Source organism: Hordeum vulgare, chromosome 2H (genome assembly GCF_904849725.1).
Source record: "Hordeum vulgare subsp. vulgare chromosome 2H, MorexV3_pseudomolecules_assembly, whole genome shotgun sequence".
Lineage (NCBI taxonomy): Eukaryota > Viridiplantae > Streptophyta > Magnoliopsida > Poales > Poaceae > Hordeum > Hordeum vulgare.
Window position 1 is genome coordinate 644604220 of NC_058519.1, and position 288358 is coordinate 644892577.

Below are 288358 nucleotides of genomic sequence, written 5' to 3' on the forward strand. Positions count from 1 at the left end.
CCCAACGCCAAGCCGCCCCGAGCGCGGCCGCGCTAGTGGCCGCCCTGCGTGCCCTGTATCCGTGGCGCCCGTGGCCGCCCGTCCGCACGTGCCGCCGGATCCCTCGCACACCGGCTCCGTCTATGCCAACAGCGCCAGCCCCATCTCCACAGGCCACGACCGCTCATAGCGCAGCGGCTCGACACTCCCGTCAGCGGAGGCGACTCCCAGAGCGGAGCATGGTTGAGGCACAACCATGGCCTCCAACGCGAGGCGTCGTGAAGTGGCTTCGATTCTTCGGACGCCAAGACGCATGCGTGAAGGCGTGGCTCTCGCGTGCGAGCCCCTTATGTGCGTTGGATACGCTGGCGGCCGCTTCTGTGGACCTCAGCGCTCAACGATGCGGCAGCCGGCTCGCCGAGCGACAGCGCTCTCCGGCGCGGCCATCACATAGCGCAGCGGCCGCGTCCGGAGACCTGCGGGTCAAGGCATCGCGTGCGTGAGCCAAATCAATCTCTCGATTGGTAATCACACTAGGCATTTGGATAAGAAACCTTATCCCTTCTCTTGTTTTGCAATATGATACTTGTATTTTCAGGAATTAGCAAAGCAATCTGATTTAGTGGTCCAGGCCAATATTTGCACGTCATCCTTCAATTTGGGGGATTTCGTAATTTGGTCATCTTAACGGTGCTATTTACTAGCATGAATCTGTTTTAGACCTATTAAATTCAGTACATCAGTATTGTTCTGTTGAGTACCGAGTTGTATTTCAGATCTTAAGTTGATGTAATATATTTCCACGTTTATCATGTGTTGAGATTAATTACATCCATTTGCAATAGAGATTTTAAATCTCTTGCAAAGATAAATTCAGTACATGTGCAGTACTATTTCTGAGTTGAGTACGAGGTATTTCGGAATGTATGTATCTTCATGTTCGTTACATGTCGAGATTAATACATTTATTTGCAATTGAGATTTTAAATTTCTTGCAAATGGAATCAATTCACCTTAGTTGAGCCTTTGGCTTGATACAAGCAAGAATTGATATGCAAAATTCCAAGTGTTGTTTTTCAAATTGATGGTTGGGATCACAAGGTAGTCATTTGGATCTACTGTCTATGCAGATTATCAATGACTACTGATAAAGCCTACATTTTGTCGTTTCGACATTACGGTTGCTTTACAAAGTGCTCTTCCACACATTTTTCTAAGTCATGACATCAGGCACTACGAGAGAGTATCTACTGATTTCATCAGATTAACTCCATAGTGCTGCGAGATCTACTCCATTTTGGAGATTATCTTCAAGGTGTCATATTTAGCAATTTGAGATTCACATTAATGGTTTCAAGATAACTTCTTGAAATACCCATTAATTTTACTAAATTTATTACAACATCAACCATGATGGTCTTAAATTTACTGTAGGTAAATTAATTATCTCTGGTTTACCCAAAGAGGTAACATATGACTATATGGCATCACCCGTACTAAAATTTACTCCTTTGAAGCAATTGTTGTTGTTCACTAAAATGATTTACTATCATAGTAAATTCATGCATGATTGTTATATGTTGAATGGTACTATCTACCAATATCAATTATTCAAGCCTCATTTTGTTTGAATACGTCATAGAGAATTATGCAAATATTTGGATACTCCAATGATTACATTTTATTACATTGATAAAATACATGACAATGGAGCCTACGTCACCATTTCTAATTATAGTGTCGTCCATCATCAAGATGGATCCCATAATTTATGGCAATGATTGAGTGTCTCAACACTTATGCAAGGTCCACATCACATCGTGGTTATACTTTCATAGTGACTAACCAATGTTGAACACGCAAAATCTATACGTTTTGGCAATGACTCTAAAGTCACACACTTCCTCAAGAATGAAGTCCAAAACATTAGCAATAATTTCATCACATGTGTTGTATTGAAGGATACACCCAGGTTCACCAAGGATCACCTTGGCCATGATTGTTCCCAAACAAATCATTTATTCATTGATGTCACTTACTCCTAGTAGTAAATTAAATAAATGCATTAGCATTTTCAAGTAACACATGGCTGACATTTCCAAATACACCAAATGCATGATTTGGTGGGAGTATTTATTTTAAGATGATTCATGACATCAGTCATTATATCCACATGTGGCATCGTTGCCACTATAACTCCACCTTGGGAAAATGTGACATGGCTATTATCTTAATAGCTAATATGTGCATATGCATTTTATAAATCACCAACTTCACTTAGTTGTCAAACTAAGTACATAATGGATGAATATTTATTCACCTTGAATATTTCCCTTAAGAGAAACATGCTGCCCCGAGCACATTTGGAATGATCACCCAATAATTTTTCAAGACTTCAAGTCTATCGCAACTTACAATTTTGGTAATTACAAAATCAACTTGAAGTTGAGATCTCATGATCTGACATTTTCATATGCAGATCAGGTTGAAAATCCCTTGATACACTTTACATCTCCTTATGATGGTATTACCATTTTCATGGTAAAGAAACATGTTTTTTCTTAAACTCATCATATTCACCCAACGGGTGCTTCAAATATTTGCTAGCATTGAGAATACTATGCATGTCACTGGTCACAAAATAGAACAACGAGGCATTCAAAGTAAAGTGGAGGATAAAGACAACCAATGACATAATTACCTTTTAATTAGTAATTGATCATTTTAAAAAGATTACAAAGACAACTCTCAAGTTTGTCAAATGTGTGGTTACATGAATATCATACCTATGATTACCAAACCCTCAAACATATGGTCAAACCACACCATGAGTTTATTAAAAGGCAAATAAGTTCATTGTGGTATTTGAAAATTTGCAAACATACGACCAGAAACTATTCTGGTAAATGATGTTCTCGAATCTTCATCAGAAGGAGAACCAAAAATATAGTGCAATAAAAGAATGATCAATTCGTTTGTGCCTATGATATGTTTGCATAACTCATTTTTCCATAATATGGGAGACCTCATGTAATATCCCGATCACTCCCAAAATATTGTTTGCCTATAGTCGTACTACTACATGTAGTATAAATGTCCAATATCCTATTTCTTGGACATTATATTTGATAATTTTTGCATGTATGAATCAATTCATACTCAGTTTTGTTGCGTACACAATAATTTTCTAAATCTTACAAAATATTTGATTTTCAGCCTTACAATCCTGGTTTGGGGTTGATTAGAAAATTATGGACAATTCTATTGGTCATAACTTAACAAGTTGCAAAATTTCCCAAATCATCAGATTTTATGTGCATCACATGCGTGATAGGGAAAAATTAATTTAAGGCACTCTCACCTTACAATTCTAAATGAGCCACTCGTTCTTCCTTGAACACATTCAGAAGATATGTGGATTACTCAACCATTATGTGGTATTATACAAATACTTCATGGTACTCATGGAAACATTTATAAAATGATTTCTAGTGTGTCTCTTGTCACACAAACCATGAATGATATAACTAAACTAATTGCTCAAATTCTCAAAGTAAGAGCAAGTTATCCTAAACAAGGGATAAATCCATTCGAATGGACAACTTCGTTGAACTCATTTCACAAGCAATGTCTGATTATACATAATACTTTATCTACATACACATAATGGTTTAGTTCAATATCTTATCAAATATAATGAAATTAATAATATGACCAAACTTATAGAATCGTAATTTACTAGCCTCATGCTAGACAAATACGGCATTACACACCGTAAGTATGATATAAATCATACCAACTGCATAGCATACTACTTTCTCCTTGTAGTAATTACGTGGTAATCAACGAAGTATTTCCTATCTGCGATAATTCGGTTATATACCAATATCACCACTTCAGAATACATCAATGGGCTCTCACAAAAAAAATAGGGATCTATGTGAGGAATAAAAATTTATCCGTCAATCAAAATTATTCATAGCCCGTATGTTGATTGCATCAGCAATAAGGACATTTCTGGCATTAGGGGGAGATTAGTACCACAAAGAATGCCAAGAAATAAATTAGAAATGTTATTAACATTCAATCCTTATATCCACGTACTCAAAGAATCTGAACAAGAAGTTTAGAATCACATATTTGCAACACATTGCAAATCTGCCACATACATTTACTGATGACAAAGGTGTTACTCAATTATATTCCTGCAGTAAAGTGTCAGAAAGAGTGGAGGTACCTAATAAACCACTCTTCTCCCCAAATGAGAGCAATAGGGGGAGAAATCTGACCACACGAGATATAATCTTGCATATACTTCCGCGGAATAGAGGAAATCAAATCCTCAACCAGTAAATGTAATTCAACATCAAGTTGAAAGACACATCACTGGATGCTCATCATCCAAAGCCCGACATAAATGTGCACAAATGTTTTGGTGTCGGGACATCGAAACACCTTGACTCCATTGTTGTAGGAAATCACAAGGAGTTAAAAGGAAAAAAATACATTTTCACAAAATTCATCGATTCCACTAGAATCATATAAAATAAAGACTACATTTGTCGACATATATTTCTTCTAAAAATTGCTAAACCTTTTGGGCCCTGAACCAAAATCCATGGTAGAGTGCCTCTTGTACTCATATTGGTTCACATAAAAGGAAGCAAGTAATGAAGAATAGCACTCGCTCATCAAAGAGTGGTATTTACCACAGTAATACCTACTCCTCATAAGTATCTTCCATACGGAATACTAAAAACTTCTTATTCATAGACAAAGTCAATGAGGTTGTGATAAAGCGAGGCTTGTAGCAAAAGGGTTCACGCAGAGCCCCTACATCGATTACGATGTAACATACCTTCTTGGTATGAGTGGAATTATGTTTCGATAATAAATACCATTGGCAGTACAAATAATATTATCCATGTAGTTAATGGATGAAGTGACTACATACTCATATGGGTTACTCATTTCGTAAATTTATAACAAAGTACCTCAAGGGCTTACAATTCCGAATCCAAAATAAATCGCAACATATATGTGTAAAATTTCAGAAGTCACTCTATGGCTTGAAATAGTCGGAAATCATATGGTACTACCGACTAAATGAGTTCCTTTTTCAAAGGATTACTCAAAGGATGATAAACTGTTTATGTGTTAATAAAGGTATCCCAAATTTGAATTCCTTATATCACCTCAGTGTATATCGATGATTTCATCATCAATGTCTCTACAAGACCTAAACATACACAAAATCATCTCAAGACGGAAAATTTGGATTTAACCAAATTTAGTTTAAGTTTACAACTTGAGCATTCTATCAAGAATTAGTATCAGTCTACATATATCCAAAACATATACGAGAAGTTCAATTTGGATATATCATATCAACAAAAGACATGTATGGTCATACTACCTTTGATAAGGTACAAACCATTCATACCTAGGGGAGATAATGAAGTGATACTAGGACCTGAAGTTCTATATCTCACTAATGCCAAAGCACTCATATACTTGCAAACTACGTCAGGCCTGACACTATATTTGCTATCTTTATTCAGAGTGCAAACCCCAACAAAAGGTATATGGTTGATATAAGTAATATCATCTTATATCTGAAGATTACAGTAAATCTTGGATATTTCCATCAGGAAATAGAAGATATGACCATGATATGATGTAATGATATTGGCTCTTTATTTGATCCCAACAACGCCATATCAATGACTGAATTTGCTGGAATAGCCTTCACATGGAAGTCATATAAATGGATTTTAATGGTTATTTCCAGTTATCATTCTGACATGGTTGCTTTATCCTAAAGCATTGCAAAAATATGTATGGCTTGGCAGAATGATTAACCACACTCAAAATCATGTGGTCGAGATTCAACAGAATCACATAACTTGATTTATCAAGATACTTTCACTTGTGTTACTCAATACCTACAGGTTATATGAAGAGCAATATCATAAATCACATTGCTAGAAATTACTTATCCTCATGGATTATAGAAAATTGAGGAAATAATTTGCAAACAAAATATTGTGATAATCCAACAGATTATACACAATCTCATGTTCATGTCAATGGTAATGGTATGAGACATCCTCCATATTTGCAAAGTTCAGGGGGAGTAATCTCCAGACTATAACCTATTAACAATCATCGGATTGCATATATTGTACTCTTTTTCCCTTGATGAGTTTTTCCATAATGGTTTATCATAAAAGGTTTTTAACGAGATAATATAAACACAAGTGTCTTTATATGCCATATCATTTTCTCCTTGTATTTTTCCCACTGGGTTTTAAAGGAGTTTTCAATGGCATGTAAGATTGCACTCTTTTCCCTTATGAGTTTTCTCTCAAGTTTCTCATAATGGTTTTTAATGAGGCAATATCTTCTCAAAGATCATATGTCATACTTTCTATTTTCCCTATCGAGGTTTTTAAAGGAAGTACTCAAGACATATCAATTGTTTTCTAAACTTATCAATGAGTTTTCTCCTTCTTCAAAGGTTTTCTCATATGAGTTATCAAGAGACAATGATCATCATATGTTGCATCATTTTCTCCTTATTTTTCCCAAAGGGTTTGAAGGAGTTTTAGCAACATATCTACTCTATTCTCCTCATATTTTTCCCACAGGGTTTTTGGGGGAGACTCTCAAGATTATCTGGAAGATTTCTCAAGATGAAAGATCTATATGCAAGAAGCTTTCAATGATGAAACATTCAAGGAGCGGTGTTGTACAAGGGGGGGTGTTAGAAATTAATTAGTAGATTAATCCAAGGGATGTGTCCAACCCGAACAGTCGTGTCTCCTCTCTCTCTCTCTCTCTATTGCCAACAGGCACCTGTTCTGAAGGGATGCCTCCGAACAGGCACCTTTTCTTCGCACCTCTTCCAGATGTATATATACTTGAGAATCAATAGAAATCAGGACCAATCGTCCATTACTTTCATTCAATCTCGTTTTACTCTAACAGTTGTGTTGTAAAGGGTGTTAGTTTTCCTTGCTTTGGTGGCAGAACACATCGGTGTGCGTCGTCGGTGTCGTTGACTGTGCACTATAAATGTTTGGAAGCCAGCGTGGTGGCTCCGAAAACTGCCTTCACACCATAGGGTGTGCCACTTAAGTGTGAGAGTCAGCAGCTAGACCAGTGAGCAACCCAGCCGGGTCTATTCCCTTTGAGCTTGATGAAAAGGTAGAGCTCTGGTAGATTGCTCGCTTTAAAAAAATAACTAATAACAATGTTTAGATATCAGTGGATGTTAAAGTTTCATATGGAAGATGTTCAACATATACCAGTCAGATATACTAGTTTAGATATACTAGGAGCACCGCAACATAGATAAAGAAAACTATAGGTCGCAACTACACCAGCAAGGTATAATAATCATCAGATATGAAGTTGAGTAGGGGATATAATTTTACACGTAAAAAAGTCCAACCACATTCAAGATCCATCAGTCCTCGAGCACCGGATGAACTCCTGGTTTCATGAAAATACCCAACGCACCACGCTCATCGTCGACGTGCCTTCGGATCCTCCCAAAACCTCCCTCGCCCCAGCCTGGTCCCCACGAGTTCTTGAAGCGCCAATACTTGAGGCCGGCTGAATCAGTGCCGTAACCAACAATCAGGACGGCATGCCTCCACCCGGTCCCGCCTTCGACAGCTTTGTAATCCATTATGCCTCCTGTATAGTTTTCAAGTTCATCCGAGCCTTGCAAAGACACAACTACGGGCTGCTTTGCCACAGCCTTCTCTAGGGCGTCCTCCGTTGGGTCGACAAATCGAAACCCTGATATCCTTGCTGCCGCTTCTTCCGTTTCGTACCGCTTGCAACCCGATTTACTCCTGCGAGCCATGTATGGGTAGGAGGATTCGCTCAAGAGCCCATTGTCTTGTATATGCCCGAAGGCGTTCTCTTTGAAGCCGCGTTCGCAACCACCGCTCTCCGTGTCACAGTCGATGAGTTCTTGAACCGACAATGAGATCAACTGCGAGGTGTTTTGATAGTGCGCGGCTTCGACTGAGGCTACAATAGCCATGGCCCAACAACATTCTGCAACATCCGCACGATCGATCGGGTTAAGGTGGTTATGAATTGCACGCACGCTACTTCCAAAAAAAAAAAATAGTCCAGCAGTGGAGATTAATAAATAATTAAGGTCAAGGACACTCACGACAGTTGTTTTGTCTCCTCACAAGTGGAGAAACAACACCGGTTTTGACCCAGTAAACCTCGGACGGGCGTAGGTTATTGCCCATATACCAAAGTCCAACGCTAAGAATAGACGACAATCCAGCTAATGCCATGGCCATGGCCTGCGGGTTGAGGCAGCTATGGAAAAAGCCAGCACTTCCCGGCTGAGACTGCAATTTTTTATCACCAGAAAATATTCAGTTTCATCATCAGCAAACACACGGCGGAAGAAAAGGGAGTACGTAGGTACGTGTAGGTGTTGCCGCTTATTATTGCTAGCTCCGTCCGGCCTCGACGGCGACCCAGACGCCGCGGCGTGACTGCAGAACCGCCGCAGTTGTGCAGTGCCGGCGGGCATCTGCGCCCACTTAGCGAACTGGGGCACCATGGAGGTCGTCCTGAACTGGCCGCACTTCACCGGCGGGGACGCGAGGCTGGCGATGGCAGTCATCGACCCGCCGGTGCACGAGAAGCGGGCCGTTCTCGTTCGTAACCCGTCGATGGAACCAAGTCGCCAGCCTCCAATTCTTTCGTTTGTCTATAGTCTATGCCCCACCGATTTCTTTCACAAAAAGTACGTCGCCTGTTCGACGTTTCCGGTTTTTGTGGTACTAGCAGATTTTTTCTTTCCAAACTGGCTGTACATACCTAGAAAAGAACTGATAAAAACTATCTCTAATCACGTGCGTACGTACGTGCAGGTGTCTCGGCCTGCTAGCTCCCCTAGTCTGTCCTCGCCGCGACTCCCAACGCCGGAAGAAAAGGCAAAATTGTCAAATTTGACCGTTGACGAAAGTATTTCATAAACTGAACCGTGTTAAATAAAAAATTATTCAGCTAACACTTTTGTGTAACATTTGCCGGTCAGACGTCATACTGCATTGTGCGACATCTTTGTTTTAGGCGTCATACAATGCAGCATGCACTGTGTGGCACCTATGGCTTAGGCGTCATACAGTATAGTATGACGCCTAAGCCAAAGACGTCACAAAAAAATCAAACGGATGAAATTTTTTAAAACATGATTCAGTTTATGAAATACTTTAGTTCTTTGATTGAATTTTTCCATTTTGCCGGAAGAAACATGCCACATCTGCATGTCTGCACCCCGCTCGACAATATACTAGCATATCTCGAGCCGGGCCTAAACACCCCGTGGTACAAAACCCAGGCCCGAGCCTGAGCCCGGCCTGACCCGATCGTCGGGCCTAATTTTTGGGCCCAGGTCCGGCCCAACGTAGGCGTAAAATCAGGTTCCCACGCGCCCGGGCAAGGCCCGGGCCCGACCTGTGGGCAAGGCCAGGCCGGGTCAGGCTTTTTCGGGCCGGGTTGGGCCGGGCCGATCGGGCCGGACTGCCCATGGCTAGATATACTCGACCGCGACCTGGTCTTGAGCAAACAAATCGCCCTGCGTCCACGTCGTCGTCCCCCTATCTTATCTAAATTATTAATTGCTCCCTGAAACGCTCTGTTCTACAGCGTGATAAGCAAGCCCACAAACGAGAGTACATGCTCCATGTCATGTGCGTCGCCCAATCCACATCACTCGTCTCCTTCCTCTCATCTCAATCAATTCATCGCGCCCACGCCGGGCACTCCCAAACGAGAGTACATGCTGCATGTCATGCCCTATGTCAGATCCGGCAAGAGCATCCCTCCCCCCCTTCCTTCAATTCTTCTTCTTCTTCTTCCTCTTCCTCTGATGCGTGAGTGCGTGCGTGCGATGTGCAAGCAGCTTCTTCCCATACCCTCTCATCTCATGTGCTTGTGTAAGGAAGGAAGGAAGCAAACTAAGGGTGTAGGTGGTAAGCCACCATCTCCACTCCTCTCATATCCCCTCTTCTCTCCCTCTCCCTCTCTGACCCATGTTTCTTCCTCTTCTTTGTAGATGGAGGAGCACCTCTTAATATCAACGTACATCAGCAAGAGAAGTCTAGGCACATCAACATGGTGAGCTTCCAATCTGGATTTTTGAATAAAAGGGGTTCCCCCTGCTCCATTTTTATTGAATGAAGCAACGAAGTCATGAATTTTTACATCCATAGCAAAACCCCATCATAGCGACATCAACTCCGATGAAACATTCAAGAGCTAGCGAAAAAGTTCAAAAGCAGGAACAAAGTGGACATATTACAGACGAGGCTATTAAGTTTTGCTCTCAGTTTGGTGACCATGCGATGCGCAGCAGCTCTCCCCTGAACTTGTCCAGCTTAGCGATGAACTCTTTAGGTAGGGAATCCCCATACCCCCAAAGGACTTCTTCCTGGTAATCAACCCCCAGTTGGCCAAATGATACTTATGTTGGTCTCCCATATTCCCCCAGAAAAAATGGGCCATCTGCGAATTAATAGCATCTATTGCCCATTTGAGGAATTTAATAACCGCCATAAGATAAGTAGGGATACTAACTATGCAAGCACATAGCAGAATTAGCTTACCTCTATAAGTAAGATGTTTACCCAACCATCCAGAAATGCAACTAATAATCCTATCAATGATTGGTTGAAGGTCCTCTCTACGCAATTTGTCAAAATGCAGTGGCACACCTAAATATTTGATGGGAAAGGAACCAATCTTGCAACTAAAGATCTGGGCAAACAATTTAGTCATCTCTTCTTCAATATTAATTGTGAGAAGATCACTCTTATGAAAATTGATTTTTATCCCAGAAAGGTTTTCGAAGCAAGATAAGATCCATTTAAAGTTTCTAGCTTTGTCAGAGTAATTTGCTAAGAAAAGCAAAGTATCATAAGCATACTGTAAACTAGTAAACCCTCCATTAATGACATGAGGCAGAAGCCCCGAAATTAAGTTTTGTTGAGAAGCTTTAATCAGCATTTTAGAAAACACATCGGCAACCTGATTAAAAAGAAGGGGAGAGATTGGGTCCCCTTGCTTGAGGGCTTTACCACCCAAAAAATAGGGTCTAGTCGCATCATTAATGCGGACACTAAAGGTACTTCTAAGAATCACACTTTTGATTCACGATATCCACCTGGATCCAAAACCCCTAGATCTCAGCATTTCAAATTGAAATTCCCAGCTCACTCTATCATATGCTTTTTCATAGTCTAGCTTGAGCACAAGCTCTTGAGTTTTGGACCGCTTAATTTCATGAATTACCTCGGGTGCTAACATCACACTCTCAAGAATAAATCTCCCTTTAATAATAGCAGTTTGATTTGAGGAGATCAATCTATCCCCAATAGGAGATAACCTGGTAGTCATGGCTTTAGTTAGAATCTTACGTGCGCAGTTCCCCAGACTAATAGGTCTAAATTTCTTCATATCCTTGGTATCTACTTCTTTAGGAATTAACACAATTATGGCATAGTTAAACTTATAGATATCAAGTTTACCCTCTTCAAAATCTCTTACCATGGCCATGAAGTCGTTTTTAATCAGTTCCCGGAAAACCTGGTAGAATCAAAATGAGAGACCATCTGGGCCTGGTGCACCATGTGCATAAGAACTAAAGATGGAATTTTTTTAATTTCCTCCTCAGAAAAAAAAATCTGTAATGATTCATTTTCCTCCGAAGTCACCAGTTCATCTTCCTTCCAAAAGGAAGGGCCCAGACTTATATTATGTTTCTGTTCATATCCAAAAAGATTTTTATAGAATGATGTGGCAACCTCCAACATCTCTTTGGTAGAATGAACAGGGCCATCATCACCATTCAATTCAAACAAGTGGTTCTTCCTATGACGATGGTTATCTAAGGCATTTAAGTACTTATTGTTCTTGTCACCAGCTTTGATCCTCCTATCTCTGGAACGTTGTCACAAAGCAGTTTCTTCTTTTTTCCAGATATCATCAAATTCTTTCTTAATCTCCTCCATTCGGGTCATATCAGTGTATCTAACCGATTAGACTCTGAGAAGACATCAAGGATATCAAATTCTTGGAGAAGATCTTTTTTCTTTCTCTTCAAAGCAGCTTCTAAATTTATACTCCAACCCTTAATCTTTTTTCGTAAAATTCTAGTATTATTCAACCAGTTATCAACAGCCACATCTCGGCAAGGGGTGTTTTTCCAAGTTATGTGAACTAGGTCTTTGAAGTCAGGTTGGTCCAACCACCATTTTTCAAATCGAAATGGTTTAGGGGAGGTAACCCTCCTAGCTTTAGTATTTAAAAGAAAAGGGGTGTGGTCACTCCATACACGTGGGAGAGCAGAAAGGACAGATAGGGGGAAATGAGCATCCCAAGATGTGGACACAAAAACACGGTCAAACATCGCAAAATAAGGATCATCTTGGTTGTTACTCCAAGTATAACTCCTATTGGCGATTTTAATTTCCATGAGGCCCCATATCTTGATCCAATCATTGAAGAAATAAGAAAACTGGTTATTAATCAGCCCCTTATTCTTGTCAGAAACAGACCTAACTAGGTTAAAATCTCCACCAAGGAGTACGGGATAGGACACCTGATGCATGACATCATGCAACTCAACAATAAATTCAATTTTGTGCTCATTGTAGGTAGTACCGTAAATTGCAATAAAATGCCATAAGAAACCATCATCTTTATTCTTAAGAGTAACTATCATGCAGAATTTTTTATTAATGACACTAATGATCTCAAAGACATCATTTCCAAGGCCCACAAGGATGCCACCAGCAGTATTAGATGCAGGGAGAATATGCCAGCAAAAATCACTCCCACTAGCAATGGTTTTCAAAATGTTGTTATCAATATTCTCTCTTTTGGTTTCAAAGAAACCCACAAAGTCAATTATGTGTCTACTAATAAAGTCTCCTAGGCACTGTAGTTTTCCATGTTGTCCTAACCCCCTAATATTCCAAAAAGCTCCTATCATGGGATTTTGAAAGGATGAGATAAGACACAAGGCTTACTTTTTGTAAGAAGGGTTGGACTATCCAACACTAAAACAGCAGTTCCCCCTGTTTTAGAGTTTGGAATAGTCTCACCAGGTGAGCTTTGGTTCTGAGGATTCACATCTAGATTGTCAGGGAGAACAATCTCCGGGTTAAGGTCAGCAAATTGAAGGCATCTTAATTTCTCATCATCAATCATATCATCAATGATAGCATCTTGTTCAGTTTCATTATTACCAATGCAGATATCTATTTTCCTAGCTTGGTCCGCAAGAATATGATTATCAAGAAAGGAAAAAGAGTTACCTTTGAAGGATTTGGGAATCTCCAGGTTCTTCTTCTTCTGATATTCCTTGGCTTTATCCATTGTCGGGGGGATAACCCCGGGGTAGGCCCATCAAGCATGTTCCTTCATTTCCGGCCCAATGGACATGAAGGCGCCGAGGTTCTCAAGGCCCAAGTCTTCTGACCGGCTAGGCATCACCTGCCGGCTGGAAGACGAGGCGGCCACCTTTTTGGCCGGCCAGGCAACCCCTGCCGGCTAGAATCCAGGCGGCCTCCCATTCAGACCCGGCCTGGTCCCGCCAGCCGGACTAAGGAGGAGGCTGCCACCCTCAAGCCGGCTGACCAAGCAGGCTAGCCGGCCGAGGATCACCAGTCACATCAGATCGTAGGTCAGGAAAGGACCTCACGATTAAAGGTAGCTACGCGTCAGCAAAGGTACTGGATCAGGGTGCCCGGCAGGTACGAGCATCGGCGGCCACGCCGCTGACCTACCCAGGCTCTGATCCATCACCTAGCATGATGTCGGACCATCACACTCCCACTCCATTACTGCACCCGGCGTGGGCAACAGTGGAGGCGGTCGTACTACCTGCCCATGAAGAATCTCGTGGGGCGACGCTCGATGTACAACACGTGCTTAGCGTCAACCTTACGCGGGAGCCCCATTGGCCAGCCGGTGGGTCCCACCAGCAATCGAGACCATGCAGTCGGCGGGCCCCTCATCGACAAGACAAGACCCTTGTGGGCCCCTGGCCAGCCGGCGAAGCAGCCAGCCGGGTCCCACGCATGTATCCTTTATCCATATTGTAGGCCGGCGGGTTCGTCTATAAAACCCCCCGGCCGCCCCCGATGCAAGGGGGGCGATCACTTGCCAGTCATTCAACACTACACACTCACCAACCAACAGAGAGCGAGGTAGAGACGGGCCGGCTGCTCCCCTCTTCCTCCTCCCAACACAGCTCCAGGAGCAACATTGTACTTTGTTCCCATACATCAAACACACCAGCAGGATTAGGGGTATTATCTCTACGGAGAGCCCTGAACCTGGGTACATCGTGCGTCCCATGCGTGTGCCAACCTCGTTCCCAGCGCCCACCTTTGTCCCTTCGGTTCTCACCGACTTTAGCCTACCTATGGCATATGTTGTGAGTATTCACCAACATTTGGCGCCCACCGTGGGTGTCGTGGTTTTGTCACGGCAGATGTCCTCGTGAAAGGACTTAGTACTGGAGCCATCGCACCTTGGTGGCGACTCAAAGGGGTTAAGCGGGAGAGACACGGCGATTTACCCAGGTTCGGCCCCTCGAGAAGAGGTAATAGCCTACGTCCTGCTTTGTGTGTATTGATGTGGATTCGATTACAAGGAAGGCGTAACTCGCCCTAACCTAGCACTCGATGATTTCTAACCTGTCTCTCCCCCTCCAGACTCGCCTTTATATATAGGTCGAAGCCTTAGGGTTTACAAGAGTCCCTTCCTTTTTACAAATCGTGACCACCACGGTCTCTAAGTCGCCGTCTTGTCGAACCCAAAGTCCTTCCATAAATCATAACCATCCTGCGACTTCGAACCGCCCGGGCAGAGGCCCAACTAGCCTTAAAGGATGAATCGCCTTAACAGTAACCCGGCCCATATTTGGCGGGTCACAACTGCAGGTAATATCCCCAACATTAGGCCCCAAATTGACTTGAATCTTCATGCCAATGCCTCCATTTTAGTCGAAGGCGATTCACTCTTCTGTGTTCCTCCTTGCACCAGAAATCTTAACTCGCCAATTGGTGCCGGAAAAAGTCTCTGAGCCGCCAACGCATTTCCCATCAGTACCCGCCTTAGCCCTCGATTTTCGGGAACCCCAACACAATCTCAACGGATCCTTTGGGCGCATCATTATCCCAAAATTTTCGGATGTCATCATGGCGAATCTTTTCCTTCTCAACGGTTCCCGCTCACGGCGCCTCGATCCCCGTGCCCATCCTGATAAATAGGCGGAGGGGACAGGGCTGACACCGTCCACCTACCAGTCCCGTCGATTTCTCCACCATCATCACAGCGAGAAAAGACGCTCTGCATCCTGAAGGCTCCGCCGCCGGCCGCAATCTCTGCCTCCATTCGAAGAACTCCGGTGCTGTTTGCGAACAGTCGTCGCCCGAGGAACTCCGACGCCGCTCGCAAACCGTCACCGCCCGAAGAGCTCCGGTGCCGCCCGCAAACCGTCGCCGCTTCGAGGAGCTCTGACGCCGCCTGCAAGCCGTCGCCGCCGAGGGTCCCTGCAACTCTCCTACAGCCTCGGCCATCGCCGGCCTTCCCCGACCAGGATCTTCAGGTTAGGCCACCATTTCCCCTCCTTTTAAGGGTAGATTTATCCCCTGTTCTTGCTTCCGCCATTGCCATGCTCCCGAAAACCTTTGCTCGCAACAAATTATCACCTCCGAACTGATTAGTCCGAACGCCATTAGGGCACCCAGCGCTTTGAACAGCTTTATCCATCTGCGCCCTTGCGGATTTTCTAAATGTACTAGCTTCTTTAAGCACGAGGCACCACCCTGATAATACATCGCTCATGTTTGAGCCATACCAGCGAGCCCTTATAACTGTCCAACAGATCCATTCCTCATTTATTGTTTGTAAAAAGCTATTTTGGAAATCTCGTCCTTCCCTTAGTGTTTCGGAAAGAATAAACTTTACCACTCAACGTAGCGTCGCTTCCGAGAATAGCCCTGCTCCGATAGGTCGCCAAATCAACTCAACCCGGCCTCCCAGACTGGCGGGTTAAGCAGGAACTAGTCCCGACTCACATAGTAAATGTTCGAGACATGTAACACTAGTTTCTTGCCTATTTGTAGCATGGGTGTCGTTTTCAAGAGCGATTGGCTTCCTACCAAAGTCGATGATGCTATCTTGGCGAATTACGTGAAAGCGGGCTGCTTGGATCCTCAAGACGTCATTGGATGGCGCTCCGGGTTAGGAGAAGACCTCCCCAACCCCAAGGAAGGGGAGATAGTAGTTTTTGTGGAACACTTAGAACGGGGTTTTAAGCCGCCCGGATCTAAATTCCTTAGGGACGCTCTGCACTTCATGAATGTCCGACTCCAAGATTTGGGACCCAATTCCATAAGCAACCTAAGTCAATTCCAAGTCCTTTGCGAAGCTTATTTGCGGATCGAGCCTTCCGTCCCTCTGTTTTGGTACTTTTTCCACTTGAATCGCCAGACGGAATTCCATAATGGCCCCAGTTTGGAACTCGGCGGGGTCAACGTTCAGCGTCGCAGGGACAGTCCGTTTCCTTCGCTCACTATGCCTAGCCACCCCAAAGGCTGGGGTGAGTCTTGGTTTTACTGCAAAGAGACATCCCCTGCCGGCGAGAACAAACTTCTGGGCTACAGGCCAACCCGCCTTCCGATCAACTTTAAGCTCCCTGACAAGCTCACAGAGGAAGATGAGTCGGACTTCATCCCAATTCTGTCCGAGCTCATATCCTTGACGAACAACGGTCTCACCAGGGTTGACTTGATCCGCTGCTGGGTCGAATGGCGGATCCTTCCTCTGAGCCGCCGAGACGGCCTGATGTGCGAATTCGACGGTACTCTGGACCACCCCCAATGCTACTTCCACACAGCATTAACGGAAAAAGACATCGTCGCCATCATTAGGAAGCTAACCGGTGAACCTGCAGCAAAATGCGGCCAAATCGGCCTTAAGCCCTTCTGCAAGATTAACCCGGCACCCAAGGTAACCAAAGCTAACTCGCCCTCAACTTTTATTTCATCTGCTTTACTTCCGTCATGACTTCATGCCTCATCCCTTTCCAGAAAGGCGACAAGTTCTGGTCTAGGAGACCTAAGAAACAAGCCATGAAGAGCGCTAAGCCGCCTTCCAAGAAAAACAAAGGCAAAGGTAAATCGGCTGCGGCCGAGCCATCGGAAGTCGACGAATCTCAAGCTGGCGATGCACTCTCAGAGGTACCAATGCGTCCTCATTTTCACCCGCCGCTTATCACCTTTTAACTTTTATTTATCTCTCGCTCTTCCTATAATAGAATGAAGATAACGAAAGCCATGAAGACTCTGTCGAGGTAATTTCCGTCTCCTCCGATTCATCTCCTTCTCCACCTAAGCCGGCCCGACGAGTATGTGGGAAAGTACCTCTCTCACATCCAAATGCCCATTTGGACCCAAATTTCTTACTGAAGAAAACGCAGCACGCCTCGAGACGAAAAACGCGAAGTCATTCTGGCGACCTAACACCTCGCTTGCCAACAACGAACAAAAGGAAACCAAGCGAGGTACCTCCTTTTTCTTTATTTGAGCAACCATTGTTCGTGTTGTTTTGGATCACAGTCATAACCCGCCTGTATTATCGATGTACAAATTCTGCAGGATTCTCCCCCTACTTCTGGCGACTCAGTGATGTCGACCCTTCCACCAATGATCCGCGTCCCAGGGTAAGTGTCTTGCCCTGATCCTTGAGAATAGCGCTTTTTTCAATGTTTTAACACACCTATCTCTCCCATTAGGGCGCAAGCCAAAAAGAGGAAGACCAGTGGATCAATCCCTGACGCCACTTCTGAGCTTCCAAGGAAAGCTACCCCGACTCAAGAAGAGCCGAGTCAAAACGAACCGACAGTTCAAGCAAACCTTCCTGAGTCGCCCAAAGGATCAACTGATGTCCCTAGATCACCGGTCGTAATGGCGACAGCTGATGACCCAGATGCTGTAGTCATTACCGGTTTTGGTTTCTCCAAGCCGGCAGAGACAATCCTCTCCAAGCATACAGCATCCCCTTCTCCATCATTTCCCGAGTCTGGGCCTTCCAAGGCGAAACTTTCTGACTATGCAGGTCTGGAGTTTAAAGAACTCTGTTCTGGCTTCGCAAGTCGCTTGGAAGCGAGTTACGAGATGGAAAAGAATCTGCTGAAGATGTTAAATAACAAGCATGAGGTAAACTTTATATTCTATTATTATTCCCAGTAACCCCCAAGGGCCGGGTCATCAATAAAATGATGAGCCGGGTCTTTTAATAACTTCGCGACCAGTAACCCCCAAGGGCCGGGTCATCAGCAAAATGATGAGCCGGGTCTTTTAAAAGCTTCGCGACCAGTAACCCCCAAGGGCCGGGTCATCAGTAAAATGATGAGCCGGGTCTTGATTTCTGTATAATTTCCCTTGAGAAATTATACATTAGCCCCCAAGTGTCAGGGGTATTGCCTTGCAATAATTCTGAGACTTGTCTTTGGTTCAAATTTCGAACAGGAAAGCCTTGCCCAGACCGAACTAGCCCTGGGCGACTTAAGGAAAAACCTGGTTGTCCAACAAGATGCCCGAACTCAGTCAGAAGACAAATATAAGCTGACTCTGGTTGAACTGGAAAAGCTCAAAGTTGAGTTAGAAAGAACTCAGGCTGACCACAGCGCGGTTTTGACGAGAGCCGAAAAAGCAGAAGCAAAGCTGGCAACTGTGCAGCAGGAGTTATCCGGCTTAAAGCGCCATATTTCCAACATGACACAAGCCATCTTTGGTAAGCCTTACCTAACTCGTCAATCTTATCCTCTTCCTTGGGCGAATCCCTTAATGTTTAACTTACCGGTTTATTTAATCACAGGCTCGAGAGTCGCCAATCTGCAAGACGACAGCGTGTTGATGCTGAAGGCGATCTATACACTGACGGAACAACTGTACACAGGCAGTGTGCTGACCGTCAAAGCTGTGATCGGTGCAAAGGAGCCCATAACTTCTATCAAGAAGGTGCTTGGATATCTATCCACACTGCCTCCCCAGATCGGCGAGTTAACCCGATCAGCCGCCCGGAAGGGTGTCCTGACGGTTCTGAGTCGCTGCCTGGCGTATGCTCCAGAAATTAATTTGGAAGAAGTAGCTGCCGGCTTCCCTCAGCTTAAAGATGACGGCTCGGAATTCGTGGAAGAAGACTACCAGAAGGTTGTCAAGGATTCTCGACTGGCCGCGACTCAACTCGCCGCCAGCCCTGACTTGACAAAATATCAGGCGGCTTACGATGACAAGAATAAGAAGATCAGCCCGCCAACCTTCGTGGTGACCAACCTTATCCCTCGGCGACCCAAGAATCCCTTTGACTGGGAAATAGACCTGGCATCAATCTTGACCGATGAAGACGATTTTGCCTCTTTATCCAGATGCAATTGGGTCTTGGGCGATTTACAAATCGAAGCTGGTCAGAGCTCACGCCAGAACTTAGCGGAATAGGTTTTCCTTGAATTTGGCCCAAGAGCCATGTAACAGTCAGTACTATCTTTTGATGACATCTTCTGCAAAAAAATCCTTATACCGTTTTTGAGGCGGTTTGTTAAAATATTTTGTTAACCCGCCAAGGATGAAAACCTTGAGCACATTATCTGTGAAAATAAAAGAAACACAAACAGTTTCAACGAGTAAGCAGTGAGGATAAAAATTTCCAAAGTCAAATCATAACACGAGCAATTTTGTCGCGACAGGGGGGGCGCGAGTCAGAAAGCTCGTGCACCCACCCTTAATGCAGGTTTCGTCGGCTCATACGGTCGCGACAGGGGGGGCGAGTCAGAAAGCTCGTGCACCCACCCTTAATGCAGGTTTCGTCGGCTCATAAGGTCGCGACAGGGGGAGGCGAGTCAGAAAGCTCGTGCACCCACCCTTAATGCAGGTTTCGTCGGCTCATACGGTCGCGACAGGGGGAGGCGAGTCAGAAAGCTCGTGCACCCACCCTTAATGCAGGTTTCGTCGGCTCATACGGTCGCGACAGGGGGAGGCGAGTCAGAAAGCTCGTGCACCCACCCTTAATGCAGGTTTCGTCGGCTCATAAGGTCGCGACAGGGGGAGGCGAGTCAGAAAGCTCGTGCACCCACCCTTAATGTAGGTTTCGTCGGCTCATACGGTCACGACAGGGGGAGGCGAGTCAGAAAGCTCGTGCACCCACCCTTAATGCAGGTTTCGTCGGCTCATAAGGTCGCGACAGGGGGAGGCGAGTCAGAAAGCTCGTGCACCCACCCTTAATGCAGGTTTCGTCGGCTCATACGATCGCGACAGGGGGAGGCGAGTCAGAAAGCTCGTGCACCCACCCTTAATGCATGTTCTGTCGGCTCATAAGGTCGCAACAGGATGCCATGAAATTGCTCTTTCTTTTTCTTAAAGAAGAAGCCCCCCGAGTCAGGGAAACATTATATTATTTCATAATGAAAAATTGAAAAACTTACAAAGCATGGAGTTTTAAGAACTCAAGTGTAATAAGGCCGCAAATGGGCAATATTCCAAGGGCGAGTTGACTCAGCCCCCCTAGTCGGTCGATCAGACCGAAGATCCATCAAGTAGTAAGAACCATTGCGGAGGTTCTTGCTGACAACGAAAGGTCCCTCCCAAGGGGGCGAAAGCTTGTGCATGCCTGCCCTATCTTGTATCAGTCGAAGCACCAAATCGCCTTCCTGGAAGGTCCGACTCTTCACCCGGCGACTATGATAACGCCGCAGATCTTGCTGATAGATCGCCGAACGAGACGCTGCTAAGTCACGTGCTTCTTCCAAGGCGTCCAAAGAGTCCTGACGCGCCAGCTCGTTGTCCTGCTCCACATATGCGGCGACTCTAAGAGAATCATGCCTTATGTCAGTAGGGAGGACGGCCTCTGCACCATAGACCAAGAAGAAAGGGGTGAACCCCGTGGAGCGATTCGGGGTGGTTCGGATGCTCCATAATACCGAAGGTAACTCCTCCACCCAACATCCTGGAGTTCTTTCGAGGGGAATTATGAGCCGAGGTTTGATCCCTCGCAAAATTTCCTGATTCGCCCGCTCGGCCTGTCCGTTTGACTGCGGGTGAGCAACCGCAGAGATATCGAGCCGAATATGTTCACGGCGACTGAAATCCAGCATCGCTCCTTGGGATAAGTTAGTACCATTGTCTGTGATGATACTGTGCGGATATCCAAAACGGAAAATCAGCTTCTTCAGAAATTTTACCGCAGTCTCCGCGTCGCAAGCCCCAACTGGCTCCGCCTCAATCCACTTAGTGAATTTATCAACCGCCACCAACAAGTGAGTTTTCTTGTTGGAGGACATCTTAAAGGGACCGACCATGTCCAGCCCCCAGACCGCGAAAGGCCAAGTAATGGGGATCATCCTCAATTCTTGAGCCGGCACATGGGCCTGTCTCCCGTATCGTTGGCACCCCTCACACCGCCGTACTATATCTTTTGCATCTGTGTGAGCCGTCAACCAGAAGAAACCGTGTCGAAAGGCTTTTGATACCAAAGAACGTGACCCGGCGTGATGTCCGCAGTCTCCAGAATGGATGTCATTAAGGATCGTGCATCCTTCCTCGGAGGAGACGCACCGCTGAAAGACCCCTGAAGCACTTCGTTTATATAGCTCGCCATTAATGATGACCATGGACTTGCTACGCCGAACAATCTGGCGAGCCAAAACTTCGTCAGTGGGTAACTCGCCACGGGTAAGATAAGCTAGATAAGGAAGAGCCCAATCCGGAGCGATATGGAGAGCCGCCACAAGCCGAGACTCGGGATCTGGTATCGCCAATTCCTCCTCCATGGGTACAGTCACGGACGGTTTATGCAAGATATCCAAGAAGACATTAGGGGGGACCGGTTTTCTCTGTGAGCCGAGTCCCGAGAGGGCATCAGCTGCTTCGTTGAGTCGCCGATCAACATGATCAACCTGGTATCCATGAAAATAGCCCGCCACGTCAGATACGGCTCGCCTATAAGCCGCCATCATAGGGTCTCGAGAGTCCCAGGTGCCCGAAACCTGTTGCGCCACCAGATCTGAGTCCCCAAAACATCTGACTCGGGTTAGGTTCATCTCTTTTGCTAGTCGCAAACCGTGGAGCAGAGCTTCATACTCTGCCGCATTATTTGTACAAGGGAACATGAGCCGGAGGACGTAGCAGAACTTATCTCCTTGAGGGGATATCAACACCACACCAGCCCCCGAGCCCTCCAACTGCCTGGATCCATCAAAATAAATAGTCCAATAGGTAAGGTCAGGGCGATCTTCCGGAGCCTGAAGCTCCGTCCAATCGTTGACGAAATCAACTAGTGCCTGGGACTTGATGGCCGTGCGGGGGGTATACTGGATGTGATGTGACCCAAGTTCTATCGCCCATTTGGCGATTCGCCCTGTTGCCTCGCGGTTTTGGATGACGTCGCCGAGGGGCGCGGAACTGACCACGGTGATTGGGTGTTCTTGGAAATAATGTTTAAGTTTCCGACTCGCCATGAACACCCCATAGACCAGTTTTTGCCAATGGGGGTATCGTTGTTTGGAGAGAGTTAACACCTCACTGATAAAGTACACCGGGCGTTGTACCGGGTATTCCTTTCCTTCCTCCTTTCTTTCGACGACCACAGCCACGCTGACCGCTTTGGAGTTCGCGGCGATATACAGGAGCATAGGCTCCTTTTCAGCCGGGGCCGCCAGGACCGGCGGGTTAACCAGTTGATGTTTCAAGGCCTGAAGTGCCTCGTCGGCTTCCTCTATCCACACGAATCGGTCAGAATTCCTCAACAATTGATAGAGCGGAATCGCCTTTTCTCCGAGGCGGCTTACAAAACGACTGAGAGCCACGATACGACCCGCCAATCGCTGAACTTGGTTAACATTCGTCGGCTTGCCGAGGGAGGCAACCGCTTCAATTTTGTCCGGGTTAGCCTCAATGCCGCGCTCCGATACCAAGAAACCCAGTAGTTTTCCCGCAGGTACACCGAAAACGCACTTGGTAGGATTCAGCTTCATCTGATATACCCGTAAATTATCAAAGGTTTCCTTAAGGTCTTCCAGAAGTGTCTCCTCCCGGCGGGTCTTGATCACAATGTCGTCAACATAAGCATGGACGTTGCGGCCAATTTGGCTATGAAGACAATTCTGGATGCAACGTTGGTAAGTCGCCCCTGCGCTCTTGAGCCCGAACGGCATGGACACATAGCAAAAGGCCCCGAAGGGGGTTATGAAAGCAGTCTTTTCTTGATCTTCCACAGCCATTTTGATCTGATGATAACCTGAGTAAGCGTCCAAAAAGCACAATCGTTCGCATCCCGCCACCGAGTCAATGATTTGGTCGATGCGGGGAAGAGCGAAAGGATCCTTGGGGCAAACTCTGTTGAGGTCCGTCTAGTCAATACACATACGGAAAGTGCCATTCTTCTTGAGTACTAACACCGGGTTAGCTAGCCATTTGGGGTTAAAGACTTCCACGATGAACCCGGCGGCTAAAAGACGGGCGACTTCCTCTCCAATCGCCTTCCGTCGCTCCTCGTTAAACCTGCGGAGGTATTGTTGGACAGGTTTGCATTTTGGGTCAATATTAAGATGGTGCTCAGCGAATTCTCTCGGTACACCCGGCATGTCGGAGGGTTTCCATGCGAAGATGTCCCGATTCTCACGGATGAATTCGATGAGCGCGCTTTCCTATTTGGGGTCCAGACCCGTCCCAATGGTAAACTGCTTGGATGAATCGACAGGGACGAAGTCGACTGTCTTCGTGTCATCCGTTGGTTTGAACTTGAGGGGTGACTCGGAATCTGTAGTCGGTTTCTTGAGTGGTGTCATGTCCGCCGGGTCAACATTGGCCCGGTGGTTTTTGAGCTCTTCCGCCGCGCAGGCGACTTCCGCGTAGGCCGCGTCTCCTTCCTCACACTCCTTTGCAATCCTTCTATCTCCGTCGACCGTGATGGGCCCTTTAGGACCAGGCATTTTGAGCTTGAGGTAGACGTAGCACGGGCGGGCCATGAAGCGAGCGTAGGCCGGTCGTCCGAACAGCGCATGGTACGGGCTTTTTAATTTGACCACCTCGAAGACCAGAGACTCTGACCTGTAGTTTTGTGCAGTTCCAAACGCTACTGAGAGCCTGACCCGGCCAATCGGATAAGCGGATTTGCCCGGGACGATGCCGTGGAAAACTGTGGTTGAAGGCATCAAGTCTTTCTCTAATAGATTCATCCTCCAGAAGGTGTCGAAGTATAGGATATTAATGCTGCTGCCGCCATCCATCAGTACTTTCGATAGAGTGTAGCCCGCCACTTGGGGAGCCACGACCAAGGCCAGGTCGCCCGGGTTATCTATTCTCGGCGGGTGATCCTCTCTGCTCCATGTTATGGTCTGTTCGGACTAGTGGAGATATCTGGGAACTGCCGACTCAACTACGATGTACGCCCGGTGATTTACCTTTTTATCGCGTCTGCAAGCATTAGTGGTGAAAACATGGTATTGCCCATTACTTATCTGTTTAGGATTGTTGCGGAAGCCCCCATGGTCATCCTGGTCCTGCGGAGCCCCCTGTGGGGGGCGGCTGCTGGAAGACTCCTGGCAGGTTGTACCGCCGGTGGTGGTGCACCGGGTATTGGCCGCCGCCTGGCTGAGGCCCCCCCTGAGCCTCTTGTTCGGGAAAACCGCCGAAGGGGTTGTGCCTTTGGTTGGGCGTGGCGAGTTGGTCTTGGCGACGGTTCGGGTCTTCACTCTGGCTCTTCTTAATCGCCTCGGCCCGAAATTCCCGCATCACGAAGCAGTTCTCCCAGGAGTGGCCGGCCGGGCCGACGGCCGTGGCGTGGTGCGGGCAAGGGCCTTTGAGCAGCTCTTCGTAGTTACGCGGTCTTTTTCCGCTGAAGCCTCGATTCTTCTTTTTGCCGTCATTGGCGTTGGTGTTGGCAACCAGATCCGAGGGCTCCTCATGCGGCCTACGCTTGCCGTTGGTCCCCTGGTTATGACGGTTGCGGCCTTGGAGGCGGGTATGCTTATTCGTTGAATCGCCCTTCTTGGGCAAGTTACCCTTACCATCCTCGCCGGGGTCCTTGGTATCATCGGCTTCGGCATACCTAGTGAGGGTATCCATCAGCTCGCCCATATCCTGAACTTTCCGTTTGAGTCGCCCCAGCTTCTGGACCAGCGGTTCGTAGTGGCAGTTGTGCTCGAGGATAAGCACAGCTTGCGCTGCCGTGATGCCATCCGATGAATGGATAATTTCTGTGACTCGCCGCGACCAATGGTGCGCCGACTCATCCGGGCGTTGCACGCAGTGTTGTAAGTCGACGATTGTCATCGGTCGTTTGCAGGTTCCCCGGAAGTTTTTGATGAAACGTTCCTTTAACTCGGCCCAGGACTGGATAGAATTGGGGGGGAGATTCTTCAACCAAGTGCGTGCCGATCCCTCGAGCATCATGGTGAAATATCTGGCGCAAACCGCCTCGTTTACGTCGAGCATGTCCATGGCGATCTCATAGCCCTCGATCCAAGATGTTGGTTCGAGGTCTGGTGTGTAATTAGGCACCTTTCTTGGTCCTTTGAAGTCCTTGGGCATTCTTTCGTTTCGAAGGGCCAAGGACAAGAAGGGCACCCCAACTCACCCTCCGGTCCCTGCGGGAGGAGTCTGAGCCTCTTGAGTGTTGGGTGGACCTCCGCCCGGCGGGTCCCGCTCGGGCGGGTTGTCCTGCGGGAGGTGTCGCGGGGCGCTGTTTACGGCTGGCTGATCCTCCGGCCAACCCCTGGTATAGCTCGCCTGGGGGGTGGAGTGTAGCCGTTCGGGGCTGTGTGAGAACTGCGCGTTTTGGACCACCGCCGTTTTCAACATCTCAATGACGTTCCTTGCTTCGATCTCAGCTGGGGTGTTGCCGTGGATCGGGAGGGACTCCAGATGGCGAGTTGCGGCAAGCACGTTGTCCACCGGGTTAGAGAAGTGGCCTCGGGGGGTACGGAAACGAGGGATTTGACCCTCAGTCGGCTGAATCGGCGGGTTAGGAGGGCGGCCCATCCCTCCTGCCGGAGCGGCTCCCATCCCGGGCATTTGGGGAGTGTCGAACAGGCGAGTCGGATTGAGATCATGGGGCAGGCGTCCCTGGTGCCTCCGCTGATGGACGGTGTCGGATGCGCGCTGCTGTCTTTCGAGCCGCCAATTGTCGGTGTTCAACCGCATCCTTTCGGCCGTAATCTGGGCCTGTCGAGTTTCCATCCTGGCGGACTCCGTCTCAGCATCCTGATGGGCCTTTGCCACCGCCTCCCTCAGTTTTGCTATCTCCGTATTTATCTCTCCTTGGTTCTCTGGCGTGAGGGGAGTTGACATTAGTCTTGTGATTTCCGCCGCTAAATCCACCAGGACTGCTGACGCACTTCTGGACGTCCCGCCGGTTCCATCGCCCCCGGCGGGGTTCGGTGCGGGTTGAGTCGCCCCAGCCATGTAGATGGCGATCTGGCGGCGGGTTCGATCGAGGATTTCCGGATCCATGGCCAATGACAGGCCCCCAAGACCGTCTCCGTGGAGGGACTGGATGGAATCGAAATCGCCCATGGATGACTCGTCGTCAGAGTTGACGGGGGTGACCTCCTGAGCCGCCGCGCGCTCTGGCTCCTCCGACCCCTGTGTGAAACCCACAAAGACCGGGCGGGTCAGATTCCGGGCTATGACTGGATGAACGTACCTGGCCGGCTCGACGATGTCGAAGGAGGTGTCCGGCTCAGGAACGGATGACCCGATCATGCCGATGAAGACGTTGATCTTGCCGAAGGGGACCCTGTAGCCTGATTCGAGAGAATTTGCTTCAGGTCCCCATCGCCGGTTGTCGATGTAGCCTATGCCGCGTCGGCTCCAAGTCATGAGCGCCGCCGCATAACTCCCAGACCCTGGTAGGGCTCCCTTTGAGAACTCAACTCCACCGTGCGCAGGCCCCACGGTGGGCGCCAACTGTCGTGGTTTTGTCACGGCAGATGTCCTCGTGAAAGGACTTAGTACTGGAGCCATCGCACCTTGGTGGCGACTCAAAGGGGTTAAGCGGGAGAGACACGGCGATTTACCCAGGTTCGGCCCCTCGAGAAGAGGTAATAGCCTACGTCCTGCTTTGTGTGTATTGATGTGGATTCGATTACAAGGAAGGCGTAACTCACCCTAACCTAGCACTCGATGATTTCTAACCTGTCTCTCCCCCTCCAGACTCGCCTTTATATATAGGTCGAAGCCTTAGGGTTTACAAGAGTCCCTTCCTTTTTACAAATCGTGACCACCGCGGTCTCTAAGTCGCCGTCTTGTCGAACCCAAAGTCCTTCCATAAATCATAACCATCCTGCGACTTCGAACCGCCCGGGCAGAGGCCCAACTAGCCTTAAAGGATGAATCGCCTTAACAGTAACCCGGCCCATATTTGGCGGGTCACAACTGCAGGTAATATCCCCAACAGTGGGGCCGATCGCGGCATCGGCTGGCTTCACGCGCTGGGCGGGGCCCCGCACCTACACCACCGGATGCATCGCGTCCGGATCAGTTTGCATGCCTGTGGAGCTCGCTTTCGATGAGGCGACGCCCATGATGATCGACGTCCCCGTCCGCCATGCGGATTCGGACGAAGATTCTGATGACGAGGCGCTCCCTAGCGTCATCATCGCTGCTATGGAGAACCTCAGCGTTCTCTTCAGCGACCTTCGCCTCAACGACGGCCCATGCTACTTCGGTGAGGACTACGACGTTGAGGCGCTCTGCGCCAGCTGCAACAGGCTCTCTATCGCTGAGATGCCTGCCCACGACGTTTACCCCAGTAACGTCCTCATCTTCGATGGCCCTCCGCCGTCGGTGGGGTTCTTCACCCCATACCACGTTGCTGCCATCTCCAACACCATGGAGGTGATGGTTATCGGCGCTGGCACCAGCACGGCTCCCGGCAAGGCCTCCGCAGGCGCCGGCGAGCCCGCTGCGGCCGCTGCTGATACTCTTCGGGACGCCATCGTCGTCCTGAAGACACCGGTCACCGCTTCCGCCGATCCTGCAGACGCTCGGGCCTCACTGGAGGAGGCTCGCAAGCGTATCTTGGAGGAGGGCATCGTCGTGGCCTCGGCGGAACGTCGGTTGGAGGCTACACACCGTGAGTATAACTCCGCATACGGCCTTACTCCGACTTCCGAGGCCCCCAGCCGGCTTGGATCGGTCCGCAGCCGTGGACGGTTCGTCGCCAAGGTTCTAGGCGGGGACCTGCCCACCTACGAGACTCCTGCGGCCAACATGCGGGCAGCATAGGCGACCATGGAGGAGATGGCAAGCCTGGAAGGCGAGGAGCGCGCCTTCTAGGAGAAGCGTGCCAAGGATCTCCTTGACGCTGCTAACCAGCAGCACGCTCGGTTCGACCCCGGCCAGTCTCATTCAGAGTCCCCGGGGCCGAACTCGGAGGCTCGCCGCAACCCTAGCGGCCAGCACCACGCCCAAGGATCTTCCTCGCATCGCCCTTCCGGCTGGAGGGGCGAGGGAAGCAAGGCCGGCGCTCGCAGCACCAGAGCGAGCACACTTCGGGCTTACGTCGCGGAGGCGATGAGGGCGACTCAGAGTACGGGGATCTTCCCCCGCGAAGAACTCATGCCTCCGGCTCCCGAGACGCCTCCCCTCTCGCCACCGGGGCTGGCGCCCCGCCTCACAGGACGAGCGGGACGACCGCCGGCGTATCATCGCCCTGGCCCATTCGGCCCTCCTAGATGAAGATGGACCCGTCGATCCGGCTTGCTTCGGCCCCCAGATCTGAGGGGAGCCGTTCCCCCGAGGTTTCACCCTGCCTCGGGATACGTCGAAATACAATGGCACGGCCAAGCCAGAAGACTGGCTGATCGACTACACCACGGCCGTAGGCATCGCCAGGGGCAACAAGCGCGTAGCAGTTCGCTACGTGCCACTCATGCTGGCCAGCTCGGCCCGGACCTGGCTTAACAGCCTCCCGGCCGGCAGCGTGAACTCCTGGGTGGACTTTGAGGAGGCGTTCGTCCGCAACTTCACTGGCACATACAAGCGCCCTGGCCGGCCCCGCGAGCTGGCCATGTGCACCCAGAAGGCCGATGAACCCGTCTGCGACTACGTCACCTGGTGGACTGAGCTCCGCAACTCCTGTGAGGGGGTGCATGAGGTACAAGCCATCCAGTACTTCATCGACGGATGCTGAGACGGCACCCTCCTCAAGCACAAGCTCATGTGTGCCAAGCCCAGCTCTTTGGCGGTGCTCATGGCCAAGGCGGACAAGTACGCCACGGCCGACTCCGCGATGCGCATCAAGGTGACCGCCTTGGACAAGGTTGTGCCTACGCCGGCTACTCCCAAGCCGGCTGGGGACAACCGAGGCGGCCAGAACAACTACAAGCGCAAGGCGGATCAGATGGATCCCCGCTCCAACAACAAGCTAGTGGCCAATGTGGAGGGCGAGGCGTCGGCTTCTCAAGCCGGCCCTCCACGAAAGCGCCGCAATCAGGGCAACCCCAACTGGCTGCCCAGGCAGACTCTCGAGCAGATGCTCTACGCCCCCTGCAAGATACATTCTGGGGCGGCGCCGTCTACCCACACCCTTCGACAGTGCAGCGTCGCACGCCGACTGTCACAAGGGGAGGGCATGCCGGCTCCTCAGGGTGCGCAGGCGGCGCCCCGTGCACCGGCTCCCAATCACGCTCCGCCTCCACTGTTCCCCACGCCTCGCGATGACGGTCCTCACCCTGACGACTACCGTCACCAAGATGGAGCGTTCGTCGTCTTCACCACCGAAGGCGGCGACAAACACAGCCTGCGCCAAAGACGGCGCGAGGTGAACGCCACTGTCTCCCCGGTTCCCCAGTACATGCATTGGTCTGACAAACCAATCACATGGAGACGGGTGGACCATCCTGCGGTGATGCCCAACCCGGGGTCATACGCACTCGTCCTCGACCCCACCTTCGCCTCCAAGAGGTTCACCTGCCAATTCTCCCAGGTGCTGGTCGATGGCGGCAGCAGCATCAACATTCTCTACCTCGACACTCTCCGCAAGCTCGGGCTCAAAGAGACGGACGTCCTGCCAACCAACACTGTCTTCCATGGCATCGTGCCTGGGCAGTCATGCTCGCCCATCGGCAAGATCCAGCTGGACGTCCTCTTCGGCGACAAGGCCCACTTCCGCCGAGAGTCCATATGGTTTGAGGTAGTGGACCTCAGTAGCCCGTATCACGCGCTGCTGGGAAGACCGCCTCTGGTCAAGTTCATGGCTATTCCGCACTACGCCTACCTGAAGATGAAGATGCCGGGTCCCAAGGGCATCATCACTATTATTGGCGACTACAAGAAGTTTCTCGAGTGCGCCCTAGATAGCAGCCGCCTCGCCGACGCCTTGGTGATTGCCAAGGAGAAGCGACAGATCGACCGGCTCGTGGCCCAGGCAACCGAGCAGCCGGCGATTCCTTCTCCTCCGTCCCAATCGGCCGGTGAGGGCTCTTTCAAGCTGGCTAAAGAGATCAAGCAGGTCCCACTCGACCCTGCCAACCCGAAGCAGTGCATCACCGTCGGGGTTGGCCTCAGCCCCAAATAGGAAGGCGAGCTCGTCGACTTCCTCCGTGAGAATCGGGACATCTTTGCATGGTCCCCCAAGGACATGCCGGGTGTTCTGAGGAAGTACGCCAAGCACAAACTTCACGTGCGACTGGATGCAAAGCCGGTGAAACAACCTTTGCGCCGCTTCGCCGAGGGGAAGCGGCGCACAATCGAAGAAGAGATCACCCGGCTCCTTGCAGCCGGCTTCATCATGGAGGTTTTCCACCCGGACTGGCTGGCGAACCCAGTCTTGGTGCTGAAGAAGAACAACACATGGCGAATGTGCATCAACTACACTAGCCTGAATAAGGCCTGTCCGAAAGACCCTTTTGCATTGCCTAGGATAGATCAAGTGCGGCTCCACTTCAGGCTGTGAACTGCTGTCATTTCTGGATGCTTATTCAAGTTACCATCAAATCAAGTTGGATCGAGCTGATCGCCTCAAGACCTCCTTCATCACGCCCTTCGGGGCCTACTACTACACCACCATGACGTTCGATCTGAAGAACGCAGGTGCGACGTTCCAACGCTGCATGCAGCAGTGCCTACTGCCACAGATTGGCAGAAACATCCACGTCTATGTGGATGACATCATCGTCAAGACGAAGCAGCACTTCAGCCTCCTCGACGACCTGCGGGAGACATTCGCCAACCTGCGCGAATACAAGATCCGGCTCAACCCTGAGAAGTGCGTCTTCGGAGTCCCAGGTGGCAAACTCTTGGGGTTCTTCGTATCCGCCCCCGGCATCGAAGCGAACCCTGAGAAGATCAGCACCATCGAGCGGATGGTGCGGCCGGCTTGGATCCTCGACGTCCAGAAGTTCGCCGGCTGCTTGGCATCCCTCAGCCGGTTCGTCAGCCGGCTTGGCGAGAAGGCCCTTCCACTCTACTAGCTCATGAAGAAGACGACGAAGTTCGAGTGGAACGACCAGGCGAACGAAGCCTTCCGCGACCTCAAGCGGGTAATCTCGAGCCTGCCAATCTTGGCAGCCCCATCTGAAAGGGAACCCATACTCATATATATCGCGGCGACCACTCGCATGGTCAGCCTAGTGTTGGTAGTTTAGTGCAAAGAGGAAGGCAAGGCCTTGCCAGTACAGCACCCTGTCTACTACCTTAGCGAGGTCTTGTCCGCCTCTAAGCAGAACTACCCTCATTATCAGAAAATGTGTTATGGTGTTTACCTTGCCGCAAAGAAATTAAAACAATACTTCCAAGAGCATGCCATCACTGTGGTGAGCACTGCTCCGCTCTCAGAGATCATGGGCAACCGTGACACCACGGGCAGAATTGCCAAATGGTCCATCGCCATGGCAGACCATGATATTCGGTACGAGCCTCGCACCGCCATCAAATTGCAGGTGGTGGCTGACTTCTTAGTCGACTGGGCCGAGACCCAGTTCGAGCCACCGCCTCTAGACTCCACGCATTGGCGGATGCACTTCGACGACTCGAAGATGCTGACAGGACTGGGAGCCGGCATCATCTTGACGTCTCCGAAAGGGGACCAGCTCAAGTACGCTCTCCAGATCCATTTCGCCGCCTCCAACAACGTCACCGAGTACGAAGCACTGGCTCACGGCCTCCGGCTTGCCAAGGAGATTGGCATCCGGCGGCTCATATGCTTCGGCGATTCGGACTTGGTGGTGCAGCAGGTCTCTGGCGAATGGGACACCAGGGACGCCAACATGGCAAGCTACCGCTTCCTCATCCAGCAACTCAGCGGCCCCTTCGAGGGTTGTGAGTTCCACCATGTTCCCAGGGCAGAAAATGAGGCGGCAGATACGCTGGAAAATATCGGCTCCACGAGGCAGGCCATCCCAGCTGGCGTCTCCCTCGAGCAACTCCACAAGCCGTCTATCAAGCCGTCTCCTGAGTCGGCATCAATCTTCGTACTGGCCGACTCTACAATACAAGCGTTGTCGGCTCCGCCAGTTATGACGGCTGTGGACCCCACGCCGGCTGCACTAACGGCACCGGCTCCAAATGCAGCACCGACTGAGTCTACGGTGCAAGCGTCGTCGGCTCCACCAACTACGCCGGCTTGGGATCCTAATCCGGCCCCATTGGTCCCACCGACTCCAATAGCGGCACCAGCTACAACAACAACCCCGGCTCTGTTCGGTCTCGAATCCTCCCAGTGGGTGGACGTCATGGAGATAGACGGTGAGCCGGCTGCAGCAATAGCACCGGAGACGCCATCAAGCTCGGGGGCTGCAGAAGCCCCCAACAGTCAAGATCATGGGCTCAAGCCATTCTGGCCTTCCTTCTTCGCGGCGAACTTCCTCAGAACGAGGCGGAGGCGAGACAGACCCAGCGCAGGTCCGCCGCCTACGCCATCATCAATCGCGAGCTGGTGCGACGCAGCACGACCGGCGTGTTCCAACGCTGCGTCGAATCAAAAAAAGGGCAGGAGATCCTGAGAGACATCCACCAGGGGGAGTGTGGGCATCATGCCGCCTCCAGAACCCTGGTGGCCAAAGCATTCCACCATGGATTCTACTGGCCCACGGCCCTCGAGGAGGCTGTGGATCTGGTGGACAAATGTGAAGGCTGCCAACGCTTCAGTGCACAAAGCCATATGCCGCCCTCAGCACTGAAAACCATTCCCTTATCATGGTCATTCGCTGTCTGGGGACTGGACATGGTTGGGCCCTTCAAGACAGCTCGCGGAGGGATGACACATCTTTTGGTAGCCGTCGACAAGTTCACCAAGTGGATCGAAGCCAGGCCTATCAAGAAGCTTGACGGCCCCACTGCTGTCAGGTTCATCACACACATCTCTGTTCGATATGGCGTTCCCCACAGCATCATCACTGACAACGGCACCAACTTTGCCAAAGGCACCCTGGCGCTCTACTGTTCCAAGGTAGGCATCCGGCTCGACCTGGCCTCAGTGGCACACCCTCAGTCAAACGACCAAGCGGAGAGGGCCAACGGCCTGATCCTAGACGGTATCAAGCCAAGACTGGTGGCACCACTGGTCAGGTTAGCCGGCTGCAGATTGAAGAACTGCCGGTTGTACTATGGAGCCTCCGCACCACGCCCAACCAGTCGACCGGCTTCACTCCATTCTTACTGGTATATGGGTCTGAGGCCATTATCCCCACGGATGTCGAGTTTGACTCGCCTCGGGTCACCCTATACACAGAAACTGAGGCGAAGGAGGACAGAGAAGATGGTGTGGATCTCCTCGAAGAAGCAAGGGACTTGGCTTTGAGCCAGACGGCCATCTACCAACAGAAGCTGAGATACTACCACAGCAAAAGGATCAGGCCTCTCTCTTTCAGAGAGGGAGACTTGGTCCTCAGAAGAATCCAGCGCACTGCCGGCCAGCACAAGCTCTCACCCCCCTGGGAGGGACCCTTCATCATCAGTAGGGCGCTGCACAACAACGCTTACTACTTGATTGACGCCCAGAAGCCAAGGAAGTGCAAGAGGGATGACTCCGACAAGGAAATAGAGCGCCCATGGAACGCGGCGTTGCTTCGCCCGTTCTATTCCTAAAAGGCGGAAGACAAGCAAAGGAAAGAGCATGCACATGTATCTTCCTCCCTCTTCAGGGAACAATGAAGGCAATAAAAAGAACATGCTCCATGTTTCTTTTTGTTGCGAGTATTCACTCAGTGTACGGGCTACACAGCGGACCACCTCTTGCCGGCTTAATCAAGCTCGGAGGCTACGCAGCGCGGCCCCTTGCTATCTTAAACAAGCTCGGGGGATCGCCAGCCGCCTGAACGGACCACCCTTATAATGGACACATAGTGTACCGGCTGACTCCTGGTCCGTCGCTCGAGCCTGTGGGCTGGCTCCGGCCGCTCGGTTCGCGATATGACGTCGGGTCAGGTCGAATACATGCAAAGTCCGGCTATACTTGGGACGACCGGCTCGGGTCGGCTCGATCGTATATACGATCTCATTCAAGACTCAAGACGGCCTCTGATTGCCGAGACTCAAGACGGCCTCTGACTGCCGGGAACAACAAACATGATGAAAAAAGCAGGCTCCATGCTTCCTCTTGCTAAAAGAGTTTTCACTCAGTGTACGGGCTACACCGCATACCACCTCTTGCTGGCTTAATCAAGCTCGGAGGCTACGCAGCACGGCCCCTTGCTAGCTTTAAACAAGCTCGGGGGCTCGCCAGCCGCTCGGAAGGTCAATCCTTGTAGTCGGGGACATAGTGTACCGGCTGACTCCCGGTCCTTCGCTCAAACCTGCGGGCTAGCTCCGGTCGCTCGGTTCGCGATATGACGCCGGGTCAGGTCGAATACATGCACAGTCCGGTTATACTAGCGACGACCGGCTCGAGTTGGCTCATTCAAGTCGGCCTCTGATTGGCTTATGTCTTGTTCTTTATGTCTTGATGGCTTCGGATAAGAGAAGTCAAACAGGAATCAAAAGACGGGATCATAAGACAACACGCTTGGTGACGAATATAATGCTGAATATATACATTCATAAAAAGCATTGGCCCACGGCCCACGTTCGTTACATCCCTCCGGGGGTAGAACCAAAAACACAAAAGGACACTAGTTACGGGACAGCGGCCTCAGTGGTCGTCTCGGCTGCTGCTCCTGATGTGGTAGCATCGCCGCCTCCGGCTCCTCTCGAGGTGGTTGCGCCGTCTCCCCTGTTGCGGCCCCCGGCTCCGCTGATCCCGGAGTCGGCATACGTCCCACCGCTGGAGGCGGCTGCAGATTCCGCGGCCCGAACCGCCTGGTCCGAGCTGTCGTCGGCGTCATAGGGCTGAAGGCCGTGCAGATCTTCAGCGATCACGCTGCCGTCTTCACCCCGCTCCAAGACGAAGTCATCCCAGGCTGCGTACTCGGCGACGGCGCTGGCTCTCACCCGAAGCTCCTCCTCCATGCCTTGCAGCTCCGCCTCTGAGCCGTCGCGCTGGGCAGCCAGCTTGCCCAAGTTCAGGTTACGATACCAGGACTTGGCCAAGCGCAGGGCCATATAAGCGCCAGACCGCATTGCGGAGGCTCGCCAGGCGTCCAGGCGCTCTCCACCCGCTGTGAGCCAGCGGGTGAGCCGGCTCATGGTCGTCGGCTCCACGCCCTCCGGCCACAGGGCCGTCACCATCGACGAACCTGCAACCTCGAGCTGAGTCACAGACTCGCCCAGGGGGTGCAGGCGGGCCCGAAGGCCCACTCTGATATCCTCTACGCTCCAGCCGGAGGTAGTATCTACCTCCTGCCCGGTCGCGCGACGCTCCTCACGGCACACCTCAACGGCGGTGTCGGCTGCAACCTGGGTCTCGGGGAAGAAATCTGGGGAAAAGGCAACCAGGACGTAAGAACACAGCAAGAGGAGGAGACGGCAAAAACACCAAACCCAAAACAAGAAAGAAAGACCCACGCTCGAAGGCGCCGTCGGTCTCATGAGAGACCTCGAGGACCTCGCGCTCCCGCACCTCACTCGCATGAGTGAGGCGGGCGATTTCCTCCTGGAGGGTCGCGGCGGACTCCAGCGCCTTGGCCAGCTGCGCTCGCTTCTAGGTAAGGGCTTCGTCTTTCGCCCTCAAGGCGGCGACCTTGAGGTTCACCTCCTCAAGGTGAAGCGACGCGAGGCTGTCCACGTCGGCAGAGTAGGAGGCCTCCTTCTCCTGCAGCGTGGCCCGCAGCCGCTCCAACTCGACCCGGTCGACCGCCTCGAGCTCCTTCTTCTCCGCTTGAAGAAGGTCCAGCTGCCCTTGGAGCCGGCCGCCGGCGTCACGCAGGGCATCATGCTCCACGGCAACCTCGCCCAGCCGGGCTTCAAGCTCGGCGATCCGGCTATCAGCCCCCAGGTGCTGGTCCCGAAGCTCGTTGTACGCCTGTACCTGAGCATCGTAAAGCGCCTGCCAAGGGGGAGAGAAAGGGAACAAGATTAAAATTCGACCTGGTTAAAAGCCTAACCAGCCCGATTCTCGGGGGCTACACCCAGTGGGTGCGCTTGCGCGCCCCCACTGAAGAAAACTGTGCAGGGAAAAAGGACACCAAGAGATTCGGACCGGTTGGCAATCAACCCGCCCGATTCTTGGGGGCTACACCCAGTGGGTGCGCTGTCGCGCCCCCACTAACGTCAAGAGGAAAAAGCGCAAAGAAAAACCAAAAAAGCAAGGCCTACCTGGGTGCGTGCTTCCAGGTGCTCCATGTCGCCGCATACCACGCGGGCCGCCTGCTCCACCTTCGACCGGCCGCTGGTAAACAGCGTCACCAGCTCCGGCATGCCGGAAAGAACGGTGCCGGTGGGCATTCGCAGGCGGGCCAAGTTCGCCGCCCGCCATGACTTCATGGGTCGGCTCCCAGCCGGCCCCCTGCCCTTGGCGCAACATGGCCCTGCTGGGGGACGACGATGGCGCCGGCTCGACGGCCGGCTTGGGCGCCGTCCCAGCCGGCGCTGCCTCCTCCACAGGTGGTGGATGAGCCGCGTCCGGCGCATCCATGGTCGCCCCTGGGGCATCAGGGGCCGCGTCCGGTGCGGTCAGATCCAGCACCGGCGCGTCAGGGATGCTTCGGCCCGAGGAGAAACCGGGATCGTCTCCACGTCCACCTGCTCCGGGGCTGTCGGCTCAGGCGGCTGGGCCCCTTCGGTCCTCGGGGCCGGCCTGGAGGCGGCCTCGCTAGCTGGCTCCTCCATACGGGCATGTGCGGAGGGATCCTGTCTAGCCTTCGCACGCTTCTCCGCCGGCCTCTCGACCCGGCTGGGGCGAGGCTGACCCACGACGGTCTTCCCCGCAGCCGTGTCCCACCGGTGCTGGGATTCTATCTCGAGCTCCCTCTCGGCAGCATCAGCTACTGCCCAGCTGGCCCGCTCCGCTGCGGAGGCGGTGTCTTCATCCGCATCCTCCGCCTCCCTGTCAAGCCAAGCTTCTCAGGAACAAAGCTCATCTCAAGATATGGAAGGGAGAAGAGGAGGAAAACATACCCTGCAGCCACCGGGACCTGCCTCCGGCCACCACCACGGCGCCTCTTGGCACCGTCTGCTCGCTGCCCGGCTAGGGGATCCGGCGCTGGTCGCTTAGAGGCCGGCTGGGAAGCTATGGCACCCTTGCCCTTCTTCCCGGCTGCCTCGACAGCAGCGGTCGCTCCGCCACCTTGACGTCGGCCGCGCGTCAGTAGTGGGCTGGAGACCTCCTCCACCTCGTCGGAGCTTTCCTCGAGGGCTGCATCAGAACAGAATGAGGCTTCCTCATCGTTGTCCGTCCAGTCTGCTATGGCGTGTCGCAGGTACTCACCGGACGGCTCGGTCCCTTCCGACTCCACGGGATCTTCCGAGCCGGCGGAGGAGTCTGAGCGGGGCTCCATCGCATCCTCGTCCTCCATCTCGGAGGCGTCGGACACCTCCACGTCAGGAGCAGGCTGACGGAGGGACCCCTGCAGGGTCTTGAACATCTACAAGAAAGGAATTCAACCAGGCTCAGCAAACGCCACCGGCTTCAAGACAAAACGACAGAAAAGAAGGGAGTAAGGCTACCATCGGAGGCGGATGAGCCCGGTTGAACGGGGACATCCCCCATGTCCATTCCCCGCCCTCATCCATGCGGGCGGTGGAGATCAGGTTCAACCTTCGCGCTACAGCACCCGGGGTGAACCTCTTGGTGGACAGCCGGCATGGATCAAGTCGGCCACTCATCTCACAGACCAGATGCGGCCGCCTCTGCAGAGGCAGAATCCGGCGGACCACCATGGTGGCGAGAAGGTCGTGACCGAGGAGGCCGCTCTTCCCCAAGATATCGAGGTGGGCGCGAATAAGCGCCACCTCAGGATGCGGCTTGGGAGTCTTCGCGTCCCAGTTCTGCCGCGTCGGAGGAGCGATGGCGAACGGGGGCATGTTGAGGGCGTCCTGGGCCAGGTTGGTGCTCCTCATGTAGAAGAACCCCTTGTGCCAAAGCTTGATGGAGTCTTGCAAAGGCATCTGGGGGAAGCCGGACTTCGGGCGGTGATGCACCAACGCGGCCCCGCACGGCGTCATGGGGCGCGGCCCCGTGAGCTTCTCCACCTCGGATTTCTCCATGGCGATGGATTGCTGCTTAAAGAAGAACAGGCTGCACCACAGATCGATGCGAGGCTCGATCCCCACGAAGCCCTCGCACAGGACCACGAAGGCGGCCAGCTCCAGTATGGCGTTCGACGCTAGATGATGCGGCTGCAGGCCGAAGAACTGGAGCCACTCGGCGAAAAAGGAGCTAGCCGGGAGCCCGAAACCCCGGTAGAAGTGCTCGACGAAGACCACAACCTCTCCCACGACAGGTGCGGGAGAGGTCTCGGAGCTAGGAAGGCGCACCGACACTTGGGATGCCGGGGGCAGCAGTCGATGATGATGGAGCGCATCGATGAGCTCCTCGTCAACGTCGCTGCCCAGCCAGGCCCCTGCAAGGACGCCTGCTGCACCGACGACTTCTTCGAAGAAGATCCACCAGCCATGGTTGCGGGTGGCGAGAGCTCGAAGCGGTCGGCGGAGGTCTCGGCGGCGAAGAAGAAGCAGACGAAGGGCGCAAGATCTTCTTCTCAGGACGCAAGGAGGAAGAAAGCACTGAGCAGGGCGAGAAGAGGGGGCGAATGGCCTCCTCGAAACCATCGCGTCCCATTTAAACCCCCACGAAGCATCGTGGGGAGGGGATCCAGTGCGCGCCGGGCCCCATTAACGGGCGGTAACGCCCCCCTAAGCCCAACCATCGCGGAGTAAATCCACAGAGGATCTCCCGCGCGGAGGCCGAGGGGGCGTCGTGGCAGGACCTAGGGCCCAGGCCCGGTCCCGTCAGCAGTAATCGCCATCATTACGCCAGGCGGGGCCTGGCACGTGGCGTTCTCCGGGCCAGTTACGACTGGACCGAGGCATCGCTTCGAAGCTACCCGGCTCCGAAGCCGACGTCCTTCGCCGCAAGCAACAACCAAAATATAAAGACAAATCAACAAGCCGGTGAGGCTGCCCGCCAGCAGGCGGCAGACCTCGCCAGCTTCGGGGACTACTGTCGGGCGGATAACCCCGGGGTAGGCCCATCAAGCATGTTCCTTCATTTCCTGCCCAATGGACATGAAGGCGCGGAGATTCTCAAGGCCCAAGTCTTCTGACCGGCTAGGCATCACCTGCCGGCTGGAAGACGAGGCGGCCACCTTTCTGGCCGGCCAAGCAACCCCTGCTGGCTAGAATCCAAGCGGCCTCCCATTCAGACCCGGCCTGGTCCAGCCAGCCGGACTAAGGAAGAGGCGGCCACCCTCAAGCCGGCTGACCAAGCAGGCTAGCCGGCCGAGGATCACCAGTCACATCAGATCGTAGGTCAGGAAAGGACCTCACGATTAAAGGTAGCTACGCATCAGCAAAGGTACTCGATCAGGGCGCCCGGCAGGTACGACCGTCGGCGGCCACGCTGCTGACCTACCCCGGCTCTGATCCATCACCTAGCATGATGTCGGACCGTCACACTCCCACTCCATTACTGCACTCGACGTGGGGAACAGTGGAGGCGGTCATACTACCTGCCCATGAAGAATCTCGCGGGGCGACGCTCGACGTACGGCGCGTGCTCAGCGTCAACCTTACGCAGGAGCCCCATTGGCCAGCCGACGGGTCCCACCAGCAATCGAGACCATGTAGTCGGTGGGCCCCTCATCGACAAGACAAGACCCTTGTGGGCCCCTGGCCAGCTGGCGAAGCAGCCAGCCGGGTCCCACGCATGTACCCTTTATCCATATTGTAGGCCGGTGGGTTCGTCTATAAAACCCCCCGGCCGCCCCCCATGCAAGGGGGCCGATCACTTGCGAGTCATTCAACACTATACACTCACCAACCAACAGAGAGCGAGGTAGAGACGAGTCGGCTGCTCCCCTCTTCCTCCTCCCAACACAGCTCCAGGAGCAACATTGTATTCTGTTCCCATACATCAAACACACCAGCAGGATTAGGGGTATTATCTCTACGGAGAGCCGTGAACCTGGGTACATCGTGCGTCCCATGCGTGTACCAACCTCGTTCCCAGCGCCCACCTTTGTCCCTTCGGTTCTCACCGACTTTAACCTACCTATGGCATATGTTGTGAGTATTCACCGACATCCATAATGTTGACATCCTCATGACCTCTTGTGTTCGGCCTGATGGACAGGACCGGACCCCATTTGATAGATCCCTCCTAAAACTTTCCTTTCTTTTCTGATTCATCTTTCTCCGAGGTAACAAGTAAGGATCTCTTAGTGGAGCCAAATACCTTCACTATCTCATCAGGCAGGCATTGCATCTCTGGTAAATTGTCCACAATCTCTTCATCAGATTCAGCCATGTCAAAGTTTCTGAGTTGTTCAGAGCAATAGTCCATATGGGCAGACAGGGGATCCCCATCAAGTGGGGGAGAGGGAAGTATCCTCATAGGAGAGTTCAACTCTTCGTCATTTTTATCACAAGTGGTACTCACAATAAGACCATAGGATTTGATCTCCTCAACAAAAGCATCATGATCAACGCCTGACATAAACTATGGGTGGAATTCAGCTGCAGAAACAGCTCCTTTTTGCTTGTTGCTAGAAGCGGAGGTAGAAACATTGCTCTTGGAGAAATTGGCCTTGTCCAGTTCATCTATTGGATTAGCATCATCTTCCAAACTGTCGTTATCAGTCAAGTCCAGATTCCCTTCAAAGTCTTCCTCCTCATTTTTTTGTTTGTCCAAATCATCCTCATCAGGGTCATCCCCATCATCTCCTTGATCCCCAATCTGATCAAAGCCCTCAACAGTGAAGAAGAATAGATATAGTTTCTTCTTCATTTCCACTGATCTCTCAAAGGGGATCTTAGCGGGGTCTCTGCATGCCACTTTCACACGGATATTCTCATAAAATCTCTTAAAAATCCCATTCCAATCCACATCCATAAGGATACCAAAACAGGAAGTAATATGGGCAAAGACTTTCCATGCACACCACTTTGGGGGTATTCCTTCAATCTGAACCCATGCCTCAACTAACTCCTCATAAGGGCTTAACATTCCTTTCCATTTAACCACTTTCACTAAAACACCATCAATGGGTAGATCAAAAGGAGGGAACTCAATTAAATCATCCACATTTTTCCAAGGGGGAAACCTCAGCATAATTTCTTATCCTCTAACTCCCTGATCTGCCATGGCAATTCCTTGTTTTTACAGAAAATACCATTCAGCTGCATCAACATTTCTGAGGTAGATACCTCACCTCTCACAACATGAAGCAGAGCACAGTTTTTGTAATTCATCCAGCTAGACTCTGTAGCTATGATACGTCTCCAACGTATCTATAATTTTTTATGGTTTCATGCTATTATCTTGTCAAACTTTGGATGTTTTGCATGCCTTTTATATATTTTTTGGGACTAACTTGTTAACTCAGTGTCAAGTGCCAGTTCCTGTTTTTTCCATGTTTTTGACCCCTTTCAGAGGAGATTTTGAAACGGAGTCCAAATGGAAGAAAATCCCCGAAAAGATTTTTTCTGGAACGGAAGAAGATCGGGGAGCTTGGGAGCCAAGGCAGGGGAGCCCGAGGGGCCCCACAAGCCCCCACCCCGCGGCCAGGGGGAGGTCGCGCCATCCAGGCTTGTGGGCCCCCTGAGCGTCCTCTGACCTAGGGGTTGCGCCTATATATTCCCTAAAAATCCCAAAAAAATCAGGAGATCGTCGAAAGTACTTTTCCGCCGCCGCAAGCTTCTGCCTCCGCAAGATCCCATCTGGGGCACGTTCTGGTGCCCTGCCGAAGGGGGGATTCGGGCACGGAGGGCTTCTTCATCAACACCATGACCTCTCCGATGATGCGTGAGTAGTTCACCATAGACCTACGGGTCCATAGCTAGTAACTAGATGGCTTCTTCTCTCTCTTGGATCTTCAATACAAAGTTCTCCGTGATCTTCATGGAGATCTATCCGATGTAATCTTCTTTTGCGGTGTGTTTGTCGAGATCCGATGAATTGTGGATTTATGATCAGATTATCTATGAATCTTATTTGAGTTTCTTCTGATCTCTCTTGTGCATGATTTCATATCCTTGTAATTCTCTTCGAGTTTTGGGTTTTGTCTGGCCAACTAGATCTATGATTCTTGCAATGGGAGAAATGATTGGTTTTGGGTTCATACCATGCGGTGACCTCACCCAGTGACAGAAGGGGTAGCGAGGCACGCATCGTGTTGTTGCCATCAAGGGTAAAAAGATGCGGTTTTCATCATTGTTTTGAGATTATCCCTCTACATCATGTTATCTTGCTTAAAGCGTTACTCTGTTCGTCATGAACTCAATACACTAGATGCATGCTGGATAGCGGTCGATGTGTGGAGTAATAGTAATAGATGCAGAAAGTATCGGTCTACTTGTCTCGGACGTGATGCTTGTATGTATGATCATTGCCTTAGATATCGTCATGACTTTGCGCGGTTCTTTCAATTGTTCGACAGTAATTTGTTCACCCACCGTAATACTTGCTATTTTGAGAGAAGACTCTAGTGAACACTATGGCCCTCAGGGTCTACTCCATACCATATTTTCAGCCTTACACTTTTTACTTCGTTGCACTTTTCGCCTTCAGATCTCACTTTGCAAACAATCTTGAAGGGATTGACAACCCCTTCGAAGCGTTGGGTGCAAGATTGTTTGTGTTTGCGCAGGTACTTTGGACTTGACGAGACCCTCCTTCTGGATCGATACCTTTGTTCTCAAACTGAGGGAAATACTTTCTACTCCTGTGCTGCATCACCCTTTCCTCTTCAAGGGAAAAACCGACGCAAACCAGAGAAGTAACAAGAAGAATTCCTAAGCGCCAGGGAAGGACTTTTGTTGCCGTAGCAAGCTACAGGGACATCAATATGATAAAAACCTAACCCTGCAGCTGCACTTCCAAAATAGGTAGCTGTGGGGTATTGTCGAGCCCAAGCAGCACAGTTGTTAACATTGTACCCTCCCGCACAGATGAAACATTTTTTGGGTTCAACACAATTGCAATTGTAATGCCCAGGCCAGCTACAATTGAAACATGTCATTTCTTTGGACTTTGGGTCCAAAGCATGGACAACACGGGGCTTGGGATCACAAGGACCATAGGGGCCGGCTAGGCAAGATTGCTTCCACCAGCCTGGTTCTTCCTAGCCACCCCACCTCCCCCTTTGTTTGAGATTTGTTTCGCAAGTGTCGTGGGAGGGGGTTGGGGGTTGGGCTTGATCCCTTGGGGAAGGCATCGCCTTCTTGTTGGCTTGGCGACGAGGGGGGCGTGGCTGTTGCTGACGTCCAGGATCCATGACCCCCTTGGTAACCTCTTCGAAGGAGAGAGATCCAGGGCCAATCCCCTCCATAGAGATCTTGAAGGAGGTCGGGGTAGGGTCAAATCGACCGATTTTGTTCACAGGGAAGCAGTCATCACGCGAGAAAGCTCTGGATCTGAAGAGATCCTTCCTGATCTAGAAGGTTTTTCGGAAGGAAAGGCTAGGATTCGGTGGAGAGGTGAGAGGGGACAGATGAGGGCGACGGTATGTGGTAGAGGGAATGACCCACAGTTGCCAAAAAAACTCCTCCACTGTCTCCTCGGGTCTATTTCCCACACGGGAAGACGGTTTTCGAAAAGGTGCTTTCCTCTCGACCACACATCCACGAATGAGAGGTGAGGGAACCGGTTGGGGCCCACCAACAGAACTTTCTGGATTGAAACGGGATGGTGTTGGCCTGGGCTCACCGTCAGCCTGAATTGTCGTCGGCGTCCCCACCCTCACCGGAGTAGAAACTCCAAAACTTGTTTTATGAGGCAAACTATCAGAATCCAACACAATATGATTAGGTGTTGGTCCCCGGCCAAGGTTAATTGGAATGAGATGAGGTGGTTTTGAAAACATAGGGTCATCTTCAATCAGGGACTTCATCGCCGGCAGCAACTTCATCGGAGTAGAAACTCCGGACCTATCCCTAGCAATCTCATGTTCTGAATTCTCAGCAAAACGAATGGAATGATTCACCAGAAGGTCAGAACCCCTTCCCCCAGGTCGAATCTGAAACCTAGCGGAAGTAAATCGAGGCAGACGTACCTGATTCCAGCGAGGAAGGACCTCACCGTGCCCCCCGGCCACAGTGGAGGTTCCAAGCTGCGTGGCAGCTCACCCTCCACCGGACGCCCCCGCAGCGAGAGAGCTAGCCACAAGGCACGCCCGTCGGGCTCCTGGGAAGTCAGGGGACGCGGGGCGGGTTGACCCTCGGAGGAAGCGCCTCGGGAGGAAGTTGGGACAACTCCAGCACCAACGGTGGCCGGATGTTGAGCCGAGATGGGCTCTATGCCTTTTAACTGCGCCACTTTGTCGCCTGAGCCGGATCCGTCGCCTCCGCCTCCTGAATCGCCCAGAAGATGAGCTCGTAGTCCATCCCCCCGTCGTGTCCGCAGAATCGGGTGCGCTCCTCAAAGTTTGCCCTGCAGATGATGTCCACCATGACCTCCGGCCACATGGATCGATCGGGGAAACGCCCCCTGACCACCCGAATCATCTCCATCCGCACCTCCGGGGAGTGCAGCTCCACGAACGGTAGCTGCACCACCAGAGTTGGTATGGTGGGGGCCCTCGGCCCGCCACCATCCTCGTGCGTGCGGCTCGCTCTGCTCCTCCGTCGCTCCCCTACCATCAGGTGCGGTCGGTGGGTGTGGGAGGAGATCTTGCACGGTGGAAGGAGGAGGATGGTGGATGGAATCGGCATGGATAAGGGTAGGTGGGTGGGGAGGGCCATTAATAGCGGTGGTTGGGGGAGGCGAGTCGCCCTGCGGGTTGGTCATTGCTACTGCAACAAAAGACCTTCCAACGGCGCGAGAAACACATGCTAACGGGAGACTATTCTTGTATTGATACTCCTCAGCAACGTCACGAGGAATCCTTCTGCTACGGCTACGCCTTTAGGGACTTCCTAGGCAAATATGCAAAGAATTCCCCCGTGGCCTTGGAGCCTTGCGTTGGTGTTCCCTCGAAGCAGAAAGGGTGATGTAGCACAGCGGTGGTAAGTATTTCCCTCAGTTTTGAGAACCAAGGTATCGATCCAGTGAAGGAATATCACAAGTACCTGCACAAACACAAATATCTTGCTCCCAACGCTATGAAGGGGTTGTCAATCCCTTATAGATTGTTTGCCAAGTGAGAACTGAAAGCAACAAAGTAACAAAGCAAAGTAAAAGCGAAAGTGGAAACGATAGGTGTGAATAGACCCAGGGGTCGTGGTGTTTACTAGTGGTTTCTCTCATGAAAGCAAGTAGACGGTGGGTGAACAAATTACTGTCGAGCAATTGGTAGAACCGCACAAAGTCGTGACGTTATCTATGGCAATGATTATATCTATAGGCATCACGTCCAAAACAAGTAGACCATACTTTCTGCATCTACTACTATTACTCCACACGTCGACCGCTATCCAGCATGCATCTAGTGTATTAAGTCCAAAAGAAAAGAGTAACGCCTTAAGCAAGATGACATGATGTAGATGGACAATCTCATATCTACGATAAAAGCCCATCTTGTTACCCTTGATGGCAACAACACAATGCGTGCCTTGCTGCCCCTTCTGTCACTGGGAAAGGTCACCACACAGTATGAACCCAAAACCAAGCACTTCTCCCATTGCAAGAATCATAGATCTAGTTGGCCAAACAAAACCCAAGACTCGGAGAGACTTACAAGGATATCAAATCATGCATATAAGAAATCAACAAAGACTTAAATATATATCATAGATAATCTGATCACAAATCCACAATTCGTCGGATCTCGACAAACACACCGCCAAAGAGGTTTAAATCGGATAGATCTCCATGAAGATCATGGAGAACTTGGTATTGAAGATCCAAGAGAGAGAAGGAGTCATCTAGCTACTAACTACGGACCCGTAGGTCTAAAGTGAACTACTCACGAGTCACTGGAGGGGCGATGATGTTGATGTAGAAGCCCTCCAACTCCAAAGTCCCCCCCCCCCCGGCAGGGCACCGGGAGGGGTCTCGAGATGAGATCTCGCGGAAACGGAAGCTTGCGGCGGCGGAAAAGTGTTTTCGTGGATTCCCCTATTTTTCTGTATTTTAGGGAATATATAAGCGAAGGAGCTAGGTCAGGGGGGCACCACGGAGGCCACAAGCCTGGTAGCCGCCCCCTGGTGGCGGCTACAGGGCTTGTGGGCCCCCTGTAGCTCTCCTGCCTTGGCCCTCAAGCCCCCTGATCTTCTTCCGTTTGGGGAAATTTTATTTCGGGATTTTATTCCGTTTGGACTCCGTACAAAATCAGATCTGAAAAGAGCCAAAAACACAAAAAAACAGGAACTGGCACTTGGCACTGAATTAATAAGTTAGTCCCAAAAAAGATATAAAAGGTACATAAAACATCCAAAGATGACAAGATAACAGCATGAAACCATCAAAAATTATAGATACGTTTGAGACGTATCAAGCATCCCCAAGCTTAACTCTTGCTCGTCCTCGAGTAGGGAAGTGATAAAGAATGAATTTTTGATGCCTTCATGCTACCTAGCATAGATGTCCTTTCTAACTCCTCTTATGTGACGTGAATGTTCAGATCCATTAGATTCAAAACAATAGTTTGCTATTGACGTGGAAATAATAATACTTCAAGCAAACTAGCAAGGTAATCATGAACTTTCAAAATAACAAGGCCAAAAGAAAGTTATCCCTACAAAAGCATATAGCTTGGCTATGCTCTATCATCATTGCACAACGAATTTAAATCATGCACAACCCCGGTATTGGCCAAGTAATTGTTTTCACACCTTTACTTTCTCAAATCTTTTCAACTCTCACGCAATACAAACAAGGAGAAGATGATCACATTAACTAGGCATATCAATGAGCTATGGAGATGCTCATCAATAGATATCAATGTGAATGAGTAGGGATTGCCATACAAATGATGCACTAGAGCTAAGAGTATGTGAAAGCTCTTAAATAAAACTAGTGGGTGTGCATCCAACTTGCTTGCTCACGAAGACCTAAGGCAAATTTGAGGAAGCCTATCATTGGAATATACAAGCCAAGTTATGTAATGAAAATTTCCCACTAGCTATATGGTGGTGACAAAACGGGAGACTCTCAATCATGAAGATCATGGTGCTTAATAAGCACAAGTGTGGAAGGATAGTAGCATTGTCCCTTCTCTCTTTTTCTATCATCATTTTTTTTGGTGGGCTCTTTGGCTTCTTTTTTTTTGGTGGGCATCTTTGGCCTCTTTTATTTCCTCACATGGGACAATGCTCCATCAATGATGATCATCACACTTTCAACTCAAAACTTAGAGCAACGATAACTCTATATGGAATGCCTTCGGTAGTGTACCGTGACAATGATCTAGCATGGCATAGACATTAATGGAAACATCATGCTAGCTATCTTACGATCATGCAATGGCAATGTAGAAGTGGTGGCACATGTCATGGTGGTAGTTGCATGGCAATATATCTTGGAATGACTTTGAAAAGGCCATAGTAGGTAGGTATGGTGGCTGTTTTGAGGGAGGCTAATGGTGAGTTTTGTGCACCGGCGAAAGTTGCACGGCACTAAGAAGATAGTGATGGTGGAAGGTGAAACTGCATCTAAACCATGGACTCAACATTAGTCATGAAGAACTCATATACTTGTTGCAAAAGTTTTAGTAGTAATCGAAACAAAGCATTCAACGCATACTCCTAGGGGAAGGGTTGGTAGGTATAAACCATCGCGCGATCCCGACCGCCACACAAAGGATGCAAATCAATAGACTAATCATGCTCAGATTTCACCACATAGCGGTTCACCATACGTGCATGCTACGGGAATCACTAACTTCAACACAAGTATTTCTAGATCCACAACACCTTACTAGCATAACTTCAATATTACCACAACCACAACTCAAAACTAATTGAGATGAATCAAACTTATCTAACTATTCAATGCACATGAAGGTGGAAGATTTCATATCCCTTTGGATAACTGCCCCTTTTGAGACTACTTTCAAAGCATAGATCAACTACCAAGCCATGCACCACTGTGCTCTAAAAGATATTGTTAGAGCATATATCTCCATATGTGGTTTTGGTAATTGATGACAATTCCTATGGACTAATGGTTGCCTTAAGTTATATTTATAGGATTTGTCCATAGGCACTTCTTGAAGTCCATCTGTTGGGTTCAATGAGTTTATATGATGACCAAGATGTTATTCAAGGTATTATCCAAAGAATGGTCATAGAAACACTAGGTTGATCAAGATCTCAGACAAAGAGTAAATCAAGATGATCAACACACAAAGCGTATAAGATGTACCGAGAGGGATCAAGTGATCCCATGGTATGGTAAGCATTGTCCATTACGTGTTTTTGTACTAACCCATGGTCTTTGTGAGACTCCTATGTGGGGGTTAGGTGTGCTTCCATTGGGCTTGCGTCAAAAGGAAGATCTCATACAACCCATGAAGGATGACGTCAAGTGGTGATCGTCATCAAGATTGTGGTGTGCAAGTTCAAGTGGATCAGCACAAATATATCATTGAAACTATTGTCAATGATCATGTGTTGATAAGGACAACCTCATGTGCTAACAAGGACAAGATCAAGATAAGCATTCCTGAGCACTACATGCTTGATTCTTGTGGATGTTCACATGGTGGACAAATGAAGATGAATACATAAGCTAGGCTTTCCGCATTGTGTATGGGAGAGCTACTTGAAGACTTCATCATGTCTTGCTTTCAACTTGAGCCAAGAAGGAACAACAACATCAAGCTCAAGTGAAAGGGCTAACTCAAAGGTATCAGTTCCTTTGACGTTAGTTGTGCGGAGTGATGATGAGCGAATAAAAGTATACACTCAAGTATGGATCATTAGTACCCTTTTATGATTCTTGAGTACTTAGGGATCCCGCATTATTAAGAGGGGATCACAGGTTTTGCGATGAACTTGCTCAAACTACATCTCCACGGTTCTGCTCAGACCACATCTCCACTACTCTGTTGTTATCTGAAAACAGAACCAGTACCTCGGACATCCGGCTTCCTCCGGACGTCCGAGGACCGGACGACTGACTAGTTCGGAAATTCGGAATCCTATACCAGAGAAATCAGAGCCATATAACTCGGACTTCTGGCTCCCTCCGGACGTCCGAGGCCCGGATATCCGACCAGCTTCGGAATTCCGAAACTATGCACCACAGAAACTTCAGCCATATAACTCGGACTTCCGGCTCCCTCCGGACGTCCGAGGGCCGGTCAAGTGTCGGACGACCGACAGGTTTCAGAAATCCGGAGCCCTGCACCAGAAGAACGTGAGCTCTATAACTCGGATTTCCGACTCCCTCCGGACGTCCGAGGGCCGGACGTCCGACCCCTTCAGAAATCCGGAACCTTGCACCAGAAGAAGTTGAGTCGAATAACTCGGATTTCCGGCCTTCTCCGGACGTCCGGTGCCTGTTCAACTCACAGTGTTTCCAGACATATCTACAGGCCTCGGACGACTGACCCCTGTCGGACGTCCGACCCCTCGCGGACGCCCGGTCTTCCGGAAACTATCGGACATCCGGACCCTGTGTGACTTAAAGTGTCCCCAACGGTTGTTTTTCTCTCCCCACTATAAATACCCCCTCCCACTTCGTGAGAGGGTTGCCCAACACAGCCTTATCCTCCTAAGAACACACTTCTACCTCACACACATTTTCTCACACCAAATCTTAGATCCCAAGAGCATTTGTGAGCCCCTTTGAGAGTTGTTCCAATCAAAAGATAGATCGTCTCCCTCTCCTCCTCTCAACCCAAGCTATTTGAGATTTGAGCAAGTTTTGAGCATTCCCCGTGATCTTGTTACTCTTGGAGGTTGGAGACTCCTAGGCGGTAGGAGTTCTTCGGAGAGGAATCAATCCGTGTGATTACCCCCCGGAAAAGTTTGTGAGGGTTTGGAAGCCACCTCAAAGACTTACCACTAGTGGTTGAGAAACGCCTTCGTGGTGTTATCTCAAAGGGAGAATAGGTTGAGCCTTCGTGGCGTTGGTGTGCCTTCGTGGTAACATCCACCTCTCTAACGGTGACTAGCTTCCCTCCAAGGAAGTAAACATCGGGATACATCTTCCTCTCAGTGACCTTGGTTATCCTTAACCCTAACTCCTTACTTGTGGTTTACTTGTGTTACTTGAGCATACATACATTGCATATTGTTTGTGCTCATTATATTGTGTTGGCTATTCCTTGTACAAGATTAATCATTCAAGCATACCCTCTATATCCACACGTTCACACTTGCAGCTTTTGATATATCGTGTGTTATAGTGTGATCTAGTATCTTGTGTCGTTCACCTACTTGTCGTGTGATATAGCTCAAGTAAGTTTGTGTAACTTACTTGTGCTTATTAGTAACTGTATTGTGTCCATCTTGGTAGATCGTGTTGTTGATACACGTTGCAGTGCCTAGTGCATTCAGGATTTGTGCTTGACAAGTACCCTCTTAGTTTATTTCCGCATTAGGTTCAAGCCAAATCTGAAGAAGTTTCTAAATAGCCTATTCATCCTCCCTCTAGGCGTCATCGAGGTCTTTTCAATTGGTATCAGAGTTAGGTCTCTCTTTAATTAGGTTTCACGACCTAGAGAGTATCGATGTCGACTATTGGATTAGTGCACAATGGCATCTTTGACTTTGATGGCACAAATTATACCCTATGGAGAATTCGTATGCTTCATCACTTTCGAGCCATGGGCCCAAATACTTTACGAATTGTTCTTGTAGGGATTGCCGACAAAAAGGATGATGCATCTTCATCTACTAATGAGATGTATCTTGATTGTGAGGCTTTTCTTGCCATTCATCGAACCATAAGTCCTGAAGTGTTTAAGTCTATCTCGGCTTGCAAGTCAGCTCATGAAGTTTGGACTAAACTTGAAGATATATATGGTGGGTCCAATCTTGATGAAGACGGTATTATGATGAAGGAGTTGGTGCATGAGCTCTTCACTCTTTTCGATCTTAAGGAGTCCACCACTACTTCCATATCCGATTTCTTGCACACCTCAGCATCTTCAATCTCACAAGGTAATGACATGGTGAGTGAAGAAATATATGTTGATGAAAATGGCATAGCCTCTATGGACACGAGCATATCTAGCACCACACATAGTGTAAATTATTGTGCTAATAGGTCATGCATTTCACCTAAAGATCCCTCGACAAATGTCTGTGGTGATATGCCTGCTTCCTCGTGTCCTCTTGATCAAAATATCTTGTTTCTCCCTAGTTGCTCTATGACTAATCATTTAAGGGAAATCAAGAAATATGAAGTACCTTTGACTAATGAAGAATCTGATTCACCAAAAGAATCATCATCAAGTCCTCCAGTTCACATGTGCCTCATGGCAAGAGGTAATAATGAGGTATCATCTTCCTTGTGCAATAACGATGATATTTGCGATGAGGATGATGATGATGATTTGACCGAAAATATCTATGTGATCAGTAAAATTCTTCATAAAGCTAAAAATAACGCTCTTCAAAGATTCCAAGATGTTCTTGCTTACTTTGAAAATTGTAATGATTCACTTAATCATGAACAAGCTAAAAGTGAACAACTTGAACATGAACTTGAGAAGAGTCATCAAGCATGTAGAGACTTAAGATCTTCAAAAGGAGAGATTGAAGTTGCTCATGATAAACTTAAAAAGGATTTTGAGGCCCTTCTCCTTGAATGCAAGAATGTCAAGGGAGAGCTCGTCAAAACCTCTAAGATCTATGAGGAGCTTCAATCTACTCATGAGAAGTCTCTAATCGCTACTTACTCCTCTCATATTGTTGATGATACTTGTACATCTAACCCTATCTCTTTTGAAGTATCAACATTGAAGGAGAATGTTGAGCTACGTGCTCAACTTGATTTACTAACTAGCAATTATGGGAAGTTGGAAGAAAACCATGTAATGCTCACAAGCTCTCATGCCGATCTTCTAACATCCCATAATGTGCAAAAGTTAGCTCATGAGGCTATCATCACCAAGGTAACATCAAGTGAGCCTCATGTGGACAACGGCACTACTTCTAGTCAAAGTACTATATTTCCATGTGCTAGTCCTCGTAATTCATCTACTCATAATGTTGCTACCACGTGTGATGAATTACTTTCCTTGCCTTGTTGCTCTAACATTGAAGCTTACACTTCCTCTAGTACTTGCATTGATACTAACCGTGCAGAGGAAATCGAAGAGCTCAGGGCCCAAGTCACTTCTTTGAAGAAAGACTTGGAACAGTGTCATGAAGGGATGTCCACACTCAACAACGTCCTGTGTGAGCAAACATCTTCGAATGACAAAAATGATGTTGGAGTAAACTCAAACAAGAACAAGAGGGGCCTAGAACAAGTCAAGAATTTGTCCAAAATCATTTGCTTCAAGTGCAAAGTTAAAGGGCGCCATGTTAGATCTTGCCCTCTCAAGACGAAGTCTCAAAGTCACAAGCAACAAGGGAAGCGGCCACAAACTCAATCACATATTCAGCTACAAGTTGAAGGAAGGCCTCTTCCCAATAAGACCCAAGCCAACACTCCCCGAGCTGAGAAATCAACTGGGAAGAAAGCAAAGGGTAGATGTTGCTACTTATGTCGTGAGAAGGGTCACGTCGCTTCGTCTTGCACAAGAGGTAACTTATCCAACCCAATCACTATTGATGATATCTATTCCCTTGGGAAGGATAAGGTTGGCAATGTGTTTGACAAGTTTGTTGGTACTCAAAATGGTGTCAAGAAAAGAACCATTTGGGTTGCCAAGCCTATTGTGATTAACGTCTTAGGACCCAACGTAGTTGGGGACCAACAAGCTCAAACTTGATCAATAGGTGAATATGGAGGACATTAGGGACTTGGATACATAATGAAGAATTAAGGGGTCTTCATCATTCATATTATCTCAAGCCAAGTCATTTGGATTATCAAGTTTCTATCTTATATCCAATGTGCCTCCTTACGGTAACTTATACTTAAACTGTTTACATTGTTAGGTGTTTGCCCCTTTGCATGTTGTGGTTTTGTACCTTGCATGCGTTTGTATATGTTGTGCTTCCAACTTGCTTATCTTGAGTAATCGAGTATGTGTATGTTGGTTTGCACATCATGTACAGGTGAGTCTTGTATTGAGCCTATTTGCATCTTGTCTGTATTTTTGTTGGCTCTTGTGAGAGATTAATGGATTATCCCATTGTGGGGGAGTGATGTGCTTTGCACACCTCACAATCCTATAAATGTGTATACATGGGGAATACCACTTAGTTTTGATGCTTCAAGATTATCTAGTTTCTATGTGGCATGTCTTACTCATGAGAAATTCAAATTCTATATGGTCCATTAAGTATCTCTTGTTGGTTTTAATTTGCCACTTGTTAATGTTGTTGGTTTATCACATTATGGGGGAGTAATATGCTATGTGCATATTACAAACCTAGGAAATGTGTACATTTGACGTGTTGTCACTTAGTGTTGATATTGTAAATTATCTTGTTCCTAGGTGGCATGTTAGCTCTACAAGTGTCATTTGCTTGCGTTTTATGGGTAAAGATGATCTTGGATATATTTGTGATCTACCAATGAGTATCACTTCGAAAATACTTCTTGTCCTTGACAATTGGTATTCCCATCATGTGATAGGAATTGCTAATCATCTTTACATTGGATTTTGTGTTCCGTTTGTCTTCCTTGCCTCTTATGAATCTATTTTAACATGTCTAGTGTTTTTATAGATATAGAGAAAGTGATGATCCCATCGTGTGCGTTTTGTATTTAAATGCAAATTCTATATAATGCACGTCCCTTGGGGGAGCTATCCTATTTTCTTTAGAACACTCTCTTTATTCACCCATCATAAAATCTTTTGATCCCCATCAAGTGTGTGTTGATGGGAGGCAAGTCTTGCTCTTTATGATGCTTTGTGCCATCATGAAAATTTGTCGAGGGCTTGGTTTGTTGGAACCTAGCTCTCTTTTGGAAACTAGATACCTCGTGATTGTTTTCCTTCAATTGGTTTCTTGTTGCCTTCTATTTGGCATGTGTCAATGGATATCTCATTCCTTGAGGTATCTTTTAATTGATATCCTTCAAGTGATAGTTCTTTTGTTTTAGGATCTTATTATCACTTGATACCTTGTCTTTTGGTGACTTATCAACTTTGTGTTGAGTTGGTTCTTGAGAGTCTTGAGCATGCGTATCTAGCTACTATATACAACTTCTTTTGCTTGCTTTCCTTCTTTGACCCAATATATAGGGGAAACTCCACCCTGTCATAAATTGGCTAAAGTGTGCATGAAGTTCAAATTCATATCTATATGCACATATGTATGTGGAGTTTGTCCTATGTATTGCTGGTTTTCTAACTCTTTGGTCCCAATGAGTTTGGGCACCATTTTGTTTGTTTTGTTGTTCCAGGAACAACTGGAGATGCATTGGATGCTCGGCTCACCTATAAGGAAGATGTTGAGACCATGTGATTACTGGAGCCAAGTTAGGATGATCAAAGTGTTGGAAATATGCCCTAGAGGCAATAATAAATTAGTTATTATTATATTTCTTAGTTCATGATAATCGTTTATTATCCATGCTATAATTGTATGGATTGGAAACACAATACTTGTATGGATACATAGACAAAACACTGTCCCTAGTAAGCCTCTAGTTGACTAGCTCGTTGATCAAAGATGGTCAAGGTTTCCTGTCCATAGGCAAGTGTTGTCACTTGATAACGGGATCACATCATTAGGAGAATCATGTGATGGACTAGACCCAAACTAATAGATGTAGCATGTTGATCGTGTCATTTTGTTGCTACTGTTTTCTGCGTGTCAAGTATTTGTTCCTATGACCATGAGATCATATAACTCACGGACACCGGAGGAATGCTTTGTGTGTATCAAACATCGCAACATAACTGGGTGACTATAAAGATGCTCTACAGGTATCTCCGAAGGTGTTCGTTGAGTTAGTATGGATCGAGACTGGGATTTGTCACTCCGTGTGACGGAGAGGTATCTCGGGGCCCACTCGGTAATACAACATCACACACAAGCCTTGCAAGCAATGTGACTTAGTGTAAGTTGCGGGATCTTGTATTACGGAACGAGTAAAGAGACTTGCCGGTAAATGAGATTGAAATAGGTATACGGATACTGACGATCGAATCTCGGGCAAGTAACATACCGAAGGACAAACGGAATGACATACGGGATTATATGAATCCTTGGCACTAAGGTTCAAACGATAAGATCTTCGTAGAATATGTAGGATCCAATATGGGCATCCAAGTCCCGCTATTGGATATTGACCGAGGAGTCTCTCGGGTCATGTCTACATAGTTCTCTCACCCGTAGGGTCTGCACACTTAAGGTTCAACATTGTTTTATGCGTATTTGAGTTATATGGTTGGTTACCGAATGTTGTTCGGAGTCCCGGATGAGATCACGGACGTCACGAGGGTTTCCGGAATGGTCCGGAAACGAAGATTGATATATAGGATGACCTCATTTGATTACCGGAAGGTTTTCGGAGTTACCGGGAATGTACCGGGAATGACGAATGGGTTCCGGGAGTTCACCAGGGGGGGGGGGCAACCCACCCTGGGGAAGCCCATAGGCCTTGAGGGTGGCACACCAGCCCTTAGTGGGCTGGTGGGACAGCCCAAGAGGGCCCTATGCGCCTATAGAAGAAAATCAAGGAGAAAGGAAAAAAAAGAGGAGGTGGGAAGGAAAGGAAGGACTCCCTCCCACCAAACCAAGTCCAACTCGGTTTGGGGGGGGGAACCTTCCCCCCTTGGCTCGGCCGACCCCCTTGGGGCTCCTTGAGCCCCAAGGCAAGGCCCCCCCCTCTCCCACCTATATATACGGAGGTTTTAGGGCTGATTTGAGACGACTTTTCCACGGCAGCCCGACCACATACCTCCACGGTTTTTCCTCTAGATCGCGTTTCTACGGAGCTCGGGCGGAGCCCTGCTGAGACAAGGTCATCACCAACCTCCGGAGCGTCATCACGCTGCCGGAGAACTCTTCTACCTCTCCGTCTCCCTTGCTGGATCAAGAAGGCCGAGATCATCGTCGAGCTGTACGTGTGCTGAACGCGGAGGTGCCGTCTGTTCGGTACTAGATCGTGGGACTGATCGCGGGATTGTTCGCGGGGCGGATCGAGGGACGTGAGGACGTTCCACTACATCAACCGCATTCACTAACGCTTCTGTTGTACGATCTACAAGGGTACGTAGATCACTCATCCCCTCTCGTAGATGGACATCACCATGATAGGTCTTCGTGCGCGTAGGAAAATTTTTGTTTCCCATGCGACGTTCACCAACAGTGGCATCATGAGCTAGGTTCATGCGTAGATGTCTTCTCGAGTAGAACACAAAAGTTTTTGTGGGCGGTGATGTGCGTTTTGCTGCCCTCCTTAGTCTTTTCTTGATTCCGCGGTATTGTTGGATCGAAGCGGCTCGGACCGACATTACTCGTACGCTTACGAGAGACTGGTTTCATCGCTACGAGTAACTCCGTTGCTCAAAGATGACTGGCGGGTGTCAGTTTCTCCAACTTTAGTTGAATCGGAATTGACCGAGGAGGTCCTTGGATGAGGTTAAATAGCAATTCATATATCTCCGTTGTGGTGTTTGCGTAAGTAAGATGCGATCCTACTAGATACCCATGGTCACCACGTAAAACATGCAAACAACAAAATTATAGGACGTCTAACTTGTTTTTGCAGGGTATGCTTGTGATGTGATATGGCCAACGATGTGATGTGATATATTGGATGTATGAGATGATCATGTTGTAATAGTTAATATCGACTTGCACGTCGATGGTACGGCAACCGGCAGGAGCCATAGGGTTGTATTTATAACTAACGTTTGTGCTTGCAGATGCGTTTACTATTTTGCTAGGACGTAGCTTTAGTAGTAATATCATGAGTAGCACGACAACCCCGATGGCGACACGTTGATGGAGATCATGGTGTGACGCCGGTGACAAGAAGATCGTGCCGGTGCTTTGGTGATGGAGATCAAGAAGCACGTGATGATGGCCATATCATGTCACTTATGAATTGCATGTGATGTTAATCCTTTTATGCACCTTATTTTGCTTAGAACGACGGTAGCATTATGAGGTGATCTCTCACTAAAATTTCAAGAAGAAATTGTGTTCTCCCCGACTGTGCACCGTTGCTACAGTTCGTCGTTTCGAGACACCACGTGATGATCGGGTGTGATAGACTCAACGTTCACATACAACGGGTGCAAAACAGTTGCGCACGCGGAACACTCGGGTTAAGCTTGACGAGCCTAGCATGTGCAGACATGGCCTCGGAACACATGAGACCGAAAGTTCGAGCATGAATCGTATAGTTGATATGATTAGCATAGAGATGCTTACCACTGAAACTATTCTCGACTCACGTGATGATCGGACTTGAGATAGTGGATTTGGATCATGTACCACTCAAATGACTAGAGAGATGTACTTTTTGAGTGGGAGTCCTAAAGTAATATGATTAATTGAACTAATTTTCATGAACATAGTCTAATGATCTTTGCGAATTACGATGTAGCTTGCGCTATAGCTCTACTGTTTTTATATGTTCCTAGAGAAAATTTAGTTGAAAATTGATAGTAGCAAAACTTTGCAGACTGAGTCTGTAAAACCGAGGATTGTCCTCGTTGCTGCGCAGAAGGCTTATGTCCTTAATGCACCACTCGGTGTGCTGCACCTCGAGCGTAGTCTGTGGATGCTATGAACATCCGACATACAAGTTTCTGATGACTACACGATAGTTTAGTGCAAAAAACTTAATGGCTTAGAAGCAAGGCGCCGAAAACGTTGTAAAACGTCACGGAACATAAGTGATGTTCTAAAGAGATGAAATTGTGATTTCATGCTTGTGCCCTTGTTAAGAGGTACGAGACCTCCGACAAGATTCTTTGTCCACAAAGTAAAGGAGAAAGGCTCAATCGTTGAGCGTGTGCTCAGATTGTCTGAGTACGACAATCGCTTGAATCAAGTGGGAGTTAATCTTCCAGATGAGATAGTGATAGTTCTCCAAAGTCACTGCCACCAAGCTGTGAGAGCTTCATGATGAACTATAACATGTCAAGGATACATACAATGATCCTTGAGCGATTCGCGATGTTTGACACTACAAAAGTAGAAATCAAGAAGGAGCATCAATAGTTGATGGTTTGTAAAACCACTAAGTTTCAAGAAAGGCAAGGGCTAGAAGGGACACTTCGTGAAACGGCAAAACAGTTGCTGCACTAATGAAGAGACCCAAGATTAAACCCAAACCCGAGGCTAAGTGCTTCTGTAATGAGGGGAACAGTCACTGAGGCGGAGCAACTCTAGATACTTGGTAGATAAGAAGGCTGGCAAAAGTCGAAAGAAGTGTATTTGATAAACATGATGTTGATGTGTACTTTACTAGTACTCCTAGTAGCATGAGGGTATTGGATACCGGTTCGGTTGCTAAGTTATTAGTAACATGAAATGTAAGCTACGACATAAACGGAGACTAGCTAAAGGCGAGGTGACGATACGTGTTGGAAGTGTTTCCAAGGTTGACATGATCAAACGTCGCACGCTCCCTCTACCATCAGGATTGGTGTTAAACCTAAATAATTGTTAGTTGGTGCTTGCGTTAAGCATGAACATGATTGGATCGTGTTTATTGCAATACGATTATTCATTTAAAGAGAATAATGGTTACTCTGTTTTCTTGAATAATCACCTTCAATGGTTTATTGAATCTCGATCGTAGTGTTACACATGTTCATGATATTGGTGCCAAAAGATACGAGTTGATAATGATAGTACCACTTACTTGTGGCATTGCCGCTTGAGTCATGTTAGTATAAATTGCATGAAGAGGCTCCATGCTGATGGATCTTTGTACTCACCTGATTTCGAATCACTAATGACATGCAAACCATACCACATGAGTAAGGCCTTGTTTTCATTGAGATGAAATAAGATAGTAACTTGTTGGAAGTGATACATTTTGATGTATGCAGTCCAGTGGGTACTGAGGCACGTAGTGGATATCATTATGTTCTTACTTCACTGACGATTTGAGTAGATACAGGAGTATTTACTTAATGAATCACAAGTCTGAAATGTTGAAAAGTTCAAATCCGTTTCAGAGTGAAGTTCGTCGTAACAAGAGGATAAACTGTCTACGATATGATCATAGAAATGAATATCTGAGTTACGAGTTTTGGTACGCAGTTAAGACAATGTGGAAATTGTTTCGCAGTTCATGCCACCTGGAACATCATAGTGTGATGATGTGTCTGAACGTCATAGCCACGCACTATTTGGTATGGTGCATACTATGATGTCTCTTATCGAATTACCACTATCGTTTATGGGTTATGCATTAGAGACAACTGCACTCACTTTAAATAGGGCACCGCGTATTTCCGTTGAGATGACACAGTATAGACTGAGGTTTAGAGAAATCTAAACTGTCGTTTCTTGAAAGTTTGGGGTTTCGACACTTATGTGAAAAGGTTTCAGTCTGATAAAGCTCGAACCCAAAGCGGATAAATGCTTCTTCATAGGGTATCCAAAACAGTTGGGTACATCTCCTATCTCAGATCCGAAAGCAAAGTGTTTGTTTCTAGAAACGGATCCTTTCTCGAGGAAAGGTTTCTCTCAAAAGAATTGAGTGGGAGGGTAGTAGAACTTGATGAGGTTATTGAACCATCACTTCAACCAGTGTGTAGCAGGGCGCAGGAAGTTGTTCCTGTGGCGCCTACACCAATTGAAGTGGAAGCTGATGATGGTGATCATTGACCTTCGAATCAAGTTACTACAAACCTCGTAGGTCGACAAGGTCGCGTACTGCTGCAGAGTAGTACGGTAACCCTGTCTTGGAGGTCATGTTGTTGAGCAACAGTGAACCTACGAGTTATGGAGAAAGCGATGGTGGGCCCAGATTCCGACAAATGGCTGGAAGCCATGAAATCCGAGAGAGGATCCATGCATGAAAACAAAATGTAGACTTTGGAAGAATTACTTGATGGTCATAGGACTATTGAGTAAAGATGGATCTTTAAAGGAAAACAGACGATGATGGTGATAAGTCACTATTAAGAAAAGCTCGACCTGTCGCAAAGATGTTTTCGACAAGTTCAAACAGTTGACTATGATGAGACTTTCTCACTCGTAGCGATGCTAAAGGTCTGTTGGAATTATGTTAGTAGTTGCTGCATTATTTATGAAATATTGCACGTAGGATGTCAAAACATTGTTTCCTCGACGGTTTCCTTGAGTAAACATTGTATGAGATACAACCATGAGGTTTTGTCGATCCTAAGGATACTAACAAGTATGCAAACTCCAGCGATCCTTCAATGGATTGGTGCAAGCATCTCGGAGTTGGAATAAGCACTTTGATGAGATGATCAAAGATTTTGGGTGTGTACAAGGTTTATGAGAAACTTGTATTTTCAAAGAAGTGAGTGGGAGCACTATAGAATTTCTGATAAGTATATGTGGTTGACATATTTTGGATCAGAAGTAATGTAGAATTTCTGTAAAGCATACAAGGTTGTTTGAAAGGAGTTTTCAAAGGAATATCTGGATTGCGCTACTTGAACGTTGAGCATCAAAGATCTATGGAGATGGATCAAAAGCGCTTAATGAAAGTTTCAATAAGATGCATGCCTTGACAAGTTTTTGAATGAGTTCAAAATAGATCAGCAAAGAAGGAGTTCTTGGTTGCGTTATAAGGTGTGAATTTGAGTAAGACTCAAAACCCGACCACGGCAGAATAAAGAGAATAGACGAAGGCCGTCTTCTATGCCTTAGCCGTAGAATCTAAAGTATGCCATGCTGTGTACCGCACCTGATGTGTGCCTTGACTCAAAATCTGTTGAGAGGTACAGAGAGTGATCCATGATTGAATCACTAGCAGTGGTCAAAATTTATCCTTAGTAACTAATGGACTAAGGAATTTTTCTCGATTATGGAGGTGGTTAAAGAGTTCGTCGTAAAGGGTTACGTTGATGCAAGCTTTGACACTAATCCGAATAACTTTGAGTAGTGAAACGGATTCGTATAGTATAGTAGATATTTGGAGCATTTCCGAATAGCACGTAGTAGCAGCATCTATAAGATGACATAAAGATTTGTAAAGAACACACGGATCTGAAAGTTTCAGAACCGTTGACTGAAACCTCTCTCACGAGCAAGACATGATCAGACCCCAGAACTATATGGGTGTTGGATTCGTTGGAATCACATGGTGATGTGAACTAGATTATTGACTCTAGTGCAAGTGGGAGACTGTTGGAAATATGCCCTAGAGTCCATAATAAATTAGTTATTATTATATTTCTTAGTTCATGATAATCGTTTATTATCCATGCTATAATTGTATGGATTAGAAACACAATACTTGTGTGGATACATAGACAAAACACTGTCCCTAGTAAGCCTCTAGTAGACTAGCTCGTTGATCAAAGATGGTCAAGGTTTCCTGGCCATAGGCAAGTGTTGTCACTTGATAACGGGATCACATCATTAGGAGAATCATGTGATGGACTAGACCCAAACTAATAGACGTAGCATGTTGATCGTGTCATTTTGTTGCTACTGTTTTCTGCGTGTCAAGTATTTGTTCCTATGACCATGAGATCATATAACTCACGGACACCGGAGGAATGCTTTGTGTGTATCAAACGTCGCAACGTAACTGGGTGACTATAAAGATGCTCTACAGGTATCTCCGAAGGTGTTCGTTGAGTTAGTATGGATCGAGACTGGGATTTGTCACTCCGTGTGACGGAGAGGTATCTCGGGGCCCACTCGGTAATACAACATCACACACAAGCCTTGCAAGCAATGTGACTTAGTGTAAGTTGCGGGATCTTGTATTACGGAACGAGTAAAGAGACTTGCCGGTAAATGAGATTGAAATAGGTATACGGATACTGACGATCGAATCTCGGGCAAGTAACATACCGAAGGACAAACGGAATGACATACGGGATTATATGAATCCTTGGCACTAAGGTTCAAACGATAAGATCTTCGTAGAATATGTAGGATCCAATATGGGCATCCAAGTCCCGCTATTGGATATTGACCGAGGAGTCTCTCGGGTCATGTCTACATAGTTCTCGAACCCGCAGGGTCTGCACACTTAAGGTTCGACGTTGTTTTATGCGTATTTGAGTTATATGGTTGGTTACCGAATGTTGTTCGGAGTCCCGGATGAGATCACGGACGTCACGAGGGTTTCCGGAATGGTCCGGAAACGAAGATTGATATATAGGATGACCTCATTTGATTACCGGAAGGTTTTCGGAGTTACCGGGAATGTACCGGGAATGACGAATGGGTTCTGGGAGTTCAGCAGGGGGGGCAACCCACCCTGGGGAAGCCCATAGGCCTTGAGGGTGGCACACCAGCCCTTAGTGGGCTGGTGGGACAGCCCAAGAGGGCCCTATGCGCCTAGAGAAGAAAATCAAGGAGAAAGGAAAAAAAAGAGGAGGTGGGAAGGAAAGGAAGGACTCCCTCCCACCAAACCAAGTCCAACTCGGTTTGGGGGGGGGACCTTCCCCCCTTGGCTCGGCCGACCCCCTTGGGGCTCCTTGAGCCCCAAGGCAAGGCCCCCCCTCTCCCACCTATATATACGGAGGTTTTAGGGCTGATTTGAGACGACTTTTCCACGGCAGCCCGACCACATACCTCCACGGTTTTTCCTCTAGATCGCGTTTTTGCGGAGCTCGGGCGAAGCCCTGCTGAGACAAGGTCATCACCAACCTCCGGAGCGCCGTCACGCTGCCGGAGAACTCTTCTACCTCTCCATCTCTCTTGCTGGATCAAGAAGGCCGAGATCATCGTCGAGCTGTACGTGTGCTGAACGCGGAGGTGCCGTCTGTTCAGTACTAGATTGTGGGACTGATCGCGGGATTGTTCGCGGGGCGGATCGAGGGACGTGAGGACGTTCCACTACATCAACCGCGTTCACTAACGCTTCTGTTGTACGATCTACAAGGGTACGTAGATCACTCATCCCCTCTCGTAGATGGACATCACCATGATAGGTCTTCGTGCGCGTAGGAAAATTTTTGTTTCCCATGCGACGTTCACCAACACAAAGAACAACTATCTACTACATCAATCCAATGTTGTCTCGGTAACAAGTATCCACTTCATGCATTCTTTTCTTGCAAAGGACCTAACCTGTCTTTTCTTTTCCAGGTTGCATCATGGCATGAATCTCTTGATTTGTTCTCGTAGTACTTGTTTGCTTTCTCAAAGCATCCGAACGATGATGTCTTACTACTAGTTGGGATGTCTTTGATGTTCGTATGTTGGAAGTTCATATTGTACAATAAGGGAATATTAGGCCATGTGTTATGCTTCCAAGCAAAAGATCTCATTGATATACATATGACTTTCTTTTGGATATCTAGTTTGTTCCTTCTTGTAACCATTTCGTGTGTACATCCTTCTTTGTGGATATATATCATCATGATTGTCTTCTACTTAGAATCTTTTACACATGAGAGAATTTACATCTCTAATTAATATCCTCTTTTCTTTCACGATCATCATTGCATTTCCTTTTTCAGCTTTTGGTGGCTTCGTGAAAAGTTTTATTTTGAGTGTGTATCTTATTTTCCTACATCTTGATGCACTCTTTGGCCGTGAAGATTATTTTTCCTCATGCTTGTCTTGATGAGGGTTTTGCCATTTTCAATTAGTATCCCTCCTCTTGGCAAGGTTCTTACTTCCTATCTCCACGATGGGTTGTCACAAGCGTTGGTTCTTATTTTGTTTATTAGTAAGCTTGTGAACCCATTTTCTAGTATGTGTGTGTGGGAATGATATGTCTTGCACTTTGTATCTCATTTCATCAAGACTATGTTGATGAGTAATGCTCATCCTTATCTTAGTCTTCTCAAGTGCTTTGCCATGACTCACACACATTACTTTGTTTGAGCCTATTCTTAAGTTGCTTCTATTACATGTTGCTCAACCATTTGTTTTGTGCAACTGATATGCTCATTGTCTCATCTATCTTCTTGCACTAGTTGTGTGTTTTATAAATTCTGGGGAGCAACGATCCTATTTTGTGCACCAGTGTCAAATACAAAAATCTCATATTTGTGCACAAATCATGGGGAGCTCTCTAGTTTTTGATAAAGCACTATGTTGCCTTTATCATAATATCTTTTATTCATGTGGTTCGAAGGACCATATGATTGTTTGTTCCATCTGGAATCTTTTGATTGCTTGCCTCTATCTTTGTATGTCTTTGTGGCATACGATCCTTTTATTTGCAATCTTTGGGTCCTCAATATAGTTTGTTTTCCTCCAACTACTTATCATTGTATTTGTGTATTTTTCTGCACTCATTTGTTGAGAAGTGCACACTTTTTGGAGGACCACCTACTATATTGGCTTTCTAAACTTTTCGTCCATTTTGGTAATCGATGCCAATGGGGGAGAAGTTTAGAGAGTTTACTTTGAATATGCTTAGAGGGTTTTGCTTTTATTGCATAAGCATTTACATCTTGCACACATGCATTATTACCTTGTATGTGTGCGCTTGGTTATGCTTATTTCCTTATATAAACTCTCTTGAAGTGGCTGTCTTCAATCACCAAAATGGGGGAGATTGTTAGAGCATATATCTCCATATTTGGTTTTGGTAATTGATGACAATTCCTATGGACTAGTGGTTGCCTTAAATTATATTTATAGGATTTGTCCATAGGCACTTCTTGAAGTCCATCTGTTGGGTTCAAGGAGTTTATATGATGACCAAGATGTTATTCAAGGTATTATCCAAAGAATGGTCATAGAAACACTAGGTTGATCAAGATCTCAGACAAAGAGTAAATCAAGATGATCAACACACAAAGCGTATAAGATGTACCGAGAGGGATCAAGTGCTCCCATGGTATGGTAAGCATTGTCCATTACGTGTTTGTGTACTAACCCATGGTCTTTGTGAGACTCCTATGTGGGGGTTAGGTGTGCTTCCATTGGGCTTGCGTCAAAAGGAAGATCTCATACAACCCATGAAGGATGACGTCAAGTGGTGATCGTCATCAAGATTGTGGTGTGCAAGTTCAAGTGGATCAGCACAAATATATCATTGAAACTATTGTCAATGATCATGTGTTGATAAGGACAACCTCATGTGCTAACAAGGACAAGATCAAGATAAGCATTCCTGAGCACTACATGCTTGATTCTTGTGGATGTTCACATGGTGGACAAATGAAGATGAATACATAAGCTAGGCTTTCTGCATTGTGTATGGGAGAGCGACTTGAAGACTTCATCATGTCTTGCTTTCAACTTGAGCCAAGAAGGAACAACAACATCAAGCTCAAGTGAAAGGGCTAACTCAAAGGTATCAGTTCCTTTGACATTAGTGGTGTGGAGTGATGATCAACGAATAAAACTATACACTCAAGTATGGATCATCAGTACCCTTTTATGATTCTTGAGTCCTTAGGGATCCCGCACTATTAAGAGGGGATCAGAGGTTTTGTGATGAACTTGCTCAAACTACATCTCCACTGTTCTGCTCAGACCACATCTCCACTGCTCTGCTGTTATCTGAAAACAGAACCAGTGCCTCGGACATCTGGCTTCCTCCGGACGTCCGAGGACCAGACGACCAACTAGTTCGGAAAAACGGAATCCTATACCAGAGAAATCAGAGCCATATAACTCGGACTTCCGGCTCCCTCCGGACGTCCGAGGCCCGGATATCCGACCAGCTTCGGAATTCCGGAACTATGCACCAGAGAAACTTGAGCCATATAACTCGGACTTCCGGCTCCCTCCGAACGTCCGAGGGACAGTCAAGTGTCGGACGACCGACAGGCTTCGGAAATCCGGAGCCCTGCACCAGAAGAACGTGAGCTCTATAACTCGGATTTCCGGCTCCCTCCGGACGTCCGAGGGTCGGACGTCCGACCCCTTCGGAAATCCGGAACCTTGCACCAGAAGAAGTTGAGTCGAATAACTTGGATTTCCGGCCTTCTCCGAACGTCCGGTGCCTGTTCAACTCACAGTGTTTCCAGACATATCTACAGGCCTCGGACGACCGACCCCTGTCGGACGTCCGACCCCTCGTGGACGCCCGGACTTCCGGAAATTGTCGGATATCCGGACCCTGTGTGACTTAAAGTGTCCCCAACGGTTGTTTTTCTCTCCCCACTATAAATACCCCCTCCCACTTCGTGAGAGGGTTGCCCAACACAGCCTTATCCTCATAAGAACACACTTCTACCTCACACACATTTGCTCACACCGAATCTTAGATCCCAAGAGCATTTGTGAGCCCCTTTGAGAGTTGTTCCAATCAAAAGATAGATTGTCTCCCTCTCCTCCTCTCAACCCAAGCTATTTGAGATTTGAGCAAGTTTTGAGCATTCCCCGTGATCTTGTTACTCTTGGAGGTTGGAGACTCCTAGGCGGTAGGAGTTCTTCGGAGAGGAATCAATCCGTGTGATTACCCCCCAGAAAAGTTTGTGAGGGTTTGGAAGCCACCTCAAAGGCTTACCACTAGTGGTTGAGAAACGCCTTCGTGGTGTTATCTCAAAGGGAGAATAGGGTGAGCCTTCGTGGCGTTGGTGTGCCTTCGTGGTAACATCCACCTCTCTAACGGTGACTAGCTTCCCTCCAAGGAAGTGAACATCGGGATACATCTTCGTCTTAGTGACCTTGGTTATCCTTAACCCTAACTCCTTACCTGTGGTTTACTTGTGTTACTTGAGCATACATACATTGCATATTGTTTGTGCTCATTATATTGTGTTGGCTATTCCTTGTACAAGATTAATCATTCAAGCATACCCTCTATATCCACACATTCACACTTGCAGCTTTTGATATATCGTGTGCTATAGTGTGATCTAGTATCTTGTGTCGTTCACCTACTTGTCGTGTGATATAGCTCAAGTAAGTTTGTGTAACTTACTTGTGCTTATTAGTAACTGTATTGTGTCCATCTTGGTAGATCGTGTTGTTGATACACGTTGCAGTGCCTAGTGCATTCAGGATTTGTGCTTGACAAGTACCCTCTTAGTTTATTTCCGCATTAGGTGCAAGCCAAATCTAAAGAAGTTTTAAATAGCCTATTCACCCCCCCTAGGCGTCATCGAGGTCTTTTCAGATATAAGTGAAGCACATAGAGAAAAATCAACTAGCTCAAAAGATATAAGTGAAGCACATGTGAGCTGAATTGTCTACCAAAGGATATAAGTGAAGCTCGACAAAATCACGGTGAGTGCATGTCTCTCTCCCTAGGTGTGCAGCAAGGATGATTGTGACACAACAAAAATAAAAGACTCCTACGATACAAGACGCTCCAAGCACACATAACATGTGGTGAATAAAAATATAGCCCCAAGTAACGTTACCGATGGATTGAAGACAAAAGAGGGGATGCCTTCCCGGGGCATCCCCAAGCTTAGGCTTTTACGGCATCCTTGAATCATCTTGGGGTGCCTTGGGCATCCCCAAGCTTGAGCTCTTGCCACTCTTTATCTTTTCATCCATAAGAACTTCACCCAAAACTTGAAAACTTCACAACACGAAACTTAAAACAGAAACTCATGATAGCATTAGTATAAGAAAGCAAACCACTACTTCCTTAGGTACTGTAGCAAACTTAAATTCTACTTATGTTGATGTTGGGTTACTGTATTTTCAATCTTCCATGGCTAATACCCCCCGATACTATCCATAGTTTCATCAAAATAAGCAACCAACTCAACAAAAACAGAATATGTTAACACCAGACCAGTCTGTAGCAATCTGTATACTTCATATACTTCTGGTACTTCAAAAATTCTGAAAAATTACGACAGTCTGAAGAATTTGCGTAGCAATCAGAATCAAAAAGAATCAACTCAATATCTCTTACATAAAAAAATGAAAATTCTTTTTACGAGCAGAAAGTTTCTGTCTTTTCCAGCATGACCAAACGATCATCCCCAAGACTAATCATAATGGTTTTGCTTGGCACAAACGCAAAAAAAACACAAAAACACAATCATAACAGAATTATAAAAGTGTGGAAAACACAAAACAGAAAGAAAAAGATAGATTCGTTGGGTTGCCTCCCAACAAGCGCTTTTGTTTAACGCCCTTAGCTAGGCAAAAGGTGAAGGAATCACGTATAGTCATCTTTGGTGCTCAAACCATAAGTAGTGTGATCATTTATCATCTTAAGATCTTCATCTTTATTGGATGACTCACAACTAGCTTTAGGAACAAAAACAGACTTGACGGTGTTTTTGGGAGTGAGATTTGGAGAATTTTGCACAGCGGCAAAAGCGGAACCCAAGTTGGTTATGACATCTTCTAGTTTGCCAATTCTAGAAGAATCATTAACTATAAGTTCCTTCTCCCTTAATTTTTTCAAAACATTTCCCACTTTGGATCCGTACTGAGTAATTTGATTGTGGATCTTTCTATCCAAACCCTCAATAAGTTCAACTGTGGCAATTTTTGTTTTCAATAGCATCAAGCCTTTGCATCACGTGTTCCAAGGTTAAGGTAGTTCCATTAACCATGAGCGGGGATGAGCCTACCAAATTCATGATAGCTCCATAGGAGTCAACAGTATGGCTCCCCAAAAAATTCCCGCCTACAATGGTATCAAGGATATACCTATTCCAAGGAGAAATTCCAACATAAAAAGTGCGAAGAAGAACGGTAGTGGATTGCTTACGAGTAGATCTACTTTGAGCATTGCAAATCCTGTACCAAGCGTCCTTTAAATTTTCTTCCTCATTCTGCCTAAAATTGAGAACTTCATTCTCAGGGGTATTGTTTTGAGTGGTGGGTCTAGCCATTGATGGACTATCTCACACACAAACAAGCAGGAAGAGAGAGTGAAACGGGAAAAAGAAAACGGCAAAGGAGAAAGGCAAATGAAAACGACAAATGTGAAGTGGGGGAGAGGAAAACGAGAGGCAACTGGCAAAAAAAGTAAATGCAAGAGATGAGTTTGTGAGACCTATTTGGATAGATCTCTCCTTTCCCGGCAACGACGCCAGAAATACTTTTGCTACTGCAACAAAAGACCTTCCAACGGCGCCAAAAACACGTGCTGACGGGAGACTATTCTTGTCTTGATACTCCTCAGCAACGGCACCAGGAATCCTTCTGCTACGGCTACGCCTTTAGGGACTTCCTAGGAAAATATGCAAAGGATTTCCCCCGTGGCCTTGGAGCCTTGTGTTGGTGTTCCCTCGAAGCGGAAAGGGTGATGTAGCACAGCGGCGGTAAGTATTTCCCTCAGTTTTGAGAACCAAGGTATCGATCCAGTGAAGGAATATCACAAGTACCTGCACAAACACAAAGATCTTGCTCCCAACGCTATGAAGGGGTTGTCAATCCCTTATAGATTGTTTGCCAAGTGAGAACTGAAAGCAACAAAGTAACAAAGCAAAGTAAAAGCGAAAGTGGAAATGATAAGTGTGAATAGACCCGGGGGCCGTAGTGTTTACTAGTGGCTTCTCTCATGAAAGCAAGTAGACGGTGGGTGAACGAATTACTGTCGAGCAATTGATAGAACCGCGCAAAGTTGTGATGTTATCTATGGCAATGATTATATCTATAGGCATCACGTCCAAAACAAGTAGACCATACTTTCTGCATCTACTACTATTACTCCACACGTCGACCGCTATCCAGCATGCATCTAGTGTATTAAGTCCAAAAGAACAGAGTAATGCCTTAAGCAAGATGGCATGATGTAGATGGACAATCTCATATCTACGATAAAAGCCCATCTTGTTACCCTTGATGGAAACAACACGATGCGTGCCTTGCTGCCCCTTCTGTCACTGGGAAAGGTCACCACACGGTATGAACCCAAAACCAAGCACTTCTCCCATTGCAAGAATCATAGATCTAGTTGGCCAAACAAAACCCAAGACTCGGAGAGACTTACAAGGATATCAAATCATGCATATAAGAAATCAGCAAAGACTCAAATATATATCATCACCGGAAATATTTTGGGTATTACGGCAGTGTACCGGGAGTGACGAATGGTTCCGGGTTTTCACCGGGAGGGGCCCACCCACCCGGGAGTGAGTCCAATAGTCCTAGGGTGGTGCACCAGCCCTTAGTGGGCTGGTGAGGCCAGCCCAAGTGGGCTATGGCGCTAGAAGAGAAAACCAAAAGAAAAGAAAAAAAAAGAGGGAGGTGGGAAGGGAGAGGAGGACTCCTCCTTCCCCAAACCGAATTGGAGTTAGAGTCCTCCTCTCTACTTCGGCCCCTCCTCCTATATATACTAGAGGTTTTAAGGTTTTTGGGAGACAAATTTGCCACGTGCAACTCAAATCTATACCTCGTAGTTCTACCTCTAGATCGGATTTCTGTGGAGCTCGGGCGGAGCCCTGCAGGAATAGATCTTCACCATCACCGGCGCGTCGTCAAGCTGCCGGAGAACTCATCTACTTCCCCGTCTCTCTTACTGGATCAAGAAGGCGGAGATCGTCATCGAGCTGTACGTGTGCTGAACGCGGAGGTGTCGTCCGTTCGGTGCTAGATCGGGACGGATCGTGGGACGAAGGTGATTTGAATCATGAAGCTGTACCACTACATCAACTGCGTTTCTTAATGCTTCCCGCTTAGCGATCTACAAGGGTATGTGGATCCGATCTCCCTCTCGTAGATGAACATCACCATGATAGGTCTTCGTGTGCGTAGGAAAATTTTTGTTTTCCATGCAACGTTCCCCAACATTTTCCGCTTCCATATCCGCCTCTCCATTGTCGTTGTCACTAACATCATCATTCTCGCCATGTCCATTGCGTATAACCTTCAATGAAACCACGACAAAGCAAATACGCGAGGACACTACCATTGAATGGGTTAAGGAAAATTCCATTTTTGCAACCCTTGCATGAACATAATATCTGGGTTTCACACTTTTATATCATATTCATCACCGCGAAATTGAGGAAGGCCTTCACACTTCGATCCATATTGAATGTTTTGATATATCAAATTAGCCTATAAAGAAGAATACAAAATGAATTACATATACATTAACAAAGGGCATACAAAATTTCGGCATGACCTTTGGTAAAAAAAATGGTACATATTGAGTACCGGAAATTTGACGAAACGGAAACATTGGCAACTCTCTGTACAAATTTTCCATCCATGCATGTTTCTCCATATAGCAATCACACACGTACGTAACATGCATAATTAAATGGCAAGGAAATGTTTTGTATTAATTACCTCAAGCAGAAGAGACACAAGTCGAGCTAGCTAGTCCTCTTAATCGATCGCACAAGAAGCCGATGGACTGTAGGTAGGTTGAAGGGCGCCATTAATGGAGGGTGAAGGAAAATTTAGTGCAAGTGGGTGGAGGAGAGAGCTAGCTAGCAAGCTTAGTTAGAGAGTGGGTGTGTGGAGGCTAGCAAACTTAAATAATGCATCACCTAGCTAGATCTAACTACCTAATTAAAAATCATGATAAATTAATTGGGTTTCTCAAGGAGAGGAGGGAAGAGAGAGGAGGAAAAGGAAGAGAAAGAGGAAGGAAACATACTAGGTGTATACACAAGGGTTCACTACTAGGGCAAAGCTTATAGGTAGATGCTTACTAGTAGCACGGGTTTATACCCCTCGCTAGTGCTACTTACTAGTAGCACGAATTTACACCCCTCGCTACTACTAAGTTGATAGTAGTAGCACGGGTTTATACCCCTCGCTACTATTAAGTGGTCTCCACCATACCCCCCTAGAACATGTCATGGTAGTAACAAGGGGTATAAACCCGCGCTATTATAAAGTTGATAGTAGTAGCGCGGGTTTATACTCCTCGCTACTACTGAGTACAAGGTAGGTGAAGTACCCATATCATCGGCCGAATCCCTCACACTCCCCTCTCTCCATAGGCTCTCCCATGGTGCTCCTGCCCAAGCACACTTCCTTCTCCATGGAGCCCAACGAGGCCGCCTCCTCGCGTCCCTCGCGTCCACGGGCTCGCCCGTCTTCCCCCTCGCCTCACGACAGAGCCACCACGATGGAGCACCTCCCCACCAGCAACCAACCCCAACGCGCCCTTCATCTCCTTCTTCTTTCCCTTGTTGTCTTTTTCCCTCTCCCTCCCCCTCCAGTTTTACTCACCTCCCATGCCTATGCCTGTGCAGGTCGTCGACATGGCTATCCAGGAGCTCTCTGCCTTGGCCGCGAAGACGATCCTCACACCGTCGTCTTGCTCTACCCTCGATCCGATCCCTCTCCAACACCCGTTGTATTGTCTAGCTAGACTTTATTACTGGCATACCTACACAATACAACGCCGGCACTAATATGTATACTCTTGATGTTTCATTGTACGTTACGCCAGTGTTATATGGGCCCAAAAATTAACTAAAAAATGGACCCATAAAGTATATTGTTGCGTCCAGACGAAGCCTACACCATAGATATAATAAATATTGTCGGCGTAGCATCAACCTAGTACATCAACAGTAAATTACACCTGCACACGACATTGAAGTTTACATACAACTGGTGTTCCACGTACGTCCAACGTCAGCACTAAGTAACTAGCTATGTCGTACTAAAATGGCCGACGCCAGTGTTTACGTTGGTGGCTAACCATTTCTCTACTGGTGACTATGTTTGTCATGAATATTTTGATTGACCAATGACCATTACACATGCATGTGCTTATGTTTATGTGACATCGCTACTTTGAGAGATGCTACTAGTTTACCTAAAAACCTTGTCCAATTTCCCAATTTCCTCCGTGAGAAACTCTAAGGTGTTGCTTGACTAAAGGCTAAGAGCATCACTAGTAGTACCCTTAAACCCTCAAACCAGTTTTAAGGATTGAGAATTTACATTTTTTAACATTTTTAAGGATTGAAAAACGGGGTCAAATACTAGAACCCTCAAACCCAACCTTTATAACAAAAACAGGGGCAAAAACAGAAAAGCTCGGGGCGGCGCGGCTGGCTCTGGCGCGGCGGTGAGGAGAGCTCGAGGAGGCCTGGGGCCGGCCTGCCTCTGGGTGCGGGAGGCGGCGGTCGGCCTGGTGCGGGAGACGGGGCGCGGCCTGGTGCGGGAGGCGGGGCGCGGCCGGGGGAAAGTCACTCCCGCGCGATGATGGAACGGTTTGAGGGTTGGGGTAGTTTTCGCTCCCCAACCCTCACTTCTACAGGTTGGTAGGGAGTTTGAGGGTTGGATTCTTAAATTTTTTTGAGGGTTTGAGGGTTAAGGGGTTCTAGTCTACGCGTATTTTTGCTCGCAAACTGTAAAAAAAACAGTTATTTTTTAAGGATTTGAGGGTACTACTACTAGTGATGCTCTAAGAGCATCTCTAGTAGAACCCTCAAACCCTTAAATCTAAAACCAGTTTTAAGGGTTGAGAATTGGCAATTTTTGACATTTTTAAGGGTTAAAAAACAGGGGCAAAGACTAAAACCCTCAAACCCAACCCTTATAACGGAATATCCGTTATAAAGGTTGGGTTTGAGGGTTCTAGTCTTTGCCTCAACCCCAACCTTTAAAACGTCATTTCATATATCACACATTTCATCATATGACATATCACAAATTCAATCACATTTGACATAAAACAATGATCATTCTAGTTATTATTACACCACCGAATAAAACCAAAATCATTCAAATTATTGCAACAATGTTTGAGCAAATTACAATAATTGTTCGAATCAAATAGGACATAGAAAAGTAAAACAAAGATACATCATGGGCCAATGCGCCGCCCATCCAACTGCCAGTGGTGCTCTACTAGATCATCCCGGAGCCAATTCGTGGTTATCACAACAATCCTGACATCTCTGTCTCAGCCATACCAACAATCAAGCAATCCATACATCTTTGTCTCAGGTATGTCTAGGAACAAGAAATTGCAATACTTCCAATTCGTGGTTATGACAGACATACAACAATCAGACAAGGCATACACCAATAAAACAACTACCAAACTACCAACGAGAAAATTACCAGCATAGGAGACGCACCGCAGGGGAAGCAAGCCAAGGCGGTCAGCTGAGGCGGAAACACGGAGGCCCCGGGATGGATGGATCCGCGGCAGCAGAAGCACGGGGCCGGGGCGCAGCGGAGGAGGCCCTTGTAGGCTGCTCTACTCGTCGCCGCCGCGGGGGGGAGACCGGGGCCAGCTGGAGCGGGCGGACGGACCCACGACGCACCGCAGTAGCCAGCAGCACGGGGCACGGCGGCCAGGAATTTGGGAAGGGGGGCAGCGCTGGCGGACGCAGCAGGCAGCGGTGGACTGGCGGCGGGGCGGCGGCCGGGGCGCGAAGGGGCGGCGGCGACGACAGAATCGGGGGAAGAGACGAGCGCGGGGAAGCAACTTCCTCCCGTGCGAAGGTGGAAATGGAGTGCGGGTTGGGGGGAGTTTTTCCTCCCAACCCTCACTTCTACAGGCTGGGAAGGCGTTTGAGGGTTGGACATCTAAATTTTTTTTCGGGTTTAAGGGTTCTAGTATACGCCGTTTTTTCGACGAAAACTGTAAAAAAACGGTTATTTTTAAGGGTTTGAGGGCTCTACTAAACTTGCTCTAAGGGTGTTGGCTCTACAAATTGATATGTTTGTCTCTCAACAGATAAAAGCCATGTCTAAGTAACATCAGCACAGGTGAACAAACTGCAGCAACCAGTCCCTGGTTCACTACTCCTGCAAGCTGCTCTTGATTTGCAGACATCCAAAGAAAAGCAAGAGAAAAATGGCATATGCCCTGACCACGGAGAAACATCTGGCACAATCAATGGGACTTCAGGATGAACAATCCGTGTGAAATCCAGAGATGCTCGACATATAACGAACTCATGAGATGAACAACATGTGAAAAGACCAAATCAAAATGAAGCTACCAAAGCTTATCTTGAAAACAATTCTTCGTCCTCAGATAAAAGCCTACAAGCATCTACATATATACTGTAAATGACAGTCAACAGAGCTTACGTTCCCCATCTCAACAATCCAAAAATCCACAACAGACAATGCATTCACCAATATGAAATTCAGATTACCTCAACATTCAGCAATGAACTGGAATCTACTACTAGCAGTAATCCTATAAAATTTAGCGAGCATCGCCATCAACCAAGGTCGCCTAACCTATACAGAGTCAGAATTGTGGCCAAGCTTACGGATGCACACCTCCACACTGCCATCCTCGATGCCCGGCAGGTCCTTCGGGACCAGCAGGAAGACCTTCTCCTTCTCTCCCAGCCCGTGACGCAGCGATGTGTTCCGTGCCGTCGACTGCATCTGCACCCAGGGCCGTCTGCCACTGTTTCCTGCCGGCGTCTTCAGCTCATACACGAACTCCTGCTCCCGAGCGTTCTCAGGGCGGATGCAGATCATGGACAGAGCAATGCCACGGCCCTCGCTGAAGCTGTCGAGGAAGAACAGCTCACCATCATCCCGGCTCTGGAAGATGGTCGACGCGAGGGCAGAGGCCCGGAAGTTCTCGTCATAGTGAAACCTGATTGTGTCCCAGTGGTGGCGGAGAGTGAGGTGGGTCGTGAGTGCGACAGCCCGGCTGGCGAAGCCACATTGGGAGACAGGGCAGAAGATAGGCTCGTGGCGGCAGGTCTGCTCATGCTCGCGCATCTCATGGTGCGGAAGGTAGGCCTCACAGTCGTGCACTTTGTTGCGGCAGGAGAAGCGGATGCGGCCTAGGAACTCCTCGACGACGCGGTTGCGCCCATAACCATTGCCGCTGCCGCAGCAACTGCACCGGTTGTCCCCGACTTCTTCGTGGCACCTCGAGCAAGTGACGTGGGCGAAGGGGCACTGCAAGCATACCATATATCAAGAACACATCAAGAACACAGCTGGGTTGATTATAACCTAATAAAAATAGAAATGTGATACAACTGCAATCGGAAGTTACCTGGTAGACCGGCGGCGAGAGCATGCGGCGGCAGGCCTTGCAGGTGAAGAGGCGGTCGTAGTCGTCGATCCGGACGCTGTACTCGCCGGTGCGCCCATGCTCGCCCAGCTCCTTGTGGGCGTGTGGCCTCCAGGCAGGCCTCCGCCCGTGCCGGTCGAGGTCGTCCGACCCGCGGCTGCGGCTCAGATCGTCGGCGTCGTCGTCGCTGGGCGGCCTGTGCGACCACGAGCGGCAGGGCGACGGCGAGTGCGAGAGCGACCTGTAGGTCGACGGCGACGGCAGCGGCGAGGGTGACCGGTAGGGCGACGGCGACGGAGAGTAGACCGACGGCGACCCACGACGGCGCCTGGGGCTACCCTCCGCCTCGCTCGGCGACGTGCGAAGGCGCTTCCCCCCGCCGCTCCCACTGTAGCTCATCTCCGGCGTCCCCGCGGGTTGCGCGCCGGAGCACGTCGCTGCAGATCGATACGGCGCCGGAGGACGACGGTAAGGAAAGCGATCAACACTCTACAAATCCCACTACCGAATTGCGGCGGAGTATTCGAGGGCCGGAGAATGGGCGGGGCCTTACCTGAGCTCGAAGACGGCGGATCTGGCGGCGGCAGGGGGCTCGGCACTCGCGCGCCCGTCGCCGAGGGTAAGCGCTGCTTGGGGAGAGGAGGAGCGGCGGCGGCCGTGGGGGTGGCCGGGCGCGAGCCAAACCCTCGCCGGCGGCGCGGAGTCGGGGGACGAGAGGAGAGGGGATCGGAACGGCCAAGCAATGGGGTTTCTACCCTGCTTTTTATTTTTCTCTTGCCTGGTCGGTGCCGGAGGCGGCCCAGTCCAACTACAACTCTTCACGCGTGGCCCGTTTAGCCCAGACTAGTTCGAACAATAATACTATACCTTTTCTTTTTGCCGAAATCACTAACCACCAGAACTCTTTGCAACGGTCACTTTTGGGAGTTCCCGCAAAAAATAAAAATAAAAAGGTAACTTTTGGGAGTTTTTTTTCTAGATCATTTAAAATGGTTTATCTTTTAAACCATGTGTTCAAATCTCGAACCGTATTTATCGTCAGATTCCTCACGTTCAAATTTTCAAAATTAGATACCAAGTTGATAGGTTTTGAAAAACTTCTCTTTCCACGAAAAAAACCAAACAGAGAACATGTTTTATTCCCGTTTTTGAGAGACATGCCATGCCTCTCGTGGAAACAAATCTCTGTCTCTAACGAAAGAAACACCGTGCTTTAAAGGAAGGAAAATTAAAAAGAAGACACATGATTTCTTATTCCCGAGAGGCACAAGGAAAGAAAATATGTGTCTTTCGCAAAAACAAAACCATGCCTTTTGCGAAAGATAAAAACATAATTTTCTTTGTTTCAGAGAGGCATGGAGGCCGTGCCTCTCGTGACAGGAAAAAAATGTTTCAGAAAGCTCACGCGAAGCAGATTTGTGCCTCTCGTAAAACCTCAACTACGACCCTCGAGAAAGAATAAAAAAGTTTTTTCACACAAAATATGAATATTATTTTAACCCAAAGGCTAAGAAACACACAAAAACCAAAACGGCCAAAAAACAAAAAAATCCTAAAAAGACGAAAATGTGTCTAAAAATTAAAATTAAAATTCGAAACGAACATCCAAAACGCAACACGTGGCGGCTGCTGACAACGCACCAAATGACGTGTTCTCAGCCCACCCCAAGTGAACCTTGGGGAGGCTTGTGAAGTAGCGATCCTTCATTAGTTGCTCCCCTTTTCTCCGGAAAGCTCCTCCCATCGCATTACAGACTAGGAAGAGTAATCGCGAGGACTTAGAGGTTTTTTGGGTTCACAGGTAGTAGTTGATCCTTGGTTGTTGACTTTCCAAGAAGAGTCATTTTTCACAGAAAATAAAACCCAAAACATTAGCAATAAAAAGTGCACTGAATTCTATGAAAGTCCATGATTTAAAAAAAGATGCATTCCAAAGAAAAAATGCCAATTTGAAAAAACTTCATCACTTTTTTAAAAGAAAATGTTTCAAAAAAAATCATCAAATTTTAGAAAAAATCAAAAATTAAGAAAAAAGGGTTTCAAAAAAGCTCGCGATTTTGTAAAAAAATACTTATTTTAATAATTGTTTCGAATATTTCATGTATTTTGAAAAAGGAAAAAACGAAAAAACAGACAAGAAAATAAAAGTAAAAAAGAAACGAAAAAATCTTCCAGAAAAACTATCAAGACCTTCACAAAATCGACTAGTCGCTTGCAAAAAAACGGAACTCGCCTTTTTCTTTTGACAAACAAATCTGAATAGGACATCCTACCTGCCGCTCCATGCGGCAGGAAAGAGCTGCAACGCACAGGGCTCGCCCCACCTGGCCCGGCCCAGCTTGTTATTTATTCATAAAATTGTAATAATTTTTGTATGTTTCCTTTTCCTTTTCGGCATATTTTCCTTTCTTCTTTTCTCTTTTTCGTTTTTTTTAGTTTTTTACTTTATTGTCGCATTTTAAGCAAAACATTTTTTGAATTTGAAAAACCATTTTTTTGAATTTACGAAAAAGAGGAAATGGACAGAAAGGAAAATGTTTCCTTTTTTCTGTCACTTTTTTCCGTTTCTGTATATTTCCTTTCTTATCGTTCTTTTTTCTTTTTCTTTTTTCATTTTTTTGTGTATATGAAGGACAAACACTTTTCGAATTTGAGGAACAAATTTGAAAGTGCTAACAAATTTTTCAAGCACAAGCATTTTTCGAATATTGAGAACAAATTTTGAAACTGGAAACAATTTTGAGAAATCTTGAACAGATTTGGAAGTGCGAACAATTTTTTAAAGCCAGAACATTTGTTGAATATTGAGAACAAAATTTTGTAAAAGAGATGAACTGTGAAAAAACCCGAACAAATTTAAAAGCGCAAATAAATCTTTAAAGCTCTAATATTTTTGAATTTTGAGAACAGATATCGAAACCGAGAATAATTTTGAAAAATCCTGAAGAAATTTGGAAGCGCAAAAAAAATTAAAGCATGAACATTTTTTGAATCTTGCGAACAAAATTTTGAAAAAAGAGAACAATTTTTAAAACCCTTGAACATATTTGAAAGGACGAACAAATTTTTAACGCAGTAACATTCTTTGGATTTTGAGAACAAATTTCAAAATCAAGAATAATTTTGAAAAATCCTGAACAAATTTGGAAGCACTAACAATTTTGTAAAGCCAGGACATTTTTTGAATCTTGAGAACAAATTTTTAAAACAGAGAATAATTTTGGAAAAAGTCAAAAAAATTGGAAGCATGAACGATTTTAAACATTTTTAAAAACGGAGAACAAATTTGAAAGCGTCAACAAACTTTTAAGGAATGAACATTTTTTTAATCTTGAAAACAAATTCGAAAAACGAGAACAATTTTGAAAAATGGGAAACAAATTTGAAAATCCGAACAATTTTTTAAACATGTTTAAATCAAGAACAAATTTCAAACATTTTTCGAATTTAGAAAAAAAATCACAACATTTTCTGAAAACTTAAAACTTTCTTGAATATATAGAATATTTTTTGAAAAATCCAGATCATGCTTTAGAAAAGCAGAAACATTTTTTCAATTTGAATAACAGCTTTTGAAAATCTGAAGCATTTTCAGAATTTATGAATGAAATTTGAAAAACAAGAAAATTATGAAATTTGATACATTTTTTAAAGCAAGAACATTTTTTAAAAATCCAAAACATTTTTTGAAACAGAAAAAAAAAGCAAAAAAAGAAATAGAAAAGAAAAAGAAAAAAGACATTAAAAAACAGTTCAGGAACCTTGTAGATGATTCCCAAAACCGAAACAAGCCGACTCCCAAAACCGGGATCACTGAAGCGTAAATCCCGACTGACGTGAGCGGCCCAAGTGGAGGAGGTGGTGTCATTCCCTATAAACCTCAAGACATTGGCTTTTATCCAACTGTTATGAGTGAAAAGCAATTGTTGTTTCTCAGTTATTAATAAATACTTAGATAAATTGTTATTTTTTGTTAATTCGATGAAATAAAAAAGTTATATAAGATCACTAAGAACATCTCTAACCTATCCCTTGCAAGTAGTAGCAAATGACCGAGTATCCTTTAGAAAATAATATTTATTGTTAAAAAAGCGTGTTTTTTAATCGGTTTCTTCAACTTAAGCGCTAAAAATTAAACACAAATGCAGTTATTTTTGGGTTGTTTGGTCTAATTTCACTAGTCGGTTTTTCTTAAATGACATCTTTGTCACATAATTCACTATTCCTTCCTTAAGACAACCGATCCGAAGAAAAGTACAAAGAATATTAAACATTTCAATAGGAACATCACTTTGTTAACCGCTCCTAGTAATGTGCTCAATGCTTTTGTATCTCTTCATTAACTACACTGTTTCTTTTCTCTATTGGCATATTAAAACACGAAAATTCTAAACATACGAAGTTATACGGAGGGTTTACGGACTCCTTAGACAACTAATTTCTACCGCCCCATGATTCTCAGGGGTATGGGCCCCTCGCCCTTATTTCTTCCAATCATCTTAGCCCACCTAATCATTTCCGTAAATTTCCGTAAATATTATCCGTACGTGTAGGGTCGCTCATTAAAATACATTGTTTCTTTTCTCGTGATGGTTTCTTTCTTTTCTAACAACTGGTGCATCAACATCTAGCAGATGTACACCATGGATGGGCGGTAGTTTAGAACATGTTTTTACACAGAAACTACCATTTAGAACTTTAGTGCAAAATGTTCTTGCTCTATGGTAAAAATATGTCGTCTACCGCTTTGTCATAATCCCATTGTGTTTTTGTGTAGTTTTTACCATTCATTTGTGCGATGGGAAACAATGATCAATCATGTGTCATAAGCTACAAACCATCACCATTTCTACTGTAATCCAGTTGACATTTCCTTTTTCATTATACTTAAAGCATCTACATCCGGACCCTTCATATGTCTACGGACGCATCCTGTTAGTGATCAGACAGGAAAAACAAGAAAAAAAGTGATCCAATCGAACCCTTCATACCATCCCTAAATGTACAGTTGTCTGCAACCCTCGTATCCATCTTAAATATGGGGAGGATATAAGGGTTCGCTGACGCGTCCGGTCGGTCCGCCACATAGGACGCAATCCCATCCTAGATCACTTTTTTCTTTATTTATTCTTTTCTTTCACTCTCTTTCTCTCATCAATCACGTGCAAATGATTTGACATATGAGAAAGGAAATGAAGAGAGTGGATGCACGGACGAATAAATAGGGGACACGCTCGGTCATTGACCGGACGCATCCGTCGGCATTAGAGCAACTCCAATGAGGCGATCCACTTCGTCCGCCGCCGTTCGTTTGGGTCGCCGCGAACAAAAATGATGGCCCAACGCACCGACCCAAACGGACACGCGTCCGGTTTTCGTCCGCGGACGACCCATTCCCGACCCATTTTTGAGCCGGATTTGCGTCGGCGCGGACACGCGACGGGCGCGCGCATGCTCGCCTTCTCTTCCGCCGGGCCCGCTGGTCGGAGGCATATGGCCTCCCCACAACCAATCCTCGCCCGCCTCCTTTGTCGTCGATGTCGCCGCCTATTTTTCCGGCGACTCTGCCAGCTGTCGGCGCCTCCACATCCGCCCAGCAACGCCGCCCACTCCCACGTCGCCCGCCGCCGCCATCGTCTTGCCGTCGGGGAACCAACTGCTTCCCACTCCCCCCCCCCCACACACACACACCCCCACCCCCACCACAGAGCCCCGCCGGGGAGCCGCCTCGCCGCCCGGTCAGATCCTCACTGCCATGCTCGTCGGACACCGACAGGGAAGCTAGCTGGTCTGTGCGCGACTCCCTTCGCCAGCCGTCTTCTTCGTCGACGCCCGCAAGTTGTTCGACGGTTTGCCAAGGTACAAAATGGACTCCGCCGACGAGTTCTTTTTTCACAATTTCCTTTGCGACTCTGACGATTCGTCGTCTGATGACGAGGAGGAGGTATTGGCTGCCGTGTTGGTCCATCACCAGCTCAATAGCCAACATCCGTTGTTCCGTGGCTCCATTCCGGGCCACCTTCCGGCGTTGAATCGCAACCGAGAGAGCGGGCATTTCCTTCTTTGAAAGGACTACTTTGATACAACAAACCCGTTGTTCAAGCATCAAAAAATCTGCCGTCGTTTCCATATGAGTAGGCATCTTTTCAACCGTATTAGAGAGGGGGTGGTCGGCTATGATAACTATTTCGAGTGCAAAGAGGATGTCGTTGGCAAGATAGGTTTTTCCTCTTATCAGAAATGCATTGTCGCCATCCGAATGCTTGCATACGGAGTGCCTGGTGATCTTAGTGACGAGTACGTCTGTATGAGCGAGTCTACTTGCCTAGAGTCCCTGTATAAGTTCTGCAAGGCTGCTATTGTTGTATTTGGCCCTGAGTACTTGAGAGAGCCGACTGTTGAAGATACAGCCTGTTTGTTGGTGATAAATGTCAGTAGGGGCTTCCCAGGGATGCTTGGTAGCATAGACTGCATGCACTGGGAGTGGAAGAACTGACCTTTTGCTTGGCAAAGGCAATATAAGGGTCATGTCAAGGCTTGCACTGTCATACTAGAGGCCGTTGCGTCTGAAGATCTCCGGATCTGGCACTCTTTCTTTGGCATGGACGGATCACACAATGGTATCAACGTGCTTCAGCGTTCGCCGGTGTTAGCTAGGCTTGCCGAAGGCAACAGCCTACCGGTGAAATTTAATGTCAACGGCCACAACTACGACAAAGGATACTACCTGGATGACGGTATCTATCCTCATGTTGGGGAATGTCGCATGGGAAACAAAAATTTTCCTACGCGCACGAAGACCTATCATGGTGATGTCCATCTACGAGAGGGGATGAGTGATCTACGTACCCTTGTAGATCGTACAGCAGAAGCGTTAGTGAACGCGGTTGATGTAGTGGAACGTCCTCACGTCCCTCGATCCGCCCCGCGAACAATCCCGCGATCAGTCCCACGATCTAGTACCAAACGGACGGCACCTCTGCGTTCAGCACACGTACAGCTCGACGATGATCTCGGCCTTCTTGATCCAGCAAGAGAGACGGAGAGGTAGAAGAGTTCTCCGGCAACGTGACGGCGCTCCGGAGGTTGGTGATGACCTTGTCTCAGCAGGGCTCCGCCCGAGCTCCGCAGAAACGCGATCTAGAGGAAAAACCGTGGAGGTATGTGGTCGGGCTGCCGTGGGAAAGTCGTCTCAAATCAGCCCTAAAACCTCCGTATATATAGGTGGGAGGGAGGGGACCTTGCCTTGGGGCTCAAGGAGCCCCAAGGGGGTCGGCCGAGTCCAAGGGGGGAGGACTCCCCCCCCCCAAACCGAGTTGGACTTGGTTTGGTGGGAGGGAGTCCCCCTTCCTTCCCACCTCCTCCTTTTTTTTCTTTTCTCTTGATTTTTTCTTCTTGGCGCATAGAGCCCTTTTGGGCTGTCCCACCAGCCCACTAAGGGCTGGTGTGCCACCCTCAAGGCCTATGGGCTTCCCTGGAGTGGGTTGCCCCCCCCCCCCCCGGTGAACTCCCGGAACCCATTCGTCATTCCCGGTACATTCCCGGTAACTCCGAAAACCTTCCGGTAATCAAATGAGGTCATCCTATATATCGATCTTCGTTTTCGGACTATTCCGGAAACCCTCGTGACGTCTGTGATCTCATCCGGGACTCTGAACAACATTTGGTAACCAACCATATAACTCAAATACGCATAAAACAACGTCGAACCTTAAGTGTGCAGACCCTGCGGGTTCGAGAACTATGTAGACATGACCCGAGAGACTCCTCGGTCAATATCCAATAGCGGGACCTGGATGCCCATATTGGATCATACATATTCTACGAAGATCTTATCGTTTGAACCTCAGTGCCAAGGATTCATATAATCCCGTATGTCATTCCCTTTGTCCTTCGGTGTGTTACTTGCCCGAGATTCGATCATCAGTATCCGTATACCTATTTCAATCTCGTTTACCGGCAAGTCTCTTTACTCGTTCCGTAATACAAGATCCCGCAACTTACACTAAGTTACATTGCTTGCAAGGCTTGTGTGTGATGTTGTATTACCGAGTGGGCCCCGAGATACCTCTCCGTTCACACGGAGTGACAAATCCCAGTCTTGATCCATACTAACTCAACTAACACCTTCGGAGATACCTGTAGAGCATCTTTATAGTCACCCAGTTACGTTGCGACGTTTGATACACACAAAGCATTCCTCCGGTGTCAGTGAGTTATATGATCTCATGGTCATAGGAATAAATACTTGACACGCAGAAAACAGTAGCAACAAAATGACACGATCAACATGCTACGTCTATTAGTTTGGGTCTAGTCCATCACGTGATTCTCCTAATGACGTGATCCAGTTATCAAGCAACAACACCTTGTTCATAATCAGAAGACACTGACTATCTTTGATCAACTGGCTAGCCAACTAGAGGCTTGCTAGGGACGGTGTTTTGTCTATGTATCCACACATGTAAATGAGTCTTCATTCAATACAATTATAGCATGGATAATAAACGATTATCTTGATACAGGAATTATAATAATAACTATATTTATTATTGCCTGTAGGGCATAATTCCAACACCTCAGTCAACCACTATTGTCAAGACAATACCCAGCCCTGTCGGAGAGAAGAGGAAAAGATTTGCCCAAGAGCAAGAGGGTGCTAGGAAGGATGTCGAGCGTGCCTTTGGTGTTTTGCAATCTCGATGGAGCATCGTTCGGTATCCTACTAATATGTGGAGCACGCAGAAACTATCGGAGGTGCTGACTGCTTGTGTGATCATGCATAATATGATCGTAGAAGACGAGCGTTCAGAAAGTCTGTACGATCAAGGGTTTCAGTTTCAGGGTGAGAATGTTGTGTTTGAGCATGGAGGAGCGGCAATGTTTGAACAGTTTACCCAATTTTATCAAGACATGCGTGATTGTGAAACTTACGTGCAACTGCAAAATGATTTGATTGAGCATATGTGGGCTCATGTTGGCAACCAATAAATTTATCTTCTTTTATTCGTTTGCAAAACTATGAGAGAACTATGTGAGACATTTTTATTTTTAATCGACTTGTAATAATTATGCTATTTTATTCGGTCAAATTACGTTATTTGATTCAAACTATGCAAATTTATGTAAAATATGGTGGTCAGCCGGCCACGCCGGCACATATGGATCGACGCGTTGGACGCGCTGCCGATCCATACCTAAAATAAGACGGACACCGGGTGGATGGCCGACCCAAGCACACAAAAAGTGGATTAAATCGATGTCCGTTTAGGTCAGTCCGTTGGAGTTGCTCTTAAAAATCATATTTGCAATGTGTAGATGTACATGCTTTTAGACAGCTGCATGTATACGCCAATTTCATGTTTTGGCTATGGAATAGATTAAAAAGTTATTAGAAACGTTTTTGTCGAGTGGTTGAAATGATGGTATATGTTGTACTTTGCAAGACGACATCGAAACATTAGAAATTAATTGATTTCTTGGCATTTGTAGTAAAATCACTTTGCACAGGCCGGGGCCTTAATCTCATTTTCCAAAAAAAAGTAAAATAATTTTGTATCCTGCCTCAGCTCAAGCATCTACACCCGGATCTCTCAAATAATCCTTTATATGACCGCGAACGCGTCTGGCGAGTGACCGACACGAGAGGGAAGAAAAAAAGTCACACAACCGGACCCCTCATATCATTTCTATATGTTCGCAAACCCTTATATCCATCTAAAATATGAGGAGGACATAAGGGTTCGCGGACGCGTCCGGACGCGCCCGGTCAGTCCGCAACATAGGACACGATCCCACTCCGGGCCATATTTTTCTTTCTTTATTCATTTTTTTCTTTCTCTCTCTTCCTCTCCATCAATCACATGCAAGCACCACACATATGAGAAATAAAATAAGGAGTATGACTGCGTGGATGGACAAATAGGTGACACGTCGGGACATTAATCTGACGTATTCGCGCGCGTTTGAGGGCCCGAATTTGCAAGTCGTGATTGTAGATGCTCTTATTGGACAAAATGGTCCATGAGAGCAACTCCAACCACGCGACCCAAATTGACGTGCGCTTTGTTCGTATTTTGTCCGTTTGAATCGGCCTAGCGGACATCAATGTTCGCTTTTGTAACTAGGTTGGCGCTTGCCAACCCGGCCATGTTCCACTTTGAGGCCATGTAAAAAAACATAATCTACATTTTAAAAATATAATGCCAACCTGAAAGGTCGGCGATAGTCTCACGAGTCCACATTACATTAAATAGAAATTTTAATAAGCTAAAAATGAGGAGGCGTGTCGCCCTAGGTGTCCTCCTCCTCGTCGGCGTCGGACCAACCGAAAGGAAGACCGTCTCCCAGGCGGCGGCAACGTCGTTCGCCGGTTGCTGCACCAACGCTAGTTGGGCAGGACGTCGCTCTTCCTCATCAGCTTCGGTCTCGTGCTCCATCTGCTCGATCCGCTAGGCTTGTGCGCGCTCCTTCGCCAGACATCGATGTCGCCAGTGCTCCAGGGCGCCTCCTGCTCCGGCGTCGCACCCAACCAAACGGGTGGCACGCAGACCCACTCGCGCACTACCCCGCCCCAGGAGTACTACTCGGGCCTGGGGACCAGCGGCATTGGCTCGACCTTTGCAGGGGACGGTGGGGCCAGTGGCGGCACGACTGCGTCGCCAGCAGCGGAGAGTGCCATGGCCTCCACCATATGTGCCTGGTAAGCCGCCTCCTCCTCCACCTCCTTGAGGCGCGCTTTCTCCTTGCATGCACGCAGGACGGACGCCAACGCGTTCTGGTACGCGGCCTCTGCCTCCTATTCTTCTTCGCACACGACGAGGGACGGCGGTGGTCCAGCAACCACGTCGCGGACGCCACGCCGACATTGCTCTTCGTGCTCCCATGTAAACCAGGCATCCCATTCGGGATTGTCTGCAGCGTACACGGGGTTGTGTCGCTGCTCTGGCGTCAGCTGCTGTCATCGGCGCCTCACCTCCTCCGCATGCGCCTGTGTGGACCGCGACACCACTAGCACTGGGATACTCACCGTATCCAAATGTCAGCCGTGCGACGACATGGCGTTAGGGTAGGGGGAGGAGACGCGGTGCTTCCAGTACCACCTCGCTTGGTGCACTGGTACGATGACCCGCTGTTGAGGCGGAAGGGGAGACGCTGGCGACAGGAGCGCACGAACATGGAAGGCGGGGGACTTGCCCCTTGTCTTTGCGAGAGGATGAGCCGGAGAAGAAACCCATGGTGGTGGTTAGGATTTATCGCCGGCGGGGAAGCAGCGGGTGACTAGATGGGGATAGAGACGACTTTTGAAAGATGATGGGGTCACCCCCTGCACGCTCAGATTAAAAAAGGACATGTGGGATCGCTGACGCGTGGACCCATGGTTGGTGTTAATAAAAACAACATTGATTTTAACCGGGCGCCACGTGTGGACAGCGGACAAGAGAAGGTGCGCGCTGACGCATTATTGTCTTAAATTTGGGTCTAAAGTGAGTCGACGCGGACAAAGAGCATACGCGTTTTAGAAATGGCTCGACGCATTGAGCCTTCACTTTTATCCCTATCAATTCATACGGAATTTAATACTAGGTAAAATGGATCATCCGGGTGAAGTTGCTATAAGTAGGAGTGCTTCAAAATTCTATTGGGAGTGGATGAATCATGAATGCATCCTCCTGAGTTTCCTGAGTTGTGTGCTCAATTATGTCACCCAACTTTTTCTATACAAAAAATAAAGTAACCGCGCTTCTTAGTCTCTACAATTTCAGAAGCAGAGTGCTTAGTTTAGCGCCCCTGTTTCCACCAATCCTGCCCATAGTTAACTGCGAGGATCTAGGTCGCGTGTGGCTGATGAGAGCGTGCGAGTATTAAGGATGATCGTGGTAGCATGTGTTTAGATGCTCAAAGATGCATGGTTTCTCAAAACATTAGTTTGATATACCCTTTTGTTTGTGAATGTAAGATAAGACGTTTTGGCAGTTTCGTTTTACAGGATCTCCAAGCTGTTCGACAGAAGCAAGTTGAAGCGAGAACAAGCCGCGAGCAGCACTCTTGGACTGGAAGCAAAGTCGTCTTATTCCTCCCATCGTACTTACTACTACAAGCAAACAACCGTATGTGTCAGCGCGCCCACACACACACGCGCACGGCTCAGATCAGATCAGGATGTACATACGTTGCCAAGAGAAAGGGAAAAAAGCAAGTAAAATGCAGCAAGCCCAGGTTCGTCATTCAGAAGTCCGACGAGCAATCTAGGCGGGCGTCGCCGGCGCCGGGTGGATGAGATCAGATGGCGGCGTCGTCCCAGGTGGCGGCCCAGTTGGTGGCGCTGCCGACGCGGGGCATGGAGTTGATCTTGGTGAAGGCGTCGACCTTGAAGTTGGCGCCGCACATGACGCCCTCGCTGTCCACCCGCGGGAACGCCTTGAGCCGGTTCATGGGGTGCTCGAAGCTCTTGAGCCCGCCCTCGCTGTGGAACATGCACCCCGGCGGGAACGGCGCGTACGACCGCCCGCACCCGGCCTTGGCCACGCCGCGGTCGTCGCAGATCACCACCGACCCGTCCGCCGCCACGCCCCAGTGCAGCGGCACCCCGCCGTCCGTGCTCTGCGCCGCGAACACCGCCGCCCCGGACCCGGACCGGCCGCGGTTGTCGAAGACGACGAAGGCGAAGGAGCCCGAGAGGTCCTTCACCACCTGGTCCGCCGGGTAGGGCCCCCGGTCGCGCAGGGTGCGGTACGCCTCGATGACCAGCAGCGCCTCGTTGGTGGAGCGGCCGGTGAGGCCGTACTGCCGCATCAGGCTGCTCAGGTTGTCCAGCGTCCCCATGAACACGCAGTAGATGTCGTCCAGCCCGCAGAACATCCTGCAGACCAAATAAACTTAGTCACAGTCCGTCCGGAGAGCGCGGAGCAGATGGATGGATGGATGTTTCCTTGTGGTTCTCGTTGTTGGTATACATACCTCTGGTATCCGCCGGCGGCGAGGTTGCGTGGCTGCGCGGCGACGCAGGCGAGGGCGGCGCCGCCGCCGAAGGAGGTGGAGAAGGCGTCGGAGGGGTGGGCGGCGTGGAAGTCGCGGAGGATCTCGTCGGGGTTCTTGGGCTTGGCGGTGCTCCCGCGCGGGCTGTTGAGCTCCTGCGGCGCGTGCGCCACCTGCTTCTGGAAGATGGCCAACATTTTCACGAATCAAATCTTAATCACTCCTTCTTTCTTGCTCGAGCTGGAGAGCTGCTGCTGCTATGGAGAGGAGAGGAGAGGAGATGGAGCTTGTGGGAACGGGAATGGCGAATGGAATGGAGGTTGAGGATGGAGATGGGCGCGTGTTTTATAGGGCCGGGGAGCTGGGTGGTTTAGGATGGCACGAGCCGGAAATATCGGGTCGATCGGGAGTCAGTGCTGGTGATGATGAGTTGATGACGACGATGATGTGAAGGACGGAATGGGTTGGATTGGGATAAAGATGGCTCAGCTGGGTAAGGTAACGGGGATAAGATCATCACGTACAGTACTGGTTTAGTTTAGCTTAACCGGCAGCTAACCGTGACGTGACAGCAGTAGCAAGGAGTACTACTTCCCCGGTTCCCCAAGACCCAGGAGGCCAAGGCTCAATCCGGTGGGTGGGTGCGCTTGCAACTTGCATCGTTCACGGTTTTATTAAAAGCAAGTATAATAAGATATAGTCAATAGGCTTTAAAAATTAAAATATTATATTTTTACTAAGTTGGATGAGAGAGAAGATAAAAGAGAAGAAAACGAGTTTTTGTGAAGAGCTAGCTCTAGCACGTGTTCCTTGTGCTTTGTGAGAAATGAAAGATGAAACATATATAATAAAGGTAATACTCTTTTACAGCTAATTATTGTACAAGTTAGATATAAGATGAACTATAAGATAACTTATAGTCAACAGTTGGATATATTATTAACCATGCTCTAAACATAACAACTCATGGAGTAAATCAAGGTTTTGAAATTTGGACCAACTTTATATAAATAGTACTGTAGTACCATATATTAAATCAACCTGGTATACTATCCAAGTACATTTCAAAACGGTTCTGATGGTGCTGATTTAGTATCATAAATGCTCTTATTGTTTCCTATAAGTAGAAAGTTGGACTTTGACTTAAAACAAAACCTAGATGCACGTTTATTCACAGACAGGGGAGTACTCCACTACCGAGTACTATTTATCTTTATTTGTGAAAAATAAACTGATTTTTTTTAAATCACTATGAGTACAAAAGCAAGGTCTGTGAAAACAATCACTACTGTCGAGGACGAGTTGCCAATGCGGAATAATTTCCTGACCACAATCGGAAATTCTTCGTGCACGTGTCTTTAAGGACCATCGTCCTAGAGTCGTAGTCGTTGCGGTTGAACTTTTTGAATTTATCTGAAGTGTCGGACACCTAATCTCAGTATCATGCATGCACGGTGAGAAATCCTAACATCGTCGCTCAAAGAGGATGGCATGAATCAACGTCAAAGCCCGTCAACTTTGCCCTGGTGGAAGGATCGAAGTCACGGACAGAGATGGCATGTAACCATTGGGGTCAATTGAAATAACTAAATCCGTCATTAACTTAATACTAATCACTATTGGTTTATAAAAGATGACCTCATTGCCATGGATATGACTCCATTAAGCTTTTTATATATCTTCGTCCCTGATCGAAGTCCGAAAGACCAGCTCAAAGATGAAGCTCTTTGAGGACTAAAGATCCTAACCTAAACTACTAGCTAGGGCCGAGCCAACGAACTTTCCCCTCCACCATGGTTTGTCGAAGCGACATACAGAAAGGAGGTGAATCCATGGTCTCAAAGTTGGAGGAAACGAGTCCCTTATCCTAGTCGCCGCTATGATGAAAGGTTGTTGGATCAGGTGGCGGCGACGCTTGAACGTCGTTCTTGTTCTAAAGACATTGATGTTAACAAAACATTGTGGTTCGTGTTGTTTTATGGCATAGTTCATGCGAATGTGGACATTGTTATAGTTTTTCGATTGCGGACCTAATCACTTTGGTTTTTATTTTTCAATTTTCCTTGTCCTATGCATATCTTTAGTCTTATATGGCATTGATTTTTTTTCATGGTTATGTGCTTCCTAAGACCTTTTTAATTATGGATGCTTAAATAAGGTGCTAAGTGCATCAAAAGTCTTATCAACAAATGTCCTTAATGCATGGATGCTTAACTTTTGTAACTAAGCTTGCTTTATACTCCCTCCGTTCCTTTTTACTCCGCGTATTAGGTTTGTGTCAAGTCAAACTTTACAAAGTTTGACCAAATATATATTGAAAAATATCAACATCTACCATACCAAATATACATATCATAAAACTACCTTTCGTAATGAACCTAACAATATTAATTTGGCATTGCGAATGTTAATACAATTTTCTATAAATTTGATCAAAGTAGAGATACTTTGACTTCACACAAAGCTAATATGCAGACTAAAAAGGACCGGAGGAAGTATAATGAGAAATGTTTGCATCTGGCCGAACCCTTACGCCTCACACATGCGATGCATTGGATCAAACGTGACTCAGTAGCCCAGTGTGCTCCCCTCGCCTTATCCACATTGATCCCCTCCTTTCTCCTATGCACCGCGCATCTCCGAACCGCTTGTCCCTGCACCATCGGCGGCAACGCCGCGCCCCTCTCCAACCGATTCCAAGTAGGGGGTCCATGGCATGCGAGCTCTCGAAACGAGTAACTCCTCTCACGTGCTACGTGCTACAACCGATGTGGGCATGTGTTGCGACCTTTACAACCGCGTACTAGGTGACGTCGTTGGTGACCACAACGACCGAGCATGCGTACCCACAATCCCAAACAAGGATGATGGAACTAGTTGTGTGAAATGCTACTACCGATGGAGTGAGATGCCGGAACGACCGACGACGCGATGCTGGTATCACCGCATACAACGTTGCAAGCATTGATAAAAAAGTTCAAGCCTATATCCAAAAATATTCAACCGTCAACAGGGGAGGCTTCAACTAACACTTTTAAGTTACAACTCTTACGGAAATAGCTCCAACCTAGATGAAAAAATCTTCAGCCGAAAGATGTACAAAGTTTTAACCGGTCACTGCTCGACGACTAGTGCGATGGCTTCACGGCAGAGCTGCAACGGTGACGAACTCCAGGGACCGGCTTAGCATCGCTTCCTCGTGGGTTTCCATAATGGCATCATTCCTCTTTAATTGTTTTACCACATTATTTTTTCTTATGTCGCATCCTTAGCATATGTACACGGTGAAGTACTAAGAAACGCCTAACTATGCATAGGCTTTATTATGTACTTAGGCCTCTCCGAATGCTCCATCTTGCAAAGGTGTTAAAGAATGATATATAAACCGAAAATTTGATGTGACAAAATAATTAAGGTAAGAGGTGAGTGTGATAATCTCAGAAAAAAACAATGTCAAGCGCATGAATCTAGGTAAAATACTTAAATGAAAAAAAAATCCATCAATGCATGAAGAACTTTAGTTGCTAATCATTAAATAGAAGATGCTTAACAATAACAAGTTAAGCACATATGCATCAGGGGCTTTAGTTGCTAAGTTTTTTTAATGTGCTTAGCACCTCATCTTAACATCAACACATTTGAAAATGACCTTATTGTGTTATATGAATTATTTACCAATAAAATCTCAAGCAAAATTACAATAAGATTAGTGATGCACATCACCTAGTTTTCACGGCTTCCACGTGATGGAAACGGAGGAGGCGCGGTAGGGCCAACACCACCGCCCGACCCCATCTTGTCCGCGTGCGTCCGTTTGGGGTAGAAAGGACTAATATCGTGGCCCAACGCGCGGACTCAAACAGACAAATGTCCGGATTTCATCCGTTTTCGATCCATTCCCGGCCCAAACTTATGCCCAGTTTGAGGGAAACGGACATCGCGCGGACGCGCTCGCCGCACGCCCTTGTTCGCCCGTGGCCCGCGTGTCGGGGACACAAGTACTCCCAGAAATTCCAACGCCTCCACCCCCTCTCCCGCCCCGCCCTGTCGACGGTGCCGTCGCTATTCTCCGGCCACCTCATCCCCCGGTCGTCCATAGCAAACCCCGTCTCGCCATGGCCGCCACCATGGCCGCCACCATGCCCGCGCTTTCGCCGTAGTTTGGGAGTCGATCGGAGGAGGTTTGGACGTCGCCGTCGTAGCCGGCGGCAGAGTGGATACGGCCGCAGGCGACGTACCACGACGGCCACGACAGCTTCCGACAAGTACTCCAAAGCAGCCAGTAGCCGGCCACCAACGACCCCTGCATCGAGGTGACCGTCGCGGCCTCTTTGCCACCATGAGCGCAAGGTGTTCGACACTTTGCCCGCAAAGGTATGGACAGTGGTGATGAGTTTTTCTTCCACCACTTTATTTATTCATCGGACGTTTCGTCGTCCGATGATGAAGATATTGCGGTGGCTGCAGTGATGGTTCACGACCACATTCAACGACAACTTCCTCGGTACAGGGGGTCACTCCTTGGCCGTGCTCCGAACCTAAACCGCAACAGGGAGAGAGGCCAGGCCCTGCTCTATGTCGATTACTTTGCGAACACATCGCTCTTCAAGCCGGATAAATTCCGTCGCCGTTTTCGTATGGCAAGGCATGTGTTCAATCGTATCCGAGAGGGAGTGGTTGCTCATGACCCATACTTTCAATGGAAGACGGATGCCCTTGACAAGCTAGGATTCTCCTCTTACCAAAAATGCACCGCGGCCATCCGCATGATTGCATATGGAATTCCAGGCGATCTGGTGGATGAGTATGTGTGTATGAGCGAGACAACATGTGTGATGTCAATGTACAAGTTCTGCTAGGCTGTGATCGAGGTGTTTGGCCCTGGGTACTTGAGGCAGCCAACTGCCGCTCATACAGAGAGATTGTTGGCGACCAACGCAGCTAGAGGCTTTCCACGCATGCTTGGCAGCATAGATTGTATGCACTGGGAGTGGAAGAACTGTCCATTTGCTTAGCACGACCAGTACATGGGGCATGTCAAAGCGTGCACTGTCATATTAGAAGCGATGGCTTTGCAGGATCTTTGGATATGACATTCTTTCTTCGGCATGGCAGGTTCTCACAATGATATCAACGTGCTGCAGCGTTCTCGAGTCTTCGCAAGGCTTGCAGAAGGCCACTCCCCCCTGTCAACTTTGAGATCAACGCCCACCAATACAACAATGGATACTATCTAGTTAATGATATATATCCTCGGTGGTCAACTTTTGTGAAGACAATCTCGGACCCCCAAGATGAGAAGAGAAAGAAATTTGCCCAAATGCAAGAGAGTGCTAGAAAGGATGTGGAACGTGCTTTTGGTGTGCTTCAATCCCGATGGGGTATCGTTCGAAACCCTGCACTGTCATGGGATGAAAGGAAGCTTTGGGATGTGATGACTGCTTGTGTGATCATGCATAACATGATCGTCGAGGACGAGCGTGATGACAATATCTTCGACCAAGGATTTGATTATCAAGGTGAAAATGTTGAACCCGTGCATCAAGAACCGGCCACGTTTCAACAATTTATCCAGTTTCATCGTGAGATGCAAGATTGGCACACTCATTTGAATCTTCAAAATGACTTGGTTGAGCACATGGGGAACATATTGACAACAATAGATGTATTGATCAACTTTATGTTCATTCAAGACAATTTCGATTTGATTGTAAAATTATTTTATTTAAAGACAATTTTGATTGGATTGATGTACAAACTTGTTTTGATATGAAAATATAAGCATTTTAGACCACGACGGACAGGATGGTGCAAAAGGATACGGTCGCGCGCTGGATGCACGGCCACCACATCCCAGAACAGACTCGGACACGATCTCATTACCCTACTCAAACGGACAGAACCGAACAAAACGTACGTTTGTTTAGGATTGGAGTTGGCCTAATTACCGCCCGCGTCACGGAGGAAATGCCAAATGGAGCCCGGCTCCTCCTGTCCGTGGGCAGGCTGCCGCCGTTAGTTTCGTCTGGCGCCAACGGTTTATCAAGCGAAACAAACTGCCAGTGTCATTGACACGGCACCGGCTGCGTCTTCCTCGGCACGTCGCCGTCTTGCGGCGTGTCACCGAACCGCGGGCTCCGGCGGTTGGGCTGCGTCTCTCGTGCGCCCGGCGTGCCACGTACCGCTAGCGTGCACGGTCCCGCACGTCGTCCCTACCGGGGCCACCGCTGGTGGAGAAAAGCGCCGGTGGGCCTGGATGGTGGGCGCCGCTGACATCGGTGGCCCACCGTCTGGTGCGCGCTTGTGGGCCTGAAAGCGCGTGATCCTTCCAAAGGTTGGGTGGGGCGGGGTGGGGTGGGGGTGGATAAGGCCGGCACGGCGGCATGGTCGCTGGGGACACGTCACCGGCGCGTCGGACCTGCCACGGATAAGGTGGTGGACGCACGCACGCACGTACCAGCCGTGCCCGGTCGCGGCGTCGTTGTTGCGGTCACGTGTCCGGCGCGACAACGAGTCAGCCTTTTGGTTTTACTTTACTATTCGTTTCCTGTGAATTTGTTTGCTCGACTGGCTGGAGTGGACAACGTGCACGGGTAAACAGTGAGGAGTAAAAGTATTGCAGGCTAGGGTGCGCTGCCGGGGTGCTATTGGATGGACACGAGTGACTCGGCCTGTCGGTGGCTCGAATCTTGGCAGACAAATGCAGGGTACGTACGTACGTTCCACGTTATTGTTTGTACGGTGTGCAATGGGACTCACTCACTATCTGGGTCACCGGCCCCGCCAACAGGTGACTCGCCTCCTCGGTGCTCGAATCAGTAGTACTCCCTTCCTTTCTAAATATTAGTTTTTTTAGTTCATTATTAGAGTACATGCGGATGTATATAGACATACTTTAGAACATTTATTCAATCATTTTGTTTCGTATATAGACTTTTAGTGAAATTGCTTAAAATACTTATATTTAAAAGCGGAGAAGTAATTATTTGGACATGTACAATGGCTGACAAGATAATTTTATTTTAAAATCTTGCATTTAATTTCGAGATGATAAAAAAAAGAGTCTATAATGGGTCATTTCTTAGCCTTATTTTCTATAATTAGTTATCCTAAAAACATGATGAGACACATTGTGTTAAGAGATCACCTCTTGTCTTATCTTAAAAAAAAAGAAGGCAAAGCCTTTTTTCGAGTTCTCCCTCCTTCACCTCATCATTTATCATATGTGACATCCCAAAAATAACACCATTGTACATGCCCTTAGACCATCCTGCAAATCCGGCTCCGCAAAAATGTCTCACCAATCGTGCCTTAAATAATGAATTTTACACGTGGATATTTCAAATTAGAAACATTAAATTCATATTAGACTACTCACAATGAAGAGTAACATAGAGTAGTAACATACATATGTTACTAGTCGAAGTTATTACCTCGACAGTGGATAGTAACATAAGGATATTAACACTGAGTCTTTCATTTATTAGCTTATAGACTCATCTTGCCTTGGTATCCGCTATATTACTCCTTGTATGAATAACATGCTAAGTTACTCAATTTCTCTCTCTTCTTATTAATTAGTTGTCACATCATATTTCTTGCTTAGATGACATCTATGTTACTACCTATGTTACTCCCATTGTGGATAGTCTTAGGGCAACTCCAACGGGCCGACTCAAACGGACGACAATTTTGTTCGCTTTTCCTCCGTTTGGGTCGGCCAGGCGGACACGAACGTCCGCTTCGACGTTTGGGTCGGCGCATGCGTCCAACGCTGGCTCGATCCATTTTTGCTGGCGTGCCACGAAGGCCGACGAGAATCCACGCGTTACATTATTAATGAATAAAGAAAAAAACCTAGACGTCCTCGGCAAAGACGGTGAGGTCGGGTTGTGCCGGAGCAGGGGCGGGCTATGCCGGCGCGGGTAGTGCTGGTGTCGACGGTGGCGCAGCACGGGCGCGCTCGTTCGCCAGGCACAACGCCATCTTAGCATGAAGGTAGGCGGCCTTCTCTGGAAGAAGCGCGTGGGGATGGACAATGAGGGTGTTTTGGAAGAAGCCAGGCGTAGCACGGGCGTGCTTGTGCGCCTCGTGCATCGTCCTCTTAGCCTGGAGGTAGGCGACCTCCTCTGAAAGCATCGCGCTGGCATAGACGACGAGGTTGTCGCCGTTGTCCATGGCTGCTGGGTCGTCGACGAGGAAACAGAGGGGTGGCGAGATGGGGACAGGGAGGGTTCTGGAAGTAGATGGCCGAACCCCACCCCACGCTTGCATTAAAAAAGGTAGATCACAGTCGCTGACGCGTGGGCCCGAGGATGACGGTCGTCGTAAATTATGTTGACCGCGGTGGTTGGGGGCAGACACCAAGGGGGAACGCGCGCGTCCGCTTCGCGTCCGTGCCGATGCATTTCAGTCCCAAATTTGGGCCGGAAATGGGTCGACGCGGATGCGTTTTGGCAATGGGTCAGCGCGTTGGGCCATCATTTTTGTCCGCGTCGACCCAAACGGATGGCGGCGGACGAAATAGGTCGCCCCATTGGAGTTGCTCTTATTACATACAACGTAAATCTAATACTAAACGGTGCTCGTCCTGCTCTGTTGTGTCCCTGTATGACGGCCGTCTACGCCCCTCGTAGTGTCGATCCGGTCGCCGGTGGGGTAGAGTAGGACATAGGAATCCAACCGACTCATGGGAGTCGACCTCCCACCGTCTCCCATGTCTTACTATTCCTCTTCGGAGCCCATAACCCGAATGGTGCCGGTGGACGTGAGGTCGATGACAGATCCTTCACAGGAGGAACGAACGTCCATCATGACGCGGTTGAGGCGTCCTCACTTGTGCACCCTACGAGGCGCTAGAGAACGTGACTCCGCCTCTCCAACGTCCACCGTCGTGAGGGCCTCATCCGCCTCCCGCTCCCGCTGCCTGGCCCGGCGGGCACGTCGTGCCGTGGCATCGTCCAAGGACGGACATGCTTCGTGTTCGGCGCGCCAACGGAAGGGTTGTGCTTCCGCCACGACGTTCAGACACTAGACGGACCGCGCCGCCTCCGGTGAGGCAGTGACGTTGGACCCAAGCACAGGCTGTACCGACGCAATGGATTACCGGCGTTGCGAGTCCGAGCGCTGTCGTCGGACGACTGCCTCCAGGGAGCGGCAAAGCGCAAGCCGAACGGCCATCTCCTCCTCGAGGCCGCGTGGAACGAGCTCGTGGTCGATGGATCTCGAGATGAAGGACTCGGATCCGCTGCCCGCCATGGTGGAGAAAGTCAAAAATCGTTGGGGGCGAGCTAGGGTGAAGGATGGGAGTGGAAGAATGTGGAGTGAGGTGGCTGGAGTTTGTCCCGTGAGCGGATAGGGACGAATATATGTGGGATTTGTGGGACAAAAGTGCGGTCGGTGGCGGGCCGTACCTGTCACGCGAGCGTGTGCGGGCGCTCCCGGGCTCCCCCATATCCGCCCCATATTTGGGTTGGATATGAGTGGTGCGGTTCAGCCCGGGTGTTTGAGGGGGTCGACTCGGTCGAATTTTTCTGATCGGTCACTTATCGGGCTGCGTGTCCGGACGTTTGAAGGGGTATGAAGGGTCAGTACATAGATGCTCTTAGAGCATCTATAACCGGGCCTTGCAAATTCGGCCCCTCAAACACTCGCACACGCGCCCAGCCGCATCCGCGGACACTGACCGATCACACCTCAAATTTCCCTCTCCATATCCACTTATCTCATATTCCATCCCCTACTTCCATACACAAGCATGCAAAACGAAACGCCTACGTAGTACTATACTACTCATCGTCGTCGCCAGAGATGTCCTCAACCGCCTGTGCCGCCTGTGTCGCCTCCATTTACTGCTGATGATGCCGTCTAGCTTGTGCAGCTGCCTCCGAGCGGATAGAGTTCAGGATGGCCAACTGCTCGAGCAACAAATCCACGACCGCACGCACCTCCTCCTTCCCCACATCCAGCGACGACGTCTCCTTCGTCGACTCCTTCTCCTCCTCCCCCTACAGCTAGTGGTGGCGCCTCCTCCGTCGGCTCCTACTCCTACTCCTCCTCCTCTTCCACCCCCAACTCCTCCTCCTCTTCGTCCTCCACCTCCTGGAAATCCTCCTCCGGATCCAGATTTAGCCCTGCCTCCCTACGGACCCGGACCTGCTCAAGGAGTCAGAGATGGTGCTGGTTTGTGTAGTGTCGGCGGCGTGGGGGCATGGCTGACGGGCTCGGGTGTCCCGGTGGAAGGGATGAGGTGGATGTGTTAGGGCTGGGGGACGTCGGACGGCTTAAATAGCCAACTACGGATTAGGGCGGGTGAAAGGACGTGGATGTCGCCTAGAGGGGGTGAATATGCGCTTTAAAATAATTACGATTTAGGCTTGAACAAATGCGGAATAAAACTAACGTTTAATTAGTCAAGCACAAAACCTAAAACAGCTAGACTCACCTATGTGCACCAACAACTTATGCTAAGGAATATAAACAAGTAAGTGATAGCAAGATATATAACAAGACACGATATGGCTATCACAAAGTAAAGTGTATAAGTAAAGGGCTCAGGTAAGAGATAATCGAGGCACTTGAAGACGACGATGTATCCCCAAATTCACACTCTTGTGGATGCTAATCTCTGTTTAGAGCGGTGTGGAAGCATAATGCTCCCCAAGAAGCCACTAAGGCCACCATAATCTCCTCACGCCCTCGCATAATGCAAGATGTCGTGATTCCACTAAGGGACCCTTGAGGGTGGTCACCGAACCCTTATAAACAAGGTTGGGGCAATCTCCAAAACTTAATTGGAGGCCCGCAACAACACCACGAAGCATCACCATAATGGATTGTGGCTCCAAGATGACCTCAAATGCTTGGAGCCATCTCCACAACCTAATTGGAGACCCTTACGCTTGCCCGGAGCTTTACACCACAATGATTGAGCTCTAAGGCACCACCAAGCTTCTAGAATGCCAAAGCACCCAAGAAGAACAATCTCTAGGGTACCGAGCACCCAAGAGTAATAAGCTTCTCAAACTTCACTTCCACGTATCACCATGGAGAACACAAAACTATGCAGCAAATACAACGACAAGGGCACACGAAGTGCCCAAGTCATTCTCTCCCAAATCCCTCCACAACAACTAGTGTTATGGAAGAAAATGGGAGGAAGAACGAAGAAGAACACGAAGAACTCCAAGATCTAGATCAAAGGGGTTCCCCTCACATAGAGGAGAAAGTGATTGGTGGAAATGTGGATCTAGCTAGATCTCCTCTCTCTTTTCCCTCAAGAACTAGCAAGGATCATTGTAGGGATTGATAGTTAGCAAGCTCGAAGAAGGTCAACAATGGGGGGCAAATGTGAGCTCAACGGATAGGGACCATTGGGGAAGAAGGCACCCTTAAATAGGCTCCCCCAAATCCAACCGTTATGCCCACAAGTCGTGCTCAAGCGGTACTATCGCTCGGGGGGGGGGGGGGGTACTACCGCTTAGCACGGTCAAAACAGCCCAATGAGACACAAAAACACGAGTGTAGGTCTGCCAGAGAGGTAGTACCGCTCGGGTGAGAGGTAGTACCACTCGGGGAGAGGTAGTACCGCTCGGGAGAGAGGTAGTAGTACCGCTCGCGGGAGAGGTAGTACCGCTTGAGAGGTACTACCGCTCGAGAAACCGCTCGGTCCAACATGAAAAGCGTCGAGACCCTTAGGCAGCGGCACTGGTGAGGGTACTACCGCCCAGTGACGGTGGTACTACTGCTTGGACCTTTTCAAGATGAGAAGCATGAATATCACAATGACCATAGCTTTCACATAAGAGCTCCGAATTGAGCAAACTCAAGCTTGTTGGATTCAGGACGACAAGAGCTGTCAGTTAGTGATAGAAGTTATCTTAAGAAGATGCAGTATAAAAATGCCAATGATATAGATATGATAAACCTCTATGAGAGAAGAACCGACAAAAACTCCAACATCGAAAACATCATAGAAGATGCATATCAGCATATGGACTCCATTTTCGATGAACTCAAGCTTGTCATGAAGATGACCATAAGCCCAAGAACCCACATAGAGAAAAGCCAACCAAGAACCAAGAAAGATGATGATGCCAATAATGTAATGGTTTGAGCTCTCAACGAACTATACGATCAAGCTACTCACTTGAGAGCCCCCCTTGATAGTACGACGATCTATCCTATAACCCAGTCTCCCAACTACCACCGTGAGACCGGTAAAATAGAAAACCTATCAAGGGCAGACCTATACCTTTCACATAGCCCACCTGAGCTAAAAGATGCCGGTATGGACTTCCTCAATATGGACCGCCTTTCTTGATTGCGTTGGCTCGATGAAGACCAGTTGATTACTCCCCCATACCCATCATGGTTGAGCCACTCTTCAACACATCTTCACAAATCCATTGTCACCACAATGGGCGGCAAACTTCAAGCATGATATCTTCGCGATGCTCCACTTGAACTTGCACACGACAATCTTCATGACGATCACCGCTTGATGTCATCCTACATGGGTTATATGAGATATTACTCTTGACACAGGCCCATGGAAACACACCTAACCCCACATAGAACTCTCACGAAGACCATGGGTTAGTACACAAAGCGTAATGAACAATGCTTACCATAACATGGGATCACTTGATCCCTTTCTGTACATCTTGCATGCTTTGTGTGTTGATCAACTTGATTCACTATTTGACTTAGTCTTGATCAACCTTGTGTCTTTATGATCAATCTTTGGATAAAACCTTGAATACCACCTTGGTCATTATATGAACTCCTTGAAACCAACATATGGACTTCAAGAAGTACCTATGAACAAATCCTTCGAATATAATTCAAGGCAAACATTAGTCCATAGGGATTGTTATCAATTACCAAAACCACGTATGGAGAAATATGCTCTAACACCGGGGAGCCGGAGCGGCGCCACGCGATGTTCACACCACGTTGATGGTCGAGGCGCCCGTCGGACCGTAGGATTTCCTGATGAGTCCGTGTGGGGCCAAATCGTCAGGCCGACGTGGCGGGTGTGCCCGGGCTCCCCCTATCCACCCCATATTTGGGTTAGAAATGGGGATGCCGGTTAGTCCGGACGTCCGAGGTAGGTTTGAGAGGTTCGTCTCGGTCGCATTTTCGTGACCGGGCAGTGACCAACCGACCTGCATAGACGTTTGAGAAGGGTTTCAAAGGTCCGGTTGTAAATGCTCTAACACATCTATTCTTCGATCAACCACCTCTTAAATCATGAGAAACCACATCTGTCCACGCACGAGAGATCAAAGTCGTTGTCACATATACTCCCTTTTTATGTAAAAGTGCTCTTCTAGCCTTGAACTCGGATTTCATGCTAAAATTGTGCATGTATTGCAAGTTTTTGGCAATGTTTGTCAGTAAAAGAATTCAGAAAATTTGAATTATTGTTCATTATTTTTACTCGTCAACCAAGCTCATAGCTAAGAAACTCCATGTCCCTTTGTATACTATTTTAGTGGTCTAAAGTGACCTATATTATTTTAGTGTTATAAAAGATTTTGTGTTTCTTTATAAAGAGGGTACAATTCAAATCGAAATTTAACAAACGAGACAAATTTTAGCAAAACACGACCGATTTCATTCATGGGGAGGCAGGTCGTCTCTCCACGCGTATTGGCTGTGCGACGACGATGACGCCAGCTCCTCCTTCACACTACATCGACTCCTCCTTCGCGTGACGTCTAATTTGGACGACACGGTTGCTTGCGAGGACGCCGACTCCTCCTTGACATGGCGTTCGATGTAGACGTCGTCGCAGTTGCATCCCAGGACACCAGCTCCTCTTTGACATGGCGTCCTAGCTGGACGTCGTCGCTGTTGCGTGGGTGGGTGGGGGGAATCCTCCTTCACACGCTGGAGAGGTGACTCGAGCTCCTCCTGCACGCGATAGCGTGATAGGGATGGCGACCCCTCCTTGATGGGACGCAGTAGCAAGGGTGACATCGGGCCACGCTCTCGGAGTGATCACTTAGTCATCAGCTCCATCTGATGGGTGAATTCCTCGCCCGTCACAGGGATCTTCGCGGCGAGATGCGGCTATCGCTACGATGTACCTGGTCTTCCTCGTTCTTGGAGAAGATAACAATCTTCTTCTTGCTGGAGGAGCCGTCCGTCGTGGAGGCCGAGGGCCCCAGAGAGTGAGGGGCGGCAACACCATGAGCCTGGACATGATTTTGTCATTGTCGGACGAGGAGAAGCTTGGACAGGAAGAGGGGCTCAGAGAGGAGGAGGTTCAGATGTGCATCGCCAGAGCACGACTTATATAGCCAAGGCTAGGCTATGTGAAATGATGGGGTTATAGTCCTAGGGTAGGGTCATAGGCCTGCCCTATAGGTCCTACCCAAGGACTACCCTTCATAAGGGACATGGCCCTTAGTCAGTTCCGACTGAATTAAGGACTTCCCATCATCCAGTCGGTGAAGATTCCTCCATTGTCCAGTCGGAGATGAGCATTCGGAGCGTATCAAACTTACCGACTGGATTCCAGTCTGTACATCGTAACCCCCCTGGAGGGCAACGGTCATACGTTTTCATGTACCTTTATTAGCATTTAAGGCATACGTTACCTGTAACGTAGACATTTAATCGCCACTACTCCATCCCTGTGCACTGAACCGTTGTGAAGGGCAGCACACTCTATATAAGTCGCCCTTCCCCACTGGTGCGGGGGTTAGCAATTCACTGTAATTCATATTCCACTCGACATCAAGCTCCCAAGAGCACTGAGATGTAGGGGTTTTACCTCCACCGTAGAGGGGCCTGAACTCATACAACCTCGCCGTAGCTAAGGCTCTGCCCATTCTTTTGTACCCTACACATCTACTGTCAGACTTATACCCACGACAGTTGGCGCCCACCGTGGGGCAGGCGTCTAATCGACTTCTGGTGAGTTTGCGACTACATCTTCTCATCATGTCATCTGGTGGAGATTTGTGCATGGGTCATGAGATCCTCTTCGGCGCTCTCTCCTTCATCGTCGACGATTCGGCATGGCTTCGGGATGCACCTCTCGACGTCGAGGCGCTCCCCAGTCGTGGGGCTACGCACTTTCGTGCCGGCGCCGCGGCATCCTTCTTCTCCAGCAGTCGGCTCCGGTGTCGATCTACGCCCCCATCGCGCGCCGCAACAAGCGGTCCCGCTGTCCGTGGCTCCAGCGTTGGGTGCAACATGCCCAGGCGCGCCAGAACGCGTCTTCACAAGTGGCGGTCCTCGAGTCGGTTGTAGTTGCGCCGCCGTCCCAGCGCTCGGACTCAGTTCCGACTGAGTTTCCTTCCGAGTACTTGGGTCACGGGCCTGCAGCCGAAGTGCACATGGCCAACTCCCATGAAAGCCCCCGCCAAACCGGCCGGAACGAGCACGAGGTCGGCGAAACATCCGGCGCTCGCCGTCAGCCCCGCCGTTCTGCCAGTTGGCGCACTCGTCAGAGCAACGTGGAGGTGTTACGCACACCCGTCCTCAACCTGGCTACCGCCGCCAAGATAGCCGATTCCCTCCAGCCGACTGATTCAGAGGCTGGCAGAGGGATCGAGCAGATCCGTGCCCTGCTGCACACGGCGTAGCAGCAAAATTCGGCGGTCTCCCAATCGCACAACAGGATCCACAATAGTTCTGTTCACGCGAACACGCATCGGTCAGTTCACAACCCCGGTTCTCATCAGCGACACAGGGGAGGCAGCCGTTCCATGAATCCCGAAGATCGTCGCCGTTCACGCACCCCTCCGCGGGGTAGGCCCTACGGGCCCCGACATCATGATGATCGGCGTTCGGTCGGTGACACTTATGATCCAAGGCCCGACGCAAGAGGATATATCGCCCAGAGGAGGGTCGACAGGGGCCGGGCCCACCGCGATGGTCACGATATAGACCGTCCGAGTGGAAGCAGGACCATCGTCTCTGGCCCTGAGTGTTTCAGTCGAGCCATCCGTTCGGCTGACATCCCTCCCAACTTCCGATTGGCGACGGGGATCAGCAAGTTTATAGGAGAATCCAAGCCAGAAACGTGGCTGGACGACTACCGAGTGGCAGTCCAGATCGGCGGTGGAGACGACCAGGTTGCCATGAAACATCTCCCGCTGACATGCCAGGTGTACCCAGGGAGTTGGCTGAGCACCGACTGCATGTGGATCCTGCTGCTCGGCCTGTCCGAGAATGCATGCGTCGGTCCGTCGCGCACAAGAGGAAAGCAATCGGAGAAGAGGTGGCTAAGCTTTTGGCAGCCAACTTCATTCGCGAGGTACACCACTCCGAGTGGCTCGCCAATGTTGTCATGGTGCCCAAGAAGGACAAGTCTCTCTGAATGTGCATCGACTTCAAGCATCTCAATAAGGTCTGTCCGAAAGACCATTTCCCGCTCCCCCGCATCGATCAAATTGTTGATTCGACTGCGGGTTGCGAGCGTTTGTCATTCCTTGATGCCTAATCGGGCTATCATCAGATCTGTCTGTATGGCCCCAATGAATTAAAAACAGCCTTCATCACCCCATTCGGGTGTTTCTGCTACATCACTATGCCATTTGGTTTGAAGAATGCAGGAGCAACCTTTATGCGCATGATCCAAAAATGCCTCCTTGACCAGATCGGTCGAAATGTGGAGGCGTATATGGATGATATCGTAGTCAAGTCACGCAAAGGTTCCGACCTGCTGACTGACTTGGCAGAAACATTCGCCAACCTTCGTAGGTACGATATCAAGCTCAACCCAGCCAAGTGTTCATTTGGTGTTCCCAGCGGAAAGTTACTCGGTTTCTTCGTTTCCGAACAAGGATCGATGTCAACTCCGAAAAGATCGGGACCATCGTCCGAAACGAGCGTCCGGTCAGAATACACGATGTTCAAAGGCTCACAGGTTGCCTAGCGGCTTTGAGAAGGTTTATCAGTCGACTCGGCGAGAAGGCACTTCCTTTGTACCGACTCATGAAAAAATCAGACACTTTCAAGTGGACAGACGAAGCCCAAATCGCATTCGACGACCTCAAAGCCCTACTTTCCACCCAGCTAGTTCTTACTGCCCCGCTCAGTAAAGAACCCCTTCTTCTGTACATCGCGGCTACAAATCAAGTCGTCAGCACTGTTCTCACAGTCTAACGGGAAGAAGAAGGCAAAGCATACAAGGTTCAGCGGCCAGTGTATTATGTCTCCGAAGTCCTGACTCCTTCCAAGCACAGGTATCCCCACCATCAAAAATTTATCTACGGGATTTACATGACTGCGAAGAAGGTGGCTCGTTATTTCCAAGACCACTCGGTGTCTGTCGTTTCTGATGCTCCGTTGTCGGAAATCCTCCACAATCGGGACGCATCGGGCCGAGTGGCGAAGTGGGCAATGGAGATGTTATACTGCGACATCAAGTTCGAGGCCAAGAAAGCTATAAAGTCTCAAGCTCTGGCTGACTTCATAGCAGAATGGGTAGAACAACAGCAACCGACCCACATCTACTCGGCTCATTGGACAATGTTCTTCGATGGGTCCAAGATGTTGAATGGCTCCGGCGCTGGCGTTGTGATCATATCGCCAAAGGGTGACAAACTCAAGTACGTGTTGCAGATACACTTTGATTCCTCCAACAACGAGGCAGAGTATGAAGCTCTCCTTTATGGACTGCGCATGGCCATCACACTTGGCGTCCATCGCCTGATGGTCTATGGCGATTCGGATTTGGTGGTTAATCAAGTGATGAAGGAGTGGGACGTCAGGAACCCCACCATGACCACATACTGCAATGCAGTGAGGAAGCTCGAGAAAAAGTTTGAAGGTCTCGAACTCCACCATGTTCCGCGACTGAAAAACCAAGCAGCTGATGAATTGGCAAAACTTTGATCTACTCGGAGACCAGTCCCGAGTGACGTCTGCCTCGAGCACCTTCACCTTCCCTCAGTTAAAGAAGATCCTTTCACAGAGGAACCAGTACAACCAAAGAGCTCGACAGATCCGACTGAAGTCGAAGTCCCTGCTGTGGTTTATTTGATCATGGAGATTCTTGCTATCATCCCCGATTGGACTGTGCCGTTCATTGCATACATCCTGAGGCAAGAATTACCAGAGGACGAAGTCCAAGCGAGGCAGATCGTCCGCAGGTCAAAGTCGTTCACTGTCATTGATGGCCAGTTGTACAAGGAAAGCGTTTCAGGCGTCCTTCAACGATGCATCTCCCCTGAGGAGGGACAATTAATCCTGGAAGAAATTCACTCGGGAACCTGCGGTCATCACGCCTCCTCAAGGGCAATCGTCGTCAAAGCATTCAGAGCTGGCTTCTTCTGGTTGCAGGCGAATGAAATGGCGAAGGATATGGTCGACCGATGAGAAGGCTGTCAGTTCTACTCGAACAAGTCCCACAAGCCAACATCTGCGTTGAAGACAATCCCTCTTATCTGGCCGTTTGCGGTGTGGGGATTAGATACATTCGGTCCATTCAGGACAGGCCAAGGGGGATTCACACAATTGTTGGTGGCAGTCGACAAGTTCACAAAGTGGATTGAAGCCAAGCCCATCAAGAAGCTCGACGCCCTTACTGTTGGGGAACGTCGCATGGGAAACAAAAATTTTCCTACGCACACGAAGACCTATCATGGTGATGTTCATCTACGAGAGGGGATTTCCGATCTACGTACCCTTGTAGATCGCACAGCAGAAGCGTTAGTGAACGCGGTTGATGTAGTGGAACGTCCTCACGTGCATTGATCCGCCCCGCGAACCGTCCCACTAACCGTCCCGCGATCCGTCCCACGATCTAGTGCCGAACGGACGGCACCTCCGCATTCAGCACACGTACAACTCGACGATGATCTCGGCCTTCTTGATCCAGCAAGAGATACGGAGAGGTAGATGAGTTCTTCGGCAGCGTGACGGCGCTCCGGAGGTTGGTGATGATCTTATCTCGGCAGGGCTCCGCCCGAGCTCCGCAGAAATGCGATCTAGAGGTAAAACTGTGGAGGTATGTGGTCGGGCTGCCTTGAAAAAGTTGTCTCAAATCAGCCCTAATTGCTCCATATATATAGGAGGAGGGAGGGGAGGCTCGCCTTGAGGCTCAAGGAGCCCCAAGGGCTGCGCCACCAAGGGAGGAGGAGTCCTCCTCCAATCCTAGTCCAACTAGGATTGGAAAGTGGAGTCCTTCTCTCCTTTCCCACCTCCTTTTTTTTCTTTCTCTTTGATTTTCTATCCTTGACGCATAGGGCCCTCTTGGGCTGTCCCACCAGCCCACCAAGGGCTGGTGCGCCACCCCCAAGGCCTATGGGCTTCCCCGGGGTGGGTTGCCCCCCCCCCCCGGTGAACACCCGGAACCCATTCGTCATTCCCGGTACATTTCCGGTAACTCTGAAAACCTTCCGGTAATCAAATGAGGTCATCCTATATATCAATCTTCGTTTCTGTACCATTCCGGAAACCCTCGTGACGTCCGTGATCTCATCCGGGACTCCGAACAACATTCGGTAACCAACCATATAACTCAAATACGCATAAAACAACGTCGAACCTTAAGTGTGCACACCCTGCGGGTTCGAGAACTATGTAGACATGACCCGAGTGACTCCTCGGTCAATATCCAATAGCGGGACCTGGATGCCCATATTGGATCCTACATATTCTACGAAGATCTTATCGTTTGAACCTCGGTGCCAAGGATTCATATAATCCCGTATGTCATTCCCTTTGTCCTTCCGTATGTTACTTGCCCGAGATTCGATCGTCAGTATCCGCATACCTATTTCAATCTCGTTCACCGGTAAGTCTCTTTGCTCGTTCCGTAATACAAGATCCCGCAACTTACACTAAGTCACATTGCTTGCAAGGCTTGTGTGTGATGTTGTATTACCGAGTGGGCCCCGAGATACCTCTCCGTCACACGGAGTGACAAATCCCAGTCTCGATCCATACTAACTCAACGAACACCTTCGGAGATACCTGTAGAGCATCTTTATAATCACCCAGTTACGTTGCGACGTTTGATACACACAAAGCATTCCTCCGGTGTTAGTGAGTTATATGATCTCATGGTCATAGGAACAAATACTTGACACGCAGAAAACAGTAGCAACAAAATGACACGATCAACATGCTACGTCTATTAGTTTGGGTCTAGTCCATCACATGATTCTCCTAATGATGTGATCCCGTTATCAAGTGACAACACTTGCCTATGGTCAGGAAACCTTGACCATCTTTGATCAACGAGCTAGTCAACTAGAGGCTTACTAGGGACAGTGTTTTGTCTATGTATCCACACATGTACTGTGTTTCCAATCAATACAATTATAGCATGGATAATAAACGATTATCATGAACAAAGAAATATAATAATAACTAATTTACTATTGCCTCTAGGGCATATTTCCAACACTTACGGCCATCAAGTTTGTCAGGGATATCATCTCCAGATTCGGGGTACCGCACAGCATAATCACTGACAATGGCACAAACTTTGACTCGGACAGATTCAAAGGTTTTTGTACAGGCCAAGGTATCCGAGTGGATTTTGCGTCTGTGGCGCATCCCCAAACAAACGGGCAAGCAGAGCGAGCGAATGGACTTATTCTTCAAGGGTTGAAGCCTCGACTCCTGCGAGAAGTGGGACATGCTGCCGGCGCATGGGTCACCGAGCTGCCTTCGGTGCTGTGGGGTCTTCGCACAACCCCAAATAGATCTACAGGGCGATCCCCGTTCTTCCTCGTTTACGGAGCAGAGGTAGTCCTTCCGAGTGACTTGCTTCACAATGCTCCACGAGTCGAACTCTTCTCCGAAGCCGAAGCAGAGCAAGCCAGGCAAGACGGAGTGGATCTTCTAGAAGAGGAGCACGAGATGACACTGACTCGCTCAACCATTTATCAACAAGATCTGTGGCGTTTTCACGCGCGACACGTCAGGAGTCGTACATTCCAAGCAGGCGACCTGGTGCTCCGAGTGGATCAGCAGAGACCTCACAAGCTGGCTCCCGCGTGGGAAGGACCCTTCATCATCTCCAAGGTGCTGAACAACGGTGCATATCGACTCTACAACCTCGACAGGGAAACGGACGAGCCACGAGCATGGAACGGAGATCTCCTGAAGCGCTTCTACACGTGACCGTCGACTGAAGCAATGTAAAGAACAAGTATCGCTGAAGTAATACAAAGAAGATTGATTTTTTGCAGATTCAAAATTCTTCCGCATTCGCAGACTCCGGTCTCAAAAAAAAACTTAGCTGCGATCCAGAATCGCCTAAGTACTAACTTTCTCCGAGTGTGCACTAAACGTCGCATTCGGCGACTTAGCTGCGATCCAGAATCGCCTAAGCAACAACTTTCTCCGAGCGTGCACTAAACGTCGCACTCGGGGACTTAGCTGCGATCCAGAATCGCCTAAGTACAAACTTTCTCCGAGTGTGCACTAAACGTCGCACTCGGGGACTTAGCTGTGATCCAGAATCGCCTAAGTACAAACTTTCTCCGAGTGTGCACTAAACGTCGCACTCGGCGACTTAGCTGCGATCCAGAATCGCCTAAGCAACAACTTTCTCCGAGCATGCACTAAACGTCGCACTCGGGGACTTAGCTGCGATCCAACATCGCCTAAGTACTAACTTTCTCCGAGTGTGCACTAAACGTCGCACTCGGGGACTTAGCTGCGATCAAGAATCGCCTAAGTAATAATTTTCTCCGAGTGTGCACTAAACGTCGCACTCGGGGACTTAGCTGCGATCAAGAATCGCCTAAGTACTAATTTTCTCCGAGTGTGCACTAAACGTCGCACTCGGGGACTTAGCTGCAATCAAGAATCGCCTAAGTACAAACTTTTTTCGAGTGTGCACTAAAACGTCACACTCGGCGACTTAGCTGTGATCCAGAATCGCCTAAGCAACAACTTTCTCCGAGCGTGCTCTAAACGTCGCACTCGGAGACTTGTCTGCGATCAAGAATCGCCTAAGTAAAAAGCTTCCTTCGAGTGTATCTTAGAGATCCACTCGGAGGCTTAGCAGACCCTCATTGAGGCTCATGTAGATGTCAAGACAACTGACAATTACATGAGTAGCAGACCCTCACTGAGGCTCATGTAGATGTCAAGACAACTGACAATTACATGAGTAGCAACTCGCTCCGAGTGCGACCTTACAGTCGCGCTTTAAGACTTAGCTGCGACAACGAATCGCCTAAGTAAAGAACTCCCTTCGAGTGTATCCTACAGATCCACTCGGAGGCTTAGCAGACCCTCATTGAGGCTCATGCAGGTGTCAAGACAACTGACAATTACATGCTCCGCATGTTTGCCACTGGCTTCACCAAGAAACGCCAAACACAAACCACGAGCCAAAATCGTGTCAAGAATTCTTTGGCAAAGGAAGAGCAAAATATTCGATTCAAATTCAAAGTTGGTTTAAAGATACTCGGTTCGGTGTAGATCAAGCTTATCCACAGCGAACCACGAATGTGACGGCCAACAGCAGTGGCCAAAGTTTGATACAAGTACCACTCGGCATACCGAGGTAAAGTTTTTTAAGCATCGTCAGGACTAGCACTAGGACTGGCAGGCTCCACGAAAGTGTCGAGGTCGATCCCGTCTGCGATGCGAGTGGCGCTCTCAAGGAAGGTCTCCATGAAATCTTCGAATCGAAGCTTCTTGGTGTTGGCGACCTGTAGCGCCTTCAGCTTCTCTTCGCGAGCTTCCTTGCAGTGCACTCGGACCAGCGACAGCGCCATGTCCGCACCACAGCGAGCAGCAGACTTCTTCCACGCCTGCACTCGGTTCGGGACGCCCTACGGCCGAGTCATCAACCCTTCCATCTCCCGCCGGGACTCGTCTTCGGGCCACATTTCCTTGTCGATTCAGCCGACGACCTCTCTCAGGCGACCGATGAAATACAAAAAGTCAGCTGCTTCAGCCTCAGCGTCCATACAAAAATCTGCGAAGACAAGACGAGCAGAAAATAAGCGCAGAACGAAATACAAAGTCAAGAAGCACTCGGAAAAACAAAACTTACCACCGAGAAGCGCAATCATCTTCCTCGCCCAGTCACTGACGTACTTCTCATGTGATATGCACCGACTGTTCATCACCTTCATCTGCCCCATCAGCTCAGTTCTTTGTTTGCCCATTCTCTCAATTTCGGCCACCAATGCCTTGTTTGCCTCACGGGACTCCTCCAAGGACTTCTCTTGTGCAGCAAGAACACCCTTCACGCTAGCTAAGTCATGCACAGCTGCCTCCAGTTCTGCAGCAAGCTGGATCTTTTCAACCTTCAGAGCGTTGTACGCTGATCCCATTTCGCAAGTCTTCTGCAAATCAGCGCGAAGAGAAGATCACACAAATTCAACAAGGAAAACAATAAAACCTCAAAGTTCTTCAGACCACTGCCGACGCAAGCAGTCGACAGCAGTCTCGGGGACTACACCCAGTGGGTTCACTAAGAGTGACCCCACTGGTATGAAGCTCAAACGGGTCCGCCCTATTGAGCTACATAACAAAAAACAAGCCTATGAGGCTGCTACTACCCGACCTGAGTAAAATTACTCTCGGAGACTACTTCTAGTAGGTGCACTCGGAGTGCCCCCACTGGCAACATTCGGACAGATTAATTTTCACCAGATCAAGTCAAAGACAATGTATATAAAGACAACTGCAGGTGCAAGCACTCGACAGAAGTCTCGGGGACTACACCCACTCGGTTCACTCAGAGTGAACCCACTGCAAAATAATCCTACTGTATCCGAGTGTATCGCTTAAACCCCCAGTGGGTTACAAGAGAAAAGCAAATACTTACTAGCGCACTTACTCAGATATCTTCCCGGAGCTCCAAGCTTCTCTTGTACAAAGATGCGATGGAGTCGTACGCCCCCTTCGCATCACCCGCCATCAACTCCACCTGCACCATAGCCTCCTTGGCGGCTCCCACTTGATCTTCTGGGAGGTGTCGGGCGTCGTACTCGACAGTCGACGGGCCCGGCACCACGGGAGACTCCTTGGGCATCCCTGTTGGAAATATGCCCTAGAGGCAATAATAAATTAGTTATTATTATATTTCTTTGTTCATGATAATCGTTTATTATCCATGCTATAATTGTATTGATTGGAAACACAATACTTGTGTGGATACATAGACAAAACACTGTCCCTAGTAAGCCTCTAGTTGACTAGCTCGTTGATCAAAGATGGCCAAGGTTTCCTGGCCATAGGCAAGTGTTGTTACTTGATAACTGGATCACATCATTAGGAGAATCATGTGATGGACTAGACCCAAACTAATAGACGTAGCATGTTGATCGTGTCATTTTGTTGCTACTGTTTTCTGCGTGTCAAGTATTTGTTCCTATGACCATGAGATCATACAACTCACTGCCACCGGAGGAATGCTTTGTGTGTATCAAACATCGCAACGTAACTGGGTGACTATAAAGATGCTCTACAGGTATCTACGAAGGTGTTAGTTGAGTTAGTATGTATCGAGACTGGGATTTGTCACTCCGTGTGACGGAGAGGTATCTCGGGGCCCACTCGGTAATACAACATCAGACACAAGCCTTGCAAGCAATGTGACTTAGTGTAAGTTGCGGGATCTTGTATTACGGAACGAGTAAAGAGACTTGCCGGTAAACGAGATTGAAATAGGTATGCGGATACTGACGATCGAATCTCGGGCAAGTAGCATACGGAAGGACAAAGGGAATGACATACGGGATTATATGAATCCTTGGCACCGAGGTTCAAACGATAAGATCTTCGTAGAATATGTAGGATCCAATATGGGCATCTAGGTCCCGCTATTGGATATTGACCGAGGAGTCTCTCGGGTCATGTCTACATAGTTCTCGAGCCCGCAGGGTCTGCACACTTAAGGTTCGACGTTGTTTTATGCGTATTTGAGTTATATGGTTGGTTACCGAATGTTGTTCGGAGTCCCGGATGAGATCACGGACGTCACGAGGGTTTCCGGAATGGTCCGGAAACGAAGATTGATATATAGGATGACCTCATTTGATTACCGGAAGGTTTTCGGAGTTACCGAGAATGTACCGGGAATGACGAATGGGTTCCGGGAGTTCACCGGGGGGGGGGGGGGGGGCAACCCACCCCGGGGAAGCCCATAGGCCTTGGGGATGGCACACCAGCCCTTAGTGGGCTGGTGGGACAGCCCAAGAAGGCCCTATGCGCCATAGGAAGAAAATCAAAGAGAAAAAAAAGGGAGGAGGTGGAAAAGGGAAGAAGGACTCCACCCACCAAACCAAGTTGGACTCGGTTTGGGGGGGGGAGACCTTCCCCCCTTGGCTCGGCCGACTCCCTTGGGGCTCCTTGAGCCCCAAGGCAAGGCTCCCCCTCTTCCCCCTATATATACAGAGGTTTTAGGGCTGATTTGAGACGACTTTTTCCACGGCAGCCCGACCACATACCTCCATGGTTTTTCCTCTAGATCGCGTTTCTGCGGAGCTCGGGCGGAGCCCTGCTGAGACAAGATCATCACCAACCTCCGGAGCGCCGTCACGCTGCCGGAGAACTCTTCTACCTCTCCGTCTCTCTTGCTGGATCAAGAAGGCCGAGATCATCGTCGAGTTGTACGTGTGCTGAACGCAGAGGTGCCGTCCGTTCGGCACTAGATCGTGGGACTGATCGCGGGACGGTTCGCGGGGCGGATCGAGGGACGTGAGGACGTTCAACTACATCAACCGCGTTCACTAACGCTTCTGCTGTACGGTCTACAAGGGTACGTAGATCACACATCCCCTCTCGTAGATGGACATCGTCATGATAGGTCTTCATGCGCGTAGGAAATTTTTTGTTTCCCATGCGACGTTCCCCAATAATCCCAAGTCCTGCTCCAGTCGGTTCAGCCGCGATGAGCGCCGTTTCAGTCGACGACATCGTCTCGGTTGGCGGCGCATCCATGGCGGGAGCGGTAGCAGATGGAGCAACTTCAAGGACAGGCACCGAAGCTTGCTCGGACCTCTTCTGGTCGTCCTCCTCCAGATGAATCACCTCTGAAGGAAGCCCGACTGAATGACGCGAGACCACAGAAAAAAGGGCAAGATCAAAGACTGAATTCGCGAAACAATAACGTAAGCTCTCGGAGTCGTCGCGACGTACCTTGCTGGGATGTGGCAACGTTGTCCGTATCCATGGGATCGTCTTCCTGGCGTGGCGGAGAAGAGCGGGATAACTACTTTTGGTTTTATTCTGGAAGCCTAAGCCTCCGCAGAGCTGGAGGATATGAGTTTTGTCGTCCGACTGGCTAAGTCTTTTGATGGTTTGGGATCTAGCAGAGAAGATGTACTTAAAAGAGCCCCCAGTGGGGAGGACAACCGATAAAGCACTCGCAAAGCACGACAAAGGCAGAAAGATGAGCTATTGCGTTGGGAGGAAAGTGGTGGAGCTGCGCCCCGAAGTGGTTCATGATACCTCTGAAGAAGGGATGAGGAGGCAGAGAGAAGCCTCGGTACACGTGACTGAGCAGCAAGACACGCTCATCCTCCCGAGGCGCCGGCTCCGTCTCGCCCTCCGCCGGCAGCCTCCACGACTTGTTCTCGATCATACCTTGCTCCACCAGCTCCATCATGTCGCTCTTTGTCACCGTGGAGGGGAGAAAATCCCCTTGGATCCAACCCGCCGGCAGTGCCCGCTGTCGCCGCTGAGCAGGAGCCGCTGTCTTCTTCTTCTTCCGTGCCTCGAGCTTGCTCGTCTGCCCCTTCGTCATGGTGGAGGCTGCAGATCCACGGAGGAGGAGAAGAAGGAAGGAGCTTGGGGTGCACAGGAAGCCACGGGAGAAGCGGGGCGAGTGCGAGTTATCAGGCGAGTGCAACGAGAAACCCTCCCTAGAGAGGTTTAAATAAGGTTTCGACTGGGTCACTAGCAGGTGGCCCCGAAATCTTATCCCTCGACCGGTTGCTGCGATATTAGTGGAGGAGATGAAGGCGCGGAAATCGAGGCGGCAGATACTACTCGATGACGATGTCGTCATCCCCGCTGAGCGCGCGACAACCGAAATTTGAGGATCCCAAAAATTCCGCCGCTGTCAGTTGACCGGTCACGTCAAAAGATTCCACGGAGGCACTCGGTCTCTGACGGTTCATTTCACAGATATATCCACTCGGATCACTAGTCAAGAGGATAAAATGGATCGAGGCAAACAACGCCAAAGTCGCATCCATACCAGTCGGATCCGTACTCCAAGCATCGCTTCGTCGTTCCAACCCCGATCCATTCGGGGACTAATAATGGGGTTATAGTCCTAGGGTAGGGTCATAGGCCTGCCCTATAGGTCCTACCCAAGGACTACCCTTCATAAGGGACAGGGCCCTTAGTGAGTTCCGACTGAATTAAGGACTTCCCATCATCCAGTCGGTGATGATTCCTCCATCGTCCAGTCGGAGATGAGCATTATCCCGGCAACAGGCCTACTCATGCATGTGGCCAAGTACTCGACCAATCCTCGGAGCGAAGGGATGAACGAATTCTCGAGGTCTGGTTCATTGAGGTCAGCGTCTAATAATAAAGGCATTGGGATGAAGCGGTAAGTGGCACACATGACCTACCATCCGCGGGAATCTACTAACCACAAGGGCGTTAAGAGAACTCTTACTGGACTGGAAAGGGCTAGTGGGAGCGTATCAAATTTACCGACTGGATTCCAGTCTGTACATCGTAACCCCCGTGGAGGGCAACGGTCATACGTTTTCATGTACCTTTGTTAGCATTTAAGGCATACGTTACCTGTAACGTAGACATTTAATCGCCACTACTCCATCCCTGTGCACCGAACTGTTGTGAAGGGCAGCGCACTCTATATAAGTCGCCCTTCCCCACTGGTGCGGGGGTTAGCAATTCACTGTAATCCATATTCCACTCGACATCAAGCTCCCAAGAGCACTGAGACGTAGGGCTTTTACCTCCACCGTAGAGGGGCCTGAACTCATACAACCTCGCCGTAGCTAAGGCTCTGCCCATTCTTTCGTACCCTACACATCTACTGTCAGACTTATACCCACGAAATGAACTGACGGTCAGGACGCCCTTGCGTTGACATTGGTTTCACGGGACGCGGTGTGTGCACTGAAGCGGCGATGCCCTCGTGTCCGGTCACGTCGCGGGGCTTCAATGTCGAGGGATCACCTCTACTCACCCTAATGATTTGCATGTTTCTCAAGTATTGCTATTTTTTTTGAAGTTTTTTAATGATTAAACCGTTGCTTTGTTTGAGGTTTCTTCTCTTACATATCCTTTAATGTGGCATCATATTTTTGAAATAGCTACTCACATGAAAGCATGCAAAGTGATTTGGTGTGTTTGTGTTGTTCTTGTTGCCATCAAAAGAAAAAAAGAAAAAAATCAAAAAAATGCCAATATGTGCATTTATTTTGAATCCTAGGGCTAAACTTGCAGGGTTTGGTAATGTTCTCTTACTCTTAAGTGACATCGTAAATGTGGACTATTCTACTTATTTCACTAGTGTTAGTGATAAGCTTTCTGAAATTTATGGTAAGTAGGATGAAAGTTATGCCAAAGTTCATGTGCAACGCTCCCCATCACCATCCGCGGGAAAGAATAAATGAACGCGAGGAAAGATGTTTGGTGGCTCCTTCTCTTTCTCGAGTTCTTCGACACCAACAAGAACACACATATGACTGGTCGAGGGAAGTTGCGACGTACCTCAACAACGACAAAATTAGATATCAGGAACAGGATGATAAAACTTCAACATGTTGGAGTGGTGGCATGACCACAACTTTAGATATCCGGTCCTTTAGAATTTAACACGAGATGTGTTAACAGTATCCCTTTCAATAGTATCATCTAAGTCCGTTTTTAGTGTAGCTGAAAGAATACTTGACTAGATAAGAACTAGTCTCACAAGTGACATGATGATGACACTAATGACCATGAAAGACGGATACTAGCCAAACAGGGAGCCCAACACACTACCGACAACACACATATGCCATCCACATTCGGAAATCTTTATCTAGATGATGAACAACCAGAAGAATAGTTGTAATATTTGTGATTTTCTTTTCCTTTTGAGCTTTTAGTTTCCTTTTGTACTTTTATTTTTTGAGCAAGTAGATTTACTCTTTTTCCTTACCGGGGTTTATCTCCAAGGGAAGTTTATACGGAACGATAAAGCTAAATATTTATTGATATGACCCGTTGCCTCTTTTACATTTTTGTATTTGTTTCTTAGTATTTTTTTAGATATGTCTATTTTTCTTTAGTATTTGTCTGAATATTTAAAACGCAGAAGGCCCGGAATACGGCCCAGAAGGCCGAAACTGAACGAAGGCCAGCCCACAGGCGTGCTGGGCTTTTTAGGTCGCGTTCCAGGCCGTGCCCATATGGCCAGGCCTGCTGCGTTCTTTCTAAAAGAAAAAAAGAAAAGTGGCGGGGCGGCCTGCTGGCTTTCGGTGGAGCGGAGAGCGAGCCTCCACCTGCGGCGGCGCTGTCGCCGTCGCGGTCGAGGGTTTGCGCGCGCGCGCGCGCGCGCGGTGGGGTTCTAATTTGGCCCTGCTCGGCTCTGGCGGCGGTGTTTTGTTCGGCGGCGGCGGCCTCTGGTGACGGAGCAGGAGTGGGGAGATGGCGGCGGTGTTTTGTTCGGCGGCGGCGGCCTCTGGTGACGGAGCAGGAGTGGGGAGATGGCGGCGGCCGCGCCGTGCGCCTCGCGGAGGTCGTTCAGGGACTCGCTGAAGGTGCTCGAGTCCGACATCCAGCACGCCAACACCCTGTGAGTATCCTCCCTCACCCGAAGGAATCCCCTGCCTCGATTTCTCCAGTCTAGGGTGTGCCGTTTTCGACTGAATCCGTCTGTCTCCGGTGCTCTGCTGCCGCAGGGCGTCGGAGTGCTCGAGGGACTACGACGGGGCGAGCCCGCAGATGCGCATGTCCTACAGCCCCGCCGCGCACATCTTCCTCTTCTTCCTTCTCCTGCAGCCTCGCCGGCGCGCTCCGCCTCCTCAGGATCCCCATCTACTGTACAAGGTACTACTACTTCTCTTCTGCTTCAGTGCCTGTGGTTTCGTTCCAGAATTCGTGGTTGACACTGCTCGTTGCCTCTGCTTCCATTGTCTCTGCAGGTTTATGTGGACGGCACCACACCACAACCATGTCCACCCCACCAAAGGAAAGCCGGCCAGCATCAAGGAATTCTACGGTACCTAAACAAACGTCCTCCAGAAACTTGAAAAATAAATAAAGCCTTTGCGGTTTGGGCCTGTGAACTGAAAATTTCCCAATGTCTGTCTACCACAGCTGTGATGTTGCCCTCACCCCCTCCCTCATGCAACTGGAACACGGGGTCAGCGGCACCGACGACCGGAGGCAGAGGGCGGTGTGCTCGCAGAGGTACATGAGGAGAGATGGCTAGGGGGCGGGGAGCAAGAGGCCGGTCTCCGAGATCGATGCCGGGGTAGAAGAGGAGTGTGGGGTCTGCATGGAGTTAAACAGCAGGGCTGTGCTGCCCAACTGCATCCACGATATGTGCATCAAGTGCTCCCGTCAATGGTGAGTGAGAACAAGAACCTGACCCCTCTCGTATTTTTTTTTGTTTCTCTGTCATGTTTGTTCAGTACTTCAGTTCAACTTCAACCCGAGCAAACATGTTTGTTCTTCAGAAGTAGCTTAGCCAATACTTCATTCTGGTGTTATTAAGTGCGTCGGCAGTGGCCACCAGAGCCTCTTTATTCAGATGGCAATGGACCATGAGTAATTAAGCTGGCGTGGCCATAATCTATGGAAAATATGCAGCAACCTCTGCATATGCTTACCAGCTTTGTCCTTGGTTCTTACAAGGCCTGACCTTCTTACAAGTTACTAGGTTCTAAGCAGCCTGTGCCCGGCCCCGTAGTGCTGGAGCATGTGCCGCCCGCCCCCATCACCCTGGAGCCTGCACTGCCCGCCGCACAAGACTCAAAAGGATGCAATGTATTAGCTAGGTTCGAATTGATTGATGTGTAGTTTTGCTTTTGAAATTTCTGATGTTAATCATTGAACACTAAAAAATCAAATCTAATAAAAACATCGTGAGAAATACTAAAGATTGTTTAAAAACCGAATTTAGCATTTAATGCATGTACCCCGCAAATGCACTGATGACCTTGGTAGTTTCCCCATTCTCGACCAATGAAACAGAATATGTGAGAGGACGTAGGTCTAGAGGCAATGCAGGAGAGTTGGAGTGAAATGTGGTGTATCAGCTCAGCTGTAAACAGGTGCTGCAAAGCTAGCTTCACGAGCACGTTCAGATGACCTGGTGCACAATATAGTACTCCCTCCGTCCCAAAATTCTTGTCTTAGATTTGTTTAGATATGAATGTATCTAGTCAAGTTTTAGTATTTAGATACATCCATTTCTAAACAAAGTTAAGACAAGAATTTTGGGACGGAGGGAGTATGTAACATGGCAGCACAGAATAACAAAATATACATGGGAGCGAGGTCATTATATACCATGCCTACTATGCCATATATTCTTTAAAGGCCGACCACATCGCTGAGAAACTAGCTAGGGAGGGAAATTAAAGATGAACTGGTCATTCATTCGAACTCCCCAAAGTCCTTCTGGCCGGCAAGGATCCTTGAGATCTGGAGGCCCCGGCTGAAGGCTTGGTTGAAGAGCAACCGTGTCTGGAACTCTGAGACAAAGGGAAACCACGACAAGAAGCCGATGGGAAGGAAGAGGACGAGACCCATGATGTTGTCGTATGCCCTCCCTAGCTCCATGATGGAGTCCCATAGTGTAGTCTTCTCAATCAATGGAGCACATGCTTGTCCAATCTGCGAAGAAGGAATGAAGGCTCTCACAACGTCAAACATAAGTATGCATGCATGCTACTAGAGTTTTGCTTCTGATCAATAATAAGTTTTTTAGTCCATTAACTAGTAGAGAATTAATTAATTAATTAACAGGCCGGCTCAGTGTTTCCTGGTTCCGTGCTTGTTCGCTTGCTCATGAGAAGGTAGACCTTTTTGTTGCATATATACATACAAATTAAAGCTCAAAATTAATAAGTAGATAAATAGAGGGTTTTACTCACCAGAAGAATACACCAACCAGTTGGTAGGAACCCGAGAAGACAAGCCAAGACATCCGTAATTGTGAGGCCACCTATAACAAATAGGACTGCCATCACAGAGACAAAGCCAAGAAAGAGAAGGCCCTTGAGGATGCGGAACATAAGCTGAAGGTCTGTCCCAAATTTCTGCCGTCCTATTGAAACCATCTGAAGATAATCGAGGTACAACATCCAGATCCAGATATTAAGCATCCATCGGAGGCAGGTAACTGGTCAAAATTAAACGAAATGCCAAAGCCTTACCTTCAATACTACTAGAACCGTCAGCATAACCAGCCATGACAACCCATACACCTAGAGGTGGATTGACAGGAAACGTAAAGTACATTCGTTAGGATACACTGCAACCAGGCTGTATGAACTAGTACAAATTAATTGAAGCACATCTTAATTATGTAGAGAAAGTACCAGAATGCTTGTGCTGTGGCGTGCAATTTTGAGATGATACACAATACCATACTGGTAGATCAAGAAACGAAGGGACATGAGGATTTCCAAGATGAGAGCACGAACGCTGGTTTTCCTGAGGTGCGCCTGCTCACCTCTCCACCAAGCCTCCCAGCTTTGATCCCCAGACATACCGATACCCCCGCGGTTACCCATCCACTTCCTCCAATCTGTCCAGTCATCAACTGTCTTCTGCCACTCAAAGCATGACGGATTGAAGATAAATGGTGCAAACAGCCAAGATGCCACCATGAACCATATGGAGAAGGTGACAAAGAGGTACAAGCTCGAGCTGGTGCGGTACGACTTTCCATAGGCTAGATATACAACCAGAAGTATTAACAGCTCAAGTCCTTTAACAAAGTGGCTTCGGGAGTACATGCGATAATTTTCAGCAAACTTTGCGTGGTACACAACAAACCCACGTCCTGTAGGTATGTATTTGGCGCCACCATGGAGAATTGTCCGCCCGTAGTAGTGTGTTTTGGTGCCAAGCTGGAATGTGAAGAACACAGAGGCCAACTGAAGCTGCATGATGATGAACTCTCCTAATGCTGTGCGAAATCCCTTCTCTAAGCCCACTTCCATGACCATTGGGAGGACAAGCAGCAAACCAAGCTGGAAAACTGACTGTGAAGCGAGTACATTTTGAAGAGGCTCGATATTGTCCTGAATACGTGGATCCAGCAAAATAGACTTTTCCAGACCACTCAAGACGAGATATAACCTCCCATACAAAAATACATAGACTGTAAGTACCGTAACCTGAAAGGAGGAACTATGGTGTCAGTATCCCAAAATACATATATGCAGAATGAACACATAATACGTGTTGTCCTGTTGAGACCATGGCTATATTATAAGTTAAGTTCATGGATAATAACTGAAATCCTGAGAGCGACCATTTTAAGGAAATCGTATTAATGATGCCAAACATTGTTGTTTTTCATTTAAATGATGATATTGCTGATTAACTATTTTAACATACTGGTGCATGATGATATAAATGTCTTGAACTTCGATCATCTCCACCTAATTCTCCCATTTTGTTTCATGGGATTTTTTAATCTATAAACAACTCTCATAATTTGGATTTTAAATAAATATCCACCACGGTTCTCTCCTAGATACCTATGGTCCAATCATAAAGGCATCAGAAAGGAGATAGTGTAGGCATTATTTAGAGAAACTGATCCTCCTTGATATCTCAAGTTAATGTATTCTTACCATGCTACTGAAATAAAAGCCAACTGTAGTGAAGTAGAAAGATAGCATTCGATAGAAGTCAAATCTGCGTCCAAGACGATAGATGTCACGACTCAATGTTTGTTCACCATTGCCATTAGCAACCTTAGCTTCAAAGCTTGAAATTTGGTTCATTCCCACATCACGTCCTTTACCAACTTGCATGTACTCGTGATGTGTGATATTTCCTCCTCTCATTGTTGAATTAAAACCTAAGAAACATCAAATTCAGTAAATGCATTTTCAGTCAGGGATAACTGTAAAATGTTTGTAAGAGATGTAGACTTACCTGAAAATATATCTTCGCTTAAGTTTATAGTCTTGGAAGCTTTACTTATGCCACCCCTTGTAATATGGAAGAGTCTATCAAAAATGTCAGGATGGCCGTAATGGAATCGAACTCTGCAGTGGTACAATTAGTTAGAGGGACACAAAGCCTCATAATAAACGTACAAACATGAGGAAGGATTGAACAAAACTATTTAACAATGTGACAAAAAAAAGTGATCCTTGCTTTCATCTTGTAATACTGTTAGTTACCTTGAATTGCTTTCTTTTACCACCCACTGAATTGATAATAGTCTAGTTGATATAAGTAGATGAGATCTACTGATTTACTATTTGGTTACCAGGCTTCCCAGGAAATTGTCAAGACTGGGTGGACCATCTTAGCAACTACAAGTAAATCAAGATTCTAGAGTATCTCTGGCGACATACAAGTGTCACTTTATGAAAACATGGTTTTATTATAAATTTCAGCAAAGTTGCAATTCTTGGTTAGAGCAAAAGTACATATTAGCTACAAAGTGCCTGGAACTTGAATTATACTATTCTTACTAGACTACAACTATATTTGACAGATTAGAAATGTAATGTAGAGCATGTACATAATTTATTATACTTTATAAATGTTTAAGACTTCAAGTATCTAAAGGAAGTTTTTTGTTTGGCACGAATTCCTCGCAAGATAAATCTGACATGAACTACAAATACTCCCATTGTCATGGACACATGGGTTGACCAAAACGACAGTGGAACTGACAGCCAACTCGAAAAAAACTATTAAAAAGCTTGGATTAATAGTTTTATACGAAAATGAAAACAATGTTACATACTTGAGAGGATTTGCTAGAACTCGCTGTCCAATTGTAACAAAGCTGGTCTCTTGATTTGACATAAACCAAGCAAGTGATGAAACACTAGATAGAAAAAGAAAAGGTTACTTACAGAAAAATATATCATAAATGGGATGAACAAGATAATATTGGATAGAACTTTTGATAGATGGATATACCTTCCAGTAAAAATATGCTCCCGGAGACCTAATACAGTGGGTTTGCTCTTTCCATATTTGTCACTCTCGAACTCCTCCAGCACATTCCTCATTTTAAATGCCTCTTCGAGGTAATTATCCTACAAGTAAAGAGGCAATAGTTACCAGTAATTTATTACCATTGTCCTGTTAGTTTAAATATCTAGGAATAGTTTAGGACCTTTAGGTTAGTTCTAACTGACTCCACATGGTTTCCCTATGACTCCTACATGCATATATTGACCATCTGGGCCACAATTCAGGTTATTGTTGTTTCTCTCTGCAACTAGCATGGTTTGGTATTGTAACCAGCATTGGGCTGACTTAGATGTCACAGTTTAAGAGAATGCTCTGTATAGTTGCATGTGAACATGCTTTTAGTGTTTTTGGGCAGAGAAGAGTGTGCAGCAGCAAATGAACACGATCCAGTAGTACAATTGGATAGTGAGACTGTTTTGAGGTGTGTTTTGAGAATGTTGACCTAGTGTCGTTGGCTGTACCCAGTTTTTGCTCCAAAATTCACAAATGGCTGATGGATCCGAGTGAACATGCCAAGGACTCATAGGAGTGAACCAAGTCACAGCTGCATACATAAGCCTACATTGTTGGCCTGGTTGGGCCTTCTTTGACAAACAAAGCTGATAAACTGGTTGACACATGGAATTGAACACACACAATGTGAAAATGGAAACTGTACCTGATTCATATCAATGACCTGGAGTGCTTCTCCCCTGGTGAATATTATGGCATGATTTTGATTTTCAGGTTTTCCCTCTCCAATACTTGTGGGTTTGCCAGGAAGCTTGATGCGGTAAATTTCCTAAATCAAGTTTAGCATAAAATATAAAAACGTCACTGAACTAAAGATGCATATGCAACAGATGGTGAGTTGCTGCTTTACATGAGTTTCTGACTGTATACAACAATCGGTGAGTAAAATATGATGAGAAACTACTACCCACATACAAGTGTAATTTTTGTTTAAACATATTATCTAGAAAAGGAACATAAAAATGAAGTATTGCCTTTAATTAGAAAAGGCGGTAAAGATTTTGTGCAAATGATGTTAAGTGAAAATATTTATCTTTATATTCAGTAAGTACCTCATCATACTTGTCGCCCACTCCTTTGACAAGAACAGAATAATAAGTCTTCTCTGTCATTCCATCTCTATTCGGAGCTTCTACCTCATCAATATAAGCAATCCGCAATGATGGGTACCTGTGCATTTTAAATATCAGATGGATTGTAGTAACCTTAACATTTAAGAGAAATGAAGGCTTAGATTTTGTACATCATCATGAGTTTAAGGATGTTCAGATAGCGAGCTTTCTCTTTGGCATCCTTGGATACTTTTTGCATGCCATAGACTTGACAAGAGACAACATAGGTGAATTTGATATCAGCAATGGCCAGGTCCATATCTGTAATGGACTCACCCTCTTGATACGATGAATTTGTTCTCTGGCGATCCAATTTAGCTGCAACATACCAATGGACTCAAAAACTTATGCAGATTTGCAAAGAATGGAACGAAAATCATGGGCATATTTGGGAGAAATGAAAAATAAATCATGGAGAAAAAAGTTGATCTAACCAATACCATTTTTATCTTGCCTACATTGAAGCTCAAGCGCCCTCCTGTAGTACATCATTCCTCTCACTAGCACAATAAAACAGAGAGTTAGATAACAAGATAGATGTTCATTCAACACAAGAGAGTTAGTGACTTCACCAGTTCTGGTGAGTGTTTGTCCCCTATAAGATGCCCAGAATGAGATCTGATCCATCATTTCTGTAAGGAACTCGTCCTTTGGTTCTAGTTTTGCACGCTCAAGAGAGTTAGTGACTCTGCCAGTTTTGCTGAGTGTTTGTCCCCTATAAGATGCCCAGTGTGAGATCTCATCCATCATTGATTTAAGGGACTCCTCATCCTTAGGTTTTATCCGCTCAAGAAAATTCTTCCATTCATCTGTTAGCATGCAATAGTTCATTGTGAACATTTACTGACAGCAGAAGATAATCAGCATACACAACTGTGAGATAAATGACCTGGATATATTTTCTGTAAATAGAAAAGGATTGATATCCCATCCTCATTTTTTTTGTGAAGAACTTCTGTCGAAAAGAGCACCTCCTCTTTGAAGTACGGAGTTAGAACACTGATGTGAAAACAGAAATGCTGTTAATTGGATATTCTCCAGCAAAAAATAATTGTAGAGCAATATGATCAAAGCGTCAGAAGAAACAAAACTAACAGAGAAATCTATAGGTGAGTTCAACTAACAGTTCAAAGGGGAATTAACTACGTGCCAAGAAACAAAAAAGGATCGGTGAAAGAATAAGGTGGAGGATTAGCAAGTTGGGTCTCTTACCTGAAGGACATCATGCTGCGGACCTGTGGAGCCCTTGGCATCTTCATAAATAGTGAGTTTGCAAAGAATGTCATCCTGCGCCGAGCTTCCAAGTTTATTGGTACATAAATTGCAGATTCTTTTGTTGTCAATAACAATCGAAGCCTAACACACTGTAAACACAGAATTCCAATAGATAATGAGCACACTACTATTTGTAAACTTATAGAAATTACTGCTATTGAAATAAGTTGCTAAAAGATAAATGACCTTTTCCCTCCAATCTTGATCCTTTATTGAGTCCAGATTTATATTTGCAAACAGTTGACTCTCTCTGTTTTCATCCTTCAAAATACTGGGATTTGCAAGAAAGTTGGTTATCAAAACTTATTCCTGAAGGTGCACATTTCGGCAATCAGCATAGATCTTACCCTTGTCCGTTCGTCATGATATCTTGTGTGATGATTTCCATTGTATCTTGTAATAGATTGGCAATCTGTGTCATTATTGCTGTGTCATGCCCCTCTTGCTCAATTGCCTGTAAATCGATTGAACAGTTTTTGGAGTGTTGAAATGGAGATATTTTATGAAAAATATATCTTGCTAAGAAATCAAAAGGACGTTACTTATCAGTACCAATAGTAGAGTTAGCAGCTTATTGAATTTTTCACTTAGCAGATGAAGTTCATTCAATCGGAAATCTCTCACAAGTGACCGGTTACGTATGCTCTCTTCAAGACTCTCACGTATTCGATCAACAATTCTGTATCCATGAAACAATGGAATAGTAAATCAATTAGTTAGCGACATAAGCACATACTCCCTCCGTTCTTAAATATAAGTCTTTTTAGGGATTCCACTAAAAGATTACATACGGAGCAAAATGAGTGAATCTATATTCTGAAGTGTGTCTATATACATCCGTATGTAGTCTTATAATGGAACCTCTAAAAAGACTTATATTTAGGAACGGAGGAAGTACTAAATTAGTTTTTTTAGAAGGAACACGTTATGCCTTACTTCATATCATCACTTCTTTCTGCTATAAGGCTGTACAGAATATCTAACAATGTCTCATAACACTCTATTACGGCATCATAGGTGTATGGATCCTGTTTTATCCTCTTTAGTAGTTCTTCATCCCTTTTCTTGACACTCCTTGCGATATCAAGTGCCATTGGAATCTAAGACATCATAGTCATGAGCATTAAAGTATTACCTCAGAGAAAATCGAGTGGTAAACAAGTGGATGATTAAATAAGCGTACCTTGCTAGCGAGAAGGAAAGGAGGCCACTGAGTAACGCTAGTGTCACACACAGATGATGGAACAACCAATAAATCTCTCTCGCTTAGAAGCAAACGCAAAACAATTTTAGAAGCATGTTAACAAAAAGAAAAGAAAGACCAACATCAACAACAAAAGCATGTTAACAAAAAGAAAACACTAACAGCAACAACAAACCTATTGCTTATTAAGTCTTCCTCTCGCAAAGAGAAGATGAATGCATTCCATATTTCAGAGAACTTCTTTTCCATATGCGAAGTCCGGTCATCCTAGTGAATAGATTTTACACAAATATTAGACGAGACAATTAATCAGCTACTGTGTCAGCCAAAAAGAGTGTCGGAGAAACGTTTTGTGACAAAGTTCAGAAAAATTGGACCTGCTCATGTCTCTTTGGTTCACTACCATGTGGAGGCACAAGATGTTTACCAAAAGCTTTTGGGATTGCCTCGAATCTTGATCTTAACATCCCAAGGGTTCGGATCTGCAGGAAGGTGAATATTCTGCAAGCTTTACTAGCAGTAGGTAAAACAGTAACACTCCCAAGGGTAAAAATAGACATGGTACGAACCTCTCCCAACCGGCTGAAGGCACCGTTTACTCCGCCACATACTGTAGAAAAAATAGCATACCATATTTGTGTATCCATGAAGTATACCTATAGGAAAAGTTAAAATTATCAGCCTGGTATTTACCCCCCCCCCCCCCCTCCCACACACACAAGTGAATTGATACATACCATGACAACTGGTGCCCAAATAGTAAAAACAACACCTAAATTATGCTGCACTGTGAAAAAGTAGCATCCTATCAGTGTTTGAAACCTTATGTAATGAATTACATTTGGTACTGCACTACTACAACATAATCTTACAGTATGGAAAGAATTCGTGCCAGATGTATCTCCCCCGTCCCAAAAACATAATTGTCTTGGTAGGTCCAACTAGAGGAGAAATCTGCCAACAGTGATTACAACACAAAAAAATGTCAGTACACTTTCAATATTTGAAGCTGCTAATTAAGAGGGAAAAGAATCAAGGTCACTGCAGGACAAGAAAGAAAGAAGCAACTGAAGGCGTTTAGGATTTGCACTTTGATACGGCCCAACATGGGTATATATAGAACACGGAGGAGGGCAACATATGCCAAAAGCCAAAGATTACAATACATATGAATCATGATACATCCATCAAGTTGGTTAGCATCCTTGTTACCGACTGTAGGAGATGGACGTGCATGTCCCATGCACTATGACGTCTAAGACCCCGCCACCTCACCCCAGTCGGAGCGGGAGTAGCATGGGAAATGATTTTTAATTGAATATCCAATGGACCAATTTCTATCTAACCAATCTGAGTTTTTTAATTAGTTAGTGTTCAAAGATAAAAAGGGTTGACTGCTGACTTTCTATAAGAGGACATCTATTTTGGAACGGATGGAACACAAATTTGAGTAAAGTGCAAAACAAACTAAAAACTGCTGGATTAGTTTGAGCAAATACTAGCCATTACATCATAAATTTGCTTAGCAAACAATCATAAATCCAGTGTGATACTTGAACTAGTAAAATATTATTATAGTGCCTAGATTATACCAACCTCAACATAATAACTGAAGGCGAGCTTGCATATAAGCAATAGAATCCAGAATGTTGTGTACCTATGAAGAAAAGTGTTTAGTTTTAGGCAAAGGTGGTAATAACTGAAGGCGAGCTTGCAGAGAGAGAGAGAGAGAGAGACAGACAGACAGAGACAGAGAAAGACAGAGACAGAGACAGAGAGAGACTTACTTAAGAAGTGAACATGTGTCCTCATACATGCCTCGAGCAACATATAATTTTGGCTGATTAGTAAAAAACATGTGAGAACCGAGCAATACAATCAATTCGACTAAGAAACCAAGTAGATAGATCTAATCAAATATACCTGCGTCCACCACAAAAGAAATCTCACAATGTGAGCATTTGAACGCTCCAGTTTCCTCCGAATTGGTAGAAATATGAAAAACAAGGCACTGAAAATGTTCGGCAACATGTAAAGAGCAACTGCAACATTATAAATTGATTGACTCTGGAAATTGCCGATCCAGTTGCTGAAGAACTTGATAAGGCCTGTGGGATTTTGAATGGAACTTGTGTACGTCACTGGAAGAATTATCAACCAGCCAATCGCTACAGCAAATTTTAGAACATGCCGTATCATCTGCGAGCAAACTAGGCTCCTCCAAGCCTTCCAGTTAAGAACTAGCTCAAGTGTGGCTGAAAAAGTTCAAGAGATCAGTTTATAAACTATGCAGCACCTGAATCAAAAATAAAAGCCAGAGTAGTTTCGAATTCTATCAGAAGCCAAAAGGAAATTAAGCAGGGACTGCTTGAAATTGAAATAAAACGACCACGCAAGGTTCTGAGATTCATGAAGTTCCTGAGACTAAAATTGCATCTGTACCTTGAAGGAAGTTTAGAAATGCAGCTGTTATGAATATTGTCATAACATCTCTGAAAACAGTTGGTTCAAATATAGCAGAAAGTGATCCAGAAGGGCTCCATGCAATAATTACCATGGCCTAAAAGGAAGAAGAAAACATGATATGGCAAATAAATAAACATGATATGTTTTAATTCAATGATGAAGCCCATACCTGGAAAGCTAATATGAAAAAAGCCCACATCCGATCAAAACTTCTGAAGAGATGCAAAAATGTACGAACTTCAACAAAATTTGTTTTGGACATCCTCCTCCTGCTGATCGAATGACCACGTTGCTTCATATTGCATGCATATAAAGTTAGTTCTATGCTATCAAATGTACTAAACTTGTTCAAATTTCTTTCAGAAAAACACACATGAACCATCGAATGCAAATGCATACATGTCCCATCGGAAATCAAGATTACATGTTGAATGCATCTGCATACATGTCCCACTGGAAATCTAGATTTCATGTATATTTGTTGAAAAAAGGGATATATGTCATGTCGGGCCAGCATTACTGTCAGCACCTTAGGCCCAAGAGGATGCAGTTGCAGCATCTCAAACCCAGAAGGGTGCAGGTGAGCACAAGGCTTACCGTCGTAGAAATTTATCCCAAGTTGGCAATTGCTTTCCTCCCACAGCAAGTAAGTTGTTTAGATTGATTCGCTTAGACTGAGTTCCTTGGATCAATTTAATAAGGGTTGGCTCCTATGCAAAGGATGAGGTGATTGAAAAATGCAAGGTTCACCCTTTTTGGTTCTTCAAGAAATAAACAGAAACCGGGATTAGTCTGATCATCTCCACAAACCCTATTTCTACCTCTGTCACCATTAGGGCACTGCCCAAACCCCAAGGGTGTGCAGCTACATGCCTACATATCCTCTCTCCCACTACTAACTTATCCAATCTACATCATGTGATGATTTAGAACATGCTTATCCTTTTGTTCATTTTCTTTGGACAACTCTCAGTTCTTTCCTACCATTTTACTAAATTCCCACATCCTCAGTAGGTATATTGCATGTTACATTTGTTTTACATCACCCCAATGAGTTGAAATATGATATAAAAATAGAGTACAATCATTTTTCAAAATCGTCAGAATCTTATATAATCAACTGCATTACCCGCCCAAAAAGGCGTGATAGCTCCCGGGTGCCCCTACACCCTCTATGAACATTAAATTCAAAAAGCAATATTCAAAAAAATCTGAAACCTTGCAACATCAAATATGGTCAAACTCTGTAGGTTCTTGCAAGTTTTCGTAAAAAAATATCATGTAGAGAAAGGTGTACACACGAGTTTCAGATTTCAGTGCTAAAAGTGCTCAAAACTTCAAGAACTGAAATCTTTTTCTTGTGTAGAACTTCTTGAATGTTTTTTGGCATAAAAACTTGCAAGCACCTACAAAGTTTGATCATATTTGATGTTGCAAAGTTTCAGAATATTTTTTTTCTATGTTTTTTGAATTCACTGTTCATAGAGGGTGTAGGGGCACCTGGAAGCTGAAAAAACACTCTCCTGCCTGCCCTCTTCCTCACTATGCACGGCGAGTTTATGTCTACAATTAACAATTTCACTTGCTTGTATTCATTTTGTTGCTAATACTTTGGAACAATGTTTTTTTTGTGTGTTTCCTTATATTCCATTTTTCGCTAATGTTTTTGTACATATCATCCTTTCATGTTCACTTTTGTTTGCCCTTGGAGCAGTTTGATGCTTTGAGGAGCCACAACTACTCGGTTCCCAGGCGTATCACAAATCTAAGACCAAAATGAAGTGTTTCTTCATTATAAACGATACAATTCAACAGAAGTTTTTACCCAAATATTTCAATATCTTATTTCCACTTGGAACTAGTATTTTTATGGATATTAACATCCTAATTAAAACCATATAAGTAGAGAATTTTTCACATTTCTAGGAAATTAAAAAATAAGTTTATCATGAATTCGTTAAACCCCTAATAATTTATCACAAATCCTAAGAAATTCAAAGAATTGAGTATGATAATAAATAGTATATGTTGCACAAAAAATATGCAAAGGATTAGTCAATACACAATACCTTGTTATTATTATTAGTTTTCGTAGGACTCATGAAAAAGTCAGAGGCTTGATTCATTGGCCACCCAAGCTGTTTGAAGCATTTCTTTGACCTGAATGTGTGGAGGAAACAATGGCTAGTAAGAAGTGATCTCTTAGATCCTACTGATAGGGATAGCACAATGATGAATTATCAAGAGTAACTTACCAAAAATATTCATTCAGGTCATCATAGTTTCTCCACTTTGAGTGGCTGACAGTACCATGCTTACCCATTACAGATTCCTTTCACACCAAATGAACATTAAACGAGTAAGCATAACAAACAACATTTAGCAAGGAACATTACACAAGACACCTGAGTACATACATTGTAAATAACATTGTAGATGGGTAGGATAACCAGCTGTAGAAATGCATCATCACTCCCCTCTCGTTGGAAGGGTGGGTCAAAAAATCCTTCTCTTCTATCAGATATTATGTCATATAAATCCCTTGCCATCTAAATCATGAATATAGGGTGAAAAAGATTGGTCAAGAAATCAGTGTATGTTTAGGAAATGCCCAGGACATTAGCCTCGGGATCTGTTTGTGAGAAAATTTTGAAGCTCTAACGTAAGTGTTGCATAAAGCTTCATCTTCTAAAGTATATCTGAAAAGTGTCATTCACAAAATAATAATACATATGTTGTAAAAACATCGACAAACAAAAAAAGACATACATATTGTTTGTCAAGCCATCTATTATTTTGGGTGTTTCATTGTTACGTAGTTCTCTTGGAGTCTATGCTCATCCGTTGCCTGAAATAACTAGCCCATGACAAGCATCTTCCTCACAAAACCTCATCATGTTCATTTCCCGGTACTCATGTTAATCTCTCTTTTTCATGGTAGTGATAGCCGACCGAAATCCATTTGCATACCTCAGAAGTCAGAAGTTAATTTGTTGTTCTCAGGATTCTACAGTATCATGAAACCGTTGACCCTTGGAATTCTATCAGAAGACACTTCTTCTTTCACATGATTATATAATCACTGCTACATGAATGGGTTTGTGAAGTTCACCCATACTTGCTCAAAAGCTGAAATAGTTCTATAACAAAAATATTTGGCATTTACTGCCTTCTTAGCATTAAGGTCATTATGCATGTTTAAAAAGAAATTGAACATACTAGATTTTCAATAAAGCTGCAACAAAGTACGATAAAAAAGTTCCCATGTGAGGAGTATGCATCAAAAGAAGATATGTTAGATGCAAGAATAAAATTACCACTTACATGGTGGAAGATATAACAAAGGCATTCAGGCATAAAGCGAACATTAGAAGCTTCACCCCAAATCAGCAAATACAACCCTATGTAAAGAAGTTCTGGTTGTTGTGTGGACTCATCACGTGGAATTCTGCATGAAAATTATTCGCAGTTAGCGAGGGTAATTTTGAGCATCATGTGTGCAGCAAAATGTTATATTATTTACTTGATGTTTGACTCCAAATGCAGATATCGGCACCACGAAATGTAATTTTGAAAAACTTTCTTCATCAAGTGATCAATTGTATGGCGTTCTATCTGCAAGGCATATTAGAAGGTCATGAATCAATTTAATATGGACACTAATAGGAGCAGAAAACCAGTTGCAAAAGGGATTCACCAAAATGAGTTGATCCAGCATAAGTGACAGAAAGAGGTTCACAGAAAGACTTACCATGTGAATTTGTCCTTCATCCTGGCGGACACTACCATTTCCTCTCATATCCACGTTAGCAAGCAGCAAAATCAAATGTTCCTTTTGATTCTCCACGTTACCTTTCTACAACATTAAAGCAGAACATAGTATGAAAATCTGAAACAAATAACAGAACACCTTGGTGCCTAACCACCCAGCACAAAGTCTAGAATATAAATCCAAGTATTAGTTAATTTCCACCTGAAATCCAAATGTTTGCCAGAGCCAATCAAGCAAGTCATTAACAACAGGTCCTTCTATCTCTTCAGGCACACTAGTCGGATCTGGCCTTGGCATTGGAAGATTCCGTGTCCAGCGAAGAAGCTCCACTGCTGCTTTTATCTGCAGTTTTCACACACAAGATAATCATTCAGGCTACATGTGGTACAAAAAGAAGTCAATGCAAATGATATTTATACTACATAACCTGACCTCAGGTATTTCCATTACAGGTTGTCTGGGACCGGAAGTGATATTAAGGGGTAATATGTTGTAATGTGAAAAGGAAGCTTTCTTCTTTTCAACCCCTTCCGCATACTGATCAAACTGCAAAACACACACATATATATATATATTCCAGGTTGTAACAACGTTTCATGACGTGCAAGAAAGCCATGAAGTTGAAATAATAATATGTTCCCTATTATTTGCAGTCGTTGAATGTCGAACCTTGGTGTCAGGTGACACAGTTTTTAGCACGTCGTATAGGACAGACGCAGTCTGATAGTATTGACCCATCTCGTCCCTACGTGTCATACATACAGAAAAGGTGAACATAGCTTAAGGATGACTTTATCTAATTATTTTTACAAATAATTCGTTAATGCATTGCAATGCTCAGGCTTACGGCTTTCTGTCTTGGAAGCCCTCCAGATATTTTTTACAATACTGCTCATAGAACCTCTGAATCTCTCTTGCGTCAGTCGACGCAAGAGTGCGGTGTGTCTCCTTTTCATCCTGTGAAATAACAAGCAACAAACATGTTTCATGACGAGTTGCAAATGATCCACAGTGGCTATATTAAGATTTATATTATCGTTTGTATTATGATTGTTTATACATCAAAGCACTTTGTTACAGCTTAATTGTTTTCAAAAATAGAAATCGGACGACTCCTCACTCAACAAAATTTCGCGCGAACTAACATAGTCTAATGGTTTCAGCATGCTATTCCAAGCTGGTGGAGGCATCATCTGACCGAGTGCGAAGACAAGTTACCAGCAACAAATGCATAGAAGAAGAACGCACCAGCCGGTACCTGGTTTGCTACCAATTTTGGAAGCAACTAATCCTGAGTCATCTGTGATATAACCATGACCGACGTCGGTGGTGTTGTTGCTGTTGTTGTTCAGACATTGTGACACGTTTATTTAGGTGCCAAAAAAGTACTACTTCATATTGGTATACTCCTATATAACAAGAAGGTCGAGGGTTTTGTTGCGATGCAGCTACAGGACCTTTATGTGCATATCAAGATAGGCACATATCAGATCCTTTATGTGCACGTGATTGCTTTGGTAGTCACGTGATGCACAAGGAGAAGACGGGTCCGAATCTTAAATTCCATGCAAGGAGAAGAATCCCAACGTGTGAAATGAAAGATTAAGCTACTACGTGCCTTTGCCTTAGGGTCATTATCTTGAGCAGAGGAATAATAATTTATTTTATTTTATTTTTGAAAAAGGAGGGAACACCCGAGAGGAATAAATTCAATAGCATAACAAGAAACCATTTGTTTATAAATAAGAAATGCGTGAACAAAACTACTTGTGCGGATAAATTTATCATGACACCAAAAGATAATTAATCCTCTGCTTTTGCAGCAAAGTAATTTGCATCCAGCTCCAGGTCCAGCTCCATCAAGATGCAGATGCATACCTTTTCCAGCCTGTGCAAGAGATAGGTTTTGAACTGGCGAACTCCACGCCCGCTCGAGTTGGGATCCATCTTGTGCACCTTCTCGAATGCGGTAAACCGGCCTTGTAAATAACTCAATATATGTCAGTCAGGTTTGAAAACGAAACAGATACATGCAGAGCTACATGAACATTGAACAAAAAAATACAGTAGTTGCGTGAAAGTGAGGCAACCACACGCCAAACTAAACCGAGTTTTTCGTAAGACCGGTCGGCAAAAATCATCTGAACCCTTATTATAGTTCATCTCATTTTTGGGATTTTCCTATAGTTTTTTTTTAAGGGTAATTTTCCTATAGTTGATGTTATAACCTGTATAGTTGGCATGATAAATAATTATCTGAATGAACACCATCTTATTCTTATACCAAAAAAAAAAACCAGAAACAAAAACAACATGTATGGTGGCCAGAAAACTGATGACGAAAGGATCATGTTGGTTTGTTTGGAGCACTGGTTGGACGCATGCATGCAGCACTCGTGTAGCCAGATGAGAGCGGAGATAGACGGACAGGGGCATGAATCGATCGATGAGTAGCTAGGAAGCAGAGTATATGCAAGTAGTGCAGAGCAATGGATGGTGGTGGACTGACAGAGGTACGCGACGCGCGGGTTCTCCTCCTCGATGGCGTTGGCGGCGCGGAGGATGGGGACGATGGGCGCCAGGGAGGACGGCACCAGCTCGCTCTCCTCGTCCTCGCCGGAGAAGCCCTCCGTCCGCATGGTGATCGCCCGCGAAAGGTTCCGCGCCCCCATCGACAGCTGCCGCTGCGGCCTCGACGGCCCTCCGCCGCCGCTCGACGCCATGGACATGCCCTGACGGCGCTGTGGCTGCGATGGCGATCACTACTCTCTACTGGTCGAGCAGAGAGAACACTGAGCACTGAACAGGGTGGTCAGGTGGTGGTGGTGAAGGTGAAGGTGGTGGTGGTGAAGAAGAAGGGGAGGGACGTGTGCGGAGAGAGGCAAGGCATCGTCCTTTTTCCCTCCTTCTCGAGGGAGAGGGAGCCGAGAGTGTGTGTGTGTGTATGAGTGAGTGTGGAGCTCGCTTTTCCGCTTTGGCTTTGGGGCTTTTTCCTTGGGGCGGGAATGGGATGGCCGCCCAGGGAAGCAAGGAATTGAACTCCAACTGACGGGCGGGATCTGATCCCGACTTTTCCGTCCCCTGCCCTCCCTTTATATCTATACCTATCTATATTTATACCTACCTAATAATGATTAGGTTATTACTTTTGTCGGAAAACCCATCGCGACATTTTTATAAAAACCCCTTGTAATTTTTGTTATTCAACCCGCGCTCCATCATTTATCTGCAACGCAAAAGGAAAAACGATTCGCTGCAAAAATTATACCCGTACGCATCGCCTCCTCCCGTCGACCCTGGGCCACCCTGGACTGTGCCCAGGCCGCCGCCACACCACTCGCCGCCGCGGCCGACCTCAACTGCCACCGCTGCCGATCTCAACCCACCCGCCTCCGCGGCCGTACCTCTCCCCGCTCACTGCCCCCGTTGCGGCGCTCGAGCGCATCGCGTCGACCCTGGTCCACCCTGACGTGTGCCCAGGCCGCTGCCACACCACTCGCCGCCGCGGCCGACCTCAACCACCACTGTTGTCGATCTCAACCCACCCGCCTCCAAGGCCGTACCTCTGCCCGCTTGCTGTCCCCGTTTCGACGCTCGAGCACAGCTTCTGGATCAAATCAACGCGACATCTACAGTGACTGGGGATGATGCGTCTGTTCGATGCAGAACGACGGAGCGAAGTACTTGCAGGTGGAGGCGGGCCTCCATGGCTCACACGGGGAACTTCGAGGTTATGGCGCGGCAACGGCGACTCCTTATGGCCAGATAGAGGCGCCTAACCCTTGCTCCCCTCATCGTATCCCCTCCTCCGGCAGGAACTCATCATCTGGTGAGATCCCCTCCTCATGCCTCCAACAGTGTGCCAAGCACCGACAAGAAATTTTATTTTGTGGGGATTTGTTTGCTGATGAATGAATGTATTGAATGTAAGATTGTATTGTTGTACGGACAGAGAATGGAACACCACCTTCAGTTTGTCATCTGATCCCACATTCTCTACCCCATGAGTGAAATAAGATAGCAATCCATTGATCAATTCACATAGCCTCTTTGTTTTGCTTTGCTTGTCCCGCTCAATTTCTCATCATGGTGGAATTAACAATGGATGGGTTGATTTCTCAACAAAATAGGATATGACTGACTACATTAGTTAGTTAGCTTATTATTTTAATAAATCAAATTGATTATAAAAAGATTAAAAGTGTGTGGTATTTTTTCTCCCGTTGCAACGCACGGGCCCTTTTGCTAGTACCTATACCTATAATAATAAAGCGGCTATTGCTTCCGTCGGAAAACCCACCGCGGCATTTTTATAAAAAATCCCCTGTAATTTTTGTTATTCAAACCCGCGCTCCATCATTTATCTGCAACACAAAAGAAAAAAATGATTCGCTGCAAAAATTATACCCGTACGCATCGCCTCCTCCCGTCGATCCTGGGCCACCCTGGCATGTGCCCAGGCCGCCGAGGCCGACCTCAACCGCCACCGCTGCCGATCTCAACCCACCCGCCTCCGCGGTCGTACCTCTCCCCGCTCACTGCCCCGTTGCGGCGCTCGAGCGCATCGCGTCAACCCTGGTCCATCCTGGCCTGTGCCCAGGCCGCTGCCACACCACTCGCCGCCGCGGCCGACCTCAACCACCACTGCTGTCGGTCTCAACCCACCGCCTCCGCGGCCGTACCTCTGCCCGCTTGCTGCCCCCGTTTCGGCGCTCGAGCACAACTTCTGGATCAAATCAACGCGACAGCTACAGTGACTGCGGATGATCCTGTTGGAAATATGCCCTAGAGGCAATAATAAATTAGTTATTATTATATTTCTTAGTTCATGATAATCGTTTATTATCCATGCTATAATTGTATTGATTGGAAACACAATACTTGTGTGGATACATAGACAAAACACTGTCCCTAGTAAGCCTCTAGTTGACTAGCTCGTTGATCAAAGATGGTCAAGGTTTCCTGGCCATAGGCAAGTGTTGTCACTTGATAACGGGATCACATCATTAGGAGAATCATGTGATGGACTAGACCCAAACTAATAGACGTAGCATGTTGATCGTGTCATTTTGTTGCTACTGTTTTCTGCGTGTCAAGTATTTATTCCTATGACCATGAGATCATATAACTCACTGACACCGGAGGAATGCTTTGTGTGTATCAAACGTCGCAACGTAACTGGGTGACTATAAAGATGCTCTACAGGTATCTCCGAAGGTGTTAGTTGAGTTAGTATGGATCAAGACTGGGATTTGTCACTCCGTGTGAACGGAGAGGTATCTCGGGGCCCACTCGGTAATACAACATCACACACAAGCCTTGCAAGCAATGTAACTTAGTGTAAGTTGCGGGATCTTGTATTACGGAACGAGTAAAGAGACTTGCCAGTAAACGAGATTGAAATAGGTATACGGATACTGACGATCGAATCTCGGGCAAGTAACATACCGAAGGACAAAGGGAATGACATACGGGATTATATGAATCCTTGGCACTGAGGTTCAAACGATAAGATCTTCGTAGAATATGTAGGATCCAATATGGGCATCCAGGTCCCGCTATTGGATATTGACCGAGGAGTCTCTCGGGTCATGTCTACATAGTTCTCGAACCCGCAGGGTCTGCACACTTAAGGTTCGACGTTGTTTTATGCGTATTTGAGTTATATGGTTGGTTACCGAATGTTGTTCGGAGTCCCGGATGAGATCACGGACGTCACGAGGGTTTTCGGAATGGTCCGGAAACGAAGATTGATATATAGGATGACCTCATTTGGTTACCGGAAGGTTTTCGTGCATTACCGGAAAAGTTTCGGGCTCATCGGTAGTGTACCGGGAGTGCCGGGAGGGGTGCCGGGGACCATCGGGAGGGGTGTCACGCCCCAAGGGGTCTCATGGGCTATGGGAAGAGATAAACCAGCCCCTAGTGGGCTGGAATAAGTTCCCACTAAGGCCCATAAGGTTTGAGAAGGAAAAAACACAAGGTGGAAAGAGTTTCCAAGTGGGAAGGTGGAATCCTACTCCAAGTAGGATTGGAGTAGGACTCCTCCACCTCCAATTTCGGCCAAACCTTTAGGTTTTGAGGCTGCCTCCTCCCCTCCCTCCCACCTATATATACGGAGGTTTTAGGGCTGATTTGAGACGACTTTCTCACGGCTGCCCGACCACATACCTCCATAGTTTTTCCTCTAGATCGCGTTTCTGCGGAGCTCGGGCGGAGCCCTGCTGAGACAAGATCATCACCAACCTCCGGAGCGCCGTCACGCTGCCGGAGAACTCTTCTACCTCTCCGTCTCTCTTGCTGGATCAAGAAGGCCGAGATCATCGTCGAGTTGTACGTGTGCTGAACGCGGAGGTGCCATCCGTTCGGTACTAGATCGTGGGACTGATCGCGGGATTGTTCGCGGGGCGGATCGAGGGACGTGAGGACGTTCCACTACATCAACCGCGTTCACTAACGCTTCTGCTGTATGATCTACAAGGGTACGTAGATCACTCATCCCCTCTCGTAGATGGACATCACCATGATAGGTCTTCGTGCGCGTAGGAAAATTTTTGTTTCCCTTGCGACGTTCCCCAACAGATCCGTCTGCTCGATGCAGAACGGCGGCGGCGCGCGGATAAGGCGCGGCGGAGCGAAGTACTTGCAGGTGGAGGCGGGCCTCCATGGCTCACACGGGGAACTCCGAGGTTATAGCGCGGCAACGGCGACTCCTTATGGCCAGATAAAGGCGCCTAACCCTTGCTCCCCTCATCCTATCCGGCAGGACTCATCATCTGGTGAGATCCACTCCCCATGCCTCCAACCGTGTGCTAAGCACCGGCAAGAAATTTTGTTTTGTGGGAATTTGTTTACTGATGAATGAATGTATTGAATGTAAGATTGCATTGTTGTAGAGACAGAGAATGAAACACCACCTTCAGTTTGTCATCTGATCCCACATTCTCTACCCCATGAGTGAAATAAGATAGCAATCCATTGATCAATTCACGTAGCCTCTTTGTTTTGCTTTGCTTGTCCCGCTCAATTTCTCATCATGGTGGAATTAACAATGAACGGGTTGATTTTTAACAAAATAAGATAGGACCGGCTACATTAGTTAGTTAGCTTATTATTTTAATAAATCAAAATGATTATAAAAAAATTAAAATCATGTGGTATTTTTTTATCCCGTTGCAACGCACGGACCCTTTTGCTAGTTAATTTAATTGGAGGTGCCAGAATGCCCGTGCGTTGCCGCGGCATAACTCATCAATCTGTGTCGGCGGGTCATTGGATAAAATGCTTCTAAAGTCCGTGGGTGCTTTCATTTTGTTACGGCTCTTATTTATTTTCTGAAAACAGCCTTGTTTATTAGTTAAGCAAAAAGGTTTAATACAATCGTCCCTTACAACATAAGCCATGCAGCTATTACCAAAAAAAAAAGAAAGATCCGGCCTAAATTTGGAAGTAGCTTTGTGATGAATAATAAAAGATCCAGATCTCTTAAGTGTCAGGCTCTCCAGAACACGGATAAGATATGTTCTCGTACTGGAGATGTTAAGTGATCCAACAAGATTAGCATCCAATGGGCCCCCAAGAATTGAGCCCTCTTCCCCTGTAATATTTCACACTTAGAGCTCTTGTCTCAGGGCAAGCCACGAGAGCATGAAACACGCTTTTATCCCCCACCACACTGATAGAGCATGTATCCGAAGTAGCCTGATGATGCGTGATTCTATTTACAACTAATATTGAGCGATAATCGCAATTTCACACACCAATTGCCGCACCTTGATACTAAAATAGTCAGTTGCATCGTGTTCGGACTATTTTTTCCGTTGAAAGGCAAAGACATGGTGCCAACTGCTAAGCCGGTGTCTTGGTCCTGTTACAACTCATGTTGATCGAAAATTACACATCAAGTGCTCTGCTTTGATACTAGAATAGCCGTGGTAGAGACCGGTTGTGTCGTTCTAAGCTTTATTTTTTTTTCATTGTAGGGCTAAGATGATAGAGTTGAAAAGAGTCCACACACAACATTTGCATAATACGACGTTCGCAGTTGCGGGCGTGCAGCCAGTTTCTTTTTTTTAGGAATCGGCAGAAGTACTGCCTTTACTTTATAGAGAGAAGGAGTGAGTTATAATGTACTCCCTTCGTTTTTAAATATAAAATCTTTTTAACGGTTTTATTATGAATTATATACGGATGCATATAGACATATTTTAAATTATAAATTCACTTCTTTTGCTCTATATTATATTTAAAAACGAAGGGAGTAGGATGGGCATGTTTTTCACGGGAATACGGCCAAACCCAAGGAAAAAAGACGCAAAAACATCCTTTGTCTGACCACTCTGGAATCAGAACATTGCAGCCTCTGCTTTTTTTCTTTTACGTTTCTTTTCAGTAGAAGCCAAAAAAAAATGTTTTTGCTGTAAGAATTGCTCGCCTTGGGCCACTTTCTAGATCGGGCCGAATGTAGGTGGGTGCGTGGGTGGAAAGCTCAGTTCTCTCTAGCCCATACAGGTAAACAATGGGAAAGCCCACCGTCATTTTCTATTTAGCGCCACAGGCATCAATTAACTTGCAATTGTGTTAACTGGCGCCTGTGGTGTTCGTAAATGGGCCGGCCCATATAGGAGCTGTTGATTTTTTTAAAAAAAAATTGTACTCCCTCCGTTCCTAAATATAAGACCTTCTAGAGATTTTATATTTATAATATGGACTACATACGGAAGTACCAAGACCTATTTTATAATGTACATTCATTCATTTTGCCCCATATGTAGTTTATAATGAAATCTCTAAAATGTCTTATATTTAGGAACGGAGTGAGTATGAGCTTATTTTATTATTGATGAACATTTTCTAAATTCGTGAATATTTTGTTAGACTGATGAAGTTTTTTGAATATTGATGAACTTTTTGGAATTTTGATTAAAATCTTTTTGAAAATGGATGAACTTTTTTCAATTCAACGAATGTTTCTAAAAAGACATGACTTTTTTTGAATTTTTACAATTTTTTGAACTTTCAACAAATTAGTGAACTTTTCCTAAATTGGGTGGACTTTTTTTTCATTTTCAATGAACTTTTTTTGAAAGCTGATGAACTTTTTTTAAAATTGATGAACTTTTGTAAATATATGATTTTTTTTCAAATGGATTAACCTTTTTTCTTTAAATCTCTAAACCTTTTTTGATTTTATAATTTTATTTTTGTGACAAAAAATAAAAAAGCTGGACAACACTCTAATGGGCCACCATGCTAGCAGCACTGTACGCGTCGGATCGTTAAAGAGCGTCTGCAGCGCTGCATAGAAGCTCCCAAGCCCACCAGCCGAATACCATGGCGTTCATACGAGAGAACGAAATGAGATGGAATTTCGTTCTCGATACTAGTTTGTTTCTTCCAGGGTTTTTGGGATAGCGAGTACTTGGGCCATTTCCTGTTCAAAGAAATGGAACATCTAGGACATCTTCATCAACGTAAAAACTTTTGGACAAGCATTTAGGAAAATATAGTAAATTTGAGAAATCCGTGTAGGATCCCTCTATTTCCATGGCAGACACTACTTCTTTTTTGAGAAAAACACGGTAGACACTACTTATAGGCGCTAAGAAAATAGGACGTTACATTGATTGTTTTATCTTGTGTGGTGAAAAGGAAAACAAGTGTTCAATCCCTCTTTCTGCTTCGGTGCCGGACCTGTCCACCGACCAGGAAATCGATCATGCCGACCTCTCCTAGCGCTACCCATTTGCCGCTCGTTGCGGCGAGTTGTCGGGCAAACGAACAGGGGAACAAGGCGAGGGATTTTAATGGGCTTGCCCATTAGTCTCGATCCCGGTTTTGGGAACCTTCTCGAGGTTTCCAGCCGTTTTTTTTTCTGGTTTTGGAAAAACTTTTAGAAGGTTCCTTTAACAGGTTTTGTTTTGTTTTCTTTATCTTTATTATTTTTTGTTTCTTTTTTCTGTTCTGTTTCCGCACAAAAAATGCTCTAGATTTTTTAAAAAAACTTCTTTAATTTTTTAGAAAATATTCTAAATTTTAAATAGTTGCCGTTATTCAAGAACATTCATAAATTCAAAAATTATTCTGGTTTTCAGAAAAATGTTCGCGCTTCCAAATTTGTTCGGCATTTTTCACAGTTGATGTCGGTTTCAAAATTTGTTCTCAATATGCAAAAAAAAGAAATCATGCTTCCAAATTTGGTCAGGATTTTTTAAAATTATTCTTGGTTTCCAAATTTGTTTAGAATATTTAAATAATGTTTGTGCTTTCAAAATTTGTTCGCGCTTCTAAAAAATTTCGGGATTCTTAGAAATTGTTCTCTGTTTCAAAATTTTGTTCTCAAGATTAAAATAATGTTCGTGCTTCTAAAATTGTTTAGGATTTCTTAAAATTACTATTGATTTCTTAATTTGTTCTCAAGATTCAAAAAATCTTTGTGCTTTAAAAACATGTTCGCGCTTTCAAATTCGTTCAAGGTTTTTCGAAATTGTTCTCAATTTCAGAATTCTGTTCTAAAGATTTGAAAAATGTTCGTGATTTAAAACATTGTTTGCGCTTCCAAATTTGTTCATGATTTTTCAAAATTATTATTGATTTTAAAATTTGTTCTCAAGGTTCAAAAAATGTTCGTGCATTAAATATTTGTCCGCAATTTCAAATTTGTTATCTGTTTGAATAAAATTCATGTTTTGTAAAAATGACGGAAAATTCATCATTTGTTCGTTTTGATAAAAAAGTAAAAAAACGAAAAACGAAAAAACAAACGGAAAAAGAAAAAAAGCAAGGAAATAACAGGAAAAGGAAAAAAGAAAAAGTTAAGTATTAGAAATTTGTGAGAGAAAAAAACTGGGCCGACCCAATCAGGGCAACCCCCCGTCCCCCCTGCGTGCGAGGACTCCCTGCAGCAAAGAGCGGCAGGTAGGAGCTCCCCTATTTAGCAGCGTATAAATTTTTTATTTTGTTTTACCTAATTAACTCAAGGGTATCTATAAAGGCTTCTCATAGAATCCATAAACCGTTGTTTTGAAATAAAAATACAATCGACTAGTAATTTTTATATGAACCCATTTGATTTATCCTGGACAACCTTCTTACTTCTTTGTAGGATGATGACTTTTCTGTGTACATCAACGCATTAGTCCAAATAGTATTTTCTATAAGCACACTCGTAAATAGTTTAATTGCAAAAAATTAAAAAAAATTATTTGGTTTTTCATTAAAAACTCGAAACATTTTTTTTGCAAAAAAGGGAAAAAGTTTATTTGCAAAATTGGTTTTTCATATTCAAAACTTGAAACAAGTTGCATGTTACTATTACTCACTATCTAAACAAACCGCTTAGTAAGGCTTGCAAGATTACCTTTTTAATTTAAAATCGAGGTAGCTATGTGGTTAATTATTAAAAAAAGTAGTTGAATACTTGTAAACATGATTAAATCAAAGTTAAAGAACATGAAAATGTACATTTTGGATCTTATTATGCCACCATAGAGCCAACTTATTTGTGCTTTGTATAATGTTTTTTTAAACAATTCTTGCTTTTCCCACTTGAATCAGAGGTCAGCTGACCCACTTCCCTCTCTTTTGCCCCGTTTTGCTCCATTTCGAGAACCAAACCGACAGGTTCATTTACCATTAGCTAACAATCACCCGCTGAATACCATTATTACGAGATAACAAAATAAGATAGTAGCAAGAGAGAAATAAACTAGTACGCTAAGAGTGTAGGTCGAATACGGATTCAACAACGACGACTGTGATTCTGGACTTAGGGGCACATGTATAAAGACTTTTTTGCTATCATGAATAAGATCATACCGGCTTTAGTATGGAAAGAGGTGACAACGACATGTCAATTACTGACGACATTGGTCATTCGATAATCCGAAGACCTTGATGTAATTTTTCTTATAGTTCATGGTATTTTGTACTTCTCATGAACATTTATAAAAAAAATGATTTTTTTAAAAAAAAATTACGCTAGCCAGTGAGTAAGGAAGCTAAACATTAGAGTCTTGATATTCATCACACATGTAACATATTAGACATCCGTCCATACGTCCTATGTGGCATAATCAGGAGACAGCCCACACAGTCATGTGTGGACGAACATCAGAACTGCCCACACGTGTGGGCGCAACTGCTTCATACTATCCGTCCAACAACTACTATTTATCCTCACGCCGCACCTATGGCACGAAGCAACTCTGTTCACATGTCCCGACATAGCTACATTAGTTATCCGCGGGATGACACTTTAGTTACCTCAGGGATGACAATTTTAGTTACCTAGAATGACAAATGTAGTTGTAAAATCATGACAATTTCTTTATTTTGGTTAACTATAGTTGTCATGTCTAATTAACGGTAGCTGTCGCGTGTAATCAAACTATAGTTGTTATGTGTGATTAACTACTTGTCCTATGCGGTCAAACAATAGTTGCCATATATGATTAACTAGTTGCCACGTGTGGTTCAACCATAGTTGTCATGTATGATTCATTATAGTTGTCATGTGTGTTTATCTAGTTGCCACGTACGTGCAATTGCAATTATCATCTAGCAATAAATCATAGTTGCCATTAAACTTAGGCATACCTTGCGCCAGACTATAGAAAGCCATAACTGAAAATCCCAAGCCCGAACCCGACCAAAAAAAAAATAAAAAAAATTCAGGCTCGAGCCCGAGCCAAATTGACTAAAAAGGTGAATTTTGGGCCAGGTCGGGCCGAACCTCCGTGTAATATGTTTATATTTCCAAGCTTGAACCTGGCCCGAACTACTAATTGGGCCTCGTTTTCAAGCCTGAACCTGGACCGAAGATAAAGCCTGATCCTGGTTTTTCGGGCCGGGTCACCGGGCCGGCTGTCCATGCTCGGGTTTAGTTGTCATATGTGTTTACTTAGTTAACACGTATGCATAACTACAGTTACATCTAGCAACGTACGCCCATCGTGTGGGCGAAGATCTGTTCATGCATACACGCGTGGACTAGATGTTGACTGTATAGGTGAAAGCTGATTCGTCCACACGGTGCAACGCGCTACGGGTCGTGCGGGCGAACCATACGCACGATGTTGCCTGCATGACACACAAATTTTATAAAACGTTATCAAGATTCGGACAAAATAAAATCAACAAAGTTCGGTGCCGGGCGAAATGCAAACATTCAGACGTGTGGATGTTATCGTTTGGGAAACGTTAAGACTTGCCACTTGACAGCCATCTAGCAGGGCTCAAAAGGATTGGACAGTAGTCACGAGTAGCTAGAAAATCACCTCACTTGGCTTTGCTTTGCTTTGGTTTGGTTCAGTTAAGTTTCATTCACGGTGTTTTCATCGGAGACTTCACGCAAAATGTGATTTTCATCAGCGCTTAGATAAAGACAGTTGGTGAAATTCTTGCATTCCGAGAGGAGCCGAGATTAGTCCGCCATACTGTGCGCGCGTAGCAGGTGGCGGCGGAGCACCCGGAGCACGTCCAGGAAACTGACGACACCCACCAGCTCCTCCTCCTTCGGCTCGTCGTCCAGCACCCACACCTGCATCACGCGGTGCGCGACCGCCTGCGCCATCACCGCCACCAGCGAGCTCCGCCGCCGGCACGCGATCGGCTCCCTCCCCTTGGTCCACCGTGCCGAGTATGATGAACCATGCTCACCGCCTTGGCTCCTGCATGCCGGCGTGCCGTTCCTCTCCTCGTCCTCGTCCTCGGACGAAGAGCAGGATGCTGAGGAGGAGGATGGCGAGGAAGAGGAAGGGGACATCGGATGGAGGAGGTTACGGAGGCGGAGGGCGGCTGAGTGCGGGGTTCGGCTAGTGTGGACAAAGGACACCAGGAAGCCGGTCGAGAGCGCGGCGACGGATGCATCGAGTGAGCAGAGCGTCGACGGTGAGATCTCGCCGACTAGGCAGCGGCATGACACCAAGGCGACGGAGGCGTGCGTTGCCAGGGCGGTGCGCAGGAGCGGCATGATGGCGGAGAGTGCGTCGTCACCAGGCGCGACGGCGAGCGCGCTGCGGGCCGGGCGCACGGCGCCGAGGTCGGAGACGGAGCGCAAGGCGATCTGGGAGAAGAGCGCGACGGAGCCGAGGAAGAAGCGCACCACGTCCTCCACCGTGACCCAGCACATCGACTCTGGTTCTAGGTGCGCCGTTTCTGGGCGCCGGCGGTTGTCGCTGATCGGCACCACGAGGCTCTGCGCGCCGCCCAGCAGTGCGTCCACCGCTTCCAGCACGCTGTTCACAAGCCAACAAAGCTAGTCTCAGTAAGAGCTGGACGAGCGTGCATCGGTGCATGCACGTGGCGGACCAAGGGAGAGACGCGTGCGCGCCACCAACCTCGCATCGGGCTCCACGCGGCGGACCGGCGGCACGCCGCCGGCTGCCAGGAGGTCAGCGAGCGTGGCCTCGCTGCGGCTGCCGTCGTCGACGCAGAGGAAGAGGAGCACGTCGGCCATGCGGACCCTGCCCGCCACGGCCGCCCCCGCCCGGCCTTCCCACACGGCGACGGCAGCGTCCGGCCCTCCGCTTGCCTCGAGCTCGGCGACGGCGCGGGCGAGGGTGGACGACGGGGGCAGCCACCTCAGCGGCGGCTTGCCGATGCAGAGGTCGGACACATCACGCGCCAGCAGAGACCACGCCGCCATATACGCACGCACGCACGCACGCACCGACGGCGCCGAGTGATCTCCGGAGCCGGAGGCAAAATGTTGAGCGAGCTGACGCGCAGATATATGCACGCAAACAATATCCATCATGCGTACGCAGCGTGTGTGATCGATGTTGGATGGTGCTCCTTCACTTTCTCCCGTGAAACCTGGTCAGCTTTCTTTTCGCGGGGAGGAAACTGGTCAGTTTAAAGTGTACTCCAGTCCACTAAGCATTACTTTAATTTCTAACGGGCAAGAAACAGTTAAAAGGTGCTCCTCTAAGCAAGCACTTGGCTCTGAATTAACCTTCAGGCTGCAGGCTGCTCGTAATAAAAGTATCAGTATAGTGTATATGATATTAGTATATAATATTATGTATGATATTATTTCTGTAATATTGATTTTTGTTAATTAACTGGATATTTTTTGTTTAATTATTCGATAAGGTAATTTTCACCTTCTCTTAAAAAATATTATTTTTATAATATTGTATCATAGGTTAATATAATACAATACACTATCTATTATGATATCACTTTCTCTTTTTTCTTGTTAATTAATGTATATGACATAAAATAATATAATAACATTTAATATGATATACCGTATCATAATACTCCCATGAAGCCAATTTAGTTTACGCCTAAGTTTTAAAAAAAAATCTACAATAGTCTCCCCTTCGGAAGACCTAATAAATCCAGAAAAATGCAAGCACCAACGTCAATTCTAGGACTTGAACTCTAATGGGCAGGGGATATCACAGTCCTCCTAACCATCCAACCACGGATTAGTTTGCATGTAATTAATTATATGGAAGGGATGCCTTTCAGAAGGTGTCTGTTGGGAAAAGGTATTTCTTAAACACACCCCTTAATCTTGTATATAAGTGGATCTATCACATAAAAATGGATCTAAGTGAATTTTTTGCTTTTGCTTTACAACATGTAGCACGTGTCTCACTGTCTCTCCGCTGAGAGAGAAAGAACCCCTCCAAGCGGCAGTTACGAACGCTCCCAACAGAGATCAACTTGGCCGTGAAGAAAAGAAAGAAGGGGCCTCTCCACGGCAGTTCCGTTGAACACCCGCGGCGAAGCCTTCCAGCGCCAAGGCGAGACGCTGCCCTCGGCTGATTTCCATGCAGATTGATAGCATGCGCCGCCGGCGGAAGATGTCAACACCAGTACACCACCACAATCTACAAATATGCTGAATGAAAATCCATCAGCATGGAGCAATGGATCGATCGTCATCTGGTTTGCATATACACTCATTTAATTGATTGATTGGCTATGAGCCGTACGTGCTTGAAGATGAACTGACCCTTCCTTTTTTTTTGAAACAGAGGCATAAGATTTGCCTCATTCTTTAAATAAGAGGAGAATATAGTTTGAGTTTTACAGAACCTCCTGCCCAGCGGCATGACAATTACTCCCAAAATATTACAGACCCGTTTCCGTTTCTTGCCCGTTGGAAACGGTTAGAGGTGCTCCGTATAATGCCGATCTCTAAAATGCGTTTACAGAAAAACGATTTTACGGGTCGGCGCTGGTGACGACCGAGCACACCCCGTAAACTGGATCCGTAAAAAAAATATTTTTATCTTTTTACAAGTCCGGTTCGCGGGGTCTGCTCGGCCGCCTTCTGCTGCCGATCCGTAAATCAGTAATTTGCATTTCAGTTTCGGGCATAAAACACATTTCTTTGTTTCTTTATTTTTTTTAAAGTCATTGGATACATAATAATCTTAAATCTTTGCTAGAATAGCAAGACCAGAGAAAACAAGAATCAAAATTCAGTATTTTAGAAAATATCCAACTTTCATAACTGTTCCCACTAGTTGGATCAATATCTACTTCATGCATTCATTGTTGATCTGCGGATTCTTGATCTTGCATTCTTTATCCTTCGGCTTTTATTCTAAAGAATTAGACGTTGCTTTCCTTCTAGTTTTTTTTCTAATTGCACATGCAATCATATCATTAGCATCAATTCTACTAATGAGTGCACGAATATCTATTAAGTTTCTTGCTGTCAAGAAATGCGATGTATTCTTTTTCCCAAAACAATACACACATGACCATCTCAATAAGCTATCGAAATTGAACCGAATAGGTTGACAAAGCCGAACGAAAACAAGGACATGCCCGTCGTTGTAGTTGAAGAATACCCATCCCGGGTGTTAAGGCGTGCTAGATGTTAGCCGCAACACTGTCTGTGTCTAGTCATCGCACGGTACTAGCGGCATAGGGGAGCCGGCGAGCCGCTGCGCGAGCGCCAAGCCCGGGCGACGACCGGTCGAGTACTTGCTGGCAAACCGACGACGGCGGCTAGAGGACGAACTAGTACCTGCATGCGGCGCTGGGGTTTTGCCTGGGCTGTGCGGGGTGCTTCCCGACCAATCCATGGCTTGGTGCAGCCGTCGGTGGCCGAAAATATCAAATCCGACGGTCGCGAAAAACAGTCGTCGATCTACAATTTTTCGGTCGACCGAGGCAGGAGGAAATGGTGGAGGTCAATCTCGGGCGTGTGGCGGCCCGCCGGCGTGATCCCGATGGTTGGTATGGCTGGAATCGTAGGCGATGGCCTGACGAGGTGGGTGAGGAAAAGTGCGGGCTGAAATCCTCCCTCCCCCTCCCAACCGCTCCCCCTATATATAGGGCACCGACGGGACGAGGGGGAGAACCTGCATTTTCGCGGATTGATGTGAGAATTTTGCCGCGCCTAGCAAAAGTATTTACGGGTCCGATGCGTTTGCGGGATTTGATCGGATAGTTTTTCTTTACATGGACCTATATTTTAACGGTTATTTTGCGGGTCGGAGTATTATACGAGATCTACTAGACATGCTGTAAGCAAACACTTGGCTCTGAATTAACCTTTATAATAGGCCAAATGACGACGACCAAGATCTGAATATGCGGCGGTGACAGATTATTTTTACGACTACCAATCTCTACTTCTCTACTGTAATAGCCGCAGATCCCATGTATGCTACTCCATTTTTATGCATCATCATGTCATCATGCCACCATTGAATTGCATGACATCAACTTATTTAGGAGCAATTTTTATTGCTCGATGCACCGATGAGAACTTACTTGAAGGATCTTACTCAATCCATAGATAGGTATTGTGGAGTCTCATGGCAAGAAACTAGGTTTCAAGGTTATGGATGCCCCTACTTAGTGCGGAATTTTTGGGCTAGCAAAGGATCTAAAGTAAGCATCACATTTTGAAGGATCCAAGACCATATAACTTCTATGTGAATATAGACTACCATGATCGTTACGTTATCTTCCATTTCCAACATCAAAACTTGATCGTTATATAATATCCGATGAAGGCTCACAATCATAAAAGACGTCCAAGATAGTGTTTTTATATGTGAGTCTCCTCTCCTCGATCATAATCTAGCTTAAATTGCAACAATGACTAATACTATGTTTGTTTACTATCAACAACTTTTACCACATATGCCCTTTTTGTGTGAAGTCATTACTTCTCATAAGACGAGCATATGATCTTTATCTTTCTTTTTATTGACATGCTAAGATGATGGGTGCCCACAGGTAAACCAAAAAAACTCAACTAATTTTTATTATATAACTCGCATACTCGATTACAAGGATAGACGGAACTCAAAGCAAAAATTCTAAGCAAAGCAAATTTGACATTTATTTCTCCAAATCACGAAACAACTAAGGATCGAACTAAGATAGATAGTAATGATGGAAGTGATGATGATACGATATCGGGGCACTTCCCCCAAAGCATGGGACAAGCCAAGGGTGGTGCCCATACCAATGTACTCAAGCATCCTTCTCACGTGATGGTGGTGGTGTAGTAGGGACATTCTTCTTCTTAAGCTTACTCGGAGGATAAAATTCTCCTCCCTCAAGTCATCGTTTTCTTGCTCAAGCTTCAATATCTTTTTATATAATCCCATCTTGCTTCCCTACAGAAAATGTGATGGGATAAACTGATCCTTAGATTTATTTACCCGTTTGGAGACTTGACTTCTTGAATTTCACATGCATATCTTCAGGCTGGGGTAGTAGAACTTTATCCCCATCTGAGTTGGCCTCCTTTGTTTCCTCCAAATCATTGTCCTCTTCCTCGTTTGTGGACCAAAGGTAGGGATAGATATCCTCAAAGATCTTTGGGTCCAAAATATAGTAGGAAACATATACCTCTCTCCATCTGAATCTTGAGATGACATATTCTCAGGCATGCTAGAAAAACAGCTCGAAACAAGAATAGAGGAAAATCTCGCGATGCGATGGTCAAAACACACGGGAGTATATATAATGAATTTTTCCAGGTAAGAATACGTGATCATGAAGAATTCAGAGTCCGGGAGGCGCACGAGGGCCCCACAAGCCATTAGGGAGCGGCCAGGGGGTCGCCCTATTGGTTTGTGCCTCCCTCGTGGGTCCCCTCGACTCTGTTTTATTTTTATATTTTTTCCAAAATTCCAAAACGAGTAAAAAAAATATTTTTTTGGAATTTTTGGAGTCGGTTTACTTACCGTACCATGTACCTACCCTTTTTTCAAGTTTTGGAGTGTTCCGTAAGACTTCATTTATGTGCTCCTCCGGTGTTATGACTTGGATGACATTAGTTTTCTCATTAATGGGTGTGCGTGAAATATAATGCTTGATTCTTTGCCCATTCGCCACCCTCAGGTTTTTACCTTTGAATTTATTATTTTTTATACCACCAGAGCGATAAACCTCCTCGACAACATAAGGTTCTTCTCATTTGGATAGGAATTTCCCTGCAAAAAATCTAAAACGAGAATTGTACAAAAGAACTCAGTCTCCTACATTGAATTCTCGTTTTAGAATTCTCTTGTCATGCCATCTTTTAACATTTTCTTTAAATAACTTAGCATTTTCATAAGCTTGTGTCCTCCATTCATCCAGTGAGCTAATATCAGATAACCTCTTTTCACTGGCAAGTTTAAAATCATAATTAAGTTCTTTAATTGCCCAATATGCCTTATGTTCTAACTCAAGAGGTAAATGACAAGCTTTTCCATAGACCATTTTATATGGGAATGGGATTCTTATAAGCAGTCCTATAAGCCCACAATGCATCATCAAGTTTCTTAGACCAATTCTTTATGGACCTATTAACAATCTTCTGCAAGATTCAGGGTGATAAGGTGATGCAATTCTATGGTTAACGTCATATTTAGCTAAAATTTTACGAAAACACCATGAATAAAATGTGAACCACCATCAGTTAAGTATCTAGGGACACCAAACCTCCGAAAGATAATGTATTTAAGCATTCTAATAGAAGTATTATGATCAACACTACTAGTTGGAATAGCTTCTACCTACTTAGTAACGTAATCAAGAGCAACTAAAATATGAGTATACCCATTAGAGGAAGGGAAAGGTCTCATAAAGTCAAAACCCCACACATCAAATGGTTCAGTAGCAAGTGAGTAGTTCATAGGCATTTCCTGAAATTTACCAATATTACCAACTCTTTGGCATTCATCACAAGAAAGGACATACTTATGAGCATCTTTAAAAAGAGTAGGCCAATAGAAACCGGATTGAAATACCTTGTGTGTAATTATGTCACCGGCATGGTGTCCTCCGTAGGCCTCGAATGACACTTCCTTAGAATTTGTTCCTGCTCATGCTCAGGTATACAATGTCTAATAACACCATCTAGTCCTTCTTTATAAAGATGTGGGACATCCCAAAAGTAATGTCGTAAATCATAGAATAAGATTTTCTTTTGTTGATAGGTGAAGCTGGATGGGACATATTTAGCAACAATGAAATTAGCATAATCACCATACCAAGGAGAGTGATGACCCACAAGTATAGGGGATCAATCGTAGTCCTTTCGATAAGTAAGAGTGTCGAACCCAACGAGGAGCAGAAGGATCTGACAAGTGGTTTTCAACAAGGTAAAATCTGCAGGCACTGAAATTGTCGGTAACAAGTGATTGTGTGGTGAGATGATTCGTAGCAAGCAACAAGTAACAAAAGTAGCAACGGTGCAGCAAAGTGTCCCAATCCCTTTTGTAGCAAGAGACAAGCCTTGACAAAGTCTTATAAGAGTAAAAACGCTCCCGAGGACACACGGGAATTTCTGTCATGCTAGTTTTCATCATGTTCATATGATTCACGTTCGTTACTTTGATAGTTTGATATGTCGGTGGACCGGCGCTTGGGTACTGCCCTTACTTGGACAGCATCCACTTATGATTAACCCCTCTCGCATGTTTTTCATGACGTTTGTGACCCGTCGTGGCACACGGCATGGTACATGTACTGGACTGGATGCACAGACATTTGTACCAAGAGGGAACGCTCCTGTGGCCCGACGAGGATGTCGGTTCCTCTGAGTGGTGGTGTATGTGATAGCCTGGATTATTAGGGATGATAGACTACTCATATCAATAAGGAATTCCTTCTTTTCCGGGAGCCCATTCGGACAGAACTCTCAGGTTAAGCGTGCTCAGCTTGGAGTAGTTCTAGGATGGGTGACCGACCGGGAAGTTCATCCCGGGTGCGCATGAGTGAGGACAAAGTGCGCATAAAAGACTAGTATTGATATGTGGGGCCAGTCTAGATCCCGCCAGGAGTAACAAACGCCGACGGGTGTGTCCGGGGCGTTACAGATAACTTCTTTCAGCATCTTGCTAGTGGGGATAGCTTCTACCCACTTAGTGACGTAATCAACATCAACTAGGATGTGAGTATACCCATTGGATTTTGGAAAAGGTCCCATATAATCAAAGCCCCAGACATCAAATGGTTCAATGACAAGTGAATAGTTCATAGGCATTTCCTGACGTTTGCTAATATTGCCTATTCTTTGACATTCGTCACAAGACAAGACAAACTTACGGGCATCCTTGAAGAGAGTGGGCCAATAGAAACCTGATTGCAATACCTTGTGTGCAGTTCTATCTCCCGCATGGAGTCCTCCATAGGCCTCGGAGTGACACTTCTGTAGGATCTGTCCCTGTTCATGTTCAGGTACACAATGTCTAATAACACCATCTACTCCTTCCTTATAAAGGTGAGGATCATCCCAAAAGTAGTGTCTTAAGTCAAAGAAGAATTTCTTCTTTTGTTGGTATGTGAAACTAGGTGGTATATATTTGGCAACGATATAGTTTGCATAATCAGCATACCACGGTGCACTACGTGAAGCATTGATGACATTCAATTGCTCATCGGGAAAGCTATCATCAATAGGTTGTGGGTCATCAAGAACGTTCTCCAACCTAGACAAGTTATCTGCTACTGGGTTATCAGCACCCTTCCCGTCGACAACGTGCAAATCAAATTCTTGTAGCAAGAGAACCCATCTGATAAGTCTAGGTTTTGCGTCCTTTTCTCCATGAGGTACTTAATAGCAGCATGATCAGTGTGAATAGTGACTTTGGAATCAACTATGTAAGACCTGAACTTTTCACATGCAAACACGACTGCTAAAAATTCCTTCTCCGTAGTAGCATAGTTCCTCTGGGCATTCTCTAGAGTTTTACTAGCATAGTGAATAACATTCAACTTCTTGTCAACTCTTTGCCCTAGCACAACACCAACAACATAATCACTAGCATCACACATGATTTCAAAAGGTAAGTTCCAATCAGGTGGTTGAACAATAGGTGCAGTTATCAAAGCCCTCTTAAGTATTTCGAAGGCTTCCTCACAATCATCGTAAAAAACAAAAGGAATATCCTTTTGCAAGAGATTGGTAAGAGGCCTAGAAATCTTAGAGAAGTCTTTAATGAACCTTCTATAGAAACCAGCATGACCAAGGAAACTTCTTATACCTTTGATATATGTGGGGTATGTCATTTTCTCGATTGCATCAACCTTAGCCTTATCGACTTCAATACCTCTTTCAGAAATTTTATGTCCTAAGACGATGCCTTCATTAACCATAAAGTGGCACTTCTCCCAATTCAAGACAAGATTGGTGTCTTTACATCTCTACAAGACTCGATCAAGGTTGCTGAGGCAATCATCAAAAGAAGACCCGTAAACGGAGAACTCATCCATGAAAACCTCAACAATCTTTTCACAAAAGTCAGAGAATATAGCCATCATACATCTTTGAAAGGTGGCAGGTGCATTACACAAGCCAAAAGACATACGTCTATAAGCAAAGGTACCGAAAGGGCAGGTGAAAGTGGTTTTCTCCTGATCAGATTGTGCAACTGGTATTTGGGAGAAACCAGAATAACCGTCTAGAAAGCAGAAGTGTGTGTGTTTAGACAACCTTTCTAGCATTTGGTCGATAAAAGGCAGAGGGTAATGATCTTTCCTAGTGGCTTTATTGAGTTTCCTAAAATCGATCACCAACCTATAGCCAGTAATAATCCTCTGTGGGATCAATTCATCCTTGTCATTAGGGACAACAGTAATGCTTCCCTTCTTAGGGACGCAATGCACCGGACTCACCCAATCGCTATGAGCAACATGATAAATAATACCTGCCTCCAGGAGCTTTAGTATTTCTTTTCTTACTACTTCTTTCATCTTAGGATTCAATCTCCTTTGATGATCAGCAACTGGTTTGGAATCAGGATCAGTTTTGATCTTGTGCTGGCATAGAGTGGGACTAATGCCCTTAAGATCATCAAGAGTATATCCAATAGCAGCACGGTGCTTCCTCAGAGTTTTTAGTAACTTCTTTTCTTCATGCTCTGAGAGGCTAGCACTAATAATAACAGGATATATCTCTTTTTTATCAAGATAAGCATACTTAAGAGTATCTGGCAACTGTTTAAGCTCAAACACAGGATCACCCTTTGGTGGGGGCGGATCCCCAAGCAGTTCAACATGCAAGTTATCCTTAAGAATAGGATATTGTTCTAAGACGACTCTATCTATCTCACCCCTTTCATCCATATGCATATCATTTTCATTCTCAAGCAAGTATTGCTCTAAGGGATCAGTAGGAGGCACGCCAATAGAGGCTAAGGCAATAGTTTCATCCCTACTAGGCAACTCTTTTTCATGAGGTTGTCTTCCAAACTTTGAGAAATTGAACTCATGTGACACACCTTCAAAGCCAACAGTGTCAGTTTGCTTCTCACAGTCAATATGAGCATTGACAGTATTGAGAAAAGGTCTACCAAATATGATGGGACAAAAGCTATCTTGGGTGGTAGCAAGAACGAGGAAATCAGCAGGATACTTCGTTTTACCACACAAGACTTCAACATCCCTAACAATTCCCATAGGGTAGATAGTATCTCTATTGGCAAGCTGAATAGTGACATCAATAGGTTCTATCACAATAGGTGCAATCTCGTCTTTGATTTCATCATATAAGGATTGAGGTATTGCACTAACACTAGCACCCACGTCACATAAACCATGATAACAATGATCTCCTATCTTAACTGAAACAACAGGCGTGCCAACAACAGGCCTATGTTTGTCTCTAGCGTGAGGTTTAGCAATTCTAGCAGCATCTTCACAGAAGTGAATATTATGTCCCTCAACATCATCGGATAGAAGATCTTTGATAATAGCAATGCTAGGTTCAACTCTAATTTGCTTGGGGGGTGTAGGTGTTCTAATGTAGCCTCTACGTATCACAGTTGAAGCTTTAGAATGATCGTTCATCCTAACAGGGAAAGGTGGTTTCTCAATGTAAGCACTGGGAACAATAGGATCATTATAGGCAATGACTTTCTCTTTAACTGGAGTGGGTTTAACTACATTGACTTCTAAAGGAGGATGATATTTAAACCAGTTCTCTTTGGGGAGATCAATATGAGCAGCAAAGGATTCACACAATGAAGCTACTATCTCAGAGTCAAGTCCATACTTAGCGCTAAAGTCACAAAAAGTATTTGTCTCAACAAAGGATTTAACGCAATCAAAAGTGAAATTCATACATGACTCCTTACCTTCTTCAAGCTCCCAATCTTCAGAGTTGCGTTTAATTCTCTCCAATAAATTCCATTTGAAGTCAATATCTTTCTTCATAAAAGAACCGGTACAAGAAGTGTCAAGCATGGTGCGATCATCATGAGAAAGTGATACGTCTCAAACATATCTATAATTTTTGATGGTTTCACGTTGTTATCTTGTCAACTTTGGATGTTTTGTTTACCTTTTATATCTTTTTTGGGACTAACTTATTAATTCAGTGCCAAGTGCCAGTTCCTGTTTTTTTGTGTTTTTGTCTCTTTTCAGATCTGATTTCGGAACGGAGTCCAAACGGAATAAAATCCCCGAAATAAATTTTTCCAGAATGGAAGAAGATCGGGAGGCTTGAGGGCCCAGGCAGGGAGCCCACAAGCCTTGTTGCCGCAGCCAGGGGGCCCGCGGCAACTAGGCTTGTGGCCTCCCTGGCGCTCCACTGCCCTAGGTCTTTGGCCTATAAATTGCCTAAAAATCCAGAAAAAATCAGGGCATCCACGAAAACACTTCTCCGTCGCTCCAAGCTTCCGTTTCCGCGAGATATCATCTGGAGACCCTTCCCGGTGCCCTGCCAGAGGGGACTTTGGAGTTGGAGGGCTTCTACATCAACATCATCGCCTCTCCAATGACTCGTGAGTAGTCCACTTCAGACCTACGGGTCCGTAGTTAGTAGCTAGATGACTTCTTCTCTCTCTTGGATCTTCAATACAAAGTTCTCCATGATCTTCATGGAGATCTATCCGATGTAATCCTCTTTGGCGGTGTGTTTGTCGAGATCCGATGAATTGTGGATTTCTGATCAGATTATCTATGATATATATTTGAGTCTTTGCTGATTTCTTATATGCATGATTTGATATCCTTGTAAGTCTCTCCGAGTCTTGGGTTTTGTTTGGCCAACTAGATCTATGATTCTTGCAATGGGAGAAGTGCTTGGTTTTGGGTTCATACCGTGTGGTGACCTTTCCCAGTGACAGAAGGGGCCGCAAGGCACGCATCGTGTTGTTGCCATCAAGGGTAACAAGATGGGCTTTTATCGTAGATATGAGATTGTCCATCTACATCATGTCATCTTGCTTAAGGCATTACTCTGTTCTTTTGGACTTAATACACTAGATGCATGCTGGATAGCGGTCGACGTGTGGAGTAATGGTAGTACATGCAGAAAGTATCGGTCTACTTGTTTTGGACGTGATGCCTATAGATATAACCATTGCCATAGATAACGTCATGACTTTGCGCGGTTCTATCAATTGCTCGACCATAATTCGTTCACCCACCGTCTAATTGCTTTCATGAGAGAAGCCACTAGTGAACACTACGGCCCCCGGGTCTATTCACAACTATCATTTCCACTTTCACTTTTACTTTGCTTTGTTACTCTTTGCTTTCAGTTCTCACTTTGCAAACAATCTATAAGGGATTGACAACCCCTTCATAGCGTTGGGTGCAAGCTCTTTGTGTTTGTGCAGGTACTTGTGAACGCTCCTCCTACTGGATTGATACCTTGGTTCTCAAAACTGAGGGAAATACTTACCGCCGCTGTGCTACATCACCCTTTCCTCTTCAAGGGAACACCAACGCAAGGCTCCAAGGCCGCGGGAAAATCCTTTGCATATTTTCCAAGGAAGTCCCTATAGGCGTAGCCGTAGCAGCAGGATTCCTGGCGTCGTTGCCAGGGAAGGTCTGTTGTCGCAGTAGCAGAAGGATTTCTGGCGCCGTTGCCGGGAAGGAGATCTATCCAAGTAGGTGTCACAAAATCATCTCTTGCATTTACCTTTTTTGCCAGTTGCCTCTCGTTTTCCTCTCCCCCACTTAACATTTGCCATTTTCATTTGCCTTTCTCCCTTGCCTTTTCCTTTTGCCTTTTTGCCGTTTCTTTTGCCCTTTGCCATTTTCCTTTGCCAGTTTTCTTGCTTGCTTGTGTTCTTGTCGGTTTGTTGAAGTCATCATGGCTGAAAACACCAAACTTTGCGACTTCTCGAGTACCAATAATAATGATTTTATTAGTACTCTGATTGCTCCCGCCACTAGTGCGGAATCGTATGAAATCAACGCAGCTTTGCTGAATCTTGTTATGAAAGAGCAATTCTCTGGCCTTCCTAGTGAAGATGCCACATCCCATCTCAATACCTTCATCGAGCTTTGCGATATGCAGAAGAAAAGAGATGTGGATAACGACATGATTAAGTTGAAACTTTTTCCTTTCTCGTTGCGAGATCACGCAAAAACTTGGTTTTCTTCTTTGCCTAAAAATAGTATCGATTCTTGGGATAAGTGCAAAGATGCTTACATATCCAAGTATTTTCCGCCGGCTAAGATTATCTCTCTACGTAACGATATCATGAATTTCAAGCAACTTGATCATGAACATGTTCCACAATCTTGGGAGAGGATGAAGTTAATGATTAGAAATTGTCCCGCTCATGGCTTGAGTTTGTGGATGATTATACAAATCTTTTACGCTGGTTTGAATTTCGCTTCTCGCAATATCTTGGACTCCGCCTCAGGTGGAACGTTCATGGAAATCATGTTAGGAGACGCTACAAAACTCCTAGACAATATCATGGCCAACTACTCTCAGTGGCACACTGAAAGGTCACCTGCTAGCAAAAAGGTACACGCTATAGAAGAAATTAACTCGCTTAGTGCTAAGATGGACGAGTTGATGAATTTGGTTGCTAGTAGAAATGCTCCTTTAGATCCTAATGACATGCCACTATCTTCCTTGATTGAGAGTAGAAACGCTAATTTGGACGTTAATTTTGTTGGTAGGAACAATTTTGGCAACAACAATGCTTTTAGAGGAAACTATGTTCCTAGGCCTTTTCCTAGTAACTCCTCTAACAATTATGGCAATTCCTACAACAACACTTATGGAAATCACAACAAATTACCATCTGATTTAGAGAGTAATATCAAAGAGTTCATCAACTCTCAAAAGATTTTCAATGCGTCCATAGAGGAAAAACTACTCAAAATAGACGATTTGGCTAAGAGCGTTGATAGGATGTCTTGTGATATTGATGCTTTGAAAGTTAGATGTGCTCCTCCCAAGGTCAACTTGGATGGAACTTTAAAAGCTATGTGTGTCTCCATGAATGAGAGCAAAGAAAGAACCGCCCAAATTCGCGGTAGGCATGAATGGTTTAAAAGGGTGCGTTCTAGTGATGCAAATCACGAAGATCTTAAAGTGCTTGGTGTGACTCCTCTTGAATCTTTGTTTTCGCGTGTCAAACCTATTGATGAAGGGGCTGGATATGAATCCACTTTGGTTGAAAAACGCCCCAATGATTCGGAGCCCACCTATCTTGATGATAAAGGTGTGGAGAGTGGAGTAGAAGAAATCAAAATTTTGGGTAGTAATGAAACTCCCACTTTGGATTTCAAGGAATTCAATTATGATAGTTGCTCCTTGTTTGAATGCATTTCCTTGATGCAATCCATTGCAAACTCTCCACATGCTTATAGCCAAAGCAAAGCCTTTACCGCACATATCATAGATGCTATGATGAAATCTCTGGAAGAGAAGCTCGAATTAGAAGTCTCTATACCTAGAAAACTTCATGATGAGTGGGAACCTACTATCAAAATCAAAATCGAAAACTATGAATGCAATGCTTTGTGTGATTTGGGTGCTAGTGTTTTCGCGATTCCAAAGTCTTTATGTGATATTCTTGGTTTTCATGAGATTGAAGAGTGTTCTCTTAATTTGCATCTTGCGGATTCTACTGTCAAGAAACCCATGGGAAGGATCGATGATGTTCTTATTGTTGCAAATAAGAACTATGTACCCGTGGATTTCATTGTACTTGACATAGATTGCAATCCTTCATGTCCCATTATTCTTGGTAGACCTTTCCTAAGGACTATTGGTGCTATCATCGAAATGAAGGAAGGGAATATTAGATTTCAATTTCCCCTAAATAAGGGCATGGAGCATTTTCCTAGAAAGAAAATAAGATTGCCTTATGAATCTATGATGAGGGCTACTTATGGTTTGAGCACCAAAGATGACTATACGTGATTCCATCACCTTTTGCCTAGCTAAGGGCGTTAAACAATAGCACTTGTTGGGAGGCAACCCAAAGAATCTATCCTTTTTCTTTCTGTTTTGTGTTTTCCACACTTCAATAATTCTGTTACGATTGTGTTTTTTGTGTTTCTTTTTTGCGTTTGTGCCAAGCAAAACCGTTATGATTAGTCTTGGGGATGATTGTTTGGTCATGCTGGAAAAGACAGAAACTTTCTGCTCACGAAAAGAATTTTCATTTTTTTTCTGTAAGAGATTTTGAGTTGATTCTTTTTGCTGCTGATTTCTACGCAAATTATTCAAACTGTAGTAATTTTTCAGAATTTTTAAGTACCATAAGTATACGAAGTATACAGATTGCTACAGACAGGTCTGCTGTTAACAGATTCTGTTTTTGTTGAGTTGGTTGCTTATTTTGATGAAACTATGGATAGTAACGGGGGGTATTAGCCATGTAAGATTGAAAATACAGTAACCCAACATCAACATAAGTAGAATTTAAGTTTGCTACAGTACCTAAGGAAGTGGTGGTTTGCTTTCTTATACTAATGATATCACGAGTTTCTGTTTAAGTTTCGTGTTGTGAAGTTTTCAAGTTTTGGGTGAAGTTCTTATGTACAAAGATATAAAGAGTGGCAAGAGCTCAAGCTTGGGGATGCCCAAGGCACCCCAAGTTGATTCAAGGATGTCGTAAAAGCCTAAGCTTGGGGATGCCCCGGGAAGGCATCCCCTCTTTGGTCTTCAATCCATCGGTAACGTTACTTGGGGCTATATTTTTATTCACCACATGTTATGTGTTTTGCTTGGAGCGTCTTGTATCATAGGAATCTTTTATTTTTGTTGTGTCACAATCATCCTTTCTGCACACCTAGAGAGAGAGACATGCACTCACCGTGATTTTGTCGAGCTTCACTTATATACTTTGGTTAGACAATTCAGCTCACATGTGCTTCACTTATATCTTTTGAGCTAGTTGCTTTTGCTCTATGTGCTTCACTTATATCTTTTAGAGCACAGAGGTGCGTGGCTTGGTAGTTGATCTATGCTTTGATAGTAGTCTCAAAAGGGGTAGTTATCCAAAGGGATATGAAAACTTCCACCTTCATGTGCATTGAATAGTTAGAGAAGTTGATTCATCTCAATTAGTTTTGTGTTGTGGTTGTGGTAGTATTGAAGCTATACTAGTAAGGTGTTGTGGATCTAGAAATACTTGTGTTAAAGTTAGTGATTCCCATAGCATGCACGTATGGTGAACCGCTATGTGATGAAGTCTGAGCATGATTAGTCTATTGATTGTCATCCTTTGTGTGGCGGTCGGGATCGCGCGATGGTTTATACCTACCAACCCTTCCCCTAGGAGTATGCATTGAATGCTTTGTTTCGATTACTACTAAAACTTTTGCAACAAGTATATGAGTTCTTCATGACTAATGTTGAGTCCATGGTCTAGATGCATTTTCACCTTCCACCATCACTATCTTCTTTAGTGCCGTGCAACTTTCGCCGGTGCACAAAACCACCCATATAGCCTCCCTCAAAACAGCCACCATCCGAGATATATTGCCATATGACTACCACCATGACATGTGCCACCACTTCTACATTGTCATTGCATGATCATAAGATAGCTAGCATGATGTTTCCATTAATGTCTATGCCATGCTAGATCATTGTCACAGTACACTACCGAAGGCATTCCATATAGAGTCATCATTGCTCTAAGTTTTGAGTTGTAAGTGTGATGATCATCATTGATGGATCATTGTCCCATGTGAGGAAATAAAAGAGGCCAAAGATGCCCACCAAAAAAAGAGAGGCCAAAGAGCCCACCAAAAAAATATAATGAGAGAAAAAGAGAGAAGGGACAATGCTACCACCTTTCCACACTTGTGCATATTAAGCACCATGATCTTCATGATTGAGAGTCTCTCGTTTTGTCACCACCATATAGCTAGTGGGAAATTTTCATTATATAACTTGGCTTGTATATTCCAATGATAGGTTTCCTCAAAATTGCCTTAGTTCTTCGTGAGCAAGCAAGTTGGATGCACACCCACTAGTTTTCTTTAAGAGCTTTCACATACTCTTAGCTCTAGTGCATCATTTGTATGGCAATCCCTACTCATTCACGTTGATATATATTGATGAGCATCTCCATAGCTTATTGATATGCCTAGTCAATGTGACCATCTTCTCCTTGTTTATCTTGCAACCTCCACCACACTCCACACCACTTATAGTGCTAAAACCATGGCTCACACTCATGTATTGCGTGAGAGTTGAAAAGTTTGAGAAAGTAAAGGTGTGAAAACAATTACTTGGCCAATACCGGGGTTGTGAATGATTTAAATTCGTTGTGCAAGGATGATAGAGCATAGCCAGACTATATGATTTTGTAGGGATAACTTTCTTTTGGCCTTGTTATTTTGAAAGTTCATGATTACCTTGCTAGTTTGCTTGAAGTATTATTGTCTCCACGTCAATAGCAAACTATTGTTTTGAATCTAATGGATCTGAACATTCACGTCACATAAGAGGAGTTACAAAGTACATCTATGCTAGGTAGCATGAAAACATCAAAATTTCATTCTTTATCACTTCCCTACTCGAGGACGAGCAGGAGTTAAGCTTGGGATGCTTGATACGTCTCAAACGTATCTATAATTTTTGATGGTTTCACGTTGTTATCTTGTCAACTTTGGATGTTTTGTTTACCTTTTATATCTTTTTTTGGGACTAACTTATTAATTCAGTGCCAAGTGCCAGTTCCTGTTTTTCTGTGTTTTTGACTCTTTTCAAATCTGATTTTGGAACGGAGTCCAAACGGAATAAAATCCCCAAAATATTTTTTTCCAGAACGGAAGAGGATCGGGAGGCTTGAGGGCCAAGGCAGGGGCCCCACACGGAGCCCACAAGCCATGTTGCCGCGGCCAGGGGGCCGCGGCAACCAGGCTTGTGGCCTCCCTGGCGCTCCCCTGCCCTAGGTATTTGGCCTATAAATTCCCTAAAAATCCAGAAAAAATCAGGGCATCCGCGAAAACACTTTTCCGCCGCCGCAAGCTTCCATTTCCGCGAGATCTCATCTGGAGACCCTTCCCGGTGCCCTGCCGGAGGGGACTTTGGAGTTGGAGCGCTTCTACATCAACATCATCGCCTCTCCAATGACTCGTGAGTAGTCCAGTTCAGACCTACGGGTCCGTAGTTAGTAGCTAGATGGCTTCTTCTCTCTCTTGGATCTTCAATACAAAGTTCTCCATGATCTTGATGGAGATCTATCCGATGTAATCCTCTTTGGTGGTGTGTTTGTCGAGATCCGATGAATTGTGGATTTGTGATCAGATTATCTATGATATATATTTGAGTCTTTGCTGATTTCTTATATGCATGATTTGATATCCTTTTAAGTCTCTCCGAGTCTTGGGTTTTGTTTGGCCAACTAGATCTATGATTCTTGCAATGGGAGAAGTGCTTGGTTTTGGGTTCATACCGTGTGGTGACCTTTCCGAGTGACAGAAGGGGCAGCAAGGCACGCATCGTGTTGTTGCCATCAAGGGTAACAAGATGGACTTTTATCGTAGATATGAGATTGTCCATCTACATAATGTCATCTTGCTTAAGGCGTTACTCTGTTCTTTTGGACTTAATACACTAGATGCATACTGGATAGCGGTCGACGTGTGGAGTAATAGTAGTAGATGCAGAATGTATCGGTCTACTTGTTTTGGACGTGATGCCTATAGATATAATCATTGCCATAGATAACGTCATGACTTTGCGCGGTTCTATCAATTGCTCGACAGTAATTCGTTCACCCACGGTCTACTTGCTTTCATGAGAGAAGCCACTAGTGAACACTACGGCCCCCAGGTCTATTCACAACTATCGTTTCCACTTTCACTTTCACTTTGCTTTGTTACTCTTTGCTTTCAGTTCTCACTTTGCAAACAATCTATAAGGGATTGACAACCTCTTCATAGCGTTGGGTGCAAGCTCTTTGTGTTTGTGCATGTACTTGTGAACGCTCCTCCTACTGGATTGATACCTTGGTTCTCAAAACTGAGGGAAATACTTACCGCCGCTGTGCTACATCATCCTTTCCTCTTCAACGGAACACCAACGCAAGGTTCCAAGGCCGTGGGGAAATCCTTTGCATATTTTCCAAGGAAGTCCCTATAGGCGTAGCCGTAGCAGCAGGATTCCTGGCGCCGTTGCCAGGGAAGGTCTGTTGTCGCAGTAGCAGAAAGCCGAGCATACAAGTTCTGAATGATAATTTCTCTCGAGAGCTCATGATTGGGGCATGAATATAGCATTGATTTAAGCCTCCCCCAAGCTTGAGCGATGCTTTCTCTGTCACGAGGCCAAAAATTATAAATATAATTCCGATCACGATGTACTAAATGCATAGGATAAAACTTTTGATGAAATTCCAATTTCAACCGATTGTAATCCCATGATCCAGTATTATCAAATAGCCTATACCATGTCAACGCCTTATCCTTTGAAGATAAAGGAAATACCTTCTTCTTGACCTCATCCTCGGGCAAACCTGCAAGCTTAAATAAACCACAAACTTCATCTACATAGAGTAGATGCAAGTCTGGATGCGATGTTCCATCTCCTGTAAAAGGATTAGCCAGCAGTTTCTCAAGCATACCCGAAGGAAATTCAAAGCAAATATTTTCAGTAGGTGCAGCAGGTTGAGGAGAAACTCTTTGTGCTTCCGTTCGAGGTGAAGATACCCCGAACAAGCCCCTCAAAGGATTAGTATCCATAGTGACAAGTGACAATAAATTTCAGCACACTATATGAATGTTTCTTTACCAAGTTCCACTTACCAAAGGCGCTTCACTCCCCAGCAACGGCGCCAGAAAAGAGTCTTGATGACCCACAAGTATAGGGGATCAATCGTAGTCCTTTCGATAAGTAAGAGTGTCGAACCCAAGGAGGAGCACAAGGATCTGACAAGTGGTTTTCAACAAGGTAAAATCTGCACGCACTGAAATTGTCGGTAACAAGTGATTGTGTGGTGAGATGATTCGTAGCAAGAAACAAGTAACAAAAGTAGCAACGGTGCAGCAAAGTGGCCCAATCCCTTTTGTAGCAAGGGACAAGCCTTGACAAAGTCTTATAGGAGGAAAAACGCTCCCGAGGACACACGGGAATTTCTGTCATGCTAGTTTTCATCATGTTCATATGATTCGCGTTCGTTACTTTGATAGTTTGATATGTAGGTGGACCGGCGCTTGGGTACTGCCCTTACTTGGACAAGCATCCCACTTATGTTTAACCCCTCTCGCAAGCATCCGCAACTACGAAAGAATAATTAAGACAAAGTCTAACCATAACATTAAACTAGTGGATCCAAATCAGCCCCTTACAAAGCAACGCATAAACTAGGATTTAAGCTTCTGTCACTCTAGTAACCCATCATCTACTTACTACTTCCCAATGCCTTCCTCTAGGCCCAAATAATGGTGAAGTGTTATGTAGTCGACGTTCACATAACACCACTAGAGGAAAAACAACATACAACATATCAAATTACCAAACGAATACTAAATTCACATGACTACTATTAGCATGACTTATCCCATGTCCTCAGGAATAAAAGTAACTACTCACAAAGCATAATCATATTCATGACCAGAGAGGTAATGAGTAGCATCAAGGATCTGAACATAAACTCTTCCACCAAATAATACAACTAGCATCAACTACAAAGAGTAATCAACACTACTAGCAACCTTACAAGTACCAATCGGAGTCGCGAGACGGAGATTGGTTACAAGAGATGAACTATGGTTTGGAGATGAGATGGTGCTGATGAAGATGTTGATGGTGATGAGTCCCCTCCGATGAGAGGAGTGTTGGTGATGACGATGGCGATGATTTCCCCCTCCGGGAGGGAAGTTTCCCCGGCAGGATCGTCCTGCCGGAGCTCTAGATTGGTTCTGCTCAAGTTCTGCCTCGTGGCGGTGACGAAACCACGAAAAAGCTCCTCCCTGATTTTTTCCTAGATGAAACCCTCCATATAGCAAAAGAGGGGGGCAAGTGGGCCTGCAGGGTGCCCACAAGCCCTCATGGCGCGGCCTGGGGGGGGGGGGGGGGTGGCTGCGCTGTGCAGGCTTGTGGCCACCTGCACGCCCCCCTCCGGCACTTCTTCGGCCCAGTATTTTTGATAAATCGGGAAAAAATCCTCATTGATTTTTACGGCGTTTGGAGTTGCGCAGAATAGGTATCTCAACTTTGCTGCACTTTCAGGCCAGAATTCCAGTTGCCGGCATTCTCCCTCTTCATGTAAACCTTGCAAAATAAGAGAGAAAAGGCATAAGAATTGTACCGTGAAGTGAAATAACAGCCAAAGAAGTGATAAATATCAACATGAAAACATGATGCAAAATGGACGTATTAGAGAGCTACATGAAGTATTAATAGAAGCAAGTTGCTCATCAGGGAAATTATCATCAATAGGTAGTGGGTCATCAAGAATGTTTTCCATCCTAGACAAGTTATCTGCTACAGGGTTGTCACCTCCCTTTCTATCAATGATGTGCAGATCAAATTCTTGGAGTAATAGCACCCATCTAATGAGTCTAGGTTTAGCATCTTTCTTTTCCATAAGGTATTTAATAGCAACATGATCAGTATGAATAGTTACTTTAGAATCAACAATATAAGGTCTAAACTTATCACATGCAAAAATAACTGCTAAAAAAATCCTTTTAGTAGTATCATAATTCCTTTGAACGATGTCTAAGGTCTTACTAGCATAATGAATAACATTCAGTTTCTTGCCTACTCTTTGCCCTAGAATAGCACCAACGGAATAATCACTATCATCACACATAATTTTAAATGGTAGGTTCCAATGAGGTGGTTGGACAATAGGTGCATAAATTAATACTTTCTTAAGTATTTCAAAAGTTTCTACACAATCATCATAAAAAACAAAAGGAAAATCTTTCTGGAGAAGATTAGTTAGTGGCTTAGAAATCTTTAAGAACTCTTTAATGAAACGCCTATAGAAACCAACATGGCCAATGAAACTTCTTATACCTTTGATATCTTTTGGGCAAGGCATTTTTTCTATTGCATCAACTTTGGCCTTATCCACCTCAATACCTCATTCAGAAATTTTATGACCAAGCACTATACCTTCATTCACCATAAAATGGCACTTCTCCCAATTCAAGATGAGATTAGTTTCTTCACATTTCCACAAAACTCGATCAAGGTTTCTTAAGCAATCATCAAAGGAAGTCCCATAAACGGAAAATTCATCCATGAAAACCTCAACAATCTTTTCACAGAAGTCACAAAATATAGCAGTCATACATCTTTGAAAGGTAGCAGGTACATTGCATAGACCAAAAGGCATATGCCTATAAGCATAAGTTCCAAAGGGGCAAGTAAAGGTAGTTTTCTCTTGGTCCTCTTTTGACACAGGTATTTGGGAGAATCTAGAATATCCATCAAGAAAGCAAAAGTTTGTGTGCTTAGATAATCTTTCTAACATTTGATCAATAAAAGGCATGTAATGATATTTTCTAGTAGCCTTATTCAATTTCCTGAAATCAATTACCATCCTATAACCAGTTACTATCCTTTGGGGAATAAGTTCATTTTTATCATTAGGAACAACAGTTATACCACCTTTCTTAGGAACACACTGAACAGGACTTACCCATCTACTATGAGCAATAGGATAGATTATACCTGCTTTGAGTAGTTTTAGTATTTTGTCCTTACCACCTCTTTCATCTTAGGGTTGAGACGACATTGATGATCAACAACCGGTTTAGCATCAGGTTCCATATTAACCTTGTGCTCACACAGAGTGGGGCTTATGCCTTTAAGATCATCAAGAGTATATCCAATAGCAGCCATGTGCTTCTTTAGAGTTTTGAGTAATCTCTTTTCCTCATGTTCTGAAAGGTTAGCACTAGTATAGCATGATATATCGTCTTGTCATCAAGATAAGCATATTCCAAAGTATCAGGTAAAGCCTTAAGCTCAAATACGGGATATCCCTTGGGTGGAGGAGGATCACCTAAAATTTCAACTCGTAAGTTGTGCTGAAGGATAGGTTGTTGATCAAGGAGTTTCTTATCTATTTTGGTCGGAAATGGGTTGACGCGGACGCTGGGCGGACGCGATTTGCGTTTGGGTCGGCGCGGAAGCAAAGGGATCTCGAATGGCGATCCGCAAATTTTGTACCGCGTCCGTCCGAGAACAGGGGAATAGTCGGCGGATACGGATGCGGAAGACTGCCTTACAACGTCTTGTGTATACATTTCAACTACAATCCAAACTAATCGAACACATGAAAACACAGCCGGATTTCATTCAAATTAGGATACAATTTACATAAAAGAACGACATTCATGCAAATATAGTGCATTTTCATTATATTTCAAACATAGGGATGCGGGAGGCAGGCATCCGGCATCGTCCGTATACATTTCAGCTACCATCCAAACTAACCGAACGCATGCAAACATGGTCGGGTTTCATTTAAATTAGGATGCAATTTACATAAACGGATAGTTCAATTTCAATTTTTAATTGGTTTGCCATGAACAATGGAAGTGATAATATGGCTCTTCTTGTGATAAAATTTCATAATTTTCTGGACACTTTTTTCGGTTCTAATTTTTGGCCTAATAGGAGCTGATTTGGGTTTTTAGTTTTATAGTTAATCTGTTCGAAAAAAATGTTTGAAAATTTTCCAACCATGTAATATATCAATATCGAAGAACTGCAACATGTGGGAGTGCACAATTAACCAAAGACAAAGGTTCACTTTCCAGAACAAAAAATGTGCTGAATCAACTTACAACTCACAACCAATTAAACTTGGTTTGTGCCCTGAATTAGTAAAAAAAGACAGCAACCATAAAGTGCAATAAAGCATTCTTACTGTATGCTCGTAAGCTACTATTAAATCTATAAATATGACTGTAGCTACATGCTAAGAACCACACCAGCAAAGAGCTTCCACCATATTTCAGCCCGAACCAAAAGCACAATGCCTTAATCTGTTTCATCCGATGATTCTTCAACGCCCATGTCAAAAAGATCACGAGGCCTGACTTCCACTACTACATTCCATAGTTCAGCTTTTGAATCTTGAACATAGAAAACCTGCTGTACTTGGGAAGAAAATACAAATGGATCATCTTGTAGCTCATCTCCTGTGTGTATTTTTCGAGACTTGTTCACAAGAGTGAACCCAGGCTCATCCGTTTGAATGCCAACTTTATGGTAAACATCATACCAATCACAATTAAAGAACACCACCTTGTAATCATTGTATGAGAGTTCAAATATATCAGTCAATCTGCCATAATATCTAACACCATTTTCTGCAATGTTCAGTATGCCACTGTTTTGTGTGACATGCCCTGACTCATGACTTATTGTGTGGAACCTGAAGCCATTGATGACATAGACACTGTAGCGCACCCCGTATCTGTTTGGTTTTGCAGCCAAAGCTCTTACCCTTTCTGTAATATTTGGTCCATCGCTTTGTAAAACTTGTATGTACAGTTAGTTAAATTCTGGTGCCTATATAATTCAGAGTACATGATTATGGTAAAATGTACCTCTTGTTCCAACCAGTCAGCAAAGTGTTCATTAATTAACATAGTGCTATAAGCTTCTCTCAAATTAGCCGAGTCACATCGTTTGCTATTCTCTTCGGCCAGAAATTCTGTGTAAAAATCAGATTATGTGCATTACAACTTCTCAGCAATCTCTAACCATATTAATTAAAGATAGGAGTGATACATACGTGCGAAAATCTGCAAGTTCATCACAATGTCGCAAGACATATTGATGCGCTTGAATAAGAAGCCGGCTATTAAACTGCCCAACTTGGATAGCCTTTCCAATTGGTTCACCAGCACTATCGAACATGTACAAATCTTTTATCTTGTCTTTAGGAGCAGGGTTTCTTGATGGCCTTGTCAAACATGTAGTTCCATCTAGAAATCTTGAACAAAATGTCAAGCATTCTAGAGCAAGATACCCTTCAGAAATTGAACCTTCAGGAAATGCTCTATTGCGGACAAGTGCTTTCAGACGGACAAATGATCTAAATTTAATTAAGTAGGATGTTACTTCTCAACACTATTGAAGATAAAAAAAATCAAAGTTAAGTTCATACCTCTCTAGAGGATACATCCACCGATAGTGCACTGGACCACCAAGCTTAACTTCTTCAACCAGGTGCACCATTAAATGCACCATGATAGTAAAGAAAGATGGAAGAAAAATTCTCTCCATATTGCAAAGTGTCATCACAATACTCTCTTGAAGATTGTCAAGCTCACAGACATCTACCACTTTCGAGCATAGCTTCTTGAAGAAATTAGACAGCCCGATAACTATTGTCATGACCTCTTTGTGTGGGTAACAGGATCGAAGTGCTAGAGGAAGAATGTCTTCTAGAATAACATGACAGTCATGACTTTTCAGACCTGAGATTGTGCAATCTTTCATGTTGACATGCCTAGAAAAATTTGATGCATAACCATCGGAGGTCCTAATATTGTGCATCACTGAACAAAGTATTTCTTGTTGTTTTCTAGACATAGTAAATGGTGCATCAAGCAACTGTGTTTTTCCATTAGCATCTTCAACAGGATGAAGATTTTGTCGGATTCCATTTTCACCAATTTCTGCCAAGTCAAGTCGTGCATTAAGGCCATCCTTTGTTTTACTATCAATATCCAAAAACGTTCCTATTAAATTATCAAACACATTCTTTTCTATGTGCATTACATCAAGATTGTGCCTTAACTTGTTAATTTCCCAATATGGCAAGTTGAAAAATATTGATTTCTTTTTGAACCAATCTTCGAGCTTCTTCCTAAGCTTACCTTGGTTCTTAGCTGACTTCTTGTTGCTCGCCTTCCTTTTACGCTTATGTTCTTCACTGTTTTTTACCGTCTTTCTGCCCTTTGCTTTGTTGGCTACATTGACATTTTTTCCTAACACAAACACTCTGCCTTGCAACATTTTCAAAGCTGAGCTACCACTCATAGATGTCGGTGCCAGTTATGTCTCTTTAGTGCCATCAAATTCCTGCCTCCTTCGGTTTCGAAATACGTGACCCTGAGGTAACCAGTGACGGTGACCCATATAACAAAGTTTCTTACTCTTATTTAGGCGAAATGATCTTGTAGAAGGACCACATGATGGACACCCATATTTACCACTTGTGCTCCAACTGTACAGGTAACCTAATGCCGGAAAATCATTTAAAGTGCATAACAATGCAGCCTTGAGAGGAAATATCTCCTGTGAGGAAGCGTCAAATGTGTCTACACCATCCCATAACTGTAAGAGCTCATCAATCAATGGCTGCAAATATATATCAATGCTATTACCAGGGGAAGCTGGCCCAGGAATGATCATTGATAAAATTAGAGATGTTTCTTTCATGCAAATCCAAGGCGGTAGGTTGTACGGGATAAGCATCACTGGCCAAGTACTATGTTTTGAACTCATATTACGAAAAGGGTTAACTCCATCACTCGCAATGCCAAGGCATGGATTACGAGGATCAACAGCAAATTCGGGGTATCTAGCATCAAGATCTTTCCAACACTCGGCATCGGCTGGATGTCGTACCTTTCCATCTTTGGTACGACCCTCATCGTGCCAACGCATGTCATGAGATGTTTTTGTTGTTGTAAAGAGCCTTTGAATCCTCGGTATCAAAGGAAAGTAGCGCAGCACCTTGGCCGATTTCTTCTTTTTCTTACATACAGGTTCAGCTTGGGAGTCTTTCTTGTCATCTGTAACCCACCGCGAGCTTCCACACACATGACATGACTCTTGATCAGCTCGTTCACCTTGGAAAAGCATGCAGTCATTGCGGCATGCATGAATTTTCTCGTAGTCAAGACCTAAGCCACGGATGATTTTTTGTACCTCATGGTACTTCTTTGGTAGTTCTGCCTCTGGAAGTGCATCAGACAAAACACCAAGCAGCGTTGTAAAATATTCTTGTGACCAACCATGTAAGCATTTCATGTGATATAAGGTGATGAGAAATGACAACTTAGAAAATGCATTACATCCAGGGAATAACTCTATGTTTGCATCCTGCAAGAAGCTTGCGTATGTATCAGGTTTCTTCCTTGTTTCAGCATCTACATTCTCATCCTCAGCTATATTAGGTTCCATACTCTCCAATTCAAGACCATCTAATTCACCATCAGATGTGCTTGATAAAGATTCACAACTGTTAGCCATAGCAAAGACATCACTTAATAGTCCTAGCATGTCATCCAACCTTCCATGGTTGCCTTCTCCAACAACATTCCTTGGGATGCCAGGCATAGAAAGATTGCCGCTGTTATCTGATACATGAGCAAATGCAAATGATGGTTCAGTGTAATCCTCTCCATGGCAAACCCACTTAGTGTAACCTTGAAGAATACCATCACATCTCAAGTGAGTCTTCACTCCATCATAACTCTGCATAGCTTTATTTCGACAGTTTACACAAGGACAAAGAATTCTATCACCAGCCGGAACATCACAGAATGCAAAAGACAGAAATTTCTCGACACCATCTTTGTAAGCAGCACTGGCTCTTGGTTGACTCATCCAACCTCGATCCATCGCCTTCGATATGCCCAAGTACTGAAACAAAAAAAATATGTCAATTTATAAATTTACATGTATTATTTAAGAGATCAAAGATGGTTCCAATATTCTTGCAAGAAAAGCATGGATAAATAGATATTGCAATTGAATGACTGGATCCTAACATCTTTCATTAACCTTCCATTAAAAAACTTCAAAAGAAATGTGGCATGTGTAGGTTTGAACTAGTATGCAAAGGCGCCACTCAGTCAATACAATTACACATACATGGTTCTGCATATTCGATGCCTTTTTTCTTTTCATTTTTAGAGAGGGAAATGTTTGTGCACTTCTGTGTGCAAAGCTGCATTTACATACTACAGCAGGGGCGGAGCTCTGTTGGGGTCAAACTGGGTTGTGGCCCGCCCAGGATTTTCATGTTTTGTTTTTTACCTATGCAGTTTTGGAGTCCAACCCACTTCCAGTCCAGTAACCAGGGCATGATTGATCCAATTCTCCTAAGCTGCAGCTGTGTAGCAGCACATCTTCTGCCAGTGACTCGCACTGTTCCCATGTTTCTCCCCCACAAGGAAGCTCCTGCAGGGCGCCCCTTGCATCATACTGGGAGCACAGGGTGACAACACAGGGTGACAGGGTGCCAATATGCACCTATTAGTAGCCTGATTTTTTTGCACTCAGTTGTCCCTTATACAAATTGCAACGTTTGTACCCACGACCACGACCACTCACACTCGAGAGGAGAACTAATTTTCTTACAATAGCTTAATTAAATAGCCTGATTTCCCCCTCATTTGAAAACTCAAGTGTTCTTTCTATTTTACAGATTGCAACATATGTTTCACATACAGAATTTCAAATTATTTTTTTCTCTTCTATAATCCGGCCATCCCAGCATTTTCTATCAAGCTCCGCCACTGTACTACAGGGTGGCGTTTGATTGCTATCCTGACTCTGAGTAATAGAAGCTAGCTCTGCTGATTTTAAAAAACGGCACTTGGTTGAACGTATTCTCTTGGACCAGCAACATTTGCAGCACAGTCAGATGAACACAATGAGATAGGTGACCTTTACCTCTTAGTGATTATGGTTACAAATTTGCTTTTGCTAATGTTTCTTCTGGTGGTGGATAACAGTGTTCTTATTTAAATCATGTGCTAGGACTTTTTGCACATTTTACACCTTACAGCATTGTGCCAATTTCTGCCAAATTTACATTCAAGGAAAGCTAAAAAAATCCATTTAAGAAACAGAATACCTACAAAGAACATTGTGTTTGAGGATTCTTATTGTTTTTTGTTGACAGGGCCAATGAACATGCCGCGCCGACTAAACTCGGGTTTCTACTACGCCCGGTCACACAGCGCCACCATCACCACAATGGAGATGGTAGTGAAGCACGCAGCCAAATCAAACTCGTCAGAGCAGCCAAGCTTCTACGACGTCCTCTGTGGGAAGGAGGGTGTGAACCGCCTCGGCGACGACAGATGCCTAGAGCCTAGCACGAACCTCACCGTCATGTTTTTAGACAGGGACATGTTTCCCAACGTAGCTTAGAAGGGACTTTGGGAAAGGCATGATCTGCGCTCAGCTTGCAGGAGCCTCGGGTGTTTCATCAACCACAATAACTGGGTAAACGGGAAGAAGAAGAAGCTCCAGCGACAGATGGTGTCTGGGCTGTGGGACTATGATCCTAGCTCCAGGATGTGCTTGCAGAGTTGGGGTGTGGCAAGTAGTTTCGCAGTGGTGGAGTAGTCTCATCTCTCTGGCCACACGGGCAGTTAGTGTTGAGGTACTTGCCATGCTAATTTTGAAAATGTTTAGGGATTGACAATCTGCTTCTGTTGACAAGACGTATTACTTGTTTGTTGATAGCGTCATGCAAACAAAACAGGCAAAACATTGTTCAGAGCTCAGACTTGAATCTGAAACATAGTCTAAAATCATTGTGTTTCGGTGCTTCAAACTTCAGTTAAGAGGAGATAGAAAAGTTCAGTTTTGTGTGTTCTATTTAGTTCAGTTCACACAAATATTATACAAAATCATTAAACAAGAAACAATGAGCATATGTGATCATCGGTTGCTGAAATTAAACAAGGGAATCAATTTATTACCACTGATAGGGATATGTGTTGGCGGAGAAGCTAGGGGCAACGTTGCTGAAATTACTGAACCCGACGCATGTACAGCATTGCCGACGGTGACGCCCCTAACGCCTTCTCCTTGCCCAGATCCAACAGGGTACGAGAGGCCTTCCGGACCCAACGGAGTGGGGCAAGATGGCGGTGTGGGGAAGAAGATCGAAGTCCCGCTCCGGTGGAGATTTGCGGCCGGAGGGGCGGCAAGGTGGCGCAGGGATGCAAGAGGTGGTAGCACGGCGGCGGCCTAGCGGGCGGCAAGGGCAGTCCGCCGTGGTGGAGATTTGCAGGGTGAACCAGGTAGCGCAGGGGGGCAGGAGGAGCTAGTCCATCGGCGCCATAGATGGGCAATGAAGGTCGTGGCGGCAGGATAGGGTGAAGAAGAATGCACACTAGATTCTGTTAGCGTTCGTGGGCAGAGATGGGCCATGTACCCCTAAAAAAAGAGATGGGCCACAAATTTTTCAGTTTATGCCTCCTTTTTATTTGGTTTTATTATTTTATAGTTAAACTCCTATATGTATCATAAAACGTCTCAAGAATCGTCTCTATCTATTTACACATGTAAAAATTAGAAATATGATGTACCAAAAAAATTAAGATTTGTGACGTTCCATACATCGTCCCAAAAAGCGTGTCTACATGCTAAATACTTCCTAGTATAGGGAAAAATATAAAAGCGTCTTAGAAAAAACGTGCCTACTGACCTGTTTTGTTGTAGTGTTCCTTTCATTCAAATGCATATCATTCTCATGGTCTAGCAAATATTGTTCTAGTGGATCGGTAGGAGATACAACAATAGAAGCAAGACCAATTATTTCATCCTTACCATGCATTTTTTCATGTGGTTGTTTTCTAAACTTGGAGAAGTTAAACTCATGAGAAATATAACCAAAGCTCACTTTGACTTTCTCAGTAGCACAATTAATTTCAACATTAATCGTATTCAAGAAAGGTCTATAAAATATGATGGGACAGAAGTTATCTTGTTCTGAACCAAGTACTAAGAAATCAGTGGGGTACTTGACTTCTCCGCACAAGACTTCAACATCTCTCACAATCCTAAGTGGTGAAATAGTATCATGGTTTGCAAGATTAATAGTGACATCAATATCTTCAATTTCAGAGGGTGCTAGGTCATGCATAATTTCTTGATATAATGTAAAAGGTATAGCACTAATACTAGCACCAATATCACACATGCCATGATAGCAATGATCTCCAATTTCAACTGAGATGATAGGTGTGCCTACCACTGGTTTATTTTTATCTAGTTCATCTCGTTTGTTTCTAACATGTTTCACAATTCTAGCAGCTTCATCACAGAGGTAAATAACATGTCCATCAATATTATCAACTAGGAGATCTTTAACTATAGCTAAATTAGGCTCGACATTTATTTGTTCAGAAGGTGTAGGTGTTCTAACATAACTCTTATTAACCACTGTTGTAGCCTTAGCATGTTCTCTAATCCTAACAGGGAAATGAGGTTTCTTAATGTAAGAAGTAGTGAAAGGACATGCATGTCGCCTAGAGGGGGCTGAATAGGCGCTTTAAAATAATTACAGTTTAGGCTTGAACAAATGCGGAATAAAAGTAATGTTTAATTAGACAAACACAAAACCTAAAACAACCAGGATCACCTATGTGCACCAACAACTTATGCTAAGTAAGATAAAACTAAGTGATAACAAGATATATAACAAGAAACAATATGGCTATCACAAAGTAAAGTGCATAAGTAAAGGGCTCGGATAAGAGATAACCGAGGCACGAGGAGACAATGATGTATCCCGAAGTTCACAGCCTTGCGGATGCTAATCTCCGTTTGGAGCGGTGTGGAGGCACAATGCTCCCCAAGAAACCACTAGGGCCACCGTAATCTCCTCATGCCCTCGCACAATGCAAGATGTTGTGATTCCACTAAGGGGAAGGGCGGTCACCGAACCCGTACAAATGGCAACCCTTGGGGGCGGTCACCGAACTCGTACACTTTGGCAACCCTTGGGGGTGGTCACCGGTACCCGTACAAATTGCTCGAGGCAATCTCCACAACCTAATTGGAGAGCCCGACGCTTTCTCAGAGCTTCACACTACAATGCTTGAGTTCTGAGGCACCACCAAGATTCTAGGATGCCAAATCACCCAAGAATAACAAGGTCTAAGGTACCAAGTGATGACTGTGATCTGCGTTGGGTTTCCCTGAAGAGGAACGGGTTATTGCAGCACAATGCGGGTAAGTATTTCCCTCAATTATGAAACCAAGGTTTATCGAACCAATAGCAATACCAATCCTCAACTGTCTTCAGCGATTGCACACAAAGAAACAAACAAATTGCACCCAACGCGGGCAAGAGGGTTGTCAATCCCCTTGATCTCGTTATTTGCAAGCAAATGAGGTGTGTAGATAGTTGTTGATAATTGTAAATTGCAAAATAAAATAAAACACAAATAATGGCAGCAAGGTAGTAGTAGCATTTGTAAATATATAAGTGAATAGACCCGGGGGCCGTAGTGTTCCCTAGTGGCATCTCTCATATCAAAGGCATATGGTGGGTAAACAAATTACTGTTGGGCAATTGATAGAACAGCGAATAATTATGCGATTTTCACGGCAATGACCATGTGTATATAGGCATCACGTCCATAAGCAAATAGGTCGATGATACGTCTCCAATGTATCTATAATTTTTGATGGTTTCATGCTATTATCTTGTCAAACTTTGGATGTTTTGCATGCCTTTTATTTATTTTCTGGGACTAACTTATTAACTTAGTGCCAAGTGGCAGTTCCTGTTTTTTTCATGTTTTTTACCCCTTTCATAGGAGATTTTGAAATGGAGTCCAAACGGAAGAAAATCCCCGAAAAGATTTTTTCTGGAACGGAAGAAGATCGGAGGACTTGGGAGCCAAGCCAGAAGAGCCCAGGGCCCCCACAAGCCCCCACCCCGCGGCCAGGGAGCGCGCCATCCAGGCTTGTGGGCCCCCTGGAGGTCTCCTAACCTAGATCTTGCGCCTATAATTTCCCAAATATTCCCAAAAAAATCAAGAGACGATCGCAATTACTTTTCCGCCGCCGCAAGCTTCTGTGTCCGCAAGATCCCATCTGGGCACGTCCTGGTGCCCTGCCGGAGGGGAGATTTGGACACGGAGGGCTTCTTCATCCACACCATGACCTCTCCGATGATGCGTGAGTAGTTCACCATAGACCTACGGGTCCATAGCTAGTAACTAGATGGCTTCTTCTCTCTCTTGGATCTTCAATACAAAGTTCTCCATGATCTTCATGGAGATCTATCCGATGTAATCTTCTTTTGCGATGTGTTTGTCGAGATCCGATGAATTGTGGATTTATGATCAGATTATCTATGAATCTTATTTGAGTTTCTTCTGATCTCTCTTATGCATGATTTCATATCCTTGTAATTCTCTTCGAGTTGTGGGTTTTGTTTGGCCAACTAGATCTATGATTCTTGCAATGGGAGAAGTGCTTGGTTTTGGGTTCATACCGTGCGGTGACCTCATGCAGTGACAGAAGGGGTAGCGAGGCACGTATCGTGTTGTTGCCATCAAGGGTAAAAAGATGGGGTTTTCATCATTGGTTTGAGATTATCCCTCTACATCATGTCATCTTGCTTAAAGTGTTACTCTGTTCTTCATGAACTCAATACACTAGATGCATGCTGGATAGCGGTCGATGTGTGGAGTAATAGTAGTAGATGCAGAAAGTATCGGTCTACTTGTCTCGGACGTGATGCCTATATGCTAGATCATTGCCTTAGATATCGTCATGACTTTGCGCGGTTCTATCAATTGCTCGACAGTAATTTCTTCACGCACCGTGATATTTGCTTTTATGAGAGAAGCCTCTAGTGAACACTATGGCCCCGAGGGTCTACTCCACACCATATTTTCAGCCTTACACTTTTTACTTCGTTGCACTTTCCGCCTTCAGATCTCACTTTGCAAACAATCTTGAAGGGATTGACAACCCCTTTGAAGCGTTGGGTGCAAGCTTGTTTGTGTTTGCGCAGGTACTTTGGACTTGACGAGGCCCTCCTTCTGGATCGATACCTTGGTTCTCAAACTGAGGGAAATACTTACTGCTCCTATGCTGCATCACCCTTTCATCTTCAAGGGAAAAACCGACGCAAACCAGAGAAGTAACAAGAAGAATTCCTACGCGCCAGGGAAGGACTTTTGTTGCCACAGCAGAAGAATTTCTCGCGCCGTTGCCGGGGAGGAAGATCAAGTCAAGAACTCATCCAAGTAGGTGTCTGATACGTCTCAAACGTATCTATAATTTTTGATAGTTTCACGCTGTTATCTTGCCTTCTTTGTATGTTTTATGTACCTTATTATATATTTTTGGGACTAACTTATTAATTCAGTGCCAAGTGTGAGTTCCTATTTTTTCCGTGTTTTTGACTCTTTTCAGATCTGATTTTCGAACGGAGTCCAAACGGAAGAAAAGCCCCGAAATGATTTTTTCCCGAACGGAAGAAGTCCAGGGGGCTTTTGGGCCAAGCCAGGTGGGCTCCAGTGAGCCCACAAGCCCCACTCCGCCACCAGGGGGCAGGCGGCGGTGGGCAAGCTTGTGGCCTCCCTGGCATATTCCGCAAAAAGCCAGGGGAGCCCCGAAAATACTTTTCCGCCGCCACAAGCTTCCGTTTCCACGAGATCTCATCTGGAGACCCTTCCCGGCACCCTGTCGGAGGGGAGCTTGGAGTTGGAGGGCTTCTTCATCATCATCATCGCCCCTCCAATGACTCGTGAGTAGTTCACTTCAGACCTACGGGTCCGTAGTTAGTAGCTAGATGGCTTCTTCTCTCTCTTGGATCTTCAATACAAAGTTCTCCATGATCTTCATGGAGATCTATCCGATGTAATCTTCTTTGGCGGTGTGTTTGTCGAGATCCGATGAATTGTGGACTTGTGATCAGATTATCTATGATATATATTTGAGTCTTTGCTGATTTCTTATATGCATGATTTGATATCTTTGTAAGTCTCTCCGAGTCTTGGGTTTTGTTTGGCCAACTAGATTTATGATTCTTGCAATGGGAGAAGTGCTTGGTTTTAGGTTCTGCCATGTGGTGACCTTTCCCAGTGACAGTATGGGCAGCAAAGCACACATCAAGCAGTTGCCATCAAGGGTAAAAAGATGGGGTTTTTATCATTGGTTTGAGATTATCCCTCTACATCATGTCATCTTGCTTAAGGCGTTACTCTGTTCTTATGAACTTAATACACTAGATGCATGCTGGATAGCGGTTGACGTGTGGAGTAATAGTAGTAGATGCAGAAAGTACCGGTCTACTTGTTTCAGATGTGATGCCTATAGAAATAATCATTGCATAGATATCGTCATGACTCTGCACAGTTCTATCAATTGCTCGGCAGTAATTTGTTCAGCCTCCGTCTATTTGCTTTCATGAGAGAAGCCACTAGTAAACACTACGGCCCCCGGGTCTATTCACATCCATCGTTTACAACTCCGCTTTTACTTTGCTTTGTTACTTTGTTGCTTTCAGTTCTCACTTGGCAAACAATCTATAAGGGATTGACAACCCCTTCATTGCGTTGGGTGCAAGCTTTTGTGTTCGTGCAGGATTTTGAGATACTCTTTCGCCGGATTGATACCTTGGTTCTCAAACTGAGGGAAATACTTACCGTCGTTGTGCTACATCACCCTTTCCGCTTCGAGGGAACACCAACGCAAGGCTCCAAGGCCACGGGGGAAATCCTTTGCATACTTGCCTAGGAAGTCCCTTAAGGCGTAGCCGTAGCTGAAGGATTCCTCGTGCCGTCGACACAACTATTTTTGGCGACGTTGCAAGGGATACACAGCAAACATCAGAAGTATTTCTGGCACCGTTGCGAGGGAGGAGAAATCAAGATCTATCCAAGTAGGTCTCACAAACTCTTCTCTTGCATTTACTTTTGTTGCCAGTTGCCTCTCGCTTTCCTCTCCCCCACTTCACATTTGCCGTTTTCATTCGCCTTTCTCCTTCGCCGTTTTCTTTTGCCTTTTGCTGTTTTCTTTTGCCCTTTTCACTCTCTCTTCCTGCTCGTTTGTGTGTGAGATAGTCCATCAATGGCTAGACCCACCACTCCAAATGATACCCCTGAAAATGAAGTTCTCAATTTCAGGCAGAATGAGGAAGAAAATTTGAAGGACACTTGGTACAGGATTTGCAATGCTCAAAGTAGATCTACTCGTAAGCAATCCACTACCGTCCTCCTTCGCAGTTTCTATGTTGGAATTTCTCCTTGGAATAGGTACATCCTCGATACCATTGTAGGCGGGAACTTTTTGGGGAGCCATACTGTTGACTCCTATAGAGCTATCATTAGTTTGGTAGGCTCACCCCCGCTCATGTTTAATGGAACTATCTTGACCTTGGAACACGTGATGCAAAGGCTTGACGCTATTGAAAACAGAATTGCCACAGTTGAACTTATTGAGGGTCTGGATAGAAAGATCCACAATCAAATTTCTCAGTACGGATCCAAAGTGGGAAACTTTTTGAAAAATTTAAAGTAGAAGGAACTTATAGTTAATGATTCTTCTAGAATTGGCAAATTAGAAGATGTCATAACCAACTTGGGTTCCGCTTTTGCCGCTGTGCAAAATACTCCAAATCTTACTCTCATAAGACCGTCAAGCCTATTTTTGTTCCAAGAGCTAGTGGTGTGTCATCTAATAAAGATGAAAATATTAAGATGATAAATGATCTTGCTACCTATGGCTTGAGTACCAAAGATGACTATACGTGATTCCATCACTTTCGCCTAGCTAAGGGCGTTAAACAAAAGCGCTTGTTGGGAGGCAACCCAACGAATCTATCTTTTTTCTTTCTGTTTTGTGTTTTCCACACTTTCATAATTCTGTTATGATTGTGTTTTTTGTGTTTCTTTTTGCGTTTGTGCCAAGCAAAACCGTTATGATTAGTCTTGGGGATGATCGTTTGGTCATGCTGGAAAAGACAGAAACTTTCTGCTCACGAAACGAACTTTCATTGTTTTTCTGTAAGAGCTTTTGAGTTGATTCTTTTTGCTTCTGATTACTACCCAAATTCTACAAACTGTCATAATTTTTCAGAATTTTTGAAGTACCAGAGGTATACGAAACATATAGATTGCTACAGACTGGTCTGCTGTTAACAGATTCTGTTTTTGTTGTGTTGGTTGCTTATTTTGATGAAACTATAGATAGTATCGGGGGTATTAGCCATGGAAGATTGAAAGTACAGTAACCCAACATCAGCACAAGTAGAATTTAAAGTTTGCTACAGTACCTAAGGAAGTGGTGGTTTGCTTTCTTGTACTAATGTTATCACGAGTTTCTGTTTAAGTTTCGTGGTGTGAAGTTTTCAAGTTTTGGGTGAAGTTCTTATGGACAAAAAGATAAAGAGTGGCAAGAGCTTGGGGATGCCCAAGGCACCCCAAGAGATTCAAGGATGCCGTAAAAGCCTAAGCTTGGGGATGCCCCGGGAAGGCATCCCCTCTCTCATCTTCAATCCATCGGTAACGTTACTTGGGGCTATATTTTTATTCACCACATGTTATGTGTTTTTGCTTGAAGCGTCTTGTATCGTAGGAGTCTTTCATTTTGTTGTGTCATAATCATCCTTGCTGCACACCTAGAGACAGAGACATGCACTCACCATGATTTTGTGGAGCTTCACTTATATCCTTTGGTAGACAATGCAGCTCACATGTGCTTCACTTATATCTTTTGAGCTAGATACTTTTGCTCTATGTGCTTCACTTATATCTTTTAGAGCGCAGTGGTGCGTGGCTTGGTAGTTGATCTATGCTTTGAAAGTAGTCTCAAAAGGGGTAGTTATCCAAGGGGATACGAATACTTCCACCTTCATGTGCATTGAATAGTTAGTGAAGTTTGATTCATCTCAATTAGTTTTGAGTTGTGGTTATGGTAATATTGAAGTCATGCTAGTAAGGTGTTGTGGATCTAGAAATACTTGTGTTGAAGTTAGTGATTCCCGTAGCATGCACGTATGGTGAACCGCTATGTGATGAAATCTGAGCATGATTAGTATATTGATTGTCATCCTTTGCGTGGCGGTCGGGATCGCGTGATGGTTTATACCTACCAACCCTTCCCCTAGGAGTATGCGTTGAATGCTTTGTTTCGATTAATAATAAAACCTTTGCAACAAGTATATGAGTTCTTCATGACTAATGTTGAGTCCATGGTTTAGAAGCACTTTCACCTTCAACCATCACTATCTTCTTAGTGCCGCGCAACTTTCGCCGGTGCACAAAACCCACCATTAGCCTCCCTCAAAACAGCCACCATGCATACCTACCTACTATGGCTTTTGCAAAGTCATTCCGAGATATATTGCCATCCAACTACCACCATGACATGTGCCACCACGTCTACATTGCCTTTGCATGATCGTAAGACAGCTAGCATGATGTTTCCATTGATGTCTATGCCATGCTAGATCATTGCCACGGTACACTACCGAAGGCGTTCCGTATAGAGTCATAATTGCTCTAAGTTTTGAGTTGAAAGTGTGATGATCATCATTATTGGAGCATTGTCCCATGTGAGGAAATAAAAGAGGCCAAAGAAGCCCACAAAAAAGAGGGCAAAGAGCCCACCAAAAAAATGAGAGAAAAAGAGAGAAGGGACAATGCTACCACTTTTTCCACACTTGTGCATATTGAGCACCATGATCTTCATAATTGAGAGTCTCTCGTTTTGTCACCACCATATAGCTAGTGGGAAATTCTCCTTATATAACTTTGCTTGTATATTCCAATGATAGGCTTCCTCAAAATTGCCATAGGTCTTCGTGAGCAAGCAAGTTGGATGCACACCCACTAGTTTTCTTTAAGAGCTTTCACATACTTGTAGCTCTAGTGCATCATTTGTATGGCAATCCCTACTCATTCACATTGATATCTATTGATGAGCATCTCCATAGCTCATTGATATGCCTAGTTAATGTGACTATCTTCTCCTTTTTGTCTTGCAACCTCCACCACATTCCACACCATCTATAGTGCTATAACCATGGCTCACGCTCATGTATTGCGTGAGAGTTGAAAATGTTTGAGAAAGTAAAGGTGTGAAACAATTACTTGGCCAATACCGGGGTTGTGCATGATTTAAATTCGGTGTGCAATGATGATAGATCATAGCCAGACTATATGCTTTTGTAGGGATAACTTTCTTTTGGCCTTGTTATTTTGAAAGTTCATGATTACTTTGCTAGTTTGCTTTAATTATTTTTGTTTCCATGTCAATAGGAAACTATTGTTTTGAATCTAATGGATCTGAACATTCACGTCACATAAGAGGAATTACAAAGGACACTTATGCTAGGTAGCATGAAAGCATCAAAAATTCATTCTTATCACTTCCCTACTCGAGGACGAGCAGGAGTTAAGCTTGGGGATGCTTGATACGTCTCAAACGTATCTATAATTTTTGATGGTTTCACGCTGTTATCTTGCCTTCTTTGTATGTTTTATGTACCTTTTTATATATTTTTGGGACTAACTTATTAATTCAGTGCCAAGTGCCATTTCCTGTTTTTTCCATGTTTTTGACTCTTTTTAGATCTGATTTTGGAACGGATTCCAAATGGAAGAAAAACCCCGAAATGATTTTTCCCCGAACAGAAGAAGTCCAGGGGGCTTTTGGGCCAAGCCAGGTGGGCTCGAGGGAGCCCACAAGCCCCCACTCCGCCACCAGGGGGAGGCGGTGGTGGGCAGGCTTGTGGCCTCCCTGGCCGCCCCCTGACCTAGGTCTTTGGCCTAGAAATTCCCAAATATTCTGCAAAAAGCCAGGGGAGCCTCGAAAATACTTTTCCGCCGCCGCAAACTTCCGTTTCCGCGAAATCTCATCTGGAGACCCTTCCCGGCACCCTGCCGGAGGGGACTTTGGAGTTGGAGGGCTTCTTCATCATCATCATCGCCCCTCCAATGACTCGTGAGTAGTTCACTTCAGACCTACGGGTCCGTAGTTAGTAGCTATATGGCTTCTTCTCTCTCTTGGATCTTCAATACAAAGTTCTCCTTGATCTTCATGGAGATCTATCCGATGTAATCTTCTTTGGCGGTGTGTTTGTTGAGATCCGATGAATTGTGGACTTGTGATCAGATTGTCTATGATATATATTTGAGTCTTTGCTGATTTCTTATATGAATGATTTGATATCCTTGTAAGTCTCTCCGAATCTTGGGTTTTGTTTGGCCAACTAGATCTATGATTCTTGCAATGGGAGAAGTGCTTGGTTTTGGGTTCTGCCATGTGGTGACCTTTCCCAGTGACAGTAGGGGCAGCAAGGCACACATCAAGCATTTGCCATCAAGGGTAAAAAGATAGGGTTTTTATCATTGGTTTGAGATTATCCCTCTACATCATGTCATCTTGCTTAAGGCGTTACTCTGTTCTTATGAACTTAATACACTAGATGCATGTTGGATAGCGGTCGACGTGTGGAGTAATAGTAGTAGATGCAGAAAGTATCGGTCTACTTGTTTCTGGCGTGATGCCTATAGAAATAATCATTGCATAGATATCGTCACGACTCTGCACAGTTCTATCAAATGCTCGACAGTAATTTGTTCACCCTCCGTCTATTTGCTTTCATGAGAGAAACCACTAGTAAACACTACGGCCCCCGGGTCTATTCACATCCATCGTTTACAAGTCTGCTTTTACTTTGCTTTGTTACTTTGTTGCTTTCAATTCTCACTTGGCAAACAATCTATAAGGGATTGACAACCCCTTCATAGCGTTGGGTGCAAGCTTTTGTGTTTGTGCAGGATCTTGAGATACTCTTCCGCTGGATTGATACCTTGGTTCTCAAACTGAGGGAAATACTTACCGTCGCTGTGCTACTTCACCCTTTCCGCTTCGAGGGAACACCAACGCAAGGCTCCAAGGCCATGGGGGAAATCCTTTGCATACTTGCCTAGGAAGTCCCTTAAGGCGTAGCCGTATCTGAAGGATTCCTGGTGCCGTCGACACAACTATTTCTGGCGCCGTTGCAAGGGATACACAACAAACATCAGTGTCGCAAACTCATCTCTTGCATTTACTTTGTTTGCCAGTTACCTATCGTTTTCCGCTCCCCCACTTCGCCAATTTTCCTTTTTTGTTCGCCTTTTCATTCGTCCTTTTCTCGCCCGCTTTTTGTTTTCTCGTGTGCTTGCTTGCTTGCTGAAGTCACCATGAACGAAAACACCAAGCTTTGTGACTTCTCGAATACTAATAAAAATGATTTTATTAGTACTCCGATTGCTCCCGCCACTACTGCGGAGTCATACGAAATCAATGCCGCTTTGCTGAATCTTGTTATGAAAGAGCAATTCTCTGGCCTTCCTAGTGAAGATGCTGCATCCCATCTCAATACCTTCATTGAGCTTTGCGATATTCAAAAGAAAAAAGATGTGTATAATGACGTGATTAAATCGAAGCCTTTTCCTTTCTCGTTGCGAGATCGTGCAAAAACTTGGTTTTCTTCTTTGCCCAAAAATAGTATCGATTCTTGGGATAAGTGCAAAGATGCTTATATATCCAGGTATTTTCCGCCGGCTAAGATCATCTCTCTCCGTAATGATATCATGAATTTCAAGCAACTTGATCATGAACATGTTGCACAAGCTTGGGAGAGAATGAAATTAATGATTAGAAATTGTCCCGCTCATGGCTTGAGTCTTTGGATGATTATTCAAATATTTTACGCTCGCTTGAATTTCGCTTCTAGAAATATCTTGGACTCCGCCTCAGGTGGAACGTTCATGGAAATCACGTTAGGAGAAGCCACAAAGCTCTTAGACAACATCATGACGAACTACTCTCAGTGGCACACTGAAAGGTCACCTACTAGTAAGAAGGTAGACGCTATAAAAGAAATTAACTCGTTGAGTGCTAAGATGGATGAGTTAATGAATTTGGTTGCAAGTAGAAGTGCTCCTTTGGATCCTAATGATATGCCTTTGTCTTCTTTGATTGAGAGTAGCAACGCTAGCTCAGACGTTAATTTTGTTGGTAGGAATAACTTTGGCAACAACAACGCTTTTAGGGGAAACTATGTTCCTAGGCCTTTTCCTAGTAACTCCTGTAATAACTTTGGCAACTCCTACAACAATACCCATGGAAATTACAATAGATTACCCTCTAATCTAGAGAGTAATATCAAAGAGTTCATCAACTCTCAAAAGATTTTCAGTGCGTCGATAGAGGAAAAACTACTCAAAATTGACGATTTGGTTAAGAGCGTTGATAGGATTTCTTGTGATGTTGATGCTTTGAAAGTTAGATGTGCTCCTCCCAAAATCAACATGGATGAAACTTTGAAAGCTATGCGTGTTTCCATGATTGAGAGCCAAGAAAGAACTGCCCAAATTCGTGCTAGACATGAATGGCTTAAAAAAGCATGTTCTCGTGATGAGAATCACGAAGATCTTAAAGTGCTTGGTGTGACTCCCATTGAATCTTTGTTTTCTTGTGTCAAACCTAATGATTATGGGGCTGGATATGAATCCACTTTGGTTGAAAAGTGCCTCAAGGATTCAGAGTTCATCTATCTTGATGCTAAAAGCATTAATAGTGGAGTAGAAGACGTTAAAACTTTGAGTAGTAATGAAATTACTACCGTGGATATCAAGGAATTCTATTATGATAGTTGCTCCTTGATTGAATGCATTTCTTTGATGCAATCCATGCTGAACTCTCCACACGCTTATAGCAAAAACAAAGCCTTTACCGATCATATCGTCGAAGCTATGATAAAAGCTCTTGAAGAGAAACTTGAATTGGAAGTCTCTATCCCTAGAAAGCTTCATGATGAGTGGGAAACTACCATCAAAATCAAAATAAAAGACTATGAGTGCAATGCTTTGTGTGATTTGGGTGCTAGTGTTTCTGCGATTCCAAAGTCTTTATGTGATATTCTGGGTTTTAATGAGATTGAAGAGTGTTCTCTTAATTTGCATCTTGCTGATTCTACTATCAAGAAACCCATGGGAAGGATCAATGATGTTCTTATTATTGCAAATATGAACTATGTACCCGTGGATTTCATTGTGCTTGACATTGATTGCAATCCTACGTGCCCTATTATTCTTGGTAGACCTTTCCTAAGGACTATCGGTGCTATCATCGATATGAAGGAAGGGAATATTAGATTTAAATTTCCTTTAAGGAAGGGCATGGAACATTTTCCTAGAAAGAAAATAAGATTTCCTTATGAATCCATGATGAGGGCTACTTATGGTTTGAGCATCAAAGACGACGATACGTGATTCTATCGCTCCTATGCCTAGCTCAGGGCGTTAAACAATAGCGCTTGTTGGGAGGCAACCCAATGAATTTATCTTTTTCTTTCTGTTTTGTTGCATCCACACTTTCATAGTTCTGTTGTGATTGTGTTTTTTTGTTTCTTTTTGTGTTTGAGCCAAGCAAAATCTTTATGACTAGTATTGGTAATGGTTGTTTGATCCTGCTGGAAAAAGACAGAAACTTTTCGCTCACGAGATGATTTTTTATTTTTATTAGGAAAGAGATTTTGAGATGATTATTTTTTCTGATGATTTATATGCGTTTTCCCCAGACCGTCGTAATTGTTCAGATTTTTTGAGGTACCAGAAGTATACGAAGTATACAGATTGCTACAGACTGGTCTGTTTTTGACAGATTCTGTTTTTGTTGAGTTGGTTGCTTGTTTTGATGAAACTATGGTTTGTATCGGGGGGTACTAGCCATGGAAAAGTGAGAATACAGTAGCCCATCATCAATATAGATGGAATTCTAGTTTGCTACAGTACCAAAAGAAGTGGTAGTTTGTTTTCTTGTACTAATGTTATCACAAGTTTCTGTTTAAGTTTTGTGTTGTGAAGTTTTCAAGTTTTGGGTGACGTTCTCATGGACAAAGAGATAAGGAGTGGAAAGAGATCAAGCTTCAGGATGTCCAAGGCACCCTAAGCCAAATTCAAGGACACCAAAAAAGCCTAAGCTTGGGGATGCCCCGGGAAGGCATCCCCTCTTTCGTCTTCAATCCATCGGTAACATTACTTGGAGCTATATTTTTATTCACCACATGATATGTGTTTTGCTTGGAGCGTCTTGTATCTTAGGAGTCTTTTATTTTTGTTGTGTCACAATCATCCTTGCTGCACATCTTTTTGAGAGAGAGACATGCGCTCATCGTGATTTTGCTAGAATGCTCATAGTGCTTCACTTATATCTTTTGAGCTAGATACTTTTGCTCTAGTGCTTCACTTATATCTTTTGAGCTAGATACTTTTGCTCTTGTGCTTCACTTATATCTTTAGAGCACGGCAGTGCGTGATTTGGTAGTTGGCTTATTCTATGAAAGTAGTCCCAAATGTGCTAGGTACCCAAAGAGGATGCAAAAACCTCCATCTTCATGTGCATTGAATAGAAAGAGAAGTTTTGATTCCTCTCGATTAGTTTTGAGACGTGGATTCGGTAATATTGAGAGTTATGTTAGTAGGGTGTTGTGGATCTAGAAATACTTGTGTTGAAGTTAGTGATTCTTGTAGCATGCACGTATGGTGAACCGCTATGTTAGGAAGTCGGAGCATAATTGATCTATTGATTATCATCCTTTGTGTTGAGGTCGGGATCGCGCGATGGTTAACACCTATCAAACCTTCCCCTCGGAGTATGCGTTTAGCACTTTGTTTCGATTACTAATAAAAACTTTCGCAATAAGTATATGAGTTCTTCATGACTAATGTGGGCCCATGGTATAGATGCACTTTCACCTTCCACCATTGCTAGCCTCTCTAGTGCCGTGCAATTCTCGCAGGTGCAAAACCCACCAAATTCCTTCCTCAAAACAGCCACCATACCTACCTACTTTGGCATTTTCATAGCCATTCCGAGATATATTGCCATGCAACTCTGATGTTTGCTGTGTATTCCTTGCAACGACACCAGAAATAGTTGTGTCGACGGCACCAGGAATCCTTCAGCTACGGCTACGCCTTAAGGGACTTCCTAGGCAAGTATGCAAAGGATTTCCCCCGTGGCCTTGGAGCCTTGCTTTGGTGTTCCCTCAAAGCGGAAAGGGTGATGTAGCACAGTGACGGTAAGTATTTCCCTTAGTTTGAGAACCAAGGTATCAATCCGGCGGAAGAGTATCTCAAGATCCTGCACAAACACAAAAAGCTTGCACCCAACACTATGAAGGGGTTGTCAATCCCTTATAGATTGTTTGCCAAGTGAGAACTGAAAGCAACAAAGTAACAAAGCAAAGTAAAAGCGGAGTTGTAAACGATGGATGAGAATAGACCCGGGTGTGGAATGTGGTGGGGGTTGCAAGACAAAAAGGAGAAGATAGTCACATTAACTACGCATATCAATGAGTTGTGGAGATGCTCATCAATTGATATCAATGTGAATGAGTAGGGATTGCCATACAAATGATGCACTAGAGCTACAAGTATGTGAAAGCTCTTAAAGAAAACTAGTGGGTGTGCATCCAACTTGCTTGCTCACGAAGACCTAAGGCAATTTTGAGGAAGCCTATCATTGGAATATACAAGCCAAGTTATATAATGAAAATTTCCCACTAGCTATATGGTGGTGGCAAAACGAGAGACTCTCAATCATGAAGATCATGGTACTCAAATTGCACAAGTGTGGAAAAAGTGGTAGCATTGTCCCTTCTCTCTTTTTCTCTCATTTTTTTTATTTTGGTGGGCTCTTTGGCCTCTTTTTTTATGGGCTTCTTTGGCCTCTTTTATTTCCTCACATGGGACAATGCTCCAATAATGATGATCATCACACTTTCAACTCAAAACTTAGAGCAACTATGACTCTATATGGAATGCCTTCGGCAGTGTACCGTGGCAATGATCTAGCATGGCATAGACATCAATGGAAACATCATGCTAGCTATCTTACGATCGTGCAAAGGCAATGTAGACATGGTGGCACATATCATGGTGGTAGTTGCATGGCAATATATCTCGGAATGACTTTGAAAAAGCCATAGTAGGTAGGTATGGTGGCTGTTTTGAGGGAGGCTAATGGTGGGTTTTGTGCACCGGCGAAAGTTGCGCGACACTAAGATGATAGTGATGGTGGAAGGTGAAAGTGCATCTAAAGCATGGACACAACATTAGTCATGAAGAACTCATATACTTGTTGCAAAAGTTTTATTAGTAATCGAAACAAAGCATTCAAATGCATACTCCTAGGGGAAGGGTTGGTAGGTATAAACCATTGCGCGATCCCGACCGCCACGCAAAGGATGACAATCAATATACTAATCATGCTCAGACTTCATCACATAGCGGTTCACCATACGTGCATGCTACAGGAATCACTAACTTCAACACAAGTATTTCTAGATCCACAACACCTTACTAGCATGACTTCAATATTACCATAACCACAACTCAAAACTAATTGAGATGAATCAAACTTCTCTAACTATTCAATGCACATGAAGGTGGAAGTTTTCGTATCCCTTTGGATAACTACCACTTTTGAGACTACTTTCAAAGCATAGATCAACTACCAAGCCACACACCGTTGTGCTCTAAAAGATATAAGTGAAGCACATAGAGAAAAAGTATCTAGCTCAAAAGATATAAGTGAAGCACATGTGAGCTGAATCGTCTACCAAAAGATATAAGTGAAGCTCGACAAAATCACGGTGTGTGCATGTCTCTCTCTCTAGGTGTGCAGAAAGGATGATTGTGACACAAAAAAAATAAAAGACTCCTACGATACAAGACGCTCCAAGCAAAAACACATAACATGTGGTGAATAAAAATATAGCCCCAAGTAACGTTACCTATGGATTGAAGACGAGAGAGGGGATGCCTTCCCCGGGGCATCCCCAAGCTTAGGCTTTTATGGCATCCTTGAATCTCTTGGGGTGCCTTGGGAATCCCCAAGCTTGAGCTCTTGCCACTCTTTATCTCTTTGTCCATAAGAACTTCACCCAAAACTTGAAAACTTCACAACACGAAACTTAAACAGAAACTCATGATAACATTAGTACAAGAAAGCAAACCACCACTTCCTTAGGTACCGTAGAAAACTTAAATTCTACTTGTTCTGATGTTGGGTTACTGTACTTTCAATCTTCCATGGCTAATACCCCCGATACTTTCCATAGTTTCATCAAAATAAGCAACCAACACAACAAAAACAGAATCTGTTAACAGCAGACCAGTCTGTCGCAATCTGTATGTTTCGTATACCTGTGGTACTTCACCAATTCTGCAAAATTACGACAGTCTGAAGAATGTGCGTAGCAATCAGCAGAAAAAGAATCAACTCAAAAGCTCTTACAGAAAAAATGCAAATTCTTTTCGTGAGGAGAAAGTTTCTGTCTTTTCCAGCATGACCAAACGATCATCCCCAAGACTAATCATAACGGTTTTGCTTGGCACAAACGCAAAAAGAAACACAAAAAACACAATCATAATAGAATTATGAAAGTTTGGAAAACACAAAACAGAAAGAAAAAGGATAGATTCGATGGGTTTCCTCCCAACAAGCGCTTTTGTTTAGCGCCCCTAGCTAGGCATCAATTATGCTCTCACAAAAGACAAGAATTGAAGCATAACGAGAGCATCCTAAAGCATGTGAAAACCACATCTAAGTCTAACATACTTCCTATGCATAGGCATTTTATAGGAAAACAGATTGTCAAGACAACCAATAGTTACCATATGTAAGGAAGAAGAAAGAGACAAGAGCAATCTCAACATCACGAGAGGTGATTTGGTAACATGAAAGTTTCTACCAAAATATTTTCCTCTCTGATAGCAATTACATGTGGGATCATATTCAAATTCAACAATATAGCTATCCCATAGGATATTCTTTTCATGATCCACATGCATGCAAAGTTGACGCACTTCAAAAATAGTGGGATTATCATCAAATAAAGTCATGACTTCTCCAATCCCACTTTCAGTATTGTTGCAAATATCATATTCATCATGAGGTTTGAACAAATTTTCAAGATCATAAGAAAGATCATCACCCCAATCATGATTATTGCAATAAGTAGTGGACAAAGCAAAACTAGCATCCCCAAGCTTAGGGTTTTGCATAATTTTAGCATGATTATCACTAATAGAATTTATAGTGAAACCATTGCAATCATGCTTTTCATCCAAGGAGCCCTCGTGAATCACCTCATGAATTTCTTCCTCACAATTTTCAGATTCACGCATGTTATGCAAAACTCCAAAGAAATAGTCAATTGCCCTCAACTCACTAGCAATTTGTTCCACACGAGTGGGTCTCTTAAAGAGACTAGCAAGTGGATGAGGATCCATATCACTAGATTTTCAGCAAGCGAAGATGCAAGCATATTGAGGGCACATGGCACACAAGCGAACAGAAAGTAAGCGAGAGAAAAGGGCTAACGAAAAAAAGTAAAAGAAAACGGCGAAGGAGAAAGGCAAATGAAAACGGCAAATGTGAAGTGGGGGAGAGGAAAACGAGAGGCAACTGGCAACAAAAGTAAATGCAAGAGAAGAGTTTGTGAGACCTACTTGGATAGATCTTGATTTCTCCTCCCCGGCAACGGCGCCAGAAATACTTTGCTACTTCAAAAAGATCCCCAGCAACGGCGCCAAAAATACTTCTGATGTTTGCTGTGTATCCCTTGCAACGGCGCCAGAAATAGTTGTGTCGATGGCACCAGGAATCCTGCAGCTACGGCTACGCCTTAAGGGACTTCCTAGGCAAGTATGCAAAGGATTTCCCCCGTGGCCTTGGAGCCTTGCATTGGTGTTCCCTCGAAGCGAAAAGGGTGATGTAGCACATCGACGGTAAGTATTTCCCTTAGTTTGAGAACCAAGGTATCAATCCGGCAGAATAGTATCTCAAGATCCTACACAAACACAAAAAGCTTGCACCCAACGCTATGAAGGGGTTGTCAATCCCTTATAGATTGTTTGCCAAGTGAGAACTGAAAGCAACAAAGTAACAAAGCAAAGTAAAAGCGGAGTTGTAAACGATGGATGAGAATAGACCCGGGGGCCGTAGTGTTTACTAGTGGCTTATCTCATGAAAGCAAGTAGATGGAGGGTGAACAAATTACTGTCGAGCAATTGATAGAACTGTGCAGAGTTGTGATGATATCTATGCAATGATTATTTCTATATGCATCACGTCCGAAACAAGTAGACCGATACTTTCTACATCTACTACTATTACTCCACACATCGACCGCTATCCAGCATGCATCTAGTGTATTAAGTCCATAAGAACAGAGTAACGCCTTAAGCAAGATGACATGATGTAGAGGGATAATCTCAAACCAATGATAAAAACCCCATCTTTTTACCCTTGATGGCAACTGCTTGATGTGTGCCTTGCTGCCCCTACTGTCACTGGGAAAGGTCACCACATGGCAGAACCCAAAACCAAGCACTTCTCCCATTGCAAGAATCATAGATCTAGTTGGCCAAACAAAACCCAAGACTCGGAGAGACTTACAAGGATACCAAATCATGCATATAAGAAATCAGCAAAGACTCAAATATATATCATAGATAATCTGATCACAAGTCCACAATTCATCGGATCTCGATAAACACACCGCCAAAGAAGATTACATCGGATAGATCTCCATGAAGACCATGGAGAACTTTGTATTGAAGATCCAAGAGAGAGAAGAAGCCATCTAGCTACTAACTACGGACCCGTAGGTCTAAAGTGAACTACTCACGAGTCATTGGAGGGGCGATGATGATGATGAAGAAGCCCTCCAACTCCAAAGTCCCCTCCGGCAGGGTGCCGGGAAGGGTCTCTAGATGAGATCTCGCGGAAACGGAAGTTTGCGGCGGCGGAAAAGTATTTTCGAGGCTCCCCTGATTTTTTGCGGAATATTTGGGAATTTATAGGCCAAATACCTAGGTCAGGGGGCGGCCAGGGTGGCCACAAGCTTGCCCACCGCCGCCTCCCCCTGGTGGCGTGGTGGGAGCTTGTGGGCTCCCTGGGGCCCACCTGGCTTGGACCAAAGGCCCCGTGGTCTTCTTCCGTTCGGGAAAAATCATTTCGGGGTTTTTATTCCGTTTGGACTCTGTTCCAAAATCAGATCTGAAAAGAGTCAAAAACACGGAAAAAACAGGAACTGGCACATGGCACTGGATTAATAAGTTAGTCCCAAAAATATATAAAAAGGTACATAAAACATACAAAGAAGGCAAGATAACAGCGTGAAAACATCAAAAATTATAGATACGGTTGAGACGTATCAAACTCCCACCGTTCCGTCTCATGACTTGTGCCGTCACTCTCATATTGCCATTGCATGATCATACTAGATCGTTGCACATCCCGGTACACTGCAGGAGGCATTTCCTATGGAGTCATCATCATTTGATCTTTGAGCTTTGAGTAACTAAAAGGTGTGATGTCATCATTATTAGAGCATTGTCCCTTGTGAGGAAATAAAAAAAAGGCCAAAGATCCCAAAAACAAAAAAAAAGAAAAGAGAAAAAAGAGGCTTAAGAGCCCAAATAAAAAAAGAGAGAGAAAAAGAGAGAAGGAACAATGCTACTATCTTTTTCCACACTTGTGCTTCATGTAGCACCATGTTCTTCATGATTGAGAGCTTCTTGCTTTGTCACCACCATATACTAGTGGGAATCTTCATTATATAACTTAGCTTGTATATTCCAATGATGGGCTTCCTCAAAATTGCCCTAGGTCTTCGTGAGCAAGGAAGTTGGATGCACACCCACTAGTTTTTCCTTTTGAGCTTTCACATACTTATAGCTCTAGTGCATCTCTTGTATGGCAATCCCGACTCATTCACATTGATATCTATTAATGGGCATCTCCATAGCCTACTGATACGCCGAGTTAGTGTGACCATCTCCTCCTTTTTGTCTCACAACCACCACCACACTCTATTCCACCTATAGTGCTATATCCATGGCTCGCGCTGATGTATTGCGTGATAGTTATAAAAAGTCTGAGAAAGTAAGAGTGCAAAAACAATTACTTGGCCAATTACGGGGTTGTGCATGATTTACATTAGTTGTGTGAGGATGATGGAGCATAGCCAGACTATATGATTTTGTAGGGATAACTTTCTTTCGCCTTGTTATTTTGAAAGTTCATGATTACTTTGCTAGTTTGCTTGAAGTATTATTGTTTTCATGTCAATAGCAAACTATTGTTTTGAATCTTACGGATCTGAACATTCATGTCACGTGAAAGAAGTTGCAAAGGACAACTATGCTAGGTAGCATTCCACATCAAAAATTCATTCTTTATCACTTCCCTACTCGAGGACGAGCAGGAGTTAAGCTTGGGGATGCTTGATACGTCTCCAACGTATCTATAATTTTTGATGGTTTCGTGCTATTATCTTGTCAAACTTTGGATGTTTTGCATGCCTTTTATTTATTTTCTGGGACTAACTTATTAACTCAGTGCCCAGTGCCAGTTCTTGTTTTTTTCCATGTTTTTGACCCCTTTCAGAGGAGATTCTGAAACAGAGTCCAAATGGAAGAAGATCGGAGGACTTGGGAGCCAAGCCAGAAGAGCCCCAGGGGCCCCACAAGCCCCCACCCCGCGGCCAGGGGGCGCGCCATCCAGGCTTGTGGCCCCCCTGGAGGTCCCCTAACCTAGATCTTGCGCCTATAAATTCCCAAATATTCCCAAAAAAATCAAGAGAAGATCGCAATTACTTTTCTGCCGGCGCAAGCTTCTGTCTCCGCAAGATCCCATTTGGGGCACGTCCTGGTGCCCTGCCGGAGGGGAGATTCGGATACGGAGGGCTTATTCATCAACACCATGACCTCTCCGATGATGCGTGAGTAGTTCACCATAGACCTACGGGTCCATAGCTAGTAGCTAGATGGCTTCTTCTCTCTCTTGGATCTTCAATACAAAGTTCTCCATGATCTTCATGGAGATCTATCCGATGTAATCTTCTTTTGCGGTGTGTTTGTCGAGATCCGATGAATTGTGGATTTATGATCAGATTATCTATGAATCTTATTTGAGTTTCTTCTAATCTCTCTTATGCGTGATTTCATATCCTTGTAATTCTCTTCGAGTTGTGGGTTTTGTTTGGCCAACTAGATCTATGATTCTTGCAATGGGAGAAGTGCTTGGTTTTGGGTTCATACCGTGCGGTGACCTCACCCAGTGACAGAAGGGGTAGCGAGGCACGTATCGTGTTGTTGCCATCAAGGGTAAAAAGATGGGGTTTTCATCATTGGTTTGAGATTATCCCTCTACATCATGTCATCTTGCTTAAAGCGTTACTCTGTTCCTCATAAACTCAATACACTAGATGCATGCTGGATAGCGGTCGATGTGTGGAGTAATAGTAGTAGATGCAGAAAGTATCGGTCTATTTGTCTCGGACGTGATGCCTATATGCTAGATCATTGCCTTAGATACCGTCATGACTTTGCACGGTTCTATCAATTTCTCGACAGTAATTTCTTCACCCACCGTGATATTTGCTTTTATGAGAGAAGCCTCGAGTGAACACTATGGCCCCGAGGGTCTACTCCACACCATATTTTCAGCCTTACACTTTTTACTTCGTTGCACTTTCCGCCTTCAGATCTCACTTTGCAAACAATCTTGAAGGGATTGACAACCCCTTTGAAGCATTGGGTGCAAGCTTGTTTGTGTTTGCGCAGGTACTTTGGACTTGACGAGGCCCTCCTTCTGGATCGATACCTTGGTTCTCAAACTGAGGGAAATACTTACTGCTCCTGTGCTGCATCACCCTTTCCTCTTCAAGGGAAAAACCGACACAAACCAGAGAAGTAACAAGAAGAATTCCTACGCGCCAGGGAAGGACTTTTGTTGCCGCAGCAGCCGACTCCTGCATGCACCAATTACTATTACTCCACTTCAAGAGCGCTTTTATGCTTGCCTCTCTACGTATTAAGTAAAAAAATAGAGTAATGCTTGGAGAACAATGACATGACGTTGACAAAGTAAACTCAATTAATATGAATAAACCCCATCGTTTTATCCTTAGTAGCAACAACACAAAGACGCATCTTGTCCCCTTTTGTCACTGGGATATAGAAATTTGCCAGGTTGAACCTACTACAGCGCACCATTCCCACTGAAGAAATATTAATCTAGTTGGCCAAACTATCTTAATAGATTGGAGAGCATTACGAAGCTATGATGATCATGGAATTAAGAATCATAATAATTAGAGGTGACTCAAATAATTTTCATGAATAATCTGAACATAAACCCACAATTCATCGGATCCCAACAAACACACCATACATAGTGATTACATCGCATAGATCAAAGCGAAGATGCGATGAACATGGTATTGAAGATCATAAGACAGAGAGATTGCCATCTAGGTACTGCCTACGGACCCGTAGGTCTATGGTGAACTACTCACACATCATGGTGAGGGCAGCAAGGTTGATGTAGAGGCCCTCCGTGATTGATCTCCCCTCCGGTAGATCGCCGGAACGGAGGTTTAGATGGCCTCTCGTTGGGACACAGACTTGCGGCAGCGGGAAAAATCTTTCGGGAGTGCTCTTAGGGTTTTCGGAATATTTGTGAATTTATATGCCAGAGAGAGACGTCGGGAGGCATCCAGGGGGACCACAAGCCACGAGGGCGTGGCCAACTTGGGTCGGGCCCTATTGGCTTATACCTCCCTCGTGCAGCCTCTCATCCACTTCAGATGCTTGCAGGTCTTCATATAGTCCAGAAAAAATCATATTAAAGTTTCGTGGCATTTGGACTTTGTTTGGTAGGCTAAACGTGTAAAGCAAAAAACACGCAGAAAATAGGAACTGGCACTGGGCACTGTGTCAATAGGTTAGCTCTAAAAAATATTATCAATTGGTACATAAATGCCCAAAAAGTATCCTAGAATGATAATATATCAGCATGGAACAATGAAAAATTATAGATATGTTGGAGACGTATCACCAAGCACCCAAGAGTAATAAGCTTCTCAAACTTCACTTCCACGTATCACCGTGGAGAACTCAAATCGATGCACCAAATGCAATGGCAAGGGCACACAGAGTGCCCAAGTCCTTCTCTCTCAAATCCCACCACAACAACTAATGTTATGGAAGAAAATGAGAGGAAGAACGGAGAAGAACATGAAGAACTCCAAGATCAAGATCCAAGGGGTTCCCCTCACAAAGAGGAGAAAGTGATTGGTGGAAATGTGGATTTAGATCTGCTATCTCTTTTCCCTCAAGAACTAGCAAGAATCATTGGAGGGATTGAGAGTTTGCAAGCTCGAAGAAGGTGAACAATGGGGGAGAACACGAGCGCAAGAGTTAGGGACCATTGGGGAAGAAGACCCCCTTAAATAGGTCCCTCAAAATCCAACCGTTATGCACTTAGCTCGTGCACAAGCGGTAGTACCGCGCAAGGGAGTGGTACTTCCGCTTGCAGCGGTACTACCGCCCTGCACAAAGCGGCACTTCTGCTTGACACGGACAAAGGGACCGAATAAGTGAGAAGAAAAACTAAGCGAAAGTGAGGACGGAAGGGATGGGCGGCAGTACCGCTGGAACGGTACAACCGCTCCTCCCCAAGCGGTACTTACGCTTAAACTATAAAAAGCATTGAAGATGCAAGAATAAAAATACAAGCGGAAGTGAGGTCGGACCTGGAGGGCGGCAGTACCACTTGGGCAGTACTACCGCTCTTCAGCGCGATACTTCCGCTTTGAGAGAGAAAACCTGTCATGGCACTAAAACTAACATAATTTTCACATACGAACTCCGAATTGAGAAAACTCAAGCTGGTTGGTTATCTTAGTATCATTTAGTTATGAAAATGCCAATGATATATAGAGATGTGAAACCTATATGAATGAAGAACCGGCAAAAACTCCAACATCGAAAACATCATAGAAGATGCAGATGAACTCCGTTTTCGATGAAGTCGAGCTTGTCATGAAGATGGCCATAAGCTCAATAACGCACAAAGATAAAAGCCAACTAAGAACCAAGAAATATGATGATGCCAAGAATGAAATGGTTTGAGCTCTCAACGAACGATACGATCAAGCTACTCACTTGAGAACCCCCCCCCATTGATAGTACGACAATCTATCCTATAACCCAGTCTCCCAACTAACACAATGAGACCGATAAAATAGAAAACCTATGAAGTACAAACCTTTTCCTTGCGCATAGTCCACTGGAGCTAGATGATGGCAATGTTGTCCTCCTCAAGATGGATCACCTTTCTTGATTGTGTCGGCTCGATGAAGACTAGTAGATTGCTCCCCATACTCCACTATGGGCGAGCCACTCTTCAGCACATCTTCACAAGTCCATTGCCACCACAATGGATGGCAAGATTCAAGCATGATCTCTTCGTGATGCTCCACTTGAACTTGCACACCGCAATCTTGATGACGATCACCACTTGATGTCATCCTCCATGGGTTGTATGAGGTCTTCCTCTTGAGCAAACCCGTGGAAACACACATAACCCACATAGAACTCTCACGAAGACCATGGGTCAGTACACAAAGCATAATGGACAATGCTTACCATACCATGGGATCACTTGATCCCTCTCGGTACATCTTGTACGCTTTCTATGTTGATCAACTTTATTCACTCTTTGACTTAGTCTTAATCAACCTTGTGTCTTATATTCTCTATGACCAATCTTTGGATAAAACCTTGAATACCACCTTGGTCATCATACAAACTCCTTGAAACCAACATCTGGACTTCAAGAAGTGCCTATGGACAAATCCTTCGAATATAAATTAAGGCAACTATTAGTCCATAGGGATTGTCATCAATTACCAAAACCACATATGGAGAAATAGGCTCTAACAAGTAGGAACAATTGGATCAACATGGTTAACAATTATTTCTTCCTTCTTAATTCTAACAGGTTCCTCGGGTAATTTTTTAATGGGAGTATGATATTTGTACCACTTTTCCTTGGGAAGGTCAACATAGGTAGCAAAAGATTCGCGGAAAGTAGCTACTATCTAAGAGTCAAGGCCATATTTGTTGCTAAACTCATGAAAAGGAGAAGTTTTCATGAAAGACTTAACAGAATCAAAATTAAGCTTTATACCTGACTCTTTACCTTCATCGAGTTCCCAATCTTCGGAGTTGCGTTTAATATTTTCCAAAATATCCCATCTGAATTTAATATTCTCCTTCATATAGGAACCGATAGCACAAGCATCGAGTAATGGTTGATCGTCGTGAGAAAGCCGAGCATAAAAATTATGTATAATCAACTCCCTTGAGAGCTCATGGTTGGGGCAAGTGTGCATCATAGATTTAAGCCTCCCCCAAGCTTGAGCGATGCTTTCTCCTTCATGAGGCCAGCAATTATAAATAAAATTCCAATCATGATGAATTAGATGCATGTGATAAAACTTCTAATGAAATTCCAACTTCAAGAAAGTCCAATCCCATGATCCAATATTATCCAATAGCCTGTACCACATTAGTGCTTTTCCCTCCAAAGATAAAGGGGAAACTTTCTACTTAACTTTGTCTCTAGGTAGACCTGAAAGCTTAAACAATCCATAAATCTCATCGACATATATCAAATGGTAATCATGATGAGTTGAACTCGTATAAGGATTAGCCAGCAGTTTCTCTACCATACCCGAAGGAATCTCATAATAAATATTTACAGTAGGTTCAACAGGTTGAGGAACAATTTCCTCAACTTCCATTTGAGGCGAAGATGTCCCGAACAAGCCACTCAAAGGGTGACCGTTCATAGTGATAAGCAACAGTAAATTTCAACACGTACCGAAAGTGTTTCCTTACCAATTTCCACTTACCAAAGGCGCTTCACTCCCCGCCAACAGCGCCAGAAAAGAGTCTTTATTACCCAGAAGTATAGGGATCAATTGTAGTCCTTTCAATAAGTAAGAGTGTCGAACCCAACAAGGAGCAGAAGGAAATGGTAAGCAGTTTTCAGCAAGGGATTGTCTGCAAGTGCTGTAAGTAACAGTGATAGATAGTTTTGTGGAAAGATAATTTGTAACAAGTGTCAAGTAATAATAGTAGCAAATCTGCAACATGGTAGCCCAATCCTTTTTATAGCAAAGGGCAAGCCTCGAAATTCTCCTATATAAAGCAAGCGCTCCACCGGACACATGAGAATTTATGTCTAGTCATGTTCATCATATTGAGTTTATTCGTGTTCGCTACTTTGATGATTTGATATGTGGGCGGACAGGTGCTAAGGTGTTGTTCTTACTTGAACTAACAACCTACTTATAATTACCCCCTCTCACAAGCATCCACAACAACAAAAGAAGAATTAATAATAATCTAACCATAGCATGAAACATGTAGATCCAAATCAGCCCCTCATGAAGCAACGCACAAACTGGGGTTTAAGCTTTTGTCACTCTCGCAACCCATCATCTATTTGTTACTCCAAAATGACTTCCCTTAGGCCCATAACATGGTGAAGTGTCATGTAGTCGATGTTCACATGACACCACTAAGAGAAGTAACAACATTCATATCATCAAAATATCAAACGAATACCAACTTTATATGGTTAGTTATAACAAGACTTCTCCCATGTCCTCAGGAACAATAATTACTACTCACACATCATCAACATGTTCAAGATCAGAGGTGTAATAGTAATAATTAAGGATCCGAACATAATATCTTCCATCAACTAGTCCAACAAGCATCAACCACAAGATGTAAAAAAAACACAACTAGTAACCCACAGGTACCAATGTGAGGTTTTGAGACAAATATTGAATACACGTGATGAACTAAGGTAGGATATGAGATGGTGTTGGTGAAGATGTTGATGAAGATTGGTCCTCCCATGAAGGAGGAAGCCTTGGTGATGACAATGGATTTGATTTCCCCCTCCTAGAGGGAAGTTTCCCCGACAGAATCTCTCTTCCGGAGAGCAAAAGGCCTTTGCCCAGTTTTCTACCTCGAGATGGAGGTGCTTCGTCCCAAAAGATGACTTATGAATTTTTTTTCTAAGGTAAAACACACCATTAGGAGAAGATGGACGCGAGAGGGCCAACTGGGCGCAATCAGGGGGCGCCCTGTTGGCTTGTGTACAGCTGGTGGCCCCTCTCCGGTATATTTTTGGCCAAGACATTCTCAAATATTCCACAAAAAAACTCCGTAAAGTTTCAGGTCAGTTGGAGCAAGTTGTTTTTCTGCCTTTTTCTCGGTTTCTCGGTCCAGAATTCTAATTTCCAGATATTTCTCTGTCAGTGATGTAGCTTGCATATTCAAAGAGAAAGAGCATAAGAATTGTATGATAATAAGGGATAATGGGTAGGATCAACGCAAATATCAATAGTAATTCATGATACAAAATGAGCGTATCAGCGCTCGACACTTCTATGTGTGCAACTATGGCGGGTGATACGTCTCAAACGTATCTATAATTTTTTATGGTTTCATGTTGTTATCTTGTAAACTTTGGATGTTTTATGTACCTTTTATATCTTTTATGGGACTCACTTATTAATTCAGTGGCAAGTGCCAGTTCCTGTTTTTTTCTGTGTTTTTGACTCTTTTCAGATCTAATTTTGGAACGGAGTCCAAACGGAATAAAATCCCCGAAATAATTTTTTCTAGAACAGAAGAAAATCGGGGGACTTGAGGGCCAAGGCAAGGGAGCCACAGGGGGCCCACAAGCCATGTAGCCGCCACCAGGGGGGACGGCGGCTACCAGGCTTGTGGCCTCCCTGGCACCCCCTGCCCTAGCTCTTTGGCCTATATATTCCCTAAAATCCAGAAAAAATCAGGGCATCCACGAAAACATTTTTTCGCCGCCGCAAGCTTCCGTTTCCGCGAGATCTCATTTGGAGACCCTTCCCGGTGCCCTGCCGGAGGGGACTTTGGAGTTGGAGGGCTTCTACATCAACATCATCGCCTCTCCAATGACTCGTGAGTAGTTCACTTCAGACCTACGGGTCTGTAGTTAGTAGCTAGATGGTTTCTTCTCTCTCTCTTGGATCTTCAATACAAAGTTCTCCATGATCTTCATGGAGATCTATCCGATGTAATCCTCTTTGGCGGTGTGTTTGTCGAGATCCGATGAATTGTGGATTTGTGATCAGATTATCTATGATATATATTTGAGTCTTTGCTGATTTCTTATATGCATGATTTGATATCCTTGTAAGTCTCTTCGAGTCTTGGGTTTTGTTTGACCAACTAGATCTATGATTCTTGCAATGGGAGAAGTGCTTGGTTTTGGGTCCATACCGTGTGGTGACCTTTCCCAGTGACAGAAGGGGCAGCAAGGCATGCATCTTGTTGTTGCCATCAAGGGTAACAAGATGGGCTTTTATCGTAGATATGAGATTTTCCATCTACATCATGTCATCTTGCTTAAGGTGTTACTCTGTTCTTATGAACTTAATACACTAGATGCATGCTGGATAGCGGTCGACGTGTGGAGTAATAGTAGTAGATGTAGAAAGTATCGGTCTACTTGTTTTGGACGTGATGCCTATAGATATAATCATTGCCATAGATGACGTCACAACTTTGCGCGGTTCTATCAATTGCTCGACAGTAATTCATTCACCCACGGTCTACTTGCTTTCATGAGAGAAGCCACTAGTGAACACTACGGCCCCCGGGTCTATTCACAACTGTCGTCTCCACTTTCGCTCTTACTTTGCTTTGTTTTCTTTTTGCTTTCAGTTCTAACTTTGCAAACAATCTATAAGGGATTGACAACCCCTTCATAGCGTTGGGTGCAAGCTCTTTGTGCTTGTGCAGGTACTTGTGACTCGACGTGCACCTCCCACTGGATCGATACCTTGGTTCTCAAACTGAGGGAAATACTTATTGCCGCTGTGCTACATCACCCATTCCTCTTCAAGGGAACACCAACGCAAGGCTCCAAGGCCGCGGGGAAATCCTTTGCATATTTTCCAAGGAAGTCCCTATAGGCGTAGCCCGTGACAGAAGGATTCCTGGCGCCGTTGCTAAGGAAGGTTTGTTGTCGCAGTAGCAGCGGGCCTATACTAGTACCCGCCATTGCACGGTTTCAGAACTAGCACTGGCGGGTGCCACATCCTGCCTGCCACTTGTTGGGGTTCACCTATAAGCTTTTCCCCAATAGTGTCATAGAGCCTCTATGTTGTTGTAGTTGTAGATGTAATTCAAATTGGCAATCCTCTCCTGCTCACGCGTAAGCATTGGAGCATAACTAATGACAGGTCTCTCAGCATGATGGACAACTTTCTTGTGCAGGAACATGAGCCATGCCCGAATCACACCTATCAGTGTGTTACCTGAACTACCAGCCGCATTTGTTCCTCCATAACCTAGTCATGAAAAATGGCTCCCCCGCGTTGTATTACAAAGAAACCAACCGATACATCCAACAATAGATGGTGGGGAGCCCAGCAGCACAGTCACACCCAAAAGAAACGAAAGAGGAAAAATAAAAGAAACAAATGCCGACAACGACGGATCGACAAAAATGAAGAAGCCTCGCGACCATGGCGCCCCCCGAGGATCTCCCACCAAGCTCCAAGACTCTGAAGCGTCGGTACCAATCAACACCTCCAAGAAGGACTGCAACAATGACAATGCTGCTGCCAAGGGTTTCCCCCAGTACACGATGAGGCGAGAGGAAGGGTAGCCCCCGACGCCCTCCAGGAAGGTCCGACAGCACCCACATGCGCCACCGCATCGGTGTCGGCCAGGCCGACATGGGTTTCCAACGATCCCAACCTGCACCTCGGACGCTCCGGAGCCTACCACCAAACCGACCACCACCCCGCGCCAACACGGTCTTGAAACCTCCACGCCGTCTCACCACGGCACCACGAATTGAGGCTTGCACAATGACGAGTAGGACCCGGGACTAGGGACAGTAGCACCGTCGGCACACGGAAGGGCTTAACCTTCATCGTTAACGACGATAGCCGATCGGACGCAATAGGAGCAGCATACCACGCCCGTTGGCCCACAGGCCCGTCCGGGCCATCAGAAGCCCGTAAAGCTCCCACCATCGTGCTGCAGCAGGCTCAGCATTGGCGTCGCCACACCCCATCCGAGATGCTCCTCCTTCTCACCACACAGAAGACAACGAAGCCACGTCGGCGGCCGGCCTTCTAGGGCCCAGATCTAGACCGAGGCGCACCGCCGGCTACCCCACGCCACCATGCCCTCTTGCCACCAAGGAGCCACACCGCCACCTCGCTCACCGCCGGCCATCTCCGCCGGGTCACCGGGCCACCGCATTGCCGAGCATCACCGCTGTTGCCCTGCCCCGCGAAGGAAGACGTGCGCACGAGTACATAAGGTCCCGCGGTCGCTGACCCTACCCGACCCAGGGCCGGGGACGCCCACCCACGATGGTGGGGGGAAAGGGAAAGGAGGGGGCCGACAAGGGGAGGAGCGCGCCGCCCCGGCCGCCTCCCGGGGATGCGACGCTAGGGAGGGATCAGGAGGAGGTTGGGAGGGTTGGGACATGGATCCGTATGGCGCGACCGACCGCCGATGGCGGCGGTGGGGGGAGGCCAGCAACGACGGGTGGGAGGCGGGCGTCCATAACCTAGTCCACATGGAAAAATCAGGTGGCGCGGTGCGTTGAACAATGGGAAAGTCGACGCTACACCTTGCCTAACGGCCGAACAACGTAACTAACATAAGGAAGTGGGGTGTTGCTTACCGTCATCGGAGGCGAGGACGGTGAAGGAAGGGGGTTGAGTCAAGGATGACTAGACGATGACCAAATTGAAGGGGCGCGCTGGTCCTGCTGCCGGATAGTGTTGATGTCGCATCCGTCGTCGCCGCTTCCACAAATCTGAGTCATCGCCGCCGCCAGTGGTGAGACTAGAGGTTGTGATGATCGAGTAAATGGGAGGAGGGGTGAGGCTAGATTTGTGTCGTGCCGACGCGCGTGATTTCCATCTTTCGCCATCCTTACTTGCTTTTGAGTTGCTCCCTTGCGTGCGAGTTTGCCTCGCACTCAGCCTGTCTTGCTAGAAACTGTCGATTCAAGGGTTTCCAACGAGCCAGGCTATGGAGCGCTTTAAGCTGTGTACCATTGCGTTCCAGCTAAATCTGGTCGGGAGGGATGCGGTCAACCAAACACATCTTAGAGCATCTCTAGCAGACCCCGTATAATGTCGACCCACATAAGGCGTTTACAGTTCGACGAAGATATGTTTTGCGGGGCGAAATCGTGCGCTGCAGAATAGACCCCGTACGTGAAACTGTATAATTTGAAAAAACTTCCGCGGGAGAAATTGCAACCATGCTGATCATTCATAGTTCATCACATGCTACATGATCGTACATACTACATTCTACTACTACTAGAGGGGGTGGGGATCTCGCGACGGCGAGGCCGAGGTCGATGTACTAAAATGGACGAGCTCGCGGCCGAGGACGACACGATAGAGGAGGTCAGTCTTCCTCGTCGGAGCTGACAAGGTCGATGAACTTCTCCCTCTGCTCCTCGTGGATGCGCCGCCACTCGTCTTCCTTGTCCTTCGCGGCGAGGTTGGCCGCCACAGTCTGCTTGAACAGGAGCTCTACATACGGCCCCACGTGGCGTTTGAAGGCCGAAGAGGGCTCGCCGATGATGAGAAATGCGAGAAAGAGAGTGGGGAATCACGGCAACGGGGGGAAAGGGTTTCGACCCGTATCTGTCCCGCAAACCCGTAAATATACGGATTCGGGGTGAGGTCTGCGGGTCGTGGTAAAAAACATTACGTGCCGGACGAGTATACGGGCTTTGTTCTATCCAGAAAATAGGGCCGAACCTGTATGCTCGCCGGAGTTATGCGGGTTGGCGGGTTGTGCGGGGTGTGCTAGAGATGCTCTTAGGTGCGAGGCGTCGGTGTATGGACCGGACCCACGTGACACTAGACCGCAGCGCCCCGGCGGCAGCTCCCGCGCCCTACCAGCAGTACCCGACGCTCGCGCATCCACCCCTAAGGGCATGTACGATGGTGCTATCTTAGTAATGCCATGTAGGATAAATGATGAAGTGGAGGAGAAAGAACTCGTAAGATAAAGTTTGTCTTCTCTTATTTAAAAGAAAACAAAAGGTGACCTCTTAACACAATATATCTCATCATGTTTTTAGAATAACTAGTTATTGAAGATAAGGCTAAGAGATGACTCAAGACTTAAGATAGAATCATCCTATCAACCATTGTATGCATGTCCTAATCGACCGACACCCCGACCCCACACCGACCCTGCCCCACGCGCCAGCGTCTAACCGCAAGAAACGCCGACGACGACCACTTCGCGCGCGGGGCCCCGCATGTCACTTGGACTCCTCGGAGCGGTGGGATGGGACGCGTGGCGGTGGCGGCGAGGTCTCCCTCCGCCCACGCAACCTACCTATAGGCTATAGCAGCCCAACTCGCGGGCGGTGCGGTGCGCGGCCGGCCGAAAAGGAGACGACCACCAACTGCAAGTGGAGGCGAGCTTGCCTGCCTGCCTGCTTTCGGTGGAGTAGTGGAGCCGGAGAGCGACCCTCATCTTTCGGTGTCGCTGTCGAGGTTTCTATCAAATTCGGCCCTCCGGCGGCGGGGTTTGATTCCGCGGCGGCAGCCTCTGGTGGCGGAGGAGGAGGGGCAGGGAGATGGTGGCGGCGGCCACCCGGAGGTCGTTCAGGGACTCGCTCAAGGTGCTGGAGGCCGACATCCAGCACGCCAACACCCTGTGAGTCCCCTCTCCCCCAAATTCAAGAACCCAATTCCTCAATTTCTTCCAGGGTTTGGCCGGCGTGCGTCCTTCGCTCACCATGTCGTGAATTCCTCTGTCTCTTGCCGCGCTGGCGCTTCCGCAGGGCGTCCGAGTGCTCGCGGGACTACGACGGGGCGTGCCTGCAGATGCGCATGTCCTACAGCCCCGCCTCGCGCCTCTTCCTCTTCCTCCTCCAGTGGACCGACTGCAGCCTCGCCGGCGCCCTCGGCCTCCTCAGGATCCTCATCTACAAGGTTATATCTTCTCTTCTCGACTGCTCCGCGTGCGCGTGCCTCTGGTTTCCTTCCAGAATTTGCGGCATGTTAATTGAAGACGACTGTGCTTGTGTCCTCACGGAGTACCGCCTCTCTGCTTCCATTGATTCTGCAGGTCTATGTGGACGGCACCACCACCATGTCCACCCACGAAAGGAAGGCCAGCATCAGCGAATTCTACGGTAAATTCTCTATAAATAAATAACTGAAAACAACAGCAGATGATCTCGCCGTCAGTGTGTCGTGCTGGAGGTTGGGCTGATGCCCATTGTTTGTTTGCCTGTCCACAGCCGTGATATTCCCCTCCCTCATGCAACTGGAGCACGGGATCAGCGACTCCGACGACCGGAGGCAGAGGGCGGTGTGCTCCGAGAGGTACAGGAGGAGAGACGAGCCGGAGGACAGCAAGAGGCCCGTCTCCGAGATCGACGCCGAGATAGAAGAGGAGTGCGGGATCTGCATGGAGCTCAACAGCAGGGTCGTGCTGCCCAACTGCAGCCACGACATGTGCATCAACTGCTACCGTCAATGGTGAGTGAGAGCAAGAACCTGACCCCCATCTCGTGATTTTCTGTTTTTCTGCCCGTGTTCAGTTCATCTTTAACCAGAGCAAACATGTTTGGTGGTCCTTTGGTTCAATGCGAGCTTCAGAGCTTGCTTGGTCGATACTTCATTCTGGTGTTATTAAGTGCTTCGGCAGTCGCCACCAGAGCATCTTTATTCAGATGGCAATGCACTACTACGAGTACTCCCTTCCTCCCAAAATAACTGTCTCAAAATAACTTTCTCAAACTTAGTACAACTTTATACTAGAGCTAGGGTAAAGTTGAGACACTTATTTTGAGACGGAGGGAGTAGTAATTAAGCTGGCGTGACCATCATTTATGGAAAATACTCCCTCCTCTGTAAACTAATATAAGCGCGTTTTAGATCACTATTTTATTATTTAAACACTCTTATACTCCCTCCGTCCCAAAATAAGTGTCTTAAGCTTAGTACAATTTCATATTAGAGCTAGTACAAAGTTAAGACAGTTATTTTGGGACGGAGGAAGTATTAGTTTTCATAGGGAGTACTTAGGAAGCAACCTCTGTATCTGCATCTGCATCTGCTTGCCAGTTTTGTCCTTGGTTCTTACAAGGCCTGACTTTCTCACTATATCACTTACTCTCATTAAGCATTAGGAATTTACAAAGTTTCGCTCTGAAAAAGTTACAAGTTAAGTTCACTGCGTACACGTGAGTCAAGTGAAATTTCTGAGGTTTTAAGCTGTCAAAATGAGTTGCACTCTGGTTCTGCTAGAATGGTTGCCGCAGATAGTTGAAACTCTGCTGCCAAGCACAGGGTTGTAAGTTACAAATGTACGTTAGCAGAAACTGATTCATACTTCATAGATCCTCACATTTTATTTTATTTACCAATTTATATCTTCAGTGCATGAGCAGAGGAGCTTTCTCTGCAAATGATCAATTACATTTCACTAAACTGCCTGCTGCCAAGTGCCAAACAACTGCTCTGGTCACTGAACATGTGTTGAATCTTGTTGCAGGCGCTCAAGATCTCAATCCTGCCCCTTCTGCCGAGACAGCCTCAAGAGAGTGAACTCCGGCGATCTATGGATGCTCACCGACCACCGCGACGTGGTCGACATGGCGACCGTGACCAGGGAGAACATCAGGCGCTTGTTCACATACATCGAGAAGCTGCCTCTCGTCACGCTGGACAACATCTTCGATGCCTATGATTCCCATGTAAAATAACTTTGATCCGTTGACGATGACTTGCTCACGACAGTTTTCTTTTTCTGGGAGCGTTGACGCATGCCTTGTTGTTGGTGGTTCATGCAGAGGATGTTCCTCGTCCTAGGATGTGGCTGACCATGGATGGATGGAGCAGCTTGACAGAGAGACCCTGTGATGTGGTCGGTCCTCAGGCTTTGTAAATACATGTACAGATTTACAGTTTGCAAGGAAATGTTCAGGGGAAGTCAGAATAACAATATGTTATGCCGTGGAGTAATGCTTTTGTACAGATTTGTAATCTGGATGGGAACATGTAGTGCATGAAGAAGTTATTACTCCCTCCGTTCTTAAAGATATCTCTTTCTAAAGATTACGCTATAAACTGGAGGGAATATTTATGTGCTAATGCGGTTTACAGATGGTTTCAACTTAAAAACAAGGCTGCTTCAGCTCTCCTTTTCTCTGTGCGTGCGCGATTGCTGCCCCTAGAATTTTAGCGTATTCTGACATCTTCTGTCAATTCAGTTAAAAAGGCTGCTTAGAGCATCTCCTCTTCTGTAGATTCAGTTAAAGAGGCTGCTTAGAGCATCTCTAATAATAGAAGTGATGTAAAAATAGCTATTTTTAAAAAAAATATTGCATTTTTATTTAATTACACAAATAATACATCGTTTTGAAAATTTGCGAAAATAATACGGCCTCGGCCGAACCGAAGCCGATTGGCTTCAGTCGGCCTTGCTGTGACCGATAGGGTCTAGTCGGTCTTGCTATGATCGATTAGTGGCTAGTCGGCCATGTGGGAGCCGACGAGTCGATTAGTGGCTAGTGGGCCATGTGGAAGCCGACGATTGACTCGGCCACGTCATGCCAGGCCACTCAGCCTGGTGGGCAGGCAGTCGGCCTACTAGTGGCCGACAGGGCAGTCGGCCTTGTTGGCTAGGCCTACTAGTGGCCGACAGGGCAGTCGGCCTTGGCGTAGCCAACAGGAGGCAGGTAGGCCTCAGCTGCCCCCGCTCCCCCCTTCTTCCTCCTCCATTCCTCTTTGTTTCTCTACGTCTCCTCTTTCCTTTTCTCCCCACCAAAAACACTCTTATTTCTACATGAAATCTGAGCCGTTGTTTTCCTCATTTTCCATCGTAGTTGGACTCTAGAGGGTTAGGGAAGTCAAGGAAACCGTCGATCTCGCGATGGGGTAGTTCGTGGTGGTGGTGTTGAACATTTGGTGGCGGTGGTGATGGAGGTGGAGGTGGAGGTGGTGGTAGTGATGGAGTTGAAGGTGGAGGTGGTGGTGGTGGTGGAGGCTGTTGCGTTTGTCGTTTTTTCTCGGTATTCGTTGTTCGCCGTTTCTTCGCACGTTTCAGGGTAAAATTCAACATCCGTTCCCATAGCTTTGTGTAATATATTAAGGTCTGTGAATTATTGTGTTTAAATATTTTTAGGTGCTCCCATAGATTTGGATATATATAGATATGTGAATTGAGGTGTTTAAATATTTTTAGGTGCTTCGATAGCTTTGTGAAATATATTTAGGTCTGCGAATTTTTAGTTGATTCGGCAATAATTTAGGTTTGTCCTTCTGCTAAAATTTGTCAATGTTGAATAATTTTTTAGGTCAACAGAGATGTGTGATGTAGTGAAGTTAGGTTTTCACTACGGTCCTCGTACTGTTCAAACAAATGAGATGGAAGCTGATCTGAATGAATTTCAGTACATTGAGGTGCCAGTGACTTTTCCTGAAACATGGTCTGTTAGTCAGTTGACAGAATAGCTGCTCGAATGTTTAGGGTTTAATATTGAAACGCACACCGTCGGTGTTCATGCATTATGGACCCGGTCCAGTTAAAATATTTACTTTTATTTGAAGCATATAGAGTGAGACGATCAGTGGGTGCACTGGTTAAAAGCTTGCGAGCGTAGGGGATGTAATCATGTCGCCTTACTGCTCCCTATGTTGAAGCCGGTTAGTGTACCTGAAACCGAATGTAGTTACGATTATGGCCAGAGCAATGAAGGGATGCATGATTCACAGCCAAATTATGTGTCTCATGCTGGAGATGATGTTTACGAAGCAGGGCAGAGCAGTCAGGCAGAAGGAGGAAATGCACATGATTATGTCAGTGGCGAGGCAGACGCTGACGAGATAGACGGGCACATGCAAAACCAGATGTAGAAAGAAGATAGAGAATGTGATATTACTGATGATTTCGCCGACTCGGACGAAGAAGAGAACGCACATGAAGCGCCTATTCCTGCATCATGGAATCAAGACTTCTCATCTGCAATGATCGTTAACGGTGGTCATAATTCTTCCTGACAGTATCACCAGAACAACATTGCGACAAGTGCCCTGTATCCAAACAAACCTTGACGAGAGGATAATAGGACATCTTGACGAGAGTAAGCTACTAGACTACAATACTTACACACCTTAGTGTGGAGGGGGGTTTATAGCTGCCGGAGAGCGAGATGGGAAAGAAATGACGGGAAAGCGAGGCGGGATAAAAATGACGGCAAAGCGAGACAGGAAAACTGAACATGTTCAAATTAAGATACGTCTTTCTGAAATTAAGATACAACATGCTGAAATTAAGATACAACATGTTGAAATTAAGATATAATTTTAGGATACAATAACATAAATCTACTGAGTCCAGCGTGGATATTTTCATTTTCCATCACCGGCTTCTTCTGCTGCCTTGGCTGCAAAGCCCTTTTTTTCTTTCTCTGCCTCTCGGCCTCACGAGCCTCCTGTCGCTATCGTTGCACCTCCGCTAGTCGAAGTCCCTCTTCTCGTTTTTCTTCTTCATCTCATCAAGAAAATCCCTATGCTTCACACAGTACTCTTGCCACTCTCTCTCTCCTGCTTTGCTTTCTCCTCTGCTTTCGTCTTCTCGTGGCGCTCTTCTGTGTACAAACTTTCCCATGCATGACGATCTCTTTCACGAATCTCGGTCACCGCCCAGTCCGATATTTTCTTGTCAATCCAACGATAGTACATGCACAGATGAGGAGGAGAATATAACAAAAATATAAATATAAATATCAAGTCAACAATAATATCAACAAAGTGTTTATTCTTGATGACTGAAGCATACCAGAGGCCTGATGTACGGTGAAGTAGCAATGGGTGGATCTTCCTCATAATTGGGCACATGAAAAACTTCATGCCCAACCAATCTGAAAAATCCGTCACCTCCTTCACCTTTCAGAAATCGTCACACTAACAATGCAGTACTTCCACCCTCGGAGGCAAACTCACACTCTTCATTTTCCTAGGCCTAATGCTTTGATCCGAGGAAGTCAAACTCATAATTACTAGCACGTTGGTGTTTTTAAGTGTGGTTGAACGATGGAGAAAGACAGTTCCAATGCCTCGTTTTATAGTCTCAGATGACAGGTGCAATGGCAGGAGAAGAAGGCGTGAAAAACGGGCGGGAGAAATTAACAGAGAAAATTAGAGGGAAAAATTATAGAGGGGCTATTTTGCTATCGTGGTCATAAAATTTTTGGAGTTACATGGAAAAAAAATTATGCATCTATTGACCTTGCCAACGTCAATTAGTACTACTTAGTCATGAGTAGGCTAATTAATAGTACTAAGTAATCATGACTAAACCAATTAATATTAACTGATCACCAGTAGGCCGATTAGTATTAGTGGCAAAGTGGGAGGTCGACAGGCCTATCGACCTAGCCATAGGCGATAGGACCTAATAGGCCTGGGCCTGGCCGACAAGATCCACCCGCCTATGAGGTGGCAGACGTGTCATATAGTTGCAAAATTTTGATCCTATGCAATATTTTTCAAATTTAATAAAAAAATGCAATATTTAAAAATTAGCGTAAAAATAACTACTTTTGCATCTTCATAGGTCAAAAACAATGCTTCAACAAATAATATAGATGTAAAAAAAAATACATCTCCGCCTGCTGAAGATGTAAACTATAACACATCGCGGTGTAAATTTACATCTCCAACTCGAGGAGATGTAAAATCCCATTCACCTGTCAATCGCCCAACCGCCTCTTCTCTCCCCTTCCGCGCGACCAACCGCCGCCCGACTCCCGTACGCTTGCCTCCCACCCGTTGGCCGTCACTGCCATGGTTGACGGCAATGACCCCGCCACCTTCTCGACTCCACCGTCGGTGCCCTGACCATCCTCATTGCGGCCGCCGCCTTCTCGACTCCACCGTCGGTGCCCTGACCATCCTCGTTAGGGCCACCGCTTCCGCGACACCTATCCACAACACGGCCGCCTCCGCCTTCATGCTGCCGCCGCCGTGCCAATTCGCCCCACCCAGGCCGGTCGTCGTTGCTCTGCCGACCGCAAAGAAGAAGCCGACCGCCAAGCCTCGCGATGGAGGCGTCAAGCGGCTGGCGGCGCGCAGCCGCAACCGGCGACGAACATAGGTAGGTCGGTGAAGAAGTCGAAGCGGACGAGTACTTGCTTTACTCGCTACGCTCTACCAGCTGGTCCTATCAGTACATACCAGAGTGACCAGCTGGCAGAGCGTAGCGACTAAAGCAAGTACAGTACATGCATTGTGCTGTACATACAGACGATTGACACAGACTTTATACAGTACAAAAGTAGGTATAACGGTACAAAAGTAGGTACATACCGAGTGCGGAGTTTCGGTTTCCACGCTCATATGCACCGGTCAAAAGAAATCACAAAAAATCTAAAAGAAATTTCCCTGACAGAAAAGTTCTTTCGTGAGGTTTGCTTCAATTTTCTGACCATTTTGACACCTGACAAGCTCTCAGCAAAAAAGATGAATCGAATTAAAAATGCATTAACAATAAAGTTTTTTACAAACCATGATTTTTTTTTACGGAGCACTGTTCAGATGTCTAAATTATTTGAAATTGAAATGGAACTCACACATCAAATTATCTATCATATGAATAATATTTAAATTTTTCTGAATTTTTAGTATTTATTTTAATTTTTGTTTTTAACACGGATGCAAATGAGTATGGGCTCATAAATGAATTATCTGTACATACCACGGCACATATGATCGGTGCAGACTTTACGGTACACCTCTTGATTTAATAACGCGGTGGATGGAATTTAGTGGCCAAGCATAGCTAGCAGGTGAGTACGTGCAAACCGGTGGGCTATAAATTGCAGAGCGTACTACCGTACCATCAGATCCGGCGTAACACAATGTTAAACCAGACAACATGAATAATGAAGAGCTCATCCAACCGTCAAGGCCCCTGCAAAAACAGTAATGCTACACATACACGCAATTACGGACTGATTTTGTTTACATGATGACATAGCAACAGGTGATTGAAGAGAAGGAGAGTGAGGCGGGCCACCCCGATGAAAAATCAGGGAGGGCTGAGATTATTTAGGAAGGGTCCGTAATGACCCCGTAAAGGCCCGTAGGTCTAGGATTATTGCTGCAAAAATAATGTACGTAGAAAATTACTGGCAGGAAAACAGTCCCATCGCGAGCACATTTGATGAGCTCCTTCATTTTTGTCTTGACGAATGTTTTGAATGCTTGCAATATTTCATCATGACGTGACATTCTAGAAAGTTGTGAAAAAAATCAGGGAAAAAACTTCATTTTTGTCGTGACGAATGTTTTGAGTGCGTGCAATATTTCACAATGAAGTGACATTCTAGAAAGTTGTGAAAAAAAATCATCATTTCAAAATGCTTGCGAAAATAATACTTTGGAGCATCGGTTTTTTTTCACGACTTTCATGCATGTCATTCCTTGATTGGTATTTTGTGAGAAATCAAAATATTTATCAATGTTTGCAACCCCCCCCCCCCCCCCCCAAAAAAAATCAGTTTTTCTGTTTTTTACCATTCACCCAAACTCATTTGAGCTCGACCTCAGAAACACCACATGAGGGAATTTTTACATTCCCAATCTCAAGAGGGAAAAAATCATATAGCAGAAAAGGCATGTCATTGAACAACCAACATGTTTTTTTTTGTTTTCACTGTTGCAAAAACCTGGGTCATAAGGTTTTTTTTTTTTTTTTTGCTTTATGACCCATCCTCAAGCATGGTGAGATCTTAGAAAGAAACTAACTAATTGCCCGTGTACTGCAATGGGGCATACGTATTCTAGTGTTTCAATGCCAATAGACCCATATTACGATTTCCAAATCTTTTCTACTAGCTTTGTTACTAAATATTAGACACTTTTGCAGTGCAATTCCAAATGCAAAAACGTTTTATATTTAGTTAGAGGGGTAATATTTGGTAGTCTAAGTTTCTTGATGAGAATAATTAGTTCGGTCGTTGTGGTCTCACTCTACTATAGATTTCTGACTACATTCTCCACATGCCCCTCTTAGATATTTTTCCAGCGACTACCATCAATTTCATTATGGTGCAACTCATGATCTTCATATTGATCTATTATCCACCTTTATCCGTTCTTTTTTAACTAAACTCATGAAAGATCCATCTAATTTGGTTATATCATGGAATCACGACCTATGTGGCCTATCGATGGGGAACGTCGCATGGAAAACAAAAAAAAATCCCTACTCTCACCAAGATAAATCTATGGAGATCAACAACTACGAGAGAAGGAGTGCATCTACATACCCTTGTAGATCGCTAAGCGGAAGCGTTAAGAAACACGATTGATGTAGTTGAACGTCTTCGCGATCCAATCATGATTCGCCCCGCGATCCAATCACGAACGTCCCAATCAAGTGCCGAACGAACGACACCTCCGCGTTCATCACACGTACAGCTCGATGACACCTTTACCACCTCGATCCAGCGAGCGTGGATGAAGTAGTAGCTGAGTTCTCCGACAGCACGACGGCGTGGTGGGTGTGGTGGTGGTGCGGTCTCGGCACGGCTTCGCCAAGCGCTCTCGCGACGCGGCGGAGGAGAAAATGATCTAGCGAGAGAGAGGGAGGGCGCCGCCAAGGCTTGGTGTACTGGTTGCCTCCCTATCCCTCTCTATTTATAGGAGGAAGGAGTAGGTAGGGCGCAACCTTGGCCCCTCCGCCAAGAGAGGGATGGTCGGCCAAAGTGGGGAGGAGTCCACCTCCAACAAGGGAGGTGGGCGCCTAGGGGAGGAGTCCCTCCTCCTCAAGGCACCTCCCCACCTAACTCTTGGACACATGGGCCTCTTTGGTTGGGGCGCCCAACCCATCAGGGGTTGGTGTGCCTCACTCCTAAGCCCGTGTGGGCCCCGGGGTGGGTGGACCCCCGGTACAATACCGAAAAACCCGAAACCTTTCCGGAACCTGAATACCACTTTCCTATATATATATATATATATATATATATATATATATATATATATATATATATATATATATATATATATATATATATATATATACTTCCGGACAATTCTGGAACTCCTCGTGACGTCCGGGATCTCATCCGTGACTCCGAACAACCTTCTGTCACTAACATAAATAACTCAACAATATTATATCGTCACCGAATGTTAAGTGTGCAGACTGTGCGGGTTTAAGAACTAGGCATACATGACCGAGATAACCAATAGCGGGACCTGGATGTCTATATTGGTTCCTACATATTCAACGAAGATCTATATCGATCAAACCAACGATGTCAAGGATTCAGCTAATCACGTACTCCGTTCCCTTTGTCCACCGGTATGTTACTTGCCCGTGATTCGATCGTCGATATCTTCATACCTAGTTCAATCTCGTTATCGTCAAGTCTCCTTACTCGTTCTGTAATACAAGATCTTATGACTAACTCCTTAGTCACATTGCTTGCAAGCTTGTTGTGATGTTGTATTATCGAGTGGGCCCGGGATACCTCTTTGTCATACGGAGTGACAAATCCCAGTCTTGATCCATGCCAACTCCACAGACACCCTCGGAGATACCTATAGAGCATCTTTATAGTCAATCAGTTACGTTGCGGTGTTTGATACACACAAGGCATTCCTCCGGTGTTAGTGAGTTGCATGATCTCATGGTCATAGGAGCACATACATTGACATGCAGAAAGCAATAGCAGTAAACTGGATATGATCAAAATGCTATGCTTAAGGTTTGGGTCATGTCCATCACATCATTCTCCTAATGATGTAATACTATTATCAAATGACGACTCATGTCTATGGCTATGAAACCTTAGCCATCTTTGATCAACGATCTAGTCTAGTAGAGGCATACTAGGGACACTTTGTTGTCTATGTACCCACACATGTATTTGAGTCTCCAATCAATACAATATTATCATCAATAAAAACGATTATCATGACCAAGGAAATATGATAATAACTAATTTGTTATTGCCTCTAGGGCATATTTCCAACAGTCTCACACTTGCACTAGAGTCAATAATCTAGTTCACATCACCATATGATTAATACCCAATGAGTTCTGGGGTTTGATCATGTTTTGCTTGTGAGAGAGGTTTTTTAGACAACGGGTTTGCAACATTCAGATCCATGTGTACTTTGCAAATCTCTATGTCATACTGTAGATGTTGCTTCCATGTTCCCCATGGAACTATTCCAAATGACGGCTCGACTATACGAATCCGGTTTGCTACTTAGAGTCATCGGGATTGATGTCAAAGCTTGCATCGACGTAACCCTTTACGACTAACTCTTTTATCACCTCCATAATCAAGAAAAATTTCCTTAGTACTCTAGTTACTAAGGATAATTTTGACCTATGTCCAATGATCCACTCATGTATCACTCTTGTACCCCTTGACAAACTCATGATAAGGCACACACCAGGTGTGGTACACAACATGGCATGCTATAGAGCCTACGGCTAAGGCATAGGGGGCGACCTTCGTCCTTTCTCTTTCTTATGTCGTGGTCGCGCTTTGAGTCTTACTCAAATTCACACCTTACAATACAGGAAATAACTCCTTCTTTGACTGATCCATTTTGAACTCCCGCAAAATCTTGTCAAGGTATGTATTCATTGAAAGTTTTATCAACCGTCTTGATCTATCTCTATAGATCTTGATGCCCAATGTTTAAGTACTTTAATCCAGGTTTTCCTTTGAAAAACCTCCTTTCAAACAACCCTATATGATTTTCAGAAATTCTACATAATTTCCGATCATCAATATGTCAACCACATATACTTATCAGAAATTATATAGTGCTTCCACTCACTTTCTTGTAAATACAAGTTTCTTCATAAACTATGTATAAACCAAAAGCTTTGATCACTCATCAAAGCGCTTATTCCAACTCCGAGATGCTTGCACTAGTCCATAAATGGATCGCTGGAGCACGCATGCCTTTTAGCATCCTTAGTGTAATGCCCCAGATGTAACATTGCCATATTTGGAACCTTGCCATGTTTGGTTCTATGATGTCATGCTAGGGTGTTATCATTTCATGTGATCATGTGGCTTACTTTCATGTCTTCTCTCATGCATCATGTCTCCCCTTGTGTGGTTTTGTTGTTGGTGGTGTTGGTGTGATGAGTGCATGTGTTATGTGATGATGATGTGGTGTTTGCAAGCTTGAGTTTGAAACTATGTTAGTTTCAAACTAGATTTTAAAGACCCTTCCCCTCTATTCTTTTGAGCTCAAAATTTACTTGCTCCAAACCTGATTTTAAAATGTAGATCTTTTAGTGCATATTCTTGTGGGTATAGGAATGTGACAGGGGTTTCCAAAACTTTATTTATTTGTGGTTTAAACTTCAAAACAGATTCAGTTAAATCTCTTTTGTAATTATTTTAGTCGCTCCAAAAAATCTCCTTTTCATTTTATTAAATGAGGCATAATTCCCTTATGTCCAGGGTCATTTTATTTTTATTTTTGGGACCCTAGAGATCCTTAGGTGATTTAATTAGGCTGAGGTTTGTTTTAAAATAGGAAAACCCTGTGGTTTCTTCTGTGGTTAAGTGGCGCCAGCAGGGTGGGCCTCCTCCTTCCCGCCGGCCCATCTCCTCTCTTTCAGCGCTAGCGCAGCCCAACCGATGACTCTTCTTCCTCCAGCCGTCGTCACCACTGTACGACACCATCTCCTCCGCCCATCGCCCTTTCTCCATGATCCAGTGGTTGTAGCTCGCCTCCCGAGGCCAATAAAGGCAGCAAGAGCTTCCCCTCGAAGCCCTAACCCTTCTCCTCCCTCCTCTCTCTCCCTGGTGCCGTCAGGAGGCGGCCCCGGGCTCCTCCTCCACCATGGCTGGCCCCTGGTGAGGTCGTCGCCATCAAGCTCGTCGCCTTCCTTCCTCCCCGACAGCACCAGGAGAACGCGGTGAACCAGGAGGATCCATTCCCGCAGCAAGCAGCCGTCGATCGCCTCTGCATCCACGACGTCCACGACGCCCTTCTTCCTCCTCTGCTCTGACAGGATCGACCGCAGCGTCTTCTTCCTCTTCGCCGTCTTCTTCCTCCACGTCGAGCCTTCCTCCTCGATGCGTAGGGTGAGCTAGCCCCCGATCTCCTCCCGTTCCCTGCTAGTAGACCCCCTCCTAGAACTGTAGCAGTGCCGCCGTCGTGTCGTAGGAATGCCGCAGTAGTGCACCTCTCGGTGTGCTTAGGAGGAAAATGGGTCCCTTTCAAACCCCTCTTCCTCCCCGCCAGCTCGCTCCGCCCAATTTGGTCCGTAGCGTCGGCGGTGATCTTCCCCTGTTCCGGTCGCCGTCGACTGTAGGAGTAGCAGAGGGGGGTTACTCGAGAAAGTTACCTCCCCCTCTGTGTTAAGTGACGCGTGTGCAGCCGAGTGGTAACAATGGTGTTTTGGCGCGAGTGGTCATGGGTTCGATACCGCAAGGCGCCCCTTTTTAATTTCGGTTTTTCGTAGAAAAGTAGCTCGACAGGGAAGCATTTCCTGATTCCCTTCCCCTTTCTGTCGAACGTCGAGTGCTAGTGTAGTGGTGTGTGCGGTGTGGTACTACCAGGGGGTTTTTCGTAGAAAAGTAGCTCGACAGGGAAGCATTTCCTGATTCCCTTCCCCTTTCTGTCGAACATCGAGTGCTAGTGTAGTGGTGTGTGCGGTGTGGTACTACCAGGGGGTTTTTCGTAGAAAAGTAGCTCGACAGGGAAGCATTTCCTGATTCCCTTCCCCTTTCTGTCGAACGTCGAGTGCTAGTGTAGTGGTGTGTGCGGTGTGGTACTACCAGGGGGTTTTTCGTAGAAAAGTAGCTCGACAGGGAAGCATTTCCTGATTCCCTTCCCCTTTCTGTCGAACGTCGAGTGCTAGTGTAGTGGTGTGTGCGGTGTGGTACTACCAGGGGGTTTTTCGTAGAAAAGTAGCTCGACAGGGAAGCATTTCCTGATTCCCTTCCCCTTTCTGTCGAACGTCGAGTGCTAGTGTAGTGGTGTGTGCGGTGTGGTACTACCAGGGAGACCTGGGTTCAATCCCAGGGTCCTCGTCTTGGTTTTTTTGTTGTTCCTGTTTTCTTTTTCTTTTCTTTTCTTTTACTTTTGCAGCAAGATTGCTTATGTTAGAATTTAATACCAGGGTAGATCTTCTCCCTGATGTGCTTAGTTACATGCATGTATGAGTATGTATGGTGTGTATGTGTATAGGGTGGGCATACATGTAGTTGTGTGTGGGTGTGCAATGCATTATTTGGCCTTATGGATTTCTATGTAGTTTTTCGATTTAACTTTGTGCCCACATGTTATATGCAAGTACCCAAGTATTATATATGTTTTTGGGGTAGAAACTTCCCAGGAATCCATTGGTGGAATCAGATTTCACTTTGGAGCACTTCCTGGAAATGCATATTTTTGTCTTGATGCCATGTTTAGGTCCTTATATTAAGTGGTGTGTTGAGCCTATGAGGATGATTTCTTGATGTGGCAGTAGTGGGTGAACCCCTCTATAGCATGGTAGTTTTATTTTGCTCATACGATTTTGTATGCATCTAATGTGAGCTGTCAAAGTTGACACTTGGCTGAAGATTACAGATTTGTGAAAACCCTGTGATTTTCACTAAGTCTGGAAATCTGCTGATATTTTCTTCCCTTGTTGTTGTGGTTGCAAAAGCTCATGTGTTGGGAATCAGCCCGTGCAACAAACTAAGGTTTGTGAGCTTTTGGGTTTGTCTAGCTCTCTGCTAAATTTCATGCACTTTCACTTCCTGTAGATATCTTTTTGGAGGCTGCCAAAATGCTTCAGAGCATAGGCAGCTGGTAAAAATCTGAGATTTTCACTAAGTCCTAGAATATGTTATTTTTTTCCAAGTTAGTGCCTGTAGATCTTCTCATGTGTGACTCCTTTGTATTATCTTCTTGCTTAGGCTTGTAGAGATTTGGAATGGCTTTTGCCACATATCTTGTTTGGCTCATTTGGGTGGTTGTAAGTACTTTGAATGTTGTAGACAAACTACCATGATGTTGTTAAAAATAGATTGCATAGTTTTGTTGTTTTGAGGCTTGTGAGTGCATAGTTGATGGTGTGGTGTGATTACAAGCACCACCCCACTTCTACTTGTTTGTTTGATCATGTGGCAACCTAGTTACACCAGAGAAGTGCCATTGGAGTGTGGTTGTGGTTGATTTGAACCATAGGACTCCATATCTTGTTTCGTAGTTTCCGGTTGATCCGTAGCTCCGTTCTCTACGTTCTTTATATGTTTCTGCTTCGTTTTCTCGTGATGCACCTGTTCATGTCATCCTCATGCATGTCAAGATAGCTTAGTGTGAAGTTCTGTCCAGAAGTTTATCTTCTCTTCTCATGCGTATGCAAGTGACTAGAATAGTGATGCATGCTTCATTCTCATCTCATGCATCATGTTGTATGTTGCATCATGTTGTGTTGGTGTTCATTGGCTGTTATTTTTATCTTGGGTAGCACCGGGATCAGAGAGCGAGTTCGTGGATTCTGGAGAGTACGTGTAGGACGATCAAGAGCAGTTCCAAGCTGAAGACATCACAGGCAAGATGACCATGACCTTGATACCGTATCTAGCTTTGTTATGCTTAGAATCATGTTTCCTTTGATACATGCTCGTAGCCTACAACTTGATATATTTGCCTCCCGTTATTGCCATGAACCACAAACACCTTCCCCTCTTAGCTAATGTTGTTTGGCTAAGTAGGCTTGCTCAGCTTCTAATGATTAGCTTTGCTAGTTGCAGGTGCCAGCTGTCTCATGTGATAACATGAGTATTTTGATATCATTTTGATTAAACTGTTATTTAATTAATGCACCTATATGCTTGGTAAATGACGGAAGGCCTAGCCTTTTGCCGGGTGATTTGTTCCGTTATTGTCGCCTTAGTTTCGGCTACCGGTGTTTGTTTCCATAACTGATCGCTCCTAACACGTTCGGGGTTGTTATGGGGACCACCTTAATAAATCGTGTAGTGTTAAGGCTTGTCCGACAGGACCCAACATTGGTTTTAATTTGCTAATCACCTAATAATAATTTGCATAGGGAATAGCTACCCTGAGGATTTAATCAACAACCCGGGCCAGTGCTCCTCATGAGTCTTGGTCCAAACTAGAGCACCGTGCGGGGCCAACCCGGGGCAACTCGGGAGATTTCTATCAGGCCACCGTACGCTTCGCTTATCCGGCGTGTCCTGAGACTGAGATACGCGGCTCTTATCGGGGTCGTCGACACGTCGGGAGGTCCTGCTAGGTTCGTCTTACCTTAGCGATATATCTTACGTATAGGAATCTCGGTGAAACTTTGGGTTTCCTCAAAGTTGAGGTTTTCCTCTAAGGAATCCGACGAGATCACGAGATTCGTGATAGAGGATTACTTTGCGGCCCGTGACCGTTTGTGATGGACTAGTTGGAGCACTCCTGCAGGGTTTAATCTTCCGGAAAGCCGTGCCCGCGGTTATGTGGCAACATGGATAATTTGTTAACATCCAGTTCTAGATAACTTGAACTAACTCTAATAAAACTGCCAACTGTGTGCGTAACCGTGACTGTCTCCTTCGAAGACCTCTCTTCGATCGGGAACATGGTGGGGTTATGTTTGACATAAGTAGGTGTTCAGGATCACTTAGTGATCACCTAGTCTTCGACCGCTCGCGTAGACCACCATATCATAACTCTGATCTTCGTACGTTAGCCACCATATATGCTTAGGATGCTGCAACCTAAACACTGAACCTTCCTCACCTAATAACTTGACTAGTTTCGGTACCAAGGTCTTCCAATTGCTGAGTCCCCATGGCTCACAGTTTACTACAACACCCCAACAGGTATAGGTACGCCCGACGCAGGAGATCCAGATGGCACGCAACTGGCGTGGCAGTACGATGAGGAGAACGAATGTCTGTACGTGAACTACCCGGAAGACTGAGGCCGTGGTCGTGATCATGGGCGAGCATGCGGGATATCATAGTCTTTTCCTTGTTTCATGTAGCCCGTAGCGGGACTACCTTGTCTGAATAATTGTGTGGATGTAACCCTGATATTATACTATGTGAGATGGCAAATGTATGCCCTATTTTTTAATCTTTGTTTATGTATTTGCTATTATTATCTTGCTTGCGAAACGCTTAGATGCGCCTCTTTCCCTTTTGGAGCATCGCCCCCAAAATAGGAAAGGGCCGCATCTTAGTCGTTACACTTAGGATCGACAAAACCTTCTGGTTGTATCACATACAACCTTTCCTCAAGAAAACCGTTAAGGAAATGATGTTTTGACATGCATATGCCAGACTTCATAATTGAAGAACACAACAATTGCTAACATAATTCGAACAGACTTTAGCATTGCTACGGTTGTGAAAGTCACATCGTAGTCAACTCCTTGAACTTGTCGGAAACCTCTTTGAGACAAGTCGAGCTCTCTAAGTGGTGACATTTACCATCATCGCGTGTCTTCCTTTAAAAGATCCATTAGTAATTAATAGCCTTACATCCATCAAGTAGTTCTTCCAAAGTCCACACTTTGTTTTCATACATGGATCCTATCTCGGATTTCGTGGCCACCAACCATTTGTCAGAATCCGGGACCACCATCGCTTCTCCATAGCTCGTAGGTTCATTTTGTCCAACAACATGACCTCCAAGACAAGATTACCGTACTACTCTGGAGTAGTATGTGTCCTTGTCGACCTACGAGGTTTGGTAGTAACCTGATCTAAAGCTTCATGATCACCATCATTAGCTTCCTCTTCAACCGGTGTAGGTACCACAGGAACAAGTTCCTTCGCCCTACTACTCTCTGGTTAAAGTTACAGTTCAGTAACCCCATCAAGTTCCACCATCCTCCCACTCAATTCTTTCGAGTGAAACTCTTTCTCGAGAAATGACTGTTCTTAGCAACAAACACTTTGCCTTCAGATTTGAGATAGGAGGTATACCCAACTATTTCCTTTGGGTATCCTATGAAGACACATTTATCCGCATTGGGTTTGAGCTTATCAGGTTGAAGCCTTTTGACATAAGCATCGCAACAAAACTTTAAGAAATGACAGCTTAGGTTTCTTGCCAAACCATAGTTCATACGTTGTCATCTCAACAGAATTATATGGTGTCCTATTTAGAGTGAATGCGGTTGTCTCTCATGCATAACCCCAAAGCAATAGCGGAAAATTGTTAAGAGACATCATAATACGCACCATATCCAATAGGGCACGACTACGATGTACAGACACACTATCACACTATGGTGTTTCACATGGCATGAGTTGTGAAATTTCCACGTTGTCTTAAATGTATACCAAACTCGTAACTCGTATATTCACATCCACGATCACATAGTAGAAATTTTATCCTCTTGTCATGATGATCTTCAACTTCCCTCCAAAATTTCTTGAACTTTTTAATATATCACACTTGTGATTCATCAAGTAAATATACCCGTATCTACTCAAATCATATGTGAAGTAAGAAAAATAACGATATCCACTGCGTTCTTTAGCACTCATTGGACTGCATACATCAAAATGTATTATTTCCAATAAGTCACTTGCCCGTACCATCTCACTAGAAAACGAGGCCTTCAGCCATATTGCCCATGTGGCATGGTTTGCATGTCTCAAGCGATTCAAAATCAAGCGAGTCCAAAAGATCCATCGACATGGATTTTCTTCATGTGTTTACACGAATAGGCATGGTTCGCATGTCTCAAGCGATTCAAAATCGAGTGAGTCCAAAGATCCATCAGCATGGAGTTTCTTCATGCATTTTACACCAGTATGACCTAAGCGGTAGTGCCACAAGTAAGTGGCATTATCATTACTAACTTTGCATCTTTTGGCATCAATATTATGAACGTGTGTATCACTACGATCAAGATTCAATAAACCATTCACATTGCATGCATGATCATAAAAGATATTATTCATGTAAATATATAACCCATTATTCTCTAACTTATGTGAATAATCGTTTCGCAATAAACAAAATCAATATTATGTTCATGCTCAACACAGACACCAAATAACATTTATTTAGGTTTACCATTAATCCCGAAGGTAGATGGAGCGTGCGATGGTGATCACATCAACCTTGGAAACACTTCCAACACACATTGGTACCTTGCCCTTAGCTAATCTATGTTTATTCCGCAACTCCTATTTCGAGTTACTAATATTAGCAATTGAACCAGTATCAAATACCCAGGGTCCACAACGAGCACCAATAAGGCACACATCAATAACATGTATATAAAATATACTTTTGTTGACATTGGCAACCTTCTTATCTACCGAGTAACACGGGCAATTCTGCTTTCAGTGATCGTTCCCCTCATAATAAAAGCACTCAGTCTCGGGTTTGGGTTCAACCTTGGGTTTCTTCACTCAAGCGACAACTGTCTTGCCATTCTTGAAGTTTCCCTTCTTGCCCTTGCCCTTCTTGAAACTAGTGGTTTTACTAACCATCAACACTTGATGCTCCTTCTTGATTTCTAACTTCACACTGTAAAACATCGTGAATAGCTCAGGGATCATCATCTCCATCCCTGGCATGTTATATTTCATCATGAAGCTCTAGTAGCTTGGTGGTAGTGACTTGGAGAACCATGTCAAACACTATCTTATCTGGAAGATCAACTCCCACTTGATTCAAGCGATTGTAGCACCCGGACAATCTGAGCACATGCTAACCAATTGAGTTATTCTCCTTCATCTTTCACGCAAATAATCTTGTCGGAGGTCTCCTACCTCTCAACACGGCCACGAGCCTGAAATCCAAATTTTAATTCTGGGAACATCTCATATGCCCCATGACGTTCAAAACATCTTTGAAGCCTTAATTCAAAGCCGTAAAGCATGACGCACTAAACTATCAAGTAGTCATAAAAAATGTGTGTGTCAGATGTTCACAACATCCACATATGACGCTTGGTGGCACATCAAGCGGTGCACCAAGGACATAAGCCTTCTGTGCAGCAATGAGGACAATTTTGAGTTTATGGACCCATTCCGCATAATTGCTACTATCATCTTTCAACTTAGTTTTCTCTAGGAACATATCAAAAATACAGGGGAGCTACAACGCGAGCTATTTGTTCTACAACATGCTTTGCAAATACAACTTAGACTATGTTCATGATTGTGAGTTCAATATATCATATTACTTAAGAACTCTCACTCAACTTAACACCCCTCAGGTTGTTCGAGTATTACATGACCCAAATCCACCAACCCAAGTCCGATCATCACGTGAGATGGGGTGGTTTCAATGGTAAACATCTCCATGTTAATCATATCTACTATATGACTCATGTTCGACCTTTCGGTCTCTTGTGTTCCGAGGCCATGTTTGTACATTCTAGGCTTGTCAAGTTTAACCCAAGTGCTCCTCATGTGCAAAACTGACTTACACCCATTGTATGCAAACGTAGAGCCTATCACACCCGATCACCATGTGGTGCTTCGAAACGACGAACCTTCGCAACGGTGCACACTTGGGGAAAACATAATTTTATCTTGAAATTTTAGTGAGGGGTCATCTTATAATGCTACCCTCGTTCTAAGCAAAATAAGATACATAAAAGGATTAACATCACATGCAAATCATAATAGTGACATGATATGGCAATCATCATCTTGTGCTTCTGATCTCCATCTCCAAAGCACCGGTATGATCTCTATCGTCATCGGCATGACACCATGATCTCCATAATCATGATCCCCATCATTGTGTCGACATTGGGGTTGTTGCACCAACTATGCTTCTACCACTATTGCTAACTCATAGCGATCAAGTAAAGCAAAAAAGGCACAAATAAATAAAGACAACCCTATGGCTCCTGCCGGTTGCCGTACTCATCGACATGCAAGTCATGATAATTCTATACAAAACATGATCATTTCATACATCACATATATCTCATCATGTCATTAGCCATATCATATCACAACATACCCTGCAAAAATAAGTTAGACGTCATCTACTTTGTTGTTGCATGTTTTACGTGGCTGCTATGGGTAACTAGCAAGAACCATTTTTACCTACGCAAAGCCACAACGGTGATATTCAAGTTGCCATTTAACCTTCTACAAATACAACCTTTGTCAAATTCGATTCAACTAAAGTGGGAGAGACACACACCCGCGAGCGATCTTTATGCAACAAGTTGCATGTGACTCAATGGAACCGGTCTCTCGTACGTGGATGAGTAAGGTTGGTCCGGGCCGCTTCATCCCACAATACTGCCGAATCAAAATAAGACTGAGCAAGTAAGCAATCTGAACATCAACATCCACAAACTCTTTTTTGTTCTACTCGTGCATGTTATCTACGCATAGAGCTAGCTCATGATGCCACTGATGGGTAATTCCTGCTTGTCCTTGATGACCCACAAGTGTAGGGGATCTATCGTAGTCCTTTCGACAAGTAAGAGTGTCGAACCCAACAAGGAGAAGAAGGACCTGACAAGTGGTTTTCAGCAAGGTAATCTCTGCAAGCACTGAAATTATCGGTAACAGATAGTTGTGTGGTAAGATGATTCGCAACAAGTAGCAATTAATAATAGTAACAACGGTGCAGCAAAGTGGCCCAATCCCTTTTGTAGCAAGGGACAAGCCTGAACAAACTCTTATAAGAGGTAAAGCGCTCCCGAGGACACATGGGAAATTCTGTCAAGCTAGTTTTCATCATGTTCATATGATTCGCGTTTGCTACTTTGATAGTTTGATATGTGGGTGGACCGGTGCTTGGGTGCTGCCCTTACTTGGACAAACCTCCCACTTATGATTAACCCCTCTCACAAGCATATGCAACTACGAAAGAAGAATTAAGACAAAGTCTAACAATAGCATTAAACTAGTGGATCCAAATCAGCCCCTTACGAAGCAACCCATAAACTAGGATTTAAGCTTCTGTCACTCTAGCAACCCATCATCTACTTACTACTTCCCAATGCCTTCCTCTAGGCCCAAATAATGGTGAAGTGTTATGTAGTCGACGTTCACATAACACCACTAGAGGAAAAACATCATACAACGCATCAAAATATCGAACGAATACCAAATTAACATGACTACTTATAGCTTGACTTATCCCATGTCCTCAGGAACAAAAGTGACTACTCACAACGCATAATCATATTCATGACCAGAGAGGTAATGAATAGCATCAAGGATCTGAACATATAATCTTCCACCGAGTAATCCAACTAGCATCAACTACAAAGAGTAATTAACAATACTAGCAACCTTACAAGTACCAATCGGAGTCGCGAGACGGAGATTGGTTACAAGAGATGAACTAGGGTTTGGAGATGAGATGGTGCTGATGAAGATGTTGATGGTGATGAGTCCCCTCCGATGAGAGGAGTGTTGGTGATGACGATGGTGACGATTTCCCCCTCCGGGAGGGAAGTTTCCCCGGCAGGACGAACCTGTCGGAGCTCTAGATTGGTTCTGCTCAAGTTCCGCCTCGTGGCGGCGGTGATTCCTCCCGAAAGCCTCCTCCTGCTTTTTTTCTGGAACGAAACCCTTCTTATAGCAAAAGAGGGGAGGCAGAGGGCCAGCAGGGAGCCCACAAGCCCCCTAGGCGCGGCCAGGGGGATAGGCCACGCCTAGCAGGCTTGTGGCCTCCTGGTGGCTCCCCTCTGGTACTTCTTCGGCCCAGTATTTTTTATAAATTCCAAAATAATTCCTCGTTGATTTTCACGGCTTTAGGAGTTGCGCAGAATAGGTATCTCAAACTTGCTCCTTTTTCAGGCCAGAATTCCAGCTGCCGGCATTCTCCCTCTTCATGTAAACCATGCAAAATAAGAGAGAAAAGGCATAAGTATTGTACCGTGAAGTGCAATAACAGCACATAAAGCGATAAATATCAACATGAAAGCATAATGCAAAATGGACGTATCAACTCCCCCAAGCTTAGACCTCGCTTGTCCTCAAGCGAAAGCCGATATCAATAAATATGCCCACATGTTTAGAGAGAGAGGTGTTGATAAAACAAGATACGGACAAGCAGGTATCATGATCATAGTTAGAACAGCAATATCATCATATCATCTCTTATGCTAAAGTGATAATTCCTTCGCAAAGTAAAGTATGGATCAAGAACCTTACTGAGAATTAACAACCAATAGCCTTTAGTCATTGAAGCAATTGCAATTTATCATAACATCGGAAAGAGTCAAATAAGAGCTTGTAAAGCAAATCCACATACTCAATCATCTTTTCGTCTTCTACAATTGCTACAACTCACATGGTACTCATGAGATCAAAGTTTCAGTCGGACACAGAGAAAGATAGGGGCTTATAGTTTCGCCTCCCAACTTTTTACCTCAAGGGTAATGTCAACAATAATAATTCAGGCACACTTACTTCCAGGTTGACATATGAATATAGATCTTTCCCTAGAATATGACGTTAGCCAAGATAAAGGCGAAATAAGGAATTGGTGTCGATCACCATGACACTTTTAAGGACAAAAAGTAAAGGTACAAGATAGGCCCTTCGCAGAGGGAAGCAGAGGTTATCATGCGCTTTTTAGGTTTGGATGTGTGGCCTCTTAGTGTGAAGGAACGCTACTTATATTGCCTCCTGTGATAAAGAACTTTATTATGCAGTCCGTCGCTTTTATGTCTTCCTCATCGCAGGTTCATACAAAGCTTATTTTCCACACACTAATAGATCATACATATTTAGGGAGCAATTTTTATTGCTTGCACCGATGACAACTTGCTTGAGGGATCTTATTCAATCCATAGGTAGGTATGGTGGAATCTCATGGCAAAACTGGGGTTGAAGGTTTATGGATGCACCAGTAGTATCTCTACTTAGTGCAGAAGTTTTGGCTGATATGAGGTGGAAGCAATCGTCATATGCTAAGGGATCTCTAGTCATATAACATTGTTCGGAACCAAGCAAACATAATTCATTATGTTGTCTTCCTTGTCCAACATCTACTTCTAAGCATGTAATAGTTTAGTGAGTGTTCACAATCATAGATGGTGCCCAAGATGATATATTTATATGTGAACCTCTCCTTCTTTATTACTTCCTATTAATTGCAGCAATGACCAAGGTCTACATTTGTCCACCCACAACAAGTTTCAATCAACATTCTTTTCATATGTGAAGTCATCACTTCCCATAAGATCATTACATGATCTTTCAGTCTTTTGTTCTTTTATCATTCTCTTGATCATGGCATGAGGCAAGGCCCTTAACTAAAACTCTCTTTATTATATGACTCGCGAACTCGAATACATCGGGGGTGACACAAAGCAAAACTCAAGCCTAAAACACTAAGAAATTTATTCTACTAGAGGAAGATAAAAACAAAAAGGATCGAACTAAGAAAAGGTAAAGACAAAAGATGTGATGGTGATACGATACCGGGGCAACTCCCCCAAGCTTGGCACAAGCCAAGGGGATTGCCCATACCCGTGCTTAGTTGTGTTCCTTTGAAGGTGATGGTGGTGGAGCTGTCTTGTCTTTTGATTCCAAGAGGGCCATCAATCTTTGATTTATACCTTGGAGGTCTGTGATGTGTTTCTCCAGCAAAACAACTTCACGAGTGAGATAAATATTACGAACACGAGTTATTTCACATAACCTCAAGAGCTCGTTCAAGGATGGAGGTAAAAGGTGGAGGTAGGGTTGAAGAAAATCCTATTCCTCAGCTTCTTCCTTGTTGAGCACAGATTGCCCTTCGTCCAACGCCGGATTCTTCTCCTTACGGTTGCCCTTAGTTTCTTTGGGTAGCTTTTCCTTGGCCTCCATGACCTCCATTCTTTTTAGATCAGCGTTTACTTCTTCAGATACTTGAGGGAGATTGTTCTCCCCTACAGATTCCTGAGACGACATCTTGCTCTAAATCTGCAGCAGAAACAGGCTCGAAACGAAAACAGAGGAAATTTGCGTGATACGAGGGTCAGACCTTTCGGGAGAATATATAATGATTTTTTTCCCAGCCAGAAGGAGTACTCCGCAAGAAAATGATGTCCGGGAGGCACACGAGGTGGTCACCAGCCCCCCAGGCGTGGCCAGGGGGGTGGCCCGCGCCTGGCGGGCTTGTCACCTTCTCGTGCGCTTTCCCAATTACTTTAAATTTTTCTATTTTTCTAAAAATTCTAAAAAGGAGAAAAATTCCTACTGGAAAAGTTTTGGAGTCGGTTTACTTACCGAATCACATACCTCTTCGTTTTCGGAGTCTGAAACGGGCTGATAAATATCCCTTATGTACTCCTCTGGAGTTATGGTATTGATAATATTGCATTCAACATTTATGGGAGTATCTGAGATATAATGCTTGATTCTTTGCCCATTTACCACTCTCGGAAAATTACCTCTCATGTTGTTTATCTTGATGGCACCGGAACGATATACTTCCTCAACAATGTAGGGACCTTTCCATTTTGAGAGAAGCTTGCCTGCAAAAAATCTTAAACGAGAATTATATAGCAAGACATAATCACCTACATTGAACTCACGCTTTTGTATCCTTTTATCATGCCACCTCTTAACCTTTTCTTTGAACAACTTGGCATTTTCATATGCCTTAGCTCTCCATTCATCAAGTGAGCTAATATCAAATAACCTCTTCTCACCAGCAAGTTTGAAATCAAAGTTGAGCTCTTTGATTTCCCAATAAGCTTTATGCTCTAGCTCAAGAGGTAAATGACATGCTTTACCGTAAACCATTTTTTACGGAGACATGCCCATGGGATTCTTATAAGCAGTTCTATAAGCCAACAGTGCATCGTCAAGCTTCTTAGACCAATTCTTTCTAGACCTATTGACAGTCTTTTGCAGAATTAGTTTAATCTCTCTATTGCTTAGCTCTACTTGACCACTGGACTGAGGATGATAGGGAGATGCAATTCTATGATTGACATCATACTTAGCAAGCGTTTTACGGAAAGCACCATGAATGAAATGTGAACCACCATCAATCATTAGATATCTAGGGACTCCAAATCTAGGAAAAATAACTTCTTTAAGCATCCTGATAGAATTGTTGTGATCAGCACTACTTAGTGATGTAATCAACAACAACTAGGATATGACTATAGCCGTTGGATTTTGGAAAAGGTCCCATATAATCAAAACCCCAAACATCAAATGGTTCAATGACAAGTGAATAATTCATAGGCATTTCCTGACGTTTACTGATATTACCTATTCTTTGACATTCGTCACAAGACAAGACAAACTTATGGGCATCCTTGAAGAGAGTGGGCCAATAGAAACCTGATTGCAATATCTTGTGTGCAGTTCTATCTCCCGCATGGTGTCCTCCGTAAGCCTCGAAGTGACACTTCTATAGGATCTGTCCCTGTTCATGTTCAGGTACGCAACGTCTAATAACACCATCTACTCCTTCCTTATAAAGGTGAGGATCATCCCAAAAGTAATGTCTCATGCTAGTATGTGAAACTAGGTGGTATATATTTGGCAACGACATAGTTTGCATAATCAGCATACCACGGTGAACTACGTGAAGCATTGATGACATTCAATTGCTCATCAGGAAATCTATCATCAATAGGTTGTGGGTTGATACATCTCAAACGTATCTATAATTTTTGATGGTTTCACGTTGTTATCTTGTCTTCTTTGGTTGTTTTATGTACCTTTTATATCTTTTTTGGGACTAACTTATTAATTCAGTGCCAAGTGCCAGTTCCTGTTTTTTCTGTGTTTTTGACTCTTTTCAGATCTGATTTTGGAACGGAGTCCAAACGGAAGAAAAACCCCGAAATGTTTTTTTCCCGAACGGAAGAAGATCAGCGGGATTTTGGGCCAAGCCAGGTGGGCTCCAGGGAGCCTACAAGCCCCCATTCATCCACCAGGGGGAGGCGGCGGTGGGCAGGCTTGTGGCCTCCCTGTCCGCCCCCTGACCTAGGTCTTTGGCCTATAAGTTCCCAAATATTCCGCAAAAAATCAGGGGAGCCTCGAAAATACTTTTCCGCCGCCGCAAGCTTTCGTTTCCGCGAGATCTCATCTGAAGACCCTTCCCGGCACCCTGCCGGAGGGGACTTTGGAGTTGGAGGGCTTCTTCTTCATCATCATCGCCCTCCAATGACTCGTGAGTAGTTCACCTCAGACCTACGGGTCCGTAGTTAGTAGCTAGATGGCTTATTCTCTCTCTTGGATCTTCACTACAAAGTTCTCCATGATCTTCATGGAGATCTATCCGATGTAATCTTCTTTGGCGGTGTGTTTGTCGAGATCCGATGAATTGTGGATTTGTGATCAGATTATCTATGATATATATTTGAGTCTTTGCTGATTTCTTATATGCATGATTTGATATCCTTGTAAGTCTCTCCGAGTCTTGGGTTTTGTTTGGCCAACTAGATCTATGATTCTTGCAATGGGAGAAGTGCTTGGTTTTGGGTTCTGCCATGCGGTGACCTTTCCTAGTGAAAGTAGGGTCAGCAAGGCACACATCAAGTAGTTGCCATCAAGGGTAAAAAGATGGGGTTTTTATCATTGGTTTGAGATTATCCCTCTACATCATGTCATCTTGCTTAAGGTGTTACTCTGTTCTTATGGACTTAATACACTAGATGCATGCTGGATAGCGGTCGACGTGTGGAGTAATAGTAGTAGATGCAGACAGTATCGGTCTACTTGATTTGGACGTGATGCCTATAGAAATAATCATTGCATAGATATTGTCACGACTTTGCGCGGTTCTATCAATTGCTCGACAGTAATTTGTTCACCCACCGTCTACTTGCTTTCATGAGAGAAGCCACTAGTAAACACTACGGCCCCCGGGTCTATTCACATCCATCATTTACACCTCCGCTTTTACTTTGCTTTGTTACTTTGTTGCTTTCAATTCTCACTTGGCGAACAACTATAAGGGATTGACAAGACCTTCATAGCGTTGGGAGCAAGCTTTTGTGTTTGTGCAGGATCTTGAGATACTCCTCCACTGGATTGATACCTTGGTTCTCAAACTGAGGGAAATACTTACCACCGCTACGCTACATCACCCTTACCGCTTCGAGGGAACACCAACGCAAGGCTCCAAGACCACGGGGGAAATCCTTTGCATACTTGCCTAGGAAGTCCCTTAAGGCGTAGCCGCAGCAGAAAGATCAAGCCAAGTATTCTCCCGTCGACGTGCCTATTTCTGGCGCCGTTGGAAGGTCTTTTGCTGCAGTAGCAGAAGTATTTCTGGCGCCGTTGCCGGGGAGGAAAAATCAAGATATATCCAAGTAGGTCTCACAAACTCTTCTCTTGCATTTACTTTTGTTGCCAGTTGCCTCTCGTTTTCCTCTCCCCCGCTTCACATTTGTCGTTTTCATTTGCCTTTTTCCGTTCGCCCTTCTTCCGCTCGCTTTCTGTTTGCTTGTGTTACCATGTGCCTTCTTTTAGCTTGCATCTTTGCTTGCTAAAAATCCATTGATATGGATCCTCATCCACTAGCTAGTCTCTTTAAGAGACCCACTATTGTTGAACGAATTGCTAGTGAGTTGAGGACAGTTGACTATTTCTATGGAGTTTTGCTTAAGATGCGTGAATCTGAAAATTGTGAGGAAGAAATTCCCGAAGTGATTCACGAGGGCTCCTTGGATGAAAAGCATGATTGCAATGGTTTCACTATAAATTCTATTAGTGACAATCATGCGAAGAATATGCAAAACCCTAAGCTTGGGGATGCTAGTTTTGATATGACCTCTACTTGTTGCAATAATCATGATTGGGGTGATGATCTTTCTTATGATCTTGAAAATTTGTTCAAACCTCATGATGAATATGATATTTGCAACAATACTGAAAGTGGGATTGAAGAAGTCATGACTTTATTTGATGATAATCCCACTATTTTTGAAGAGCGTCAACTTTGCATGCATGCGGATCATGAAAAGAATATCCTTTGTGATAGTTACATTGTTGAATTCAAATATGATCCCACATGTAATTTCTATGAGAGAGGAAAATATTTTGGTAGAAACTTTCATGTTACCAAATTACCTCTCGTGATGTTGAGATTGCTATTGTCTCTTTCTTCTTTCTTGCATATGGCAACTATTGATTGTCTTGACAATCTGTTTTCCTATAAAATGCCTATGCATAGGAAGTATGTTAGACTTAGATGTGATTTTCACACGCTTTATGATGCTCTCGTTGTGCTTCAACTCTTGTCCTTTGTGTGAGCATCATTTATGCCTAGCTAAGGGCGTTAAACAATAGCGCTTTTTGGGAGGCAACCCAACGAATCTATTTTTTTCTTTCTGTTTTGTGTTTTCCACACTTTCATAATTCTGTTATGATTGTGTTTTTTGTGTTTCTTTTTGCGTTTGTGCCAAGCAAAACCGTTATGATTAGTCTTGGGGATGATCGTTTGGTCATGCTGGAAAAGACAGAAACTTTCTGCTCACGAAACAAATTTTCATTTTTTTCTTCTGTAAGAGCTTTTGAGTTGATTCTTTTTGCTGCTGATTGCTACGCAAATTCTTAAGACTGTCGAAAGTTTTCAGAATTTTTGAAGTACCAGAGGTATACGAAATATACACATTGCTATAGACTGGTCTGCTATTAACAGATTCTGTTTTTGTTGTGTTGGTTGCTTATTTTGATGAAACTATGGATAGTATCGGGGGGTATTAGCCATGGAAGATTGAAAGTACAGTAACCCAATACCAGCACAAGTAGAATTTAAGTTTGCTACAGTACCTAAGGAAGTGATGGTTTGCTTTCTTGTACTAATGTTACCACGAGTTTCTGTTTAAGTTTCGTGTTGTGAAGTTTTCAAGTTTTGGATGAAGTTCTTATGGACAAAGAGATAAAGAGTGGCAAGAGCTCAAGCTTGGGGATGCCCAAGGCACCCCAAGAGATTCAAGGATGCCGTAAAATCCTAAGCTTGGGGATGCCCCGGGAAGGCATCCTCTCTGTCGACTTCAATCCATAGGTAACGTTACTTGGGGCTATATTTTTATTCACCGGATGTTATGTGTTTTTGCTTGGAGCGTCTTGTATCGTAGGAGTCTTTTATTTTTGTTGTGTCACAATCATCCTTGCTGCACACCTAGAGAGAGAGACATGCACACACCGTGATTTTGTCGATCTTCACTTGTATCTTTTGGTAGACAATTCAGCTCACATGTGCTTCACTTATATCTTTTGAGCTAGATATTTTTGCTCTATGTGCTTCACTTATATCTTTTAGAGCACAGGGTGCGTGGCTTGGTAGTTGATCTATGCTTTGATAGTAGTCTCAAAAGGGGTAGTTATCCAAAGGGATACGAAAACTTCCACCTTCATGTGCATTGAATAGTTAGAGAAGTTTGATTCATCTCAATTAGTTTTGAGTTGTGGTTATGGTAATATTGAAGTCATGCTAGTAAGGTGTTGTGGATCTAGAAATACTTGTGTTGAAGTTAGTGATTCCCGTAGCATGCACGTATGGTGAACCGCTATGTGATGAAATCTGAGCATGATTAGTATATTGATTGTCATCCTTTGCATGGCGGTCGGGATCGCGCGATGGTTTATACCTACCAACCCTTCCCCTAGGAGTATGCGTTGAATGCTTTGTTTCGATTACTAATAAAACTTTTGCAACAAGTATATGAGTTCTTCATGACTAATGTTGAGTCCATGGTTTAGATGCACTTTCGCCTTCCACCATCACTATCTTCTTGGTGCCGTGCAACTTTCGCCGGTGCACAAAACCCACCATTAGCCTCCCTCAAAACAGCCACCATACCTACCTACTATGGCTTTTTCAAAGTCATTCCGAGATATATTGCCATGCAACTACCACCATGACATGTGCCACCACGTCTACATTTCCATTGCATGATCTAAGATAGCTAGCATGATGTTTCCATTGATGTCTATGCCATGCTAGATCATTTCCACGGTACACTACCGAAGGCATTCCATATAGAGTCATCGTTACTCTAAGTTTTGAGTTGAAAGTGTGATGATCATCATTAATGGAGCATTGTCCCATGTGAGGAAATAAAAGAGGCCAAAGAAGCCCACCAAAATAAATAAAAAGAGGCCAAAGAGCCCACAAAAATAAAAAAATAAAAAAAATGAGAGAAAAAGAGAGAAGGGACAATGCTACCACTTTTTCCACACTTGTGCATATTAAGCACCATGATCTTCATGATTGAGAGTCTCCCGTTTTGTCACCACCATATAGCTAGTGGGAAATTTTCATTATATAACTTGCCTTCTATATTCCAATGATAGGCTTCCTCAAAATTGCCTTAGGTTTTCGTGAGCAAGCAAGTTGGATGCACACCCACTAGTTTTCTTTAAGAGCTTTCACATACTCATAGCTCTAGTGCATCAATTGTATGGAAATCCCTACTCATTCACATTGATATCTATTGATGAGCATCTCCACAGCTCATTGATATGCCTAGTTAATGTGACTATCTTCTCCTTTTTGTCTTGCAACCTCCACTACATTCCACACCATCTATAGTGCTATAACCATGGCTCACACTCATGTATTGCGTGAGAGTTGAAAAGGTTTGAGAAAGTAAAGGTGTGAAACAATTACTTGGCCAATACCGGGGTTGTGCATGATTTAAATTCATTGTGCAATGATGATAGAGCATAGCCACACTATATGCTTTTGTAGGGATAACTTTCTTTTGGCCTTGTTATTTTGAAAATTCATGATTACTTTGCTAGTTTGATTGTGGCCTCCTTGGCTGCCCCCTGACCTAGGTCCTTGGCCTATAAATTCCCAAATATGTCGCAAAAAAATCAAGGGAGCCTCGAAAATACTTTTCCGCCGCCGCAAGCTTCCGTTTCCGTGAGATCTCATCTGGAGACCCTTCCCGGCACCCTGCCGGAGGGGACTTTGGAGTTGGAGGGCTTCTTCTTCATCATCATCGCCCCTCCAATGACTCGTGAGTAGTTCACTTCAGACCTACGGGTCCGTAGTTAGTAATTAGATGGCTTCTTCTCTCTCTTGGATCTTCAATACAAAGTTCTCCTTGATCTTCATGGAGATCTATCCGATGTAATCTTCTTTGGCGGTGTGTTTGTCGAGATCCGATGAATTGTGGATTTGTGATCACATTATCTATGATATATATTTGAGTCTTTGCTGATTTCTTATATGCATGATTTGATATCCTTGTAAGTCTCTTCGAGTCTTGGGTTTTGTTTGGCCAACTAGATCCATAATTCTTGCAATGGGAGAAGTGCTTGGTTTTGGGTTCTGCCATGTGGTGACCTTTCCCAGTGATAGTAGGGGCAGCAAGGCACACATCAAGTAGTTGCCATCAAGGGTAAAAAGATGGGGGTTTTATCATTGGTTTGAGATTATCCCTCTACATCATGTCATCTTGCTTAAGGCGTTACTCTATTCTTATGGACTTAATACACTAGATGCATGTTGGATAGCGGTCGACGTGTGGAGTAATAGTAGTAGATGCAGACAATATCGGTCTACTTGTTTTGGACGTGATGCCTATAGAAATAATCATTGCATAGATATCGTCACGACTTTGCGCGGTTCTATCAATTGCTCGACAGTAATTTGTTCACCCACCGTCTACTTGCTTTCATGAGAGAAACCACTAGTAAACACTACGGTCCCCGGGTCTATTCACATCCATCGTTTACACCTCCGCTTTTACTTTGCTTTGTTACTTTGTTGCTTTCAGTTCTCACTTGGCAAAAAATCTATAAGGGATTGACAACCCCTTCATAGCGTTGGGAGCTAGCTTTTGTGTTTGTGCAGGATCTTGAGATACTCCTCCACTGGATTGATACCTTGGTTCTCAAACTGAGGGAAATACTTACCACTGCTATGCTACATCACACTTTCCGCTTCGAGGGAACACCAACGCAAGGCTCCAAGGCCACGGGGGAAATCCTTTGCATACTTACCTAGGAAGTCCCTTAAGCCGTAGCCGCAGTAGAAAGGTCAAGCCAAGTATTCTCCCGTCGACGTGCCTATTTCTGGCGTCGTTGGAAGGTCTTTTGTTGCAGTAGCATGGGTCATCAAAAACATTATCCAACCTAGACAAGTTATCTGCTCCAGGGTTCTCAACACCCTTCCTATGAACAACATGCAAATCAAATTCTTGTAGCAAGAGAACTGATACGTCCATTTTGCATCTTTCTTTCATGTTGATATTTATCGCTTCTTGGGCTGTTATTTCACTTCACGGTACAATACTTATGCCTTTTCTCTCTTATTTTGCAAGGTTTACATGAAGAGGGAGAATGTCGGCAGCTGGAATTCTGGCCTGAAAAAGGAGCAAGTTTGAGATGCCTATTCTACGCAACTCCAAAAGCCGTGAAAATCAACGATGATTTTTTTCGGGATTTATAAAAAATACTAGGCCGAAGAAGTGCCAGAGGGGCGCGAGGAGGTGTCCACAAGCCTGCTAGGCGCGGCCACCCCCTGGTCGCGCCTAGGGGGCTTGTGAGCTCCCTGCTAGCCCACTGGCCCCCCTCTTTTGCTACAAGAAGGGTTTCGGTCTGAAAAAAATCAGGAGGAGGCTTTTCGGAGGATTCGCCGCCGCCACAAGGTCGACCTTGAGCAGAACCAATCTAGAGCTCCGGCAGGACGATCCTGCTGGGGAAACTTCCCTCCCGGAGGGGGAAATCGTCGCCATCGTCATCACCAACACTCCTCTCATTGGAGGGGACTCATCACCATCAACATCTTCATCAGCACCATCTCATCTCCAAACCCTAGTTCATCACTTGTAACCAATCTTCGTCTCACGACTCCGATTGGTACTTGTAAGGTTGCTAGTAGTGTTAATTACTCTTTGTAGTTGATGCTAGTTGGATTACTTGGTGGAAGAGTTTATGTTCAGATCTTTGATGCTACTCATTACCTCTCTGGTCATGAATATGATTATGCTTTGTGAGTAGTTACTTTTATTCCTGAGGACATGGTATAAGTACACGCGATAAATAGTCATGTGAATTTGGTATTCGTTCGGTAATTTGATGTGTTGTATGTTGTTTTTCCTCTAGTGGTGTTATGTGAACGTCGACTACATAACACTTCACCATTATTTGGGCCTAGAGGAAGGCATTGGGAAGTAGTAAGTAGATGATGGGTTGCTAGAGTGACAGAAGCTTAAACCCTAGTTTATGCGTTGCTTCGTAAGAGGTTGATTTGGATCCACTAGTTTAATGCTATGGTTAGACTTTGTCTTAATTCTTCTTTCATAGTTGCGGATGCTTGCGAGAGGGGTTAATCATAAGTGGGATTCTTGTCCAAGTAAGGGCAGTACCCAAGCGCCGGTCCACCCACATATCAAACTATCAAAGTAACGAACGTGAATCATATGAACATGATGAAAACTAGCATGACAGAAATTCCCGTGTGTCCTCAGGAGCGTTTTCCTCCTATAAAACTTTGTCCAGGCTTGTCCCTTGGTACAAAAGGGATTGGGCCACTTTGCTGCACCGTTGTTAGTTTTGTTACTTGCTACTTGCTACGAATCATCTCACCACACAACTACTTGTTACCGATAATTTCAGTGCTTGCACATATTACCTTGCTGAAAACCACTTGTCACATCCTTCTGCTCCTCGTTGGGTTCGACACTCTTACTTATCGAAAGGACTACGATAGATCCCCTATACGTGTTGGTCATCAAGAACCCATCTGATAAGTCTAGGTTTAGCATCTTTCTTCTCCATGAGGTACTTAATAGCAGCATGATCAGTGTGAATAGTGACTTTGGAATCAACTACGTAAGATCTGAACTTTTCACATGCAAACACGACTGCTAAAATTTCCTTTTCAGTAGTAGCATAGTTTCTTTGGGCACTGTCTAGAGTTTTACTAGCATAGTGAATAACATTCAACTTATTATCAACTCTTTGTCCTAGAACAACACCAACAACATAATCACTAGCATCACACATGATTTCAAAAGGTAAGTTCCAATCAGGTGGTTGAACAATAGGCGCAGTTATCGAAGGCTTTTTAAGTATTTCGAAGGCTTCCTCACAATCATCGTCAAAAACAAAAGGAATATCCTTTTGCAAGAGATTGGTAAGAGGCCTAGAAATCTTAGAGAAGTATTTAATGAACCTTCTATAAAAACCAGCATGACCAAGGAAACTTCTTATACCTTTGATATCTGTGGGGTATGGCATTTTCTCGATTGCATCAACCTTAGCCTTATCGACTTCAATACCTCTTTCAGAAATTTTATGTCCTAAGACGATGCCTTCATTAACCATAGAGTGGCACTTCTCCCAATTCAAGACAAGGTTGGTGTCTTTACATCTCTGCAAGACTCGATCAAGGTTGCTGAGACAATCATCAAAAGAAGACCTGTAAATGGAGAAGTCATCCATGAAAACCTCAACAATCTTTTCACAAAAGTCATAGAATATAGTCATCATACATCTTTGAAAGGTGGCAGGTGCATTACATAAGCCAAAAGGCATACGTCTGTAAGCAAAGGTACCGAAAGGGCAGGTGAAAGTGGTTTTCTCCTGATCAGATTGTGCAACAGGTATTTGGGAGAAACCGGAATAACCATCTAGAAAGCAGAAGTGTGTGTGTTTAGACAGTCTTTCTAGCATTTGGTCGATAAAAGGCAAAGGGTAATGATCTTTCCTAGTGGCTTTATTCAATTTCCTAAAATCAATCACCATCCTATAGCCAGTAATAATCCTCTGTGGGATCAATTCATCCTTATCATTAGGGACAACGGTAATACCTCCCTTCTTAGGGATGCCATGCACCGGACTCACCCAAACACTATGAGCAACTTGATAGATAATACCTGCTTCCAGGAGCTTTAGTATTTATTTTCTTACTACCTCTTTCATATTAGGATTTAATCTCCGTTGATGATCGGCAACTGGTTTGGAATCAGGATCGGTTTTAATCTTGTGCTGGCATAGAGTGGGACTAATTCCCTTCAGATCATGAAGAGTATATCCAATAGCAGCACGGTGCTTCCTCGGAGTTTTTAGTAAATTCTTTTCTTCATGCTCTGAGAGGCTAGCACTAATAATAACAGGATATATCTCTTTTTCATTGAGATAAGCATACTTAAGAGTATCAGGCAACTGTTTAAGCTCGAACACAGGATCACCCTTTGGTGGGGGTGGATCTCCAAGCAGTTCAACATGCAAATTATTCTTAAGGATATGATGTTGTTCAAAGATAACTCTATCTATCTCATTCCTTTCATCCATATGCATATCATTTTCATGCCCAAGCAAGTATTGCTCTAAAGGATCAGTAGGAGGCACAACAATAGAAGCTAGAGCAATAATTTCATCCTTACTAGACAACTCTTTTTCATGAGGTTGTTTACCAAACTTGGAGAAATTGAACTCATGTGAATAGTTGATACGTCCATTTTGCATCATGTTTTCATGTTGATATTTATCGCTTCTTGGGCTGTTTTTTCACTTCAGATACAATTCTTATGCCTTTTCTCTCTTATTTTGCAAGGTTTACATGAAGAGGGAGAATGTCGGCAGCTGGAATTCTGGCCTGAAAGTGGAGCAAGTTTGAGATACCTATTCTGCGCAACTCCAAACACCGTAAAAATCAACGAAGATTTTTTCCGGATTTATAAAAAATACTGGGCCGAAAAAGCGCGAGCAGGTGGCCACAAGCTTGCTTGGAGCGACCACCCCCCTGGCCGCGCCAAAGGGGGCTTGTGGGCAGCCTGCTGGCCCACTGGCCCCCCTCTTCTGCTATGTAAATAGTTTCGTCCAGAAAAAAATTAGGGAGGAGATTTTGCGTGGATTCGCCGCCGCCACGAGGCGGAACTTGAGCAGAACCAATCTAGAGCTCAAGCAGGACGATCCTGCGGGGGAAACTTCCCTCCCGGAGGTGGAACTCGTCGCCATCGTCATCACCAACACTCCTCTCATCGGAGGGGACTCGTCACCATCAACATCTTCATCAGCCCCATCTTATCTCGAAACCCTAGTTCATCACTTATAACCAATCTCCATCTCACGACTCCGATTGGTACTTGTAAGGTTGCTAGTAGTGCTGATTACTCTTTGTAGTTGATGCTAGTTGGATTACTTGGTGGAAGAGTTTATGTTCACATCCTTGATGCTACTCATGACCTCTCTGGTCATGAATATTATTATGCTTTGTGAGTAGTTACTTTTGTTCCTGAGGACATGGGATAAGTCATGCTAATAGTAGTCATGTGAATTTGGTATTCGTTCGGTAATTTGATGTGTTGTATGTTGTTTTTCCTCTAGTGGTGTTATGTGAATGTCTACTACATAACACTTCACCATTATTTGGGCCTAGAGGAAGGCATTGGGAAGTAGTAAGTAGATGAAGGGTTGCTAGAGTGACAGACGCTTAAACCCTAGTTTATGCGTTGCTTCGTAAGGGGCTGATTTGGATCCACTAGTTTAATGCTATGGTTAGACTTTTGTCTTAATTCTTCTTTTGTAGTTGCGGATGCTTGTGAGAGGGGTTAATCATAAGTGGGATGCTTCTCCAAGTAAGGGCAGTACCCAAGCACCGGTCCACTGATGACCCACAAGTATAGGGGATCAATCATAGTCCTTTCGATAAGTAAGAGTGTCGAACCCAATGAGGAGGAGAAGGCTATGATAAACGGTTTTCAGCAAGGTAATAACTGCAAGCACTGAAAGTAGCGATAACAAGTGATGGTGTAGTGAGGTGAAACGTAGCAAGCGAAAAGTAACAAGTAACAAGTGGCCCAATCCCTTTTGTAGCAAGGGACAAGCCTGAACAAAGTCTTATAGGAGGAAAAACGCTCCTGAGGACACACGGGAATTTCTGTCATGCTAGTTTCATCGCGTTCATGTGATTCGCGTTCGTTACTTTGATAGTTTGATATGTGGGTGGATCGGCGCTTGGGTACTGCCCTTACTTGGACAAGCATCCCACTTATGATTAACCCCTCTCGCAAGCATCCACAACTACGAAAGAAGAATTAAGACAACGTCTAACCATAGCATTAAACTAGTGGATCCAAATCAGCCCCTTACGAAGCAATGCATAGACTGGGGTTTAAGCTTCTGTCACTCCAGCAACCCATCATCTACTTACTACTCCCCAATGCCTTCCTCTAGGCCCAAATATGGTGAAGTGTTATGTAGTCGACGTTCACATAACACCACTAGAGGAAAAGACAACATACATCATATCAAAATACCGAACGAATACCAAATTCACATGACTATTATTAACATGACTTATCCCATGTCCTTGTTGCCCAACTCGGTGAAACCAAAGTGAATCCCGATGGCGACTCCCACCTCCCACCTCTCACCTCGGCGACTCCATGGCGATCTGGTGCTCTAGCCGATGCATCTACCCTTCTCGTCGCTCTACGGCTCAGGTGAACCCTCCCGACCCCCCTCACGTGGTCGTGCATGGCTTGCATGGGTGGTTCCATGTTGGATCTGGATTTTTCTCATGGTTTGGCTTTTGCCGAGGAGGTTTATTGTCATTCCGGGGTTACGGTGCACCCCACGAAGCACTGTCGCTCCTTCATTATGGTGGTTTCATTTGGTCGCCATGTGTTCCGTCTCTCTGAGGACACGGTCGCCGCAGCTCTAGAATCTGTGATTGGGGGATTTGCCATTGAGTTTCGTGTTTCTCAAGTGACAGATTTGGTTTTCTCTTTCCAAGTGTCCTGTATGCAAGTTGGTTTTCATATTTTGGATCTACGCTCTTTCAAATGCTCAAATTTTAAGTGCTTCTTCCATCTATGGGGCCATGGTGGTCCGAATTTGGCGTCGGGAATTCTCTCTGTGGAAGAAACAATGTGATGCTGAATGGATTATTGTGAGTCCATCTAAGAGGAGAGCCTCTCTAGGTCTGATGGCAATGCATCCAGACCTCTAAAATCTTCTCTTAAATCTGGATCATCAGTTCGTAAGAAGCTCACATTCGCATTCCTCCAACAATATGAGGTTTGCAAGGGTTATAGATGTCCTGTTTCCCATGATGAGCTCCTCACGCTTGAACAGGCTGGTTATACGCTGCCTTCTCCTGAACGGGTCATCATCTTTGCGCCACCGCCGGCAGAACTCCGGTGGACGACGGCCACGCCACATATGACGTTCGGCACTGTTTCTCGCCAACAGCCACCCCCCGGATCTCCCGGAGGTAACTTTCAAATTGCCAAAAGTAACGGAACTTCTCCCGTGCAACACAGGGCTGCAGCTGATCCCGCCGAGATTCGTGGTGTTTTGAATTATGAAAATCAATTTTCCGTGGAGAGTTTGGATTCTTGGCCGATTTCCACGCTCATTAATGAGCCTTTTGAGATTACCTCCTTACCTCGGCCCGAACCTAATACTAGGATGAATATTCCCCCCTCACGAGAAGCCCATCTGGCCTTTGATGAACTTATTAATGGCATGGTTGAAGAAATCTTTTCTTGCTTGATTTGTAACGCTCGGGGACATCTAGCTGCCAACTGCACGGCTTCGCCTGGATACACTGAGAGAGCTGTGGGTCACGCACGATCTAGAGGAACCTCTTTTATGCGTAATAATTGTCTTACTTGGAACTGTAAGAGACCCAGCACCTCCCCTGTCGCTGATATCTCGGGAACTGCCGATACTCTTGGCGAAACCGCAACGCATGCAGCACAGTTTTGCCCTGTCTCATCGTCGTCGCATCCTCGAACTCCCTCCGTCCGCCTACCACGCCGCCGCCGCCTCCCACAATGGCGAACTTCAAGCTCGACCCAGAGTTCTTCCTCCTGCCGGGCCACAACATCATCGACGGAGGACCCGACCGGCTGCCTCGGACCTACACCATGCCTGTTGTCCCCATCACCAGGCGTCATGAGCGCTTTGTCATTGCTGACGTCCACCCTGCGCCCCCGGCCGACCACTTGGTCCAGGTACGGCAAGAAGTAGCCGCTCTTCTTCTTCATCGAGGACTTCATGTTCGATCAGCCCAGCCATGGATCAAGGGTGTAGGGCTGTTTGAACTTAGAGATGCGGCAGAGAGCTACGCTGCGGTTCACATGGTTCCGCAAGAAGTTGCTCACAACTTTGTGGTGCGCTTATTGCGACATGATCAGGGCGTGGGCTTCCGTGGACAAGAGGGTTTTCGACATGGGTGCCTCATGCTTCTGGGGGACCACCTGGACTTCCGCAATACTGAAGACTTGCGGGCTGCTACCAATACCTTCGGAGAGTTCCATCATTGGGTCAGCGATGATCCTTACTTGGTTCGCTTCATTGTGTTTACATCTTTCCCACACGACCGACTTGTCCCTCGCAATATCAACTTCTCTGAATATGCTGCTTGGGGGGGGCGAAGGTGTCCTGGTCTGCACCTGTCAACATCCTGGGGGCGGCGCGTGCTGAAGTACTGCCCAATGATGAGGATCATATGCCCCTCAATGGCAACCCTCACCCGCTTCCTCGACAACTCGTTAATGACAACCTGCAATTTGCTCTGCCCCCTTACCCTGCTTTGGGATGGAATGCAGTGCCGCTAGCACCTGAAGACCCAGTGGTACCTACTACTGCTGATGATGGTGGTTGGGGACAGCCGCCAGCAGCTGCTGATGGAGGAGGATGGGAACCTGAAGCGGCCCCAGAAGCACCTCCGGCTGATCCTGTTCAGGATCAGGAGTCCATGGTGATTGATCAACCGAGTCCTTCTTCCTCTGACTCGGTTCATGAGCTTGTTGACCTAGACCCTCAGCCACAGGGTGACATTGCGGCAGAACCTACTGATCACGCTCCCCCTGCTCCCAACCTGGAGGTGGTAATGGTTGATAACCCTGTCGCCCCTGACGCTGATATGGCACCGGTTGTCCAGGCACCTGCTGCTGAGCCGGAGGAAGATGTGCTAGGGGTGGAGGAGGAGGCACAAGATGACAATCCGCTGGCGATTGTCCCTTACAAACCCCCACAGATTCAGTCTGGCAACCTTTTTGTGGGGGCTGCCAGGGTTTTCTATGGGTCTCCTCTGCCGCCGGCTCTATCCTGGTCCCGAACTTTTGATGCTTTAATGGGAGCTGCTACCTCCATGCACGTGCCTCGCCACCTGCAGATGCCAATGGTGGCGCCCATTGTGATCCCCAAGCGATCATGGGCGGCGGCTTTTGATTCTACTGCTCCAGCGCTGCCACCGCCAGAGCCGGCAAGCAGCACACTCTCCGTGGATGAGGTAATCCCAATGAGCCCATCTTCGTCTGCAGAGGACTTCTCCTTTCAATCTCCTGCTCCAACGAAGAAAGGGACCCACAAGAAGGCCACTCCTGTCGTCGACTCCTTTGTGTGTCGATGTACCAGCGGCTCCATCAAGCGGGATGGCTTCAAACCAGTCTTGCAGGAGCTGCCGGCGCATGTCCCCAAGAAGAGGAAGCCCAAGGCCAAGCCAATGCCTTCTCCAGCACAGGAGTCTGACGATGTGCAAATTCCACCTGCCACTCATATTCCGGTGATACAGGCGGTTGGGCAGACGCTTGGCATTGCCCCTGAGAAGCTGACTGTGGATCGACTTATGGAAGATCCTGCTGAATCCGCGCCATCATCTGTTGATGATTAGTACACTTATGTTAATTTGTTACTGTAGTGGCTCTACGTACTGTCCGGCTACTGCTTGCTCTGTCTTTTGGTCAACTGAACCTCGGTCGCATGGGCTATTACATATCCCTGCGTTTGCTCTATATATATTGTCCAATGGATAGTCGTTCTACGAGAAGTTGGCGTGTGCTGTGTTGGAATGTGTGTGGCCTAAATTCGGACCATAGGCAACGTGCGGTTCGTAACAAGATTGATGAGAGCCTAGCTGCCGTGGTGTGCTTGCAGGAAACCAAAATGCAGTCAATTGAGTTTCGTACAGTCAAGTGTTTCTGTCCTAAACGCTTTGATCAGTTTGCCTACTCTCCCTCCAGGGGGGCATCGGGGGGGGGGGGGGGGGGGGGGCTTATCACTCTCTAAAACTCATCCATTCTTACTGGTCAGTTAGTTGAATGCACACCCTATGGTTTGATCATCTCCTTTACCTCAAATCATACTGGTGAATCCTGGACTTTGGTGAATGTATATGGTCCTTGTCAAGGTGAAGCTAGAGATCTATTTGTTAGCTGGCTATATAATCTTCATATACCCAGTGGGGCTAATTGGTTGCTTCTTGGAGATTTTAATTTCATTAGATCACCTGACAACAGAAACCTCCCTGGGGCTGATGTAAACGATATGTTCATCTTCAATGAAATTATTGGGCATCTGGGCTTACTGTAACTACCCATTAAAGGCAGATCTTTCACTTGGTCCAATATGCAAGATTCCCCTCTTTTGGAGCAACTTGACTGGTTTTTCACATCAGCCAACTGGATCTCTTCATATCCTCTTACACAAGTGCTCCCCCTTGCAAAGACAGCTTCTGATCATGTTCCCTGTGTGGTCATTGTCAACACTTCCATCCCTAAGTGTAACTTATTTCGTTTTGAAAACTACTGGGTTGAAATGGAGGGCTTCATGGAGTGTGTTCAGCAGTCCTGTGTCATTCCTTCCAGGAAAACCCATATTACTATTGTCATTATGGATAAGATGAAACATCTCAGGAAGGCTCTGAAAAGATGGCAGACAAACCTATCCCAGTTGAAAATTTTCATCTCCAGATGTAATCAAGCTGTGTTGTGCTTGGATGAGCTTGAGGAATTGAGGCCCCTTTTCAGACCTGAAGCTAATTTCAGGAATATTATTAAGTTACACTTGGAGCACCTATTGCATCTTCAGTGCTTATACTGGAAAAAGAGAGCCACTATCAGATTTCTTAAAGTTGGTGAGGAAAACACTAAATTCCTTCATGCTATGGCAACTGAGAGATATAGGAGGAACTCCATTGCATCTCTCAAGTTAAATGATGGATCCATCATATCTGATCATGATCAAATTGCTGCATGTTTTTGGGCATCCTTTAAGGATAGAATGGGAACTTCTCTTGGAATTAACATGGCCTTTGACTTGCAATCCCTGCTTCAGAAGGTGGAGGGTCTTGATATTCTCACAGAACCTTTTTCTAAGTCTGAGATGGACAAGACTGTTCAGGAAATGCCCATTGACAAAGCTCCTGGACCTGATGGTTTTAATGGCCTTTTCTTTAAGAAATGCTGGCACATTATCTCCCCTGAGTTTTATCATCTTGCTGCTGCCTTTCATGCTGGTATGCTCAACTTGAGAACATGAACTCATCTTATATTACTTTGATTCCCAAGAAGAGATCACCTGAGCAGGTGGGGGACTACAGACCAATATCACTTACTGGGATGGGCCTCAAATTTCTGTCCAAAATGATTGCTAACAGGTTACAGTTACAGATTGTGAAGTGTATTCACAAGAATCAGTATGGTTTTATCAAGTCTAGAACCATTCAAGATTGTGTTGGATGGACTCTGGAGTACCTGCACCAATGCCATCAATCCAAGAAACCAATAGTTATTCTCAAGCTGGATTTTGAAAAGGCATTTGACTCTGTGGAGCATGAGTTCATTTTTAAGATTTTCAAGCACAAAGGCTTCAATGACAGATGGTTACTTTGGGTAAAGAAGCTCCTAACTTCTGGCTCATCTTCTGTCCTGATCAATGGTGTGCCTGGAAAGAAATTTATGTGCAAGAAAGGAGTCAGGCAGGGAGATCCCATGTCCCCACTGCTTTTTGCTATTGCTGCTGATTTCTTACAGACCTTTGTTAACCATCTGCTGATGGAGGGTCTAATTCAGCTGCCCATACCTTGTCATGATAAGGATTTCCCTATAGTGCAATATGCTGATGATACTCTTATCATCCTACCTGCTGATGAAACTCAGTTGTTATAATTCAAGAAAATGCTCTTACTTTTCTCCCAATCCACTCGACTACATGTGAACTATCACAAATCTGCCCTTCTACTGTCAACACCTCCCCACAACAACTCCAAGACCTGGCAGACTCCATTGGCTGTAAAGTTGGATCTTTGCCCTTCACATACCTTGGCCTTCCAGTTGGAACAACTAAACCAAGAATCATTGATCTCATGCCACTGGTTGACAACATGGAAGAAGGCTCAGTGCTAGTTCATCTTTCCTGGCTCAGGGGGGAAGGTTACAGTATCTCAACTCAGCACTGTCATCTGTTCCTATTTTCTTCCTATGCAGTCTGGATATCCCACCAGGCATACTGAAGCAGCTTGAAAGAATTCAGAGGCAATGCCTATGGAGGAAAAATGGGCAAAATCATGCACCCTCTCTTGCTGCTTGGCAACTGGTGTGCAGACCTAAAAATAAAGGGGGGTTAGGAATTATGAATCTAGCAATCCAGAATGAATTTCTAAATCATGCTAATATCCCATGGGTTAACCTAATCTGGAACACTTACTATCATGACACAGTTCCTTAGGGAACTGCCCATGGTTCTTTTTGGTGGAACGGTATCTGTAAAAGGCTTGACAAATTCAGATCAGTTACATATGTTCAGCCTAACAGGGGTGACTCCTTCCTGTTTTGGTCTGACTCCTGGTTGGTTGGAAACTCCACTAGGCCTCTGGCTGCTAGATTCCAAATACTTTTTTCCTTTGTGGCTGATCCTTTCTGCACAGCTCAGGAGGTCTTTCAAGCCTTTTATGATGATAGCATGCTCTCTATGTTCCACTTGCCACTTTCTGCTCAAGCTTACCAGGAGCTGCTTTCAGTCCAATCCTTGCTTCAAGCCCTGGATATCGACCCCAGGCCTCTGACAGATGGGTATGGGAAAGGATGCTAAGGCCTACATAGCCAAGAGATACTATATTCATATTCACAGTAGTATTACACCAAACCCCTTGCTCAACTGGATCTGGAAGAGCTGTTGTACCATGAAGATCAAGATGTTTGCCTGGATGCTCATCATGGACAGGCTTAACACCCAAGACATGCTTGAACGGCGTTACTGGAATGTTTCAGACTCCAATCTCTGTGTTCTATGCCATGCTAGAGTCAAGGAAGACAGAGATCACTTATTCTTCAACTGACTTTTCAGTACTAGGGTCTGGAACTACCTGCAGATCACATGGCAGGGTCCATCCATGTGGAGTGCTACTGTAGCGGCTAAGCGAGACTTCCATAACCCCTTTTTGCTGAGGTGGTCTTCAATGCATGTTGGAACATCTGGACGGTCAGAAATGCCAAGGTCTTTAACCAAGAGCAGCCAAAGTTCAGAAAATGGAGATCTGGTTTCATCCATGAAATTTCCCTGTTAGCTCATAGGATTAAGTCTAGTTTCAGGGATGATCTCCTTAAATGGGTTTCCTTTTTGCCTCCTTGAGGTTTGTAACATTAGCTTCCCATCCCCTTTGTACATTCGAATTTCTTCTTGTACATACTGCTCTTATATATGGGAATAAAAGAAAAAAGGATGTGGGGGGTTTTCCCTACAGTAGCCGGTCAAAAAAAAGTAACTACTCACAAAGCATAATCATAATCATGAGCAGAGGTGTAATGAATAGCATCAAGGATCTGAACATAAACTCTTCCACCAAGTAATCCAACTAGCATCAACTACAAAGAGTAATCAGCACTACTAGCAACCTTACAAGTACCAATCGGAGTCGTGAGATGGAGATTGGTTACAAGAGATGAACTAGGGATTGGAGAGGAAATGGTGCTGATAAAGATGTTGATGAAGATGCCTCCCCTCCGACGAGAGGAGTGTTGGTGATGACGATGGCGACGATTTCCCCCTCCGGGAGGGAAGTTTCCCCACCAGGATCGTCCTGTCGGAGCTCTAGATTGGATCTGCTCAAGTTCCGCCTCGTGGCGGCGGCGAAACCACGAAAAAGCTCCCTCTTGATTTTTTCTGGAACGAAACCCTTCATATAGCAAAAGAGGGGCCAGTGGGCCATCAGGGAGCCCACAAGCCCTGTAGCCGCCACCAGGGGGGATGGCGGCTACCAGGCTTGTGGCGCCCTGGTAGCTCCCCTCTGGTACTTCTTTTGCCCAGTATTTTTTATATATTCCCAAAAAAAACCATGTAAATTTTCAGTGTATTTGGAGTTGTGCAGAATAGAGGACTCGGATTTGCTCCTTTTCCAGTCCAGAATTCCAGTTGCCTGAATTATCCCTCTTCAAATAAACCTTGCAAAATAAGAGAGAAAAGGCATAAATATGGTGCCACAAAGTAATATAACATCCCATAAAGCAATAAATATCAACATGAAAGCATGATGCAAAATGGACGTATCATCCACCCACATATCAAACTATCAAAGTAACGAACGTGAATCATATGAACATGATGAAAACTAGCATGACAGAAATTCCCGTGTGTCCTCGGGAGCATTTTTCCTCCTATAAGACTTTGTCCAGGCTTGTCCCTTCTACAAAAGGGATTGGGCCACTTTGTTGCACCGTTTATACTTTTGTTACTTGTTGCTTGCTACGAATCATCTCACCACACAATCACTTGTTATCGACAATTTCAGTGCCTGCAGATTTTACCCTGCTGAAAACCAGTTGTCAGATCCTTCTGCTCCTCGTTGGGTTCGACACTCTTACTTATCGAAAGGACTAGGATTGATCCCCTATACTTGTGGGTCATCAAGACTCTTTTCTGGCGCCGTTGTCGGGGAGTGAAGCGCCTTTGGTAAGTGGAAATTGGTAAGGAAACATTCATATAGTGTGCTGAAATTTATTGCCACTTGTCACTATGGAAACTAATCCTTCGAGGGCCTTGTTCAGGGTATCTTCACCTCGAACGGAAGCACAAAGAGTAGCTCCTCAACCTGCTGCACCTACTGAAAATATTTGCTTTGAATTTCCTTCGGGTATGTTTGAGAAACTGCTGGCTAATCCTTTTACAGGAGATGGAACATCACATCCAGACTTGCATCTAATCTATGTAGATGAAGTTTGTGGTTTATTTAAGCTTGCAGGTTTGCCCGAGGATGAGGTCAAGAAGAAGGTATTTCCTTTATCTTTAAAGGATAAGGCGTTGACATGGTATAGGCTATGTGATGATACTAGATCATGGGACTACAATCGGTTGAAATTGGAATTTCATCAAAAGTTTTATCCTATGCATTTAGTACATCGTGATCGGAATTATATTTATAATTTTTGGCCTCGTGACAGATAAAGCATCGCTCAAGCTTGGGGGAGGCTTAAATCAATGCTATATTCATCCCCAATCATGAGCTCTGGAGAGAAATTATCATTCAGAACTTCTATGCTCGGCTTTCTCATGATGATCGCACCATGTTTGACACTTCTTGTACCGGTTCTTTTATGAAGAGATATATTGACTTCAAATGGAATTTATTGGAGATAATTAAACGCAACTCTGAAGATTGGGAGTTTGAAGAAGGTAAGGAGTCAGGTATGAATTTCACGTTTGATTGCGTTAAATCCTTTGTTGAGACAAATACTTTTTGTGACTTTAGCGCTAAGTATGGACTTGACTCTGAGATGGTAGCTTCATTGTGAAAATCCTTTGCTGCCCATATTGACCTTCCCAAAGAGAAGTGGTTTAAATATCATCCTCCTTTAGAAGTCAATGTAGTTAAACCCACTCCAGTTGAAGAGAAAGTCATTGCCTATAATGATCATGTGGTTCCCAGTGCTTACATTGAGAAACCACCTTTCCCTGTTGAAAGTGCAGTCATGCCCTTAATCATGTTTTGGTGTTGCTAACAACACACATATAGATAATTAATCACTAACCCTTTTTAAGCTATTGTGAATTATCATGTGTTGATAAGGACAAGCTCATGTGCTAACAAGGACAAGATCAAGATAAGCATTCCTGAGCACTACATGCTTGATCCTTGTGGATGTTCACATGGTGGACAAATGAAGATAAATATATAAGCTAGGCTTTCCACATTGTGTATGGGAGAGCTACTTGAAGACTTCATCATGTCTTGCTTTCAACATTGAGCCAAGAAGGAACAACAACATCAAGCTCAAGTGAAAGGGCTAACTCAAGGTAGCAGTTACTTTGATGTTAGCGGTGCGGAGTGATGATCAGCGAATAAAAGTACACACTCAAGTATGGATCATCCGTATCCCTTTTACAATTCTTGAGTCTTTAGGGATCCCGCACTATTAAGAGGGGATCACATGTTTTTGTGATGAACTTGCTCAAACTAGATATTCACTATCCTACTCAATACCACATATTCTCTACTCTGCTCCTATCTCAAAATTGGTCTATTGCCTCGGACATCCGGCTCTCTCCGGACGTCCGAGGGCCGGACGACCGGCAGGCTTCGGAAATCCGGAGCCCTCCACCAGTAGAATTTGAGTCATATAACTCGGATTTCTGGCTCCCTCCGAACATCCGAGGGCCGGACGTCCGACCATCTTCGGAAATCCGGAGCCCTGCACCAGAAGAACGTGTGCTCTATAACTCGGATTTCCGGCACCCTCCGGACGTGCGAGGGTCGGACGTCCGTCCCCCTTCGGAAATCCGGAACCTCCCACCAGAAGAAGTTGAGTCGAATAACTCGGATTTCTGGTCTTCTCCGGACGTTCGGTCGCTGTTCAATTCACACTGTTTCCAGTCATATCTACAGCCCTCAGACGACCGACCCCTGTCGGACGTCCGACCCCTTGCGGACGCCCGGACTTCCGGGAACGGCCGGACGTCCGGACCCTGTGTGACTTAAAGTGTCCCCAACGGCTGTTTTACACTCCCCACTATATATACCCCTCTCCCACTTCGTGAGAGGGTGCCCAACACAGCCATATCCTCATAAGAACAAATTTCCACCTCACACACATTGGCTCACACCAAATCTTAGATCCCAAGAGCATTTGTGAGCCCCTTTGAGAGTTGTTCCAATCAAAAGATAGACCGTCTCCCTCTCCTTCTCTCAACCCAAGCTATTTGAGATTTGAGCAAGTTTTGAGCATTTCCCGTGATCTTGTTACTCTTGGAGGTTGGGGACTTCTAGGCGGTAGGAGTTCTTCGGAGAGGAATCAATCCGTGTGATTACCCCCGGAAAAGTTTGTGAGGGTTTGGAAGCCACCTCAAAGGCTTACCACTAGTGGTTGAGAAACGCCTTCGTGGTGTTATCTCAAAGGGAGAATAGGGTGAGCCTTCGTGGCGTTGGTGTGCCTTCGTGGTAACATCCACCTCTCTAACGGTGACTAGCTTCCCTCCAAGGAAGTGAACATCGGGATACATCTTCGTCTCACTGACCTTGGTTATCCTTAACCCTAACTCCTTACTTGTGGTTTACTTGTGTTACTTGAGCATACATACATTGCATATTGTTTGTGCTCATTATATTGTGTTGGCTATTTCTTGTACAAGATTAATCATTCAAGCATACCTTCTATATCCACACGTTCATACTTGCAGCTTTTGATATATCGTGTGATATAGTGTGATCTAGTATCTTGTGTTGTTCACCTACTTGTCGTGTGATATAGCTCAAGTAAGTTTGTGTAACTTACTTGTGATTGTTAGTAACTGTATTGTGTCCATCTTGGTAGATCGTGTTGTTGATACACGTTGCAGTGCCTAGTGCATTTAGGATTTGTGCTTGACAAGTACCCTCTTAGTTTATTTCCGCATTAGTTTCAAGCCAAATCCGAAGAAGTTTTTAAATAGCCTATTCACCCACCCCCCCTCTAGGCGTCATCGAGGTCTTTTCAATTTGTATCAGAGCAAGGTCTCTCTTTAATTAGGTTTCACGACCTAGAGAGTATAGATGCCGACTATTGGATTAGTGCAGAGTGACACCTTTCACTTTGATGGCACAAATTATACCCTATGGAGAATTCGTATGCTTCATCACTTTCGGGCCATGGGCCCAAATACTTTACGAATTGTTCTTGTAGGGATTGCCGACAAAAGGAATGATGCATCTTCATCTACTAATGAAATGTATCTTGATTGTGAGGCTTTTCTTGCCATTCATCGTACCATAAGTCCTGAGGTGTTTAAGTCTATCTCGACTTGCAAGTCAGCTCATGAAGTTTGGACTAAACTTGAAGATATATATGGTGGGTCCAATCTTGATGAAGACGATATTATGATGAAGGAGTTGGTGCATGAGCTCTTCACTCTTTTCGATCATAAAGAGTCCACCACTACTTCCATATCCGATTGCTTGCACACCTCAGCATCTTCAATCTCACAAAGTAACGATATGGCGAGTGAAGAAATACATGTTGATGAAAATGTCATAGCCTCCATGGACACGAGCATATCTAGCACCACACATAGTGTAAATTATTGTGTTGATAGGTCATGCATTTCACCTAAAGATCCCTCGACAAATGTCTGTGGTGATACGCCTGCTTTCCCGTGTCCTCTTGATCAAGATATCTTGTTTCTCCCTAGTTGTTCTATGACTAATCATTTAGGGGAAACCAAGAAATATGAAGTACTTTTGACTAATGAAGAATCTGATTCACCAAAAGAATCATCATCAACTCCTCCAATTCACATGTGCCTCATGGCAAGAGGTAATGATGAGGTATCATCTTCCCTGTGCAATAACGATGATATTTGCAATGAGGATGATGATGATGACTTGACTGAAAACATCTATGTGATCAGCAAAATTCTTCATAAAGCTAAAAATAACGCTCTTCAAAGATTCCAAGATATTCTTGCTTACTTTGAAAATTGTAATGATTCACTTAATCATGAACAAGCTAAAAGTGAACAACTTGAACATGAACTTGAGAAGAGTCACCAAGCATGTAGAGACTTAAGATCTTCAAAAGGAGAGATTGAAGTTGCTCATGATAAACTTAAAAAGGATTTTGAGGTCCTTCTCCTTGAATGCAAAAATGTCAAGGGAGAGCTCATCAAAACCTCTAAGATCTATGAGGAGCTTCAATCTACTCATGAGAAGTCTCTAATCACTACTTACTCCTCTCATATTGTTGATGATACTTGTATACCTAACCCTATCTCTTTTGAAGTATCAACATTGAAGGAGAATGTTGAGCTACGTGCTCAATTTGATTTACTAACTAGCAATTATGGGAAGCTGGAAGAAAACCATGCAATGCTCACAAGCTCTCATGCCGATCTTCTAACATCCCATAATGTGCAAAAGTTAGCTCATGAGGCTACCATCACCAAGGTAACATCAAGTGAGCCTCATGTGGACAATGGCACCACTTCTAATCAAAGTACTATATCTCCATATCCCAGATCTCGTAATTCGTCTACTCATAATGTTGCTACCTCGTGTGATGAATTACTTTCCTTGACTTGTTGCTCTAACAATAAAACTTACACTACCTCTAGTACTTTTATTGACACTAACCGCGCAGAGGAAATCAAAGAGCTCAAGGACCAACTCACTTCTTTGAAGAAAGACTTGGAACAGTGTCATGAAGGGATGTCCACACTCAACAACGTCCTGTGTGAGCAAACATCTCCGAATGACAAAAATGATGTTGGAGTAAACTCAAACAAGAACAAGAGTGACCTAGAACGAGATAAGAATTTGGCCAAAATCATTTGCTTCAAGTGCAAAGTTAAAGGGCACCATGTTAGATCTTGCCCTCTGAAGACGAAGTCTCAAAGTCACAAGCAACAAGGGAAGAGGCCACAAACTCAATCACACACTCAGCTACAAGTTGAAGGAAGGCCTCTTCCCAATAAGACCCAACCTAACACTCCCCGAGGTGAGAAATCAATTGGGAAGAAAATGAAGGGTAGATGTTGCTACTTATGTCGTGAGAAGCGTCACGTCGCTTCGTATTGCACGAGAGGTCACTTATCCAACCCAATCACTATTGATGATAGCTATTCCCTTGGGAAGGATAAGGTTGGAAATGTGTTTGCCAAGTTTTTTGGAACTCAAAATGGTGTCAAGAAAAGAACCATTTGGGTTGCCAAGCCTATTGTGACTAACTTCTTAGGACCCAACGTGTTTGGGGACCAACAAGCTCAAACTTGATCAATAGGTGACTCTGGAGGACATTGGAGACTTGGATACACAATGAAGATTTGAGGACTCTTCATCATTCGTATCATCTCAAGCCAAGTCACTTGGATTATCGAGCCCATATCCCATATCCAATGTGCCTCTTTGTGGTGACTTGTACTTAAATTGTTTACATTGAAAGTTGCCTGCCCCACTCCTTCTCATGTTTAGGTTTGGTACCTAGCATGTACTTTGACATGTTGCGCCTACTAGTATGATTGTTATAGGTTATCTATCATGTGTAGGTCGCTATGTATGTCACATAGTTGTGTGTAGTCCTGATCATTACTTGCATCCTAGTTGCACCGTTGTGTGGGTCTTTTGCAATGTTAATAGCTCATCACATTAAGGGGGAGTGTTCTGCTCTACGCACACCACTAACCCAAAATGTGTACATATGTGTTGGACTCCATGTAGTATTCGGTGCAAGATTATCCAATCAATTAGTTTGATGTCAAGGCCATCCGAAGTTTAAATTGGCATCCACTATCACCTTAGTTGGATGATTGATTGCCTTGTATGATAAATACATGGATTATCACATTATGTAAGGATGATATGCTTTGTGCATGTCACATCCCCTGGTAAGACAAAACATCCGATGTATGCCACTCAGAATCCACCACATGTGGTTATCCTATAACTGTGTGGTGTGTCATGCTACACATATCTTAATTCGCATAATAAGCCCTGTTGGTATCTAAATTCGTTAGATGTGCGTGAGTATAATGTCCTACCACACCAATGCTCATGGCTTAGCCGCTAGATCGTATCTAAAAGAAGGGCATTGTTGATGCATGCCTTTCGAATTAATCCTTCACACTATGATCTAACTAATTGGTATGTTAACGTATGTCATCTAAATATTATGCTTATGGTTGAACACCCATATCACACTTGTGTAAGTATAAAACAATTCGTGTGCTCGTTTGGCACCTACCACCACTGATAACTCTAACTGTCATTGTGTTCTCTCACACATGGTATCTCTGGCTTGGTAGTGTTTTTCATGGTCATTTTATTTCGGCTCTATCTTCAGTTGACCTACATAACGTGCCGAGAAATTCATGTGTCTCCCGGTAGAGCTCGCACTACTTATTTCATAATGTTGTGGGAGCTATAATCATATTACCTACACTTATAAATCTATTGGGGTTAGACATGCATGTAAGGTTGTGCAAAATGCATGCCTTACATGGCTTGATGCCTTGACCAGTTCATGTGTTGAACTTGGGGTGCTACCATGTGTTGATTTGTCACCCTGATCCATTTTGGATGACATGAATGTTATGTAATAGAAAATTATGTGTTCATTCATCCAAATTGTATATCCTTGGATTTTGATAGGATTGTGTAGGCATATCTACTATGTGTGGATGCACATGCCATGTCTATCGTATCTTTGATCCAATATATGCATATGGTAAATTGGACGTATTCATTAAAAAGGTTAGGGTGTGCTTGAAAGTAAAACTTATATCTATATGCACATAATTGAGTGATCTTACCCTACATATATATATTGTAGTTGGACTAACTACTTCGGACCCAATAAGTTTGGGGACCATATTGTGCTTAATTGGTGGTTTAGGTACTTTGGAGAAGCATTGCTATCTTGACTTATTCTCAGAAAAAGATGGTGCTAGTCACGAAGAAATTAGAGTCAAGACAGGACTCGGCTACTTCTACGCCATACCAATGCTTTTCCGATAAAAATATTTACTTCATGCATGTACAATATTAGAGTCAACACTGTGTAGGTTGCATCATGGCATGAACATAATACTTTTTCCACTTTGTAATTTCCTGCATGTCCTTGTCAATCACATTGATGAAATGCTTAGTGTTGGTGTTCTCTTAGCTCTTCATGGTCATATGAATGAGACAAATTTGTGCCATGACCCTTGTGTCATGTGCCTTGCTCTTATAAGAGGATAACATGTGCATGATTCTATGCACTCATGTGTTTGACGTATTTTGGACCCACATTTATCGTAGTAATCGTACTAAAAGACTTACATCAGACCATGTCCAAAATATGTTAGTTGAGAGGTCCCTTTGGCTGCTACACATGCGAGAATACTTAGTATCACCTCATCATAAAAAATAAAAAAAAATCCATAATCAGCCTCTGCCTCCTCCTCTTTCTCGGTCGTCCGACGTGTCTCGGACATCCGGCGGCAAATCTCCTTCCGGTCGTCCGACCAGTGTCGGTCGTCCGGCGGCACAATCCTCTCCGGACGTCCGACGCCTGTCGGACGTCCGACGCATCAGGGCCTATAAATAACTGGGCGCGGGGCTGGGCTTTGCCCTAGCCCTCACGCGCCCCCTTTTTCCCCTGCCGCCGCCGCCGCCAGCTCCAGGAGCACTCGCCAGCGCCGCCACTCCCGAGATCTGCCCGATCTCCTCCGCGGATCCTTCTCTTCTTCCTCTTCTTCCTCCGCGGGATCCGTCTACAGGTAGCTCCTCCGTTCCCCTCGCGTTTGGTTCCCTCTCTTCCAAGTCCACATGTTCGTTCCTATGGTTTGACCATGTTCGCTCCTTATTTGGGATTTCCATCCGTGTAGGATATTGTTCACCATGCCCAAGACCAAGCACGCCGCTCGGAAGAACGTTGCTGGCTCATCCTCTCGCGCCCCTACTAGCACGGGGTCGGACTCGGACGGGCTACATCGTCCCTTCAAACGGACTGCCCGGCGTTCTCCGTCTCCACAGCTCCCCTCGTCGTCTGATGGTGATGACTCCGACTTTGAGGATGAACTTGCCGCCGAGGACCTTGCTGACCAGCCCGCCGATCGGAGCTCCAAGCCAAAGCCCGGGACTCGCAGGGCGTCCTACATGCCACCACCTCCTCATGCTCAGCCCGCAGGTGAAGCTCGTCGCATCTCACTAGAACCCCCTGCTACCTTAGGTCCTGCAATCACAAACTTCACCACACTTGCCAAGTCATCATACCTCACTTTCCGCCATGACATTGATCAATACGCTGTCGTACGTGACTCTACGGACTCACGTTTCCGCACACATGTCCAGGCGGACATTTTTACTACAGTCATAGTTCCTAAGGGTTTATCTGTTCATTTCTATATAGATCTTGAGCATATTAGCATGCACCCGGCGAAATATCTGGGTGCCATTGAGCTTATTGAGGCATCGGGGCTTGCCGCCCCGTTTGCTTTTCATCGCGATTTTAATGCTGCTGCCATTCACCAGTTCTATGCCACATGCTATTTTTCTCCAAACCACACTGTCAGCTGGATCACCTCTGACGTTCGCTTCACAGCTTCTTATGATACATTTGTTGCCGCACTTGGTTTCCCCAACTCCGGCTTCAAAATACATAGGAATGATCCTAACCATGCACCTAAGTCCATTGAGGCGTGTGGGTATCTTCTCAAACCACTCAGTGAGCTTGATGCGGATGAACGCATGAAGGATCTTAACCAGGTATCCATCTGGCGCTCACCTTACTTCATTATCTTTCAGTGTCTCATCCGCACCATCTATCCCAAGATGGGTGATAAGGGCTCTTGCAGTGGCTATTGTATTGACACCATGTCTCACTTGTACGAGCACCCCAAGAGCAAAATTAATGTGCCTCACTTTCTATGGCATGAGATTCGGCTTGCTAGCTTTCAGTACAAGCGAGCCTTTCCTCATGCCCCCTTCATACAGGCTCTTATAAATCATGTTGCTGATTTCTCTGTTGTTGTCACTCACACACATTGCAAGTGGATCATTCCGCTCACATGGAGGATAACTATGCTCCTAAGAAAGCCCCATCCTCCACATCCACTCGCCGCACTGCTGCCCGGTCAGCCACCCCCTCATCTAGCTCCGCTCCTCTCGGTCGCATTGCCAAATTCCTTGGCAAGGCACATTCTGCTATGATGAAGGCCGTCTCTTTCCAGTGTGGTCAAACCCATGATGTGGTTTCTCGCTTAGTCTCCTCCAAGAATGCCCTCAAGGCTCGTCTGAGAGCCTCGGGCGCTCTTGATCTGAGTGATGATGAGGCCCCTCCTGCTGCTCCTCCTTCTGACTTTGGCTTCCCATCTGGTCCTGAGTGGGCTGATTTCCTTGACGAGGCTGGTGGCAGTGGTTTGCCTGATGATGAGGATGATGATGTTGAGGATGATGCCTGATTAATGATGATATTGATGACGGTTATCCTTGAGTATGTGATAGCATTGCCGGTTTTCCCTCCTTTTTGGTCCTTGATGCCAAAGGGGGAGAACATTATCTTATCTTATTTTAGTTCCTCTCACAATGTATGGTATGATGTATTATGTCGAACTTAATGATGTATCATCATGTAACGATACTTATGGATGGTGAGCCATCACCTATGGATGATGTATTGTTGAACTATCATGTGGAGTTTTATGCTATCCTATTGATTCATATGATATGATATTTATTGTTGAACTATTATGATCATGCTATTATCTTCAATGCACACATTAAGGGGGAGCTCCCGCACTTACCTATTTTACTATGCATATAATAAGGGGGAGCTTCATAAGCATGGTAACAAAACTCTCCTAAGCCACACATGTCTATTACTATTGTTGAGAGCTATATGTATGTTGTCATCAACTACCAAAAAGGGGGAGATTGAAAGTGCAGTCATGCCCTTAATCATGTTTTGGTGTTGCTGACAACACACATATAGATAATTAATCACTAACCCTTTTTAAGCTATTGTGATTGATCATGTGTTGATAAGAACAAGCTCATGTGCTAACAAGGACAAGATCAAGATAAGCATTCCTGAGCACTACATGCTTGATCCTTGTGGATGTTCACATGGTGGACAAATGAAGATAAATATATAAGCTAGGCTTTCCACATTGTGTACGGGAGAGCTACTTGAAGACTTCATCATGTCTTGCTTTCAACATTGAGCCAAGAAGGAACAACAACATCAAGCTCAAGTGAAAGGGCTAACTCAAGGTATGAGTTACTTTGATGTTAGCGATGCGGAGTGATGATCAGCGAATAAAAGTACACACTCAAGTATGGATCATCGGTATCCCTTTTACAATTCTTGAGTCTTTAGGGATCCCGCACTATTAAGAGGGGATCACAGGTTTTTGTGATGAACTTGCTCAAACTAGATATTCACTATCCTACTCAATACCACATATTCTCTACTCTGCTCCTATCTCAAAACTGGTCTATTGCCTCGAACATTCGGCTCTCTCCGGACGTCCGAGGGCCAGACGACCGGCAGGCTTCAGAAATCTGGAGCCCTCCACCAGAAGAATTTGAGTCGTATAACTCGGATTTCTGGCTCCCTCCGGACATCCGAGGGCCGGACGTCCGACCAGCTTTGCAAATCCGGAGCCCTGCACCAGAAGAACATGTGCTCTATAACTCGGATTTCCGGCACCCTCCGGACGTCCGAGGGCCGGACGTCCGTCCCCCTTCGGAAATCCGTAACCTCCCACCAAAAGAAGTTGAGTCGAATAACTCGGATTTCCGGTCTTCTCCGGAGTCCGGTCACTGTTCAATTCACAGTGTTTCCAGTCATATCTACAGCCCTCGGACGACCGACCCCTGTCGGATGTCCGACCCCTTGCGGACGCCCGGACTTCCGGGAACGGCCGGACGTCCGGACCCTTTGTGACTTAAAGTGTCCCCAACGGCTGTTTTACACTCCCCACTATATATACCCCTCTCGCACTTCATGAGAGGGTGCCCAACACATCCCGATCCTCATAAGAACACATTTCCACCTCACACACATTGGCTCACACCAAATCTTAGATCCCAAGAGCATTTGTGAGCCCCTTTGAGAGTTGTTCCAATCAAAAGATAGATCGTCTCCCTCTCCTTCTCTCAACCCAAGCTATTTGAGATTTGAGCAAGTTTTGAGCATTTCCCGTGATCTTGTTACTCTTGGAGGTTGGAGACTCCTAGGTGGTAGGAGTTCTTCGGAGAGGAATCAATCCGTGTGATTACCCCCGGAAAATTTTGTGAGGGTTTGGAAGCCTCCTCAAAGGCTTACCACTAGTGGTTGAGAAACGCCTTCGTGGTGTTATCTCAAAGGGAAAATAGGGTGAGCCTTCGTGGCGTTTGTGTGCCTTCGTGGTAACATCCACCTCTCTAACGGTGACTAGCTTCCCTCCAAGGAAGTGAACATCGGGATACATCTTCGTCTCAGTGACCTTGGTTATCCTTAACCCTAACTCCTTACTTGTGGTTTACTCATGTTACTTGAGCATACATACATTGCATATTGTTTGTGCTCATTATATTGTGTTGTCTATTTCTTGTACAAGATTAATCATTCAAGCATACCTTCTATATCCACACGTTCATACTTGCAGCTTTTGATATATCGTGTGATATAGTGTGATCTAGTATCTTGTGTTGTTCACCTACTTGTCATGTGATATAGCTCAAGTAAGTTTGTGTAACTTACTTGTGCTTGTTAGTAACTGTATTGTGTCCATCTTGGTAGATCGTGTTGTTGATACACGTTGCAGTGCCTAGTGCATTTAGGATTTGTGCTTGACAAGTACCCTCTTAGTTTATTTCCGCATTAGTTTCAAGCCAAATCCAAAGAAGTTAATAAATAGCCTATTCACCCCCCCCCCTCTAGGCGTCATCGAGGTCTTTTCACCTGTTAGGATAAAGGATCATTCTAAAGCTTCAACTGTGATACGTAGAGGCTATATTAGAACACCTACACCCCCTGAGAAAATTAGAGTTGAACCTAGCATTGCTATCATCAAAGATCTTCTGTCCGACGATGTTGAGGGACATAATATTCACTTCCGTGAAGATGCTTCTAGAATTGCTAAAACTCACGCTAGAGACAAACATAGGCCTGTTGTTGGCACGCCTGTTGTTTCTGTTAAGATAGGAGATCATTGTTATCATGGTTTATGTGACGTGGGTGCTAGTGTTAGTGCAATACCTCAATCCTTATATGATGAAATCAAATATGAGATTGCACCTGTTGAGATAGAGCCTATTGATGTCACTATTCAGCTTGCCAATAGAGATACTATCTGCCCTGTGGGAATTGTTAGGGATGTTGAAGTCTTGTGTGGTAAAACGAAGTATCCTGCTAATTTCCTCGTTCTTGCTACTGCACAAGATAGCTTTTGTCCCATCATATTTGGCAGACCTTTTCTCAATACCGTCAATGCTCATATTGACTGTGAGAAGCAAACTGTCACTGTTGGCTTTGAAGGCGTGTCACATGAGTTCAACTTCTCCAAGTTTGGTAGACAACCTCATGAAAAGGAGTTGCCTAGTAAGGGTGAAACTATTGCCTTAGCTTCTATTGACGTGCCTCCTACTGATCCCTTAGAGCAATACTTGCTTGAGCATGAAAATGATATGCATATGGATGAAAGGGATGAGATAGATAGAGTTGTCTTAGAACAATATCCCATCCTTAAGAATAACTTGCCTCTTGAACTGCTTGGGGATCCACCCCCACCAAAGGGTGATCCTGTGTTCGAGCTTAAACAGTTGCCAGATACTCTTAAGTATGCTTATCTGGATGAAAAGGAGATATATCCTGTTATTATTAGTGCTAGCCTCTCAAAGCATGAAGAAAAGAAGTTACTAAAAACTCTGAGGAAGCACCGTGCTGCTATTGGATATACTCTTGATGATCTTAAGGGCATTAGTCCCACTCTATGCCAGCACAAGATTAAAACTGATCTTGACTTCAAACCAGTTGGTGATCATCAAAGGAGTAAGATGAAAGAAGTAGTAAGAAAAGAAATACTAAAGCTCCTGGAAGCGGGTATTATCTATCATGTTGCTCATAGCGATTGGGTGAGTCCGGTGCATTGCGTTCCTAAGAAGGGAGGCATTACCGTTGTCCCTAATGATAAGAATGAATTGATCCCATAGAGGATTATTGCTGGCTATAGGATGGTGATCGATTTCAGGAAACTGAATAAAGCCACTAGGAAAGATCATTACCCTCTGCCTTTTATCGACCAAATGCTAGAAAGGCTGTCTAAACACACACACTTTTACTTTCTAGACGGTTATTCTGGTTTCTCCCAAATACCAGTTGCACAATCTGATCAGGAGAAAACCACTTTCACCTGCCCTTTCGGTACCTTTGCGTATAGACATATGCCTTTTGTCTTATGTAATGCACCTGCCACCTTTCAAAGATGTATGATGGCTATATTCTCTGACTTTTGTGAAAAGATTGTTGAGGTTTTCATGGATGACTTTTCCGTTTACGGGTCTTCTTTTGATGATTGCCTCAGCAACCTTGATCGAGTCTTACAAAGATGTGAAGACACCAATCTTGTCTTGAATTGGGAGAAGTGCCACTTTATGGTTAATGAAGGCATCATCTTAGGACATAAAATTTCTGAAATAGGTATTGAAGTCGATAAGGCTAAGGTTGATGCAATCGAGAAAATGCCATACCCCACAGATATCAAAGGTATAAGAAGTTTCCTTGGTCATGTTGGTTTCTATAGAAGGTTCATTAAAGACTTCTCTAAGATTTCTAGGCCTCTTACCAATCTCTTGCAAAAGGGTATTCCTTTTGTTTTTGACGATGATTGTGAGGAAGCCTTCGAAATACTTAAGAGGGCTTTGATAACTGCACCTATTGTTCAACCACCTGATTGGAACTTACCTTTTGAAATCATGTGTGATGCTAGTGATTATGTTTTTGGTGCTGTTCTAGGGCAAAGAGTCGATAAGAAGTTCAATGTTATTCACTACGCTAGTAAAACTCTAGACAGTGCCCACAGAAACTATGCTACTACGGAGAAGGAATTTTTAGCAATCGTGTTTGCATGTGAAAAGTTCAGGTCTTACATAGTTTATTCCAAAGTCACTATTCACACTGATCATGCTGCTATTAAGTACCTCATGGAGAAGAAGGACGCTAAACCTAGACTTATCAGATGGGTTCTCTTGCTACAAGAATTTGATTTGCACGTTGTTGACAGAAAGGGTGATGATAACCCCGTAGCAGATAACTTGTCTAGGTTGGATAACGTTCTTGATGACCCACAACCTATTGATGATAGCTTTTGCGATGAGCAATTGAATGTCATCAATGCTTCACGTAGTGCATCGTGGTATGCTGATTATGCAAACTATATCGTTGCCAAATACATACCACCTAGTTTCACGTACCAGCAAAAGAAGAAATTCTTCTTTGACTTGAGACATTACTTTTGGGATGATCCTCACCTTTATAAGTAAGGAGTAGATGGTGTTACTAGACGTTGTGTACCTGAACATGAAAAGGGACAGATCCTACAGAAGTGTCATTCCGAGGCCTACAGAGGACATCATGCGGGAGATAGAACTGCACACAAGGTATTGCAATCAGGTTTCTATTGGCCCACTCTCTTCAAGGATGCCCGTAAGTTTGTCTTGTCTTGTGACAAATGTCAAAGAATAGGTAATATTAGCAAACATCAGGAAATGCCTATGAACTATTCACTTGTCATTGAACCATTTGATGTCTGAAGCTTTGATTATATGGGACCTTTTCCAAAATCCAATGGGTATACTCATATCCTAGTTGTTGTTGATTACTTCACTAAGTGGGTAGAAGCTATCCCCACTAGTAGTGCTGATCACAACACTTCTATCAGGATGCTTAAAGAAGTTATTTTCCCTAGATTTGGAGTCCCTAAATATCTAATGACTGAAGGTGGTTCACACTTCATTGATGGTGCTTTCCGTAAAACACTTGCTAAGTACGATGTCAACCATAGAATTGCGTCTCCCTACCATCCTCAGTCCAGTGGTCAAGTAGAGCTAAGAAATAGAGAGATTAAACTGATTCTGCAAAAGACTGTCAACGGGTCTAGAAAGAATTGGTCTAAGAAGCTCGATGATGCACTGTGGGCTTATAGAACTGCCTATAAGAATCCCATGGGCATGTCTCCGTACAAAATGGTGTACATTAAAGCATGTCATTTACCTCTTGAGCTAGAGCATAAAGCTTATTGGGCAACCAAAGAGCTCAACTTTGATTTCAAACTTGCCGGTGAGAAGAGGTTATTTGATATTAGCTTTCTTGATGAATGGAGAACTCAGGCATATGAGAATGCCAAGTTGTTCAAAGAAAAGGTTAAGAGGTGGCATGATAAGAGGATACAAAAGCGTGAGTTCAATGTAGGTGATTATGTCTTGCTATATAACTCCCGTTTAAGATTCTTTGCACGCAAGCTTCTCTCTAAATGGGAAGGTCCCTATGTTGTTGAGGAAGTATATCGTTCTGGTGCTATCAAGATCAACAACACGGAAGGTAATTATCCGAGAGTTGTAAATGGGCAGAGAATCAAGCATTATATCTCAGGTACTCCCATAAATGTTGAAAGCAATATTATCAATACCATAACTCTGGAAGAATACCTAAGGGATATTTATCAGCCTGTTTGAGACTTAGAAAACAAAGAGGTATGTGATTTGGTAAGAAAATAGAGTCCAAAACTTTTCCAGTAGGAATTTTTCTCCGTTTTGGAATATTTGAAAAAATACAAAAATTGGAAGTAGTCCGGAAAGTGCGCGAGCAGGCGACAAGCCTGCCCGGCGCGGGCCCACCCCCTGGCCGCGCCGGGAGGACTTGTGGCCACCTTGTGCGCCTCCCGGACTCCGTTTTTGTGCGGGGTGCTCCTTCTGGTCTGGAAAAAATCATTATATAGTCTCCCGTTTGGTATGACCCCTGCATCACGCAGATTTCCTCTGTTTTTCGTTTCGAGCCTGTTTTCTGCCGCAGATTTAGGGCAACATGTCTTCTCAAGATTGAGAGGGGGAGAGCTTTGTGGCATATTACCTTGCTAATCCCAAGGTCTATGGGGACTTGGATCCTTATGGCTGGACCACTGATGAGGAAGCAGATTATGATCCAAAGGGGAAGGAACAAACAAGTTCTGATGAAGAGGAGGCTCCTCTACCTCAACCTGGACACACGCATGTGGAGTTCAAGAAGTCGAGCCTCCCTGACTCAAGGAAGAAGTCTAAGACTTTGTTTATCCCTTCTCGTTTCTTGCAGGAGAGTAAGCAGGAATTATGCCAAAGGGTGTTGAAGCTTGAAGAGGAAAATGATGATCTGAGAGAGCAGAATTTTATGCTCAAGTGGAAATTAAACAAGCTCAAGACCTGTGCAACAACTCCACCACCATCACCACCAAAGGAAGACAACTAAACATGGGTATGGGCAATCCCCTTGGCTTGTGCCAAGCTTGGGGGAGTTGCCCCGGTATCGTTTCACCATCACATCTTTTGCCTTTACCTTTGTTTTAGTTTTCCTTTTAAGTTTTCTCTTTCTCTAGTAGATTAAAAGTCATTGTGTTTTAGTCTTGAGTTTTGCTTTGTGTCACCCCCGATGTATTCGAGCTCGTGAGCCATATAATAAAGAATGTCTTAGTTGAAGGGCTTTGCCTCTTGCCATGATCAAAAGAGTGAGAATAGAACAAAAGCATGAAACATCATGTAATGATCTTATGGGAAGTGATTGCTTCACATATAAAAAGAATGAGGATTGAAACTTGTTGAGGGTAGGCAAACGTAGACCTTGGTCAGGGTTGCAATTAATAGGAAGTGATAAAGAAGGAGAGGTTCACATATAAATATATCATCTCTGACACCATCTATGATTGTGAACACTCGCTAAACTATTGCATGCCTAGAAGTAGATGTTGGACAAGGAAGACAACATAATTAATTGTGTTTTCTTGGTTCCGAACAATGTTATATGATTAGAGATCCCTTAGCATGTGACGATTGCTTCCACCTCACGTTAGCCAAACCTCCCGCACTAAGTAGAGATACTACTTGTGCATCCATAAACCATCAACCCAGTTTTGCCATGTGAGTCCACCATACCTACCTATGGATTGAATAAGATCCCTCAAGTAAGTTGTCATCGGTGCAAGCAATAAAAATTTCTCTCTAATATGTATGATCTATTAGTGTGTGGAAAATAAGCTTTGTACGAACCTGTGATGAGGAAGACATAAAAGCGACAGACTGCATAATAAAGTTCTTTATCACATGAGGCAATATAAAGTGACGTTCCTCCACACTAAGAGGACACGAATCCAAACCTCAAAAGCACATGACAACCTCTGCTTCCCTCTGCGAAGGGCCTATCTTGTACCTTTACTTTTCACCCTTGAAAGAGTCATGGTGATCTTCACCAATTCCTTATCTTGGCTAACGTCATATGCTGGGGAAAGATCTATATTCATATGTCAACTTCGAGATAAGTATTCATGAATTATTATCGTTGACATTGTTGGGGAACGTCGCATGGGAAACAAAAAAATTCCTACGCGCACGAAGACCTATCATGGTGATGTCCATCTACGAGAGGGGATGAGTGATCTACGTACCCTTGTAGACCATACAGCAGAAGCGTTAGTGAACGCGGTTGATGTAGTGGAACGTCCTCACGTCCCTCGATCCGCCCCGCGAACAATCCCGCGATCAGTCCCACGATCTAGTACCAAACGGACGGCACCTCCGCGTTCAGCACACGTACAGCTCGACGATGATCTCGGCCTTCTTGATCCAGCAAGAGAGACTGAGAGGTAGAAGAGTTCTTCGGCAGCGTGACGGTGCTCCGGAGGTTGGTGATGATCTCGTCTCAGCAGGGCTCCGCCCGACCTCTGCAGAAACGCGATCTAGAGGAAAAACCGTGGAGGTATGTGGTCGGGCTGCCGTGGAAAAGTCGTCTCAAATCAGCCCTAAAACCTCCGTATATATAGGTGGGAGAGGGGGGACCTTGCCTTGGGGCTCAAGGAGCCCCAAGGGGGTCGGCCGAGCCAAAGGGGGGAAGGACTCCCCCCCAAACCGAGTCCTACTTGGTTTGGTGGGTGGAGTCCCTCTTTCCTTTCCCACCTCCTCTTTTTTTTCTCTTTGATTTTTCTTCCAATGCGCATAGGGCCCTTTTGGGCTGTCCCACCAGCCCACTAAGGGCTGGTGCACCACCCTCAAGGCCTATGGGCTTCCTCGGGGTGGGTTGCCCCCCCCCCCCCCGGTGAACTCCCGGAACCCATTCGTCATTCCCGGTACATTCCCGGTAACTCCGAAAACCTTCCAGTAATCAAATGAGGTCATCCTATATATCAATCTTCATTTCCGGACCATTCCGGAAACCCTCGTGGCGTCCATGATCTCATCCGGGACTCCGAACAACATTCGGTAACCAACCATATAACTCAAATACGCATAAAACAACGTCGAACCTTAAGTGTGCAGACCCTGCGGGTTCGAGAACTATGTAGACATGACCCGAGAGACTCCTCGGTCAATATCCAATAGCGGGACCTGGATGCCCATATTGGATCCTACATATTCTACGAAGATCTTATCGTTTGAACCTCAGTGCCAAGGATTCATATAACCCCGTATGTCATTCCCTTTGTCCTTCGGTATGTTACTTGCCCGAGATTCGATCGTCAGTATCCGCATACCTATTTCAATCTCATTTACCGGCAAGTCTCTTTACTCATTCCGTAATACAAGATCCCGTAACTTACACTAAGTCACATTGCTTGCAAGGCTTGTGTGTGATGTTGTATTACCGAGTGGGCCCCGAGATACCTCTCCGTCACACGGAGTGACAAATCCCAGTCTTGATCCATACTAACTCAACGAACACCTTCGGAGATACCTGTAGAGCATCTTTATAGTCACCCAGTTACGTTGCGACGTTTGATACACACAAAGTATTCCTCCGGTGTTAGTGAGTTATATGATCTCATGGTCATAGGAACAAATACTTGACACGCAGAAAACAGTAGCAACAAAATGACACGATCAACATGCTACGTCTATTAGTTTGGGTCTAGTCCATCACGTGATTCTCCTAATGACGTGATCCAGTTATCAAGCAACAACACCTTGTTCATAATCAGAAGACACTGACTATCTTTGATCAACTGGCTAGCCAACTAGAGGCTTGCTAGGGACAGTGCTTTGTCTATGTATCCACACATGTAAATGAGTCTTCATTCAATACAATTATAGCATGGATAATAAACGATTATCTTGATACAGGAATTATAATAATAACTATATTTATTATTGCCTCTAGGGCATAATTCCAACAGACATTACCCTTGAGGTAAGCAGTTGGGAGGCAAAACTGTAAGCCCCTATCTTTCTCTGTGTCCAGCTGAAACTTTGATCTCATGAGTACCACGTGAGTTGTAGAAATTGTAGAGAACGAAAGAATGATTGAGTATGTGGATTTGCTTTACAATCTCTTATTTGACTCTTTCTGATGTTGTGATAAATTGCAATTGCTTCAATGACTAAAGGCTATCGATTGTTACTTCTCGGTAAGGTTCTTGATCCATGCTTTACTTTGTGAAGGAATTATCACTTTAGCATGATAGATTATATGTTGGTATTGTTGTTCTGATCATGATCATGATGCATGCATGATTCGTATCTTGTTTTTTCGACACCTCTCTCCCTAAATATGTGGACATATTTATTGAGTTAGGCTTTCGCTTGAGGACAAGCGAGGTATAAGCTTGGGGGAGTTGATACGTCCATTTTGCATCTTGTTGATATTTATCGCTTCTTGGGCTGTTATTTCACTCCATGATACAATTATTATGCCTTTTCTCTCTTATTTTGCAAGGTTTACATGAAGAGGGAGAATGTCGGCAGCTGGAATTCTGGCCTCAAAGTGGAGCAAGTTTGAGATACCTATTCTACGCAACTCCAAACGCCGTAAAAATCAACGAGGATTTTTTTCCGGATTTATAAAAAATACTCGGCCGAAGAAGCGCCAGAGGGGTGCCAGCAGGTGGCCACAAGCCTGCTTGGCGCGGCCAACCCCTGGCCACGCCAAGGGGGCTTGTGGGCAGCCTGCTAGCCCACTGGCCCCCCTCTTCTGCTATATAAAGGGTTTCGTCCAGAAAAAAAATCAGGGAGGAGCTTTTTCGTGGATTCTCCGCCGCCACGAGGCGGAACTTGAGCAGAACCAATCTAGAGCTCTGGCAGGACGATTCTGCCGGGGAAACTTCCCTCCCGGAGGGGGAAATCGTCGGCATCGTCATCACCAACACTCCTCTCATCGGAGGGGACTCGTCACCATCAACATCTTCATCAGCACCATCTCATCTCCAAACCCTAGTTCATCACTTGTAACCAATCTCCGTCTCGCGACTCCGATTGGTACTTGTGAGGTTGCTAGTAGTGTTGATTACTCTTTGTAATTGATGCTAGTTGGATTACTTGGTGGAAGAGTTTATGTTCAGATCCTTGATGCTACTCATTACCTCTCTGTTCATGAATATGATTATGCTTTGTGAGTAGTTACTTTTGTTCCTGAGGACATGGGATAAGTCATGCTAATAGTAGTCATGTGAATTCGGTATTCGCTCGGAAATTTGATGTGTTGTATGTTGTTTTTCCTCTAGTGGTGTTCTGTGAACGTCGACTATATAAAACTTCACCATTATTTGGGGCTAGAGGAAGGCATTGGGAAGTAGTAAGTAGTTGATGGGTTGCTAGAGTGACAGAAGCTTAAACCCTAGTTTATGCGTTGCTTCGTAAGGGGTTGATTCGGATCCACTAGTTTAATGCTATGGTTAGACTTTGTCTTAATTCTTCCTTCGTAGTTGTGGATGCTTGCACTAGGGGTTAATCATAAGTGGGATGCTTGTCCAAGTAAGGGAAGTACCCAAGCGTCGGTCCACCCACATATCAAACTATCAAAGTAACGAACGCGAATCATATGAACATGATGAAAACTAGCATGACATAAATTCCCGTGTGTCCTCGGGAGCGTTTTTCCTCCTATAAGACTTTGTCCAGGCTTGTCCCTTGCTACAAAAGGGATTGGGCCAATTTTCTGCACCGTTGCTACTTTTGTTACTTGTTGCTTGCTATGAATCATCTCACCACACAATCACTTGTTACCGACAATTTCAGTGCCTCCAGATTTTACCTTGCTGAAAACCACTTGTCAGATCCTTCTGCTCCTCGTTGGGTTCGACACTCTTACTTATCGAAAGGACTACGATTGATTCCCTATACTTGTGGGTCATCAATAGTTTGCTTCTCACAGTCAATATGAGCATTGACAGTATTGAGAAAAGGTCTGCCAAATATGATGGGACAAAAGCTATCTTGTGTGGTAGCAAGAACGAGAAAATCAGCAGGATACTTCATTTTACCACACAAGACTTCAACATCCCTAACAATTCCCAAAGGGCAGATAGTATCTCTATTGGCAAGCTGAATAGTGACATCAATAGGTTCCATCTCAACAGGTGCAATCTCGACTTTAATTTCATCATATAAGGATTGAGGTATTGCACTAACACTAGCACCCACATCGCATAAACCATGATAACAATGATCTCCTATCTTAACAGAAACAATAGGCGTGCCAATAACAGGCTTATGTTTATCTCTAGCATGTGGTTTAGCAATTCTAGCAGCATCTTCATAGAAGTGAATATGATGGCCATCAACATTGTCGGACAGGAGATATTTGATAATAGCAATGCTAGGTTCAACTCTAATTTGCTCAGGGGGTGTAGGTGTTCTAATGTAGCCTCTACGTATCACAGCTGAAACTTTAGAATGATCCTTTATCCTAACAGGAAAAGGTGGTTTCTCAATGTAAGCACTGGGAACAATAGGATCATTATAAGCAATGACTTTCTCTTCAACTGGATTGGGTTTAACTAAATTGACTTCTAAGGAAGGATGATATTTAAACCACTTCTCTTTAGGGAGATCAATATGAGCAGCAAATGATTCACGCAATGAAGCTACTATCTCAGAGTCAATTCCATACTTAGCGCTAAAATCACAAAAAGTATTTGTTTCGACAAAGGATTTAACGCAATCAAACTTGAAATTCATACCTGACTACTTACCTTCATCAAACTCCCAATCTTTAGAGTTGCGTTTAATTTTTTCCAATAAATTCCATTTGAAGTCAATATCTCTCTTCATAAAAGAACTGGTACAAGAAGTGTCAAGCATGGTGCGATCATCATGAGAAAGCCGAGCATAGAAGTTCTGAATGATAATTTCTCTCGAGAGCTCATGGTTGGGGCATGAATATAACATTTACTTAAGCCTCCCCCAAGCTTGAGCGATGCTTTCTCTGTCACGAGGCCAAAAATTATAAATATAATTCTGATCAGGATGTACTAGATGCATAGGATAAAACTTTTGATGAAATTCCAATTTCAACCGGTTGCAGTTCCATGATCCAGTATCATCACATAGCCTATACCATGTCAATGCTTTATCCCTCGAAGATAAGGTAAAGACCTTCTTCTTGACCTCATCCTCGGGCAAACCTGCAAGCTTAAATAAACGACAAACTTCATCTACATAGATTAGATGCAAGTCGGGATGTGATGTTCCATCTCCTGTAAAAGGATTAGCCAGCAGTTTCTCAAGCATACCTGAAGGAAATTCATAGCAAATACTTTCAATAGGTGCAGTAGGTTGAGGAGTGACTCCATGTGCTTCCGTTAAAGGTGAAGATACCCCGAACAAGCTCCTCAAAGGATTAGTTTCCATGATGACAAGTGACAATAAATTTCAGCTCACTATATAAATGTTTCCTTACCAAATTTCACTTACCAAAGGCGCTTCACAACCCGGCAACGGCGCCAAAAAAGAGTCTTGATGACCCACAAGTGTAGGGGATATATCGTAGTCCTTTCGATAAGTAAGACTGTCGAACCCAACGAGGAGCAGAAGGATCTGACAAGTGGTTTTCAGCAAGGTAATCTCTGCAAGCACTGAAATTATCGGTAACAGATAGTTGTGTGGTAAGATGATTCGCAGCAAGTAGCAAGTAACAATAGTAACAATTGTGCAAAAAAGTGGCCCAATCCCTTTTGTAGCAAGGGACAAGCCTGAACAAACTCTTATAGGAGGTAAAGCGCTCCCGAGGACACATGGGAAATTTTATCAAGCTAGTTGTCATCATGTTCATATGATTCGCGTTCGCTACTTTGATAGTTTGATATGTGGGTGGACCGGTGCTTGGGTGCTGCCCTTACTTGGAAAAACGTCCCACTTATGATGAACCCTCTCGCAAGCATCCGCAACTACGAAAGAAGAATTAAGACAAAGTCTAACCATAGCATTAAACTAGTGGATCTAAATCAGCCCCTTACGAAGCAACGCATAAACTAGGGTTTAAGCTTCTGTCACTCTAGCAACCCATCATCTACTTACTACTTCCCAATACCTTCCTCTAGGCACAAATAATGGTGAAGTGTTATGTATTCGACGTTCACATAACACCACTAGAGGAAAAACAACATACAACGCATCAAAATATCGAACGAATACCAAATTCACATGACTACTTATAGCATGACTTATCCCATGTCCTCAGGAACAAAAGTGACTACTCACAAAGCATAATCATATTCATGACCAGAGAGGTAATGAATAGCATCAAGGATCTGAACATATAATCTTCCACCGAGTAATCCAACTAGCATCAACTACAAAGAGTAATTAACACTACTAGCAACCTTACAAGTACCAATCGGAGTCGCAAGATGGAGATTGGTTACAAGAGATGAACTAGGGTTTGGAGATGAGACGTGCTGATGAAGATGTTGATGGTGATGAGTCCCCTCCAACGAGAGGAGTGTTGGTGATGACGATGGCGATGATTTCCCCCTCCGGGAGGGAAGTTTCCCCGGCAGGACGACCCTGCCGGAGCTCTAGATTGGTTCTGCTCAAGTTCCGCCTCATGGCGGCGGCGATTCCTCCCGAAAGCCTCCTCCTGATTTTTTCTGGAACTAAACCCTTCTCATAGCAAAATAGGGGAGCCAGAGGGCCAGCAGGAGCCCACAAGCCCCCTAGGCGCGGCCAGGGGGTAGGCCGCGCCTAGTAGGCTTGTGGCCTCCTGGTGGCTCCCCTCTGGTACTTCTTCTGCCGAGTATTTTTTATAAATTCCAAAATAATTCCTCGTTGATTTTCACGGCTTTTGGAGTTGCGCAGAATAGGTATCTCAAACTTGCTTCTTTTTCAGGCCAGAATTCCAGCTGCCGGCATTCTCCATCTTCATGTAAACCTTGCAAAATAAGAGAGAAAAGGCATAAGTATTGTACCCTGAAGTGTAATAACATCCCATAAAGCGATAAATATCAACATGAAAGCATGATGCAAAATGGACGTATCAGTCCTCGAGTAGGTAAATGATAAAAACAGAATTTTTGATGTGGAATGCTACCCAACATATTTATCCATGGAATATTGTTTATTGTGGCATGAATATTCAGATCCATAAGATTCAAAACAAAAGTCTAATATTGACATAAAAACAATAATACTTCAAGCATACTAACAAGGCAATTGCGTCCTTTGGAAATAACATGGCCTTAGAAAGTTATCCCTACAAAATCATATGGTCTGGCTATGATCCATATTCCCCACACAAAGTATCTAAATCATGCACAACCCCGATGAAAATAAAGCAAATGTTTCACACTTTTTATGTTCTCAAACCTTTTCAACTCTCATGCAATACATGAGCATGGGCCATGGATATAGCATTGTAGGAGAAATAGAATGTGGTGGAGGTTGCAAAAAAGAGAGGAGAAGATAGTCTCACATGAACTAGGCGTATCACCGGGCTATGGAGATGCCCATCAATAGATATCAATGTGAGTGAGTAGGGATTGCCATGCAACAAATGCACTAGAGCTATAAGTATATGAAATCTCAAAAAGAAAACTAAGTGGTCGTGCAAAAGATGAAATTCCACTAGTTATATGAAAGTGACAAAATAGGACACTCTCTATGAAGAACATGGTGCTACTTTGAAGCACAAGTGTGGAAAAAGATAGTAGCATTGTCCCTTCTCTCTTGATCTCAATTTTTTTCTTTTATTTTTTTCTCTCTTTTTTGGTGGGCATCTTTGGCCTCTTTTATTTTATTTTTTTATGGGCTTCGCTGGCCTCTTTTATTTTTTTGTAGAGTCCGGAGACTCATCCCAACTTGTGAGGGAATCATAGCTTCCATCATACTTTTCTCACACGGGACAATGCTCTAATAATGCAAATCATCACACTTTTATTGACTTACAACTCAAAGATTACAACTCGATATCTCAAACGAAATATGACTCTATAAGCAATATGCAAGTGATGGTGTGTGTCATACAAAAAACGGGACGGTGGTGTTGCATGGCAATATAGAATGGCTTAGAAAATGCCATAATAGTTAGGTATGGTGGTTGTTTTGAGGAATATATATGGTGGCTGTTCTGAGGAAGGTGGGTTTAATGTATCGACGAAAGTTGTGTGGTACCAGAGAGGCTAGCAAAGGTGGAAGGGTGAGAGTGCGTATAATCCATGAACTCAACATTAGTCAAAAAGAACTCACATACTTATTGAAAAATCCTATTAGTTATCGAACCAAAGTATTAGACGCATGCTCCTAGGATAAGGGTTGGTAGGATTTCACCATCGCGCGATCCCGACCTCCACACAAAGGTTGAAAATCATTAAACAAGTCATGCTCCGACTTCATCACACAATGCCATACGTGCATGCTACGGGAATCACAAGCTTCAACACAAGTATTTTTTCTAATTCACAATTACTTACTAACATGCCTCTCATATCACCATCCTCACATCTCAAAACTATATGCAAGGAATCAAACTTCTCATCATATTCAATGCACTTAATATGAAAGTTTTTATTATATCCCTCTTGGATGCCTATTATATTAGGACTAAATTCATAACCTGAAACAATTACCATGCTGTTTAAAGAACTCTCAAAATAATATAAGTGAAGTATGAGAGTTTAATAATTTCATAACACCGTCATGCTCTAAAAGATATAAGTGAAGTACTAGAGTAACATTGCCTAGCTCAAAAGATATAAGTCGAGCATAAAGAGTATTCTAATAAATTCATGATTCGGTGTGTGTCTCTCTCTCAAAAGATGTGTGCAGAAAGGATGATTTTGGCAAACTAAAAAGTAAAGACTCATATCATACAAAACGCTCCAAGCAAAACACATATCATGTGGTGAATAAAGATATAGCCTCAAGTAAATTTACCGATGGATGGAAGACGAAAGAGGGGATGCCTTCCGGGGCATCCCCAAGCTTGGACTCTTTGGTATCCTTGAATATGGCTTGGGGTGCCTTGGGCATCCCCGAGCTTAGGCTCTTGTCACTCCTTATTTTTTAGTCCATCAAATCTTTACCCAAAACTTGAAAACTTCACAACACAAAACTCAATAGAAAACTCATGAGACCCGTTAGTATAAGAAAGTAAATCACCACTTAGGTACTGTTGTGAACTCATTATTTATTTATATTTACGTAATATTTATTGTATTCTAAATTCTCCATGGTTCATACCCCCCGATACAACCCATAGATTCATCAAAATAAGTAAACAACACAAAGTAAACAGAATCTGTCAAAAACAGAACAGTCTGTAGCAATCTGTTTACTTCGAATACTTCTTTAACTCCACAAATTCTGAAAAATTAGTAAGACCTGGGAAATTCTTAAACCAATATTGTGTAAATAATTCAGATCAAAAGCACGTTCCAGTGAATTTATAAAATTCCTGGACTGAGGGTGAAAGTTTCTGTTTTTCACCAAAATCAACTTGCAAGCACCATAGACCATCTCAAAGGTTTTACTTGGCTCAAACACTAATTTAAACAAGAAAACAAAATTATTACAGAGGTAATAATGTGTTCAGCACAAAAAAACATAAACAAAAACAAAATCAAAACATATAAAATTGGGTTGCCTCCAAACAAGCGCTATTGTTTAACGCCCCAAGCTAGGCATAATGCAATAGATCTAGGTACTATCATCTTTGGTATGCAATCCATAGGTAGCTATCATTATAGATTCATAAGGTAATATTATATTATTTCTAGTAAAGTCCTCCATGCATTTCCTTAATGGGAATTGGAATCTAATATTACCTTGCTATGTCACTAATTGCACCAATCGTTCTAAGGAAGGGTCTACCAAGAATAATAGGACATGTATGATTGGATTCTATATCAAGAACAATGAAATATATGGGCACATAATTCCTATTAGCAACAATAAGAACATCATTAGTCCTTCCCGCGGGTTTCTTAATTGTGGAATTCGCTAGATGCAAATTTAGAAAACAATCATCAAATTCATGGAATCCTAACACATCACATAAAGTTTTTGGAATTGTGGAAATACTAGCACCCAAATCACACAAAGCATGGCACTCATAATCTTTAATTTTAGTTTTAATGGTAGGTTCCCACTCATCAAAAAGTTTTCCACGTATAGAGACCTCCAACTCAAGTTTCTCTTCAAAAGATTTCATCATGGCATCCACAATATGTTTAGTAAAAGCCTTATTTTGACTATAAGCATGTGGAAAATTTAACATGGATTGCAACAAGGAAACACAATCAATTAAAGAGCAACTATCATAATTAAAATCCTTGAAGCCGAAAGAGTGGGCTCATTCCTATTTAAAGTTTTTACCTCTTCCATCCCACTTTTAGCAATCCTATCACTAAGATCTATGAACTCTGAATCATTGGCACGCCTCTTAGCTAAAGTTGACTCATATCCAGTCCCATATTTTTCAGGATTTATGCTAGAAAACAAAGACTCAATAGGTGTCACATCAATCACTTTTAGATCTTCATCAATATTATCATGAGAAAATACCTTTTCAAGCCATTCATGCTTAGCATGTATTCTAGCGGTTCTTTCTTTACACTCATCAATATAAATTCTCAAAGATTTTAAAGACTCATTAATATTATGCTTGGGTGGAATAGATCTATTTTTTAAGGAATCAATCTCAAGAGAAATTCTATCAACGTTCCTAGCCAAATAATCAATCTTGAAAAAAAATTCTTCAATCATAACATTGAAACCTTTTTGAGAGTTAATGAATTCTTTAATATTATTCTCAAGATAAGAGGGCATATTATTATAATTTACATAATAGTTGTTGTAGGAATTACCGTAATTATTAGAGTAATTATTAGGAAACGACCTAGGATTAAAATTATCTCTATACGCGTTATTGCCAAAATTGTTCCTACCAACAAAATTCACATCCATAGATTTATTATTATTTCCAATCAAAGAAGACAAAGGCATATCATTGGGATCAATGGGAGCACTCTTACTAGCAAACAATTTCATTAATTCATCCATCTTTCCACTCAAAGTATTTATTTCTTCCATAGCATGCACTTTTTACTAGTACGAGATCTTTCGGTATGCCATTGAGAGTAATTTGCCATAATATTATCTAGGAGTTTAGTAGCTTCTCCTAATGTGATTTCCATAAAAGTACCACCCGAAGCTGAATCTAAAAGATTTCTAGAAGGAAAATTCAATCCCGCATAGAAAAATTGTATAATCATCCATAAGCTCAAACCATGCGCGGGGCAATTCCTAATCATTAACTCCATCCTCTCCCAAGATTGTGCAACATTCTCATGATAAAATTGCTTAAAATTCATTATATCGTTCCTAAGGGAGATAATCTTAGCGGGCGGGAAGTACTTGGAAATAAAAGCATCTTTACACTTATTCCATGAATCAATACTATTTTTAGGTAAAGATGAAAACCAAGTTTTGGCACGATCTCATAATGAGAACGGAAATAGCTTTAATTTGACAGTTTCATTATCCACATACTTCTTCTTTTTCATATCATACAACTCAATGAAAGTATTTAGATAGGATGCGACATCTTCACTGGGAAGGCCAGATATTTGTTCTTTCATAACAAGATTGAGCAAAGCGGTATTAATTTCACAAGATTTCGCACTAGTGGTGGGAGTAATCGGAGTAGTAATAAAATCATTACTATTGGTAGTGAAAAATCACATAACTTGGTATTCTCTTGAGCCATGGCGACAAAGCAAGCAATCTAGCACACAAGCAAGCAAACAAAAAGACGAACGGAAAAAGGGCGAATAAATAGGCAAATCTTTTTGGTATTTTCTGAAAATCTTTTTAGAAGTGGGGGAGTGGAAAACGAGAGGCAAATGGCAAATAAAGTAAACGCAAGAGATGAGTTTGTGATGGGTACTTGGTGATCTTGCTATGTATCCTCCCCGGCAACGGCGCCAGATATCCTTCTTGCTACCTCTTGAGCTTGCGTTGGTTTTCCCTTGAAGAGGAAAGGGTGATGCAATGAAGTAGATAAGTATTTCCCTCGGTTTGTTGAGAACCCAGGTATCAATCCAGTATGAGTAACAAGTGAGACTCCAATAGTAGTACCTACACAAATAATCAAACACTTGCACCCAACGCTATAAAGGGGTTGTCAATCCCTTCAAATTTATTTGCAAGGATGAGATCTGATAGAAATAGATATAAAATATTGATAGATCTAAAAGTAAAAATAAAGTAAATAAATTGCAGAAAAGTATTTTTTGGTATTTTTGGTTTATAGATCTAAAAATATGATATGGAAAATAGACCCGGGGGCATAGGTTTCACTAGAGGCTTCTCTCATAAAGGAAAATAATACGGTGGATGAACAAATTACTGTCGAGCAATTGATAGAAAATCAAATAATTATGAAGATATCCAAGGCAATGATTATGCATATAGGCATCATGTCTGTATCAAGTAGACCGAAACGATTTTGCATCTACTACTATTACTCCACACATCGACCGACTCCTGCTTGCATCTAGAGTATTAAGTTCATGAAGAACAAAGTAACGCATTAAGTAAGATGACATGATGTAGAGGGATAAACTCAAGCAATATGATGAAAACCCCATCTTTTTACCCTTGATGGCAACAATATAATACGTGCCTCGCTACCTGATGACGAGTTGATGGATATACTTCTTGACCCTCGTTCGTTACCCCAAGTGGAAGGTGGAGATGTAGTTAGCAACAGATTTCCCTTACATGAGGACTGTAAGGTTTATCGAACCAGGAGGACTCCGAGGTTCAACAAGTAGGTGTTCGTTTCTCTGGCGCTAGCAGAAGACATGGACCTGCACACACAACAAATAACTTTGCTCCCAACGAGTACAGAGAGGTTGTCAATCTCTCCGGCCTTGTAGTTTGCAAATGATCAAAACACAAGCGAGAATAGTGATAGTGATCGCAACGGAAAAGTAAATAAAAGCAGTAAATGATGGAGGTGTAAGAAATGGTGGTAATATGGGACAGAGTCACATGATGTTCACTAGTGATATATTTCTACGGCAACAAAAATCCTTCCCCGGCAACGGCGCCAGAAATCCTTCTGCTACGTCGACAGAAACCTTCTGTCGTCTCTTGAGCTGGCGTTGGTTTTTCCCTCGAAGAGGAAAGGGTGATGCAGCACACGAGCAGTAAGTATTTCCCTCATTTTGAGAACCAAGGTATCAATCCAGTAGGAGAATCTCGTCAACTCCAGAGTACCTGCAAAAACACAAAGAGCTTGCACCCAACACTATAAAGGGGTTGTCAATCCCTTCAAGATTGATTGCAAAGTGAGATCTGATGGCAGAATGTGCAATGAAGTAAAAGAGTAAGGCTGAAAATATGGTGTGAAGTTGACCCGGGGGCCATAGTGTTCACTAGAGGCTTCTCTCAAAATAGCAAATAATACGGTGGGTGAACAAATTACTGTCGAGCAATTGATAGAACCGCGCAAAGTCATGACGATATCTAAGGCAATGATCATACATATAGG

The 288358-nt window shown here is 45.0% G+C and overlaps 7 protein-coding genes across 8 annotated transcripts; 2 read left to right on the forward strand and 5 right to left on the reverse strand.

The window, feature by feature from the left end:
- Positions 1-7450: 7450 nt before the first annotated feature.
- Positions 7451-8644, reverse strand: LOC123428893 (senescence-specific cysteine protease SAG12-like). The gene is made up of 3 exons (XM_045112999.1): positions 8444-8644; positions 8174-8363; positions 7451-8052 (listed from the first exon to the last, which is right to left on the reverse strand). The coding sequence occupies exons 1-3, from the start codon at positions 8642-8644 to the stop codon at positions 7451-7453; spliced, it is 993 nt and encodes a 330-aa protein (XP_044968934.1).
- A 66899-nt stretch (positions 8645-75543) lies between these two features.
- Positions 75544-77253, reverse strand: LOC123431173 (E3 ubiquitin-protein ligase SINA-like 2). Its single transcript, XM_045115012.1, has 3 exons — positions 77072-77253; positions 76501-76955; positions 75544-76400 (listed from the first exon to the last, which is right to left on the reverse strand). Exons 2-3 carry the CDS (start codon positions 76915-76917, stop codon positions 75720-75722), a joined length of 1098 nt encoding a protein of 365 aa, XP_044970947.1. The 5' UTR covers positions 76918-76955; positions 77072-77253; the 3' UTR covers positions 75544-75719.
- An 11313-nt stretch (positions 77254-88566) lies between these two features.
- LOC123428309 (stem-specific protein TSJT1-like) lies at positions 88567-89834 on the reverse strand. The gene is made up of 2 exons (XM_045112504.1): positions 89479-89834; positions 88567-89380 (listed from the first exon to the last, which is right to left on the reverse strand). Exons 1-2 carry the CDS (start codon positions 89691-89693, stop codon positions 88801-88803), a joined length of 795 nt encoding a protein of 264 aa, XP_044968439.1. The 5' UTR covers positions 89694-89834; the 3' UTR covers positions 88567-88800.
- A 29094-nt stretch (positions 89835-118928) lies between these two features.
- On the forward strand, positions 118929-213864 carry LOC123428311 (E3 ubiquitin-protein ligase AIRP2-like). Of its 2 annotated transcripts, none has more exons than XM_045112507.1 (6): positions 118929-119209; positions 211599-211749; positions 211886-211952; positions 212061-212301; positions 213320-213521; positions 213618-213864. In XM_045112507.1, the coding sequence occupies exons 1-6, from the start codon at positions 119121-119123 to the stop codon at positions 213645-213647; spliced, it is 780 nt and encodes a 259-aa protein (XP_044968442.1). In that variant the 5' UTR covers positions 118929-119120; the 3' UTR covers positions 213648-213864. The 2 variants fall into 2 exon arrangements, with proteins under 2 accessions (XP_044968442.1, XP_044968443.1); XM_045112508.1 differs by lacking the exon at positions 118929-119209 and adding an exon at positions 211069-211471.
- On the forward strand, positions 119209-135883 carry LOC123428313 (E3 ubiquitin-protein ligase AIRP2-like). The gene is made up of 4 exons (XM_045112510.1): positions 119209-119463; positions 119559-119635; positions 119734-119985; positions 135604-135883. The coding sequence occupies exons 1-3, from the start codon at positions 119359-119361 to the stop codon at positions 119846-119848; spliced, it is 297 nt and encodes a 98-aa protein (XP_044968445.1). The 5' UTR covers positions 119209-119358; the 3' UTR covers positions 119849-119985; positions 135604-135883.
- Positions 120905-137385, reverse strand: LOC123428310 (putative callose synthase 6). The gene is made up of 42 exons (XM_045112505.1): positions 136950-137385; positions 136319-136419; positions 135288-135397; positions 135110-135185; positions 134873-134986; positions 134642-134782; positions 134420-134524; positions 134192-134283; positions 133993-134116; positions 133086-133217; positions 132924-133000; positions 132738-132828; positions 130838-130960; positions 130645-130762; positions 130126-130457; positions 129990-130042; positions 129799-129859; positions 129075-129156; positions 128940-128989; positions 128772-128858; positions 128580-128684; positions 128378-128469; positions 128182-128263; positions 127935-128098; positions 127551-127677; positions 127346-127452; positions 127185-127269; positions 126936-127087; positions 126613-126722; positions 126296-126532; positions 126164-126223; positions 125855-126041; positions 125664-125781; positions 125258-125380; positions 124543-124661; positions 124364-124447; positions 123538-123650; positions 123231-123460; positions 121965-122768; positions 121800-121850; positions 121518-121703; positions 120905-121257 (listed from the first exon to the last, which is right to left on the reverse strand). Exons 1-42 carry the CDS (start codon positions 137167-137169, stop codon positions 121018-121020), a joined length of 5865 nt encoding a protein of 1954 aa, XP_044968440.1. The 5' UTR covers positions 137170-137385; the 3' UTR covers positions 120905-121017.
- Positions 147595-148736, reverse strand: LOC123428312 (CBS domain-containing protein CBSX5-like). The gene has a single exon (XM_045112509.1). It carries the CDS (start codon positions 148569-148571, stop codon positions 147864-147866), a length of 708 nt encoding a protein of 235 aa, XP_044968444.1. The 5' UTR covers positions 148572-148736; the 3' UTR covers positions 147595-147863.
- Positions 213865-288358: the final 74494 nt, after the last annotated feature.

Bases quoted from the DNA above. Each gene is read 5' to 3' on its own strand.
- LOC123428893 (XM_045112999.1), bottom strand. From the start codon at position 8,644: ATGACTGCCATCGCCAGCCTCGCGTCCCCGCCGGTGAAGTGCGGCCAG. The intron at 8,364-8,443 runs GTACCTACGTAC...AAAAAATTGCAG, and splicing joins ATAAGCGGCAACACCTACAC to TCTCAGCCGGGAAGTGCTGG. The intron at 8,053-8,173 runs GTGAGTGTCCTT...CGGATGTTGCAG, and splicing joins GAGGAGACAAAACAACTGTC to AATGTTGTTGGGCCATGGCT.
- LOC123431173 (XM_045115012.1), bottom strand. From the start codon at position 76,917: ATGAGCTACAGTGGGAGCGGCGGGGGGAAGCGCCTTCGCACGTCGCCG. The intron at 76,401-76,500 runs GTAACTTCCGAT...GTATGCTTGCAG, and splicing joins TCTCGCCGCCGGTCTACCAG to TGCCCCTTCGCCCACGTCAC.
- LOC123428309 (XM_045112504.1), bottom strand. From the start codon at position 89,693: ATGTTGGCCATCTTCCAGAAGCAGGTGGCGCACGCGCCGCAGGAGCTC. The intron at 89,381-89,478 runs GTATGTATACCA...TTTGGTCTGCAG, and splicing joins GCCGCCGGCGGATACCAGAG to GATGTTCTGCGGGCTGGACG.
- LOC123428311 (XM_045112507.1), top strand. From the start codon at position 119,121: ATGGCGGCGGCCGCGCCGTGCGCCTCGCGGAGGTCGTTCAGGGACTCG. The intron at 212,302-213,319 runs GTGAGTGAGAGC...ATCTTGTTGCAG, and splicing joins ATCAACTGCTACCGTCAATG to GCGCTCAAGATCTCAATCCT. The intron at 213,522-213,617 runs GTAAAATAACTT...TGGTTCATGCAG, and splicing joins TCGATGCCTATGATTCCCAT to AGGATGTTCCTCGTCCTAGG.
- LOC123428313 (XM_045112510.1), top strand. From the start codon at position 119,359: ATGCGCATGTCCTACAGCCCCGCCGCGCACATCTTCCTCTTCTTCCTT. The intron at 119,464-119,558 runs GTACTACTACTT...TTGTCTCTGCAG, and splicing joins ATCCCCATCTACTGTACAAG to GTTTATGTGGACGGCACCAC. The intron at 119,636-119,733 runs GTACCTAAACAA...TGTCTACCACAG, and splicing joins CAGCATCAAGGAATTCTACG to CTGTGATGTTGCCCTCACCC.
- LOC123428310 (XM_045112505.1), bottom strand. From the start codon at position 137,169: ATGTCCATGGCGTCGAGCGGCGGCGGAGGGCCGTCGAGGCCGCAGCGG. The intron at 134,284-134,419 runs GTAAGTCTTTCT...TATGCCTTGCAG, and splicing joins ATGAAGGACAAATTCACATG to ATAGAACGCCATACAATTGA. The intron at 121,851-121,964 runs GTACTTTCTCTA...ATCCACCTCTAG, and splicing joins GCCACAGCACAAGCATTCTG to GTGTATGGGTTGTCATGGCT.
- LOC123428312 (XM_045112509.1), bottom strand. From the start codon at position 148,571: ATGTGCTGGGTCACGGTGGAGGACGTGGTGCGCTTCTTCCTCGGCTCC.